The 223817-nt window shown below is 46.3% G+C and overlaps 1 protein-coding gene across 2 annotated transcripts; it reads right to left on the bottom strand.

Moving 5' to 3' along the window:
- Positions 1-83870: 83870 nt before the first annotated feature.
- Positions 83871-203987, bottom strand: LOC140389768 (solute carrier family 12 member 9). 2 transcript variants are annotated; one of them, XM_072474274.1, is made up of 13 exons: positions 203538-203986; positions 198848-198982; positions 193426-193566; positions 191419-191706; positions 189290-189397; positions 188738-188849; positions 157941-158098; positions 152435-152517; positions 133680-133804; positions 108055-108247; positions 102929-103103; positions 86906-87052; positions 83872-86763 (listed from the first exon to the last, which is right to left on the bottom strand). In XM_072474274.1, exons 1-13 carry the CDS (start codon positions 203704-203706, stop codon positions 85922-85924), a joined length of 2676 nt encoding a protein of 891 aa, XP_072330375.1. In that variant the 5' UTR covers positions 203707-203986; the 3' UTR covers positions 83872-85921. The 2 variants fall into 2 exon arrangements, with proteins under 2 accessions (XP_072330377.1, XP_072330375.1); XM_072474276.1 differs by lacking the exons at positions 193426-193566; positions 198848-198982 and having other exon boundaries at positions 83871-86763; positions 203538-203987.
- Positions 203988-223817: the final 19830 nt, after the last annotated feature.

The raw sequence follows: 223817 nt of genomic DNA, 5'->3' as shown, positions 1-223817 counted from the left end.
CGCCGCTGTCCCCTCCGCCACCTCTCTGGCGGTCGACCAGGATCAGACGCAAGCCTCAGAGACTGGACTTGTGAACGTTTGTTTTGTTTGCTCTGTTCTGTTGTCCTCCGTCAGTCACGTTAGACAGACTCATTCACATGTAAATACATTCACATACGCCAACAAAATATTTTTTAAAAGGGGTGATGTCATGATATGCAAACATCGCTTCTTCGATGCAGCAAGTTTTTAAAAGTATCACTATTAACACCAGAGAAAGACAAACCTCGCAGTAGTTGATAGTTTCCCAGCAAAGCAGTTTCTTTATTAAGACACAAATGTCTTTCTCAGTAAAACAAAATGTATATATTAATGCTGTTGAGAATTGGGGCAATCAGCCATGGATTTCTAAAATGAACCCCGATTCGCATCATTCTCCCCACCCGTTATAATTTGCAAACGTTTCTGCAGTGAGAATCCAGTGGGAGACCGGATAATCCCTCCTGGAGCGGGGGGTGGGTGGGGGGTGTCCACCCCCCACCCGAAAAGTGCTGAGGAAAGCAAGCTGGGGGTACAACACTGATGTCTGAACATTGGGAACAGGATTAATATATGCAAGTGCTTGCGGAAGTTAAAGCCATTGCTAATTTCGTTTTCTTCGCTTGTGGTTTGGGGCCTTCTTATGAATGGATCCCGGGAGAGACAACTGCATTTACTGAGCAGATAGAGGTCACAAACTGACCCCAGACAAAGAAACAGAATACCCATGAGTGGTGTAATAGAGAAGTCACCTGCCAGAGCTCTATTAGTTAGAATACATTTGAGCCATTATATTAATAAGCATTAAATGTAATGGCTCGTGTCAGCCAATAAGTTTACATGAGTGTAGTCCATTTGGAATATATCATACACACACATTTCAATGGATGAAAATAAACAATTTTACTAAGTGGCGGTGTATATTTAATACACGATTGCTTCAAAAATGAACACAAGGTGGAGGTTACCTTTTGTTGATTCATTATTTACCAGGTAACCAAGCCCTTGTTAAATGATTAGCCTAGTCTACATTTTCCTGTTACAATAGCCTTTAAAGTTATGTTTTATAAACAGGTCAGGTAGGGTATTTGAATTCTTGGAGTGTTGAGGGATATGTTTGGAGCTCCCTTGACAAAGGCCCTCTATCACTGCCCTTCAATTGAAGAGACACGAAGTAGCAAAGAAGTGAACATTTAATTTCACATTTTGTTGTCCAAGGGACAGCAATCGGTCTGCTCTCAGAAAGTGTTGCCTGGCTGGCCTCCTGAAAATTGCCTTGATGGCTGAAGGTAAACCAGAGAGTCCAGAATGAGACTATGTAAACTTGTCGGACTATTTTAACTGGACCAAATAATAATAATCTTTATTAATGTCACAAGTAAACTTACATTAACACTGCAATGAAGCCCCTAGTCGCCACATTCAGGCGCCTGTTCGGGTACACAGAGGGATAATTCAGAATGTCTAATTAACCTAACAAGCACATCTTTCGGGACTTGGGTGGCATTTAGTAACTTAATGTTACTAGCTAGACATTTTCACATTGAAAGCATACTACTAATAAAACACTTCCACGTCTTCGATTATACTAAAAGTTGCACAAACTAAAACAAAGTCACAATTCATGGTCAATGTGCAGTCCTCATTCTGTCGTGTCCACTGGTTACGGAAAGTCTCAAGGACACTGCTGAAGACTAGTCGTAGATGGAGGGGACATAACACTTTTGTGGGCCCCATGTCACACCCAAGGCCTGAGAAACCTGGTTATCGAAGAGACTGCTCAAATCAAAAAGCAAGATTGAGAGTGACCTATCCGGTCTCTGCAACAAGCGTAATATTCCACACCCTGTGACTGCTGAAGCCAATCTTGCACGACTGTTTGAAAACCAGCTGTCACTCCAATAAAATAACTTAATGACCTGCTGGTCATGCTCCCTAATGATGTTGAACCCCACCCACAATGATGTAAAACCCCACCCTGAATGATGTCAATGCCCTCCTGACCCCTCTAACCCTCAGCTCATAATGCAAGGCACAGAAACCCAAAATCTCACCCTTCCTGCCCAGTCTGATTGCTGGCCAGAGCAACTCTCTCACTCTCAGCCATCCTGCCCAGCTGGCCTCTGGCTCTGGTTGCTGCTCCTCAATTCCCCGAGACGTGATACTGGTATATGCCTGGCCTTCGTCGCACCTCCTGGCTGCTGCTCTGCTCACCTCTCAGCTCTCACTAGCGTGGCTGGGCCTCGAGCCTTGGCCATCAACGACCGCGTGTGCTCCTCCCTGGCTGCTTTTGTTGGCTATTTGGAATGGTGGCCTTTGTTCTTTTTGGTTGGTTCCGCGCCTGCCCCCCTCAGCCCTGACCTGGAAGTTGAGGGCCCCGCTGCTCCCATCGAGGGCCCTTGGCCAGAGCCACCTCCTTGCATTGCTGAGGGCTTCACAGCAAATGCGGACTTATACCTTTGGGGGCCATACCCAACTACCTCTCAGTATTGCCCCCCCCCCCGCCCATTGGCTGGAGCCCTATGCTGCAACGCTGTGTGTTACTTCTGGTCATAGAAGATGTAAGGCATACTAGTTGATACAGGACACAGAAGGCCAAAAGCACATTCGCAGACACAGGCTACGGAAGGTCTAAGGCACAATGGTGAATACTTGTTGCACTTGAGTAGACTCTGATTGTAAAGGGCCTCAAGCACACTTGTGGACCCTGGTCACATGAGACTTCATGCACACTGATGGACCTCTTATGGTCTCTCCAGATTCAACTGGATGCATGGAAGAGTGGCAGGCAGTCAAAATAGATTTTCTTTTTAGACTGGTTTAGCACAGTGGGCTAAACAGCTGGCTTGTAAGGCAGAACAAGGCCAGCAGCGCGGGTTCAATTCCCGTACCTGCCTCTGAGAACAGGCGCCGGAATGTGGTGACTAGGGGCTTTTCACAGTAACTTCATTGAAGCCTACTTGTGACAATAAGCAATTATTATTATTATTAAAATAATGCACTATGATAGTGTCAGATAATCACTTGAGCTGGAGAAATACCCTGCCTTAGAATAATTTAGGGACTTGCTGGTGTGTAACCTATCGCAATGTAAAAAGTAAATTGATATTTTGACTGTGTATCATGGGATACATTCAACATTAGGAATTTTAGTAGCCGATGATTAGGTAGAAAATTGCTTCAGTTAGAGAATGGATCATAATTGGCAAAATTACTTCAAACTCATAATGTATTTTCTGTGTGAGAGATAATGCATTGTTAAATACAAATGACATATGTATCTGTCTTGTTCTATTATGCATATCCATCAAGAATGATTTTGTCCTCGAAGAGGACATACAGATGTCAGAAAATACCATCCATCACAGCTACACCATGAGTACTTTAACAGCATTCATAAAAACAGATATGTAATCCATTTTTGCAATTTACTGCTTGTGCGGAACAGAAATTTTTCACATTAGTATATGGGTAGCACATGCAAACTAATAAGCACAGATCAAGCAGCACATTTTAAATTTATCAAAGATTTCCCCTCAAATGAAAGGAAAGTCAAATTTTCAGAATAAATAGAATAAATCGTAAATAAAATTATTAGCATTTTAGGTGAATTATAAGACTTTTGTATCACCCATGAATGGGTGGATTTGATTTTGAAAAATGTACAAATCATAATAAGGTTTATGTCAACATAAGCATGTGAATGGAAAATTTTCCTCAGAGCTATTTTATGAACTAAATTGTGAAACTTTTATGGAATTGATATAACATATTCCCAAATTCAGGAAATAGAAGATAAAAATATAAGTTTATTCTACACTCTTCATCAAATAATCCAAGATTGAGCAGTGTCTGCAATTGACATATATCCTCAATACAAGAGCAGAATAAAATACTCTGAAACATATTTTCTTATTCGCTTGGATGTATATAATTTTAATCAATAAAACAAAATTTAAAATATAAAGAAAGGGTGTTTTGAATTTGAAACGTGAAGACCCCATTAGATAGCTGTCTTCTATGTGCTCTTAGACAAGATAAAAATCTGCATTTTTATTATGGACAGTCACAAAACATAAAAGCGTGACTAAAGGTCAATATTTGAGTCAGACAGGCACTTAGAAACGAATAACTAACCACCATTACTCTGACAACTGCTTTTTTTCACAGATGATTGAATCAAGCTAATTAAAACAAGTGATTTCCTCTGAGAACCAGCAGGACATTAGAAACGCTGCCACTTATCAGATTTATTTTCAGGTAAACGATTCAGATGGTGTTTACTGCTTCTGCATTAGTAGGTTACACTCTGCTACAGCTTTACAACATCACGATGCAGTGTTCATTTGTTCTAACAATTGCTAACTTGTTAGGACAGCTTTGTTGCATTGCTATGTACCAATTTAAAGGCATGATTCCTACAATGAAACTGACATCAATAATAAATCTTTGTAGTGTATTCCCTATCACTATTAACCCATGCACTGTCTCCAGTTGCAAGTGATATTCCCGCACAAGGCTTGAAATGATTGAACTAAAGATGCAGAATTCGTCGACTTGCATTTTGAATGAGTTGGTACATAACAACACAAATTTATAGGTGCTCAAAGTGAAAGACTTATACTGCTTAATTTTGTGATAATGCATTACTGATGTTTCATGCTCTGTTTCAGTCTTCCTCACATTCTCATTTCCAATGACTGGCTATTTCTATCATTTTCAAATTTCTTCATATTTCTGAAGATTCTCAAGAGATATCTTAACAGTATCAACTGCTAATCTAAATGCGGTTCTTTCTCCTCTGAGACCACAAAGTAAACTGGAAGATTAATTGAGGAGAAACTTTGCGGTAGGGCATTTGCAGTCAAATGAAGTAAAGATGTTTCACAACATCTTTTGAAACCTGACAAAGACAGATTCTTAAAAATATATTTGTCACTATAGAAGTACTTTAATCCACAGGTTCAGCAGCACACACTGTACAGATAATATATTAGACACGCATTTGCGAAATAAAACAGGAAATGCTTCTTGTAACAGAGCAAGCCAGTCATCCATCGAGGGAAAATGAATTAAAAGTATGAACAGAATTCTTCTTTCAAAATGTAAATCAAAAGATCAATAAGAATGTTGGGGAAAATGAATTAAAACATACCCCAGACCAAAAAGACATTTTTGCTTTGAATAACCTGTCGCTGTCTTAAAATGAGAGCAGGAATGGGCGGCATGGTGATACAGTGGTTAGCACTGCTGCCTCACAGCGGCAGGGACCCGGGTTCGATTCCGACCTCGGGTGAGTGTCTGTGTGGAGTTTGCACCTTCTCCCCGTGGCTGCGTGGGTTTCCTCCGGGTGCTCCGGTTTCCTCCCACAGTCCAAAGATGTGCAGGTGAGGTGGTTCGGCCATGATAAATTGCCCCTTAGGGTGGGATTGCAGGAATAGGACTGAGGTAGTGTGGTCATTCAAAAGGGTCGGTGCAGAGACAAATGGGCTGAATGGCTTCCTATGGGCTTCTATGACCGAGGAAATTATTCCAAAAGAATGCCTTAGCAAGTCATTGAAAAGCCACAAAAGTAGCTGAGATGATCAGAGACCCATCCAAGGAATGAAAATGCAAAAAATAAGTAAAACTGGAAAAAATAAACAAAACCTGCAGATGCAGGTCTAAAATTTAAACCGTGATGCTGGAAAGATGCAATGGGTACATCAGTGCCATGTAGTAAGGAAACAGGGCAAAACTAAGGTGAGGCCCTTCTTGCCCAACCACTTGTCTTGACTAAGAGTCTACACTGGAATCATCAACCCCCCTCTGCTCCTTTTATTTTAAGTAAATTGCAAGCCATTCTACTCATAACGTACTTACTGCGATGGGAGTGACTTATGTTTTCTTGTTCTCATACCTTTGTTCTTTTTTCTAATATATCATTTGTTTTACAGTTTTCAGTTCTGAGGAACTTGAAACATTAACTTGAGTTTCCTACTCTAAATGCTAACTAGCTCTTTTATTTCCAGTATTTCCTGTTTTTGTTCAATGTTCCCAGCAACGTTTTTTTTTCATTTTAGAAAAATGCTTAGAAAAGGTTGTTTGAGCCTCTATATAACTTTTTGAATGAGTTTACGGACTGCAAATAGGAAGGTAAGAGATCACGGAGTTAAAAAAATCTTTATTTTTCTAACTTGTTCCTTCCATCGATAACTTTGCAACCTGCTGAAACAGACAGCGGAGCAACGTTTTGTGCCTCTTTGTAGCTGCTGGAGTATGAACAAAGAGTGACCTCAATGCCAACTAAATGATGGAGGACAAATACCCATTCTTTAATTTGATCATGAGTATCACTGGAAAGACCTGTATTTATTGCCCATTCCTGATTTCCCTTGAGCAGGTGGTATCCACATTGTTGTTCGGAGGGAGTTCCATGATTTTGACTAGGCAACAGTGAAGGAATGGTAATAAAGTACCAATCCATGACTTGGAGGGCAAATGACAGTTGGCAGTGTTCTCATAGGTCTGCTGCCTCGGACCTCTAGGTGGTAGAGGTCACTGGTTTGGAAGGGGCTTTCAAAGAAGCCTTAGTGAGTCATTGCTGTGCATCTTGTAGATGGTGCACACTGCTGCATTGGTTGTGGAGGGAGTGAATGTTTCAGGTGGTGAATGGGATTGTTTTGTCCTGGATGGTGTTGAACTTCTTGAGTATTGATGGAGCTGCATTCATCCAGGCAATTGGAATGTATTCCATCACACTCCTAAATGGTACATTCTAGATGAAGGACAGGCTTTGGGGAGTCAGGAAGTGAGTTACCTGCCACAAAATACCCAGCCATTGACCTGCTCTTGTGGCCACAGTATTTATATGGCTGGTCCAGTTATGTTTCTGGTCAATGGTAACTGCCAGGATGCTGATAGTAGAATATCCAGAAATAGTAATGCAGTTAAATGTCAAGGGAAGCTGGCTAGATTCTCTTTTGTTTCAGATATTCATTGCCTGGCCCCTGCTCAGCACAAATGTTATTTGACTTTAACAGCGTATGCCTTAATGTTGTCTAGGACCTGCTGCATGCAGGCATGGAATGCTTCTGTACCTGAGGAGTTGTGAATGATACTGAGCACTGTGCAATCATCAGTGAACCTTCCCAATTTCAGTCCTGACGTTGGAGGCAAGGTTATTGATGAAGCTACTGGACATTACCCTGTGGTACTCCTATAGCAATGTCTTATGGCTGAGATGATTGGCATCCAACAGGCATAACAATCATCCTTTGTGCTGCGTATGACTTCAGCTATTTTAGTTTTCCCCCAATTCCCACTGATGTGCTGTGGCTCATTAATGCTACACTCAGTGAAATGCTGTCCTGATGTCAAGGGCAGTCACCCTTCCCTCATCTCTGAATTCAGCCATTCCTCTATGTTGAGAATGGGATAGCAGATTCCCATTTCAAAATGTTGGCTTCAAATATATTACGCAAAAGAAATGAAGTATTTATGACAAGAACTGTGCCCATATACTGTATGTATTGTTTGCAGTTCCTTGTCAAATATATCTTTACGTTAATGATGGAAAGGGATAAGTATACACCGCAGGGCAAGAGTTATAGCTGGGGGAAGGGCAATTATGATGCCATGAGACGTGACTTGGGGGGGGGGGGGGGGGGTAGGGTGGAGAAGTAGGCTGCAAGTGTTGGGCACACTGCATAAGTGGAGATTGTTCAAGGATCAGCTACTGCGTGTTCTTGATAAGTATGTACCGGTCAGGCAGGGAGGAAGGCGTCGAGCGAGGGAACCGTGGTTTACCAAAGAAGTGGAATCTCTTGTTAAGAGGAAGAAGGAGGCCTATGTGAAGATGAGGTGTGAAGTTTCAGTTGGGGCGATGGATAGTTACAAGGTAGCGAGGAAGGATCTAAAGAGAGAGCTAAGACGAGCAAGGAGGGGACATGAGAAGTATTTGGCAGGAAGGATCAAGGAAAACCCAAAAGCTTTCGATAGGTATGTCAGGAATAAGCGAATGATTAGGGAAAGAGTAGGACCAGTCAAGGACAGGGATGGGAAGTTGTGTGTGGAGTCTGAAGAGATAGGCGAGATACTAAATGAATATTTTTCGTCAGTATTCACTCAGGAAAAAGATAATGTTGTGGAGGAGAATGCTGAGCCCCAGGCTAATAGAATAGATGGCATTGAGGTACGTAGGGAAGAGGTGTTGGCAATTCTGGACAGGCTGAAAATAGATAAGTCCCCGGGACCTGATGGGATTTATGCTAGGATTCTGTGGGAGGCCAGGGAAGAGATTGCTGGACCTTTGGCTTTGATTTTTATGTCATCATTGGCTACAGGAATAGTGCCAGAGGACTGGAGGATAGCAAATGTGGTCCCTTTGTTCAAAAAGGGGAGCAGAGACAACCCCGGCAACTATAGACCGGTGAGCCTCACGTCTGTAGTGGGTAAAGTCTTGGAGGGGATTATAAGAGACAAGAGTTATAATCATCTAGATAGGAATAATATGATCAGGGATAGTCAGCATGGCTTCGTGAAGGGTAGGTCATGCCTCACAAACCTTATCGAGTTCTTTGAGAAGGTGACTGAACAGGTAGACGAGGGTAGAGCAGTTGATGTGGTGTATATGGATTTCAGCAAAGCGTTTGATAAGGTTCCCCACGGTAGGCTATTGCAGAAAATATGGAGGCTGGGGATTGAGGGTGATTTAGAGATGTGGATCAGAAATTGGCTAGCTGAAAGAAGTGGTGGTTGGTGGGAAATGTTCAGAATGGAGTTCAGTCACAAGTGGAGTACCACAAGGATCTGTTCTGGGGCCGTTGCTGTTTGTCATTTTTATCAATGACCTAGAGGAAGGCGCAGAAGGGTGGGTGAGTAAATTTGCAGACGATACTAAAGTCGGTGGTGTTGTCGATAGTGTGGAAGGATGTAGCAGGTTACAGAGGGACATAGATAAGCTGCAGAGCTGGGCTGAGAGGTGGCAAATGGAGTTTAATGTAGAGAAGTGTGAGGTGATTCACTTTGGAAGGAATAACAGGAATGCGGAATATTTGGCTAATGGTAAAGTTCTTGAAAGTGTGGATGAGCAGAGGGATCTAGGTGTCCATGTACATAGATCCCTGAAAGTTGCCACCCAGGTTGATAGGGTTGTGAAGAAGGCCTATGGAGTGTTGGCCTTTATTGATAGAGGGATTGAGTTCCGGAGTCAGGAGGTCATGTTGCAGCTGCACAGAACTCTGGTACGGCCGCATTTGGAGTATTGCGTACAGTTCTGGTCACCGCATTATAGGAAGGACGTGGAGGCTTTGGAGCGGGTGCAGAGGAGATTTACCAGGATGTTGCCTGGTATGGAGGGAAAATCTTATGAGGAAAGGTTGATGGACTTGAGGTTGTTTTCGTTGGAGAGAAGAAGGTTAAGAGGAGACTTAATAGAGGCATACAAAATGATCAGGGGGTTGGATAGGGTGGACAGTGAGAGCCTTCTCCCGCGGATGGAAATGACTGGCACGAGGGGACATAGCTTTAAACTGAGGGGTAATAGATATAGGACAGAGGTCAGAGGCAGGTTCTTTACGCAAAGAGTAGTGAGGCCGTGGAATGCCCTACCTGCTACAGTAGTGAACTCGCCAACATTGAGGGCATTTAAAAGTTTATTGGATAAACATATGGATGATAATGGCATAGTGTAGGTTAGATGGCTTTTGTTTCGGTGCAACATCGTGGGCCGAAGGGCCTGTACTGCGCTGTATTGTTCTATGTTCTATGTTCTATGTTCTATCTTTCAACATTGCTTATATTGACCAAAACACTGATTTGCCATGTAATGTACAATATTGGGAATTGGTTGGAATATGATAAGATTTAGGAGTATTTTTCAGGAGTGGATGGAAGTAAACAAATGTTTTAGCCTTGAGTAATTCTGCTCTGATCCAAAAAGCATTTATGTTAAATTTCCCAGAATAGTATAAGTGCATTTTGTTTGATGAGCACCACAGATTCTGGTTTGATATTAGGAGGGCTGCTCTCAACCACTAAGCCTTTTCTTCCTTATTGTGGTGCTTTTAGATCTGGAAGTAGCAGAGCAAGATGGCACAAGTTTAGCACTGCTGCCTCACAGCATCAGGGGCCCTGGTTCAATTCCGGCCTCCGGTGACTGTCTGTGTGGCGTTTGCATGTTCTCCCCAAGTCTGCGTGGGTTTCCTCCGGGTGCTCTGGTTTCCTCCCACAGTCGAAAGATGTGCAGGTTAGGTGGATTGATCATGCTAAATTGCTCCTATGTGTCCAAAGGTTAGGTGTGGTTATGGGGATGGGGTGGGGGAAGTGGGGGTCTAAGTTGGGTGCTGTTTCAGAGGGCTGGTGCAGACTCGATGGGCCGAATGGCCTCCTTCTGCACTGTAGGTCTTCTGCGAATCTATTACAGAGTGATACAGGATTTTGAGTAGAGAGGTTCTGATATTTAGGAACACATCTGCAGAATGGTGAAGTCTGAGAGAATTAGTAGGAATGCTGTGACATTTCGGGAGGATTGCAGAGAATGTCTTGTGTGCAGTAGATTGTGAGGCTTTGATTCGAGTTAGACGTATCACTTACCTTCAGCTAGATAATGCAGTCTGAGCAGTTGCAGCAAGTATTCTTTCAACATATGCCCCCTGTTCATGTCTTACTATTACTATCTTGGGGATTTGTTACTCCCTAGTAACATTGTTTGTCTCATTACCAGTATTTGTCTTGCATAAATTATAATGAGTGCCTGTCTCTGATTAATTATTAGTTACTTTTGTATGCCAAGCATGCTAACCTTCTCCTCTATTGTAAATACTGATGCAAAGTCATTAGTTATGTCCTCTAATTCCTTATTTTCATCGACAATATCACTAATAGCAGTTTGCAAGAGGCCCACATTACTCAGAACTACCTTTTCCCCTAATGTAATTGCAAACATTTTTTCATGTTGAGTTTTGTACCCCTTGCACGTTTTCGTACCCTTATCTTAGTAGTTTTTTTGACCTGTTTAGTCAGACCTTGCCGCTCCTTAAATGTCTCCCATTTCCCAGGATCAGTGCTGTTTTTGTATTTTGCATGCTTTTTCATTCCATTTAAGGTTGTTTCTTATCTCTTTAGCCATCTATGGCTGTTTATTGTGGCAAACAGAGCTCTTGCCCCTTATATAAACTGATTCTGTGTCACATTAAATTTTTTATGGCTGTTTTCAAGTTTATATCCCCGAAAAGATCAATTGCCTCACAATTTCCAGGTTTTGTCTCTGTGCAGTGGTTACTGATTCAACTGGAAAGAGAAAAATTCTTACGTACTGTTGTCAATGTTAGAAATGCAGATCCCTTTCAGAGTAAACCAGGACTAAATTCACAGTGAATTGAGAGCAGGTTGTGTTCGGTATTCGATATCTAGCAAGAAATACTTGTGACTTATCCAAACCAAGATTTTATTAATATACACTGGTAAGGTAACAATCAGATACAGAGCAAGTTATCATGGAGTTTCTTTATACTCCCCTGGAACTACCCCTATGCACGACTGTCCTCTTGTACGTCTTATAAACTTTTGAGGATCATTGGATCTGCCCTGGCTTATATCTGAGTGCCTTGTCACCTGACTACTGTCTTGAAACCCCATGGTGAATCTGTACCACCACCTGCTAGTTGGAGGTCACATACCAACTATCTACAATATTGTTTACAGGCATATCACCACACAGGTGATGCTCAATGAAGCTTGTATTTAAGAACTGGGTTTCGCCCAGGGGGGGGGGTGGTGGAACCAAAAATTCAGCACCTCTCCCGCACCGATACTCCGTCCAGTAGGGGGCTAGCAGCCACGCCATGGATGCAGAATGGCCGGATCCGTGGCCACGCATGTGTATGGATGCGGCCTACAGCGACCGCGCCGTACAGCATGGCACCAGCCGCGCGCGGACACAGCCTGCCAAAAACTTCCCCCCTGTAACCCCCTTCGCCAACCCCGGACCACCCCCACCAGTCCACCCAGCCCCTGCCAAAACACTAGCGGAAGACCTCGTCCCCCCAACTGTGGCGTCGCTGGACAAAGTCCGCAGCCGCCACATCAGGTTTACGAAAAGAAAGAGGCCACGCGACCGACGCCATCGGGAAGTCGGCCCATCAGGGGGGGAGCATCAGGGAAGGGCCTCAGGTAGCATCCTGAGGCAGTCCCAACGGCATGTGGTGTACTCCTCAAGCACGCTGTTTTTGAGGGGGTGGAGCATCAGAAAAATTGATGCTGCCCCCAATTTTGGCGTAAAAATGGATTCTCCAGCCGATCACCGAAACAGGTCATATGATGAGTCAGTTCAAATTCTGGGCCTACTTTCTTCTTTTTGCTACCAAATCTTAATTCTCGATTCTATACAGCTGTACTCCTTCCTCAATTCTTCAGTTACTGATTGGCTGTTCGCAGTTGATTTGCCCTCAGCTGTTTTGTCTGCTGTTACAATCTCACTTTCACCCTCTGCACAGTCCATCTTAGAACTTTCGCACTCATCGTTATCCTGCACAGATTGGATGCTACTTGTCATCAGCTCATCACTAATGCCAAATAAACTAATTAAACTTTCATAGTGGTTAGCACTGTTGCTTCACAGCTCCAGGGTCCCAGGTTCGTTTCCCGGCTTGGGTCATTGTCTATGTGGAGTCTGCACATTCTCCCTGCATCCGCATGGGTTTCCTCATGGTGCTCTGGTTTCCTCCCACAAGTCCCGAAAGACGTGCTGTTAGGTAATTTGGACATTCTGAATTCTCCCTCAGTGTAACCGAGCAGGTGGCGGAATGTGGCAATTAGGGGCTTTTCACAGTAATTTCATTGCAGTGTTAATGTAAGCCTACTTGTGACAATAAAGATTATTATTATTCCTCTTCAGACTCATCATCTGGTTCTTCATCTTTTTTCTCTTCCCCCACCTTGACTTTTTCCTTTATTTCATCTGATAACTCCTTCACTTCATCTCGTTGCCATTTGCATTCATCCTTTGTCATAGCGCTGTCTGGAATGTACAGCCGCTCAACTCGCTTCAGTGCCTCACACCCTTCCGCTCCTATGATGGACTCTCATGCCGCTTCCATAATGGTATGGAAAATGGCATGGTGCAAAGTCTGTTGTGTACCAATACTTAGAGCTCATATGCGCCTAATGTCGCAAATTCGTTACCTTTATAATCTTTTAATAGCACCGTTCCAGTAACTATTTTAGGCTGAATTTGCAGCTTTTTTACATCAGAAAGGTTGATGAGGTTGGCTCTCGCACCAGCGTCAAGCTTGACTGGTATTACTGTGCCATTTATTTTTAATGGCACTGTCCATTTATCTGTATAATTATCTGCCTTCAATTCACTATTGCTGCAGATTGGCACAAATATACTTCCGTTTGATATACTTTGAGTCCCCTTGTCTTTGCTGGAGGTCACGTCTACAAAGAAAGTGTTTTCTAGATGCACCTCATCAATGTCACTGATACTCATCCTTTGTTCAGGCCTTTTTCTTATATACCATTGGGCTGCAAAATGATTCCTGTCAATTACAGATAGCACATCTTTTTCCGTACGCAGGGCATTGCCATGGCACATGCTGTTTGCCATATCGTGGGCACAAAATGGATCAGCCGCTCAAAATGGCTGCCCGCACTGGGAGCACGTTTCTTCAGCCTTCACGCCAAGCTGCTTTGCAGCAAGCTCACTAGCATGACATATTAGAATGGCACTTACAAGTTGCAGGTCTGTTTCCCGCAGTAGCCACTTGCGCAATTTATTATTAGAGATTCCAAAAATTATTTGATCTCGTATCATTGACGACTGGAATGTGCCGAAGTTGCACGATTGCACTTTCAATCGCAAGTCAGTGAGGAAGTATCGAATGCCTCTCCCGTGTTCTGGGTGCGCATACGTAACTTATCGAACTTAATCGAAGATTTTGGGTTTTTTCTTAAGGACCAATGTTGATCGCATCTTTCAAGCACTTCTTTGAAGTTTTTGCCATCAGCCTCCCTTCAAATGCAAATGTATTGAAGATCTCAATTGCTTGGGGACCTGCTACAGTGAGCAACAACGTGACATGCCTCTCATCAGGCTGTGCCTGTAGACCAAGGGCTGCAACATACATTTTAAACTGCTGCTTAAACACTCTCCAATTCTCATCTACGTTACCTGTAAACCAAAGCTGTTGAGGTGCCTTAATACTTCCCATTCCAGGCTTCAAAGTTTTACTGCACATTTTTTTTCTTTTTTGTTTGTTGAAATGTTTTATTTAAAACAGATTTGTAACATTTACAGAGAAAAAAGAAGGCCATATACAAACGCCTTAACATATTGAAAACGAACAGTGGGAAAGAATAAACATATTAATAAGGCACTTCCCCTATCAGCTCTGTTTGTCGGTTTCCTACGCTGTTCCCTGCAGGCGACTTTCTCCCCCGGGGATCCCTGATCACCTCCCCCTTGCCCACTTAAGTCCTCTCTGCTCTCCTTCCCGGCTGTCCGCCCCCCCCCCCCCCCCCCTCATTGCAGTCTCCCAAAATCACCTTAAGCAGTGCGCCCTCCAGCCCCCGCTCTCTGTCCAGGCTGAAAACAATCTTAGATAAAACATTACAATACAGGATAATTTAACAGACCGCCGCCACACAAAAGCTCTGTGAGCCCAGAGTCCTTTAGTTCAAGTCTAGCTTCTTCTTTTAATAAAAGTCCAGTCCTAGTCAAAGCAAGACCTAGTTAGGCTAGCAGACCGCCACCACTGTAGAGCACTGAAAAAACTAAGTGCCCGTTAGTTCAAGTCCAGCTTCTCTTTAATGAAGGCCCAAACCTGTTCTGGTGTCTAGAAGTAGTGATGGAGTTCCTCAAACGTCACCCAAAGCTTCGCAGGATACAGCATTCCAAACCTCACCTCCTTTTTGTAGAGGGCTGCCTTTACCTTGATGAATCCTGCACGCCTCTTGGCCAGCTCCGTTCCCAAATCCTGGTAGATGCGCACCTCGCAGTTCTCCCATCTGCTGCTCCTCTCCGCCTTGGCCCATCGCAGCACACGATCCCTGTCAGCAAGCCGGTGAAAGCGAACCACCAAGGCCCTCGGTCGGTCTCTTGGGCTTCCTTGCGGGGGCACTATGCGCCCCATCTAACTCCAGGGGTCAAGGGAAGGCCTCCGGTCTCATCAGCGCCCCGAGCATACCCATCACGTATGCACCCGCATCCGATCCCTCACAGCCCTCGGGGAGGCGCACGATCCTCAGGTTCTGCCTCCTGGCTCTATTCCCCAGCTCTTCAAGCTGCTCCTGCATCCTCCTCTGGCGGGAGTTCAGCTCCTCCACCTCATGCTCCAGCTCCGTTACCGTGTCCACCTAGGTGGAGAGCTTCACCTTGACCTCCCTTAGCACCTTCTCTTGGACCGCCTGCGCCTCGACCATTCGGTCCATCACCGCCCTCATCGGGTCCAACGTGTCCCTCTTCAGTTCGGTGAAGCAGTTTCTAAAAAACTCCATCTGCTGCTCTCTTGGCCAGTGAGCCTTCGCTCCCTGGTCCCTGCCATCCGCCATGCTTCGCCGCCCGGTCTGGGGTTCCCGCTGCTCCTGCTTCTACTTTTGCCGCTCCACTCGACCACTTCTGGCCCAACTGTCCATACCCCGGGGGGAAAACCTCTTCCCTTCGTCTCCTCCAACGATTCAGGTCGTCAGGTCCCGAGAAAATCCTGTGAAACAGGTCCGTTTGCCCATCGCGGGCGGGAGCGATCCGACCTGCGACCTGCTTCCTCGAGGGCACCACCGGAAGTCGTTTTACTGCACATTGAGCACAAGATGCCAGTAGCTTACACGGTTAGTCGCAAAGATTCATTTATTTTCTTATTCTGCAGAGTTATGTTCAGTGGTTCAAATTTTCTTGTACAGAATCTTCAAGTTCTGGTTAAATCATCAATCCTGGTACCATGTTATGTTCTGCAGACTGGCCAAAGTGAACGATGAACAACAGAACATGTAGTTTAAAATAATTTATTCTAGAACAAACTGTGTGGTAAGAAAACGAGGATAAATTAACTAACAAACGACTAACACTAAACAACTCTCATGGAACTACAGTAAATACATCTATCTCCCAGCACGACCAACTCCCAATCCCCGATCACATGGTAACGTGATGAGTTTACAATGCATCTAGTGGTTGGAGGTCGTGCACCACATTATGTGCAAACCTGCATTATGCATATCATCACACCCACCTTCTCCTTGGCCTGTTGAACGGCTGACTCTCCATCCTCACCGGCTGCCTCCTGTTCCTCTGGGGCAGGCTCTGCTGCTGCAGTCTCCTCCCTGAGCAACTCCGGCTCGTACTGCCTCAATGCATCCCCCAGGACTGCGTTGGCCAGGATGAAGGCCACCATTCCTGGTTGGGTTCCGAAGTCCATTGTCTGTAGTGGGTGAAAGGCAGACATGTTAGCATGTCATGCCCAACCAGGTCTACTGGGCTACGCAGTGACGCTAGATGGACTGCAGCCCCTGCCCCAACATGTCTCCTCGCCCCCCCCCCCCCACCCTACACGCACCACCAGCCATTCCCCCTGGCACTCTGCCCTCCCATACGCCGGTATCACTCTGCACAACCACAGGCTACAGTGGGCAGTCAGTGGGGTAAGCAGCAAGATGGATACCTGGCAGGCTGCAGCATTGCCGGTCCATGCCAGCACACTGCCATAGTCCCAGGGGTCACCACAATGCCATGGCCTATTACCTGGTCGCCCCTGCCAATCCCGCACACCCTGGCCCTAGCAGATGCTCCACCCCACCCCCCAGGCAACCTTGCCAAGGGCCGGAACAGCAGCCTACAGTCCTAAATGTCCTATAACCTCTCTCTCAACAGCTATGGCGCTTGTTTTCGATTTTTGAAACCACAAGTGAAACTCGCCATCGGTTATTCCTGCTGGTGGAGGCGGAGCATCGCGGAGGCCTGGAGAATATTGGGTCGGGCCCATTAATGATATACCAACGGTGTTTACTGGCGCCTGGAGTAGAATGCATTGACATCGCTGTAGAGGCACCGGAGCATGGCATTCTGGCGGGCGCTGGCCACGATTTTCGGCTCAGGTGCAATTCTCCCCCCAATCACGTTTCCCGATTCCGGCATTGCTGAACAGAGAATCCCGCCCATTATCTCAATTTTATTACATCTATCTTAACTCAACACAATTGGATTACCGTCGGAATTCTGTATTGAATAGCTGCCCATGGATTACCAACCAGCTGTCACATCCACAACTGACAAAGAAATCACACAGTACATATTAGTTCACTTCACCTGATGAAGGAGTAGCGCTCCAAAAGCTTGTGATTTCAAATAAACCTATTGGACTTTAACCTGGTGTTGTGTGACTTCTTACTGTGCTTAGTTCAAGTGACGCGGCTCCTTCCTCAGGTTTATAGTTTTAAAACCATTTAAAACTGTTCTTACAACATTTGTGTCAATCTGGACTGAAACACAAAATCCAATTGGAAATGACATTTGATTCCTTGGCCAGATTTTGGGGTAAAAATAACATAGAGGCTATCACTTCAAGTGTAAATTAGATACAAACTTCTCGCAGCTGCAGATGTGTAGTGAAAAACCAACATCAGGATGATGCTGTTCTATTGTCTTGGTTCCTCCAGAAGCTTTGCTATCCTGATATCTTGCCAAGACTTTCGGCAAATTAAATTTTACAAGTGTGGAGCCTCATCCCTTCTGGTTTTAATTATTGTTAGATTTTTACAAAATTTCAATGAATAAAAAGAACTTGGGCTGGATTCTCTGCTTCTCCGCGCCACATTTCTGTCTCACCCCGCCAGCGGGATGCTCCGTTACGCCAGCTGGCCAATGGCGTTTCCCATTGTGGGGCAGCCCCACGCCGTCGGGAAACCCCCTTGCTGCCAGCAAAATGGAGCATCCTGCTGGCGGAGAATCCAGCCCCTTATGTTTCATGACTCTTTTCCGCCTCTTTCTAAACTCCATCTTTCTTTTCCTCTTTAGTTTGCTTTCTGTACGTGATAAGACATTGAATTCAGTGTTCTAATTTACATTTCTACATTTCGCCCTGTAGTCCTCATTAACAATCCTTCAATCGGATTGGCTATGGAGACACAACTTAGTATTTGCTCCTCACACAGGTCTCAACTCCCCTGTAGAGGGCGCTGTGCTGTAATAGTATTCTACCATAAGTTCCAGCACTAAAGATGATAGAAAGTTTGTGAAAAAGTGTACAGCCTTCACTTTGTCTCCAACTGAAAAATTCAGCCTTCTGTCTTATTTAATGGATTTAATGGGACCAAATCAGAACGAGACAAACCAGTTAATTTTGAAATATTCACAATAGATGGATTTTACTTCTGTGAACAATGAACTAATACTCAAGGATGTAACATTGGTTGTCACTGGATCGTAAAGCATTCAATAGTTCGGAACCATCAGAATTGTCTGTTGGAGTCACGGGGTGGAATTTAATCAGCAGCATCCAGTTCCCGATGGCGGATCCTGACTTAGGCGCCATTTCCACTTGTGTGTGGGCAGATGGTGCCCACATGATTCATCTGAAAATTTAAAAGACTAGCGGTGGGCATGTCTGTGATTATGTGACAGGGTCGGTTTCCATTGGAGCATCCTGCCATGAGGTGATAGTTGAGCGGAGGAGGCTCTGCACTAAGGTCACAGGTTTCACATCCATCTCCGTTCTTTCTACAGCCCTCCATTTTTCTCAGACACTCTCAAATCTAGCCCCCCATCACTACCACCTCATTAAAATCTATTGTCCCATGACGCCTACACCCACCATCATGTTCAAGTCCTTTCCAAGTACTATTTGAGCTGTGAGAGAAAAGACATAGGGCGGTATCTTCCCATCATGTGGCAGTATCAGGCTCAGACTGAAAACAGGCGTCTAACCCTCCAGTTGCACAGGCCAGTTTTCTCTACAGATATTGAACCACTTTAAAGAACAAGAAGTATGGGCGTGGTTTATGCTGTTACTCAGGTGGGGCGGGGCTTCTTAGAGCTGGCAACCAGCTCCACAGAAATCAGGGCGCCATCTTTAAATGGTGCCCTGATCAGCACTGCAGCCTAATGACCCCCATCACAGAGGTATCAGGGACTCTATCCCCCCCCCCCCAACCCCCTCCCTCCGACACTCCTCACTGGCATTCCTCCCCCACCAACATTCCTCTCCCCCAACACACCCGACAATGCTCTCCGGCAGTCCATCAACCCCCCCCCCCCCCCCCACACAGTGTCTGCTTTCCCCCTACCACTCACCAATGAACCTCTCCCAATGGGGCTCCCACTATGGCATGCCCACGGCACTGCCTAGTTGGAAATCGAATGTCACTCGCACAGTAAGTGGCCATTTTCGAAAGCTCACTGATAGCTGCCAGGAGAACAGGTCCAAGTGGAGGAGGCCATTGTGGGGCGAATGGAGTTTAGGTGTGGGGAATGGGAGGAATAGAAAATCTCATTACTCATCAGCTGGATGGACAAACCTCAAGGGCATACATGTTCTCCTATCACTGACTGTCTTCTCCACACAGTTCACTTGAAAAAATACCGATGGGTCTGAGACACCCAGTATTCCCACAACCAGGATGTGACACAGTGGGACTCTCGCTGGTTAACAACTGAGACTGTGAGGCCAGCAGCAGGCAGCATGAGGGAGGGAGGGTGGGCAGGAGGCAGCCTTCCAGGGAAGGTATCAAAAAGGTCACTGCTGTAGCAGCACATCTTCTGGAAGCAGAAAAACCACTCAGAGAGTAGTATGGGCGTGGAATGCCCTGCCTGCAACAGTAGTGGACTCGCCAACACTAAGGACATTCAAATGGTCATTGGATAGACATATGGACAATAAGGGAATAGTGTAGATGGGCTTTAGAGTGGTTTCACAGGTCGGCGCAACATCGAGGGCCGAAGGGCCTGTACTGCGCTGTAATGTTCTATGTCCTATGTACTTCCATATTTGCGATAAGCAATGACTGAGTCACCTGAGGTTGTTACTTTCTGTTCCATCATTCACTCACGTCAAACTGTCACACACCTTGGCCTCAAGTGCCATGTGATCCTGAGGCTGATCACACATTCACCCGCCTAGCCTAGCTGCACACCCACATAAAAACATATCCAGATGCCCACAATCATATGTCACCATGCCAGCCAGCCAGGCAGAGAAAGCGGTCATTGACCTTTTATCAGCACTGCATCTATGATAGTGGGAGGACCCTTTGGTTGTTAACCTCCTCAGCAATCTCCATTCAGGTCACCTTGAGCAGGTCTCTTGTCAGCATCACTTGAAAGAGCACCTCCGACCCTTCCCTGTCAGTCCGCAGGAGAATCCTTTGGGAGGCAATTCTGAACCATGGGGCTGGATTTTGGGGGTGATTTTGAGCCCCGCACTAAATGTGCACAGGATCGGCGGGAAATCCCGCAAGAATCAGGAAACACGATTCTCGCTAAGAGATTGCATTACCTGATTTTCCCACCCCTCACAGGCGATGTCACGGGGGTGTAGACATCATTTTAATAGATTTGCATGATTTTAAATCTTATTAGCAGGCTCCCCGCCACATGATCCCCCTCACAAAATATTCATACCTTGTCGACATGAGGTCACGTCAGCGTGGTTTACAACAGGATGGGCCAAACGAGAATTAGTCGAAGGATCACTCTGGGGGCTCACTGATAAGTAAAACCTCCGGTGGTGGGGGAGGGAGAGGGACATGCCTGGGCAGTGTCTTGGCATAGGTTGGCACTGTGCCAACTTGGCAGTGCCAACCTGTGCAAGGAGGCAGTGCCGTGGGCATGCCATAGTGGGAGCTCCCCCTGTCACCTTTGACTTTGACCCAAAAGCCCTTGACCCACCCAACATCACTGTGTGCCTTTGGCCACTGTCCTTGTGGACGCCGACATGTCATCTCACCTCCCTCAGCTTACCCTCATCCCTGTCAAGACTCCTCCTGAATTCCTCGATCCCACTGCATCATCCTTAGCGTGTTGGTTAGATCCCGTGACCTGCTCTACGAGACCTTTGAATATCCGTACCTCAGCCAGGACTTGCCTACTATCAAATCAAACTCCCTCTGTGACTGTGAACCTCCCTCAACCAACCAGCATCCTGAACTAACCCACAGGACTTACATGTGGACAGTAATGATCCCACACTTTATGCTCCTCATTTTGTTCATCTACACTGACTGCAACCCCCCTCCCAAGACATGCAATACAGCAGACCCCTCCCATTTCACACCTCCGTGACCTGAATCTAGCTTCTGTTCTCTGTTGGAACCCCAAATCCATTTTGTGCCCTCCCTCAGAACCTTCTTAAATGGCTAGCATTGAAAGAAATAATACTTAATTTGCAACATATTTACATTCCTGACGGCACAGAAAGCCAACAAGAAAAGTGATTGATCCAGCCATAGCTAACAAGATAAGTTAAAGATTCTATTCAATCAAAGGAAGAAGAGGCTTATAAAGTTGTCAAAAAAAGGTAACCATGGGGATTGGGAGCATTTTAAGAATTCAGGAAAGGAGACCAAGAAACTGACAAAGAGAAAATATAATATGAAAGTAAACTAGTGAGAAATATAAAAACGGATTGTAAAAGCTTCTCTAGTATGTAACAAGGAAAAGGTTAGTAAAGAAAAATGTGGGTCCATTGAGAATTTTTAATAAGGAAGTGGCAGAGAAATGAAAAGAAAACAAAAACATCATGTCTGACTTCACGGAGGAAAATACATAAAACCTCCCTGAAATATTGGGGAGCCAAGGGACTAATGAGATTGAGGACCTGAAAGAAATTAATATTAGTTTAAAAAGTAATATTGGAGAAATTAATGGGACTGAAAGTTGAACCTGATGATCTACATCCCAGTGTGTTGATAGAAGTGACTTTAGAGATAGTAGACGCAAAGGTGATCATCTTTCAAAATTCTATAGATTCTGGAATGGATCCTGCAGATTGAAAGATAGCAAAAGTGACTCCTCTATTTAAGAAAGAAGTAAAAGAGAAACTAGGGAACTTGATATCAGTAGTAGAGAAAATGTTAGAATCTATTATAAAGAATGTGATAATTGGGCACTTAGAAAATAATGGTAGGACTGGGCAGAGCTAATATAGATTTATGAAAGGGAAATCATGTTTGACAAACCTGTTAGTTTTCTGATGATGTTACAAGCAGGATAGATAAGGGAGAACCAGTGGATGTGGTGTATTTGATATTCAGAAGGCTTTTGAAAAGGTTCCACAGGAGAGGTTAGTAAACAAAATTAGAACACATGGGATTGGGAGTAAGGATAAACAGATCATTCTAAAGTTGGCAGGTTGTGACTTTTGGGGTACCACAAGGATCGGTGCTTGGGCCCCAGCTTTTCACGATGCACTGGCAGTTGAACTGGATTGAACCACTCAACTCAAAATGTCTTACCTGAAAATCCAGGTGATCCTATCGCATGTGACCTTCCAACTCAAGTCAGGCAAAATCTGGATAATGCCATGCATCCCCGGGCCCAGGCTTTCAGAGGCTGTAGAGTTGAAGGTACGAATACCCCTCACCCTTTTTTATGGCATTGCTGCTCTAAACCAGATATGTTTAAAGGTCCAGCCAAGATTAACTGTGGGGAGTCAAGTCGGGTCGAGTCAGGCTAGGTCAGGTTGGGCCAGCCTTAGGAGGGCTGTGTCAGTTTAAACCTGGGGGCTATGTTGGATCAGGCCTGGCTGGGGGCAGGGGACATTTAGGTCAGGTCAGGCCCTAGCGTGGGCAGGTGGGGTCAGGTTGGGTTGGACCTCAGGGATGGGGTCAGGTGAGTCAGGCGTTTGAGGGGATGTTGGATCGGGCTGTTGGGTGGGGGTGGGGGGGGGGGGGGGGGCGGGTGGTGGTGGGTGGGGTCTCGCGGGGTGTGTGAGAGTCAGTATTGCCGGTAGGAGGGAATGAGGGGGCGAGAGTCAGTGCTTGCCAGTGGGAGAGAGTGAGGGGGTGAGAATTGGACCTGGCGGGTGGAGCGCGTGAGAGTCAGGCCTGACCGTGGGTAGGAGGGTGAAGAGTCCCCATGAATGGTGGGGAATCCCATAGATTGGAACCCCCATGGGAATCCCATCAGGGGGTATACCCCCTTGGGCGTGAAGGGCGGCTTAATCAGGGGATGGGGATGGAGTCTCCTGGGGTTTGACGGTGTTGGGGGAGCCCCCTGGGGTCAATGCTTTTTTAAAAAAATATATTTTATTAAAGTTTTTCGATCAAACAGAAACAAAAATTTCCCATTTTACAACTTTGTAATAATATATACATTGATCGTTTTTTAAATAAATAATATACTGACTAACGGCAACTACCAATAACAAAATAAGAAACAACAGAAATAGTAACTAAAATAGTAACTTCGTAAAATCTAATATAAGTAACTAATATATAAACACACACATAAAACCCCTGAGGACCCAGATGAGTCCTCCCCCCCTCTCCCCTGGGTTGCTGCTTCTACCTTTCCTATTTTCCCTTATCGCTCTGCGAGATAGTCGAGGAACGGTTGCCACTGCCTGGTGAACCCTTGAGCCGAACCTCTTAGTGCGTACTTTATCCGCTCCAATGTTATGAACCCTGCCATGTCGTTTATCCAGGCCTCCACGCCCGGGGGTTTAGCTTCTTTCCACATAAGTAGAATCCTTCGCCGGGCTACTAGGGACGCAAAGGCCAAAACATCGGCCTCTCTCGCCTCCTGCACTCCCGGCTCATCTGCAACCCCAAATATAGCCAACCCCCAGCCTGGTACGACCCGGACCCCCACCACCTTTGAAATCACTTTTGCCACACCCACCCAGAACCCATGCAATACCGGACATGACCAGAACATGTGGGTGTGGTTCGCCGGGCTTCCCGCGCATCTCCTGCACCTTGGGGTCAATGTTGATATGTACAATAGTTACAAAGAAGTTAGAAGAGGTTTTAATTTTACTAAATTATTCTGGGTAACTATTGATGTTACCATCTATCGGAACCATCTGAAGTTTCTGATTTAAGTTGCGTTTTTGAATGGTTCCCAGTGCAGGATAATAGCCCAGGGAACATTTGTACTTCTGGGCAATTACCATGTAAACCTTACCTGGAAACGTCCAGCAGCTGGAGGTGGGGGTTCCCCAGTGGTCTTTGGGGTACCCTTTCAAAACAACAGCTCAGAAGTTACAGCCTAGAATTAATGATTTCGATTTGGGGAGCAAATGCAATAATTCCAAGTTTGCAGATGACATAAAACTTGGTGACAATGTGAGTTGTGAGGAGGATACAAAGAGACTTCAAGGGGATTTAGACTGGCTGAGTGATTGTGCAAGAACATGGCAGATGAAATATAATGTTGGCAAAATGTGTGGTTATCCACTTTGGTAGGGAAAACAAGTGCAGAGTATTTCTTAAATGGGGAGCGATTGGGAAGTGTTGACATCCAAATGGACCTGGGAGGTTTGAGTTCATCAGTCACTGCAAGCTAACATGCAGGTGCACCAAGCAATTAGGAAGAAAATAGTGCGTTAGCCTTTATTGCACCTGGATTTGAGTACAGGAGTAAGGAAATCTTGTTGTATTGGATATAGCCTTGGTAATTCCAGAAGGAGTATTGTGTCTCCCTATCTAAGGAAGCCATGATGTGGAGATGCCAGCGTTGGACTGGGGTGAGCACAGTAAGAAGTCTTACAACACCAGGTTAAAGTCCAACAGGTTTGTTTCAAATCACTAGCTTTCGGAGCGCTGCTCCTTCCTCGGGTGAATGAAGAGGTAGGTTCCAGAAACATTTATATAGACAAAGTCAAAGATGCCAGACAATGCTTGCATAATACTCCTTAAGCTAGTGATTTCAAACAAACCTGTTGGACTTTAACCTGGTGTTGTAAGACTTCTTACTGTATCTAAGGAAGGAAATAGGGCTATAGAGGGACTAATCCCTTGGGTGGTGGGAATGTCCTGTATGAGGGGAGATTGAGAAGACTCGGTCTGTATTGGTGTCATAGAGGTTTACAGCATGAAAACAGACCCTTCGGCCCAACTTATCCATGCCACGCAGCTTTACCACCATGCTAGTCCCAACTGCCCGCATTTGACCTATATCCCTCTGTACCCATCTTACCCATATAACTGTCTAAATGCTTTTTAAAAGACAAAATTGTACCCGCCTCTACTACTGCCTCTGGCAGCTCGTTCCAGACACTCACCACCCTCTGTGTGAAAAAATTGCCCCTGAGGACCCTCTTGTATGTCTCCCCTCTTACCTTAAATCTCTGCCCTCTAGTTTTAGATTCCCCTACTTTTGGGAAAAGATGCTGACAATCTACCTTATCTATGCCCCTCATTATCTTACAGACCTCTATAAGATACCCTTAAGCCTCCTATGCTCCAGGGAAAAAGATCCCAATGTATCTAGCCTCTCCTTATAAACCAAACCATCAAGTCCCGGTAGCATCCTAGTAAATCGTTTCTGCATTCTTTCTAATTTAATAATATCCTTTCTATAATAGGATGACCAGAACTGAACACAGTATTCCAAGTGTGGCCTTACTAATGTCTTGTACAACTTCAACAAGACGTCCCAACTCCTGTATTCAATGTTTTGACCAATGAAACCAAGCATGCTGAATGCCTTCTTCACCACCCCGTCCACCTGTGACTCCACTTTCAAGGAGCTGTGAACCTGTACCCCGAGATCTCTTTGTTCTGTAACTCTCCCCAACTCCCTACCATTAACTGAGTAGGTCCTGCCCTGATTTGATCTACCAAAATGCATCACTTCACATTTATCCAAATTAAACTCCATCTGCCATTCATCGGCCCACTGGCCCAATCGATCAAGATCCCGTTGCAATCCTTGATAACCTTCTTCACTATCCACTGTGCCACCAATCTGGGTATCATGGAACATAGAACATATAGTGCAGAAAGAGGCCATTCGGCCCATCGAGTCTGCACCGACCACTTAAGCCCTCACGTCCACCCTATCCCCATAACCCAATAACCCCTCCTAACCTTTTTGGTCACTAAGGGCAATTCATCATGGCCAATCCACCTAACCTGCATGTCTTTGGACAGTGGGAGTAAACCGGAGCACCTGGAGGAAACCCACGCAGACACGGGGAGAACGTGCAAACTCCGCACAGACAGTGACCCAGTAGGGAATCGAACCTGGAACCCTGGCGCTGTGAAGCCACAGTGCGATCCACTTGTGCTACCGTGTTGCCCACCTCATCTGCAAACTTACTAATCATGCCTCCTGAATTCTCCTCCAAATCATTAACGTAAATAACAAATAACAGTGGATCCAGCACTGATCCCTGAGGTACACCACACCGCTGGTCACATGCCTCCAGTTTGAAAAACATCCCTCTAAAACCACCTTTTGTCCCCTGTTGTCAAACCAATTTTGTATCCAATTGGCTGCCTCACCCTGGATCCCATGAGATTTGACCTTATGCAACAACTACCATGAGGTACCTAGGCAAAGGCCTTGCAAAAGTCCATGTAGACAACTTCAACTGCACTGCCCTCATCTACCTTCTTGGTTACGCCTATTCTCTAGAGTTTAGAAGCATGAGGAGTGCTCGCATTGAAATGTACAAAATTCCTGTAGGGCTCAACAAGTTGGATGCAGAAAGGGTGCCACCAGGTTTCCTCGATCCATTGACTTGAAGATAAAAATTAATTGCAAAAAGGTTCACTATAATGGGTATTCGTGAAATACAAATCCAAGTAGGAATGGCCTATCGGATGTAATGAGGCCTGGCGCACCACTATCACACTGCTGACTTCATTTTTCATTCTGAACCTTCCTTTGTGATTTCAACATTTTAGCTCCCGCCTGAGTAACTCACCTTGCTCACCATGTTTCCTGCTCCCAGAATCAGATTTAAAATCCACCCATCGTCTCATGCTGTCCAGAACCTCATTGCAATATTGACACGTGTGGCCCAGTTTAACTCCGACTAAGCGAATGAGAGGGATTTTCCAGCCCTTCCCACAGGTGGGTTCGTCTGGTACCGCTGAAGGCATTGAATACATTGAAATTCAACTCTGTGCGTACAATTTAACCTTTAGACAACTAGAATGCCCCATATGGACATGGCGGGACAATTAAACTCATAGGATAGGTTAGAGAGAGGTAGGAGGGTAAAGTTTATAATTTGGACTCCAGACCCGAGTTCACCAATACTGTTGTTAACAGACTCAGGAAACCTGGCAGCTGGAGGGAGGCTGAGGGACATGAAGGTAAGTTCCTTTCCTGCTCTTTTTGTGGTCAAGGAGGAGCATGTCACCCAAGTAGATCTGCTGCCCTCAACACCGCCACCATCCAATCACCCAACCGGCTACCACAATCTCTCCTCCCTGGTATCCCCAGGACATTTCGCCTGCCCAGCCACAATTTTCCCCTTTCCCAAATGCAGCTAACCAACACTGGCCTCCTGATAGCCACTTCATCTGGGAAACAGAAAATCAAATTATAATGAGTCCCTGCTGTTTAATGTGACAAGATCCCAGTTACCTGCATGAATCCCACCTACTTTCCTGTAAATACCGACTCATAAAGCTTGGATCATTCTTTGCCCAGTTATAGGTATTCGAAGAACAACTAACATAAGCTAGCAGCGAATTCACGTAATTGAAACCTTGAAATGTATTTCTATTTACACCACCAACAGAAATAAAAAACAGAGTGTAATAATGAAAATGATAAGTTTTTAAATGAAATCACGTATTGTTCAGTTGCTTCAGTAAGTTCCTTGTGGGCTTTTAACCAACTTTAAAATTGAATTTATTTCTTGAGTTATTTGTTGAGCCTTGTTAGCAGGAATATAAACAATGCTTTTATATCTCCCCACAAATTAAATTCTAAATCGACACAGTTAAATAAAATTCCCTTGACTTTCTGTGGCATCAAAACTGCACCTTCATCAAGCCCCTGCCATCAGCTATGTCCATTATCCTTGAATTAAATTGTTTTATGCATCTCTTTCCTTCTGCTGTTTAACACCAATGTATTCAAGGTTTATTATTTTTAAGCAAAATTGACATGCGAGGTAACCTTTTGCACAGAATATAAAAATTCTTTGTGGTCTTCAAAATCTGTTATCGTATAATTGATGTATCGAACAGTGTAAAACTACTATAATAATAATGCTCCATTCATATATATTTATATGTATATTTATATATTTGGAATAACTGGGAATTGGAGCAGCATGGTGGTGCAGTGGTTAGCACTGCTGACTTACGGCACTGAGGACCCGGCTTCGATCCCGGCCCCGGGTCACTGTCCGTGTGGAGTTTGCACATTCTCCATGTCTGCATGGGTCTCACCCCCACAACCCAAAGATGTGCAGGGTAGGTGGATTGGCCACTCCTTTGAAGTGAACTAAATAGAAGAAAGGAAACAAACTTAGGGACAAAGCGAAAAGGACACTGCCCGAACGTAACTAAGATCAATGGACACTTGGAAACATCAAATAAGAGTGCATTTAAAGGGATCAGTGAAGCACTCCAACCCCGATGGTGCCCATGGACACTGCATGCTCCCCTTCTAAGGACACCTGGCCATGAATGTAGCCGCAGAAGAGGGGCAGACAGTCTCGTCGGACGACCCCCTCGGTCACCCGCTGCTTAGACCAATAAATGACGTGCTTCGCCAGGCCCAGGAGCAGGTTCACAAGGAGGTCCTCTGCCTTCCCTGCCCCTCTCCCACCAAGTGCCCGTAGACCAGGAGCGTGGAGCTGAAGTGCAAATGAAACTTCAACAAAACATTTGTCAGAAAACTAAAACTATAACATGTAACATAGACATGGTCCAGGGACTCCACAAGACCACAAAAATGGCAGGCCTCTTGGGAGTCCGTGAACTGGTGCAATCGGTGATTGTACAGCACTGTCGCATGCAACACCCTCCACCCCAGGTCCCCATGATTGAGAGGGCGGACTCCTCCATAGAGGGACCTCCAGTGGGGACCTCTGCAGCTGAATGACAACAAGGCATGTCTGGGTGACGGGCGAGGGTAAGGGGATGAAGGGTGTTCAGCAGCAGGCCATACAGGAAACCCCTCCGCGCAGTGTGAATAGGCACGGAGGGTATTTCTGTGAGGCGGCAAGGAGTGTGGGCACCAGCCCCCGGGAGGTTTCGGGGCCAGGGGCCAATGTGTAATTCCGTCTGAGCAGGGGTTCGCTCAGACGGGATACCACCGCACATATGTGCGTCCTCCACACTGCGAGTGCCATCGGGTCCGAGCACAACTGTTTTGAGGTATCGGGTGGCATTGGACCTCTACCAGGCACTCAAAATAGTTTTGGTGTAGGTGTGGATTCCTAAGTAGCGGCCCCCTGATGACAGCCACCACTCCTAATGGGAGAGAGCTGGACCACGCTCCAGACTTTGGGAAGGTCCTGGTAAAAGACCCTGCAGATCTAGCAACAGGAGCTGCACGCCATAATTCAGGCCATGCACCTGGCGGAATAAATGTATCACCAGGACACCCCATTGTGGAAGGGGCTCAACGTAAACGTATCGCTGCAGGGTCTGAAGGCGAAGCTCACCACTTGGGTGCGTAGGCCTGGCTGCCCTCCCTAAGCGGGAGACTCAGAACCTCAGCAGCGACCCAGTGCAGTCTCTTGTCCCAGAAGAACTCTACAAGCATTCTCTGGAACTTTGTGACAGAGTCAGGGGGAGGGGTCAAAGTGACCTGCCGGTACCACAACATGGAGGCTATCAGCTGCTTACGATGAGAACTCGACCCCTGTAAGTCAGCACTCGGAGCAGTCCTGTCCAGCGTCTCAAGCGAGCAGTGACCTTGGCCTCCAGTTCCTGCTCGGAATTCTCAGCCGGGCAAAGGTGGACTCCCAAATAGAGGAGGCTGGCTCGGCTCCAGGTGAAAGGCCTGAGCTCCTCTGGGAGGGGGTTCATCTGCCATGGACAGACCACGAGTCCGGAACACTTGGCCATGTTGATCCTGGCAGAGGACGTGGCAGATTTCAAAGCCTGGCACTCGTGCATCCTCCGCAGGTCAACAGGGTCGGTGAACATGAGGAGTACGTCATCAGCGTAAGCCAAGGGGACACCCCAATGTCCGGTCCGGGCAGAAGCAGCCCCGATAACCTCCTCAGGAAAGGCGCCACATGTTGTATACAACACATACGAGATGTAATACGATAAGTCTCCTGTACTACAGGTACGGGGGTAGATCCCTGCCTGCTGGCTCCGCCCAATAAGCTGAGTATAAATGTGTGGGCTCTCCGAGCTGCAGCCATTTCGGCAGCAGCTGCAGGAGGCTACACATCTCTGCTTAATAAAGCCTCGATTACTCTCTACTCTCGTCTCGTCGTGATTGATAGTGCATCAATTTATTACGCAGAGATTTTACAACGATGGACCTCCGCATCAAGCCGGATCGCCTGCAGCTGCAGCCTCAAGCAGACAACGCCAAGTCGGCTTCGCACATTGGCTAGCTTGCTTTGAAGCCTACATCGGATCTGCGACAGAACCACCCTCAGAGGAACAGAAGCTCCAGATCCTGTATACGCGGCTGAGCTCCGATATCTTTCCCCTCATCCGGGACGCGCCTACCTACGCTGAGGCCATGGCACTACTGCAAGGGAACTACACTCAGCAGACCAACAAGCTCTACACCAGGCACCTGCTGTCCATGCGGCATCAACTCCCCGGTGAGTCTGTGGAAGATTTCTGGCGTGCCCTGCACGCCCTGGCGAGGGACTGCGATTTCGGCTGTTGAACATTCCGAACTCCTAATTAGGGACGCTTTCATTACGGGCTTAGGATTGGCGTGCATCCGCCAGCGCCTCTTAGAAGGGGCTACCCTCGAACTCGCGGCGACCAAGAAACCCGCGATCTCACTAACGGTCGCCTCTCGTAATGTACAAGCGTATGCCCCCGATCACACGGCGCCCCCCTCCTGGACGTCGTGGCCCCCACCAGCGAATACCCCATCGTGGACCCACCAGCGACCGCCCCCAGCCAACCCCAAGCCTGCGCCGCGCGGCAGCCAGCCAACCCCGGGCGACCCAAGTGTTACTTCTGCGGACAGACAAAGCACCCCCGGCAGCGCTGCCTGGCGTGGAGCGCACTCCGCAAGGCCTGCGGGAAGAAAGGACATTTCGCGGCTGTGTGCCAGGCCTGTTCGATCGCCGCTGTAACCAGGCCCATTGTTCCTGCAACCCCCACGTGTGACCCGTGGGCACCGCCATTTTCACCCCCGCAACCCACGTGCGCCCCATGGGCGCCGCCATCTTCCCCGCCTCAGGCCACCTCATTGGGCCGCTCATCGCCTGCCGACCAGCCAGGGGCCTTCCAACACCAGCTACAGCTCGCCTCCATCACGATCGACCAGTCCCGGCTGCACAATCTCGCAACCGCGTCGACGACAGTAAAGGTCGATGGGCACAAGACATCATGCCTTCTTGACTCCGGGAGCACAGAGAGATTCATCCACCCTGATACGGTAAGGCACTGCTCCCTCGCGCTACACCCCATTAATCAGAGAATCTCCCTGGCCTCCGGATCCCACTCCGTGGAGATCCGGGGATACTGCACTGCCACCCTCACCATCCAGGGCGTAGAGTTCAGCGATTTCCGGCTCTATGACCTCCCCAACCTCTGCGCTGCCTTGCTACTTGGCCTGGACTTCCAGTGCAACCTCCAAAGTCTAACCCTGAAATTCGGTGGCCCCTCTCACCCCTTACTGTTTGCGGTCTCATGACCCTTAAGGTCGACCCGCCTTCTCTGTTTGCAAACCTCACCCCGGATTGCAAACCCGTCGCCACCAGGAGCAGACGGTACAGTGCCCAGGACAGGACCTTCATCAGGTCCGAGGTCCAGCGGCTGCTGCGGGAAGGTATCATCGAGGCCAGCAACAGCCCCTGGGGAGCCCAAGTTATGTTGTGACAACTGGAGAGAAAAACAGGATGGTCATTGACTACGGCAATTTTCGGGAACATTGGATAACGAGAGATATTGTAGGCCTCGTCAAAAAGAAAAAGGAGGCATTTGTCAGGGCTAAAAGGCTGGGAACAGACGAAGCCTGTGTGGAATATAAGGAAAGTAGGAAGGAACTTAAGCAAGGAGTCAGGAGGGCTAGAAGGGGTCATGAAAAGTCATTGGCAAATAGGGTTAAGGAAAATCCCAAGGCTTTTTACACGTACATAAAAAGCAAGAGGGTAACCAGGGAAAGGGTTGGCCCACTGAAGGATAGGCAAGGGAATCTATGTGTGGAGCCAGAGGAAATGGGCGAGGTACTAAATGAATACTTTGCATCAGTATTCACCAAAGAGAAGGAATTGGTAGATGTTGAGTCTGGAGAAGGGTGTGTAGATAGCCTGGGTCACATTGAGATCCAAAAAGACGAGGTGTTGGGCGTCTTAAAAAATATTAAGGTAGATAAGTCCCCAGGGCCTGATGGGATCTACCCCAGAATACTGAAGGAGGCTGGAGAGGAAATTGCTGAGGCCTTGACAGAAATCTTTGGATCCTCACTGTCTTCAGGTGATGTCCCGGAGGACTGGAGAATAGCCAATGTTGTTCCTCTGTTTAAGAAGGGTAGCAAGGCTAATCAAGGGAACTACAGGCCGGTGAGCCTTACTTCAGTGGTAGGGAAATTACTGGAGAGAATTCTTCGAGACAGGATCTACTCCCATTTGGAAGCAAATGGACGTATTAGTGAGAGGCAGCATGGTTTCGTGAAGGGGAGGTCGTGTCTCACTAACTTGATAGAGTTTTTCGAGGAGGTCACAAAGATGATTGATGCAGGTAGGGCAGTGGATGTTGTCTATATGGACTTCAGTAAGGCCTTTGACAAGGTCCCTCATTGTAGACTAGTACAAAAGGTGAAGACACACGGGATCAAGGGTGAACTGGCAAGGTGGATACAGAACTGGCTAGGTCATAGAAGGCAGAGAGTAGCAATGGAAGGATGCTTTTCTAATTGGAGGGCTGTGACCAGTGGCATTCCACAGGGATCAGTGCTGGGACCGTTGCTGTTTGTAGTATATATAAATGATTTGGAGGAAAATGTAACTGGTCTGATTAGTAAGTTTGCAGACGACACAAAGGTTGGTGGAATTGCGGATAGCGATGAGGACTGTCAGAGAATACAGCAGGATTTAGATTGTTTGGAAATTTGGGCAGAGAGATGGCAGATGGAGTTTAATCCGGACAAATGTGAGGTAATGCATTTTGGAAGGTCTAATGCAGGTAGGGAATATACAGTGAATGGTAGAACCCTCAAGAGTATTGAAAGTCAGAGAGATCTAGGAGTACAGGTCCACAGGTCACTGAAAGGGGCAACACAGGTGGAGAAGGTAGTCAAGAAGGCATACGGCATGCTTGCCTTCATTGGCCGGGGCATTGAGTATAAGAATTGGCAAGTCATGTTGCAGCTGTATAGAACCTTAGTTAGGCCACACTTGGAGTATAGTGTTCAATTCTGGTCGCCACACTACCAGAAGGATGTGGAGGCTTTAGAGAGGGTGCAGAAGAGATTTACCAGAATGTTGCCTGGTATGGAGGGCATTAGCTATGAGGAGCGGTGGAATAAACTTGGTTTGTTCTCACTGGAACGAAGGTGGTTGAGGGGCGACCTGATAGAGGTCTACAAAATTATGAGGGGCATAGACAGAGTGGATAGTCAGAGGCTTTTCCCCGTGATAGAGGGGTCAATTACTAGGAGGCATAGGTTTAAGGTGAGAGGGGCAAGGTTTAGAGTAGATGTACGAGGCAAGTTTTTTACGCAGAGGGTAGTGGGTGCCTGGAACTCGCTACCGGAGGAGGTGGTGGAAGCAGGGACGATAGTGACATTTAAGGGGCATCTTGACAAATACATGAATAGGATGGGAATAGAGGGATACAGACTCAGGAAGTGTAGAAGATTGTAGTTTAGTCGGGCAGCATGGTCGGCACGGGCTTGGATGGCCGAAGGGCCTGTTCCTGTGCTGTACATTTCTTTGTTCTTTGCTCTTTGTACAGTCAGGCCATCAATCGGTACACGCAACTCGACGCTTACCCCCTCCCACGCATATCTGATATGGTCATCAGATTGCACAGTACCGGGTCTTCTCGACAGTGGACCTGAAATCTGCCTACCACCAGCTCTCCATTCGCAAGGCAGACCGCCCTTACACCGCGTTTGAAGCGGACGGCCGCCTTTACCACTTCCTTAGGGTTCCCTTCAGCGTCACTAATGGGATCTCGGTCTTCCAACGGGAGATGGACCGAATGGTTGACCGGTACGGACTGCGGGCCACCTTCCCATACCTGGATAATGTCACCATCTGCGGCCACGACCAGCAGGACCACGATGCTAATCTTTCCAAATTCCTCCACACCGCCAAACTTCTCAACCTAACGTACAACAAGGAGAAGTGCGTGTTCAGCCATCCTCGGCTATGTGGTGCAAAATGGAGTTCTAGGGCCCGACCCCGATCGCATGGAACTCCCCCTCCCCCACTGCCCCAAGGCCCTCAAACGATGCCTGGGGTTCTTCTCATACTACGCCCAGTGGGTCCCTAACTATGCGGACAAGTCCCGCCCACTCATTCACTCCACGTTTTCCCCCTGAAGGCCGAGGCTCACCAGGCCTTCAACCGTATCAAGGCCGACATCGCCAAAGTCGCGATGCAGGTCGACGAGATGCTCCCCTTCCAAGTCGAGAGCGATGCATCAGACGTCGCTCTGGCCGCCACCCTCAACCAGGCAGGCAGGCCCGTGGCATTCTTTTCACGCACCCTCCATGCCTCCGAAATTCGGCACTCCTCCGTCGAGAAGGAGGCCCAAGCCATCGTAGAAGCTGTGCGGCATTGGAGGCATTACCAGGCCGGCAGGAAATTCACTCTCCTCACTGACCAATGGTCGGTTGCCTTCATGTTCAACAACACACAGCGGGGCAAGATCAAAAATGATAAAATTTTGAGGTGGAGGATTGAGCTCTCCACCTACAATTATGAGATTTTGTATCGCCCCGGTAAGCTCAACGAGCCGCCCGATGCCCTATCCCGAGGTACATGTGCCAGCGCACAAGTGGACCGACTCCAGGCCATACACGACGCTCTCTGTCACCCAGGGGTCACCCGGTTCCTTCACTTCATAAATGCCCGCAATCTGCCCTACTCCATTGAGGAGGTCAGGGCTATCACCAGAGACTGCTAGGTCTGCGCGGAGTGCAAATTGCACTTCTACCAGCCAAACCGCGCGCATCTAGTAAAGGCCTCCCGCCCCTTTGAACGCCTCAGCGTGGATTTCAAAGGGCCCCTCCCTCCACCGACCGAAATATACACTTCCTTAACGTGGTCGATGAATACTCCAGATTCCCTTTCGCCGTCCCATGTCCCGATATGGCGTCTGCCACCGTCATCAAAGCACTCAACACCATCTTCGCCCTGTTCGGTTTCCCCGCCTACATCCACAGCGACCGGGGATCCTTCTTTATGAGTGATGAGCTGCGTCAATACCTGCTCAGCAAGGGCATCGCCTCGAGCAGGACGACCAGCTACAACCCCCGGGGAAGCGGGCAGGTGGAGCGGGAGAATGGGATGGTCTGGAAGGCCGTCCAGCTGGCCCAACGGTCCAAAAATCTCCCAGTCTCCCGCTGGCAGGAGGTCCTCCCCGACGCCCTTCACTCCATCCGATCACTACTTTGCACGGTGACTAATGCAACCCCCCACGAACATCTCCTTGCCTGCCTCAGGAACTCCACCTCCGGGGTTTCGCTTCCAGCGTGGCTGGCAGCCCAGGGACCCGTTCTCCTCCACAAGCACTGGCGGCTCCACAAGGCGGACCCGTTGGTCGAGAGGGTACAGCTACTCCATGCAAACACGCAGTATGCCTCTGTGGCATACCTGACGGCCGCCAAGACACAGTCCCCCTCAGGGACCTGGCACCAGCTGGGTCCACCCCCCCCCCCCCGTCTGCCCCGATGCCACCCTTCCTCCCCCCAATGCACCTCACCACAGCCCCCGCTCCAGGACGATCCATCCACCCCTTGGTCCCACCCGGCGATGAAGATGAGGTCTACATGCTCCTGGAGTCACCGGCAACCGAGCCGACACCTGCAGCGCCACCTGTGATCTTTCCCCAAAATGTTAACCTTAAAATGCATGTAAATAGTTTTCCACCACCCCCGCTGGACTCTTTTTTAACAGGGGGTGAATGTGGTAGTCATCACCGTTGTATATATCACATACGAGATGCAATACGGTAAGGCTCCTGTACTACAGGTACGGAGGTAGATCCCTGCCTGCTGGCTCTGCCCAGTAGGCGGAGTATAAATGTGTGTGCTCACCAAGCTGCAGCCATTTTGGCAGCAGCTGCAGTAAGATACACATCTCTGTTTAATAAAGCCTCGATTACTCTCTACTCTTGTCTCGTTGAAATTGATAGGGCATCACCACACAAATAGAATAGAGTTGGACAGACAAGGGGCAGCCCTGATGCACTCTTCTCCCAAAGCAAAAGTGTGCCGTCAGGGACCCGTTCTGTATGCAGTGTACAGAAGTCGGATCCGTGCGTCGAAATGCATCCCGAACCCGAATGCTTGCAGAGTCCCGAACATATATTCACGATCCACCCTGTCGAACGCCTTCTCCTGATCAAGGGACAGGAACGCGCTCGACAGACCAGCCCTCTGAGAATGATGGACCAGGTCCCGGACCAGATGAACATGAATAAATGAAATGAAAATCGCTTATTGTCACAAGCAGGCTTCAATGAAGTTACTGTGAAAAGCCCCTAGTTGCCACATTCCGGCACCTGTTCAGGGAGGCTGGTACGGGAATTGAACCGTGCTGCTGACCTGCCTTGGTCTGCTTAAAAGCCAGCTATTTAGCCCAGTGTGCTAAACCAGCCCCTGGATGTTGTCGTGGATTGTGTGGCCGGGGACTGGTCAGGATGGATCATGTGGTCCAGTCTTGGTGAAGACCTTGTAACCCGTGCTGAGGAGGGAGACCAGTCACCAGTTTTTAAGGTGGCGGAGATCCCCTCTTTTTGGCAGCAATGTAATGGTGGCCTTGCTCCATGAGAGGGGAATCTCCCCGCTCGCAATACTTTCCTCCAGGAACCCCGCATAGTCGCTCCCCAGGACGTCCCAGAATGCCATGAAGAACTCCACAGTCAGCATGTCCAACCCTGGAAATGTTGTTGATGGCACTGGTCAGCCCCTCCAGGCTTACAGGGCTATCAAGCCTCCCGGCGCCCACCAGGCCGACCTGCGGTAGGTCCTCCTACTCTGCAAACATCCTTGCTGGATGGATCCAGGTAGACGAGGGCGCTGCAGATGCTTCGTATTTGGGCCCTGGCTTCCTCCAGATCCGCGACGAGGGACCTGTCATCAGCTAGCAGTGCTGACGGACCCGCACCTTTTTTCCAGCGAGTAGAAGGGGGAGCCGCGGTCCATGTCCATGAGGATCTGGATCCTCCCTCTAGAGTGTGGCAGGGAAGGATTTAAGCCAGCGCTGCTCAGTCGCGTCCACAACTCCTGCCTCTTTAGTGTAGGCGCGGGAAGACTTAATGAACAGTACCATGTCCGACCACTGGTTGAGGGCTAGCTGCACTCGGTTTCGACGATCGTGATTTGAATGTAGATAATCCCGTAGTTCCCCTGGGGGGATGAGGGTCGACTCGGTGTCGGGCACGAGGGAGTTCACCGCCTTGTTACAGATGGACTCAAAATTATCCCCCGTGCCCCCAGTGAGCAGACGTCCTCCTCAGGGCAGTCACATTGAGTGTGGCGGACGGAATGGACCCACCAACCAGCCCTGGGTCTGCCTCGATCCCACCCCCCGGATCGTCAACAGATAGGTTCTTCGAGGGATCCTATCGGGGTATCGGATCAGAAGAAGGCGGGGCTCAGACCTCCGCACCTCTTGCGACACTGGGCCATCAGACAGATCTGGGTACAATTCCGGGAAAAGCTCCGGAATAAAGAGTAAAATGTCTGGCGTCAGAAGCTGGGGCAGAGGGGGGTGGTGCCCTCCATACGACCACCGCCCAGTGATCCTGAGGTCAGGGAGCTGCCACAGCCCTCTGGCAGGAGGTACAAAGGTCTGAGAACACGCATGTACAGACTCAAAAACAGCTTCTTCCCTGCTGTAACCAGACTCCTAAACAACCCTCTTATGGACTGACCTGAATAAAACTACACTCCTGTACACTTCACCTGATGCCGGTGTCTATGTATTTACATTGTGTACCTTGTGTTGCCCTATTATGTATTTTCTTTTCATTTTATTTTATTTTCATGTACTTAATGATGTGTCCGAGCTGCTCGCAGAAAAATACCTTTCACTGTACCTCAGTACACGTGACAATAAACAAAACTACGATGGTTTCCCAAACTTTCCCAGCCATGGAATCCTCTTCACCTCCCAAGAGTACTGACGGAACCCTTATCATGCTGAAGATTTAACCACAAAAAATGATTGATTTTGCATAACAGGTCCAAACATACAAAGATACATTTATGCAAGTCGTTTCTGCTTCCGATATGTATACATTTATCATTAAAAAGTACTTGGGCTGGATTCTCCGTTCCTGAGATTATGTGTTGACGCCAGGCCAGGATTCGTGAACTTTCACGACAGCAAAACTGGAGCCCCACCTGGACCGATTCACCGTACTGTGGAGCGGCTAGCACCAGCACCACATGGAACACAATCGATTCCAATGGGAAACAGTGCGGGATTCACCAGGTCCGTGATTGACACTTGGGAGGCTGACAAGCTGCAGCCCCATACACACATTACATTCCCCGCACACACTCATCCCAAGCAACAAGATGGCACTAGTTGTGCTGTAGCGTGCCCATCCCGCTGATGGGTCAGCTGGGGCCAGAGGGCACCTAGTGGGGTGCCCTGGGTAGACATCTATATGACCTGTGGCCCTACGTTCACAGTGGGTATTCAGCGGCGTGCGCAGCTGCATGGCTGCCTTGCGCGGCAATGGTGTTCCTTGCCCACCCACCATGACCCGAAAGCCCACCTCCTGGCCACCCCCCCATTACTCCCCCCCCTACCCTGGCAGAAGTCCCCCGGCCAGCGGCACGACTGTCAGTAAACTATGGCGATGTTGGACACTTTTCGTACCCCCTCTCTCTCCCTCAGCAGCCTGTTTCACTGCACAAGTGAGCCTCGCCGTCGGGAATTCGTCACAGTGGAGGTGGAGCATTGCGGAGGCCCCGGAGAATACTGCGTCTGGCCTGCTAAAGATATTCCAATAGCGTTTACTGTACGTGCGTTCTGGAACGCATTGAAGCCGCTATCGAGGCGACGGAGAATTGCGATTTGGCGTGAAACTGGCGCCTGTCACAATTTCGGTGTCAAAACTGATTCTCCGTCCCAATCACTTTTCCCGATTCCGGCGATAGCCGACGGAGAATCCCACCCATTAAGACTTACTGTTTTGTCATTCTGAATGGGAGGAGTGATGGTGCCTATTTTGCTCACAGATTCATTTAATATTAGGAGTGCTGCTGGAGAGCGGGATTCTCATATCAGACACACACATTAACTCACTCCCTTTCTCTCATACACACACATATAGGGTGCGATCTAACCAAAACGTTTCCAAGTGAGCTAGTGAGTGGTAAATGCCAGGTGTTTTCTGACAGTCGACCTGACGAGACCGTCACTGGTGTCTAATATTAATTAGGGTACTTAATGATGCCCCACAGGCTTCGTGGCACAAATGACTGTCCCGCTGGCTGATTCACTGGGACCAAGCCCAGCAGCTCCCCGCTAACGAGGGGGAGCAGCACTTAAACTGACCCCACAGAGCAAACCCCACATGGCACACTGCCATGCCACCAAGCAGACCAGCTCCACAATTCGGAGATGCCGACCTGGCCCGAGTAATGGATGCAGTTGAGTCCAGATGGGAGACCCTGTTCCCCCGAGGATTCGGAGGGTCAGCCACAGGGCAGCCAGGGTTGCCTGTGAGGTTGTGGCAGTGGCCGTCAGCTCGGGGAGTGTCACAAGGGGTACCACCACCCAGTGCTGCAAGAAGCTCAACTACCTCCGCCGGGCTACACAGATGAGTTGCCATCGGCCCCTGGCACCTCCAGGACCCCCCCCCCCGGAGCCCCCTTCACCCCCCACCCCGGCGGCCCTGTGCTTGGCTCCTCTCCACCAACCCCTCACCAGCACAATACCGCAGCACAACCTGGCATTCACCATCACACACCACCGATGCCCAGCAGTGGTCCACCTGCCTGTCCCTGCCATGCAAACCTCAGTTCCCCACCCGCGATGCATGGAGGCTCACAATGCCCCCTCTGTGTTCCTGCAAGAGAGGTTGGCCCAGAACAGATGAGAACGGGCCCAGAGGGGTGGCAGGGTGCTGGACCTCAAGGTGCTCACCCCCTACGGGAACAGGCCCTGGAGGTCGTGGGATGGCTGAGGACAGATTGGTCACCGATGCTGAGATTGACCTACAACCTAGAGGTGAGTATCCACCAGCCTCCACCCAGAGGATGTGTCACACGTGAGTTGTTCATGCCAGAATGATGATCCTTCCCTCTGACTAACCACATGTCCATTCTCCTGCAGGATCTCCATCCGATGGCGCGTGTCGATCCGGGATGGCCCCCTCCCATGCCGCCCTTGAGAACACCTCGGAGGAGAGCTCTGGGGATGCCACCATCAATGCATCACGGCTGTCGTCCCCATCCACCAGCGCAGAGACACACACCTCGGTGGGCGAAAGTAGTGAACACAATCTGGTGAACAGCACAATTGCAGATACACATCAGGAGGAACATCCAGGTGAGACAATCGTTGGAGGTCTGCTGGATCCCAAGGCTCAGCTGAGGCCCAGTCAAGTGCTGAGCCTCAAGACAAGGCGATCCCGGAGCTGATGCAAACGCTAGGATGCGGCCGTGAGATTCAGAGGGGGATGTCAGCAGGTCCATAGCCGATTGGAGGAGTCCCAAAGGCTGCGGGCGCAGGAGATTGCTCCGGCACTGCGTGGCTCCAAGGCCAACATGGCTAGGAACTGCAGTAGAAAGCCTGGAAAAAGATGTCAGCAGTATGAGTGGTGGAGTCTAAGGCATGGCTCAGTCAGTAATGGCCATGCCTGAGCACCTCAACAGCATGTCCTAGGTGACGCATCCCTGACGCAGGTGGGCCTTTCTGAGGTGCTGCGGAGCATGTCCCGGTCGCTGGGGGATGTGTCCCAGTCTCAGGTGGACATTACCGAGGTGCTGCAGAGCATGTCCCAGTTGCTGGAGAACGCATCTCTGAGGCAGATGGACCTTGCTGGGGCGCTGTGGAGCATGTCCCAGTCTCAGGTGGGCCCCCAGTCTCAGGTGGGCCTTGCCAGGAAGCTGTGGAGCATGTCCCAGTCTCAGGTGGGCCTTGCCAGGAAGCTGTGGAGCATGTCCCAGTCTCAGGTGGGCCTTGCCGGGACGCTGTGGAGCATGTCCCAGTCTCAGGTGTGCCTTGCCGGGATGCTGTGGAGCATGTCCCAGTCTCAGGTGGGCCTTGCCGGGATGCTGTGGAGCATGTCCCAGTCTCAGGTGGGCCTTGCCGGGACGCTGTGGAGCATGTCACAGTCTCAGGTGGGCCTTGCCGGGGTGCTGTGGACCATGTCCCAGTCTCGGTGGGCATTGCCGGGGCACTGTGGAGCATGTCCCAGTCTCGATGGGCCTTGCCAGGAAGCTGTGGAGCATGTCCCAGTCTCGGTGGGCATTGCCGGGGCGCTGTGGAGCATGTCCCAGTCTCGGTGGGCCTTGCCGGGCAACTGTGGAGCATGTCCCAGTCTCGGTGGGCCTTGCCGGGACGATCTGGAGCATGTCCCAGTCTCGGTGGGCCTTGCCAGGGCGCTGTGAATCAGGTCCCAGTCTCAGGTGGGCTTACCGAGGTGCTGCAGAGCATGTCCCTGTCGCTGAGCACCATGTCCGAATTGCAGGTGGACATTGGCGAGGCACTCCAGAGCATGGCCTGCTCACAGAGGGGCATCCCTGAGGGCATCGACACCATGGTGTAGGCAATGGGGAGCCGCCAGGGCTGGCAGAGCCAAATGACGCAGGGGCATCAGAGCCTTAATCCAGCTGTCCCTCCATCCCAGGGTGACCCCCAAGATCCGATTGGGAGGAGGGAGTGCTGGAGGCTGACCCGGAGCCTCTCTATGGGGTGATGATGGCGGTCACCAGCTCTCCCAAGTCCACCCTCCCTGATAACACTGCGTCTCGGGTTAGGGTGGCACGGCAAAGCATGTGCCACCCCCAAGTCGGACGGGGATCTCCGTCCCAGGCCCTCCAGAGGACGTCAGATAGGGGCACCAAAGACCACGGGACGCAGTAAGCAGCAAGCTGCCTCCACTTCTGATGTGCATTCTGGGGAAACACCTAGACATAGCAGTGAAACACAGAGGGCTAATCAGATAGAGGATCACTGAGGGGGTACTGGGTTAGAGGGGGTGGGGGGGGCGGCACCATCAGGAGCTAGGGACAGTTGGGGGGGGGTCACGATTATACATGTGAAGCCTCCGACACATTATTCCGCACTGTGGGCCGGCCCCAGCCTCCCAGCTACTAGACTTGGCCCCCTCCCACGGCATAGCATGTGCAGGTGATGAGAGTGAGCGTGCTGTCAGCAGACAGACAGGAGTCCAACTATGACATACATTGAAGAGCACCGGAGATCAGCTCACAGCAAGTTCTCTTCACCCTCTTGCCTCGTATATCGACCTGCTGACAAAGCCGACACAGGCCCATCATGATGTATCACAGACCCTGGGAGGGTGGAACAGGGCGATTAAGAGGTGAGGGGGCGGGTAATGGGTGGGTGGTTGGTTGGGGGAATGATCCGGGAGGAAGGAAGGGGGTAGTGTGAGGCGGACTGGGTGTGTGGTGGGGGGAGGGGGGGTTGTGTGCACAGGTGTGAGTGGATGGGAAGGGGAGAGGGGGAGAGATGATGGATGAAGCCTAGCCTCCGATGAGAAGCGGACAAGAATGAGGGCCTCCCTGGTCCTCCGAACATACCAGACCATTACTGCCTGTCCTCCACCCTCTGGCTGGTCCTGCGTATTCTCCCCAAGCTCGGCCTCCAGCCCTTCTTGGTCCGGCTCTTCCTCATCCTTCTCCTCGTCGGTCAGCCACGGGATCTGACTATCGCGCCTCCTGCTCAAAATGGCAGCCCGAGAGCGGGAATCCCTCACAATCTTCACCATGCATAGATTTGCATGGCAAAGGATTGAGAATTGCTTCCTATCTGAGAACATAGGGCTGAATTCGCCGCCATCGGGATTCTCCATTTACTGGCAGCCCGGGGGATTCCCGACGGCGTGGGGCTGCCCCATAGTGGAAAAGCCCCTTGACCAGCTGGCGAAACGGAGAATCCCAATGATGTGCTGCACCAGAAACCAGATGGAGAAACCTGCCCATCATCTCCCAAAGAGAATTTCGGCCACTGTGCCACAAGCCCTCCAATTTCTCTTTTTAGAATCATTGAAGAACTCTTTCAAAGAACCAACATGGTCAATATGAACTGAATGACTTTCTTCTGTGTTGCATCATTCTAGCTGCATCTTTCTATGAGTGTTGGTGATGTGATATAGTTCCCCCAGAGTCCGAGTTACTCTGGCAACATGCACTTTTACATGCATGTTGCATTCTGGAGCAATGGATAGTGATGGTCGAGGTTCTAACCAGCAATCTCTCGTGCCACATGTCCACACTTCCATTTTGCCAGAAGGATTTGCAGGTTTATTCTTAACCTGTTTGAATGTTTCTTCTTGACCATCAAGCCACGGGGGAGGACTAGAACCTCTGGCTCAGAGGCAGGGACACTACCCACTGCACCACAAGACTTTCAACCTCTCTTTATCGTGTTCTTATGGACAATAAAGCTAATCTCAGAAATATTCACACCTCAAACTTCGAAGACTCGTCCTGTCTAGAGATGTACGAGGCAGACAAAACACACACTTACATCAGTTTTTCTTTATTGCTCTTCCGAGCACCTGTGAAATTAACCAGACCAATGAATCAAATTAATTGAATTAACCAAGTTGACAGCCCCTGAAAGGAGCGTTATAACGAAAGGACAAGGAATTAAAGAAAACTTAAACTGAAGCAAAATGTGATGTTGGAGCCAATGATGGATTCCTGACCCTGCAGAGCCTACTGGTTATGGAAGGCCTCAAGCATGTCAGCAGACACTGCATGTTCCCTCTTTTGGGAGTCCATGAACCATCTTAACCCACGGTTGTACGGTATGGCTAAATGAATACCCTCCATGTTGTGTACCTGACAGAAAAGAGGAGGACTCACTCTTTGAGAGGTTTCCTTTTAATTCTCTCTTCAGATAGAATACTCTGTTGGTAACCATCGACTCTTGCCCCTGGTAATACTTGGAAAGGTACTGCAGTAGCTTGCTATTGTCTCTTTCAGATTCTGGCTGACCCTGTCTTGCTGCCTGACATAGGCAAATTGGAAGGATTCGTAGGTTGACGATCAACCTTTTTGACCATGTTATGAATACATCTTCTGTGGCTATGAAATCTTGAATTGGAACTTGAACACCAAGCTTCTAGCTTTGAGATAGGGACACTACCTCTGCACCACTCTACCTCCTTATTAGCTGGATTTGAATTCCACCAATTGTCATACAGGGAAATGAACTCATGTCCCAGAGCATTAGCCTGGGCCCCTCCCCTTCCTCCTACCATTTTCTCTTTAAATTTAAGAAGACTTTGGCACCCCTTTTATGTTAGCTGCCAGTTTCTTCTCATACTCTATATTTTCATTTCTTAGTTGCTTTAGAACTCTTATGAACCTTCTACCCATTCAGCCTGGTTGTCAAATTTATTTTCTACCTGGCATCAATTATGAGAACACTTTCATATTTATCCTAATTTTTATTTGTCATCCAGGGAGATTTGGATTTGTTTGATGCCTCTTTGTTCCTTGACAGTGACCAAATGATCTCTTCTTTAAAAGTAGCCCATTATTCAGCTACCGCTTTTCCTGCCAACCTTTGACACCAATTTTCTCGGCCCAGGTTCATTCGCACCCCATTGAACTTGGTTTTCACCCAGTTTTAATGTATTCTTTCATGGGACGTGGGTGTCACTGGCGAAGCCAGCATTTGTGGCCCATCCCCAATTGCCCGTGAATTGAATGGTTTGTGAGACCATTTCAGAAGGCAGTTAAGAGTCAACCATATCACTGTTGTTCTGGGGCCACTAGGCTAGCAAATTCCCTTCCATAAAGACCATTTGTGAGCCAGATGATTTTTTTTACAACAATCAACGGCTGTTTCCTGGTCACTTAGGACAGTGGACAGGTAGACAGGTGCACTGGTCCCGGCACCCTCAACATAGTGACCCATGGGTAGCAGCCAGTGGATGCAGCCAACAGGGTACTGGGGACCAGTTCTGGAGGAGTGGGTTTTGACCTTGGTGCCTCTGGTTTTACCGTCACCCAACATCTTGTTGTTGCCGTTGTTGAAACCTTTACTAATCTTCATTCGTGCTCTAAGTATTTACTGAAACAATGCTCTTCACCCATGGATATAAAAGAACATAATTAACACACCATTGACACCCTTGACCCGCTCCCTTTATAATGGATTACTGCTTAGCCTCCCCATAGTCACTAAGCCTTCAAGCACTGTGCTCCTTTCTTCGGGAATTCACTTCCAAAGATACTTTGGGACGAAAATAGAGAGCCCACAAAAATGCATGCAGTGATCACAATGCATGGTTAACTACTCACATTTAATTTGATACAGGCAACATGCCAACTTTGTGCTGCTTGCTGGTTAACATGATTGCAGCATGTAGCCAGCGCTTAGCATATTGTTAAATGACTATATGTATCAGCAGGAGGCCGAAAATCCTGAGAGGCCAGCTCAATTCAAGCCAGCCTGCAACTCTTAAAGGGGAAGCGGCTGGTCATGGAAAACATTCTGCAGCTGATATGACTTCAGAATGGCCTTAGAATGGGAAAGAGTTTGATCTGGGGTTCTTGGATGCTGAATTGGAGGTTTTGGTGGACAAGTGCAAAGGTAGAAAGATGTCTTGTATCTACAGAGAGCCAGGAGGCCCTCCGCAAACATGCTCAGAAGGCAGTGTTACAAAAGTTCAATGTTAAAATTGTGTACATCCCCGGAAAGGATAAAGTGATAGCAGATGCTTTGTCACGGGTTTAAGAGCTGACTAGAGACTGGGTGTGCGCTATAACATTGGCAGCATGGGTTTCACTGTATAGATTCTGTGCTTATGTGCAGGGGCTGCATACTGGAGACATCCACCAGGTGGTCAGTGGGTAGCCCTTTCCACCCAGTACTCACCTTTTGGGTTACAATGGTTTGTGCTTAAATGTAGCTGGCACAGTGAACTGACACATAATGAAAGCATTATAACTGACTTCAGAATACCAGACATTGACTTGCATTTATTTCTGTGTATGGTCACACAACCAGCTGGATATTGAAGGGGTGGAATCACCTTTGCTTCTGCATTAGGGCGAGTGGATTTGTGGCATTTAAAAAAGCAATCTGCTTGTAGTCAATGGCCCCTGTACCATAGAAAAAGCTTGCAATCCAAGTCAAGCCACATGCTCACTCTGCCTGCTTCTCTCTGACAAAAGAGTTTGAAATGCAAATAGTTTTCAACGAACAGTGAACGTCACTAACTTCCCTAATGCAGCAGTGGAGAGGTTACATATATCTCCAGCTCCAGCCTAGACAGAGGAAGATGCATTAACATTTATTTCCACAACCATCTTGACAGCCCCTGGTACAGTCCTTGCAGCTGTAGTTGCAGCACCATGGGAGATTTCAATGAAGACGTTCCTATGGAAATACTGATGGCTCATACAACATTACTCAATGAAGTTCAGACCAGGCACTTTCTCCCTGAACAGTCTAGTTTTTTTTAACCTCCTACTAAGATCCCTTCATCCCTGCCCATGTCCCTGCCATTCCTCCATTGACTCATCCTGCTCTGTAACCAGCATGGTATTCTAAGGGGAAAGCCTATGACTGAGAGGAACTGGCTTATGCAGAAGCCATGAAGTCAGCATCGACTACACCAATTTCTGTGAATTCTTACAACAACAGAAAGCAAAAACTTGTACAATCACAAGAACAGCCAGAGAAATTAACCAGAGTTTGCTGCAGGAGGGTAATTGCATATGGGCTTCAATAACAACCATATCGTGATCTTGTTCCAAACCAAGATGGTGAGTGACCTTGAGGGGAACTCGCAGGTAGTGGTGTTCCTATGTGCCTGCTGCCTTTGCTTTCTAGGTGGCAGCGTTTGTGGGTTTGGAAGGTGTTGCTGAAGGCATTTTGGAGGCATATGACAGTGCATCTTGGAGATGGTACGCACTGCTGCCACCCTGTCTTGGAGATTGTTGAAATTAATGTTCAGGGTGTTGGATGTAGGTGCCAATCAAGGGGGTTGCTTTTTCCTGGATGGTGACAAACTGGGGAACATTGTTGGAGCAAGTGAAAGTATTCCATCACACTACTGACTTGTGCCTTGTAGATGATGGACCCTGGCAGGAATTCACTGCACTAATATGATGTTCAATGTGATATGCTCCAAATGTATGAAAAGTTGTCTCAGACATTGTTTTGAACCTCAAACAGCATCCATAACTCCCAAAGAATGGGTGCTACTGATCTGAATTTTATGCTGACTAGATCTCACTTAAAATTTCACTTTATAAGCTCTCTAAAACCTTCTCTTAGATTGCAGTGTCAATGCCCTTCTGATATGTTTTCAATTTGGTTTTCTAAGGTGCTCTCAGAGATCCCCCTTTTCATGATACATTCTAAATCAATGGGGTTACTATTGAATATACCATGCAATCATCTTACTGCAGAGATCTGTTGCGGTGGACATTTTCCTCTGTCTAACGAGTGGGTAATTGCCATGAATGAGTTGAGGTAATTGATGCACTATCAATTACCACAAAGACGAGAGTAGTGGAATAATCGAGGCTTTATTGAGCAAAGATATTGTGCCTCCTGTAGCTGGAACCAGAATGGCTGCAGTACCGGAGAGCACACACATTTATACGCCGCCTACTGGGCGGAGCCAGCAGGCAGGGATTTACCCATGTACCTCTACTATATGGGCAGTGCTGTAATACATGTAATATACTACTAGTGGTGACTATCACAGTAATGTTTGGTATCGATCTGGGGTTGTTGGGGGTAAGAGACAGTAATACCTTTTGTAAAACAAGAGCATTGTGTCGCTGAGGTACAAAGGTCTGTATTTGACATCACTGAATAAGGTTTACACTCACAAAGATACACAAATAATTTGTTGTGAAGTGGCATAGAGCTTGCGTAGGCACACAAAGATGTATTTTGCATTTGAAACTTCTAGTTAGGACTACAAAACATTGCAGTTAAACTTTAGTAGCCTGCCTTTTAAATTGGAATTAAGCCCTGCAGAAACAAATGAATAATGGAAGGAAACATTCCATTATTGTCAGAGATTTATATGGCTGTGAGTTGGATTCAGTTATGCATCATTAAAGAAATGTCTTTCTTGGTGAATGACACTTCCCTTAATGTCAAAAGAAAGAAAAAAAGGTTTTTTTTTCAGGTTAGAAATGTACGATGCAGGAATTTGATCATGGTCACCCACATAAAAACACTTGTGAAAATAGAATGTTTCTGGGAATGGTGGTGGTGAGGCATCAGAGTGATGGGGAGTTGGAGGGGGTGGTGCACAGAAAAAGGGAATATTTCTAAGCAATACTGACGCGTTTTTTCTTTGTGAAACACAAACCTTTCCAATTGCACGGCAATTTGATTGATGGACTGACCTGCCTAGTTTGTTTTCCTGTAAATTTCCGGTGGGAACGTTTATCAGTAGGAACAAGTGAAGATCAATTTTACGATATGGAAAACACAAGATAAAATGCCACTTCAACTCAGCAAGCTACAAGGTTTAGCAGCCAACGTGATGATTTTTGGAAAATTGCTGATTAAAAAAAAATTGTCTCGCAACAACTTCATTGCAAAAACATTTGCTGTAAAACACAACGGATTTTGAACAGACAACTAGATGTTACAGCGTGTTTTGCTGAGTTTGATTTCTGTACAATTCAGTGGATGCCTTCTGGCAATCTGTCTATGATCCTTTATAAAATGTCCATCAGTCACACTGATTTTAATCAATATAACATAGCTGAATGTTTTCTCATCACATTAATAGTGATAACATTGCGTTCTTCTTTGAAATGGCGAGTCTAACAGTAATTACTGCTGCCAATGAGGATTACTGTCTAAACTGCACCCAAGATTCCAGCTGAACACAACCCTTGCCAAAAGCTTAACAACCTTAAACATATTCTATTTTGCTCAACTGCACTGAGCTTCATAAAGTCTTAAAAAGTGACAGCGCAGAAACAGACCATTTTTAGTGCTTCATATTTTCACCGGTGCTTTTCTTCCAGAAGAGGCAACTAATCTAATCCCATTCTCTTGTTTACTCCCCATGCTCTTTAATGCTCCTCTTTCTCAAATAGTTGTGTAAATTGATGTAAACAGAATCTATATTTCATGTCCAATACTTTCTGAAACAGCTTGTCTTTAAATAAACTGACCGTATTTCTTACAAACTCAAACTCCTTTAGTCTGCCAGGTGGGAAACATAGGAACAGGTCCTTGAACACTTTCAATCAGATCATGGCTGATTTGAATCTCAACTCTATTTATCTGTGTTATACCCTGTAAAGGTATGTCATATTATGAACTTTCAGTCAATATTTGTTGAAATTAGATACAAACAAGCTGTTAACATGGCAGCTGCAAACGTTTGGTATTTGGACTACAGATGAGTCACTGGTAAACACCTGATTAAATATGGACATAGGTGAGGGTTCTTCACTGTGGAATTCACACTATCATTGTTTAAGGATTGGCCACAGCTAAAGATTTATGGAGTTTCCAGACTGCCTGTCTCCATGTTTATACAGGACACCAAGGAAGATCGAGACTCAATGGCCACTATCGACTATCCATTGTATCACAATGACCTCTCCCAGCCAAACCAGACTGGGTGTGCCTCTGTCGTGTTAACCCAATGGTCATGTGATTGAGACTCATTTTGGGGACTGCACCTTTTTTACCCCAGGACTCAGCAGATCATCAGGACCATCAGTCATCAGCCAGTTTGAGAACCGGACTCTGAAACTAACTGCAAGTCATCAAGCAGTCAAAATACTTAACCTGTTCCAACGTTCACCCAAGAACCAACCTCTTAGATATTCAACTATTTCAAAACTTCATAATCTGTTGTGAACCCTGCACTTCACAAGACCCTTACTTCAAATTTAAATCATTAAATCCATTCAAGAAACCACGGGCCTGCCACTTGGGAGACAAGAAAACATAAATCAAAGACTAATCTGTAAAAATGCACCATCTCATTCTGTCCAAAATATGTCTGTGTCTGCGTGCGCTTGAGACTGAGTGTATGATGGTGCTTTAATTTAGGATAAGTGTGTGAAAATAAATAACATTCTTTACTTTTAAACTAATGAGAGCTGCTGCTGGATTATTTAATTGGAATGCACACTCCAAGGCTAAGAAAAGATGAACACCTTTCCATACAAAATGTACTTGACTATGGGCAATAAGAGAGCACATACATTCCGTCCATGACATTTCCTTTGATCTGTATTTCTCAATGCCCTGACCGAACAAAAATGATTGATTGTGGTCTTAAACAAGGGAAGAAAGGTTCAGATCTCTATTAGTCTTTATATGATCCCTGATTTCACTCCTGAATGACCTGGGTGTAATTTTAAGACTGTGCTCCCTTGTCCCCCTCTCCCAGAAGAAGGTTTCTCTGCATGTACCCTATTAAATCTTTTTTATCGTTTCAAATTCCTCAGTCCCTACTTAGTCTTCTAAACGCAAGGAAATAGAAGCTACATTTATGCAACTTCTCCTCATAGTTGGACCTTTTAAGTCCAAGTAGAATTTTGGTGGAACTGTCAGTTAGTGCACCCTGTTTTTAACAATTACCCACTTTTAATAGATTGTACAGAGGGATGCTCACAGTTTTTCAAATCAATGTGGAAGACAGAAAACATTTTAAAATTGGACCACTGCACAATTATTGACAAGATTTATTTGTAGTTCAATAAATGACAGGAGCAGGATTGTAGACAGTATGCTATATAGCACAAGGGCCATTTTGCGATATGTCCATTATGGCTTCTGAAAAAACTTTTAAAATGGCAATCATTTTGATATAATAAATAAGTGGAGTTGTTTATGGAGAACTTTGCACCTGGTTAGTTGTCAGCACTATAACTGAACTGTTGAGCAGTGATTTCTTTTGTTATTTGTCTACTTTCAAGTAATATGTTTACTGGGCAACTTAACCCATTAAACAAAGAAGGCATTGGCTGCGTATTGGCAGGGTTTCTCACAGCGGACTGCCTGAATCTAACTAAAATCTGTGCAAAAGCACAGATTAACATGGAAATATTGGGTGCAATTTAACCACCGCACTGCACCCAGCGCAGATCTGGGCGCACCAGTTAAATAGTGGGAAAGGTCAAAATTGAGATTTGCGCCAGGCGCTAATCAGTTTGCTATCCAATCTGCCCACTCCTGATGGCGAGTTCTGGATCACGCCCAGATATGGCAAGCATATTATTAACCCCAATTTGCATTAATTCCCATCTCCTTAGCAAGGTTGAAGTTGAATGTAATGACCACCTGGGAATTAACCGGTTCCCCAGCGTTATTTAGTTCTTTTTAAATACGTGAAGCTGGCTGCTGAGGGGGTGAGTAGCCATTTCCAATTTTGGGCATGTAGCTCAAGTATTCGAGGGTGAGGCTTGTTTGGGGATGGGGGATGGGGGGTGGCCCCCAGGCCAGGGAGGGAATGAGGGGATGAGGGGATTTTTGTCCGTGAAGCCTTCAAGCTATCTTTAAATATTGTGGATATCCATAACAGGGGCAACTAAAGCTGCTGCTGCCTTCCTGTCTGTCCTACCAAAAGCTTCCAGGACAGAGCCCTATTCATGGTTATATGCTGAAGATCACTTTAACTCCCTTTGACTGTGTGTGAGCAGTGTCAAGCTTCACAGCTGAAGACTATTGCTAATGAGGAATTGGCTTTGTTAGTTGTGAGAGCACTTCATAACTGCAAGTTGTGATTGCTGCTTGCTCCTGTTGGTACAGTAAGAAGTATTACAACACCAGGTTAAAGTCCAACAGGTTTATTTGGAATCACTAGCTTTCAGAGTGTGGTTTCTTTTGGTGGCTGCAGGCGCCTGGAGGCTGCTGTTGGTTTTTTGTTTCTTTTCTGTAGCTGGAAAGAAGGACAATTTTTTCTAAGATGTTTGGGTCCTGGAACACCAGGCTTAGGGGGGGCTTGTGAGTCCGGAAGGCAATCTGGTTTGAAGCAAGAAGACGATACGGGAACTGCTACGTGACATTGATCCAAATGGGCCGTCTGATGACACCGTTGAAGAAATGCTTTTGCAGATTGCTGCTGCTTTTGTTCCTGGTGTGCTGAGTGCTGCATGTAACTGGCACTTCACCGCGGGTTAAACACGCTGGAAGTCAAGGATGTTCAATTGCACCTTGAGCGCCAGTGGAATATGTGGATGCCAGGATTTGGTTCCATTGAGATTGGGCCGGGTAGGAGGGCACAGCTGCGGCTCCTGGGTGGAGAATGTAGGACAAGTCACTAAATAACCCAGAAAACAGAGGTAAAATGGAAATTTAAGAAAAGAGTTTGATGTCGGAGGCCGAAAGCAGGTTAGAAAGCTTCATAAGTTCAATTTTCTGAGGGAGACAAGAAATGGGATAACGGAAGTTAGAAATTGGTTTATTTTTTCGGAAACCTCTCAGGCAGTCTACTGTTCTGTTTGCAAATTATTCCCTGACCCTAGTAAAGAGAAACAAGAATTGATCGATGAGTACTCTAACTGGAGAAATGTTGGAAGAGATATTACTGATTGTGAAACTTCCAAAGATAATTTTAAAGCTGTGCTTTATTTGTATTTAAAATTTAAAGTACCCAGTTTATTTTATTCCGATTAAGGGGGAATTTAGCGTGGCCAATCCGCCTATCCTGCACATCTTTGGGTTGTGGGGGTGAGGCCCACACAGACACGGAAAAATGTGCAAACTCCACATGGATCGTGGCCCGGGCCGGGATCGACAGCAGTGCTGACCACTGTGCCACCATGCTGCTCTAAATTCAGAAAAACCACGTGTGAAAGCTGAAGTAAAATATAGCAAAGAATTTTGAAAAATACGACATTGCTGTTATTACTGTTTTGTGGAATTGTTTACTTCGAACAATTAATGCTGTCAGCAAATCACTGCAAAATGTGGATACAACTTTATTAAATGCTGCCCAGTTGTTAGCCTGAGTTAAAAGTTTTGTCATGGAAGTTCAAAATGACTATAGCTTGGTGGAAGCAGAGGTTAACATCAGGAAAAAATACAGGTCCCTCTGATGATGAGAAGCATACAAGATGCAGGAAGTTATTTTTCGATGAAACTAGAGACAATAAAATCAGATTGAAAGGGAAATAGAAGATCATTGTTGAGACTGTCAATGACATTTGTGTCTCAATAATGGTGCAATTGCAGCGTAGAAGTGAATCTGAAGAAAACTGCTGAGTTATTTTGTGTGCTTTTCGACAGAAGTTTGGATGAGAATGCTGCAGTAAGAAATTAACTAAATTTTACTGGGAGGACAGGGACACATTCACACATTATTATTATTATTACTACCTGTTGCTGCCAGGCATAAAGCCGGTGACAGTATGACCCCGCCTCTGGCAAGATTTCATTGTACAGGTGACCCAAAATACAGCTTCCTCAAACACCATTCCAGGCTGTGCGCGGCTGGGAAGATTCTGTGCAATGGCTGGGATTTTTCGTTCCTGTTTGTGGGGGCATCATGGTGGAGGGAGCAGAAAATATCACGAGAAGCCAGAACACCAGTTTCACATCGTGGTAAAGCCAAATTGTTCAATCCAGCTGTCAATGACAGGCTGTGTTTCCCCCATGGCACATCAGAAATGTTGTTTCAACAAATCTGCATCTCATTATAAGGACTGTTCGTTGGAGTCATCCCTCCACACTGGATCATCCGGCACACCGATGGGCAATTGGAATGATGGACGGGATTTTGTTGCCCGATGCCGAAATCGTGTTCGGCGATTGGGCGGAGAATGGGCTCAGCTGCCAAAATTTGGGCCGGCGCCAGTTTGATGACGGTCAGCTATGCTCTGCCCCCTCGGAAATTGCGTCATCACATCGCGCACTGTTGCAACGGCGATGGTGCATCATCAGCCGGCCCACCCGTGATGCTCCGCCCCCAATGGGCCGAATTCCCGACAGCACAGAATTTATGGTCTCAGTTGTGCAGGAACCTGGCATGGCAGCTGCTACACGCTACACTCGGTTGGGATCTATGTCCCTGGCCGGTGGGGGGGGGGGGGGGGGGGGGGCCTTCTGCATGGGCTGATGGTGGCCAGTGGGGTTGCAGGTGGAGGGACAAATCCATGCATGGCTGGTGCTATGTTGTCCGGCGCAACCGCTGCAGGTCATTAGCTGTGCGCATGCGCGGTCCGGAACCCGGCTGTTTTTGACATGGGAGGCGGAAGTTTCACCCGGCACCAGTGCTAGATCACTGGCCCCAGAATCAGTGAGGGGTCGGCACCGAATCTTTGGTCGTAAAAGACAACACATGCTCCGCTGGCGCTGGCACTTAACCGCGGAAATGGAGAATCCAGCCCAATGTGTTTCACAACCGTACATAAGCGATGTGCACCTGGCGATCTGCCCCTTCGCTCATCAATTCGAGGTTAATTTGCCTACCTTGCATTGCGTGGAGCTCAGAGGGGTCAGCACCAAGCTTCGCAGGCAGCACAACATCGCTTTCAGGGAGTTATCACAGGCAAGTCTCTACCTACTGTGGAAAGTCAGGAGTGGCTTCTAATGGGTTGCCGGGTTAGGTCTCTACTGGGGAAGGGGGCTAACTGGCATCAGGCAAGAGAAGGGGCTGCAGGGGTATGCTTATACTGGGGGAGCAGGGGGGGCGGTTGCTGAATACGAGTGGGGAGCAGGAGAAGCAACCAAAGTCAGTCAGCTCACAGTTTAGTCTAAAAGAAATCAGGAACGTATTCCATTATTATTAATTGGATCTTTATTTACATTTTCATGTAGCACATTCCAAGAATTACTGTGGTCATCGGAAAAGGATATTTCGGTTCGGAGTTACAAATCAGAGGATATACAACAATTTGCTTGTGGGTTAACTGAGGCAGAGAATTGAAGGAGGTGGGAAAGTGCCCGTGAAGCAGAAGGGGTGGCAATGGTTTTGTAAATTATGAGAATGGAATGTTGATGTAAATTTGCTTGACTGTAGAAAATAGATAAAATCAAATGCCATTAAATGTTCCTAAGTTTTGAAAAAAATCTTGAAATCAATTGTTTGGTAGCACGGTAGAATAGTGGTTAGCACTGTTGCTTCACAGCTCCAGGGTCGCAGGTTCGATTCCCGGCTTGGGTCACTGTCTGGGCGGAGTTTGCACGTTCTCCCTGTGTCTGCGTAGGTTTCCTCCGGGTTCCTCCCACATTCCAAAGATGTGCAGGTTAGGTGGATTGGCCATGATAAATTGCCCTTAGCATCCAAAAGGTGGGGTGGGGTTACTGGGTTACGGGAATTGGGCAGAGGTGTGGGCTTGGGTAGGGTGTTCTTTCCTAGGAACGGTGCAGACTCGATGGGCCGAATGGCCTCCTTCTGCACTGTAAATTCTATGAAATTCTATGAAAATAATATTGAAAGTTGTGGCAAAAATAATGGAAGTGACCAAATAGATTGAGTTTATTGGCGGGGGGTCAGGACATAAAGGTAATGCAGTAGAGTGCTGTATTAATGTCTAAAGTGCTGCTGTGGTCAAATTGGGGGAAAACAGAAAGGGAAGAAAATAATCAGACCTAAATAACAAGTCGTGGTACAATGTACAGTGGGTGATGGACAGCAAACTAACTGCAATCACTCCTTCCTGAGCTGCCAATATAGAGAACTGCTGATGATTTATGATCACCAAGAGTGAGACAAATTGTAAACTCATTTAAACATATGTTTGGAAGAGCGAGATATCTCAAAACAGGTCTCATTTTCGAACCATAATGGGTGATTTTTTTTAAAACGGCACTGCCCAAAGTAGATACAAAAGGTGATTCGACATGTGACTACGATCCCATTCTGTGTGGGGGGGGGGGGGGCGCAGGAGGCCATGTTGGTGGGGTAAGAGGTAAAAAAGAAAATCGATCTGGTTGGTAACAGGCTGTTAGAGTATTCGGTGTGAAATCAGGTAAGGGGTTTTTGAGTTCATATAGTGTTTCCTGAAACTGTCTCAATCCTTCACACAATACTTCTGCAAGTAAACACATTTTAAACAAGAAGGATATGTAGGACAGAAGAAATTGGCAAATGAAATTGAATAGGGCAGCACGGTAGCACAGTGGGTAGCACTGTTGCTTCACAGCTCCAGGGTCCCAGGTTTGATTCCCGGCTTGGGTCACTGCCTGTGTGGAGTCTGCACGTTCGCCCTGTGTCTGCGTGGGTTTCCTCCGGGTGCTCCGGTTTCCTCCCACAAGTCCCGAAAGATGTGCTGTTAGATAATTCGGACATTCTGAATTCTCCCTCTGTGTACCCGAACAGGCGCCGGAATGTGGCGACTAGGGGCGTTTCGCAATAACTTCATTGCAGTGTTAATGTAAGCCTACTTGTGACAATAAAGATTATATTTTTAAAATTGCATCTCAGTATTTGGGGCTGTAAAATAAAATTACAATTTTGATTCTTAGAAGAGATATACTTTAGTGAATGGTGTTATTAGCATACAAATAATCTGTTAATGTGTTTTCCTTTATTGCAACATTTTTCTCTCGGCATGAATGTTATGTAAAGACATTCTGCGGCTTTCAGACACAAGAATTTAAAAATTTTACATTAATCACAGCAGGATGCAGAAACTGCTTAGCTAATCCATTATTTGTTTTCTTTTTGAGTTACCGTTTCAAATCCTCTGCAAAGATATCAATGCTGCAGAGTGTATTGTGTCAAAGACATGAAACATATTTTTTTAAATGTATTTTATTACAAACATGTATCAAAACAGGTTACAGCGAATAAACACCCCAGGAAACAAGCAACCAACTACGCAGTCTGTACAACGTTTTCCCCTTTTTCACCCTCCCCGCCCCTCCCCACCTTCCCCCCCCCTCCCCACTGCGAACAGCTCCTCAAACACGGTCACAAACATCGCCCACCTTTTCTCAAACCCCTCTAAAGAGCCACTTAACTCATACTTTAACTTCTCCGACCACAGGAAGTCGTACAGGTCTCCCATCCAAGCCGCTACCCCTGGTGGCGATGTCGACTGCCACTCCAGTAAAATCTGCCGCCGTGCACCCCAAATATCGCCACCATAGGGTCTACCTCCTCCCCCATTATCCTGTCTCGGACCGCGAACACTCTCGCCCAGAATCATTCCAATTTTTCATAACCCCAAAGCATGTGTGCGTGATTTGCTGGCCCCCGCCAACACCTCTCACACTCATCTGCTAACCCCTGGAAGAAGCCACTCATTCTCGCCCGAGTCATATGCACCCTGTGCACCACCTTAAACTGTATCAGACTCATCCTTGCACACGAGGAGTTCCCGTTTACCCTTCGCAGTGCCTCACTCCATACTCCCCAATTGATCTCCCCTTCCAACTCCCCTTCCCTTTTCTCCTTGATCTTCACCACCCGCTCGCCTCCCTGCTTCCCCAGCCACTTGTATATATCCCCAATTCTTCCCTCCCCTTCCACATCCAGATGCAGCAGTCGCTCCAGCAGGATGTATCCCGGCAACCAAGGGAACCCCCTCCAGACCTTTCGCGCAAAGTCCCTAACCTGCAGATACCGGAACTCACTCCCCCTCGGCAGCTCTACCCTCTCCCTTAACTCCACCAGATTGGCAAAGCTTTCCTCCAAATGCAGATCCCTCACCTTGACCATGATCTGGTGGTTGTATTTTAATGAAACTATCAGTCTTCAATTTAAAGCAAATAACATTTAATGAATAACAAATATAAATACTAATGAGTTTGTTCACTCTACAGAACTATAACTGGCGAAAGCTAGTAAACGATTCCCGTTTTTTGCAATGTCTTATGGAAAATGAAGCGTTCAAATGTCTCATTTGTTTGCATCTTACAGCGGTCTTCAAATTTACTGAAAATAACATCTTGTCCTGACCAGCAGAATATTGAAAGAAGTTGTATATTTTGATTGCATACTGTCCTGTCATTGTTAAAAGCAAAGTAATTTTGCGAGCATCAGTTGCTTTAGTTACATCTGTAGCTTCCAGATATATTTGAAATTGCTGCTTAATCAGCTTCCAATTTGCATTAAAATTACTAGTTATCCTTAGGTGTCATGGAGCTTGTGCGCGGTCCATCGAGGCATTTGTCTTCGAAGGATTCGGTTTCTGCGATGCATCCCCAGTCGAACAGCTGCTCAGGTTTTCTTATTTTTCTGATCTAACTAAATCACTCTAGCTAGTTTACTGAAGCCAAATCCTTGGTACCATGTTATATTACATGATCGTAATATGTCGTTACTCTTTGCTGTACTCCCACAATTGTCTGATGGTTGTAGTTCAATGAAACTATTAGTCTTCAATTTAAAGCAAATAGCATTTAATGAATAACAAATATAAATACGAATGAGTTTGTTCACTCTACAGAACTATAACTGATGATTAAGTAAATCAGAAGAAGGATTAATTATGTTTAACTACACGTGCCAACTAAGCTATATCTCTCAAACATTCTGCTGTCTGGTCACTCCTGGTTCGAAGAGACCCAAGATCTTCTGAGTTCAGTTTATATACCTGGATTTAGTGCTGCCATCTAGTGGTTGTCTAACACTATGATGCAGTTGTTAACCCTTCATATACCATCAGATATACAGATCACTACCAGCCTTCCCGAACAGGTGCCGAAATGTAGCGACTAGGGGCTTTTCACAGTAACTTAATTTGAAGCCTACTTGTGACAATAAGCGGTTTTCATTTCATTTCATTTCACTACACCCCAGGGGCTGCCCAACAATGGGAAACCTCATTGACCGGCTTGTGTAACGGAGCATCTCGTCGGCAGGGCGAAATAGAAATGTGGCATGGCAGGACAGAGAATCCAGCCCAGTAAACTTGAACATAATTGCAAAATGTGAAAGTTCTCCTCTATATCCGCCCAATCAAACAGATAATACTGTAGTACACTTAGATGACATTTATCCAGCTGTGATGATGTACAATGGGAATAAAATTGGATTATCATAAATACTTTTAAATGCACAGGACAGAATCCACAAGCAGCAATTGGTGTGGTAATAGCAGAATTTTCATTTCAGATATAGGGTGGGATTCTACATTGGCTAACACAGGAATCAGGAAGCGCGATTGGGCGGAGAATCGTGGGGGGTTCAAACCAAATCGCAACGCAATTCTCCGATGCCTCGACAGCGTCATCAATGCGTTCCATCCACACGTACACTAAACGCCTTTAATAATAATAATAATAATCGCTTATTGTCACAAGTAGGCTTCAATGAAGTTACTGTGAAAGGCTCCTAGTCGCCACATTCCGGCGCCTGTTCGGGGAGGCCAGTACGGGAATGTAACCCGCGTCGTAGCCTTGTTCTGCGTTACAAGCCAGCTGTTTAGCCCACTGTGCTAAACCAGCCCCAGTACCAGTTTGCCATATCATTTGCGGGCGTGACCTAGTATTCTCTGGGCCCTCCACAATTCTCGACCTCCACAGGGGGGAATTCCTGACGGCGAGGTTCACTTGTGCTTTTAAAAATCAAGAAACAGGCGCCGTGGCTGATGAGGGAGAGAGAGGAGGTAGGACACGGAGAGGCTCAACTGTGGGCTGCCAGGCCAAACACTGGCCGGGTTGGCTGAGGGGAGAGGGGGCCTTGCCAGGGCCGGTGGGGGGTGGTGACGGGGATGTGCATGGGGCCGGGTGATCCCCCACGGGACTGGGGCAAGGGCCGTAATTGCTGCGGTCTGCAAGGCAGCCATCACGCTGCGCACCCCACTGACCATCCACTTTAGCCCCTGGTTCTGTAGAGTGACACTGGCCATATGGGTACCCCCACCCCGCCACTCCGTACCCCACCCTCTGCCATACCACCCCTCCCCAAACGGCTGCCAGCCACCAGCGGGGCATCACACAGCCCAAGGGCAACGCCCGCAGTATCTCCACCAGGGTGCGCTGTACGGGGGCCATGCATGTTGGCATGCACCATGCTAACATGTCGGCCTTTCACCCCCTGCAGACAATGGATATTGGAATACACCCAGCAATGGTGGCATTCGTCCTAGTCACCGCAGCCTTGGGGAATGAACTGCGGCTGTATGAGCTGGAGCTGCTCGAAGAGGAGAAAGCTGCAGCAGTGGTGTGTGCTGCCGAGGAACAGGAGGCTGCCGTTGAGAATGGAGAGCCGACCGCCCAACAGGATGAGGAGGAGGCGCTGTATGAGGCCTCACAACGCCTGTCATTCAAGGACCTGCTGGACCGGGCGTGCCGCCGAAGACGCCGGCTGAGCAGGGGGACAGTATGATAAATTTGCCAGATCATGGTTCACCTGCTATCATGGGGGAGGGGGAGGACATCTGCTCCCGGTGGCCATCAAGGGGACGGTCGCCTTGAACCTTTATGCCATGGCTCCTTCCAGACGCCGAGTGGGGACCTGTCTGGGATCTGACAGACCTTGGTTCCCAGGTGCATCTGCGCCATCATGGAGGCCCTTCATGCCCAGTCGGCACAATACATCCATTTCAATGTGGACCGAACCCACAGGATGCCCAGGCTGCAGGGTTTACCGCCTTTGCCGAGATGCCCCGGGACCAGGGAGTGATCGACGGGATGCATGCCACCCTAAGAGCACCTGCAGATGACAGGCCACTCTACACAAACTGAAAGGGGTTCCACTTGATGAACGTGCAGGTGGTGTGTGACCATTAGATGCGCATCATGCATGTCTGTGCCGATACCTTGGCAGTGTGCATGACGCCTTCATCCTGGCACACTCAACGATTCCCAGATTCTTCGCGACGTACCCCCGCTTGCGGGGTGGGCTTCTGGGGACAGGGGTTATCTGCTGCAGTCATGGTTGATGACACCTATCCGGAGGCCTGCTACAACAATGCCCATACTGCGACCAGGGGCATGATCACGCCATGCTTCGGTATCCTGAAGATGCGGTTAGGTGCCTGGACCACTCTAGATGGGCCCTCTAGTATGCCGCTGGTTGCCTGCATTGTGGTGGCCTGTTGCATCCTCCACAACATTGCGTAGCGGAGGGGCAAGGTGCTAGAGGAGGATAATGAACGCCAGGCCTTGTCCGATGAGAAGGATGGGAGGGTGAGGATGGCAGTTCATGGGGCCCTTGCTGTCGCGGAAGGTCGCACAATGTGGGGGTGTGTGCGGCGCAGAAACTGCATCCCACCTGTGGTAGTCACCACCAATGTATATATTGTATATATAGGATGTTGATATAGGTGCTTTACGGTAAGGCCCCTGTACGACAGATACGGGGGTAGATCCCTGCCTGTGGGCGGAGTATAAATATGTGTGCTCCCAGTACAGCAGCCATTTCGTCAGCTGCTGTAGGAGGCCACACATCTCAGTGTAATAAAGCCTCGATTACATCCTACTCTCTTCTTTGTGTAATTGATTGTGCATCAATTTATTACACTAAGTTTTCAGAAGATGGACCTCCGCATCAAGCCGGATCGCCTGCAGCTGCATCCGCAATCAGACAACGCCAAAAAGGACTTTGAACATTGAAGCGTACATCGGGTCTGCGCCAGACGAAATTCCAGAAGCTCAGAAGATTCAGATCCTTTACACGCGGCTGAGCTCCAACGTCTTTCCACTTGTCCAGGGTGCGCCGACCTACGCAGAGGCCATGGCGCTACTGAAGGAAAACTACGTTCAGCGGACTAACACACTACGCCAGGCACCTCCTCTCCACGCGGCGTCAACTTCCCGGTGAGTCGGTGAAAGGTTTCTGGCACGCCCTGCTCCCCCTAGTTAGAGACTGTGACTGTCAGGCCATTTCGGCCACGGAACACTCGAATTTGCTAATGAGAGACGCATTTGTTATGGGCATAAGGTCTGACTACATCCGCCAGCGCCTCTGAGAGGGGGCCATGCTCGACCTCGCGGCGACCAAAAAACTAGTGCTTTCACTTATGGTCGCATCACGCAACATTCAGGCCTATGCCCCCGACCACGCGGCGCACACCCCTGTGCATCGTGGACTCCGCAGATGGCCACCGCATTGTGGACCCCAGCAGCGACCGCCCTCAGCCAATCCCACGCCTGTGCCGCGCGGCAGCCAACCAACCCCGGGGGGCCCAAATGCTACTTCTGTGGGCAGTCAAAACACCCCCGACAGCGCTGCCCAGCGCGGAGCACCCTCTGCAAGGCCTGTGGCAAGAAGGGACATTTCACTGCAGTGTGCCAGGCCCACTCAATCTCCGCTATTGTCCCGGCACCCCCCAAGTGCAGCCAATGGGCGTCACCATCTTCCCCACCTAGGACCACGTGCGGCCAGTGGTCGCCGCCATCTTACTCGGCTCGCAACACATGCAGCCCGTGGGCGCCGCCATCTTACCCGACTCAGGTTCCATGCCCGTCGGGCACTTCAGCCGGCCGCTCATCGCCTGCTACCGCCAACGACCAGCCTCGGTCACGATTGACCAGTCCCGACCACACAACCTCGCGACTGTTTCAACTAAAGTGAAGGTCAATGGGGACGAGATCTCCTGCCTGCTGGACTCCGAGAGCACTGAGAGCGTCATCCACCCCGATACGGTAAAGCGCTGCACCCTCGCGGTACACCCCGCGAACCAGAGAATCTCCCTGGTCTCCGGGTCCCACTCCGTGGCGATCCAGGGGTACTCCATCGCCACTCTCACTGTCCAGGGCGTGGAGTTCAGCGGCTTCCACCTCTACGTCCTCCCCAATCTCTGCGCTGCCTTGTTACTCGGCCTGGACTTCCAGTGCAACCTCCAGAGCCTAACCCTGAAATTCGGCGGGCCCCTATCACCTCTTACTGTGTGCGGCCTCGCGACCCTTAAGGTCGACCCGCTTTCCCTTTTTACAAACATAACCCCGGATTGCAAACCCGTCGCCACCAGGAGCAGACGGTACAGCGCCCAGGACCAGACCTTCATCAGGTCTGAAGTCCAGCGGCTGCTTCGGGAAGGCATCATCGAGGCCAGCAACAGCCCCTGGAGAGCCCAAGTGGTAGTGGTCAAAACTGGGGAGAAAAACAGGATTGTCGTTGACTACAGTCAGACCATCAATTGGTACATGCAGCTCGACGCGTACCCCCTCCCACGCATATCTGATATGGTCAATCAGATTGCACAGTACTGGATCTTCTCGACAGTGGACCTGAAATCTGCCTACCACCAGCTCCCCATTCGCAAGGCGGACCGCCCGTACACTATGTTCGAGGCAGACGGCTGCCTTTACCACTTTCTTAGGGTTCCCTTCGGCGTGACCAACGGGGTCTCGGTCTTCCAATGGGAGATGGACCGAATGGTTGACAGGTACGGGCTGCGGGCCCCTTTCCCGTACCTGGACAATGTCACCACCTGCGGCCACGATCAGCAGGACCATGACGCCAACCTTGCCAAATTTCTCCACACCGCCACTCTCCTCAACCTCATGTATAACAAGGAGAAATGCATGTTTAGCACGAACCGCTTAGCCATCCTCGGCTATGTGGTCCAGAACGGAGTTCTGGGGCCTGATCCCGACCGCATGCGCCCCCTCATGGAACTCCCCCTCCCCCACTGCCCCAAGGCCCTCAAACATTGCCTTGGGTTCTTTTCGTACTACGCCCAGTGGGTCCCAAACTATGTGGACAAGGCCCGCCCACCATTCGATCCACTGTTTTTCCTCTGATGGCTGAGGCTCACCAGGCCTTTAACCGTATCAAGGCCGACATCGCCAAGGCCGCGATGCACGCGGTCAACGAGAAGCTCCCCTTCCAAGTCGAGAACGATGCATCGGGCGTCGCTCTGGCCGCCACCATCAATCAGGCAGGCAGGGCCGTGGCATTCTTTTCCCGCACCCTCCATGCCTCCGAAATTCGGCACGCCTCAGTCGAAAAAGAGGCCCAAGCCATCATTGAAGCTGTGCGGCATTGGAGGCATTACCTGGCCGGCAGGAGATTCACCCTTCTCACTGACCAACGATCGGTAGCCTTCATGTTCAATAACACGCAGCGGGGCAAGATCAAAAACGATAAAATCTTGAGGTGGAGGATCGAGCTCTCCACCTAAAATGACGAGATTTTGTATCGCCCCGGTAAGCTCAACGAGCCCCCCGATGCCCTATCCCGAGGTACATGTGCCAGCGCACAAGTGGACCGACTCCGGACTCTGCACGACAAACTCAGTCACCCAGGGGGTCACACGTATTTACCATTTCATCAAGGCTCGCAACCTGCCCTACTCCATCGAGGAAGTCAGGGTGATCACTAGAGACTGCCAGGTCTGCGCGGAGTGTAAACCGCACTTTGAACGCCTCAGCGTGGACTTCAAAGGGCCCCTCCCCTCCACCGACCGCAACACGTACCTCCTCAGTGTGGTCGATGAATATTCCCGATTCCCCTTTGCCGTCCCATGCCCCGATACGACGTCTGCCACCGTCATCAAAGCCCTCAACACCATCTTCGCTCTGTTCGGTTTCCCCGCCTACATCCACAACAACCGGGGATCCTCATTCATGAGCGATGAGCTGCGCCAGTACCTGCTCAACAGGAGCATTGCCTCGAGCAGGGCGACCAGCTACAATCCCAGGGGAAATGGGCAGGTGGAGCGGGAGAATGGGACGGTCTGGAGGGCCGTCCAGCTGGCCCTACGGTCCAGAAATCTCCCGGCCTCCCGCTGGCAGGCGGTCCTCCCCGACGCACTTCACTTCATTCGGTCGCTCCTGTGCACCGTGAGTAATGAAATCCCCCATGAACGTCTCTTTGCCTTCCCTAGGAAGTCCACCGGCGGGGTTTCACTCCCGACATGGCTGGCAGCTCCAGGACCCGTTCTCCTCCGTCGACACGTTCAACTCCACTAGGCGGACCCATTGGTTGAGCGGGTACAGCTACTTCACTCTAACCCGCAGTACGCCTACGTAGCGTACCCCGACAGCCGCCAAGACACAGTCTCCCTCAGGGACCTGGCACCAGCTGGTTCCACACACACACACACACCCTCCGACCCGCCGCCACCCTCCCCCTCCCCCCCCACCCCCCCCCCCCCCAGCGCACCCCACCGCAGCCCCCGCGCCGGGACAATCTGTCCTCCCCTTGCACACACCCGGGGATGAAGAGGATTTCGACATGCTCCCGGAGTCACTGAAGACCAAGCCGCCGCCGGAGTCGCCACCAGCACTTCGGCGCTCTCAACGACAGAGCAAGGCACCGGACCGCCTGAATTTGTAATATTATCTGTACTTTTAAAACACAACTTTCTGTATATAGTTCTCCACCACCCCCGCCGGACTCATTTTTTTAACAGGGGGTGAATGTGGCCATCACCATTGATGTATATATTGTACCTTTAGGATGTATATATTGTATATATATGATGTTGATATAGGTGCTTTACGGTAAGGCCCCTGTACTACAGGTATGGGAGTAGAGCCCTGCCTGCTGGCTCCGCCCAGTAGGCGGAGTATAAATATGTGTGCTCCCAGTACAGCAGCCATTTCGTCAGCTGCTGTAGGAGGCCACACATCTCAGTGTAATAAAGCCTCGATTACATCCTACTCTCTTCTTTGTGTAATTGATCGTGCATCACCACCCCAGCCCCCAACTGCCTGCAGCCCCCTCCGTGATACCTACCTGTGGCATAATGGGGTTTGGGCCCTGGGTTGTCAGTAACAGCGGGTCATGTCCATGGGATGGAGGATGATGACATCCCGCTCTGCGATGAGCTCTGGTGCTCTGCATTGTTTGACAACATCTGACCTCTGCCCACGATAGTACCTCCCACCGTTCACCTGGGTGATACATACATGTGATCTGGCCATTCCATCGAATCCCTGGGAGACGGAGGCGGGGACGGGGGGTAGGGGAGATCCCAGAGAGGTGAGTGCTGGCTGAACCCCAGGCCCCAAGACCAGCCCACCCCCAAATATTTGTCCACTCACCGCCACCCCCGCCCCTCTGCGGCCAGCCCAGACCAGCCCAACCCTCACACTCTTCCGACAGAAATAGATTAGTCCTATCCTGGCCCCAGGCCTTGGACATGCTGATCCATATCTGACACCCTCGCCCCCAAGGCCTCCACCATGTATGCCAGCTGTGCGGCCTGGGTGGCACGTATGACCGGCACCACCTCCTGCTCCTGCACGTGGTCGGACTCCCCCACCTGTTTCTGCATGTGCTAGATGCTCGTCGACAACCCCTCATGTAGTCCCTGGCTCTGTGACTGCATCTTCACAATTGACAGGACTGACCGCTCCAGAAGCCCCAAACCCTTCTTAATGGCAGCTAGTCCCTGGGGTCACCCAGTCCTCCGACCTTCCATCCCTCGGGTGTTCCTACCTCCACCTGCTGTACTGGATCAGCTGTGTGGTGCGCACCAGAGAGTGTCCCAGGAGTCTCTTCACAGGGAACCGCAACTCAGCAGGGTCTTACTTCCTTGCCTGTGGTAGAACTCCACCTGGAGACCTCTCTTTCCTCTGGGCCACTGACCCTGTCCAGAGCCCTCTGCTCTGCCACGGTCAGAGGCCGCGGGTCTGGTGGTCGCCCTCCAGTCTTCTCCCGCTCCCGGCAGTTGTGGGTGGCCTTCTCCTGGGGGGTGGCGGCGGGCAAACAGAAAATGACGGTGTTAAATAGTCCGACGCATACAGCCCAAGGGGTGGTTAGTTGGTGGCCTCAGTGACCAGGGCACCCGGCCATGGCGGCCAGTATGGGTGCCGACATGTGATGCAGGGTGGAGTTTCAGCTGCCCTCTGGGTTGGGGGGGGGCATTTAGGGTTACATGTGTGTGGGACGGATGTTGATGCCAGGGGCACAGTGCTACCTACTCACCCTGGCCGTCCTGAGGAGTTCTTTCCAGCACTGCTGGCCGGTCCGGACAGTGTTACCCATGACGATGATCGCTTCTGCCACCTGCGGTCAGGATGGCGAATGGCGGAGGCTCATCCACCTCTCCTCCACAGTGTCCAGGGGATTTCTCCAGCTCTCCTCGCTGCCATTTTGAGGGATGTGTGTGTGGGGAGTGAAGTGTGTATATGCGGCTGCAGCTCCTCAGCCTCCTGCGTGTCTGTGGTAGTATGTATTGGGGGTTATGTGGGACTGGAAGCCCTAATGTCATTGGCTGACAGATCCCGGGTCCTGGTTGGCCGTTGACCTCTAGCTCCGCCTTGAAGGCGGAGTATAAGAAGCCGGAGTCCTCCCCCGCAGGCCATTCTACTATCGAGCTGCAGGGGAACAGACACGCTTAATAAAGCCTCATCGACTCCACTCTATTCGTCTCACGGAGTCTTTGTGCGCTACAATTTATTAAGCGTGTCTGTTCCCCCGCAGCTCGATAGTGGAAAGGCCTGCGGGGGAGGACTCCGGCTTCTTATACTCCGCCTTCAGGGCGGAGCTAGAGGTCAACGGCCAACCAGGACCCGGGATCTGTCAGCCAATGACATTGGGCTTCCAGTCCCACATGACCCCTAATACATACTACCACATTCACCCCTTGTCAAAAATGAACCCGGCGGGGTGATGCTTCGCATGGTGGTAAGGGTTTACAGGGCTGGTCCTGGGAGGAAAACATTCACATGGCAATACAGTATTGTACAATTTTGTCCTGTTTCAACTATTTACAGAAGGTATCGGGAGAAAAGCAAAATGTTCTTGTGAAAAGTCCATATATTGATTTAGATCGACGCCACGAGTCGGTCGGGCGGTCTGGTCGTCCGTGTCGATCGCCTCGGCCCCGGTGGTGGTGGTGGTGCTTGTACCGGTGTTGCCGTCTCCGGGAGCCGGTGAATCTGGCACAGTTTCTCATTGGAATTGACGATGCTAGCCCCTGAACAGTAGTTGAATCGGTCTAGGTGTGGCGCCAGTTTTGCTGTTGCTGACCTTCACGAATTCTGCACTGCTGTCAACACTTAGTCTCAGAAACAGAGAATCCTGCCCAAGGCTTTTCTCAAGAAAACCTGCTGCCTATGAGTATTACATTTTCTAAACTACAGGGACCCTGAATGAATGATTCTACAAAGACCATTACCAGCTGTAAACCACAGACTTTAATCAGCAAGCTTGCTGTGAAGGAAGTATGTTAAAAGAACGACCAACTGAAGCAAAGACTCTTCCCTGTGTTTGTCTGTTTTGTGTGTGTGGGTAGAGGGTGGGATAGTTAAAGTGGGTAGTAGGCATTAGTTGTTACTAACCAATCTATTTACTTACAATATTTCACTATAATAATCTTTATTATTGTCACAAATTATTGTGAAAATCCCGGAGGCATCACACTCCGGCACCTGTTCAGGTACACGGAGGGAGAATACAGAATGTCCAATTAATCCAATCCAATCCACACACTGTACATCTGAACGGCCTCTCCTCATTGTGGACTCGCTGGTGTATCAGCAGATTACTTGTGGTTTTATAACTCGGATAGCCCTTGTTATAAATAAACAGTAATAGTGATTACATTTACAAACCTGGTGACTGTAATTATTGGGTAGCCAGGGGTATTTTTATAAGAATTATTGGTAAATTCACTTGTGACTCTGGGGCACATGGGGCTGGAATTGACTACTATCCCAGAGTGTTGTAACAATATGGATAAATATTATACTTTAAAAAAAAAAGCTGATTGCCTTTCCTAGCCTGGGGCACTGAAGACTGTAGAGAAGTGTGAGGTGATTCACTTTGGAAGGAATAACAGGAATGCGGAATATTTGGCTAATGGTAAAGTTCTTGAAAGTGTGGATGAGCAGAGGGATCTAGGTGTCCATGTACATAGATCCCTGAAAGTTGCCACCCAGGTTGATAGGGTTGTGAAGAAGGCCTGTGGAGTGTTGGCCTTTATTGGTAGAGGGATTGAGTTCCGGAGTCGGGAGGTCATGTTGCAGCTGTACAGAACTCTGGTACGGCCGCATTTGGAGTATTGCGTACAGTTCTGGTCACCGCATTATAGGAAGGACGTGGAGGCTTTGGAGCGGGTGCAGAGGAGATTTACCAGGATGTTGCCTGGTATGGAGGGAAAATCTTATGAGGAAAGGCTGATGGACTTGAGGTTGTTTTCGTTGGAGAGAAGAAGGTTAAGAGGAGACTTAATAGAGGCATACAAAATGATCAGGGGGTTGGATAGGGTGGACAGTGAGAGCCTTCTCCCGCGGATGGATATGGCTGGCACGAGGGGACATAACTTTAAACTGAGGGGTAATAGATATAGGACAGAGGTCAGAGGTAGGTTCTTTACGCAAAGAGTAGTGAGGCCGTGGAATGCCCTACCTGCTACAGTAGTGAACTCGCCAACATTGAGGGCATTTAAAAGTTTATTGGATAAACATATGGATGATAATGGCATAGTGTAGGTTAGATGGCTTTTGTTTCGGTTCAACATCGTGGGCCGAAGGGCCTGTACTGCGCTGTATTGTTCTATGTTCTATGTTCTAATTGCAGCATCCCTGTTGCTATGCTAGCTGAAACCAACTGACAGCACAGATTAGAGTCAAACTGAGACCCCTGGTGCGCATGGTTCAATTACATGATGTTTATACAATCAGGGAACTCCTGCTCATTATTTGAGAATGAATATTAAAGACCATTAACCAGAAATTGTGTTGAAAATTATCCAGGTAACCTCTTTATACTCATCATTAGTAGTTACCCATAATAGCTTTGTAAATGCCCATAGATTACTAACCAGGCAGCTCTGGTGCCAACCATTGGTTCTTAACCATTGAGATATTCCATTGATCACTTGTATGATATTTAGTACTACTGCCTCCAATGTTAATATATCATTTTACGATTTGTAAAGATACTTAAACACATGCAATTTTTTCTTCCACATGCCGCAATTTTTTCTTCCACATGCCGCAATTTTTTCTTCCACGTGCCGCATACTTCTTCAATAAAAAAAGTCTGATGTTTCAACACAAAATATGAGCAGGATCTTAAAAGTTCTTGAACACTGAAGGCCTAGTGAATTTCAACCCTTAAATGATTGAAATCTTTAGCAATTGGTGAGGCACATTGGTTGTTATTGAGGGCAAAGTGGGCAGAGCTTTTTCTAGAACCTATGTCTTCAAAGGCTATTACACACTCCTGAATGAAGAGGCTGACTTGGAGTTGAAGTGTCAATTAAAGCTGTAGTATATCAAAGTGTTAAATTATGATGTTTCAAAAAACAGGTTCAACTAATTCAATGAGAAACTTTGTACATGCTCATTTTAGAATGTATGCTGCAACATTAATAAACCAACCAAATTATTGATATTGTGATGAATTCCTATATTCAAGTATTTGGTGAAGTACGGGCTAAAAGCCTGGGTTAGTGTGTGTTTGACTGCTGAAGTCATGTTTGAAAAGAGTCTTGGTTTGAAAGACAACAAAGCTTTTAGGAGCCAGAGGTGCAATTAACGATCGTAAAAAGGGGCATTAATTCGTTTTTAGTTGGGTGAGATGATGTCATTGCTGAGTGGAGCCAAGGCATCAGGTTTTTTGAGAAATAATTTTCAGTTCATTTATGAGCTGAATTAAACTGTGTCTAGAAGTGAGGGAGTTCTGTTCTCACTGTAAGGTTAGTTAAAAGAGATTACTAGTATTTAAAGATGTGCAGACTTGTCGGAGGACAAGGGGGAGATGAAACAAGCCAGTTAAAAGAGCTTTTGAAGACAGTCAGAACCACTGACAGGGGTCAGGGGCAGGATTCTCTCAGCCCAGGGCTGGGCCGGAGAATCGCCACAACCGGCGCGAATTGCGCCACACCGCCCCAACGCAATTCTCTACCCGGGATGGGCCGAGCGGCCGTACCGAAAAACCAGAGTCATGCTGGCACCGTTCTTACCTGGTTTTACCCGGCGGGACCTCGGCATGGAAGGGTCCAGGGGCGGCCTGTGGGGGGGGGGGCAAGGGGGTCCGACCCCGGGGGGGGGGGGCCTCAGCTGTGGCCTGGCCCGCGATCGGGGCCCATCGATCGGCGGGCCGGCCTCTCGGGCTGGGGGCCTCCTTTGTTCCGCGCCGGCCCCTGTAGCCCTACGCCATGTTGCGTCGGGGCCGGCGTGGAGAAGGGAGACACCTGTAGGGGCCAGAATTGCTGATCCTGAGGCCATGTTGACCCTGTCGAGTAAAGTAACGGCGTTTATGACGGCGTCAACACTTAGGATCAGAGAATCCCGCCCCAGATCTTTTGGGCAACGTCAAGAGGTCGCATTCTCAAAGAATAACTCTGTAAAGCAAGTATTCCTCTGTGCCATTGGTATTTAAGGTGGTTTGAGACCAGAGATGTTTTCTCCCCGTCTTTTAAGTGAGAATAAAGATAGAAATTACAGGTATTGTATTTACTGTAGTGAGTAGCATTGTTTGAGGGGTAATTAATTGTAAGTTATTTTTGTATGCGATGTTAAAAGATTTTAATACTGTGCTAGAAATAACACATTTTTTAATATGCCATATCCCTATTTCTTCGTACAATCTCTCCTGGAATGAAGTAACCTTTCTTCACAGTCTTACAAAATTGAAAAAAATACTGAGATTTATGTCCAATATCTTAGCCAATGTTGGGGTCTGGTCTGGGATTGTAATATTTATGTATACACGCAAATTGAAAACTGAGCAATGTAACCCCAACCACAGATTTCTCAGAAGATCAATAACTTATTGTACAGTAATATTAAGCTTACTTTCCTATCTACTTCCAGGATAATATCAGACTGAGTGCCAGATTTCCTTGCTAACTTATGAAAAGGAAATGCTAATGCTTTCTTAGACAAGAATTTCCATGATCTTGGGAATTTTCCATTGTGTACTATGATTAAGTTAATGGCTGTGTCTGTTTCACCCCGTACCTTTGGTTATATTTTGGATCAACTAGAAGAATTCAGATTTTCTGTTTAAAGCTGGACTTCATCGCTAAATTATTTGGTACTTTGGAAATGTTTAATATTCCAAAGAGAGATTCTTGATAACTTTGACTTTCAAAGTTCACATAATCTTAGAAAGATTTTTCTTAAAAAAGAATTAAATATCAAATACAGATAACAGGTATTAAAATCAGTGCCACAGCTATAGCGCATCTTGCTGATGAATAATCCACAGCTTTTACAGTATAATTTTTGTAATATTTCTCACAATTGAGTTGTCAGGATGTTGTACCGTGCATCATTTTTGGTGCTTCTTATTGAGCAGTATCCTACCATTTAGCATCTATTTGCAGGATTTTGATTATTTTCCACTCATAGCAAGCAGTTTTCAATTCAAAAAGACATTCTTCCGACAACACAATTGAGCAATGTTGTGTATGCATTCCGGTGCGGGTGGGTGCCAGGTACGTAGGCCGCATGTCCCTGCAATTGACTGATCGAATTAAACAGCATATTCCTCCAGTTGTTCATAATAGGCAAGTACTGACCATACTCAACCAACCTTTACTTGCAAAACCCAAAACACATCGAGCATTGGCTGGGATTCTATGATTGGCCAGCACTTGATGAACAATTCTGAGTGTGCTAATAGCTACGCAAACAACCAATTTAAGATAATTAGCGGCGTTTTTAACATGGCTCATTTATGCTCGCTAGAATCAATATTCATATTCATTCATATTCATGGCCTTATTCTCTGCAAATAAAAAGGAACATATTCAAGCCTTGCACATTTTTTGAATTACCCAGAAGCATACACAGCTTGTAGTTTCCCTTTGCTTTCTCCATGCCAACATATTGACCAGGGTCGACTTACCAATCTATCAGCACAAATTTACTCCTATGATATAAATCGTAATCGTTTGAAATTTGTTGTCCTTATACTTGAACTGGTGGGTGCAAGGCAAAAAGCTTCAGTAACATGTCTCTTTTCATCAATATTCACTTTCACCTTCTTACTACAATTGCTGTGTCTTTACATTGGGAGAGAAACCCAATTCCCAACATGCAGCTATAAATGTCAAAGACTATTGTTACTGCAGTTGACTGCAAACAACAATATTAATTATTCTGAATTTTCCCTTTAGGCCTATGGCAGAATGTTACAGCCCTAGAGGCTACTAAAGCTTGAAGATGAGCACAATCAGTCAGTTTAAACAAGTCAGGTGTCACAGTTTCTTTTGGTTCTCAAGCTCGGAAACGTGGCTCTCACAGCAGGATACCCCATAGGGTGCCAGAAATTGGTATTCTCTCAATTCATAGCTCCATAGTTCACAGCACAGGAGACCATGTGATCAATTGTGTTTGTGCCAGCGCTTTACCATAGCAATCAAACTAATCTCACTGCCTTGCTCTCTCTCTCTCTCTTTGGAAGTGTCCCTCGCCGCAAATATTTATCTGCTCTCAAATTAAAATATGCAATGGTCTCTGGCTCAATTACTCCCTGTGGCAAATTATTCCATGCATGAATAACTTTCTGCATTAAAAAAAAACTCTCAAAAGTCTGTCCTCACTCTTGATGTGAGCAACTTCAATTAACTCACCTGCCAGACAAAATGTTTATTTCCCTTATTTATCAACTCTCTAGTCCCAATGATGAACACCTAATGGCTTTGTGGGAGTAAGCTGAACCTCACATGCGTGTTAGGCTCTGGTGCAATTATAGTGTTATTAAAAGTGTAAATGAAGTGATGCAACTTATTACTTTTGAAACTGAAATAGGGCCTGTCGGAAGCAAACTCTAAAATGTGAATATGCTGTAAACATAAACCTGGCGTATTACAAACCACTGCTTATATATTTTTAATAGTTTACAGCACAGAAGCCTGGTCTAACAGCTTTTGGATAAAAATCACACTATTTTAATTTCCTCATCCTCTCTGGTTATTTGTTCAACCCCCTTCCCTAGACATAACCTGATACTGTGTGTGTAATCATAGGTCACTTTATAGAGAGTGAAGGGTCACTTATGAGAAAGGTGTCTGTACACATACAGCTGACTCAGAGTATCATATTCAAACCAAAACAGGCTGTTCTAATCTTTAAATGAAAGGCACTTTGAACTGGAGCATGCAACATTTATAATGATAATGAGACACACCGATCCTGAGCCAGAGTTAGTGAGACTAGCAGTGAAGGAAAAGGCTGGCAACAGGTGTAGCAATTGGGAGCACTTCAGATTGCAGGCTGAAAGGGAGGTTCAGCAGCAACATGAGAAGAAGCAATAGTGTCGATATGAGTTGAAAGCCAGCGAGAACAATCTCAGTGCAAATGTAATGTGAAGAGATGAAGCTACATCTTCAGAAGAGAGATTTACAATGGACAGTCAATGAGGGCCCAAATGATCTAGCTTATAACTCAGTGCAGTATAATTTCACCAAAAATTATTTCCAAAGATGTGCAGGTTAGGTGGATTGGTCATGCTATATTGCCCTTAGTGTCCATAAAGGTTAAGTGGGGTTACTGGGTTACGGGGATAGGGTGGAAGCGTGGGCTTGAGTTGGGTGTTCTTTCCAAAACCCGTGTCATGATATCCACATCAGCATATCATGGTGCAATCACACCCACACTGATGGACAGGCAGTTGGACCAACCAGCACACACATAACATCGCAGCCAATCACCAGTGAGAGCACACGCACTATAAAACAGGGAACACCACAGTTCCCGCTCATTCTACCAGGAGATAGCTCAGAGCACAGAGCTCACAGCGCGCCACTCAGACATAGTCCATGTGCTGAGTGCCTCACTAAGATAGTGATAGGGCTGGGTCCACAGGTTAGCTGGTGAAGCACGTACCCAAGCCAGCAGTTAGTTGTTACAGTTGATTAGACAATAAAACTGAGTTGTACCATCTACAGCCGTGTTGGATCATTTGTGCATCAGAACACCCAACACGACAACCTTGTGCAGCCTCAATGCGTCGAATGGCCTCCTTCTGCACTGTAAATTCTATAATTCTATGAAAGAATAGGACACATATTGAGCATTTGCTCAAAGACTTTGGATTTGTCTTATCCAATCTAGGAGCCAAAACATAAAAGAGATCCCCCCGCCATAATTAGCTGATGTGAATCAAAATCTGGGATAGAGACCAGCACCTTATTAATTAATGCCGTGTCATCCCAGTTTGGTGCATATACATTGACCTAAATCACCAGTGTGCCACCCAACAATCTACTGATGATTAATTACCTTCCACCTGGGTCTGCTAATATATTGACCACAGAAAAAGCCACCCTCTTATTAATCAACACTGTGGGCCCCCACATCCTGCAATCAAAGCCCGCATGATATACCTGCCCCACCCATCCCTTCCGCAACCTTGTTTGGTCCTTGATTCTCAAACGGGCCTCCTGTAGAAAAAACACATCCGGCTTCAAACTTCTCAGGTGTGCAAACACCCGGGTCATTTTTACTGGCCATTTAACCCTCTCATATTCCAAGTTATCAAACGGAAAGTGGGCCTCTGACCATCCCCCCCGCCCCCCAAAATAAGGATCAGCTGCATCCATCTTGTGAGGCAATCCAAAAGTGCTCCAAGCTGCTCCAACTCCAGGCTCTCCCAAAATGGCTGCCACTTCTCCCATCAAGCCAGTCCAAAAACAAAGGAACCATCAATGGTCTACCGCTCCTCCCTTCCTCCATCGTCCCTGCCCCACCCCACCCTGAAAACCAAACAACCAACAAAAGCCCACCTCCCCCTTCGCTACCCACAAGAGGAAAATCAAAAACCAACTCCCCCCCCCCCCCCCAAAAAAAAACTCCAACAGTACACCACACAAACCTCAACTTCACCCAGAAAAAACACCCAACCACCCCAGTCACAACACCAAGCCCTCTCCCACATTACAAAAATACAAATACAGATGGACTTAATGAACAAACTCCATAGTCCTCAAGCACTGCAGTTCACCCCAATCGGTGCTTCTTGACAACTCATTTGCATCCTCCGGTGCACTGATATAATAGTCTCTCTCCTTAAAAGTCACCCTTTGGTGGGTACACCACACCAAATTTCATGTTGCTCTTGTCCAGCATGGCCTTATTAAACACTGCATGTCTCACCAGCTCTGCCCCAATATCTTGATATATTCTGATTGCATGGCTCTCCCATCTACAGTCTCGATGGTCCTTGGGCCACCTCAGGTCCTGCTCCTTATTCAGGTATCAAAGAAATCTATGATCACCCATGGTGGCTCCCCCTATCTGGGCTTCTGCCTCGGCGACTGACGGACCTGGTCCAACTCAGGATCCCCTCCCCCACCAACTTTCCAAACATTTTGGGCATATAGCCCGTGGACTTTGAGCCCTCCAGGCCCTCAGGCAACTCAATGATTCTCAAGTTTTTGCACCTGGAGTGGTTCTCCAGATGGTCAACCTTGGCGTTTAGCACTCTACGCTCCTCAGCCAACAATGCCATCTCTGCCTCCAAGGGGACAACCCGATCACTATAGTCAGAGAGCGCTCCCTCACCTTTTGTATCATCACCCCTTATATCTGCCAATCCATCTTGTCCATGGCCACCTGATTTGGTGCTAAAGACTCTTCCATTACCTCCTCCAGATCTTCAGTGACCACCTGCCGCTGCTTCTGAAATTTGTCGGTCAAGAAGCTAACCAACATTTCAATCGACCACTGAGGAGCCAACGACACAGCAGAAGCCTCCGCCATGTTCCCCCCTGTTGAGGCTCTGGGAACTTTTGAGTCTGGCGACGAGCCCCTGCCTGACTTCTGCCTTGTTATATTTACCAGACATTACATGTATGAGCGGATCTTATTCCAACTACACCAACTTCCACCAGAACTTTGCCCATAAACCAGGCAAAGAACAAAGTATCCTGGCGGGAGCCACCAGGTATGTGACAGCTCACCACATAGCCACCATCAGAAGTCCAATTTGGAGCGTACACAAGATTGTTTTACAGACCAGTATGTAGAGGAACCAACTAGGGAACAGGTTATCCTAGATTTGGCATTGTACAATAAGGAGGCGATTAATAATCATATTGTGAGGGATCCTTGGGAAGAGTGACCATAACATGATAGAATTATTCATTAGGTTGGAAAGTAAAGTAGTCAATTCCGAAACTAGGATCCTAAATTTGATCAAACGTGGCTACAAAGATACAAGGCGTTAATTAGAAAAGATAGATTGGGGAACTTAATTCAAAGGCATGATGGTGGATAGACAATATCTAATATTTAAGGTGCAAACATATGCATTGCAACAATTATACATTCCTTACTGGCACTAAAACACAACAGGAAAAGCAGCCCAACCATGGCTGACAAAATAAATTATGGATATTACTAGATCCAAAGAGGAGTCATAAGTTGCCAGAAAAGTAGCAAGCCTGAAGACTGGGAGCAGTTCTGAATTTTGCAAAGGAGGACCAAGAGAAGAAAAATAGAATGAGAGTAAAAATAGAATGAGAGCAGCACGGTAGCATTGTGGATAGCACAATCGCTTCACAGCTCCAGGGTCCCAGGTTCGATTCCGGCTTGGGTCACTGTCTGTGTGGAGTCTGCACATCCTCCCCGTGTGTGCGTGGGTTTCCTCCGGGTGCTCCGCTTTCCTCCCACAGTCCAAAGATGTGCAGGTTAGGTGGATTGGCCATGAGAAATTGCCCTTAGTGTCCAAAATTGCCCTTAGTGTTGGGTGGGGTTACTGGGTTATGGGGATAGGGTGGAGGTGTTGACCTTGGGTAGGGTGCTCTTTCCAAGAGCCGGTGCAGACTTGATGGGCCGAATGGCCTCCTTCTGCACTGTAAATTCTATGATAATCTATGAAACTTGCAAGATAAAAGCAGATGGTCAAAAGCTTCTGTGTAAAAAGAAAAAGTGGTGAAGCCAAAGCCCTTACAGTCCAACACAGGAGAATTTATGATGGAGAAGAAGGAAATGGCAGAGCAATTAAGCAACTACTTTAGTTCTGTCTTCAGAAATGATGATAGATTGGGAAATGTTAACATGCAAAGGGACCTGGGTGCAACAATCATTGAAAGCATGCAGGCACAGCATGAAGTTAAGAAGACAAATAGTAAGTTGGCCTTCATTGAAAAGGATTTGAGTACAGAAACAAGGATTTCTTACTGCAGCTGCACAAGGCCTTGGTGAGGCCACACCTGTACAATTGTGTGCAGTTTTGGTTTCCTTACGTAAGAAAAGATATACTTTCCATAAAGGAGATACAGTGAATGTTCACCAGACTGATTCCTGGGATGGCAAAATCATATGAGGAGAGATTGAGTAGACTAGGTCTGTATTTACTGGAGATTAGAAGAATGAGAGGGGATCTCACTGGAACATATATAATTCTGAGGGCTGGACAGACTGGATGCAGGGATGGTGTTTCCTCTGGCTCGGGTAGGAGGGGCATCTACAGCAGAGGGACACAGTCTTAGGTACTGTGTAGGCTATTTAGGACTGAGATGAGGAGTGTGGTACACCTCTGGAATTCTCAACCACAGAAGATTGGAGAGGCCAAATCACTGAATATTGCGGAGGAAGAAATAGATAGATTTCTCATCTCTAAATGAATCAAGGGTTATGGGGAGGGCATGGGAGTATAGCGTTGAGATAGAGGATCAGCCATGATCATACTGAATGGTAGAGCAGGCTTGAAGGGACTAATCGTGCTCCTATTTTCAATGATTTATGAGTTGTATTTATCCAGTGGTCAACGTGCTCTTCTGCAATCAACAGTTTTGTGATTTAATTAATTTGTCACCTGGACCCTATGCTTTGATTTTTACATTGGAAGTCCCGGCATTTGGAAATGGATGAACAGATGCCAGACTTATTTGATTGACAGTCCCTCTGTTGAGCCTTTGGAAAAAAAAATGAACATCCAACTTCACTGTATTGTATTGAACTTTGGGGGGGTTCATTTATTCAGTTTTGCAATGGAATCTCATTATGAATTTTTGACTGAGGTTCCAAGTCCTACAAATGGATTTAGCTCAGCAGGGGTTATTTACACAGTTATGAAGGGAGCCGCGTGTTTTGTTTGATTGACAGTTTTATAACCAGATAATAAGAGCAAAGTGTTTGGAGAAAATCTTGAATGGCTGGTTGATTACTTTGATAAATTTGATGTGGCGATGCCGGCGTTCAACTGGGGTGAGCACAGTAAGACGTCCAACCTGTTGGGACTTTAATCTGGCGTTGTAAGACTTCTTATTTTGATAAATATAAGAGTACTTAAAAGGAGAGAGTTTTTTCAAGAGAAGTTTGAATAGCTGTGTTTGATAGTTTCGTGATCAGATAGAAGACTGGCTAACCAACAGAAGGCATAGAATTAGAATAAATGGGTCTTTTTCTGGTTGGCAAGATGTAACTAGTGGGGTACCACTGGGTTCGGTCCTCAGGCTCCAACTATTTATATTATATAAGTGACTTGGATGGAGGGATAGAAGGTGCCATAGATAGAAGATAGCCAGGTTTGCAGATGATATTAAAGTGGATGGCATAGTAAGTTGCAATGGAAATAAGAAATTTACAAATGGATAGTGGGCCAAAATCTGGCAGATGGAGTTTAACGTGGCTATGAGTGAGGTTATCCATTTTGGTTGGGAAAGAATGGAAAGGCAACTTATTATCTAAACGGAGAGAAACTTCAGAGTACTTTGGTGCAGAGGGATCTGTGTGTCCTCGTGCATAAATCTCAGAACACAATATGCAGGTACAACAGGTAATAAGGAAGGCAAATGGAATTTTGGCTTTTATAGCTGGAGGGTTTAGAATATAAAAGTAGAGAAGTATTGCTGTAACTGTATACGGCATTGGTGAGAATGCACCTGGAAGACTGTGTACAGTTTTGGTCCCCTTATTTGAAGAGGGATGAAGCTGCATTGGAGGCAAATCAGTGGAGGTTCGCTAGATTGATTCCAAAGATGAAAGAGATCAGGGGCGCAATTCTCCCATTGGGAAACTAAGTCCCAGCGCTGGAGTGAAAACCGGAGTGTTTCACTCAGGCGTCGGAGGCCGCTCCCAGCCCCCTATTCTTCCATCCCTGGGGAGCTAGGAGCAGCAGCGCGTCATTTACGGGCCTTGCCGCCGCGTAAAAGCGGTGCCGCGGATGTCATCTGTTGACCGGCGCCAACCCGCACATGCGTCCTCCCCGCAAGAAGATGTCGGATGGATCTTGCGGGGCGGCGGAGGAAAGGAGGTCCTCCTTCAGAGAGGCCGGCCCGCCGATCAGTGGCACCGATCATGGGCCAGACCCCTTTTGAGTCCCCCCTCGGTGCAGGAACGCCCCTCCCCCCCCCCACAGGCCATCCCCCCAGCGTTCCCATGCTGTTCCCGCCGGCAGCGACCAGGTGTGGACAGCGCCGTTGGGAACCTGTCGTGTTGGGCAGGCTGCTCGGCCCATCCGGGCCAGAGAATCGCCACTCGCCCATTGATGTGGCGATGCCGGCATTCAACTGGGGTGAGCACAGTAAGAAGTCCAACCTGTTGGGTCTTTAATCTGGTGTTGTAAGACTTCTTATTTTGATAAATATAAGAGTACTTAAAAGGAGAGAGTTTCTTTCAAGAGAAGTTTGAATAGCTGTGTTTGATAGTTTCGTGGTCAGATAGAAGACTGGCTAACCAACAGATGTTGGCAAGATGTAACTAGTGGGGTGCCACTGGGTTCGGTCCTCAGGCTCCAACTATTTATATTATACAAGTGACTTGGATGGAAGGCTAGATCGGTGAGCGCCGATTCTCCGAGCGGCCAGCCGTGATTCTCGCCGCGCCTGTTTGGGGGGGGGTGGGGGGGGAGAATCGCGTGCGGGTGCCAGGGCGTCGTGACTCGCATGGCGACCCGGCGATTCTCCCACCCGGCGTGGGGGGGGGGGGGGGAGAGCATTCCACCCCAGGTCTATACTCTTTCAAATTAAGAAGAATGAGAGGCAATCTAATTGAGGTATGTACGATAAGAGATATTGACAAAGTAGACGTAGAGCAGATGCTTCCTCTTGTGGGGCAATCTAGAACAAGAGGTCATAGTTTCAGGATAAGTGGTAGCAGATTTAAAAAAGAGACGAGGAAACATTACTTCTCTCAAAGGGTCATGAACCTATGGAATTCATTACCCCAAAGTGAGGTGGATGCCAGGACATTGAGTAAATTTAAGGAGGAGATAGGCAGATTATTAATTGGTAATGGGTTAAAGGGTTATGGAGAACGGGCAGAAAAGTGGAGTAGAGGCTGAGAGGAGATCAGCCATGATCGCATTGAATGGCAGAGCGGGTTCAAGGGGCTGAATTACCTACTCCTAGTTCTTATAATAAGATTGAAGTGTTTTGAAGAGCTGTTTTTATTTTGATGGTTTTATGAGCATTTCAAAACGTTCCCAACATTTCTATATGGTCATGATTTCTGTCCATTGTAGATACCGGGTAGTGGGCATGGAAGATACATGGGGTTAGGGAGGGGGTATTGGGGTGAGAGTCGGGGGTGGGGGGGGGGGGGGGGAGGAGGTGACTAGAGGGGTGAGAGGCTAGTAACATTCAGCTACAAAATTGGCCAACATCCCAGTGACCAGAAGTAGGCCTTCTAATCTGCCAGCTTCGGCATCCACTTGCCGCAGTTATGCTTCCAGAGGTGGCGGATCCCCCACTCCAGCCCACCAGCTTCGCTCTGCCATGAAAATAGCATGGGTGACTTCTGCTAGCATGTGATTCCCACTCCAGGGTGAAAACGTGGCCCAAGGGGAGGATTAAAACAAAAACATCTATTCAAGGATGGGGAACATAGTGCTGTTAAAAAAAAAAGTTACTGTTTAAGTTATTCATGCAAACAAAGTGGGGAAAATGTCAAAAAATTGGTGAAAACAAATGGAATAAAACCAAAAGCACATCTTCTAAAATCTCTATTTCTCAAAATAAACAGTTAAACATACTTCTCCACATTGATCTTTCTTCCATTTTGGGTGACTGTCCCGCATGCTCTTCACAAATTACAAGGGAATTTTGTAGGCAAACTGGATCCGGCTTTCGAGAAAAAGGCTCTGCTCACGCAATAGCCCAACGAGATGCGTTAATGTTAAGAATTGCATTAATGCATCAAGGATTTTCTACATTAAACATCTTAATTGCAAAACAAATATATACATATAAATCAATAAAATTAGAAATAATAGGTCAGTATTTACACTTATTATCCAACAGATTTTATTCATTCCATGTTGATCTGAGGCACTTCTACATTTCAGTGTTGCATGATTAATGTTAGTGGTAAATGGACACTAAATGTAGCTTTCTTATGTATTCTATATAACCACCATCTCCCCCCTGAAAATTTATTTTTATAAAGAACAGCTAATGTGCACTGCTGATGCCATATCAGCATTCGGAGCAGACGGTCTGCTGCATTTTCATTTGACCTTGAAGCACTCACTTCTATCAAGAGCAATTCAGACTTTCTAAACTGGATACATATGATGATATGACATTGCTGTACTAAGTAGGAATTCTGGTAAGTTTCAGGTCTAAAAGGAGTATTTTTTGAGAGAGAGTTACCTGGCATTTTTATGAATTTCCAAGTACTAAAAAAAGAGCAGCTTTAAGATAAATTACTTCACTCTCTGTCAAGCAGGAAACAAGTATAAAATCTACAAAGATAATAAAAATGTATAATTCAACAAAAGTAGTTATACATTCAGGTAGACAAACATTTAACTGGAAGATATCCATAAAATTGGAATACACTCAATATTTCCACTGTACAAACTTACATAGTAACAGAAATCTGGGCTTCAAAATCACCATTCTGCCAGATGAAGGCCAACATCTGTGGGCAGGTAACCAGCCTAATGTACTGGACGGTGTATTTGGATATACTACATTCTTGTGCATTGATTAATACAAACAGGAAAATTGCTGGGCCCATTTTTCAAATCGGCTCACATACAAGCCCTGCTGAGGTACAATATGTCTACTGGCAGTGGAAGTACTGCGATAGCAACACAGTAGACCATGTAACATGTGGTACTTCAATCTTTAGAATCACTTAGTGCCATTGGTAACAATTGATTTCCTACTGTGAACAATTAAAAGCAAATCACATGTTTTTAAACTTCAAGCTTATGGTTAGTATTAAACTATTTTTTAATTTTTAAAAAAGGAAACAGAATTTAGCATACATAGAGTTTGAGTTAGCACTTACGATTTTATAAACATGGACAAATGAAGATCAATAAGCCGCATGCAGCTCATCAGCCTAGGCTGCTCAGGCTAATTGAAGATTGTGTTTTAATATTTGTTAATCTGCCAATTTTAAACTTTGTGCAGCTGGTAGTTGGCACCATTCGTGAATTCATTCTGAATCAGGAAACAAGGGGCGTCATTCTCCGACCCCCCCGCCGGGTCGGAGAATGGCCGTTGGCCGCCGTGAATACCGCCCCCGCCGAAGTCTCCGGTACCGGAGATTGGGCGGGGGCGGGAATCGGGCCACGCCGGTTGGCGGGACCCCCCGCTCGATTCTCCGGCCCGGATGGGCCGAAGTCCCGCCCAGAAATTGCCTGTCCCGCCGGTGTAAATGAAACCTGGTATTTACCGGCGGGACCAGGCGGCGTGGGCGGGCTCCGGGGTCCTGGGGGGGGGGGGGGGGGGGGGGGCGCGGGGCGATCTGACCCCGGGGGGGTGCCCCCACGGTGGCCTGGCCCGCGATCGGGGCCCACCGATCCGCGGGCGGGCCTGTGCCGTGGGGGCACTCTTCCCCTTCCGCCTCCGCCACGGCCTCCACCATGGCGGAGGCGGAAGAGACTCTCCCCACTGCGCATGCGCGGGAAACTGTCGGCGCCCGCTGACGCTCCCGCGCATGCGCCGCATTTCCACGCCAGCTGGCGGGGCAACAAACGCCATTTCCGCCAGCTGGCGGGGTGGAAATCCCTCCGGCGTCAGCCTAGCCCCTCAATGTTGGGGCTCGGCCGCCAAAGATGCGCAGCATTCCGCACCTTTGGGCCGGCGCGATGCCAGTCTGATTGGCGCCGTTTTTGGCGCCAGTAGGCGGACATCGCGCCGTTGGTGGAGAATTTCGCCCAAGGTGTGTTAATGTCTGCAAGATGAAATGCTTGCAAATTACTGGATATGTTGATTAAAATGATGTACATGGTGCCAAGGCTCCATGGTACGTAGGCATCATGGGCATCCTTGACTACAATCTTTAAGCCAGTAGAAATGATTTTAGGAACTACAGTCACAGCCTCTATTGTGATGCATGTAATCCAGTGCCCTGATAGTTTGGAGTCAGCAAGATGGGTGGAATCTAATCCAACCCGTTGCAGTGGGAAACATAACGGCCGACCCCACTTAATCACAGAAGAGGCTATGCATCAGTGTCCCAGCAGTGGGAAAAGCTCCCGTGATTAAGTCAGAGGTGGGAAGGGGGCCATTGTGAGAAAGTCATCCGCTGCCGGTGGGATGTTAAGAACACATCCCTGAGCCGCCTGGAATTTGGTGGCTGAGGTCTGCCCAACAAATCCCGTCAGATTGACCCACTGGCCTGTTGTACTTAATAAGGGGAGGGGGGGTGGGGCTGATTGAGGGATCTGTCATGGGGGTGAAATCTAGCCAACTGTTTTTGCCTCTGTCCCCTCCTCTCGGCATTCACACCCTCCTCCTTAATGATGTCCCTGCTCCCAGTGATGTTATCGGTAATGGAGAATTGTTGGCTTCTGACTGGCTGGCAGTTCTCGGGGGGGGGGGGGGGGGGGGGGGTGCTATTTTCACCCCTGGAGTTATAAAGCTTGAGGAAGTCTTGATGCTGGCTACTTTAAGTGCCTGACAATGTGGGTTTTCTGCCAGCTCTGCAATTGATGGGAGAGAACCCTGTCGCCAAGATTAAATCCTGAAATCCAGCCCCCCTCTATGTTGTGAAGACAATATAACTTATCATTGGAGAGGTGGTCAGAAAAATCTTCCTAAAAAAAGAAATTCATAGAAACACAATCAAAATGTCATGGCAAAAATGATAAACACTCAAACACCATTAAGATGTAGACAAAAAGGCGTTATCCTTAAAATTAGCACTCTTTGTTCACAGTTAAACATGTACTTTGAGTCCATACCAAATCTTAGAACCATTTTCCAAATAATAAACTTAGCATTTCTCACATTTTGAAATACCATAATTTCTAGAACAACAATATCCTATCTAAGATTACAGGAGGTGACCTGCAAACTTAGCAATGATTCAACTAAATGTCTCAGATTATTGTTGCCAAGTTAAAATATATCCCTTTACACATTTATAAAACCTAGATGGTCCATTCATGAACCCAATATTTGATTAAGGAAAGTACAGGAAAAAAATGCACAAAATTTGCATGAATGTTTTTTGTTGCTTGTTCTGGAGGTGGAACAAAACTCAAGATATGTTGACAGCTCCATGAGCCCTTTTCAAAAGCATTCAATACTTCCAAGGTTCATCAAATCTGGTGATCTGGTTAATTTGATGATGTGTGTGTGCGTGGAATGATAGACTGACAACATAACACCATTCTCTTATTTTGAGAAGAGTGGGAAGAATAAGGGGGGAAGAAAATGGCAATGCAGCTCAATGCTTTTGCTCAGGTTAAATATGACCTATTGTACAATTAGGTTTTATTTTCATCGTAACAAACTTTTCCAATCCTACCTCTTTGATATATTAACTACTCTGTATGGTAGTGTTCTTAACCTCCACAATCAATGGATGATCTAGAGATCTGTACTGGTGACTGCACTAATTCCATGAATTAACAGAGTGGGCCCTAGGTTTTTGGTCATGATATCAAGCTGCTCCAGATACCTTTCATGCAGCGTAACGTCAGCAGGAGGCCGTGGCAGGTAAAGAAACCGAATTGCTGGATGGGCGCCCTGCTCTGAAATCATCTTGTTTACGGCCATCAAATAGTCATCTGAGATCTTCATTGCATTTGATGGGAAGGTATTTGCGAAACTGCCCTCACTGCCATCTACTTGATCCATCTGTTTGTGCCAGTGAAGGGCAGCAACACTATCCCAGTGCAGAGTTTTAATTGAACCTTTGATACGTAGCTGCCGTAAAAGCTGCTTCAGCTTTTTATCCTGCTCCCCAACACTGTTTCCAGATTCCACGCAGAGAAAAATACGCAATTTTGCCGACCTCCAGGAGCGCACCATGTTAAGAATACATGCCATTTGTAACAGAAACAGGCTGCAAGTGTCAACGTAATTAGCACTGTCAGGGCGAAGCGTGTTGAGTGGCCACACATCAATGGAGATCTCATAGTTCTTGCGACTGAATAGTTCGGTTTTGTTCAGCTGGCAGAAGTATCGGGCTAAGCAAACATTTTTTAACATTTTGATGGAATCAGAAATAATGGCCACATACTCTTTGCCTGACAATGCCTTCGGAGATGAAGCATCTCTGGCTGGAGGAAAATTAGGCTGCAAGCTGCAATCTTGTTCATTCATGATAGAAGAGCTATTGTATGAAAATGCTGGGATTTGTTGTAAACCATTCTCAGGAACACAGTCATCGTAGAAACCCAGGATGAGGGTATTGGGTCTCATTCCACCTATAAAACAGGCCAGAATAAATTTGTTATAACAGGAGGAGAAATACGGATGGACGTTTGTCCTAACTAGCTATCGAAAAATAAACTAAATGAATGTGAATATTTGTTGAAATGGAATTGATTTTTTTTGTGGGTTATTTACCTAGACCAGAGATGAATAAAAGATGCTGAACTCCGTGACGTACTGAGTCAGAGAGTGTAAGGCTGACAAATGATTTTACATTCAGTGCATCAACTAAGCTCAGCCAGGAATCATACTGCGCTTGAAGAGGGTCAGATGCCATCTCATCTGAAAAAAAAAACCCAGAACATAATAATAATGCCATTTATTTTTATAAAGACATTTATTTGCCTTACATTTACACAAAAAAAATCATGACAAACCATTGCAAATGTTTCGAACATTTGTGAAATGCAAACTGGAATCACACCAGACATTTTATATTAAATGCAATAGATATTTGGTTAAATATTTTCAAAACTGATGTATTTCTTTGTGGTGTATGAGAAACATTGCAAGGGAACCACTGGCCCCTTCTGGCTACTGCTGAATTATCTGTCTTGCCCAGTATGATTAATGTCAATTCATTGCCTTATGGTGGCCAACAGCAGAGCTTCAATGCCATGACAATATGCAATGTAATTTGTTTTCTTTATTAGCAATTAGTTTATTAAATATTCACACTAAACTGGATTTGGGTAATCTACATGGTGGTTACAAATGTCACCAAGTCAAACAACGAGCTGCGTAACATGGGTACCCCCAGACTCATCAAGTCTCAACACCCTTTCATCGGACTCCTGACCCAACTAAAAAATACAGGCTCAATCTAGACACCACATGATTTGCTATTTGTGAGACAGGTCTCAGGAGGGACCAAGCACCAAACATGGGGTTTGCTGGATTAAATATGTGCAATAGCAATAATTCTGGGAAGGTTTATATCTTTTCACAAATCAAGTTATCAAATCTCAGCTGCATGATGAAATATATTTTAAACAAATGCAATTTTGTAGAACCTGGCTCAGCAATATAAATGGCGTACATCATGTTGTCACCATAAATCAGCACCGACAATTTCATATGCAGCAAGGTTATGTGCAAAATGCAATGTGGTAATAAGAGTACACTTTTTGTTTTTGAAATGATTAGTTATTTGCCCTGTGGTCACTCCAGATAAAACAGATGCTTTATTTTTTTATGGATTACTTTGAAACTATGAAGAAATTAGTTCAACATCAAATGGTGATAGAAGTGAAGGAATAGCAGGAGAAATAAACAAAAATAATTGTAAGGGGGGGGCGGTGCGATATGACGGGAAGAAAATGTTGTGCTTGAGAATTCAAAGATCTATTTAGTTAAAGTTGGGGAGATGAGGAGCTGTTACACTGATGTGTGAATACGACAGGCCACCAAATATTGGGAAAGAGATAGAAAGGTAAATTTGCAGGGAAAGATGTAAAAACAACAGCGTAGTTGTAATGAGAGACTTAATTCATTGTAACATAGATTGGGGGATGGAAGCAAGAAAAAAAGCACAGAAGGCCTATGGCGGTGGCGATTCCTGAAGTGTTCACAAGCAAACTTTCTTCCACAATCAGCTCGTTTCCTGCTCAAGGAGAAAGGAAACTGTTTTGATCCAGCTCCAAGGAAAGAAGTAGACAAATACTGCATGCTAGTGAGAGCATTTGATGACTGAAATCACAGTACCATTAAGTTTCGAGTAGTAATGGAAAAGAACGAACAAAGAACAAAGAATAAAGAAAATTACAGCACAGGAATAGGCCCTTCGGCCCTCCCAGCCTGCGCCAATCCAGATCCTTTGTCTAAACCAGTCTTCTATTTTCTAAGGATCTACTTCCCTCTGTTCCCCGCCCGTTCATATATCTGTCTAGACGCATCTTAAATGATGCTATCGTGCCCACCTCTACCACCTCCGCTGGCAAAGCGTTCCAGGCACCCACCACCCTCTGCGTAAAAAACTTTTCCATGCACATGTCCCTTAAACTTTCCCCCTCCCACCTTGAAATCGTGACCCCTTGTAATTGACACCCCCATTCTTGGAAAAAGCTTGTTGCTATCCACCCTGTCCATACCTCTCATAATTTTGTAGACCTCAATCAGGTCCCCCCTCAACCTCCGTCTTTCCAACGAAAACAATCCTAATCTACTCAACCTTTCTTCATAGCTAGCACCCTCCATACCAGGCAACATCCTGGTGAACCTCCTCTGCACCCTCTCTAAAGCATCCACATCCTTCTGGTAATGTGGTGACCAGAACTGCACGCAGTATTCCAAATGTGGCCTAACCAAAGTGCTATACAACTGTAACATGACCTGCCGACTCTTGTACTCAATACCCCGTCCGATGAAGGCAAGCATGCTGTATGCCTTCTTGACCACTCTATTGACCTGCGTTGCCACCTTCAGGGTACAATGGACCTGAACTCCCAGATCTCTCTGTACATCAATTTTCCCCAGGACTCTTCCATTGACCGTATAGTCCGCTCTTGAATTAGATCTTCCAAAATGCATCACCTCGCATTTGCCTGGATTGAACTCCATCAGTCATTTCTCTGCCCAACTCTCCAATCTATCTATATTTTGCTGTATTCTCTGACAATCCTCCTCGCTATCTGCAACTCCATCAATCTTAGTATCATCTGCAAACTTGCTAATCAGACCACCGAAACCTTCGTCCAGATCATTTATGTATATCACAAACAACAGTGGTCCGAGCACGGATCCCTGTGGAACACCACTAGTCACCTTTCTCCATTTTGAGACACTCCCTTCCACCACTATTCTCTGTCTCCTGTTGCCCAGCCAGTTCTTTATCCATCTAGCTAGTACACCCTGAACCCCATACGACTTCACTTTTTCCATCAACCTGCCATGGGAAACTTTATCAAACGCCTTACTGAAGTCCATGTATACGACATCTACAGCCCTTCCCTCATCAATTAACTTTGTCACTTTAATTCTATGAGGTTTGTAAGACAGGACCTTCCTTGCACAAAACCATGCTGCCTATCACTGATAAGTCTATTTTCTTCCAAATGTGAATAGATCCCATCCCTCAGTATCTTCTCCAACAGTTTGCCTACCACTGACGTCAAGCTCACAGATCTATAATTCCCTGGATTATCCCTGCTACCCTTCTTAAACAAAGGGACAACATTAGCAATTCTCCAGTCCTCCGGGACCTCACCCGTGCTCAAGGATGCTGCAAAGATATCTGTTAAGGCTCCAGCTATTTCGTCCCTCGCTTCCCTCAGTAACCTGGGATAGATCCCATCCGAACATGGGGACTTGTCCACCTTAATGCTGAATAGAATACCCAAAACTTCCCCCTTCCTTATGCCGACTTGACCTAGATTATTTAAACATCCATTCCTAGCCTCAACATCCGTCATGTCCCTCTCCTTGGTGAATACCGATGCAAAGTACCCATTAAGAATCTCACCCATTTCCTCTGACTCCACGCATAAATTCCCTCTTTTGTCTTTGAGTGGGCCAATCCTTTCTCTAGTTACCCTCTTGCTCCTTATATACGAATAAAAGGCTTTGGGATTTTCCTTAACCCTGTTCGCCAAAGATATTTCATGACCCCTTTAAGCCCTCTTTAATGCGCGTTTGAGATTTGTCCTACTTTCCCGATATTCCTCCAAAGCTTCATCAGTTTTATGTCGCCTAGATCTTATGTATGCTTCCTTTTTCATCTTAGCTAGTCTCACAATTCCACCCGTCATCCATGGTTCCCTAATCTTGCCATTTCTATCCCTCATTTTCACAGGGACATATCTGTCCTGCACTCTAATCAACCTTTCCTTAAAAGACTCCCACATTTCAAAAGTGGATTTACCCTTGAACAGCTGCTCCCAATCCACATTCCCTAGCTGCTGCCAAATTTTGTTATTGTTGGCCTTTCCCCAATTTAGCACTCTTCCTTTAGGAAACTCTCGTCTTTGTCCATGAGTATTCTAAAACTCACGGAATTGTGATCGCTATTCCCAAAGTAATCACCGACTGAAACTTCAACCACCTGGCCGGGATCATTCCCCAATACCAGGTCCAGTATGGCCCCTTCCCGAGTTGGACTATTTACATACTGCTCTAAAAAACTCTCCTGGATGCTCCTTACAAATTCTGCTCCATCTACGCCTCCAACACTACATGAGGCCCATTCAATGTTGGGGAAGTTAAAATCTCCCATCACGACCACCCTATTGCTCCTACATTTTTCTATAATCTGTCTACATATTTGTACCTCTACTTCACACTCGCTTTTGGGAGGCCTGTAGTAAAGTCCCAACAATGTTACTGCACCCTTCCTATTTCTTAGCTCTACCCATATTGCCTCAGTGCTCGAATCCTCCATCGTGCCCTCCTTAATCATAGCTGGGATATCATCTCTGATCAGTAATCCAACTCCTCCACCCCTTTTACCTCCCTCTCTATCCCTCCTGAAGCATCTGTACCCTGGGATATTTAGTTGCCAGTCTTGCCTTTCCCTCAACCAAGTCTCAGTAATACCAATATCATATTCCCAGGTACTAATCCAAGCCCTAAATTCATCTGCCTTACCTGCTACACTTCTCGCATTGAAACAAATGCACCTCAGACCACCTGTCCCTTTGCGTTCATCATCTCTTCCCTATCTACTCTTCCCCTTAGTCACATTGAGTTTATTATCTAGTACCTTACTGGCTTTAGTTTCTGCCTCTTTACTGACGTCTAACTTCCTAATCTGGTTCCCATCCCCCTGCCGCATTAGTTTAAAACCTCCCCAACAGTGTTAGCAAAAGCACCCCCGAGGGCATTAGTTCCAGTCCTGCCCAAGTGTAGACTATCCGATTTGTAATGGTCCCACCGCCCCCAGAACTGTTTCCAATGTCCCAAAAATCTGAACCCCTCCCTCCTGCACCATCTCTCAAGCCACGTATTCATTCTGACTATTCTTGAATTTCTACTCTGACTGTCTCGTGGCACTGGTAGCAATCCTGAGATTACTACCTTTGAGGTCCTACTTTTTAAACTTGTCTCCTAACTCCCTAAATTCTGATTGTCGGACCTCATCCCGTTTTTTTCCTATATCGTTGGTGCCTATATGCACCACGACAACTGGCTGTTCACCCTCCCCCTCCAGTATGTCCTGCAGCCGATCTGAGACATCCCTGACCCGTGCACCCGGGAGACAACATACCATTCGGGAGTCTCTTTTTCGACCACAGAAACGCCCGTCTACTCCCCTTACGATTGAATCCCCTATGACTATAGCCCTGCCAGTCTTTTTCCCGCCCTTCTGAGCAGCAGAGCCAGCCACGGTGCCATGAGCCTGGCTACTACTGCCTTCCCCTGATGAGTCATCTCCCCCAACAGTATCCAAAACAGTATACCTGTTTTGGAGGGAGATGACCGTAGAGGACACCTACACTGCCTTCCTGCTCTTTCTCTGCCTTTTGGTCACCCATTCCCTGTCTCCCTTACCAATCCTAATCTGCGATGTGACCAACTCACTGAACGTGCTATCCACAACCTCCTCAGCATCGCGGATGCTCCAAAGTGAGTCCATCCGCAGCTCCAGAGCCATCATGCGGTCTAACAGAAGCTGCAGCTGGACACATTTCCCGCACATGAAGGAGTCAGGAGCATCGGCCGCGTCCCTGAACTCCCACATTGAGCAAGAGGAGCATAACATGGGTCTGGGATCTCCTGCCATTTTTACACTCCCAACAGTAATTTTTAAAAAAAATTTTTAAATTTACTCCCCTTCTCAGCAAGCACTCACTCAGCAACCACTGCGCCCTGCATGACAACACCTCAGGGAAAAGAAAAACTACTTACCAGTCACAGCCAATCACTTACCTGCAGGCTGTGACGTCACAGTTCAACTTCTTTCTACTTCTACCTGCCCTCGAGTCTCCCTCTTGATCTTTACTCGGCTGGGATCCTTACAGTGATTGTCTTTTTTTTTTTGGTTAGAGGAGGAGGTAGGGAGGGAAACACTGAAGAAGTGTTTTGGGTTTAACTGTCACTTGACAACAGCTCCTCCACAAACCACCTTTTGGATGCAGTGACTGCAATGCACGGATGCAAATTTTCCCCACAACAGCCAATCAGCAGCTCCGCTCTACTGCCCTCCTAATGAGGAACAATCCGATCTGATAATACTCGAATAGAAAGAAGGTTAATTTTGGTTGGTTGAAAAGGGTGGATCGGAAACAAATATTGACAGGTAAAAGAGAAAATAGGCACCAAGTGGCCTTCAAAGAGGAGATATAGTTCAGGGACAAATTACTCACCTTCCTCAAAGGCAGCGAGGAAGTGCACCCAAGCTAGGACTCTCATAATAGAAAAATAAAATGACTTTAATGCGAAACGGAAAGAACTTTGATAGTCAAGCTGAAAAAAAGAGTCCAGAGGGGAACAGAAAAAGGAAATAAGTGAGGCAAAGAGAATATGAGACAAAATATGAGCATGATAAAGGCTTTTACAAACATAAAACAGGGTAATCAAAAGGAAAGATGAGCCAATCAAGGACCAGAAACTGCAGATGGAAAAGCAACTAAATGTATCTATTTTTATCAAAGAAGGTGCTGCCAATGTTACATATCAAGGGTCTGGGTAGAATAATAGATAGGGGTAGTGAAACAATTGGTAGTGCTCAAGGTAGAGATGTTACTGTGTTACTGTTGGATAATAGAATGGTGATAAACAACTGGAGAGCTGCAAATGTTGCATCCCTGTTGGAAAAAGGACGAGGAATAAAAATGGTCAGCCAGCAGTGGAGTGATTACAATAATTAGAGATAAAAAATGAACTATCAATTAGAAGAACGTGGTTTGTAAATGACAACCAATAAAGATTTGTTAACGGCAAGGTGTGTTTGACGAACCTGATTGAGTTATTCGGTCAAGTGATGGCGATGGCTTGAAGATTATGGAGGAGTTCATATTGCATAAATAGACTTTCAAAAAGCATTTAATAAATAATACTATTGTTCATTAAACTGAGGATCACAATATTAAAGGGACAGTGGCAGCATAGGTAAAAAAATTGTCTGAGACCCCAAAAGCAGGCTGGAGTGGAGGATACAGTGGTGACTCCCACATGTCCACATTTAAACAGTGCTCTGAATAGAGGGCATCATCTCAAAATTGAGGAAAACAGTTACAGACGTCAGGACGACATAGACAAGCAGATGAAATGGACAAACAAAGATGAAATTTAATGCAGAGAGCTGGGACAAGATTCTCCGACCCCCCGCTGGGTCGGAGAATCGCCGGGGGCTGGCGTGAATCCCGCCCCCGCCGGTTGCCGAATTCTCCGGCACCGGATATTCGGCAGAGGCAGGAATCGCGCCGCGCCAGTTGGCGGGCCCCCCCCCCCCCCCCCCGGCGTTTCTCCGGCCCGGATGGGCCGAAGTCCCGCCGCTAAAATGCCTGTCCCGCCAGCGTAGATTAAACCACCTACCTTACCGGCGGGTCAAGGCGGCGCGGGGGGGCTCTGGGGTCCTGGGGGGGGGGGGGGGGGCGCGGGGCGATCTGGCCCCGGGGGGTGCCCCCACGGTGGACTGGCCCGCGGTCAGGGCCCACCGATCCGCGGGCGGGCCTGTGCCGTGGAGGCACTCTTTCCCTTCCACCTTCGCCACGGTCTCCACCATGGCGGAGGCGGAAGAGACTCCCTCCACTGCGCGTGCGCAGGAATGCAGTCAGCGGCCGCTAACCCTCCCGCGCATGCGCTGCCCGGAGATGTCTTTTCCGCGCCAGCTGGCGGGGCACCAAATGCCTTTTCCGCCAGCTGGCGGGGCGGAAATTCATCCGGGCTCGGCCCCCCAAGATGCGGAGCATTCTGCACCTTTGGGGCGGCGCGATGCCCGACTGATTTACGCCGTTTTGGGCGCCAGTCAGCGGACATCGTGCCGATACCGGAGAATTTCGCCCCTGGTTTCAGACGGAAAATGACAGGAGGCAATATAAACTAGGTTTTAAAGAGGGCCAGAAACAGGGAGTCCGAGGGATTCACTTACATACACCTTGAAGGTAATAGGAAAAGTTGATAAAGCTGTTCAAAAAACAGATTGGATACTTGGCTTTATGAATGGAGTCAGAGTATAAAGTGAAGTTAAAGCTTCATGAATCAATGGTTAGATCTCAGCCAGACTAGTGTCCAATTCTGGGCACAACACTTCAGAAACGTCATGGCAAAGATGATTTATCAGAACGGGACCAGAGTGGAGGGAATTCAGTTATACGGAGATGCGGGAGAAGCTGGGGTTGTTTTCCTCAGAGCAAAGAAACTTTTGGGATGATTTAGAAGTGCTCATAACTATATGGAGTCACATAGGGAAGACTGTGTTCACTAGAGAAATCTATATATATATTCAGCAATTTGCTGTGATCTGGAATACTTAAGGTTGAGGAAGGGGATGCAATAGCAACATTCAAAAGGGAAGTGGATATTTACTTTAAAAGGGAAATGGCAGATTAGTAGGACAAACTGATAGTTTTTTTAAAAAAGAACTAGCATAAGCACCAAATGGCTTCCCCCTTTCTTGTATGATTCAACATTAAGGTCAAATATTTTCAACATTGGAAAATTTACCACTGTCTCAGGAAATTCTCCAACTAGTCAAATAAAATGTGAAATACTCGATCTCAAATTAGGACTCCCTGATGGACTGGTTTTGTCAGGCTACAGCAGTATAGAAATATCCTTCTCCAGTATTCCATTCCAATTCTCTTCATGGTGCACATGGTGGTGCACTAAGGCATACTTTTGTCTGTTTCCATAACTAGTAATTCTTGGAACAGCTTATAGCTTGAGGGTCACCATTTGACATCAAGTGTGGCTTGACCAAAGTCTCTCCTGCTCTTACCGCCAGCCATTGGCATGTTTGGAAGGATTTACAGGTTGACACACTCAACCTGTTTGTCTGCATTGTGAACACACCTTCATTGACCATAAAGTCCTGGGGTGTGACTCGAACTTGGAGCTTCTGGCTTGGAGGCAGGGACTCTACCCTCTGCTCCAGAACACCTCCTCAGTTTTCTCCCATACACTCCATTTAAAATCATAGGCAGATTTTGGCATAAGAAACTAGTTAAATAAAATGAGTTACTGCATTCTAGTTTATGGAAGGCTTTTCTTAACAGCTGAATATAAGTAAGAAAAAAAAAACTTTCCTCACACTTAAGTGAGCCATTCCACAATGCCTCCTAAAACTACAATGATAAATCTGCTTCAAGGTCACACAGAGCTCTAGGATGGTTATTAATAAAAATGTAAAAGTAGATGTCCAAAGCTCCTCTTAAGTGCTGCACAATGTACTGTCGTTGAAGGCATTGCAAATTTTGACATTCAAAATATCATTGCAGATTGCATATTACAATAAAGTTAACATTTTGTATTTATGAAACATCAGAATTTTGTGAAGCATGGTCTTTTAATCACATCTACAAGTCCATGAGTTGGAGAAGTGCTATTTACATGGCTCACTTCAGAGTTTATTGGCAGCAGAAATGTACTGCAACATTACCACACAAGTCTATAAAATGGCTGAGAACTGCAAAGCAGACAGTCTATGATTACCTCTATTACTGCAAAAGCTGTAGGTGCAAAATAAAGTTGCAAGCTAGAAGGGACCTGGAAAAAATGGAATTTGGTCTCGAACATTATGGGCGGGATTCTCCCAGCCCCGCGCTGGGGAATCCCCGCAACGGCGCCCGACGCCGGCACGGTTAGCGCGACGCCAGTCGCGGGCCGCTATACGCGGCTGGGCCGCTGATTCTCCAGGCCGGATGGGCCAAGTGGCCGCTCTAAAACGGAAGAGTCCCACCGGCGCCGTCCACACCTGGTTGCAGCCGGCGGGAACTCTTGCGCGCAGGGTCGGGGGGGGGGTCTCCGATGGGGACTGTCCCATGATCGGGGCCCACCGATCGGCGGGTCGGCCTCTCGCTTCCCGGGCCTAATTTCTTACAAGCCTGCCCCTGAACTCCCGCACCATGTTGCGTCGGGACCGGCGTGTTGAGGGAGGCCAACGCGCATGCGCGGGTTGGTGCCGACGCCACTGCGCATGTCCTCGTTGAAGCCGGCGCCACTGTGCATGCACGCATCCCGCGGTGCACAGTTCGCGCCGGGATGGGAGGCTGGAGCGGCATGAACCGCTCCAACGCCGTGCTGGCCCCCTGTAGGGGCTAGAATCGGTACTCCCAGCGGCCCGTTCACGGCATTTCCGTCGCTGTGGACACTCTGCCGCCGAATGGGAGAATCCCGCCCAAGGAATGGGAAACAGGAAATGATTGGAATAAAAACTAGATAGATTCCCTCAAGTAACAAAGGAGATACAGCAAAAACTAGCTGTTATATCTCTGAGTCTGCCACAAAGAGAAAAGGTATGGAGGTTGGATGGATGGATTTGTTTATTGTCACAAATGCCATACAGTGAAAAGTATTTTTCTCTGTGCAGCTCAATCAGATAGTAAATTTTAAGAAATTAGCACGGTTATAGCAGATGTAAGAAGAGAATTTGTGTGAGAGAGCTCGCAGAGAGAATCGCCACGCTCCGGCGCCATCTTGTTTTTCAATGAGATGCCACTCTCTTGGATTCTTCCAAACACGATGAGAGGTTTTATCAGGAGATGTGAGAAAGAAGTGAAGCCCGCATAAATGCTGTCTGCTGACCTCATTACAGATCTCTCTTCTTCGGCAGTCCCTGAGCATCGATGCGGACCTGCTGCCACTCCAGGGAGGTGGGTGCTGCGGTGGCCGAATAGTCCAATTCTGGATCCGCAGACCCTGCCACAGGTTTGGCAGGTGGTGTTTGGTGAGGTGGGTGGGACGCTCTGGATTCTGCGCTCTCTTTCCGCTGTTTCCACTTGGTCTCCACCTGCTCCACCCTACGTCGCTCGAGATGATTGGCACCTTGGCGGATGCTTCTTCACCAGTTTGTGCGTTCTAAGGCAATCGATTCCCACATATCAATGGGGATATTGCATTTATTTAGGAAGTCTTTCAGAGTGTCCTTGTAGCGTTTCCTCTGCCCTCCTAGTGATCATTTGCCATTGTGGAGCTCGGAGTAGAGCATTTGTTTTGTGAGTCTTGTGTCGGGCATGAGGGCAACGAGGCCCGCCCATCACAGCTGATCAAGCGTGGCCAGTACCTCGATACTGGGGATATTGGCCTGGGCGAGGAGGCTCAAGTTGGTACGCCAATCCCACTAGTGGATTTGCAGGATTTTGCGGAGGCAATGTTGGTGATATCTCTCCAGAGATTTGAGTTCTCTGCTGGACACGGTTCATGTTTCTGATGCATACAGGAGAGCGAGGCTCACGGCTGCTCTATCGACCGTGAGATTGGTGCTAGATTTAGAGGTCACTGTCTTCGAACACTCTGTAGCTCAGGCGTCCGAAGACTGCGCTGGTGCATTGCAGTCGATGCTGGATTTCATCGTCAATGTCTGCTCGCACCGAGAGGCTCCTGAGGTATGAGAAATTATCCACACTGCCCAGGGGCTCACTCATAGTCCGAGGGGGGGGGGGGGGGGGGTGCAGTTTTCTGTGACAGGAGACGGCTGGTAGAGAACCTTTGTTTTCTGGATATTTAGTTTGAGGCCCATTCTCTCATATGCCTTGTCGAATGCGTCAATGATGGTTTATAGCTCGGCCTCTGACTGTGTGCATATACAGGCATCGTCTCTGTACTGCAGCTCAATGACAGAGGTTGGCGTGGTCTTGGTTCTGGCCTAGAGGCATCAGAGATTCAACAGTTTCCCGTTTGTCCGGTAGGTTAGCTCCACTACAGCAGGGAGCTTCAAGGTAACAAGGTGAAGTATGGAGTGTTACTGCAAGGAAGATGGAGAAGAGCAAAGGTGCAATAACACAGCCATGTTTGACCCCAGTTTGGACACATATTGGGGCTGTGGTGATTCTGTTGGTGAGGATCATGGCTTGCATATCATTGCAGAGCAAGCAGAGAATAGTGACGCATTTCTGTGGAGAGCTGAATTTGATGAGGATTATCCACAATCCCTCGTGGTTGTCAGAATTGAAGGCCTTTGCGAGATCGAAGAAGGCTATGTACAGAGGTTGATGCTGCACCCCGCACTTTTTCTGCATTTGTCGCAAGCTGAAGATCATGTCTATTGAGCCTCTTGATGGGCAGAAGCCGCACTGAGACTCAGGGAGGAGCTCTTCAGCCACTGGGAGGAGCCGTTTGAGGAGTAGTCTCGCGATGACCTTTCCCGTGGCAGAGAGTTGGGAAATCCCTGTAATTTCCAGTCGGACTTGTCTCCTTTCTTGACGACGGTCACAATGAAGGCATGTCCGAGATAATCCGGCATGCTCTTTTCCTTCCAGACATGGGTGATGAGGTTGTGGATTCTTGTCCAGAGTGCATCTCGGCTAGATTTTAATAATTCCGCGGGGATTTCATCTGCGCCAGAGGCCTTGTTGTTTTTCAGCCGCCAGGTGGCCTTTTTGACCGCACAGTGATCTGGGATGGTGCTGCGATGGTGGGTTGTGAGCCTGGAGGAAATTTCAGAGATAGGGATGAATGCGGCTATGGAGGGATTTGAAAACAAGAATGAGAAGACATTGTTTGTCCAGGAGCCAATGTAGGTGAGTAAGCACAGGAGCGATAGTTGTTGAGTTAAGCCTTGGGCAGCAGCGCTTTGGATGATCATCAGATTGGACCAGTATTCTTACTTTCCCGAATTACAGTTTATTCATTCTGGGAGACAGGCCAGATTAAATGACAAAAGGGATCATGGCGCAAGGTGAAAGGTGATGGTAATAAGATTAAGAAATTAAGTAAGTGCTTTGCACAGAACGTATGGCAGTGAGAGTGAAAGGAAAACAATGTGGGACAATAAACACGCTTCAGTATAAGTGTTATTACTGGGGCGGGGAGGGAAAAATCAATAGAATTCAAAGGAGAAAAGGCTGCAGGCCAAAGATTATGAAGACACAGAAGAAACAAAAGAAGCTCTAAACACAATCAAATCATCCTCGGAACTAATGCATAAGGATGTCTAAAGACCTCTGTAACAGTTCTGTTCAAGAAAGGATAGAAGGGGGATAAATGGAATAATTGCTGCCCGTTCAAACTGGGCTCTTGAGATCATTCCGATGAGGCAGAAATTAATATTCTCTTAAAAGCAGGAGATAATGAAGGACAGCCGGTATGAATTTAGAAAGAATAAATCGTGTATGATAATTTTAATTCATTTTTGGGAGGAAATGTCAATACATAGATAAAGGGAATGGGATGGGTGTGGGATATATTAATTTGCAAAAGGCATCTTACAAGGTGCCACATAGTATTAAGTGTACATATATAGAAAGTTGGCTCAAAGACAGAAAATGGTTCTTACTGGACATTTTTCAGCTAAAGGCATGTAAGCAGAAATCGCTGGGCCAAACATCAATGTTGGCACAAGTGCTTGTTTCAGCTGGACTTGGGTATGGGGAAGTTTGGGGTGGGGGGCATCATTATTTGCATACACCAAAAATAGTGAAGTTAACTGTGTGAATGGTTAACACTGCTACCACCTCACAGCGCCAGAGACCCAGGTTCAATTCTCACCTTGGGTCACTGTCTGTGCGGAGTCTGCATGTTCTCCCCGTGTCTAGGTGCTCCAGGCTCCTGCCACAGTCCAAAGATGTACAGGTTAGGTGGATTGGTCATGATCAATGCACTGGGTTTCGGGGATAAGGTGGGGTTGGGGCTAGGTTGAGTGTTCTTTCGGAGGGGTGGTACAGACTTGATGGGCAGAATGGCCTCCTTCTGCACTGTAGGGATTATATGGAATTGTATGCAGCTTGGGATCACGTAGATTAAAAGAATATGGAATTCAATGTGCTGAAACATGGGGGTCATACATTTTTAGAGAAAAAAACGAACAAAAACGAAACCCACACTAAATAGGAAGACTTTCAAGGGAGCAGAGGGCCAGTGAGAAAGACATGCACATTTAGGGGTTCAAAGGATAAGTTGATAAAAAGGGTGCTAAATTTCATAAGCAAGGACATAAAGTACTAAGGCACGGAGATAATACTAAACCTAATACAAATCATTGACTAGGTCATAGTTAAGAATATTTGTCCAGTTCTGACTGCCCCATATTATAACAGATTTAAGATTAGAGGGTACCGAAGAAATAAATTCATTAAAAATAGAGAGCTTTAGTTATGAGGGAAGAATAGAGAAAGTTGGGTGTTTCACTAGAACAGAGGGCAAGAGGATATTTGACTGGGTTCCGTGAGGTAAATGCGGGAAAGCTATTTCCATCGGTTGGTGAATCAGTGACTCGAGGATATAAATTTAAGCTCATCACCAAAATGGGAAAGGAGATTACAAATATGGTACACAAGAATGACTGACCAGAACAGAGCTGTAAGGTTGTGCAATTCACTTCCAGGGTTAGTGGAAATAAACAATGCCAATATTTATGATGAGATTGGATAAATGGATGTGGAAAAGGATTTGAAGGGATAGGGAAAGAGGGTGGGTAAATATGACAGAGCTATTTGCCTCAATGTTCCCGCTAAGTTGCATGGGTACCTGGCCACACAACAATCAGAATGTTCTGCTTTAGAAACAAACAGGTCTCGCAGGAAGCAATGTTCTCTTTGAAGATGTGCACGCATGGGGCCATGCATCAACGTTAAAGGGGGCCACACAGTGCACCTAGCTGATCATGTATAGTGAACAGAAGTTAAAGAAAACATTGATCTACTTGAATATAGAGTAAACACCAGCATGAACTGATGGTGCTGAATAGCTTGTGCTGTAACTATCATCTATTTTTATGGTTATGGTGGCAGTAAAATCATCAGTTTTGAAAAAGGAACTGGATAAATATTTGTAAATCAAAAATATATATGAAAAGATAGGAGGAAAAAGCAGACACTTTGACCAAGTGTATAGCTCTGACAGAGAACGGATAGAGGCATGATGGGTGAGATAAATCTCCTTCAATGCTAAATACCGCAATGCTAATATAATTTTCGTACATTTATTTGGTATAAAAAGACACTGTTTAAATCAAACACTAGAAATTAATGGCAGTAGATACATTTATATAAGCAGAACCAAAGTATATTTTGGTATATTTACAGAATGTCAGATAAACAATCAGGGAAACAATGTAACAAATGTTAGTGAATGTTATGGGGTATGTCAGAAACTTTCATTAAGGCATGGAAAAATATTGATGTATTAAAGTGAGGGAAGCACAATATTCCAGTATTGGAGTGGCAACGGGACACACCAGAGTGTTAAATAGAGAAGGATAAAAATACCGTTGATCGATCCTCAGTTGACATTCAGAAAGGCCAAAAGTGCAGTGGAGGTTGTTCTTCTTTTTGGTTGGCATGAAGCCACTGTGGTTAGCACTGCTGCCTCATAGCGGCACGAACCCAGGTTCAATTCTGGGTTTGGGTGACTGTGTGGAGTTTGCACTTTCTTAGTGTCTGTGAGGCTTTCTTCCCTCAGTGCAAAGATATGCAGGTTAGTTGAGGTTATCGGGATAGGGCGGGGGATTGGGCCTAGGTTGGTTGCTCTTTCAGAGGGCCGATGCAGACTCGATGGGCCGAATGGCTTCCTTCTGCACTGTAGGATTTCTATCCTATGGTCAAAGCAGAGTAGAGAGAACTTTATACTCTGCATCTGGCCCATATTACGTTTGATGCAGCAGTGCTTCAGCTCAAAATAGACAGAAAAGAGATGTTCCATTCCTCATCAATAAGAGTCGAGAGAGAAGCTGAGATTCTTCTCCTTGGAACAGAGAAGGTGAGAGCAACAATTGACAGAACCATGCAAAATTACGAGGAGGTCTGATAGAATTAAAATGCAGGCAGAAACAGAAAACAGTTTTAAACTGTTTGGCAAAGGAACTGTGGGAGGGCGGTGAGAATTTGGTTTTCTGAAATGCACTGAATAAAAACCACAGTGAAAGGAGATTCAACAGTAACTTTCAAAGGAGAAATGGATAATCAGGCAGTGGGCCAAACGATTCTATGAAGTTCTCTCGTCTTTGCCAACTTAAAAATGCAGCAAAAGCATTCAAAACTTTTTTAAAAACTGAAACTTTCAAAGACTGAAACAATTCAGGATTCTCACTTAGCATTACGAAACTAAAAAAAAAAAAACACCTCTTACCCAAATTTCCTTTTTGCACATGACCTAGCACATACAATCCACTCTTTTTTAGGTCGTTTGTGAAACTTATCAGTTGAGTACTCGTTCTAGGATTGGCAACCATCAGCAGAATTTGTGGGCGCCAGAACTTGACATGATCTTTGCGAACATCTAGCATCAGAAGGTACTTTCTAACCTGCAAACACAAGTATTTATACAGGATTTTGAAGTAAAATGATCAATTTAATTACTGCAGGAATCTATTTACAGCATACACTAGTAGCTAGGATTTTTAAAAAATCTGTCTGGAATGAAATGTTAAATAAAAGGCAGTTATTTACTGGGTGTCCTCTTGGTATCTCTTGTATTTGGGGTAAAAATTTCAAAATGTAGATACCACTGGGATGGATAACCCATCCAAAAGATCCATCATGCTGAGCTCACCGCCAAGGGCTGTGATCTATAAACATCCTGATAAAAAGTGTTTCAAATGCCACATTGACCCGAGACGGGGCCTAAAACAAGCTGCCACTCGAGTCCTGGCAGTACAATCACCAGGAAGCTGCCTGTCATCTCAGCTGGTGAGCTAAAAGGTGACTGGCCTTCTCTCAGTGCTCATAATATACACCCCTCGAACAACAAAGTTGCTCCACCTTCTTATCCATTGATAATAATTAAAATTGTGTCTTCAGCTTTTTCTTTTCGCCAGCAACTCTGGGGTTGCGGGAGGCGAGTACTGATGGTCCACCTCAAGGATGGAGTCCACCAGCCTTTAACGCTTCACCCTCGCAGTCTTTTCCCATGTCTACTTTGTAGGAAGTGACCTCCCCCACGGTAACCACCTTAAGGGCTTCCCACAATGTAGAAGGTGAGATAGAGACACTGTTATTAAATTTAGTATATTCCCCAATGCTGGTGGATATGTGTTCACAACATCTCTTGTCCGCTAATAATGCCGTATCCAACATCTATGGCGGACGCTGGGAGGGACGTGACTCTAGTGCCAAATCAACAAAATGTGCAGCATGGTCCGAAATCGCAATCGTTAAGTAACCTGCCCCCTCCACCTAAGGGAGGCAGGGCCAACCACAAAACAGTTGATACACTAGTATATCTGGTGGACATGGGAGAAAACAGAAAAATCTTTATCAGCCGGGTGCAAAATGCACCATGGATCTGCCCCCTGCCTCTTGCTCCATGAAAACCAACAACGCCTTTGCATCCCTGATGTAGTTAGAGGTTTGGGCCTGGACCAATCCATCCTGGGGCCCAGGACACAGTTTAAGTCACCCACCAAAAAAATAAGCCAATGTGAATCCAAATCAGGGAGGGAAACCAGAAGCATGTTGATGAAGCCTCTATTATTCCAGTTTGGAATATAGACATTAACCAGACATTAATGAGGTGCCCGCCAAAGACTCACAGATAATAACATGTCTAGCATTGGTGTCAGCCAAGACTTTAATGGCAAACAATTTAACCCTATTATTGATTAAAATTGCCACAACCCAGGTCTTACCATCAAAGACCAAATGAAAGACTTGTCCCACCACCCCTTCTGCAAACTAGTCTGGTCTCTGACCCGCAAATAAGAGTCTCTTACAGAAACACCACATCGGCATTTAAACTTTTAAGGTGAGCAAATACCCTCGACCTTTTCACTGGGTCATGAAACCCTCTGGCATTCCAGGTGACCAAAAAGAATTGAGGGTGTCCCACCCACCCGGGTGCCCCACCCACCCACCCTCCCCACCTCAATCTGGAGTCAGTAATTTCGACCAACAAAGATTATCCTACAGTTACATAGAAAGTACAGACGCCAGGCCCACCTAACATAGCCACCACCAAACCCACTAACAAGATTAAACAAAATCAACAGTCATGGTCAGAAAGCAATTCCTGCCCCTCAACCCCCTCTTCCCTGCCCTCGGACACTACTACACTCAAATACAAAAACAGTAAGGCGAACATACACCAGCGAAACCTACTTCTAATAAACCTAACTCCAAACAGACCAAAAACGAGAATGAGCTGCAGTCAACCCCTCAGCATCGCTCCCGTTAGCTAACTCTTCAGCTAGCAGGAAGGCTCCCGCTCAGGGTGAAGAAAAATACTTACACCAAAAAGGCACAAATATAAAAAACCCTTAAACACAGTACTCCAACAGGGAGCTTTTCACAACAGTTAGAACTAATAGAGCAATAACCCATACAAAATTAAACCCGCAAACCAAGTCCAGCTTACAAACCATGCAACCCAAACAACAGAGTAATGCAAACATGAGCAAGGAGCCCCAACAATTCCACAAATCAACATATCCAACCCCAAGATCCAAAATTCTCAAAAACCTCAATCAATCCGCACCCAGCCCTTGCTTCTTTTCAAAGGAATCCGCCTCCTCTGGCTGATCAAAAAAGATATTTCCCCTCATAAGTCACCTGGCCCCTACTGGTACCTCAAGAAAGCAAGTTCGCATTGAACTTTTTGGAATACCCTAGCGAGAGCCACCTCATGCATGTCCTCCCCCTACATAACGCCACCTGAAGTCCCAAGATGACTGTTATCGGTGCAGGGGAAACCATACCAGTTTCGGCCGTCCACAAAGAACTGGACACAATGGGACCCAGTTCTCTCCAAAGTGAAATGAGTGACCTTAACCGGGTTACACCACCATAAATCTGAACAATTAAGACCATATCTTACTTGCAACGATTAACTCAGTTGTGGAAAATGAGTTCATACTCTGGGGTTCCAGAGTGGTAGTGCCACCCCCTGCCCAAGAGCTCTTGTTGCAAAGATTACATAGTGCCAACGCGGGCCAGACAAAAACAAGAAAGCTTGTAGCTACATCTGGTGGGCGGACCTAGACAGGGACATTGAAAACAGGGTGCGCCAATATGTGGTACATACGGGGTACATGTGGACTTCACTGGTCCTTTTACAGCTAAGATGTTCCTCATTTTGCCGGACACCCATTCAAAGTGGTTGGAGGTTGAAGAGATGGGAATGATGACCTTGACGGTCACAGTAGAGGCCGTGCAGCGAGTGTTTGCTACACATGGCCTGCCTCAAGTAATAGTGTAGGACAATGGCACTCCCTTCACTGGTGAGGACTTACAGCATTTTGACATTCGCCATACCAGAATAGCCCCCATCACCCTGCTTCAAATGGATTAGCAGAGAGAGCTATGCAAACAATCAAGGGTTTGAGGATAAGGTGGGAAAGTGGAATTGAGGACCATCATATCATTGAGTTGCCGAGCAGACTCGGTGGGCCAAAAGGCCTACTTCCGCTCCCATGTCTTAAGTTCTTAAAGTTGCAGTGTGCCACTGGGAATCCTGCAGCAAGTAACTCACCTCTTGACTCCTCAAAGCCTATACACCTTCTTACAAGGCCAGGTCAGGATGAGTACCACTCCAACAACACTCAAGAAACTCAACATTATCCAGGACAAAGCAGCCCACTTGATTGGTACTTCATCCGCAAACATTCATACCCTCCCCCATACACATTGGCAGCAACATGCACCATCTACAAGATGCACTGCAGGAACTGAAGGCTCCTTAGACAGCAGCTTCAAACCGATGACCACCACCATCTAGAAGAACGAGGGCAGCATACATATGGGAACACCACCATGAAATAACGCGCCAAGCCACTCACCATCCTGACTTAGAAATACATCCCTGTTCTTTCATGGTAACTGGGTCAAAATTCTGGAATGCTCTCCCTATCAGCACTACAGGCGTACCTATACAACATGGACTGTAGCGGTTCAGGGAGGAAGCTCACCACCACATTCTCAAGAGCAATTAGGGATGGACAATAAATGCTGGCCTAACCAGTGAAGCCCACCTGCCATGAATGAATAGAAAGAAAATAGTAATTCGAACCTCACAAATTAGTATTTCACTGAATGTTGCCACTGACTGGTGAGGAACATTACTTTCATGCAGCTGATTGGAACACTGCCAAGTATAGTTGTTGCCGCACATGGATTCCTAAAATCAATAACATAAGCCCTTTCAAATGCTACATTTAACTTTTGTGTGTCTCTACAAATCCTACTGTTAATTTCGCAACTGGAGGATACATGACAGCAGCTAGAAAGATTACCATACTGAAATCCACTCTGTTCCCCAAGTGGCCAAGCAAGAACGTATTCCACTTCTCATCAGTAACTAAAAAGTTTGGTTAAATAATTTTCACTTCAACAGAAAATATTCTTGCTGTAAAAAAAGTGTTAATATTTGCACGATACTTCACGTGCAATGTAATCATGCAAAGATTTTAGTGTCCAGCAACAGACCTCATGGGCATTTAAAATATGGTTGTATATTAGACTGGCAGAGGTAGCAGATAGAAGGGGTGGGCTTTAATGGGCCAAATGGTCTCATCATGAATCTGCTTTCACTTCTCTACGTCAGAGGTGGCTTACATGTGGGTCATGTGCTTTCAAATTAAAACAGAACTGGCGCTGTTCTGATCAACTGCAAAGTAATGTTGGCACCCAAATAAAAGCGGAGTATGCAGTTAGTCTCTTATGCCTAATAATTAGATTGAATAAGGGTATGGACAAAACAGACTGGCAAAGCCATTATTCACAGAATACTACAATGCAGAAGGGGCCCTTCGACCCATCAAGTCTGCACCGATGCATGAAAGGCCTTGACCTGCCCACCTAATCCCACTTGCCAGCACTTGGCCCATAGCCTTGAATGTTATACCATGCCAAGACTGTGCAAGGAGCAAGAGTGGGAACTTGGTGCTTGAACTAGCATGAACGCATGTGTTTGTGCACTTTGTGCAATACAAAATGTGTTTAATTTGCAGATTAAAAAGTTTCCAACAGGTGACCATGTGTTTTGCAGTTAGAGCCATGAACAGTGGATTTTACCATATTTACTGTTGCTCTGATGATGGCTTGTTAATTCATGTATTAATCAGATGGCCAAACATTGCAGATTCGGGAAATCTGTAGTAAAAAATAAAATGCTGAAAATACCCAGGAGGTCAGGCAGCATCTTTGGAGAGAGAAACAGAGTTGACACTTCAGGTAGATGGCCTTTCATCAGAGCTATTAAATAGATGGCGAGAAAACACAATTAACACCCTCTCCGAACAGTTTCCTAATGTTGTACAGTACCTGGTGGAAGATTAGAGCTTGGCTGATGTAACCCCAGCTGCTGGAAGGCGATACGTAGTGAAGGACTAGCAGCAGTATCAGCATGAATGCAATGCTGCACGATGCATATATCGGGCTAATCAGAAACATCATGATCCCACAGCCAATGATCCCCAATACACAGGTATGCCAGGTGAAGTAACGAAAGGTTGGCCTAAGAATAGGAAAAATACATTTGAAAAATAAAATGCAAGCTGTAGATCACCCTTTGTATTGTGATTCACACGTTAAATACACATGGAATAAGGGGCTGGACAATGATCTAGGGATTGGAGCATGAATGAGCTGCACCATGGTGTGGGGGAGCATGTCACGTACTCCATCGTCCACATACAAATCATGGATTGATACCATTATGAAACAGTGTGGAGCTCAAATACTTCATCATGGGAATGAAGAAAAGTCCTCCTGGACTGTTAAGTTTCTCACACATTAATACATTAGCTGCAGGCAAGTTGCCGTTCTGGTTGCAAATTGTGCGTATTATAGGTGGGAAATATCAGAGGCAGGTCTCACTTGATTTTTTAATGTAGCAACCACTTTTAATCCCAGCAACCTTTTGTTTTGAAAGCAAATGGTTTACTCTGTTTTAATAGAGAATGGTAATTGATTTACATTTCAAATGCAATTGCAAGATATCTAGTCCTTTATTTCAAAGTTATTTGCAAGATATCTAGTCCTTTATTTCAAAGTCACTTCATTTGAATTATCTATTAATGTGAATTCCTTTCAGCACATAAAGCCTCCAGTGGTGTTTGATTTAAATTGCTTAATTCGAATGGCTGGATAATTTTGGAATTATCCAGTCTTTGAATTAACAAGAGCATTTGTACAAAAATACATAACAGCAGAACTGAAAATCTTGAAATTGGAAAAGCTACAGAGGTGTTTAAGAATCAGTACGGTTGAAATTGTGACCTATACAGCCCTTATTATTTCTGTTAGCAAATGCTAACGTTTTTTAAACAAGTACTATTTTAAATAAATGTGCAATGCCAATCTCTACAATTAAATAGTTTAGTCTGATATTTGAGGCTTCATGCTAGAATTATATATCCCAAAGCTACAAATTTACAACAATATTAAGGTATGAACAAATATATCCCCAAGACAAACTCAATTCAAATTCACAAGTGAAGGTTGACAACTGTGTGTTACAAGTGGGAAAAAAAAGAAAATCGCTTATTGTCACAAGTAGGCTTCAAAATGAAGTTACTGTGAGAAGCCCCTAGTCAACACATTCCGGCAGCTGTTCGGGGAGGCTGTTACGGGAATTGTTCAGTGCTGCTGGCCTGCTTTAAAAGCCAGCGATTTAGCCGTGCTAAACCAGTAAGTAGCTCATACATTTGTCTTTCAGAATGTAATGTGGCAAAGGAATTTCAGCTTGAAGTCAAATCATTGCACAGATAGTCAATAAAACCAAAAAGAATCGAGATTCGGCAGGAAGAATTCAGCACAATAATAAGAATGAATAACGAGCAAAAGCGGAGGCTTGTTGTTCATCGATTAGACAGAAAATGCACATTTAGTATATCGTGGGGGGAAAAAAAAGAGCCAACAAAATAAAAGCTTGACATCTGGAGCCATGATAAATTATTTCAAAATCTATTCATCAACACGACTTACAAAGAAAGCCTTCAGCATGGAAAAGCATCCCAAGGTTTTTTGCAAAGGTTTATGGAAAAAGGGTGTGATTTGCTCATTCCATGATGTGGACAAATCTGCAGCACTGCTAAGTTCCGACTATTGTTTCTTAAGTGTAAGATATTAGAGGGGATTAAACATTTGGTCAAAGAGGTGGGCTTTAAGGAAGCTGTACAGGTGATGATATTTAAGGGAGAGAGCTCCAGTGATCAGAGCTGAAACTACTGTCGGCAATGGTATGCGTGGGTGAGATGCACAAAATGCAGGAGTCAAAGGAATGGAGAATTTGGTTGGGGAGCAGTTGCAGGTCTGGAGAAATAGTGAATGAATTCATGGACGGATCAGGACACAAATATGATAATTTTACATTAGAGGTGATAAGCAACTAGGAGCAAAGGAGGATGCGGCAGCTGGGGTCACAGATGGGCCCATGACTGAGTGGGCCCAGGACAGAGAAGCACAAAGGGTAGCCATGTTGTTGTTCAAATATGAGAGTGGGATGCCAACAGTATCGGTACTTCCCCAGGCTTCAAGACCCGGAGGTCAGAATGCCCGCCCATTGGGAGTGGGCTACTGTTGGTAATGGGCTACTGTTGGTAATGCAAACAAGAAGAGGCCATGGATTGCCTAGGGGCCCAGGCCGTAGGTGAATGAGTGAGTGAGGGTAGGATGGGTGTTGCAGGGAGGAAGCTGCAGGGGAGGAAGGCAGGGCAGAGGGTATTGGATGCAAGGACTGGGATTGGCATTCACTGGTCATCCCCTCCACCCGATGTTAGGTTCCTTGATCAACACAAAGTTTCTTTGAAACAGAGGGTGAAGTTTGCCTGGCAGCCTTCGCGAGGCACAGGAAAACCATGCCGCTGGCATGTAATCACTGCAGCACCATTAAACTCTGGAGCGTCCAGAGATAATTGGTGTCAATTCACTCAATAGTGAACTAATAGACATTCCACTGTGAGCAGGCCAGTTTCCCTCAAGAACTCATACCTGCCTTCAACTTAATCACAGGAGGTTTGGGCCACTGCCAGGAGATGCCGTGAGACCTCTCCCAAACCTAAGTGGGCCCAGCTGTCAGGTTTCCCACCATGACAGGCTGCATTAAATCCGGCCTGGAGAGTAGGCAGAAAGATCAGTCTAACATTGAAGTCTGAAAGCCAGATGGCTGTGATAGGATGATGGGCACTTCTCACCTGCATGGGACCAATTTGGAGCAGCTACCATCAGTGGCTTAGTTTGAAGTTGTGAAGAGGTTCATGGTTTGGAACATAGCAGTGGTAGGTTATTAGGCCTGTCAAGCATGCGCTGCCATTCAATTAGATGACAATCATCTACCTCAACAGCACTTTCCTGCGCTATCCCCATAAACCTAGATAACATTGGGATCCTGAAATATTTCTGTACACCGCTGGGGTAGAGAATTCCAAAAAATTCACCACCCTCCTCATCTTGGTCTTAAATGACCGACACCTTATTCTGCTCATTATTGTGAATTTGTCTTGTTGAGAGCTAGGTGAAAAGCTTCAATAGCATATCTCTCTGTGCAATAATTTGAGCAGTAGTTCAGTAACTTTGAATTTCCAGGAGTAGACTTCACTGAACTTTTCAGCTCACGAGAGTTCCAGTTATGTGTATTCGAAGCCATTTGATGGAGTTCACTTTGGCTCCTTATTATTGGTAGCTGCTGAAGGCAGTTGAACATTTTTCAGCTCACCCACGCCTGCCACAGGGCAATTATACTATCTATCGTGGTGGGATTTGAACCAAGGACCCCAGTGCATTGCTCCAGGTTTGTGGCACACCAGTTCACTGACCTATACCACTAAGCCACAGGAGGAAGTCTTGAAGGCAGTTGAATTTCAAGTTCCTGGTAGCTTTGTTAATTAGTATGTTTTCATCTGAACCCACGCTAACCTGCATGCATCCTAGCATCCTGAAGTGCAGTTATTCTCACAAAACTAAAACTCTTGAAGGTACAGTGAATCAACATTATTAGGGATTTAAACGCATCGATTTTGTATTCAATGCACAGAAACACTCCAACATGTTGATTAAATCACTGGTACAATGTTAAGAGGTTTACATCAATCAGATGATACATAAATATTACTCCGGTTATTGTTTCAGAGATCAAATTTTTATCCTTCCATTTGCAGATATTGTTACCCAAACAAATAAATAATAACCAAAGCAGATCGAAATGCCATCAGATAATTATATGTTTTGCAGATTAGATCTCAGGATAGTGACCCAAGTTCACATTTATGTTCCAATAGTACAGCCAGGTTACCCAAGAGCCTGTTGCAAAGTAGACCCTGGCATCATGAGCGTGTGTCAAATGACTTAGGCAGTTTGAGCAGAGTGCACTATGCTCATGACACCACTACAACGGCTGCAGCTCTGCACTGATATCACTGCCGGGAGCTGTGCTGGTGCTGATTCAGCACATTTTATGGGTTCAACAGGTCAGGAAGGCGTTAGGAAGACCCCATTACGAAAAAACATTTTAAAGAACCCAATTCATTTTTTTCCCCAATTAAGGGCAATTTAGCGTGGCCAATCCACCTACACTGCACATCTTTGGAGTGTGGGTATGAGACCCACGCAGACACGGGGAGAATGTGCAAACTCCACACATTCAGTGACCCGCGGCCGGGATCAAACCCGGGTCCTCGGCGCCATGAGGCAGCAGTGCTAACCACTGCGCCACCATGTCATCCCCCAAAAAAGGGATTTTTGTGTCCATCGGTCTTAAGCAGCCTGGTGGTTTCAGCTGTGGATGTTACCAGCGATGCAATAATGAGAACTCCGCTGTGAAAATATTCCGATGGATTTTGCTTTATAGCACAGTTGTACCAGAACTGTGGATAGCAGTAATACGCTTCAGGATTTATCAAGTTTTCAGCTGTGGAATTTATATAATGCGTTGAAAGTCAACAGATCAGAGTTTACTGGCAAATCAAGCCAATGCTATTCTGTACTTTGAACAAAAATGCGAACTAATCTTGAGTCAGTTTGACAGATAATGAAAAATAAAAATAACTACATTTTGTCACAGAAGTATCACCTAAATAACTCAAGCGATAAACCTAAAGTTTGTTAAAAAAAAATTGCCATTAATCAGTTTAAAATAAAAACATTTATTTTCATATTTCTATCCAGTCCTTATTTTTCCCCCCCAATATTCAGTGTTGTATTAAGAGCAGCCTTGAAATGCAATCTTGCTTGATGTCATTATCTTACATTCTACTTGCCATAATCAAAGCATCCAGCCGAGAAAATTGCAGTAAAACTGAAAGCTGAAAAAATCTCCAAGGTACTTTTCCACACAAAGCTGCGCTATCATTTATGGTACTTTTATAATAACCTTTATCGTGGCCAGTTCCTTAAAAGATGCTTAGTGTATTCGAACTGTGACAACTAACAGTTATTTGCAGATGATGTGTTCCTTGAAGATATTATCCTTACCTGGGTCAAAAACAATTATTTAGAAAGCCACTTAAAGTTGCTAGCTGTTCAGTTTTTATTTTTATAGGCTATGAAAGGTGCTGGGCTAAGGCGAAATAGGGTCACTCACCATTAAAGCATCATCAAAGTGTGACAGTTTTGGTGTCCAGGCTGCGCACGGGCGATAAGTGGAAAATTAAATTTATATATAATTTATGTGCACATTTAACAAACATATCTTCAACGCACTGATTTACTTCAAAAAGGTGGTAAATGTGTACATCGAATGCTGCATTTTTACACATCTGCAAAGTGGTACTGTTTGAATAGTTATGTCTGCTCAATTAAGATATATTCATGTGAATGGCTTCTTATTGTTTTCAGGAGCTTTGAAACCCTGTTTGGGTGAGCAATGCCCAGTTTTAACAACTCCCACATTGTTGAGTGGACAGCCATGATTTCTGCCAAGCCCGGTGGAAGAAAATACCATCTTCCTGGCCCACTTTGTCCTGGCTAAACCATAATTATCAGCACATCGCCTTGCTCATTAATAGCTCAGAAAAAGGGTAAGCAGCCTATACCTCAGGAAAGCCAAGATCGATGTATTTACACATTTACTATTTACGTAGGCCATTGTCCATGTAATGCAGCATCTCACAATCCTAGCTGGGATGACTTGATGCACCAGGCCCACAATTGGGCCTGCTTTTATATCTTGCTCATAACAAGCCCCAGGTGGTTGGCCTCTCCCCCCTATCGGAGGAGGAGCTCGTACTCCGAGACCCACGGGGAACTCAGTGATTATTTTCCCAGTGGTCCTCTTGGGGTTATGACATCCATCCCCCCACCTCGTCATCCTCGTGGGGGAATATGATCCCCCTTCCTCTCCCCAAATCCAAAAGTTCCCCATCAGTCAGAGCGGGTCTTCTGCATGCTTTCCCACAGCTGTGCATCCAATCCACCTGTGGTGGTTTGGGTCGGGTGGAGGGTAACGAGTCGCTGTTTGCTATTTTCTGCCAAGACTGCTGAAGAGGAATCGTCGGGACCTCTGTGCCAAACTCGCTGTTGTCTGCCGGCGCGGACACCTCCGCATCCATGTCAGAACCAGAGTCATCGTACTCTTACTGAGCTGGGTGTGGTAACCCAGATGGCTGGGCAGTCAACCGGAGGGGTGGCTCCAGCTGTGGCGGCAACGGTTGTACTGCTGATGGGATGTCTTGACAGGCGGGCTCACGCCTGGTCAAGTGGTCCAAAAGTTGTTGTTTTTTTTTTTTTAAACGGGTCCTTCCTTGGATCGGACCTTATAGGAGGCCGGGCCAGTCCGGTTCGGTACCAATTCAGGGAACCACAACGCATCACTGCCAAAACTCTGTACGCAAATGGTGTCCCTGGCACGAAACGCTCGCTCCGGTCCCCTCAAACCATGGTGTTTCTTCTGCGACTCCTGATGTCGCTCAACCTTGACACCAAGCTTGGGAAAATCAGACTCAGCCGAGTCCTGAGACGTTGACCATCAAAAGCTCTGCCAGTGCGATCCCTGTGGTCACATGCGGTGTTGTACGGTAATAGAATAGGAAGTGCTTCTTCAGACTGGACTGCAGGCCGCTAGTCCATTTGAGGAAGGATGATATAGCATGGTCCAGATGTGCTGATTGCCATTCTGCTGCATAAAGACAGCAAACTCCTCACTGGTGAAGGTGTGCCATTGGTTGTACCAGTGCTTCCGGAATCCCATGGATGCAATCCCCCGAGCTTCTCAATTGTGGCCCTGGACGTCGTGGAAGTCATCCTCCATACCTCCAGCTACTTGAGTGGGCATCCAAGATTACTAGGAACATGGACCCATGAATGGTTCCACAAAATCTGGGTGGAGGCGAATCCATGGGCGACCCGGCCATTCCCAAGCTTGGAGATGAGCCGCTGACGGAAGTTTCTTAAATTTCTGGCTCGCTGGGCAGCATATTGCAATTCTTTTGGATGTCTCCATTGATACCCGGCCACCAAATGTAGCTCCAGGCCAATATTTAATCTTCAACGCCCCCAGATGGCCAGCATGCAAGTCCAGGGCTTCCTGACTGCGTGGGGGAACAACCACTTGAGCACCCCACAATATCACGCCATTGTCCAAATTAAGCTCGGAGAACGTTTGAGCGAAGGGCCAAAGAGTCGATGGGAGGATTTCCTTTTTACTGCCATCAAGTAGCAGAAGGTGAAGCTTTACCAACAGCGTGGCCCATAGTGCCCGCGCACGCACCAGTCATTGGTAAGGTGTCCATAAAGGTCAACATCGCAATCAGCTCATCCGCCACAGGTGAGGACCCGGCACTCGCGGGCAAAGGCAGACAGTTAGGTGCATCCACATGCGCAATCTTGGTACCCGGTGATGTTGAGAAGTGTAAGCGGTAAGCAGGACCACCCAACACAGGACCCTTGTCGACCCAATCTGCAGGATGCTCTTCTCCTCCCGGAAGAGGCTGAGCAAAGTCTTGTGGTCAGTCACGATAACAAAATGTCGTCCATTCACATACTGTTGGAATTTCTGAATTCCGAAGATCACAGCCAGACCCTCCTTCTCGATCTGTGCGTAACGGCGTCTGTCAGGGCCCATGAGGCAAATGCAATGGGGCATTCCGTGCCACTCTTGGGTCAGCACTGCTCCGATGTCACAAGGGGAGCTTCACATTAAGATCGGGAGCCTAGTCGGGTCATGGTGTGTCAGGAATTGTTTTGAAGGTAGGCGTCTCTTCACGGCTGCCATGTTGAGAAGTGCCCCAGCACCACTCCTGGCTCTATCATAATAACACATGCAGTGGAGCCAATAGAGAGGCCAGGTTGGCAATAAACTTGCCATAATTAACTAGGCCCAAAAATGACCAGAGCTCAGTGTCGTTTCGCGGGGTGGGGGCCACCTTAACAATGCAAACTTTATCCTCGATTGAGTGCAGCCCATCACTGTCCACCTCGGTAACCGAGGTAAATCATTGTTTTGGCACGGAAAACACGCTTACTGCGCTTCAGTCTGGCGCCCATATGGGCAAAACGGTGGAGTAATTCCTGGAGGTTTGTCATATGTTCCTGTTCTGTAGAACCGACGATAAGAACTTCGTCCAAATAGACGGCCACTTTTGGCAGGCCCTGCAAGATGTTTTCCATCACACACTGAAATATCACGAAACCATCACCGGCACCACAGGTGCGGCGCATTTAGCAAACTGCACCGGTCATGTGACCCCCAAATCTTGCAGGCGTCGCAGTTCTATGTTCACTTTTGGAAACAGCGCCTAGGGGACAGGCCTCACCCTGAAGTACCATGGCTGAGCAGCAAGATCCACATAGATGTGGGCTCTGGCCCCTCATATCCTGCCCAGACCCTCCTGGAACACCGTTGGAATTTATTAAACAGATCATAAAGATTTCCAGATTGTATTCGGGAGACCTGTTGTCAATTGAATCTAAGGACTCTCAACTGGTCTTTTTCTCGCAAGTTGGGACCCGGGCGACCAAGGGAAGGTAGACCGACTGCTGTCCATACGTCACTGGCACAGTGGTCCCCACGATTTTTAATAGTTCTCCATATAGGTGGCCAACCTTGCCTTCGCATCCTGCAAGGTCAATGATCCCTGTACCAAGCAGTTGAAAACGTGCAGAGGTCTACAATGGAGATGACAGCCCAGTGTCCACTTCTATCGGCAATGGGTGTCCATTAACCCGTAAAGTAATCCGGATCGGCGCGAACCTCGGAGCTGAGGCACAGTTCAATTGCATCAAACAATCCTCGTCTTCTGGGGTGCCCACGTGCAAGGCCCTAGTCCGGGGCTACCTCAGCGGTGGCTGCAGACATCGTGCCCTGCACTGTACTAGGTGACCGTGACCCTTACGAGACCCTTCACCACAATGGTGGCACGGCAACTGGCTCTCACCATCATCCTCAGGCGAAGTATCCCACCAGGCTGCGGCAGCGCCTGAAAACCGCCACAAACCTGTCTTGGGGGCTGCTCTGTCAGAGGAATTCTGCCCAGGCCCCCACCATCCTGTGACCAATATGGAGACCGAAAGGGAAGATGGCCCAAACTACACACACCATAATCACCAGACCTGTACACCCTTCTCAGTGTGTTCGCGAGAAAGGAAAAGCTCAAAGGCCCGCTTTAAATCCAACGTAGTTTCAGCTAACAGCTTCCTCTGTGTGGCCAAACGATTGATATCAAGCCAGTCCTTCAACATCTCCAAGAGAGATGGCCCAAACTCGCAGTGCTCAGCCAAGTGCCGCAGAGGAGTTACAAAGTCCGTAACTGACACACCTAATGAGCATACCACCATAACTGACACACCTAGTGAGCATACCACCATAACTGACACACCTAGTGAGCATACCACCATAACTGACACACCTAGTGAGCATACCACCATAGCTGACACACCTGGTGAGCATACCACCATAGCTGACACACCTGGTGAGCATACCACCATAGCTGACACACCTAGTGAGCATACCACCATAGCTGACACACCTAGTGAGCATACCGCCATAGCTGACACACCTAGTGAGCATACCACCATAGTTGACACACCTAGTGAGCATACCACCATAACTGACACACCTAGTGAGCATATCACCATAACTGACACACCTAGTGAGCATACCACCATAGTTGACACACCTAGTGAGTATACCACCATAACTGACACACCTAATGAGTATACCACTATAACTGACACACCTAGTGAGCATACCACCATAACTGACACACCTAGTGAGCATACCACCATAACTGACACACCTAGCGAGCATACCACCATAACTGACACACGTAGCGAGCATACCACCATAACTGACACACCTAGTGAGTATACCACCATAACGGACACACCTCGTGAGCATACCACCATAACTGACACACCTAGTGAGCATACCACCATAACTGACACACCTAGTGAGCATACCACCATAACTGACACACCTAGCGAGCATACCACCATAACTGACACACCTAGCGAGCATACCACCATAACTGACACACCTAGTGAGCATACCACCATAGCTGACACACCTAGTGAGCATACCGCCATAGCTGACACACCTAGTGAGCATACCACCATAGTTGACACACCTAGTGAGCATACCACCATAACTGACACACCTAATGAGTATACCACTATAACTGACACACCTAGTGAGCATACCACCATAGTTGACACACCTAGTGAGTATACCACCATAACTGACACACCTAATGAGTATACCACTATAACTGACACACCTAGTGAGCATACCACCATAACTGACACACCTAGTGAGCATACCACCATAACTGACACACCTAGCGAGCATACCACCATAACTGACGCACCTAACGAGCATACCACCATAACTGACACACCTAGTGAGTATACCACCATAACGGACACACCTCGTGAGCATACCACCATAACTGACACACCTAGTGAGCATACCACCATAACTGACACACCTAGTGATGCACGATCAATTGCACAAAGAATAAAGTTGGGTACAACTGTGGCTTTATTACAGTCAGATGCGAGGCCTCCTGCTGCAGCTGGCGAAATGGCAGGGCACTGGAGGTCATGCATATTTATACAGTTTTCCCTGGGCAGAGCCAGCCGGCAGGAGCTACCGGCGAACCTGTAGTGCAGGTCCTACCTTACATCTCCTATTACAGTGGATCATCACATTCACCCCCTGTTAAAAATGAGTCCGGCGGGGGTGACGTGAAACTATATACAATTAGTGGAATTATGTACAGTGGTAGGGAAGGAAAAGTCCATGTTGACGGTCTGGAGTCCATCAAAGTTTCAGCCGGTCTGGTGCTTTGGTGCTTCATTGGGATCGGCGTAACGGTGGTGGTGGTGGAGGTGGCTCCGATGGCGGTGCTGATGCTGGCCAGTCATCGGGGAACTCCGGGAGCGTGCAGAAGTCCTCTTCGTCCTCTTGTGCGGAAAAGGGGAGGGGGGGGGGTTGGTCTGGTGGGGTCAATATTGGCGGCGACGTGGGAGGGGGGTGGGACGCATTGATGGGGGTGTGTGTTGGGGTGGAACCTGACGGTGCCAGGTCCCTGAGTGAAACCGTATCTTGGCGGCCGTCGGGGAACTCAATGTAGGCATATTGAGGGTTGCCGTGCAGCAGGTGAACCCTGTCCACCAAGGGGTCCGCCTTATGGAGTCGGACGTGCCTACGGAGAAGGATCGGTCCTGGAGCAGAGAGCCAAGTCAGGAGCGACACCCCGGATGTGGACTTCCTGGGGAAGGTAAAAACACGTTCATGGGGTGTGTTATTAGTGGCGATGCACAATAGTGACCGGATGGAGTGCCGAGCGTCAGGGAGGACCTCCTGCCAGCGTGAGTCTGGGAGGTTCCTGGACCGTAGGGCCAGCTGGACGGCCCTCCAAACAGTCCCATTCTCCCGTTCTACTTGCCCGTTTCCTCGGGGGTTGTAGCTGGTCGTCCTGCTGGAGGCTATACCCCTGCTGAGCAGGAACTGACGCAGCTCATCGCTCATGAATGAGGATCCCCTGTCACTGTGGATGTAGGTGGGGAAACCGAACAGAGCGAAGATGGTGCTGAGGGCCTTGATGACGGTGGCAGACGCCATATCGGGGCATGGAATGGCGAAGGGGAATTTGGAGTACTCATCGACCACACTGAGAATATATGTGTTACGGTCGGTGGAGGGGAGGGGCCCTTTGAAATCCACGCTGAGGCGTTCAAAGGGGTGGGAAGCCTTCACCAGGTGCGTACGGTCCGGCCGGTAGAAGTGTGGCTTGCACTCCGCACAGACCTGGCAGTCCCTGGTGACTGTCCTTACTTCCTCGACAAAGTAGGGCAGATTGAGAGCTTTGACCAGATGGTACAATTGAGTGACCCCCGGGTGACAAAGGCTGTCAGGTCGGGCCCGGAGTTGTCCACTTGTGCGCTGGCACATGTACCTCGGGAGAGGGCGTCTGGGGGCTCGTTGAGTTTACCGGGGCGATACAAGATCTCGGAATTATAGGTGGAGAGCTCGATTCTCCACCGCAAGATTTTATCATTTTTGATCTTGCCCCATCAGATATGCCTGGGAGGGGGTACGCGTCGAGCTGCGTGTACCAATGTTATTGAACATGAAGGCTACCGACCGTTGGTCTGTAAGGAAAGTGAATCTCTTACCGGCGAGGTAATGCCTCCAATGCCGCAAGCTTCAACGATAGCTTGAGCCTCCTTTTCGACGGATGAGTGTCGAATTTCAGAGGCATGAAGGGTGCGGGAAAAGAATGCCATGGGTCTGCCTGCCTGGTTTAGGGTGGCGGCAAGAGCGACGTCTTAAGCGTCGCTTTCTACTTGGAAAGGCAGTGACTCGTCCACTGCGCACATCCCGGCCTTGGCGATATCTGCTCTGATGCGGGCGAAAGCGTGTTGTGCCTCGGCCGCAAGGGGGAATTGGGTGGACTGAATGAGTGGGCGGGCCTTGTCCGCTAGTTTGGGACCGCTGAGCGTAGTAGGAAAAGAACCCCAGGTAGCGTTTGAGGGCCTTGGGGGAGTGGGGGAGGGGGAGCTCCATGAGGGAGCGCATGAGCTCGGGGTCAGGCCCGAGAAGACCATTTTGGACTACATAGCCGAGAATGGCTAACCGGGTCGTGCTGAACACACACTTCTCTTTGTTGTAGGTCAGGTTGAGAAGAGTGGCAGTGCGGAGGAATTTATCGAGGTTGGCATTGTGGTCCTGCTGGTCATGGCCGCAGATGGTAACATTATCTAAGTACGGAAAGGTGGCCTGCAAACCGTACTGGTCGACCATTCGGTCCATCTCTCTTTGGAAGACCGATACCCCATTTGTGACACCGAAAGGGACTCTAAGGAAGTGCTAGAGGCGACCGTCCGCCTCGAAGGCAGTGTATGGCCGGTTCGACTTCCGGATGGGGAGCTGGTGGTAGGCGGATTTCAGGTCAATGGTTGAGAAGACCCGGTACTGCGCAATCTGATTGACCATATCAGATATGCGTGGGAGGGGGTACGCAGCGAGCTGCGTGTACCGATTGATGGTCTGGCTGTAGTCCACGACCATCCTGTGTTTCTCCCCAGTTTTAACCACTACCACTTGGGCTCTCCAGGGGCTGTTGCTGGCCTCGATAATACCCTCCTTAAGCAGCCGCTGGACTTCGGACCTGAAGAACATCTTGTCCTGGGTGCTGTACCGTCTGCTCCTAGTGGCAACAGACTTGCAATCCGCAGTTAGGTTTGCAAAAAGGGAGGGGGGAATCGACCTTGAGGGTCGCAAGGCCGCAAACGGTAAGGGGGGGGGTAAGGGCCCGCCGAATTTGAGGGTGAGGCTCTGGAGATTGCACTGGAAGTCCAGGCCCAACAGGAGTGCAGCGCAGAGATTAGGAAGGACAGAGAGGCGGAAGTTACTAAATTCTACGCCCTGAACCCTGAGGGTGACTGTACAAAAGCCTCGGATCGGGACGGAGTGGGATCCGGAGGCTAGGGAGATCCTTTGATTGGCAGGGTGGACCGCGAGGGAGCAGCGCCTTACCGTATCTGGGTGAATGAAGCTTTCGGTGCTCCCGGAGTCCAGCAGGCACGAGGTTGCGTGGCCGTTGATTTTAACCGTCGTCGACGCGGTGGCCAGGTTGTGCGGGCGAGATTGGTCCAGTGTCATCGAAGCAAGCTGTGGGTAGCCATCGGATGCTTCGGGTGGCGAGCGGGTGCGGCTCCGATGTCGAGATGTTCGGAGACCCTGTGGGGAACAAGATGGCGGCGCCCATGGTGCGCACATTGCGGGGTCGGGACAAGGTGGCGGCACCCATGGTGCGTACATTGCGGGGTCGGGCCAAGATGACGGTGCCCATGGTGCGTACATTCCGGGGTCGGGCCAAGATGACGGTGCCCATGGTGCGCACATTGCGGGGTCGGGACAAGATGGCGGCGTCCATTGGTCGCACATGGACCCGGGAGGAGAAGATGGCGGCTCCCATTGTGCGTCTGGCGTGGGGGAAGAGGACGATAGCGGGCGCGATCGCAGCGACTGCGCGGGCCTGGCACACAGCTGCGAAGTGGCCCTTTTTACTGCAGGTTTTACAAACGGCAGTGCGGGCCGGGCAGTGTTGGCGGGGGTGCTGCTGCTGACCGCAGAAGTAGCAGCGGGGACCCCCGGGGTGCGCGGATCGGCGTGCGGCGCAGGCGTATTGCGAAGGCAGGGCCCCGACTGAGGAGGTCGTCGGCGGGGTCCAGGGGGGGTAGGAAGGGGTAGAAGGGTGGGCAGCGCGGCGGGAGAGGTACATTTGTACGTTACGGGATGTGACTGTCATGGAGAGCGCCAAGGTTTTCATCTCCACCAGTTCGAGCGTGGCCCCTTCCAGCAATCGTTCTCGGATGCGGTCCGACGCAATCCCCGTCACGAAGGCATCGCGCATGAGGAGATTTGCGTGTTCGGCGGGCGTGACGGCCTGACAGTCACAGTCCCGGACGAGTGGGATTAGGGCCAGCCAGAAGTCTTCGATGGACTCACCAGGTAGTTGCGAGCGGGTGGCAAGTACATGCCTGGCGAAGAGCGTGTTCGCCTTCTGTGTGTAGTGTTCTTTGAGGAGTTCCATCGCTTTTGTGTAAGTCGTGGCATCTTGGATTAACGGGAACACGCTGGAGCTCAGTCTGGAGTACAGGACGTTTATCTTCTGAGCCTCCGTTGGCGCGGGATCCGCCGCATTGATGTAAGCCTCGAAACATGCTAGCCAGTGCGTAAAGTCTTTCCTGGCGTCGGGCGAGTTGAGGATCCAGCTGCAGGCGATCGGGCTTAATTCTGATATCCATTCTGTGGAAAATCTGACTGTAATAAATTGATACACGATCAATTGCACAAAGACTAAAGTTGGGTACAACTGTGGCTTTATTACAGTCAGATGTGTGGCCTCCTGCTGCAGCTGGCGAAATGGCAGGGCACTGGAGGTCATGCATATTTATACATATCTCCCTGGGCGGAGCCAGCCGGCAGGAGCTACCGGCGAACCTATAGTGCAGGTCCTACCTTACATCTCCTATTACAGTGGATCACCACACCTGGTGAGCATACCACCATGTTAAACCAATACCTTTGCATAATCACAGGTGGCTTGGGGTCGTAGCGGTCCCAAACCATTGCTACCAGTTCATCAAAAGACCTGGAATCGGGTACAGCCAGGTTTATCAAACTTCTGATGATCCCAAATGTCTGGGCCCCAACAATTTGTATTGACAGTGCACCATTAATGTAGTAAAATATCCCAAGTTTTCTTTTTTCAAGAAAAAAAAAGCTCAGACTCCTCAATCTTTCCTGCTAAGTACAGCCACTCAACTCAGCCCTGATATTTTTTTTTCTGTACCTTTCCTTGTACATCTATATCCTCTTTCATTACGTGGAAACCAAAACTGTGCACTATACTCCAAGCATGGACTAAGCAAGGCCATTTTTAAATACAATTTTAACATAGCAAAGCCATGTTTTGGTTCCATTTGTTGAAATGGCCTCTTACTTTTATTGATTTGTTTATCTGCACCATCAGGTTCCTCTGCTCTTCTATCCCATTTAGAAGCTTTCCACAGATTGACTGCTTTCTCCTTCCTACTAAAATTTACCTCACACTTAACCATATTGTCGATCTTTTCCCAATTACAAACCTGTTCTGCAGGTTTGGTCATCTCTCCTGGTATTTTATTGCAATCTTCTTCCATATTAACCACATTCCCTAATATAGTGCCTGGTGCAAATTTTGCAACTGTACGTCTGAACCAAGAGTAAAAAATCATTAATGTAACTGTGAACAGTGGCCACAGCGCTGATGCTTATGGAGCAGCACTTCCCACCTATTAATGGAGGATTCTGGAGCATTGACTGATAGTCATATTCACAGAACCATGTCTATATTAAACTATTGCTTGAATATTTTCTGGGGTAGCTGTCCAAATGTTGATACCAGTACACTGGTGTTAATAAGGAGAAATATGCTAGGTGTGCCTTCACCATCCTAAGATTACAGCCATGTAGTCCGTCAGTATTGTTAATTCTTATTCTTTTGTAACAGTTTGATATAATAGGGTGGCTTGCGAGGTCATTTCAGCAGGTTGTTGGAAGTTAATAATATTGACGATGGACTGGAGTTACATTTCGGCCAGACCAAGATAGGACTCCAGTATATCAAGTAATCAGTTAGGTTTATACAATGCCACAGATTCACAATCACTTTACTGATACCAACTTTTGCTCTTCAAACTTATTTATTGAATTAAGTTTAAACTCCCACTTACTGCAGTAAGGTGGGATCGGAACTCTTTTAATCAACAAATCATTAGTCCAGCCTTTGAATAACTAGCCTAGTAAGACTATCATGCCAGTTTGCACTATCAATGCATCTAAAATTGAAAGTCAGAATATCCCCCACGCTCACATTGCACTTCACCAGATGTGGTGAAAAGCCATTAGTGGACCAAATATATAGAAGAATCCCAGGAGAGACGAGAGAAAGAGAGAGAGAGAGAGAGAGAGAGAGAGAGAGAAAAAGAGAGAGCCAGAGTGAGAGTGAGTGGGCGGGATTTAACTAAATGGGAGCGTGTTTAGCTGCCTGTTTCGCAGTGCTCACAGTGCTGAGAAACAACGCTATAAAACAGCACCCAGGAACGCGCGGCCAACGCCGTACATAGTCCTGTTTTGTGCACCGAGAATCTCCACTCGCCGGAACTCCTCAGTGTAGCGAGAGATCGGGATGCCAATCTCTGTAGGCCCTGAAGCAATTCCCGATTCCCCGCCCAGACCCAACCCACTATTGGAGGATCCCTGCCCCTACACTCTCCCAACAGCTGAAGCGATCGCTGACATGCAAACAAATGCCAGCTTGGCACCCTGGCAGTGCCCCTGCCAGCTGGCAGTGCCACCTGGGCACCTTGGCAGCACCAGAATGGCACCCAGGCTGGCACTGCCAGGGCACCAGTGCCACGGTACTACCCTGTCCAAAGGGTATGCACCTGGGGACCTCCGATCCCCTGGGAGACCCCCACGTTCCATCTGGTTCCCATTTGTGGAAGGCAGCACTGAACTGCACTCACCCGAGGTCTCCGTGGCAAAGGGGATAAATCCCAATTCCGGGACAATGCACATTAAAGTGAGACTAGCTGTCTTGGTCTAAGATGCAGATTTGCCACAATGGGCAGGATTCAAATCCCAACATCTCGTGAGATCGCGCTATTTCTCGTGAGGCGTTGTGAGTAGGGTAGATCCCAGGAGCGGGGTCTCCCAGCTTCTAACCGCCACGCTGCACTGAGCTACTTTCAGGGCACTGCAGGCCGCTCGATTGCGCCCTATGTGTCCACGTGTGCATGTGCGTGGCGAGTGGTATGAGGGGGAGGCAGAGCGGGGGGGATATGAAGGTATCATAAAATTTGAACATGAGGTAATGATTGAAAAAAAAAACTAAAATGTAACATTTTTAAACAATGCAACCAGATATACTCAAAATATTAGCATGGTGTCAGCTGTAAAAATTGCAGAACAAATCCCTCACTTGATATTCAAGCCACAAGCAGCACAGTTGGAAAACAAAAAAAGGATCAAAGCAGAAAAATATGGATTTCTTAAAAAATTAAACTGTGCATATGCAGGGAGGATGTGCTGATATTGGATTTAGCCGGGTTTCAAAGTTGGGAATGATTTGAAAGTCCAAAACAGAAGGAGATGGAAATAATCAGCAGGAGGCACCAAAAGAAAGAGAATGTAAAAACAATTTTAATAGAGCAAATAGCATAATTCCACAACTGCCTTTTTTTCTTTCATGGGATGGAGGCTTTGCTGACAGACCCTGCATTTGCTGCCGATCCCTAACTACCCTTGCACTGAGTGGCTTGCTGGACCATTTCAGAGGGCTTTGCTCTCCTATTTCCTTCCCGGAAATATGAACCTCAGGGATGTTTCTGTTCCCATAATTTGAGTCACGGTATCTGCATTGTGGCTGGGATCACTGACTAATCCCTATCACCTCATTCTCCCAAAATCCCAGCTGCTCCATCTGTGCTTGATCAAATTATGCCCTTTCCTCATTCACAAAACACCCAGCTCCTGTATCATTGAACCTCTCCCACTCCAGGCTAGACGACCCACTTTCACCTTCTCACAATTTTCAGCAGGAGATCTTGTGAAACACTTTCAAAACCATTATTTCTCCCTTCAAGGCTAACCAAGCTTAAGCTGCTCTCCTCTCTCCATCTCTGCCACATCCAAAACCTTTTTGCTTCGAAGACCTGGGACAAGATTTTATGGAGCGCAGTGGTTCTCTCTCTCTTTCTCCACCCACCCTCGACCCTGCCCAAAAGGTTAGCATGAAATTCACCCACAGGAACATGTAGTCCTGCCTCAGAGCTGCAAGTCAATTGGATGGTAGGCAGCTGTGTAGTCCCACAGTGCCAGGCGGGAATGCTGGCTACTGCTGGAACTACAGGCAGGTCGCAATGGAAATTGTCGCTGGAAGTGGACACCTCACTGGAGTCAGGCTGGCAGGCCCTGATGAAGGAGATGAAACCGGGTTTGAGGGACTGTGGCTTGGGTGCAGGTAAGGGGGCGTGGGGATGTCTGCTTTCGATGGGCAGTTTCCTCCCCCCCCCGACTTGTCTGTCACCAGCCCGTGCAGCTAAATGCCATGCACTGGATTTTAAATTCCATACCCTCCCCACCTCACATTTAAACCCAAAAGAGGAGTGTTTAATCCAGCCCCACCTTCACATTGAGGATACCCGCTATCATGTTGCGTGGCACAATCACAACGCGAAATGGGACAAATTTCGAACAGATCTAGCAACTCAAAGACTGGGCAATGGTAAGGCAGTGTGGGCCATCTGCAACAGCAAAACTGTAGTCAACTCAATCTGTGCAGGGATGTACTTCTGAAGCTTTATAAAGCATTAGTTAGGCCCCATTTAGAATACTGTGAGCAAGTTTGGGCCCCACACCTCAGGAAGGACATACTGGCACTGGAGCGGGTCCAGCGGAGATTCACACGGATGATCCCAGGAATGGTAGGCCTAACATACGATGAACGTCTGAGGATCCTGGGATTATATTCATTGGAGTTTAGGAGGTTGAGGGGAGATCTAATAGAAACTTTCAATGAGTGGCTTAGATAGGGTGGACGTAGGGAAGCTGTTTCCATTAGCAGGGGAGACTAGGACCCGGGGGCACAGCCTTAGAATAAAAGGGAGTCACTTTAGAACCGAGATGAGGAGAAATTTCTTCAGCCAGAGAACAAAGAACAAAGAACAAAGAAATGTACAGCACAGGAACAGGCCCTTCGGCCCTCCAAGCCCGTGCCGATCATACTGCCCGACTAAACTATAATCTTCTACCCTTCCTGGGTCCGTATCCTTCTATTCCCATCCTATTCATATATTTGTCAAGATGCCCCTTAAATGTCCCTATCGTCCCTGCTTCCACTACCTCCTCCGGTAGCGAGTTCCAGGTACCCACTACCCTCTGCGTAAAAAACTTGCCTCGTACATCTACTCTAAACCTTGCCCCTCTCACCTTAAACCTATGCCCCCTAGTAATTGACCCCTCTACCCTGGGGAAAAGCCTCTGACTATCCAGAGTGGTGGGTCTGTGGAATTCATTGCCACAGAGGGCGGTGGAGGCCGGGACGTTGAGTGTCTTTAAGACAGAAGTTGATAAATTCTTGATTTCTCGAGGAATTAAGGGCTATGGAGAGAGAGCGGGTAAATGGAGTTGAAATCAGCCATGATTGAATGGTGGAGTGGACTCGATGGGCCAAATGGCCTTACTTCCGCTCCTATGTCTTATGGTCTTATGGTGACCTCATGGCCCAGCATATACTCCGCTCTACCATTAACACCAAGCAAAGGGATCAACCCTGGTTCAATGAGTGCAGGAGAGCATGCCTGGTGCAACAACAGGCATAGTTAAAAAGGAGGTGTCAACCTGGTGAAGTTACAACACATGAAATTCTGTGCCAAACAGCATAAGCAGCAAGTAATAGACAGAGCTAAGCGATCCCACAACAGATCAGATCAAAGCTCTGCTGTGCTCTCACACCCAGTCATGAATGTTGTTGGACAATTAACTCACTGGAGGAGGAGGCTCCACAAATCTCTTCAACCTCAGTGATGGTGGAGCCCACATATCAGTTCAAAAGAGAAGGCTGAAGCATTCGTTACAATAGTCAGCCAGAAGTGCTGTGGATGATCCATCTTGGCCTCTTCCAGAAGTCCCCAACATCACAGATGTCAGTCTTCAGCCAATTCGATTCTTTCTGCATGATATCGAGAAACGGCTGGAGGCACTGGATACTGCAAAAGCTAGCGACCCTGGCAATAGTCCGGCAATAGTACTGAAAGCTTCTGCTCCACCCCTAGCCAAACTGTTCCAGTGCAGCTACAACACTGGCACCTACCCGGCAATGTGGAAAATTGCCCAATTATGTCCTGTACACAAAAAGCAAGACAACCAGCCTATTATCGGCCCATCAGTCACTCTCTATTATCAGTAAAGTGATGGAAAGGGGTCACAACAGTGCTATCAAGCAGCATTTGCTTAGCAATAACCTGTTCACTGACGCCTCATTACAGCTTTAGTTCAAACATGGTCTAAAGAGCTCAACTCAAGAGGTAAGGGGAGAGTGACTGCCTTTAACATCAAGGCAGCATTTGACTAAGTTTGGCATCAACAAGCCCTAGCAAAACTGGAGTCAATGGGAATCAGGGATGGAATTTTGCCTAGCACAAAGGAGAAATGTTTTTGGGTGGTCAATCATCTCTTCTCTAGGACATCACTGCAGGACTTCCTAAGGATAGTCTCCTGGGCCAAACCATCTTCAGCTGCTTCATCTATGGCCTTCTTTTCAGCATAAGGCCAGAAGTGGGGATGTTCATTGATGATTGCACAACATTCAGCACCATTTGCAATTCCTCAGATACCGAAACAGTTCATGGCCAAATGCCGAAAGGCCTGGATATCCAGGCTTGGGCTGACATTGCAAGTAACATTCAAGCGGCACAAGTGCCAGGCAATGACCATCTCTAACATGAAAGAATCTAACCATCTCCTCTTGACATGTGATAGTATTACCATTACTGATTCTCCCACTTTCAACATCCTGGGGGTTACCATTAATCAGAAACTGAACTTGACTTGCCATGTAAATACTGAGGCTACAAATGTCAAAGGCTAGGAATGCTGCAGCACGTAACTCACCTTCTAACTCCCCCAAAGCCTGTTCCCCATCTGCAAGGCACCAGTCAGAAGAGTAATGGAATACTCTCCACTTGCCTGGATGCAGTCCTAACAACACTCAAGAAGCTTGACACCATCCAGGACAAAGCAGCCTGCTTGATTGGCACCCCGTCCACAGACATATACTCCCTCCACTAGTGATGCACAGTAGCAGCCGTGTGTAATCTAAACAACCCCCCCCCCCCCCCCCCCCCCCCCCGCCCGCTGACGATTAATTTCCCGCAAAGAAGTCAGCGAACGGTTGCCACCTCCAGGTGAACCCTAACAGTGACCCTCTCAAGGCAAACTTGATTTTCTCCAAACAGAGAATGCTAGCCATGTCCGATAGCCAGGTCTCCGACTTCGGGGGCTTTGAGTCCCTCCAAGCTAATAGTATCCATCTCCGGGCTACCAGGGAAGCAAAGGCCAGAACATCTGCCTCTTTCTCCTGGATTACCGGGTCTTCTGACACCCCGAAAATTGCCACCTCTGGACTCAGCACCACCCTTGTTTTTAACACCGTGGACATGACGTCCGCAAACCCCTGCCAAAATCCCCTCAGCTTTGGACATGTCCAAAACATGTGGACATGGTTCGGCGGTCCTCCCGTACATTTTGCGCACCTGTCGTCCACCCCAAAGAATCTGCTCATCCGGGACACTGTCATGCGAATCCGGTGAACAACCTTAAATTGTATCAGGCTGAGCCTGGCACATGTTACAGATGTGTTGACTCTACTCAACGCGTATGCCCATAGACCATCCTCTATCTCATCTCCCAGCTCTTCCTCCCACTTGCGGTTCAGCTCCTCGGTCTGCGTCTCCTCCGACCCCACAAGCTCCTTATAAATGTCAGAGACGCTCCCTTCTCCTACCCACCCTCTGGAAACTACCCTGTTCTAGAATAGAATTTACAGTGCAGAAGGAGGCCATTCGGCCCATCGAGTCTGCACCGGCTCTTGGAAATCCCCCTTAGCGGTAGGAGCGGGAAGGTTGACACCTGTTTACGAAGGAAGTCCCGTACCTGCAAATACCGGAATTTGTTTCCCCTCGCCAACCCAAACCTTTCTTCCAACGCCCTCATACTAAGAAAGCTCCCCTCTATAATCATATCCCCCATAACAAGATGCACTGTTAAATGACACTTCATTTTCTTCAATTCTTATTAAAGGACTTCCAATCTGGCATCTGCTCTACTTACGGGGCAGCACGGTAGCACAGTGGTTAGCACTGCTGCCTCACAGCGCCAGGAATCTGGGTTCAATTCTGGTCTTGGGTGACTGTGTTGAGTTTGCACTTTCTCCCCGTGTCTGCGTGGGTTTCCTCCGGGTGCTCCGGTTTCCTCCCACAGTCCAAAGATGTGCAGGTTAGGTGGGGTTATGGGGATAGAGTAGGCTCAGGTAGGGCGCTCTTTCAGGGGGCCGGTGCAGACTTGATGGTCTGAATGGTCTCCGTCTGCATTGTAGCGATTCTACTTTCGCAACATCTCACTGATCAAAATCTCAAATTATTTATTTGCTCTGCTGTGTAAACTGAACAGTGGCTCCCGGTTACGCCACACTCTTGGGGAACATTTAGGACAAAGGGAAGTGGCAGCTTTTATTTGTGTTGTACGATGACTGCCACTTTGAAATGATGTGGAGATGCTGGCGTTGGACTGAGGTGAGCACAGTACGAAGTCTTACAACACCAGGTTAAAGTCCAACAGGTTTGTTTCGATGTCACTAGCTTTCGGAGCGCTGCTCCTTCCTCAGGTGAATGAAGAGGTATGTTCCAGAAACACATATATAGACAAATTCAAAGATGCCAAACAATGCTTGGAATGCGACCATTAGCAGGTGATTAGATCTTTACAGATCCAGAGAAGGGGTAACCCCAGGTTAAAGAGGTGTGAATTGCATCAAGCCAGGACAGTTGGTAGGATTTCGCAGGCCAGATGGTGGGGGATGAATGTAATGTGACATGAATCCCAGTTCCCGGTTGAGGCCGCACTCATGTGTGCGGAACTTGGCTATAAGTTTCTGCTCGGCGATTCTGCGTTGTTGCGCGTCCTGAAGGCCGCCTTGGAAAACGCTTACCCGGAGATCAGAGGCTGAATGCCCTTGACTGCTGAAGTGTTCGCCGACTGGAAGGGAACATTCCTGCCTGGTGATTGTTGCGCGATGTCCGTTCGTTCGTTGTCGCAGCGTCTGCATGGTCTCGCCAATGTACCACGCTTCGGGACATCCTTTCCTGCAGCGTATGAGGTAGACAACGTTGGCCGAGTCGCACGAGTACGTACCACGTACCTGGTGGGTGGTGTTCTCGCGTGTAATAGTGGTATCCATGTCAATGATCTGGCACGTCTTGCAGAGATTGCCATGGCAGGGTTGTGTGGTGTCGTGGTCACTGTTCTGAAGACTGGGTAGTTTGCTGCAAACAATGGTTCGTTTGAGGTTGCGCGGTTGTTTGAAGGCAAGTAGTGGGGGTGTGGGGATGACCTTGGCAAGATGTTCATCGTCATCAATGACGTGTTGAAGGCTGTGAAGAAGATGACATAGTTTATCCGCTCCGGGGAAGTACTGGACGACGAAGGGTATTCTGTCGGTTGTGTCCCACGTTTGTCTTCTGAGGAGGTCGGTGCGGTTTTTCGCTGTGGCGCGTTGGAACTGACGACCGATGAGTCGAGTGCCATATCCCGTTCGTACGAGGGCATCTTTCAACGTCTGTAGATGTCTGTTACGCTCCTCCTCGTCTGAGCAGATCCTGTGTATACGGAGCGCTTGTCCATAGGGGATGGCTTATTTAATGTGTTTAGGGTGGAAGCTGGAGAAGGCAATCTCTGCAAGACGTGCCAGATCATTGACATGGATACCACTATTACACGCGAGAACACCACCCACCTGGTACGTGGTACGTACTCGTGCGACTCGTCCAACGTTGTCTACCTCATACGCTGCAGGAAAGGATGTCCCGAAGCGTGGTACATTGGCGAGACCATGCAGACGCTGCGACAACGAATGAACGGACATCGCGCAACAATCACCAGGCAGGAATGTTCCCTTCCAGTCGGCGAACACTTCAGCAGTCAAGGGCATTCAGCCTCTGATCTCCGGGTAAGCGTTCTCCAAGGCGGCCTTCAGGACGCGCAACAACGCAGAATCGCCGAGCAGAAACTTATAGCCAAGTTCCGCACACATGAGTGCGGCCTCAACCGGGACTTGGGATTCATGTCACATTACATTCATCCCCCACCATCTGGCCTGCGAAATCCTACCAACTGTCCTGGCTTGATGCAATTCACACCTCTTTAACCTGGGGTTACCCCATCTCTGGATCTGTAAAGATCTAATCACCTGCTAATGGTCGCATTCCAAGCATTGTTTGGCATCTTTGAATTTGTCTATATATGTGTTTCTGGAACATACCTCTTCGTTCACCTGAGGAAGGAGCAGCGCTCCGAAAGCTAGTGACATCGAAACAAACCTGTTGGACTTTAACCTGGTGTTGTAAGACTTCGTACTGTGCCACTTTGAAAGACAGTGGGCCAGGATAAGTAATTTTGTGGGAATGAGATCAAGGGAGCAGGATGTAAAGATGAAGGTATAGGAGGAGATGGGAGAGAAACTAGAAAGATTGGTAGTTGGAAATGAGGAATGTATGTGAAAGGGCCTGCTCGCTTTGCAAATTAGAGGGTATACAGAAGCACCAAAGGCAGCTGGACAGATGATCTCCACCTGGTGATCAAGAAATTCATTAGCCGCTTACATGTATTATTCGAAGCAAGAGCGGAGCAACAGCTGCAAAACATACCCAGGAATCGTTTGAAGGAAAGAACAAAATCTGGATAATATTACTGGGTTTTGATTGATAAAACACTTTGTAGTACATGATCTACGACAAGATCTATGGCCACCACGTTATCCTTAAATCTTTCCAAAATAAATAACAACTGAACCCCGAACATATAACAAGTTAACATTTCGATATTATGGTGGTCAGTTGAAGGATAAGTGGGAAATCATTGTTTAAATCTGCTTTAGTAAGACAGATCCATCCAGGCCCGACCATTTTAATGTGAGCCTTAAGCTTTTACCCATCAGATAGTCATAAGTTACATACTTGCTGAATTATTTCCCCTACATTGGTTTTAATTAGGAACCATAAAAACTCAAGATACATAAAATATCAGTTTCTTTTACCAGGCATAGAAATTCGAGCAGCTCAAGAATTTGGAAATATTCATCAATTCCTGTGCGATATGTACAAACTTCCAAAATCTCTCGTACCTGAAATTTGGTGCAGAGGCCCACTCCAATGCCAGACAGGCTAGATCCACAGCAGCATAGACCAAAAGAAAAAAGACGGTCACTATCCCAGCAATGGTATTCAACTTGCCAGCAAACAACACAAGCTGCAAAAGCAAAAAAAATTATATATTTCAAAACCATAAAGTTAACAAGCATGCACTCAATTTCCTAGACAATAATGGTCCAAATAAATATCAGAGGAAAATAGTTGCGAATGCTTTCCCCCTCTAACACTGCTGTACCCATTTGCCTTCTGGCATTGTTAAAGGTACTTCCAAAGGTCAAGATTTCCCTTCTGAGTTGAATGCAGATCAAGGGTGTAATAAAATAAACAGTTGCTGTAATCTTAATTACGCACCATCTGCTGGAGGGTATCAGTAGCTAACACGAGTGAAGGAGTTCTGTTATAAGTCATTGTATATTATATAAATACATCATCTTACGCAACTGGGATGCCAAGATGTGCCAGTGTTCACGCTACATTCATAGAAAATGTAAAACGTTGACTTTTGAAAATAAAACGTTAAAACCGTTGGCTTTCAGCATGCAATAAATAACGCAATCTTCAGTAATAAATAGCAATATTGTCGTTATTGGATTACAACAAAGAACCAAGTCCTGCCCACCAATTCGGTTCCAGTGTTCTTCCCCATGAAATACTGATCTGATGCCACACTGCTTTCTTCTTAAATATTACTCTTTCCCACTAACCTGTTGAATTACCTTAAAAATAATTTGTTGGCTTTGCATTAACAAGTATTTGGAGCACATGTTTCCACTTTCTAATCATCCTTTATTTAAAAACATTTTTCAAACATTCCCTTCAATCCTATTTTTGATCATCTTAAATGTGTGCATACCTTCACGGATTAGTGCAAACGATCAATTACTATCCAACCCATTATAATTGTTTATTATGTTGAAAGTTTCAATCAGGTTACTCCCCGGCCTTTGAGTGAAAACAGCCTCAACCTTTCAAATTGCTTCTTATAACTGCAAGCTCCTCATCCCTGATAATATCTTCGTGTAACTGTATTGTTACTTTCCCTTTGATTTTTATTGCTCCCATAATGGGACGATCAGAACTGTTAATACACCTCCCTCCGGGCCCTCGCCGCAGCGGCAGTCCCATCCCCACCCAAAAAACACTCCAGCAGCCCGCCGGTAGTGATAGCCACCCTCCAGTCCTGGAACCAACTACGGCAGCAGTTTGGCCTGACCAAAATGTCGGACAAAGCTTCCATCTGCAACAACCGTAGGTTCACACCAGCACTGACTGACGCCATCTTCAATAGGTGGAGACAGGTCGGGGGGGGACACTGATAGTCAGGGACCTATACACTGACGGCAGGATCGTAACACTGGACAAACTGACAGAGAAATTCCAGCTAGCCAGGGGGAACGAGCTAAGGTACCTGCAACTCAAAAACTTCCTACAAAAGGAGACAAGGAAGTACCCACAACTGCCACAACAGACATTACTGGAAGAGTTACTGGACACAAGCATCCTAGATAAAGGAAACTGTAGCGACACGTATGACTGACTGGGAGAAGGGGCCGATACCGTACTGGACGCAACAAGAAAGAAATGGGAGGAAGACCTGGGGATTGAGATAGGGTGGGGACTTTGGAGCGAAGCATTGCAGAGGGTCAGCTCCACCTCCACGTGCGCAAGGCTCAGCCTGACGCAACTAAAAGTAGTACATAGAGCCCACTTAACAAGAACCCATATGAGTAGGTTCTTCCCGGAGGTGGAGGATAATGTGAACGGTGCCAAGGAGGCCTGGCCAATCACGCCCACATGTTCCGGTCTTGCCCCAGACTTGCGGGGTACTGGACAGCCTTCTTCGAGGCAATGTCCAAAGTGGTGGGGACGAGGGTGGAGCCATGCCCGAAAGTGGCGGTCTTCGGGGTATCAGACCAGCCAGATCTATTCCTGGGGAGGAAGGCGAATGCCCTTGCCTTTGCCTCCCTGATCGCCCACTGATTGGCCACGCTAAATTGCCACTTCATTGGAAAAAAAATTTGGTACTCTGAGTTAAAAAAAAAAAGTTTACTTTCCTCATTATAAAAGAGGTACCTTTAATATTGTGACATATTCCCCACTCATTGTCAAGCTCAGCACAAGCACGAGGACATTGGGTGTTACACACTGTAAAATCATACTTTGTGAAATTGGCTAGAAAACCGGTTAAGATGGATGGAACCTAACATGTGCCTACGGACATGTAAACTGTAGACAATATTTAGTTAAACATGGACCTGAATTAGGGTATAAGCTGGGCCCACTATATTGTTTAAGGATGAACCAAGAATGTTGGTCTCAGAGTGCCATACTGGATAAGGGAGAATATTTGGCTCAAATTGGTCCAGTGATAAGAATGCCTCACCATTGTCAACTACCACTGTATCATGGTGGTCTGGACACCATAAATGTTAAACCCTGAAGTCATGTGACTGAACCTAACTGCCAGGGACTGGACAATTTGAACCAATCTGGCAGGGGAGAAACATTTGAAACACCAGAAACATCTGAACCATCATGGCTGAATGTCTTTGAATGCAGCCAACTTGCTCCAGCTTCCAAGTTCACCTGAGAACCAACCTCCATCTACAAGAGGCTTTGCATCTTTGTGAAAATCCTTCATTCCAACTAAAAGTATCAACTCAACTAAAACAACGTTAGACCTGCAAATTCCATTTTAATAATTACTGCTTTAACTTGTGGGCAGCACGGTAGCGCAGTGGTTAACGCAGTTGCTTCACAGCTCCAGGGTCCTAGGTTCGGTTCCCAGCTTGGGACACTGTCTGTGCGGAGTCTGCACATTCTCCCCTTGTCTGCGTGGGTTTCCTCCGGGTGCTCCGGTTTCCTCCCACAGTCCAAAGATGTGCCAGTTAGGTGGATTGGCCATGATAAATTGCCCTTTGCTCTTAGGTTAGCTGGGGTTACTGGGTTATGGGGATATAGTGGAGCAGTGGGCTTAAGTAGGGTGCTCTTTCCAAGGGTTAGTGCAGACTCAATGGGCCGAATGGCCGCCTTCTGCACTGTAAATTTTATGATTCTATCTGTATCTAAACTGTATGTGATAGTGAGTGACACTTGTGATTGAAACATTGGCCAAAATTGTCCGGCTATTCCCAATGGCGGAGAAATGCTGGCCCTGACAACCGTGGCGGGGACTCTCCCCCCTCTCGCCATGGGTCCCCCAGCAAGGAAGGGTGCGAACAACAGGAAAACCCGTCGACAGTGGCACTACTAACAGATCCCGCCACCAGCCAATGGTAGGCCACCCCCGTTGCTGCAAAACACGATGGGGCTGAAAATCCCACCTTTTGCATTTTAAACACCTGGAACAAGTGTGTGATAATAAATAACCTTCTTTATTTTTAAATTCACCAATAAGCCTGCTGCTGGAAGTTATTTTTGCCATTAGGAGAAATTAATCGACGGCAAGGTGATGCCTTGCACACAAATGCCCTAATTACTGACTGGCAGGGACCACACAAATACTGCCCGTAACACTCATGAACATCCACTGTTTTGTGTTGCTAGCCAAACTACTTGGATCACAAAGCTTCCCTTTCTATCCCAGAGTGGTTTTGCTCACAGATAACTTTGCTGTTAATCCAGAGATGCCAGAATGTTGGGTAAAATGAGTGTCCTCCATGGAATCTATCAGTTGTATGTTTATTTTTCCATAAACTATCAAGTGCAATGGGATGAATGCAACTTGAGCAGTGGTTGTTAGGAATACAAATCTCCCATCAAAAACAAGCTGGAAAATGTCAGTTGGAAGCAGTTCCAGGTACTGATTGATGCACGTCGTGAAGTGGCACTAGTTTTGAATCAGATTGGAAGCTCATACTGTCTGCTCAATCGTCTGAAGTTGGAAAAGCGATCAAGTGGGAGGCTATACTGCCTCACTGAAGGAATGGAAAAAATCTAAATAAAAGAATAATCTGCAGCAAATTTACATGATTCTCTTTTTAAAGGCATACAAGGAGTACCTTTTGTCTTTTGTTTGTTTGGAAAGGGAATTATAAGACTTTAATGATGTGAACATCGCATATAGTACCACTACTATAGATTACTTAGTACCAGCACATACACATCTATCCATAAATATGTTAAATGCCCAGTACCTGGTATATACTCTTAACTGGTCCTGTGGGACAAGTGTGTTATTATACCTGAAAGGGTTTCCATTTGCCTTCAATCTGATTGTAGGTTTTGGCCATTACGGAATAGAATGTGTCAGTGTCTCCATAAACTTAATTTCAAACAGAGTACCTCAATCTGGAAAATACTGCGGGTTAAAAACTCGACTGAGAAGTGGAGATTTTATTCCTTTTTCTCATCTTCTGTTGATTTTATTCAATATTTTTCTAATTGCATTGATGTCGTCCTACCAGATCTTTGCTGATGATTTGTTGAACATAGGGGTTAAAGTGGATTTCATGAAGGTGGATTTCATTAAGGTAGAGTGTTCACCCCTATTGCGATTACATAATTTTAAATCCACTGCCCTTCCTCCCATGTCTGAATTCCCTTGTGACATTTAGTGGAGAACTCAGCTGATTTTTTTTGCCTTTTCCAATCTCAACATTGTCACAGTCTGTTTATGGAAGAGTTGTTAGGCACTAAGTCATATCCACATGAAATAGGCCAGAGAGGCTACATTCAATCATTTTGAATTGGTGTTGCTTACTTTTGCACTGTCTTAAATAACACTGGGAAATTTGATTACAGATTTCTCTTTTACAAACAATATCCTGAATGATGTTATTAGGAAGAGTCAGGATGAGACTGGGTAATGTTTGATACTGTTATTATAAATCCCGACCGTATCTTACACACAAATGGCAAAACTATCTGTCATTGTTTCTTATAAAACTACAATGCACATGTCATTAGATAAATCACTTCAAAAACCTTTTAAAAGGTTTCCAACATTATTTTATGTTTGAGAGAAGCAAGGCCGTGAGGGGATGTCATCACTAGAATGAACTGGACATCAGAGGAGAGACATTGAATGAAAATGGTGTAGTTGATCATGTCAAACACTACAGATAATTCAAGAAAATAAGAAGGGAAAAGAATGTAAAAGCAGTATACCATTGAAATGGAGCAAGATTGCAGAACTCGGTGGTACAGAGGGTTCTTTGTGTCCTGGTACAAGAGTTCCATCATTAGGTCAGAATTGGGGATGTTCGCTGATGACTGCACAATATTCAGCACCATTCGCGACTCCTCAGATAATGTAGCAGTCCGTGTCCAAATGCAACAAGACCTGGACAATATCCAGGCTTGGGTTGACAAGCAGCAAGTTACATTCCCATCACACAAGTGCCAGGCAATGACCATCTCCAAGGAGAGAAAATCTAACCATTGTCCCCTGACAGTCAATGGTATTGCTATCACCGAATTCTCCCACTATCAACATCCTGGGAGTTACCATTGACCAGAAATTCACTTGGCTAATCATATATATACTGATGCTAAGAGCATGTCAGATCAGAGGTTAGGAATCCTACGGTGAGTAACTCACTTCCTGACTCCTGAAAGCCTGTATATATTCTACAAGGCACCAGTCAGAACTGTGATGGAATACCCTCCACTTGTCTGAATGGGTGCAGCTCTAACAACACTCGACACCATCCAGGACAATGCAGCCCACTTCCACAAAAATCCACTCCTTCCACCACAAATGCACAGTAGCAGCAGTGTGTACCATCTACAAGATACACTGCAGGAACTCACCGATGCTCCCTGGGCAGTACCTTCCAAGCCCACAAACACTACCATCTTGACACACAAGGGCAGCAGAAACATGGGAACATAAACACCTGGAAGTACTCCTCCAAGCCACTCACTATTCTCACTTGGAAATATATCGCTGTTCTTTCGCTGTCGCTGGGTCAAAACCCAGGAATTCTCTCCCTATCTGCACTGTCCATGTACCTATTCTACATGGACTACAGCATTGCAAGAAGGAAGCTCACTACCACCTTCTGAAAGACATTTAGGGATGGCAAATGAACGTTGGCCTATCCAGCGATTCCGCTGGCATGAACAGCCAGAATATTCCGATCAATGTCTGCACCGCATGCAAGAATAAAAGCAGTCGAGAGAGAATTTTTTGTTTTGAAATCTCCAAGCAAATTAGTATAAATGCAGTCAGTGAACTCTGAAAGGTTGTAAATTTAATTCACTTAAATCAGATCAAAAACAAAACTGTAAACGAGGGATAATTAACTTGGGTCGGTTTGAGGACAGCCCAGAGCAGGCTACATTACCATGGAGAAGGGCGGAGAGCAAGAAGGTTTGCTACTTTTAATTTATCTTGGCATTTACCTGAAAGAATTTTTAATTGCAGCTTGGAATTGGTTTGTGCAGTTTGCAGCTCATAGAGAAGCAAATGAGAGTACAATAGACCTTTACTGTAACAGAGTAAAATACTCACTTCAATATTGGCCATGTGGAAGGCAGGTGAAGCTTAAGCTGAGATTGGATTTTGACAGAACAGAAGCTGGAAAATTGCCTAGTTTGAAGATTGTGCGCGAATCTAAAGTGGACCACATGTCTTAGTGTAAAACATAAGATTTTGATGATATTACATTTTTGTATAAAAATTTAGAGTACCCAATAATTTTTTTCCAATTAAGGGGCAATTTAGCATGGCCAATCCACCTACCCTGCCCACCTTTGGGTTGTGGGGGGCGACACCCACGCAGACGCAGGGAGAATGTGAAAACTCCACACGGACAGTGACCCGGGGACGGGATCGAATCCGGATTCCTCAGCGCCGTGAGGCAGCAATGCTAACCACTGCGCCAGCATGCCACCCTCTAAGATTTTAATAATATTACTAATTTTGGAGGTTTGTTGTAGGTCTATGGATTCTATTCTTTAACCACTTTTTAAATTAAATAATTCAGTTTTAATTTCGGTTAGCGAGACAATGGGTAGTCGAGGTAGTTGGGATACTTCACTTTACAAAGTGACAGCTGTTGCTTGCGAGAAACCATACTTCATGTTTTACGACTTTTAAGTTACTTGAGAGTCTGGATTCAGCAGCTCTATTTTGTAACTAAGAATGTTTTTATCAGCTTTGAAGGAACACTTAAAAAAATGTGTGAACTTAGGCCGACACTTTTACCTTCACACAAAAGCCATACATTGATTTGATTGATTTGCTATATTTGTAGGGCAGAACATTTGCATTAGGGGGAAACTTTTCTTTCTGTTGTGACATTTCGGTAGAAAGTGTTGTTAACATTTATTCTTAATTGTTTTAATATCTACTGGGCCTTGGGTTAAAATATCTTGATATTGTTTTCAACTGTTCAGTATCTAAATGAAATGTATCATTTGTTTGCAATGGAATGTAAACTCTGGTAGCCCAGGGGTAAAAAGTTGGACATGTGTTTTTAGTCGATATGACTCTAGTTGCAGAGGTGGGGTGCTGAGGGGTGACATGTGATAACTTGCATCCAAAGCCAATGGAAGAGAGGAGTTTGAGCTACTTCCAAATAAAGGACTCTGAAATAATGAGAAGTGCGGAAGAAAGTTTAAAAATAGACATCTTTGTTGGCAGTGTTACCACGGCTGGTGGGGGGACATGGGATAACTTGCACCCTAAGCCAATGGAAGAGATGAATTTGGACTATTTCCAAATAAACAATTCCAGAATAATGAGAAGTGAGGATAAAAGTTAGAGAATTGGAACAATGTCACCGGTGGTGGAAACATTAGAGGAATTTTAGGAACTTGAGGGATACGGGGCTTCCACGATATCTTGACTGTTTCCTGTTAAGTATATGTAAAATCTTGCTTAATAAATTCTACTTGATTCATAAATACTAGTTATTCAAGTGAGGACCCTAGTGTCAGAAATTAAGAATTGAGAGATTTTAATCAGAAGGGTTTTATATCTTGCAAACCTAAAATCCTACAAAGAGTAATCATTGATTTTGAAAGGCCACAATGTAGTATTGCATATATGGAGTAAGCGATCAATAGATCTCTAGATAGTAAAGATATCCAGGGATATGGGAATAATGCAGGAAAATGGTGCTGAGGTAGACCAGCCATGATCTAATTGACTGGCAGAGCAGGCCTGAGGGGGCCAAAGAAATTTTATATACAATCAAGGTTTGTTTAGTTCAAAAAGGGTGAAAGCTTGTAATAATAATAATCTTTATTATTGTCACTAGTAGGCTTACATTAACGCTCCAATGAGGTTACTGTGAAAATCCCCTAGTCGCCACTCCGGTGCCTGTTTGGGTACACAGAGGGAGAATTCAGAATGCCCAATTTACCTAACAGTCTTTCGGGATTTGTGGGAGGAAACCAGGGCACCCGGAGGAAACCCACGCAGACATGGAGAGAATGTGCAGACTCCACACAGACAGTGACCCAAGCGGGAATCTAACCTGTGACCCTGGTGGTGTAGTTCCATTGGTGAAAACAACAAAACAAGGTGTTTGAATTTCTATTTAAATGCCAACGGTCCCTAACTGGATTGTAACACAGTAAAATGATAACTCTAATGAGAACAGAATAAAATTAATGAATTCTAACCTGAAAATTGGTTGCCATTCAACAAAAAGCAATTTTACTAAAGGTTACACTGACCCCTCGAGCATTGATGATCTTTTCAAGCTTACAAATAAAGCAAAGAAAAAAAAATCTGATGCTAAACAGATCTTTGATCTGCAGGGTGTCGGAGATGCTAAAGCAAAATAATTATCTATTAAACTGCAACACTGGCCAGATATCCAAGATGCCTCTGTTAGCATAGTTAAAAGAATTTCTACAAATAATTGTTGCAAACTGAGCAGTTGAGGCTATTTTTGAAAAAGGAAATAATCGCCTGGCCATGATGCAGTTAAACCAGGAGGACTGCATGGAGGTGTCAAAATAGAGACAAATTAATATTACCAGTCACATTAATCATTAGTCCAACATAATGAAATTACACCAGGCCCTACGGTAACATTTGGAATGGTTATCTTTACTTGGCTAGACCATATCATTTTTTCTGTACGTCAGCTTTCACATTTATCATTCATTGCATTTCCAAGCATACGGAGGAACAAATGAGTGACATGAGGCTTTCAAATCTCAGGTGGCTGAGAACAACTTATTAGGTTCTGAAAATGATTGTCAATTCACTGCTGCAAAGAGCAATTCCTTAAAGTGCTTTTAGTTCGACCATTTAGGCGAGAGAAAATTTCAGTTGATTTTAATCTTTCAAGTGCACAATATATTCTTAAACGCAGAGCAAAATCAACACACCTCCAGATTTAAAAACCTTTGACACATTTATGTTGCTGCGATAAAGTTACATCTACTGATTTTGAAACACCACAAATGATAGAACATCGAAACTCAAGACATTACAGTATGTTCACATGCTAATCTGAAGATACGGAGATGCGTAATTGAATTTCACCATGATATCCTCTGGCTCGGAAATTAATAAATAGATGACATTGAGAAAAGGGGGGTAGAGCTGGGGCTCTAATGTCACAGAGGAGATCTAAAGACACGGGAGACAGGTGTGCAAAGCAACAGTGTACTGTTATCGAAGAATGGTCCTTGCAACAAGAGCATCAATTTAGGCTAGGAAGAGGATTGCCAATTTCAGCTCATTTCTATCTTCTGAGGCACTGTGGCTGAATCAAAGGAACTATTAGCAATGCTTAATATGTTACAGAACATGACAAATTGGAAGTAGGCCATTCAGCCCTTCATATTTGCTCTGCTATTCAATAAGTTTGTGGCTGATCATCGAACTCAATGACACCTTGCTGCGTCATCCCCATATCACTACATCTTTAGTATCCTAAAATCTATTGAACATCCTCAACTATTGAGCATCCACAGGTCTCTGAAGTGCCTGATCAAACATTTAGTCCACAGCATTCACTTCTGGTTAAACAACAGAAGTTTACACTGCAGAAGGAGGTCAATCAAGTCATCATTTCAAAACAAATTGCACTGCACTGTTCCTTTCCAATGGCTGTTTCCCCATTAAAGTTGAGCTCTGCTCCAGCCACTCGGTGACAAAGCATTCCATACTCAATGTAAATAGATTTCTCTTAATCTCACTAATAATTTTAAATTAATGATCCCTCGTCACCAACCCCAAAGGAAATAGTCTTTCCCTTTTTGCTCTATTAAAAGTCTTTAATAAATCTGTTCATTTTCCTTGCTCTAGTGGAAAGCGTTGCTGTATCTCAAATCTTACATCAGGCTTATTGTTTTCAATCCTTGGCATCATTCTGGTTAATCGATGCTTAACTCTCGATTATGGCTTTTGTTGACCCCGAACTGGAGAGACGGCTCATCAGAAGGCTCCGAGCACAAGGTCGAGTAGAACTGAATGGCTGGTTTGTTACGGTATACACAAAATAATGGAACTACTACTCCTCCCACCGAAGGGCCACCCTCCCTGATCTGCACCCAGGTCAGGGTTTTTATACAGAATAGAATCCCGGTCCCAATTACCGGAGAGTTCATACTCAGCTGTGCAAGGGGGAAATTGAATGGAGCATGGTCATTGGCCCCCAAGGGGGTCATAACACCTCCCCTCCCCTCCCCTCAGTTCCGAAAAACATCCATGTCTTCAGGTTGAGGCCCTATTCGTTTGGGGAGTGGACGGCGATCTGGAATTGACAGGGCAAGTCCAGGTGGTGTGTAACGCACCGGTGACCGACACTGTTGGGCGGAGAGTCGAGGTAGGAACGGTGTGGCCGGCAATTGTGCCAGAGTTCAAGGCGGCCGGGTTGCTGCGGTGGGCTGTAGCCTTCTGATGAGATGTCATTTCCTGAGCTTTGACGGGCAGAGGAGACGGTGACTGGTGTGGCGGCCTAGGCGGCGATGGGGACAGTGGGCGGTCCTGGACTGGCGTATCCGGAGTCTGTTCTGGAGGCTCCTGCATGTGGCAGCGAATGTGGCTGGCCTATGTCTGGACCGAATAGGAAAATGGACTATTGGCCCGGAGTACCACACCCGAGATCCATGTGGTGCTAGCACCACAATTCCACATGTATACAGTGCCCCCGGTTGAACCCCCAACCTGTAAGCATCGACCGTCTCGGAGCTGTCTGTCACTGGCGGATTCGAGCACTGATGTCCGGGATGACCAGGCTGAGGTGGGTCGGGAGCAGATATCCCATCAGCAACTCTGCTAGTGCCACACCCGTGGTGGCATGAGGAGCCCTCCGGTAACTGAATAGAAAACATGTCAGTCGTGTCTCCCAAGGCCCCGAGGTCAGTTTCACCATTGCCCTTCTCAAAGTTTGGACTGCTGCTTGAGCAAACCGTTCGAGGTTGGGTGATTCGTGGTGGTCCATACACACCGAATTCCGTTCGAGGCCATGAACGCTTCGATATCCTTGCTGGTGAATACCTAACTACTGTTGTCTTTGGGTCAAGGTTTGCACCTTGTGAATCTTCGATTGGGTGTCTGCCATCACGAGGAATGGCGTCCCTTGAAATAGGCCTGCAAAGTCTATGTGGATGCGGGACCACGGTTTTCCCGGCCTTTCTCAAGGGTACATTGGTGCAGTGGAGGGGCCTGCTGGCTGTCCTGGTACGGACCACATCGCTGGGCCATTTTCTCAATGTCTGAGTCTATCCCAGGCCACCAGGCATAGCTGAGGGCAAGCATCTTCATCTTGACACCCACGGGTGTCCATTGTGGAGGTCTTGTAACAAGGAGTACCTAACCGTGTTCTGTGAGAACGGCCCTTGTCCCCCACAATAAGACGGCGTCCTTTACCACTCAGCTCCGAGAGGTTGGTCATATAGGTCCGCAGATTGTCGGGTAAAGCTCTGAGCTGGTCCCCATATTGGACCATGTGTCGGACCTCAACAACTGTGGGTCCCACTGGGTCCATTCTTTTACACGAGCCGCCGTGACCGGCAAGGAATCGATGAAGTCTGTTAAGTAATGGGTTAAGAGACATTGCAATTAATTGTCTCATTTATGTTAAGTATCCATTAATTGACACGGATATGTAAAGGGGCTTCAGGTGGCCTCTGTCAGGTGGTGTGTTGTTAAGAGTTTTGTGCAGAGGCTGTGGAAGTGAAATAAATGGTGTTTGGTGAAAAGGAACAAGAACTTTAGACTCTTCATTTCACAGCAACTAAAACATCTAACAAAGTGGAGGGGCCTCGACTACTTCTGCCGCCGAGGCGGGAACCAGCACTTGTGGAGAGGGGCAGGCAGCTCAATGGGTCAGCATGTGCGATCCACATGCCCGAGCACTGATGGTATGCTACTAGGAGTAATGCCTATCGCTGGGCCCTGGCAGACACGATCGGGGGAAATCACTCGCTCCTCCTTGAATAGCCCAAATGATTTGTGGTCCATATAGATCGTAAATGCATGGCCATAGACATACTAGTGGAACTACTGGTCGGCAGCACAGTGGTTAGCACTGTTGCTTCACAGCGCTAGGGTCCCAAGTTCGATTCCCACTTGGGTCACTGTCTGTGCGGAGTCCGCACGTTTTCCCCGTGTCTGTGTGTGTTTCCTCCGGGTGCTCCGGTTTCCTTCCACAAGTCCCGAAAGATGTGCTGTTCGGTAACTTGGACATTCTGAATTCTCCCTCAGTGAACCCGAACAGGTGCTGGAATGTGGCGACTAGTGGCTTTTCACAGTAACTTCGTTGCAGTGTCAATTTAAGCCTAATTGTGACAATAATAAAGATCATTAACTTCCTTACACCAGATACAACAGCCAGGTCCTCCTTCTCACTTTGGTCATAGTTCCGTTCGGCATCGGCCAGTATGCGCGATGTGAAAGCTATCGTCGCTCTGACCCATCAGGAATCCGGTGTGCGAGAACAGCTCTTAAGCCGCAGGGGGGAAAGTGGCGCTTGTCAGGAGAAGTGATTTCTTTGGGTCGAAGTGCTTCTCGGCGGACAAGTGCCTTTTTACCTCTTGGAATGCCTTCTGGTGTTGCGGGGTTCCATTCCCAGTGGTATCCTTTTTTTTAAAAAAACTATTTATGGAGTGGACTAAAACATAGAACATTACAGCGCAGTACAGGCCCTTCGGCCCTCGATGTTGTGCCGACCTGTGAAACCACTCTAAAGCCCATTTACACTATTCCCTTATCATCCATATGTCTATCCAATGACCATTTGAACGCCCTTAGTGTTGCCGAGTCCACTACTGTTGCAGGCAGGGCATTCCACACCCTTACTACTCTCTGAGTAAAGAACCTACCTCTGACGTCTGTCTTATATCTATCTCCCCTCAATTTAAAGCTATGTCCCCTCGTGCTAGACATCATCATCCGAGGAAAAAGGCTCTCACTGTCCACCCTATCAAATCCTCTGATCATCTTGTATGCCTCAATTAAGTCACCTCTTAACCTTCTTCTCTCTAACGAAAACAGCCTCAAGTCCCTCAGCCTTTCCTCATAAAGATCTTCCCTCCATACCAGCAACATTCTGGTAAATCTCCTCTGCACCCTTTCCAATGCTTCCACGTCCTTCCTATAATGCAGCTACCAGAATTGCACGCAATACTCCAAATGCGGACGCACCAGAGTTTTGTACAGCTGCAACATGACGTCATGGCTCCGAAACTCAATCCCTCTACCAATAAAAGCTAACACACCGTACGCCTTCTTAACAACCCTCTCAACCCGAGTGGCAACTTTCAGGGATCTATGTACATGGACACCGAGGTCTCTCTGCTCATCCACACTGCCAAGAATCTTACCATTTGCCCAGTACTCTGTCTTCCTGTTATTCCTTCCAAAATCAATCACCTCACACTTTTCTGCATTAAACTCCATTTGCCACCTCTCAACCCAGCGCTGCAGCTTATCTTTGTCCCTCTGTAACTTGTAACATCCTTCCGCACTGTCCACAACTCCACCGGCTTTAGTGTCAGCTGCAAGTTTACTCACCCATCCTTCTACGCCCTCCTCCAGGTCATTTATAAAAATGACAAACAGCAGTGGCCCCAAAACAGATCCTTGTGGTACACCACTAGTAACTGGACTCTAGTCTGAACACTTCCCATAAACCACCACCCTTTGTCTTCTTCCAGCTAGCCAATTTCTGATCCAAACTGCTAAATCTCCCCGAATCCCATGCTTCCGTATTTTCTGCAGTAGCCTACTGTGGGGAACCTTATCAAACGCTTTACTGAAATCCATAGACACCACATCAACTGCTTTACCCTCATCCACCTGTTTGGTCACCTTCTCAAAGAACTCAATAAGGTTTGTGAGGCACGACCTACCCTTCACAAAACCGTGTTGACTATGTCTGATCAAATTATTACTTTCCAGATGATTATACACCCTATCTCTTATAAACCTTTCCAAGATTTTGCCCACAACAGAAGTAAGGCTCACTGGTCTATAGTTACCGGGGTTGTCTCTACTCCCCTTCTTGAACAAGAGGACAACATTTGCTATCCTCCAGTCTTCTGCCACTATTCCTGTTGACAAGGAGTCTCCAATGCCTAATGCTCTACTCCTCTCCCCCCTTCCCTTCTGAGCAACAGGGACAGACTCTGTGCCAGAGACCTGCACCCCATGGCTTACCCCTGGTAAATCCCCCCCCCAACAGTGTCCAAAGCGGTCTACTTGTTACTAAGGGGAACGACCACAGGGAATCCCTGTACTGACTGCTTCCCCACAGCCCCTCTCTTCGGAGTAACTACATCCCTGAAGCTTCTATCTATGACCACCACTGCCTTCCGAATGATCCGAAGTCCACCCAGCTCCAGTTCCCTAACGCGGTTTCTGAGGAGCTGGAGATGGGTGCACTAAGCAGCATGGCCAAGTTGGGGATGAATTTCCAATAGTAGTTGATAAGTCCTAAAAAGGAACGGTTGGGCCTTTAGGGACTGGAGATTGCTGGATGGCCTTCACCTCGTCTTCCACCGGGGGACGACCCCTCCTGTCGACCCAGTACCCTAAAATAGGTGTCCTCGGGTGCACTAGAAACACACCTCCCTGCAGAGGTCGAGGCTTCCCCAATCAAAACACCGGAAGACTTTGGCCGGGTTCACCTAATGTTCTTTTCAGAGGTTCCGGTGCGGACTACGTCATCCAAGTATATAGCCACCCTGGGTAGGCCCCGCAGAATGTTTACCACCGTGCATTGTAAAATCGCACAGGCCGATGAAAAATTGCACAGGCCCCGAAAGGCAGTAGGGTGTATTCATGCAACCCTCAAGTGGGTATTTACAGTCGTGTACTTCCGAGAGTATGGACCCAAGACCAACTGTACGTGTGGTTCATGCCGAGCATCATGAATGTTGTTCCACTTCTGAGTTTTGTGTACAAGTTCTCAATGTGTGGGACTGGGTAACGGTCCCATCAGGTTTTAGCACCAGGACCACTGGCCCAGTCCAAATCGGCTAAATGGAAGGGGCGGATGATGCCCGAGGTCTTCCAAACGACCCAGCTCTGCGTCGACCTTGGGCCCCAGCGCGTACGGCATTTGGCAGACGTGGAAATAACGGGGTTGAATGTGCTCGACCACAATGATTTTGGATGCTGTGCCTGCATCGTCCCGAGGCCTTCTGCGAAAACACTTGAAAAATTTGCCAACATCCTGGGCCGCGGGGGTACTTGCGACAGACGCGTTGCCAGTCCAATTTTAAGTGATATAGCCAATCGTGGCCCAGTAAGCTGGGTCCTCCTCCGCGGGCTACCACATAAGGGTAAACATGCCGACTAGTCGCCGAATGCCACGGTCACGTGGGTGGTTCCCTCAATGGCCAAAGGCTCTCCAGTACGTCGGCAATCAGGCATCAATGTCCCGAATGTCCATGATCTGGAGACTGGACTTGATCAAGTCGGGCAGCTGATCACAGACTGCTGCGCCGGTATCGGGCTCCATTTCAATGGGGTGTCCATTCACTTTTAATGCAATCGGGATGGGTGCTGCCCTGGGGACCGTAACGCAGTGTAACTGCTGGTACTCTTCTTCCTGGTCTTCCACATAGTATGCTCGGCCTATAGGGGGCAGTAACGCCTGGGATTTTGGCTGGGAATGGGGTCCTCCTGGGCTTGTCCTGTATCCTGGCCCTGGTCAGGGCATCCAGCCCATGGCCTGCAGCCACCATCTTAGTGTTCCATTTCGGGATATTCTTCCCGGTTGCGGCCAGGTGTGCCATAGCTACTGCCTTGGGTCCTGTGGGTGGTCCCCCTTCGCAGAAGCTCGCGTCATTTGGGACCAGGAGCAGTTGATTCAGGACCAACAAGCCCTCCAACTCTTCTGCGCACTCTAGAGGGTAAAGTCAGCCTCTGTAAGGCATTTTCTTGGGTATCAGAGTCTCGGAGCCCACAGGCGAAACTATCCCGTAAGGATTCAGACAGTGCAGACCCGAACTCACATGAGGTGGTGAGCATCCTTAAGCATGCCAGAAATTCGCTATTCGATTCTCTTTGGGCCTGTGAAGCCATGTGAAAACGGAACCAGTTGATCATTATCGGGGATCGACCAGGGCCATCAATGTGGCGAAAGGCTGGAGTCCGGTCTGTACGGGCGTGTGAGGCTCTTGATGAGCACATAGGTGGATCCCCCGACTGCCGACACAGGTTAACGGCCTGTCGTTCAGCTCCAATGATCCCATTTGACCGGATAAAATATTCCACCTGCTCTAAGTATTGGGTCCAGTCATTGGTACCCGCATCAAATTGGTCGAATTTGCTGATGTGCGGCATCTCGCTGTTCAGAGTGGAGGAGCCTGTGGACCTGAACGAAGGGGGTCAGCGGTATAACTCATTGTGTCTGTGGCAGCTCCACTTCACCCTCATCGCCATTGTGGAACCCGAACAGGAGAGACAACAGGAACACACGGTAGAGTAGAAATGAACGACTGCTTTATGACGGTGTACTCTAAATAACAAAACTACTGCTCCTCCCCCCGAAGGACCACCTTCCCAGGTCAGGGTTTTTATACTGAGTAGTTTCCCCTTGTTAAGGGGAAACACCACCCCCAATTACTGGCGGCAGTTCATAATGAGCTGAGGGGGAAATCGATTGGCGCACAGTCCTTGGCCCCCAAGGGGGTCATAACAATTTTAATATCCTTTCTATAATAAAAACATACGTTGCAGTTTCTAATATCTTGTATGCTGGCTTTCAATCTGTGTCTTCATCCTGTCAATATATTCAATCTCTAATAAAATATAAAGTTTGAATCAGGCCATGAACTTCACTGTTATTGATGTTAACTTGCCCACTTTGATATATATTGATGCCATCAGAACTAAAGTGACCAATGAAACTTGTACTTTAGTCATTCAATAGATATAATTTAGCTTCTACCACCGGTCACTAAAGGAGTTATGTTATTTGGAACATTGACCTAACTCAACTGTGATAACGAATTACTTCATAAAAAGTGTCATTAACCATCTTCTATCTAATTTGACAATGTATTCTATTGATTTCTGACAATATTAAACCTCCATTGATATTAAGTACTATAATATTTTCTTGCTCACAAAATTGATCTCAACTATTTATTTCAACTACTTACCGAGTTATTTATTAATGAAGAACAAGCATCTTTGCACTGGGAAAGAATACAAATTCCATTTTGACGGTCGGCAATTTCATAAGATAGAGTTTGAGTTGTTTAGATCTTCCTACTGTGGAGATTAAAGCCGTTTCCCTCCATGGCATCATTCATTCCACATTTGGCCCCCACACTGCTGACATCTTGAACCCCACATTGCTGACATCAGGAACCCCACAGTGCTGACATCTTGTCCCCAAAACATTAGATTGCAAAATGGAAGACTGATGCTTCCACTGGGCGGTAAGGCTGGGGTGAAGAAACTTGAAGGCCTATCAACTGCCATATTGAAAGCAGAAAGGAGGATGTCCCGCTTGCAATTAACTGAATCAGAAAGTTGTTCACCACAACTTTCTCCAGGGCAAAAAGAAAGCACTAATACATGTCAGCCGTGGCAGTCAGAGTCTTGCAGCACAAAAGAGGCCCTTCAGCCCATCGTATCTGCGCCAGCCATCAAGCACTTATCTATTCTGATGAGTGAATAAAAAAGCATATGCCCTGTTACTTTTAAAAAGCTGAACATTGCTAGTGTGTACCACAATACAATATTTCAAGATCATTTCATTTCAAACATTTCGAACAAAGAAATGCCAACACAAATCTAAATTACTAGGGCAGCATGGTGACACAGTGACTAGCATTGCTGCCTCATGGCCGAGGTCCCAGGTTCGATCCCGGCTCTGGGTCGCTGTCCGTGTGGAGTTTGCACATTCTCCCCATGTTTACATGGGTTTCGCCCCCACAACCCAAAGATGTGCAGGGTAGGTGGATTGGCCACGCTAAATTGCCCCTTAATTGGAAAAGGTGAATTGGGTACTCTAAATTTTTTTAATTTTAAAAAAAAATCTAAATTACTTTTAAGAGTAGGTCACATTAGTCTAAGAAACTTTACAAGTTTTTCATTAGATTGAATAAAACTGCTTAACCCTGTTTTTAGGTGACCCTGTGGGTAAAGCCAACTACATCAAAGATATATTTTGCTCTTCTCAAAGAGTTTCCTCATTAACAAAATCTGAATTGCAGAATACGAAGACAACACAGTGACATCAATTTTTTGAATTATTTCACACATTGCTCAACAAAGGATAACAGAGCGACTCCGCAAATTGTTACTTTTTTTGTAACTTCCATTACCTCAAAACAAACAAATATAAAGTACCTGTACTAACACCCATGAAATCAGGACTGCAGCCCAAGGATTTCCACCTCGTGAAGTTTTCTTAGCAGGCATGAGAAGTTTTCCTAAATTAATGAAAATACTCCTGTGAGCAGAATAACCAAATTAAGGACTACTATTAATTCTCATATTTAAATTTGCTTTCTCAAATCAGGCTTTAAATAAGGCACATCAAGAAATAAGCAATAAATGATAAAGCAGCAGATAAATGAGTGCATCACAGTTCACGATCCCCATCTTCAAAGTGAATGATATCCCACAATTGCAGCTTTCTTTATAACTGCAAGAACTTAATGCACAATAACAAAGTGTTAAACAGAGACAAGGATGCTGCAATTTCATCACGGAATAGTTAGTCTATAAGCACATTCATCTGATTCCTATTTCAATGCCTCCCGGTGTTTCTGCCCAAGTCGGTTTTTTTCCCAAGAGGTGGTCCGGCTTATCACAGAATTTATCTGGGCGGGAAAGGTCCCGAGGATTCGAAGGGGGGTGCTTCAGAGAGAGCGACAGGCAGAGGACCTGGCGCTGCCAAATTTGTTATATTATTATTGGGCAGCTCATGCGGAGAAGGTGCTGGGACTTGGGGGCACTCTGGGTACGGATGGAATTGGAGTCAGTTAGGGAGACGAGATTGGTAGCAGCACCACTTTCGGTGGCGCAGACAAAATATTCAACAAATCCAGTGGTGGTGGTGGTGGCCACACTAAATCTGGAGGCAGCTCCGCCAACATTTCGAATTGGGGCAGCCGGACTACTGCCCCCCATTTGTACCAATCACCTATTTGAGTTGGTGAGGCTGGATGCCACATTTAGCGCGTGGAGGGAAAGCAGGTTAGAGAAGGTGGGGGCTCTTGGAGGGGCGGTTCACCAGTTTGGAGAAGCTAAAGGAAAAGTACGGGCTCAGGGACGCGGACGGTTTCAGGTACCTCCAGGTGCGGAGCTGGTTTAAATGGTTGTTGGGACACAAAGGCGCATCCTGTTGGGCTGGAGACTGGCGACCATTTATAGTATACTTTAAAGAATTGATCACTGCTAGATGTTGGGGAGGGGGAGGGGAGGGAGGTTTATTTGTTGTTGAGGGTGGTAGTATTTTGTAAAAAAAAAAAAGTGTTTGTCTTTTGTCATCTTTTGTAGGAAATGTTAAAAAATTCAATAGAAATAACTTCCAAGAAAAAAAAAGCACATTCATCTGAAATTTCTAGTTTTAGTTTTTTGAAATAAAGTAATGGGGAGGAGGGGGGTTGCTAAATAGAAAATAAAGGAGTTTAAATAAAACAAAACAAACTTTTCCATAACAGAATTTCAGGGCTGACAATTACAAAGGAATAGCTTCGGTAAGAAGTTCAGATGATACTGTGACAAGTGCAGAAATCTCTCTCATATTAAATGAGCTCAGAATGCACAGATTCCCAGATTCAAGATGGATTCTGTTTGCCCAAGTTATGCTGAGAAGTTATTAAGAGGGATTCAATTCAGTTCAATCATGTGGATTCTGAAATCACACTGGGGGTTGCAAATGGGATAAATTGGTTAAACGGACTAAAATCTTTGAGGGATAAATATCTTGCAGAAATAGCAGCTTTTACTGGATTAATTTCGCAAAGTAATTTTCACAATGTTTTTCCACTCTCCAATTTAGAAACATTGCTGGAAATGTTAAAAGCATTTTTGAAAGCTACATAGTTATTTATTATCAGTGATTAAACCACTAGCTGCAAGAGGGAACAGTCAGTGTGAAGCTAAAAGCTAATGAACAATATTCAGAATAGGTTACAGTGCAAATAATCATTGTTAATGACTGGAATTAGAATCAAAAGTAATCACAGCTGGTCCAGAATCTCATTCCAGGTGCTGAGGAAGGTAATATGTCTTCACATGTAAGGCCTTAATGAAACATATATTTCATTGCAGGCAAGAAAAAAGTCCTTGTTTGGGGCCTCACTCAGAAATTCCATCTTTTCCATTACCTCACAAATGATTTAACTTTGATACTACCTGTGTATTCGGCAACACAAAAAGGTTTCACATTTATCACAATTCTTAGCATGTAATTTGTAAATGATAATTGAGATGATCGAAGAGTAGTAATTACCTCCCTCTCCTGTGTTTTCAGCATCATAATTCAGAGCTGACCATATTCAATTCAAATACCATGAAAAGTCTGAGGCAATTTGTAAGTGATGTTCAATCTGTTGAAATGCTTGTGTAGTTGAAAAAAAGCAATTTAATGACCAGTGAACAATTTTACAGGAACAGGATAATGAAGATGCAGCTGTTATTTTTCTTGCATTGCCAGCTTATATAAACTGCATCCAAAATAATTAGAGTTGTAGTTTGATTGAAACAAATCACTGGAATTGTTCAAATAGACTTGGGAGCAGAATTCCAAGAAAGAGAAAACTGTGAAAACCTCCAGGACCAGGAATAATTATGCAGGCAAGCAAATAAGAGAGAAAAATTCACATGGCGAATGTGTCTTTGTCAAATCATTTGCCATGATGTCAACAGTTGTTTTGGCCTGGCACACTGGTATTGCTGTTTGGGTGGAGAATTAAAATCTGCAAGGATGAAACCGTGAGCTAAATTCTCCGCCTCGCAACACCGCAAAGGCAAACCGTGATTGGGGGGAGAATCGGGCTTCCGGCCAAAAACGGGGTCTGCGCCCAGCGCCGACTCGGGCACCATGCTCCGGTCCCCCGCTGGTGACGATAACGAGGTTTGTGCCCTGTGCTGACCGGGGCATGCTGGCACTTTGCATGAATTTAGCATGTTTGGCCCAGTAAGGCCCACGCCTCCGCTCCACTCCTCCCAGGTGGACGTTACACAGCAATGATTTATTTCAGGAATTTACAAATGGCTGAGGGGGGTGGGGAAGAGAACGCCGGGAGAGTAGCAGTCAGCGACTTGCTGACAGCTTCGTGGATTTGGGGTCTCTCCCACGGGATAGGGGTGGCCCAAGTCACGCCGCCATCGATGTAGTATTGGTTTTAAACGCACCCATTTGGTACAAGGTACAGCCCCTGGCTGCTCACTGTGTCAGGTACCTGTTCTGAGAGCCTCTGTTCTGGAAACATCAGACCCCAACTGATCCATCAATAGGATGGGCGTGGCCAAGCTCAATCACACACCAGGTGCTGACACTCCTGAGTGCATTCATCAGAAGCACAGCCCCACTGCAGGGGAATAGCAGAGTTGATCCCAAACAAAAAACACATGCAGCGTGGCTTCAGGTGTTGCTAATTTTCTCCTTGGTTCAATTGCTCTGTTTTATTGCCTTTGCTCTCGAGTTGCCAGGTATCTTTATGATACCACCACGAGGTTCGAGTCAGAGTAATGATCAATAACCCAGTACACCGATCAGTAAGATTTAAATCAAAGCACATTTATTATACACAGTAATCGCGACTCATGCACAAATTCTACGTCTAAGCTACTTCTACAACTAACAGGCCTATGCTTAACTTCGGACTGGCCCACCAGGTCAAGGGAACAAATGGCCTTTCGTTCGGGTTCGGAGTCTGCGGGATTCGAAGTTGGTACGGATTGGTAGCTAGGAGCGCCTATCTCGTAGCGAGTGTTGAATTAAGACTTACTTTGTCAGGAGTCACTGCACCGGTCAATGTTGGTTCATGTTGCTGGGTGACCCGGGCAGGACGCCGAGGTGAAGAGAGCGATTTGAACTTGGGACTTAACTCTTATAGTCCCCAGGGGGTTTCTGCCTTTCGGGGCGGACCCTGTACTTGGTCCCAAGTGATTGGACTTTGTCCCAATCGCTTGGTTCGATTTTCTCCAATACTGGAGCGGTTCCCTGATCGATGGGCGGTCTTGAGGTGCTCGTTCACCTCCTTTGTGTTGGCTCCTGCTGGCGCCGAGGAGTCTGGCTTTGCTTTGTGTGTCCAAAATGTTACTTATTGTTCCCGGGGATTGCTCATCAGTATGCAGATGGCTGCTACTTTGTTATGCTGATGGTCTCTGGTATCGATGTTGTCTGGCCTTTGCAGAGGTAAATACACAGCAAACCTGCAGCTGCTGGTTTCTGTCTATGTTGGCTGACTTTCCCATCAGCCTTTGCCGTTCGCCATTTTAAATCGGGAGTTGGCCAATTTAGGTGGCTACATAGGCACCCTCCATAGCAGGCTGCCCCTCTCAGGCCTCAAACGTGGCACTATCAGCTAGCCCTTTCCACAGGACCACGCACTGTCTCCCATCCCTGCCTGCGACTGCTCCACTGCTCCAATCTATCCTGCCCCCGGACAACCTGTGTGTCACACCCAGGACCCACATCACACGGCAGCTACGCTCCCAGCAAGCACACACTTCCCTGCCTCACCCCCATGTGTAGGACCTGCCCACACACTAAGCCTGCTGGCAGGATAACACTCACTGTGGAAACAGGACACAGGTTGCGGCAGCCGCTGGAACCCCTGTTCGGATGGACAGACGGATGGACGGACACACATGGAGGTCTGGCTACCAGCAGTTCTGCTGCCCTGTCCCACCTCTCCATAATCTCCCCTCCCCCCCCCCCCCCCACCCCCTCCTAGCCCAAGCCATTCCAGTACCTCAAGGAGGTAGCTCCATTCGATTCTGTCAAAAGCCTTCGCTAGCATTGGGGGCAGGGTGCCCACTGCCAGTGAGTCCGCGAACATGTCCCTTAGGTGTGGGGTCAGGACTGATGCAAATTTTTTGTAGAAGGCTGCCAGGAACCCGTTGGGTTCCAGTGCCTTCCCTGTCTGCATGGAGCTGATGCTCTCCATGATTTCTCCCAGGTCTATTGGTGCTTCCAGCTTCCCCCATCTGTCTTTCCCCCACCACCGGTAGTTCCAGTGTGTCTAGGAACTGTTTCATTCCCACATCCCCGTCGGGCCTACCCGTTATTTAATTCTGTGATTGTATTAAATTGGTTACTTGTTATTATCTCACTGATCATCAGAGGATATTTCTAATTTCCATTCATCTCATCCTGAAGACCGCCGGCAAATTACTTTTGACCTCTCAACTTGCGTTTTTAAAAAAAATTTCAATTAAAGTTACCATGCTCCTGAAGTGTCGCTTCACAAACTTGCCCTCAGCAGCATCTCTATAAATCCACACTGTACCTTTTCATTTTTCTCCTATCCTTCCTATAATGTAAAAATCTTAAACGTGCAACAAGAGCTTATCTTATTCATTCCTTCTAATGCATTACCTCATATTTTTCTACACTGAGCACCATTTCCTCTGCCAATTCGGTTTGCTTATTGCTAACCTCTTGCAGTCTTTTGAATCTATATGCAAAGAAAATGTATCATGTAAGAAATGTCCAGCTCACAAAATTGTATTTTGTTCTCCCAGTAAAAGGATTGAACATAGCTGCACTTCACCCAGTTGTCTGGAATGGCTGTGAGGGACAGAAAGCCTTTCATTACAATGCTATGCGACATATCTAACCCCTCTAATATTGCTTCAATAAACAATCTTCTTTCAAAAAAAATAAATAACTTGCCGAATACATCGTCCTTTGCAAGTGCGTAAAGAATTCTGGAAGCTCCAATCAGATTGCTCATCGAAGCTGATAAAGTTGAAGAGTAGATTCCAATTAAGACAAAGGGATGCCAGACATTAATTTCTTTGAGGAAGTCGTAATCCTTTTGAAGCAGCAATCTTAAAACAATGAGAAAGAAAATCATACTCGGATGCATGGGTGGAACTCAATCCTGAATACTAAGTAAACAATCTTGTCTTTGTGAAATACAAAGTTATAAACTACAGTCGGTAGGAAAATGCCTGGCACATAAACTTGGATTTAGACAACTTCCAGACAGATCTGTAGAGAGGTATAGATTTGGACACAATCAAGGATACAGGGAATGAATGTCTGGGCGGCACGGCAGTGCAGTGCATAGCACTGCTGTCTCACGACGCCAGGGGCCTGTATTCGATTCCAACCTTGGGCAACTGTCTGTGTGGAGTTTGCAGTTTCTCCCCAGCGTGGATTTCTTCGGAGTGCGCCGGTTTCCTCCCACTGTCCAAAGATGTGCAGGTTAGGTGGATTGGCCATACTAGATTGCTCCTTCGTATGCAAAGATGTGCAGGTTAGATGGGGTTACGGTTGGGGGGGGGGGTGGGCCAAGGTAGGGCGCTCTTTCAGAGGGTTGGCACAGACTCAATGGGCCGAATGACCTCCTTCTGCACTGTACAAATTCTACACTCTATGGAAACTTGATCCAGAGCTCGAGATAGCTCATGAGAAATTTCGCTCTGCTGTTGCACAGATTGCTTTGAACAATAATTTTCTTCCTTATGCCTCGCCTTTAAGAAGTATAATTGCACAGAATGCCCAGCATCTTTTATATCTTACTCACGTGATCATTGCTCAGAAGCGATCCACAGCAGAAACTGCAAGCAGACCACATCTAGTTTGTCCTAACCCAACCTCCACACGATTCAGCAAGTGGGATTGGTGGGGGAACCAGCAACAGGAACATCAGTCGTTTGTTTTCCTTTGCTAACTTTGGGTTCTAAGGCCAATTGTGTCCCTCCCAGCTATCACTCCAACTGCCATTAGATCAATCAACAGACCAAGCAAAAACATGAACCTGATAGCTCCTGGTCTATATGGATTAGCTGTTGCTGCCATAAGAGCCATCCATCTAGGCAACTAATCACCTAATGTAGTAACAAACTTAAATTTTGACTGAATAAAATTATCATGCAGCAGTAAATCATACTATGTATGAGCAATGATGTTTATAAATCATCTAATCTTGGCATCATAAACTACTTTCAGATTAAATATATGGTGTGCATGGTCCAACACTATATGGTTAGTAAATGCAGCTCGGTTACTTTACTTTAGAAAACCTTTCACGATGGAATATTTAAAAAGTAAACACTCCAATCCTAACCAGAATGCCTTAACAAGCCATCAAAAGAGCTTAAAATAATTGCATCTTCCAACTTCAGTTCTAAAATGTTACAGGTCAGCATTTCTAAGTGCAGCTAATAAAACTAATGAGGCACACAAGGCGCATCCAGGAAAGTGGAAGTGTGCCATTCAATTTTCATTATCCTATTTGTGCATCTAAAATTTCATGTATCCAGTCTCCCGCGTGGCATGCATACTTATGAACAAAAGGTTTCCATGACAGGCCATCTAAAAGATGATTCACAATTATTGTACACATTCAGGCTGCACGTGTCCCTTGAATTGGTTTTCCAACAGGACTATTGCTTGAAGCAAAATATAATTTAAAATAAAAACTAAAAAAAAAACTCCAATGTTCCTTTGTTTAACAAAATAGATTCCATACATCACTTTGTGGTTTTATTTATTGCACAAGACATTTTTCAGGCAGAATGCTTCCTGCAGAAAATAAATGTCTGCTGCAAGAGTTGTAGACAATATAATGACCGCGACTCAAAGCAACATTTTTCAGTCCTTTTGCACAACCTTGCAACCTACTTTCCCACAAAACATTATTTTGGTTAATGCTTTCTAACCTCCGCATAACTAACTAGCTCTGCAAAAAAACAATGGCATTTATATTCAGGGACAAGGTGGAAGTTTTGCCAAAAAGCTGTCTCGTGCATTTGCCCATGTAACCTTTCAGCTACCAAAAGAAAAACAATTGGGTGTGAAGTGCTGGGTGTGAAGTGCTTTATGATATTGAGAATGTGAAAGATCACTAAATTAATGCAAGCAGCGCTTACTCTCTTTTTTTAAAATAGATTGCGAAGCAAAGTGATACAGTGAAATACAAAATATTTGTTTTCTTTCTTTAAATTAAGGGGAATTTAATGTGGCCAATTTACCTATCCTGCACATCTTTGGATTGTGGGGGTGAGACCCACGCAGATAGGGGGAGAACGTGCAAACTCCACAAAGACAGTGACCCGGGGCTAGGATCAAACCCGGGTCCTCGGCACCATGAAGCATCAATGCTAACCACTGCGCCACCGTTCTTTGTGCGGAAACAGGAGAAAGGAAATAAACTGCAAGTTACACTTGGACCTACAATAATGAAGCAAAATGAAGACAGCACCAAGTGAATGTAATAGGTCACTAACACATTTGCACTACACTATGTTGGGCAATGATCGCCTCCAACAAGGAAAAGCCCAGAAATCGCTCTTTGATCTTCAATTGTAGGACGGTGGTAAGGATCCTTTATTCCCTACATCATGGAAGAGGTCATCACTGACTGGAAGTTTCGCTAACCAAGTCATATCAAACATGTGGCACAGAAAGCAGAACAGAGCCTGCCTTTGAGATATGTGGCTCATCTCCTTTCCTCTCAAATTACCTTCATGTCTACAAGGTTCAAGCAAAATGTGTGGTGCACTCACCATTCACCTTGATGGGTGCAGCATGAATATAAACACTAGAAAAGAATAATCTATTTGGTCAGCACCCCCATCTCCGGACTCAATATCTTCTCCCCTCTTTTGCTGGTGCACGGTGGTGCAGTAAATAGTATGCAATAGGATGCACTAAAGCAACTCACCCAACCTCCCAGTCCCACAATCTCTCGCAACCTGAAGAACAAGGGGAGCAACATCAGAATATAATCAACAACAAATTCTGCTCCAAGTCACATATCATCCAAACTTGGACATTAATGGCAGCTCCTTTATTTTGTTGAGCCAAACCTTACCACTCACCACCATCAGGGTATGGACGGATGGCAGTACCTTCTGACAGTAACTAGGGATGGCAGATAATAAACTTGCACTAGTGTCCCCCATAAAATAAAAGATTCTGCTTCATCAACAGAGGTTTTATAGTATAAAATGCTACTTGGTGCAGTGTATCAATAAATTGTAGAACTTCCAACAAAATGAAAGAAAGAAACTAGTTCCCAGTTTGCACGGAATTGATGTTTCTTTATTCTTAATTGTAAAACGTAACAGTGTAAGCGGACCTTAAAGATGGACTGTACTACTTAGATAGAAAGTTAAGAACGGTTGGGTGAGATCTTGCTCAGAAAATAACAGCATATTTGTGATGCACTCTGGTTAGTGATGTGCAAGACAGTATCTTGCCCTTAGCCACTCAGTTTTAATAAAAAAGTATATTTATTGAGATTTTACAATTTCAAATCAGAGGCAGCAAAGTCACAAAATAATATCATACATAAGGCGAGCAAGATAATTTTTTTTTTTTTTTAAAAAGGCCCAATAAACATGGGCATAAAATGGAACAGGCGAACAACACCACAATTGGCTCGGTACAACCACTGGCCAAAACTGAATATTTCTGCAATCCCACCAAAGTACAGGATAAAGTCTTAAAAAACAGGACATGGCAGGACGGTGTGCATCCTCTCACGCCGCGCTCCTTGTAGCCAAATCGGGAGCACACCAACACACTCTTCTCCAGCAGTACCATAGATATCAGCAACCCAACAGAGGCGTTGCTTTCGGATACAAGACCCAACTGTACCCATGCAAAAGCCAAGAACAGAAACATCATATCCAGCACTACAAACAAAACAAAGCAAGAACCCCAGCTCTAAGATGATGGTGCAAGCGCACCCAATATGCAGCCTCACCCCCATCCACTCCCGGAACTGAATCATACAGCCAAAGAAAGGACCTGCAGCAACAGGTCCAAGTAATACTCAGACCCACGGTCTCCCATAGAAGAAGAGAGAAAAAGGCCAGAGCTACCAGGTCTGACCCTCCGGATAACACCCACAAAGCCCACAACTAAAGAAAGGATAATTATTCCGGTCCTTGCCAAAAGGGTGTCGCTGTCTCAGGGAGAAGGGGGCTGTCAAGACGCACCTCAAAAGAACACGCTGGGAGGGAGAGCGCGCCCTCCTCCCGGCACCAGGCAACACATCTGGGCCAATGAACGATAAAAGCGAAAGGAAACAAAAAAGAAAAGAATCCTGAAACGGATTAATGCTAACTGGGGGGGGGCTACTCTCAAATCACAGCAAGGAAGAACTAACCCTACCAACCTCAAACATCCAGCCCTCTCACGGCTCAGTTCCAGTCATCTTCCCACTAGGAGGGTGAACATAACACCCTCCCGCAACCATCAGAATTAAAACACTATGAGGCATGATTACTTTTTGGATTAAAAACTATGCACAAATACCATTTTCCATATTCGACTAAACATGAACTTGCTGAATCAGGATTACCAATGGTACAGGCCATCATACCCATATGACCTGTAGGAAAAAACAACATCAAGCAAACAATAACAGGGACCAATGTCCAGGATAACAACTGAATTGCAGGGCAGCCCTCAGGATAAAGGCATCGTCCCGGATGCATGAGAAAAGCAAAAGCCAAGGATAGAGCAGGATCAACAATCACTCTCTAGGATCTTCCAAGGATTTTGACGATTGAAGCACGAAACACCATTACGTCCACCATGCCATCTCTCCAACACCCAGGGCGCCCACAGCATAGGCCCCGGCCAGGAGGGGGGTTGACCCGACTGGTCTGGCCATCTCCAATCATCACGATGAGTATTAGGAACAGGACAATAAAGGACCAGTAATAGGTCAGCCAAACCAACCCCCAAAGACAGGATACGACATGCCCCAGTTTCCATGTCGAGATTACGAAACATGGGAACCAATCTTCAAACTCACTCGGGAACTCTTCCACTACCTCTCGCCAGGGACTGTCTCAGTGGTGTGCCCCTCTCGGTCCCCCTTTCCCTCTCCCAAGCACAGTAACACAGTGGTTAGCACTGTTGCTTCACAGCACCAGGGACCCGGGTTCGATTCCCGGTTTGGGTCTGTGCGGAGTCTGCATGTTCTCCGTGTCTGCATGGGTTTCCTCCGGGTGCTCCGGTTTCCTCCCACAAGTCCTGAAAGACGTCCTTGTTAGGTGAATTGGACATTCCGAATTCTCCCTCAGTGTACACGAACAGGCGCCGTAGTGTGGTGACTAGGGGATTTTCACAGTAACTTCATTGTAGTGTTAATGTAAGTCTACTCGTGACACTAATAAAGATTTTTATTATTATATTATATTTATTATAATAATAATTATAATAATTATTAAGGATGGACGACAAGCCATGCAGCAGTAACTCAACAGTCGAGACGGGCCTCCACCAAGTAAGGTACTCTGTCAAGTACAAGAACCTCCTTGTGCACCTGAGTAAAAAGGACCTAAAACCTCATAGCCAAGAATCCCAGCCAGGACAACATCGCTGTTGGCAGCCATCATTCAACACACACAGCACTGTCAAGGTGGGAGCCAGCTTAATAGCAACTGTGCCACGAAAGCTGGGGCCCATTCCAGCCGCCACAGACAAACAAGGATTTAAGCATTTTGACCCTCTTATGGACTGATCTGATCCCTTTACACGCTTTCTCTACCAAGTAGTACTACACTCCTGTGTGCGTCTATGTTTTTACATTTTATGTATGCCCCATTATGTATTTTCTTTTCATGTACAGAATGATCTGTCGAGCTGCACGCAGGACAATACTTTTCACTGTACCTTGGTACACGAGACAATAAACAAATCCAATCCAATCTTGCACGAACACCGACCAAACACTTGTTGGAGCCAAGCCAGGCACCACAAGAAAAGGCAAATATGAAATGTGCGACAGGATAAAAAGATGAGCAGAGCCAGTACCCTTGAAAACGCAGCTGCTGCCACGCTCACATCACCCCACCAGCCATTATTTCTAACAACCCGCTGGATTTGCACATTGACTGCCTATTAAACTTGCAGCAGATAATGGAGTTTGGTACGGTGCTAATTGTATCAAGGTGATAATTGTTAATGCAATGCCGAACATTCCCACTGCCTCGAATCAGATCAATTTCAATCTTGGAGACTCATCCCTTTAGTTGCTAAATTGTTCTTGGAGATTATTAAAACGTCAGATTATAAATTTAAATAATTTCTTATTTTTCCCCCTCTCGTCAACCACTTTGTTTCCTGGGTCTTATTTCTCTTTCTGCAACTGATTTGATTCTAATTTACTCTCATTCTCAGTTGTTCCTCTTTGTTTCCCCCTCGATTCTTAAATCTCATTGGTTAAGAAGGTACGTTACTGGTTCCAGATGTTCCATTATCAGCTCACACTTCCAGGAAATTATGACAATTTATAAAAACTGAATGGTGCCGAAAATTCTAACTAATGATGCGTGTCACAAGATGCCTTTCTCTAATAAAATCTCCCACAGCATCCGTCCATCTACAAAATATGATGGACACGAGCAAACCAATCTATTTCAGATGGGATGTCGTCACATGATGAACCTTTGCTGATGGCTGTAGAGGTCAATTCTTGAGAGATGGATTCTGCCTCGTGCCACGCATGAAGCTACCATCGAGTGTCATTGTGGGTTGCTCTTTTCAGCGTTGGCTTCTGCTCCAAGTCACTGGAGCCACTGTTGGTACGCCAGCCCACAGGAGGTGTCACCATTTTACGGTCATCAGCCAATGACGCCCAGGTGCAATAATCTATGTTTAGGGCCTTCATGTCACGCATGCAAACATTCATGAAGTGAAGCTTTGGGGGCTCTGGCTCCAATTATTTCACCATACAGAGTCCTCGGGTATGTGACTGTCTTCCAACCTGCGGTCTTATCCGAGCCGACAAAATCTGCCATTGTTCCATGAGTGGTGACAAATTTTGGAGCTCTGGGTTTGACAGGACTGCTGCATTTGAGATACCCTAATGCACCACAGAGAATGAAGATGGAAATTGTTGAGCTTCCTTTCTTGATAAGTCATCCATGTTTCACAGCCATCTGGCAAGATGCTGGGAACACAGCACAGGCCTCGTAAATCATCAGCATGGTCTCAAGGGCCAAAAGGATGTTATTCTGTGTGTTTTGAGACTCAGCTAAAGGTTTTTTCCTAAACATGTATGAAGATCTGAACCAAGGCACAGGTCATCTATCACCGTGTTCCTGACATCAACAAGACCTGAACCTATTTCGTGATTTTAAAATTATCTGCATGAACTGTTTTCTAGTACCGAGAGGGGGAGAGCACAGGCAAAGCAGAGAGAGACAGACACAAACACAGACACACAGACACACACCAGAGAGAGAGCGAAAGCGAGAATCAGAGCTGAGAGAGATAGAACAGAGCAAGAGACAGTTGAAAGAACTTCAGGCTGGAGAAGCTAAATACAGGCAAATAAATCTGCAGCACTTAGACGTACAAGTATCTTGAGAAATTATCTAGCCCATGTAAAGCTACAATGGGTGAATCTACTCAGAGTAGAATATCCAGGAGGGAACAGTGTGTTCACCACTCGACTGACACCATTGTCCAAGACAAGTGAGGTAGTTAACCCTACTACACCCATTCAGAAGGATGAGGTCAAAAAAATTTCTGAAATCATCATTAAAACTATGACAAATATGAGTAACACAATGAAACATGTCAATATCAGTAACACACTGACATACATATGAGAAATGAGTAAGTATATCCAATCACCAAGATTGGTTGCAACTTGCAACATCAATAATAGGCGTTTATCGTATAATGCTGGAAAATTGTCAAACCACTGCTACAACGGACTCGCTCTCTCTCTCCCCCTTCCCACCACCCCCCTCTCCCCCATTTAAGGCCAAAAATGTTAATAAGTCACAAACCATTAAAATGCGCCTGAATTTCTGCAAATTTCTACTTTAACAATGAGGACATTCACCGAATGCCAACTTACTGCTTTGCAATAAAGCTATAATAGACTTGCACCTGTTTAATTTGCATTCACAATTCACCTAAACTAAAAATGCAGCATTTGGCACTGAAATGTTTGTTTGTGCCATTTGGAATGAGGTTTGTTCTAAAAGTTAATAAAGGGGTCAGTTAAAATCTTTATGAAAGACCTGAAAGAAATTGTACACAACAAACCACGACTATACCTCTGAGATAAGTACAGTTTGCATTAGAAAAAAAAACCAGCAATGCTTGCTGCCCTTCAAGGCCGTGAGAAAGAATTGGGTTATTAAAGAGATTTAGGAGTAAGGTTCGACTGTATTCATTCTGACTGTACTTCTTTAAATTGAAAATTGTTTCTTTCTTTATAATAGTTTGTTTGACTGAGAACAGGAAATCTGTACGCCCCCTGACATTTGCACCACCAACCAACAAAACAGATGAAAAAACGGAACCACATTTATACAAGCGGGGATACTTTTCAAAATTACCCAAAAAAACTATGCAGAAAAGCAGATGGAAGTAAAACAAACAATGCTGCCACAACCTTTAATAACTGAGATTAATTACATTCAAGAGGCATTTAGAGTTTGTGTCATAGGCAAAGGCAGAGGGAGAGTGACAAAGCGAGAGAGCGAGGCAGAGAGCCAGGCATTTAGAGCTTGTGTCATAGAGGCCGAAAGAGAGAGAGAAAGCGAGAGAGCGAATGAGAGAGAGCGAGGCAGGGAGCCAGGTATTTTGAGTTTGTGTCATAGACAGAGGCAGAGTGAGAGAGCGAAAGCGAGAGAGCAAGTGAGAGAGCGCGAGGCAGAGAGCCAGGCATTTAGAGCTCGTGTCATAGAGGCCGAAACAGTGAGGGAAAGCGAGAGAGCGAGGCAGAGAGCCAGGTATTTTGAGTTTGTGTCATAGACAGAGGCAGAGTGAGAGAGTGAAAGCGAGAGAGCAAGTGAGAGAGGCAGAGAGCCAGGCATTTAGAGTTTGTGTCATAGAAAGAGATATAAAGTGAGAAAGACAGGGAGGGGTTGGGGACAAGGAGGGAGGTAGGCCTTCCACTCCCTCTTGCAGAGAGGGGCAGGGAAGGGGGGAGGGGGGAGTTGGCAGGGAGCCTGGGGTGGGGAAAAGGAAGTTGCTTTTCAGCCAAATGAAATGCAAAGATGTAGTAGATGTTAGTACATGGAACCAGCATATCAGACTCAGTCTGGACAGGAAGACTGTGGTCAAAATATCCCAAGGTGAGGCATGATCTCATTTTATTTCTGCAATTGAAATCAATACCTATTTGTCTGAAATGACACTGATGGATTTCTTCTTTAATTTATTTTTCATAAAATTGAAGACAGTAGCTTGGTGTGCAAAGCACGAACTGATAGTAATCACCGGTACAATGGTGCAGGAGCCATCACATTTCAAAATCTCCGGGGTTGGGGGGGGGATGCAAAATCCATCAGCACTAGATTATAAATTAAATCAATGCAACTTTAATTTGCTGCTCTTCCCGGTGCTGCTTCATTCAGTGCCCCCCCCCCCCCCCCCCCCTCCTCCAGTAGTAACATTATGCAACCAAGGCTTACATATTTATCTGACAGTAAAACAAAAGTAACCTGCTGCTGGAGCTCGCTTAATTATTTAACTAACCATTTGCTGCACGGTAATCAACAGCTTTTGCACAACACAACAGCATAAATAACTTCTGATAGAAAGCCTACTTTTGTGTAAGCTGATTCAGATCCATTTTTGCCTCCGTAGGCCCAATAGAAATGAAATGTTCCAGATGTGTGTTTTTTTTTTTAAAAAAAGTCTGCCACATTTAAACTCGAAGATAATTAATATTTTCAACCCCCCCCCACCCAAACAAGATAGAAGCTCCCCTTTCACCTGGTCTGCCTGTTCCGTTCAATGCATACCCCACGCCCTCCGCCCCCTGCTAATCCCTCCCTGCCCAAGACGCGGTCTCGGGGGTCCACTGGACATTCTTTTTCTTCCTGCTTGCGATCCAGTCAGTGCCCAGCAATGTGTACTGGGTGTTTCCGGGTCCGATGGAGCGGCCAGCCAAATCGGATTGCCCAGCAGCTCCAGACTACGGACTTCGTCCCAGGGAGGTGTGGGGAGCCCACCTGCAGCGTTTTATGGCACGGAGGGGGTCAGCTCATCCCTCCTCAGTTGAATAAGTAGATATCGGAGCATTAGTTAAACAGTCGTTCAAAACAAAAAAAGGGGCACTATTACAACAAAGTTTTTACCTCAAAAATGAATCGGAATTATTTTGTACAATGAAGGAATTTGATTTTCAAATTCATTAGCAATAAACGGTTTTACTATCATTCATCAACTGTTGTCTCTAGCACAGTACAACAATCTCTCACATCTACCCTTGACTAAATCTCCAATTACTTATTACACAGTTAGCCTCAGTCATAACCAAAGCCCTTGCACGATTTGGAGGCCAACCTCAAGAGTGTACTGCCAAAATTCCACCAGCACATCTCCTGTCCCACCCGGGGCGACAACACTCTTGACCACTGCTACTCAAAAATCAAGGGCGCCTACCGTTCCATCCCCCGACCACACTTTGGGAAATCAGACCATAAGGCGGTGCTCCTTCTCCCGGCATACAAGCAGAAACTCAAGCGGGAGAATCCAGCTAAGAAGGTTGTGCAGTGCTGGTCCGAGGAGACAGAAGAGCTCTTACGTCACTGCTTAGAGACAGTGGACTGGTCCATATTTAAGAACTCAGCGATCAATTTAAATGAGTATGCCACCACCATCACAGACTTCATCAGCAAATGTGAGGACGACTGCGTGCCAAAGAAAGCAGTATGTGCGTTCCCCAACCGGAAACCATGGCTCAATCGCGAGATTGACTCCCTACTGAAGGACAGATCTGAGGCGTTCAAGACAGACGACCCTGACCTATACAAGAAATCCAGGTACGACCTCCTCAAAGCCATCCGAGAGGCCAAGAGAGAATATCAAACCAAGATAGAGTCACAGACAGATTCTCGGCAGTTGTGGCAAGGACTAAACAACATAACGGGCTACAAAGCAAAGCCGAACAGTATCTCTGGCAGCAGCGCACCCCTCCCCGATGAACTCAATGCATTCTATGCTCGGTTCGAGCAGGTAACCAACAATCCGCCGTCGAGTGCCCCAGCAGCCCATAATTCACCCATACCCACCATCACAGCTTACGAAGTCAGATTGGCCTTCCTGAAAGTGAACCCTCGGAAGGCGACGGGCCCGGACGGGATCCCTGGTCGTGCACGCAGAGCCTGCGCGGACCAGCTGGCAGAGGTATTCACGGACATCTTTAACCTGTCCCTACTTCACTCCGAGGTCCCCACCTGCTTCAAGAAGACCACCATCATACCGGTACCAAAGAAGAACCAGGCAACGTGCCTCAATGACTACCGTCCAGTGGCCCTGACTTCAGTCGTAATGAAGTGCTTCGAGAGGTTGATCATGAAGCGCATCACCTCCATACTCCCAGAACACCTTGATCCACTGCAATTCGCACACCGTTGCAACCGGTCCACATCAGACGCCATTTCCCTGGCCCTACACTCATCCCTAGAGCATCTCGAAAACAAGGACTCCTACATCAGACTCCTATTTATTGACTACAGCTCCGCCTTCAACACCATAATCCCAGCCAAGCTCATATCAAAGCTCCAAAACCTAGGACTTGGCTCCCCAATCTGCAACTGGATCCTCGATTTTCTGACCAACAGACCACAATCAGTAAGAATGAACAACAACACCTCCTCCACAATAGTCGTCAACACCGGCGCCCCACAAGGCTGCGTACTTATCCCCCTATTCTACTTCTTGTACATACACAACTGCGTGGCAAAACTTGGTTCCAACTCCATCTACAAGTTTGCTGACGATACGACCATAGTGGGCCGGATCTCGAATAACGTCGAGTCCGAATACAGGTGGGAGATAGAGAACCTAGTGGAGTGGTGTAGCAACAACAATCTCTCCCTCAAAACTAAAGAGCTGGTCATTGGCTTCAGGAAGCAAAGTACTGTACACACCCCTGTCAGTATCAAGGGGGCCGAGGTAGAGATGGTTAGCAGTTTCAAATTCCTAGGGGTGCACATCTCCAAAAATCTGTTCTGGCCCACCCACGTCGACGCTACCACCAAGAAAGCACAACAGCGCCTATACTTCCTCAGGAAACTAAGGAAATTCGGCATGTCCACATTAACTCTTACCAACTTTTACAGATGCACCACAGAAAGCATCCTATCGGGCTGCATCACAGCCTGGTATGGCAACTGCTCGGCCCAGGAGCAAGAAACTTCAGAGAGTCGTGAACACCGCCCAGTCCATCACACAAACCTGCCTCCCATCCATTGACTCCATCTACACCTCCCGCTGCCTGGGGAAAATGGGCAGCATAATCAAAGATCCCTCCCACCCGGCTTACTCACTCTTCCAACTTCTTCCATCGGGCAGGAGATACAGAAGTCTGAGAACACGCACGCACAGACTCAAAAACAGCTTCTTCCCCACTGTCACCAGACTCCTAAATGACCCTCTTATGGACTGACCTCATTAACACTAACACCCTGTAGGCTTCATCCGATGCCAGTGCTTATGTAGTTACATTGTATATGTTGTGTTGCCCTATTATGTATTTCCTTTTATTCCCTTTTCTTCCCATGTACTTAATGATCTGTTGAGCTGCTCGCAGAAAAATACTTTTCACTGTACCTCGGTACACGTGACAATAAACAAATCCAATCCAATTAACTGAACAACTCGTTCCCGTGTCAAGTAAACTAATTTTCTCAATATTTATCCCATTTGCAGCTACCATTTAATTGCAAAATGAGTAGATCTTGTTGTCAGATGAAGTAGAATCAGAGCGCGACAAAGACAGGAATTTGGAGCACGAGTGGGCCATTCGGTTCTGACATTTAATAAGATAATTGGATTTTGGCCTCAAATCCACATTCTGCCTACCCCAGATAATATTTGACTCCCTGGTTCATCAAGAACACATCGAGCTGCCGTAAAAATATTAACATATCCTGCCTCCACTGCTCTCTGGGGAAGAGAATACTAAAGACTCCTACACAAAATGTTTGGAGGTAATCTATTTTTGAAGGAAGGACAACTTTAACAAGGCATTCTGAAATATTTACCAGAACAAAGTCTAGTTATGAAAGATGTGCACAATTTAGTCCAACATTCTGAATTGATAATCAGGCTGTGCTGGGATTTGAACCCACGGTCTGCTCTTAACTAGGGTGGCATTTTAACCAACTAAGAGAAAATAAATCTGTTTCGGTCCCGCTTTGCTACAATGGTGCTGCTAAAATTAGTAAGTACGATCTGACAGCCACGACAAGCATGGCTACAGTATGACATAGATTGGGACCGGAATATTGAAGGGTATGTGACATTCAGGAAGGACAGGAAGTTAGGAAAAGGTGCAGCCGTGGCTGTGTTGATTAATTATAGCATTAGAACATTAGAGAGGGGTGACCCAAGTTCAGGAAACCAGGATTTAGAAGCAGTTTGGGTTGAGATGAGAAATGATAAAGGCAAGAAACCACTTGTGCAAATGTAATAAAGGCCGCCTAATTGTAACTGCAGGGTAGGACAGAGCATAAAAGAAGAGATAATGGGAGCTTGTCAGAAAGGTACAGTGATAATCATGGGGGAATTTTACTCCACGTTTAGATTAGAAAAATTAGATGGACAAAAGGTAGCATAGAAGAGTTCACAATGTTTTCAGAATTGTTTCTTAGAACAGCACATTCTGGAGCCAGCCAGAGGACAGGCTATGCCAGAACTAGTATTGTGCAATAGTGGAGGCTATGGATAAAAGGGAACACGTGAATAAACTATACTTGAATTTGCAGAAGCTCACATCAAAGGTTAAAATGTTAATTAAAAGCCCATGGCATATAGGCAGTAATATATTAGCATGGTTAGGAGATCGGCTGGCTAACAGAGTTGGCATAAAAAGGTATTTTCCTAGTTGGCACGATGTGATGGATGGTATGCCCACAGGGATCAGTGCTGAAGCCTCACATATTTATATAAACAACTTGGATGAGGTGACTGATGACACAATGATAGGTAGAAAAGTAAATTGTGAAGACTCAAGAAGGCTACAAACGGTCACAGAGAGGTTAAGTGAGTGGGCAAAAGGGCAACATGGTGGCGTAGTGGTTAGTGCTGCTGGACGCAGCACAGAGGTCCCAGGTTCAATCCCGGCTCTGGGTCACTTGTCTGTGTGGAGTTTGCACATTTTTCCCGTGTTTGCGTGGGTTTGCTCCCTTAAGCCATAAGCCAACGATGTGCAGAGTAGGTGGATTGGCCGTGCTAAATTGCCCCTCAATTGGAAAAATGAATTGGGTACTCTAATTTTTTTTTTTTTTTTAATTATAAAGTGAGTGGGCAAAAATCTGGCAAATTGACTATAACATGGGAAAATGTGTAATTGTCCATTTTGGCACGAAGAATAAAAAAGCTCATTATCTAAATGGTGAGGGATTGCAGAACTCAAGTGCAGAGGGACCTGGGTGCCCGAGAGCATAAATCAATAAAAGACTCGTATACAGGTACAGCAAGTAATTAGGAAAGTTAATTGAATGTTGTCATTTATTTTGAGAGGAATTGATTTTGAAGTAGGGAGGTTAAGGTTCAGTTGTACAGGGCATTGGTGAGACCACATCTGGAGTATTGTGTACAGAATTGGTCTCATTAATTAAGGAACGATGTAAATGCATTAAAAGCAGTTCAGAGAAGGTTTACTCGACTAATACCAAGAATGGGCAGGTTATCTAATGAGAGGTTAGGTTTGTATCCACTAGAGTTGAGAAGATTGAAACCTCTAGGATCCCAAGGGGATAGATGCAGAGAGGATGTTTATTTTTGTTGGAGAATCTAGAACTAGGGATCACGGTTTAAAAATAAGAGGTCACTCACTTAAGATGGAGATGAGAAGAATTTTTTCCTCAGAGGACAGGGAGTCTCTGGAATTCTCTTCGGCAAAAGGCAGTGGAAGCAGAGTGAATATTTGTAAAACAGAGCTAGCTAGATCCTTGATTATCAAAGGGATGAAAGATTATCAGGGATAGACAAGAATGTGGGGTTGAGGTCACAATCAGATCAGCCATTATCTTATTGAATGGTAGAACAGGCTCAAGGGGCTAAGTGGCCTAATCCTGCTCCTAATTCATATGTTGAATGTTAGCCCAGCAATTTCCTATGCAGCGAGTTGTGAATCTGCACTTGGATTATGTTAGGTAGGAGAGAAAGAATGAATTGTTCCACAGTAAAGGAGGGGAAGCTGGGATGAGTCATCTTGAACAACTTTTATTGGCACCCAATTACAGAACTCTACTGAGGAAAGGGTTGAAAACATCAATTATTTGGTAGGGGAAAATAATACATGGGGTTTCTTGGTAGTACAGAACGTGGATGTTGTTGAAAAGGAAGACGTGTTGCCGAGCTTGGGGTTCCTGTTGCTTTCTCCATGACAACCCCTCAGCCAATCAGAGTCAACTTGCAAACCAACCAATCAACACCCTTTTCACCTGTAGTTTAAATTGTTGTGATTGTTTGAAATTTGGTATTTTTGTGTTTGTCCTGATGAGTACAAGACAAAAAGCTTCGGCAACATGTCTCTCTTTGCAGCAACATAGAGTCTGTAAAAGGGAAGCGAATATTCAACACAATGGCAATTAAAACTTTACCTTTACATTAGCCTCTAGCATTATGTAAACCAAATTCTACTGTCTCGGGAAAGAACAAATGTGCAAAGGAAAGAAGATTCATCTTGTATGCCCTCTGCTGGTCAGACCAAATAATACAATGCATCCAAAACAGAAATCTGTGCTCTCATTGCAAAGGACAACAAAGCCATTTAAAGTCACCAGCAAAACTTTCAGATTCTGGATTGTTTATGCAAGACAGAAAGTAAAATTCATGCATCTTTTTCTTGAATTGCAAACTTGACAGAGGAATGTTATGCAAAATGGCAAGGCAAATACAATAGTTATTAATTAGAACTTTCAACCCTCAATGGCACCTCAAGTTCACACCAAAAATGTTTAGCAGAAATGTATCATTATTTAGGGCTCCTGATACATGGGTAGCATTAATAGCATAGTGAAAATACATTGAGCCTTCAAAATATTTTATTTTCTATGAAGCTATTGTAGAGAGAAAGGACACAATTATATTTCTGAATGGACATTACGTAGTAATCAAAAATGGGCTTCTTGGATTCTTTTAAATAAATCCATTTGGTGCCCATCACTGAAAAATTATAACTCAATATTCTTATTTATAATGGACAGCACTAACACACAAGTCAGTCAGTTTGGGTGAGGGGAAAGTGTTGCAATACTTAAGAGGCAACTGAGCAACAAGACGGGATTAATTCAGGTACACGAATGCAATACCAATTTAATAGCAAACGGAAGATGACAGCATCTCAAATGATTTTGGACCATTTACCCCACATGCTCCCTGTGCCTTTGAGTATATTTGACTTGGTAGCTATCAAGTTAACATATCTTACTATAGGTAGGACAAGAGGCAAAGAACCTCTTTTAAAGAATAATTCATCTACTGATCCCATTCCTGACCTGGATGGAATCCTCCTGGACGTTAAAAACAGCAGAGCAATATAAAGGACGTTATTCAGCAGACAAAGGTTTAAGTTCGCTTTTGGGCATGTTTAGTGAGGTACTTCGCATCGGCTGCAGCAGTGAGAATCACCCAACTTTCCAACAGCACTTTGCCATTTTATTTGGCCTGGGGGAGTTTCTTTCCGCCAAGGCCACACTCCAAGGTTTCCAAGATTGGAGTGCCAGCCCCGATTTTTACCCCCCCCCCCCCCCCCCCATGACTCCTTTCAGGCCTGCACCTGCTTTCTGGACCCCACCCCCCTTGCCGAGGCCGCTAGGGATCCTTTCTTCTACTCAAATTGGCAAGGCCTCACCGGGCCTGACCCCTGGCAGTGCCAACCTCGCACCCGGGCATCCTGGCAGTGTCAGAGTACCACCCTGTCCTCTATTGCCCTGTGAGACCCCCTCCCCCACAAACGTGCCATTACGCCTGGTTCACGTTTGTGATGACCAGTAATAAAAGGCACCCTGGCCGACGTCCGGGTATTTAAATGAGCCTAATGACTTTTTTAAACATGCGGATCTGGATCTCATCGTGTGAAGCGAGCCGGGTGATCGCAATCGACAGGGCACCCAATCCAAGACCCTCCCGGGATTCACCCAGCATGCCCGGCTCGGTGCTGAATCACGTTTATACAATAGAATTTACTGTATACCTTCATAAAAAATACATTAACTAACAAGTGAATAGATGATAGTATAAGTAAAGCACTTACAAGAGTTGCTGTATAATGCTAACTCTATACATTGGAATATAACAGTTCTCAATTCATGCTAAAACGATGGCTTTGATTACTTTCGTAATGGAAAAGTTTTTTTATTACTTCTCTCATTAACCATAGAAGTTGTCTCGCTACCTCCTCTTCGGAAGGTCAAGTCAAATGCCCTCTGAAAAGCACACGCAAATAAATGCCCCTGGAATATCAATTGGATCCAGCTAGTTATTTCAATAATAGTCGTCAATTGTGAAAACGGTCACCGACATCAACCAATCACACAGCAAGCTTGTATGTAAATTGGGTGGCTTGAGACCTACTTTGAGCAAACAACCTGAAGAGAAACTTAACCACTGTAATATTATGTTGATTTGCATTAAGACATGATTCTGGGCGAGTGAAGTTGGTTTTCAATTTCCCATGTGACATTACTGAATTCAGTAGAGGAAAAAAACCTCAATTTGTGTCACAATTTTGACTGATAATTTCAGAAAGGCCTGGCTGAAATTGCTTTCAGCCCATCCCAAATTGAAGCAATAAAATTGAACAGGGAAGAAAGGAGGAGGGATGTTGGCATGCATTTATAAAACACCTGGAAAGTAGGAAACTCAAGTTCCAGGACCCAGGACAATAAGTGGGCTGACTAGGAGAGCCCTTGCTTAACTGAACGGAGCAGAGGCGGAGAGGCATGACATTAGCAGTGAAAGCAACAGCGTTGTCAAAAGCAGCAAGGTTCCAGACAGTGTTCCAGCTTGAGACAGTGGCTTTTCCTAGGATGCAGATGGAGTCAGCACCAATGGCCTGGAGATTGTGGCAGGGGCCAAAGATGATGGCTTCAGCCTTCTCAATGTTTTGCTAGAGGAAGTTAGAGCTCTTCCAGGACCCAATGTCAGGTAATTAGCATGACACCACCAAGGCAGTGGAGGGGTATACAAGATCTGCAGTTAATAATAAGGGATGAGCAAGTAGGAGAAGCCAAGTTTGAAATCCTGGCAAAACTCTAGAGTTGCATATGTGGAAATGGGAAAGACAAGAGGTGCTTTGCTACTGATGTTCTTCCTCCAATCAGACATGAAACCAGGCTTGAACAGTACACTGAGCAAAATAAAACAAGACATCTCAAAGGCTATACAGAGATAATGCGCAGAGAAATTACATTCAGCATTTAGGGCCATTTCAGGGCTATGGTAGGGGTAGAAGCCACATTAGAGAAAGTCTTGGCATGGGACTCAATTGACAACTCAGTCAAGGACATTGCAGAAACAGCAGATTTTAGCTCGGCAAATCAGTTTGAGAGTGGTTTTCTTTAAGGGGATGTGTTCATAGAATTTACAGAGCAGAAGGAGGCCATTCGGCCCATCGAGTCTGCACCAGCTCTTGGAAAGAGCACCCTACTTAAGCCCACACATCCACTCTATTCCCATAACCCATTAACCCCAGCTAACCTTTTTTGAACTCTAAGGGTAATTTATCATGGCTAATTCACCTAATCTGCACATCTTTGGATTGTGAGAGGAAACCGGAGCACCCAGAGGAAACCCACGCAGACACGGGGAGAACGTGCGGACTCCGTACAGACAGTGACCCAAGCCGGGAATCGAACCCGGGACCCTGGAGCTGTGAAGCAACTGTGCTAACCACCGTGCTACCGTGTTGATGATGGTTTTGACAGGGAGGGAACCGCAAGTGAGGGAATAATTTTCAACATCAGCTAGCATGGGGGCCTGGACTCAAGTGGGAGTGGGATCAAGAGAATAGGAGTACATTTCATGGGCAGGTCAAATTTAGCTCTGGTGAGGGGGAGTTCAAAGAGAAAAAAAATAGAGAAATGGGGTTTCCGAAGGAAGATAGAGAGGTTGGTTTGGTGGGCAGAGGATATGCAGGAGGTAGCTGAATGGTATTGTCCTGGTATTAAAAAATGTTTACATTTGTGATTTGAATCAAGAGTTGAGAGGGCAGGTAGAGACGCTAAAGGAGATGGCTGGAATAGGGAAATGTAGCTTGAGATAATGGGCGGGATTCTCCCAATGGGAGTCGAAGTGCCGACGCCGGAGTAAAAACCGGAGTGTTTTACTCCGGTGTCGGCGCCCATTCCCAGACCCTATTCTCCCTCCTCTGTGAGGCTAGCAGTGGCGTCGCGTGATCTACGGGGGCGGGGCCTCGACGCAGCGTCAGAGACTCGGCACCGCGTAAAAGGCCGGCACCAACTAACGCATGCGCGGTGGCCGTCCTCCCCCAGGCCGCCCCGCACAAACATGGCGGATGGATCCAAGCTCGCCAGCGGAGGAAAGGAAGCTCGCCGGCTGAGAGGCCGGCCCGCCGATCGGGTGGTCCCGATTGCATACCAGGCCACTCCGGAGTCCCCCTCCACAGGCCGCCCCCCAAGCCTTCGCGACGAGTACCCGCCGGCAGCGACCAGGTGTGGACGGCGCTGGCGGGACTAGGCCTTTTACGCGCGGCCGCTTGGCCCATCCGAGCCGGAGAATCGGCGCTCGCCGTTTGCGGCGATTCTCCGAGCTGCCCAGAGCGATTCGCGCGGCGCTGGTTTCGGGGGTGGGGTGGGGGGTGGAGAATTGCGTGCGGAGGTCGGGTGGCGTGGCGCGATTCGCACAGCGCCCCAGCGACTCTCCCACCCGGCCGGGGGGGGGGGGGGGGGGGGGGGGGATACCGCCCAGTGTTTGCCTTCAGGATGAAACCAAGTAAAAAATTGCAGATAAATTTGCCACAGATTTTCATGCCTCAGCATGAAAAGTAGGACACATGATTAGAGAAATTGCGATAGTCATCTCGTGCAACAGCAAATTTATAAATTGTAACCGAAGCATCTTACTTTCAGGAAGTATTTTTTACTGTATTTAAATTGTTCAATACTGTCTTCAAAAGTATAAAAGTCTAACAGGCTGGACAGACGAGAGGTTTTTCCTGATTAGGGAATCGAGAACCAGAGGATACAAGTCTCAGGATATGGGGTTGACCATTTAGGATTGAGATGAGGAAAAAGTTCTTCAGTCAAAGGGTAGCGAACCTTCAGAATTCTCTATCACAGAAAGCTGTGGAGGCCAAGTCATTGAATGCATTCAACAAAGAGATGGATTTTGTTAAAGATTTTAATGGCATTAAAGGGGTATGGGAAAGCAGGAATATGACAATTAGATAAAGGATCAGCCATGATCATATTGAATGGCACAGCAGACTTAAAGACCTACTTCTAGTTTCTGTGTTTGTCATTAACTGTTGGATGCAGAGAGAAAACCCCATTCCAATCACTATCATCTCAAAACCATGATAATGCTGGCTATGAAAAGGTAAAAGAAACAATAAAACTGGACAGAGGATCAACCTGAACCTAGGCACTGGACATTCGACAATGGCGCATCTAAGTCAATCCCGCATAGTTTTCCTCATTTACATCTGGGGGGATAGGGAAAACTGTGCCACGACAGTCATACTCTCCGGACACCCCAACACCCCAGACTTTTCCATAACCATTCCAACTGCAGAACAGATCCACCAGAGTTAGCAGCATAGTGGTATGTAGCTGGGAGCCCTCAACATTGACTCTGGACCCAAGAAGTCTCATGGCATCAGGTCAAACATTGGCAATAAAATCTACAGGTAATTATAACTTATCTTCTTCCCTCAGACAATTAATCAGTCCTTCTCCACACTTGGAAGATGCACAGATGGTGGCAAGGACACACACTGTACTCTGGGTGGGGGATTCCAATGTCTATCACTAAGAGTAGTGTTGTGTGGATTTTTTGTCATGCTAAATTGATTGACTCAGAACAGATCTAGCATCTCAAAACCTCCTACTGTGCCTCATGGATGCCCACTCACCACAAGCAGAATGGATTCTACCACAATCTGTACCCTCAGCAGCACACCCTTCATCTACCAGTGTATAGGGCATTGGTGAGACCATACCTGGAGAACTGTGCTTAGATTTGGGGTGCGATTCTCCCAAAGAATTTCTTAGTTCATTTGTAGTGAGTTTCCCACCGGCTCTGTCAGCGAGTTCCCCACCCCTTTTCAATGACACTTCGTCACTTTTTTGGGCCCTGGGCAGTTTCTCACCGGTTTAGCCCACACTAAGAATTCTTTTTAGCACTGAGGAGCTGAACTCAGAGATTGGGCCGCCATTTTGAAAGGGTGCCCCTAAGTGAGCTTGTGGGTCCCCCCTCCTCCCATCCCCATGAGCAATGTCACCTCCCCACACATGGGCACTACGCCACACCCCCCCAAGTGAGGACACGCTGCTATGGGGTCCCTGCGGCACCCCTTGAAGTCCCCTTTCAGCACCTCCTCCCTTCCAGGACCCCTACCCGTCAGCCTCTCCCCTCAACCTCCCAGAGGCCTCTACCTACCTGCCCTGCACACCGCAACCCTTCATGAAAAACCCCCTCCACCCTCCTTTCATGGGCATGGTCCCCCCTCAGGGCCTGACCTTTGGCAGCGCCAACCTGGCACCCTGGCAGTGCTCCAGCCAGCTTTGCAGTCCCAAGGTGTCACCTGGGCAGTGCAAAGGTGCCCATGTTCCAGGGGTCCACCCTGCACTGATCCTGACCACCCAAGGGTCTCCAATTGCCAGGGAGACTCCCCCGGTTGCCGTTCCACCTGGTCCACGTTTGTGTGGACCAGCACTGATTGTTATCCGTCTCCAGTCTCCCTGGAGAGACTAGAGAATCAAAGGAGGCCGGTGTATCCCGGTCGAGTAGGTTTAAGACCTACTTCTAGGAGCTCCATTTGGTACCGCCCCTTTTGGGCAGAGTTCCTACTTGACGCGCCACGGGACTTGGGTGAATCCCGCGAGGCACAGAGGCTACCAGGAGGCCCGCAAGAGACCTCTCCCAAGATTCTCCAGCCACGTTGAGCTCTCCCTCGAGCGCAACACAGCTAGAGAATCGCGCCCTTGGTCTCCTTATTTAAGGGGGACGGGGGATGTAAATTCACTAGAAACAGTTCAAAGATAATTCACTCGCTTGATACCTGGGATTGGGCAGGGTGTAACATAATGAGGAATGACTGAACAGCCGGGGCCTGTATCCACCGGAGTTTAAAAGGTCGAGGGGATATCTTATTGCAAGATCCTGCAGGGACCTGATAGGGTGGATTGGGGAAGGCTAAAACAAGGGGACATAGTTTAAATTAGGGGTCTCCCATTCTACTGGCAGGAGGAGAATTTGCATCATCAATGATGACAGAGCAGTACATTGGTGCAAAAGACAAGGCCCACAAGTTTGCAACCACCTTCATGAAGCCAGAGTGCAGGTCGATAATACATTTTGAGACCACCACCTTCACAGATGCAAATCTTCAACATTGACTCTATGTGACCAAGAAACGGCTAGAGGCACTGAATAAAGAAAAGCCTTTGGACCGTTACAACATGTCAGCTGTTATACTGAATGCTTGCACTCCAAAACTAGCCACGGCTCTACCAAGCTGTTTCTGTACAGCTACAACACTGGTAGCTCTCCAACATGTGGAGAATTGCCCTCAAACCTTCTGTTCACAAAAAACATATGATAAAGACAATCTGGCCAATTACTGCCTCATCAGTCTACTCTCAATTATTAGTAGAGCGATGGATGGTGCCATCAACAAGCTAATAATCAATTAAAATGAATGCCCAGTTTGGGTCCCAGGCGTAATTACAGCCTTGGTCCAAATACAAGAACACAAGAGTTAGAAGGAGTAAGGCATTTGTCCCCTCGAGCCTGCTCTGCCATTCAATAACATCATGGCTGACCAGATTGTGGCCTCAACTCCACTTTCCTGTCTGCCCCCCCCATCTCCCTGCAAATAACCTTGGACTTACTTGCTGCCCAAAAATACGGACTAAGAGCTGAATTCCACAGAGAAGTAATTGCACTTGACATCAAGGCAGCTTTTGACCAAGTGTGGCTTCTAAAAGCCCTGGCAAAATTGAAGTCAATGGAAATCAGGGGAAAATTCTCCACTGGTTGGAGGCATACCTCGCAAAATGAAAGTGGTTGCTGCTGTTGGAGGTCAATCATCTCAGCTCCAGGGTATCACTGCGGGAGTTCCTCAAGGAAGTGGCCTAGGCCCAACCATCTTTGCTCCTTCTTCAATGACCTTCCATCATAAGGTCAGAAGTAGCAATGGTGGGTGGCAAGGTGGCACAGTGGTTAGCATTGCTGCCTCACAGCGCCAGGGGCCCCAAGCTCAATTCCAGCCTTGGATCACCATCTGTGTGGAGTTTGCACTTTATCCCCATGTTTGCTCGGGTTTCCTCCACAGATATGCAGATTAGATGGATTGGCCATGCTAAATCGTCCTTTAGTGTCCAAAGGCATGCAGGTTAGGATGGGTTACGAGGATAGGGAGGGGGAGGGGGCCCAGGTAGGGTGCTCCTTCAGAGGGATGATGCAAACTTGATGGGCCGAATGGCCTCCTTCTGCACTGTAGGAATTCTTTGGTTCACTGGTAATTGCACAATTTTAAATGTTCAGCACCATTTGGGACTCTTTAGATACTGAAGGACTCCATGTCCACAATACAGCAGGACCAACAACAACTGTGAAATGCATAGTTTGAGAGAGTAAGACATTCAGCACGCAGATGTGAAGGGTGCAGCTTCAGCAGTTAAGGTGAACTGAAACTTTTAGCAGTTAAGGTAGATTGGGAAGTTGCAGGTTGAAAAATGATTCACAGAGTTGAAGTCTTAGAGCTGTAAAAGGGTTTGTATGTATGTTAGAGGTAAGTTGACTAATTTGAAATCTCAAAGGATGTCAGAAGTCAAGGAACGAAGACAAGGAGAATCCACAGAAAGACAGACCAGCACGTGATAAGCGTATGTATTGTGCCATGCCTTGACTGGTGGAATGCTAATATTAATCTTAATTTTAATATTAACCAGCTTTGACAAAGAGTTATCCAGACTCGAAACGTTCGTTCCCTTCTCTCTCCACAGATGCTGTCAGACCTGCTGAGATTCTCCAGTATTTTCTATTCATGTTTCAGATTCCGCAGTATATTAATCTTTGTTGTTCAGTGAACCTTGATAATTTGCATTCTAAATTAGTGATTGTCCTTTTTGCGATTTAGGTTATTCCTTGACAAGAATTTTCTTACTCTGGGGTTGAGTCCAGATTCCAAACCTTCCCTAACAGCACTGTGGGTGTACCTACACCACATGGACAGGAATTGTTCACAATGACAGTCCACCATCACCTTCTCAAAGGCAATTAGGAATAGGCAACAAATGCTGAACTAGCCAGCAGCATCCCACATCTCGTGTGCAAATATAGAAAAAGTTCTGACTAATCAGCAGCTGCAATAGAAAAGACGGCTTAACATTTCAAATGGAACCTTTCGTCTCAGCATCTTGACAAAGAGGAAAGGTTGCATAAAGTCTTGGTAAAACAAATCATTTTATTTTTTTAATTGCAAGAGGAATCACCACGTTTAATCTTGATTTTGTCTAACATAAATACTACTTATTTAATGTTAAGCAAGCATTTCTTACAAACCGTTTTAAGATGTCAATGGAATTTCAACCACCTTATCCACAAAGTAGAGCAATAATCGATTTGTGGTGTAGCCTAATTTATTACAGAACAAATGAAGGTGACCCCCGCATGAGATTCAGAGTATTATGTAAAAATGTTAAGAAACATTCATCAATTTGGGGAAGCTGGGTTTGTGCAGCAGGATCTAATTGCCCTGGAAAGTGGAGTATAAAAGCATGGAGGTTAAATGTTTTCTTTTAAAGGGAGCATAATGGTCTGACTGTTGTGCTAAAATGACTGATGTACAGACCGAATAACATTTCTTCCCTAATGGCTATAAGCTTGGAACAAAATAACCTGCTGCTGGTCACATATTTGAAATAAATTCAACTTAAAGAATGCATTTCAGTTTAGTTTAGTTTCACTAAAGAATAACATTTCAAGTCATAAAAAGGTACCTTGCAAAATTGCTCAACCATTACATCTATTAATTTGTACATTAGGGCTGCTGTGACATATTGAAAATAACTGCCCATTTCTGGAAATGCATGATTTGACGTCCATCGGCTCAGTCCTACTTGGTGCAGACCAAGAAAAAAACCCAGTCCCAGTCTCAAAACAACATGCATTTACATAGTGCCTTTCATGCAGTAAGACATTCTTCTGCACTTCACAGATCAAAAATCACAGCAATCAAAAGTAGCTGCATAGAGATAAGGCAAAGAAAATTGAAGTACACCTGGTCCAAGGTTTGAACCAATAGAAGCAGCTGAATGAATGGCCTGAATTTAAGCAATAAAGTAGTTTTTGTCAACTTAGTCTATCTTAGCTGAAATGTTAAGCGCAATACACAATTGCACTACAATACTCCTGGGCTGGGACAAAGAGAGAACATACAGTGGGGGGTAAACATCATTACTACTGCTAGCCTCTGCAAAGAGTAGATGAGTGAATATCGGCCAAGGACAGAAACGAGTACAGCATCAATTCTTCCTCCGCACCCTGCTCTGTAGAACAGCTTGTTCACACTCACTGCCAAAGTTCACATATGGATGAGTACTGGAGATGAGCCAGCACCTGCGAAACTCTTGCCTAGCATGAGTCATTGCTTTCACAAAGGCAAAAAAGAAGAAAAAAAAGGGGTGCTATTTCTAATGGCCCTAAACAATGATTGGTCCTGAATAACTTGATTTAATTACAATAAATGTAATACTGTTGAACTAAAACAACACAATTTTAATTAAAAAAGGATATTTCTACTTTCCCATCAACGCTATTTCCTCATTCCTTCTTTTCAGAAGTAATTATTTTCGACCTAACACTCATCTCCCTAAAATTCAACCTCTCACAATCTTTGCTAGATGCCAAGCCTAAATGGTCTATCAATCTGCCCACCTGAGAAATGTACATGTTTTACATTGAACGTAACGCAAGATCAGAAGTGGGTATGTCTGATAATGATTGCACAGTAGTCAATGTAGCCACGTAAAATGGCTGCGTTCCGATTAATCTGGCCAAAACCCAGTTTGAAATGGCTAACCCGAAAGACTGCTGGGAAAAGCAGCTAACAAGACACAAGCAGGCAGCTGCAGACAGTATTGCATATTCGGCTCTGGGAAGTTAGCCCAGATCGATACTCAGGGCTATCAACAGCCCATCAACCCAGGTATTTGCAGTTACATTCAGGACTGTTTGCAGCCCATCTATCCAGGCATCTGCAGTTAAATCGGCTATCCCCGGGAACAATTGCAACATATTAGCAATTGAATACCGGGCCAGACCTGTCGGTGCCTACAGTGGCCGAAACAAAGACAGGTGAGCGACCACCCCCCGATCGAGGAATCGCCTCACCATTGGACACATCAACCCCAGGGATTGGGGACAAATCCAATCACTTGGGACTCAGGGTCAAGGGCCGTCCCCGGGAGGCGGGAAGCCCCTGGGCCCTATAAAAGTGAGGGGCCAAGTTCAGATCTCTCTCTCTCTCCTCTTCGCCTGCTCGAGACCTTCGCAAGAACAGCAACCGGCAACTGTAAGTTTGAATCCAGCGATCGCTATCCGGTGGAGACACCTAGCCACCGACCTGTAGCAGCCTATTGAATCCCGCGGGCCAGATCTGATTGGACAAGCCATTCGTTTCCCTGACCTGGTGGGCTCTTCCTAAGTTAAGTATTGGCCAGTAGTGATAGGTTTATTATATAGAAAGTAGTATTAGGGTATTAATATTGCTTATTGTATATAATAAATGACCGTTGTTTTAATCCTTACTAAGCGGTGTGCTGTATTATTAATCATAACCTGAACTTGAACCACGTGGCGGTATCATAAAGATACCTGGCGACTCGTGAGCAAAGGTGACGTAATCAGAGCCAAGAGACTAAGGCTAAAAAGAGCAACATCAGTACCTTTCAGAACTCTCAGATAATGAAGCAGTCATTGCACACTGGACAACATTCAAGTTTGGGCTGATGAGGTGACAAGCAACATTCATGCCACACAAATCCCAGGCAAATGATCATGTCTAACAAGAGAGAATCTAACCATCTCCCCTTTTGACACAACAACATGACCATTGCTGAATCCTCCACTATCAATATCCTGGTTATCACTGATCAGAAATTAAATTGGACCAGCCATATAAATACTGTGGTTGCAAGAGCAGGTCAGAGGATAGGTATTCTGCAGTGAGTGACTCATCTCGAGTTCCAAAAGCCTGCCCACCATCAATAATGTACAAGTCAGAAGTGTGATAGAATACTCTCCACTTGCCTGGATGAGTGCCGTTCCAACAATACTCAAGAAGCTTGACACTATCCAAGACAAAGTAACCCATTTGATTGGCACCACGTCCACCACCTCCACGATGAACTCAATGCATTCTATGCTCAGTTCGAGCAGGTAACCAACAATCCGCTGGCGAGTGCCCCAGCAGCCCATAATTCACCCATACCCACCATCACAGCTTCCGAAGTCAGATTGGCCTTCCTGAAAGTGAACCCTCGGAAGGCGACGGGCCCAGACGGGATCCCTGGTCGTGCACTCAGAGCCTGCACGGACCAGCTGGCAGAGGTATTCACGGACATTTTTAATCTGTCCTTACTCCACTCCGAGGTCCCCACCTGCTTCAAGAAGACCACCATCATACCAGTACCAAAGAAGAACAGGCAACGTGCCTCAATGACCACCGACCAGTGGCCCTGACTTCAGTCGTAATGACGTGCTTCGAGAGGTTGATCATGAAGCGCATCATCTCCATACCCCCAGAACGCCTTGATCCACTGCAATTCGCATACCGCTGCAACCGGTCCACATCAGACACCATTTCCCTGGCACTACACTCATCCCTAGAGCATCTCGAAAACAAGGACTCCTACATTAGACTCCTATTTATTGACTACAGCTCCGCCTTCAACACCATAATCCCAGCCAAGCTCATATCAAAGCTCCAAAACCTAGGACTTGGCTCCCCACTCTGCAACTGGATCCTCGATTTTCTGACCAACAGACCACAATCAGTAAGAATGAACAACAACACCTCCTCCACAGTAGTCCTCAACACCGGCACCCCGCAAGGCTGCGTACTTAGCCCCCTACTCTACTCCGTACACACACGACTGCGTGGCAAAACTTGGTTCCAACTCCATCTACAAGTTTGCTGATGATACAACCATAGTGGGCCGGATCTCGAATAACGATGAGTCCGAATACAGGAGGGAGATAGAGAACCTAGTGGAGTGGTGTAGCGACAACAATCTCTCCCTCAATGCCAGCAAAACTAAAGAGCTGGTAATTGACTTCAGGAAGCAAAGTACTGTACACACCCCTGTCAGCATCAACGGGGCCGAGGTGGAGATGGTTAGCAGTTTCAAATTCCTGGGGGTGCACATCTCCAAAAATCTGTCCTGGTCCACTCACGTCGACGCTACCACCAAGAAAGCCAACAGCACCTATACGTCCTCAGGAAACTAAGGAAATTCGGCATGTCCACATTGACTCTTACCAACTTTTACAGATGCCCCATAGAAAGCATCCTATCGGGCTGCATCACAGCCTGGTATGGCAACTGCTCGGCCCAGGACCGCAAGAAACTTCAGAGAGTCGTGAACACCGCCCAGTCCATCACACGAACCTGCCTCCCATCCATTGACTCCATCTACACCTCCCGCTGCCTGGGGAAAGCGGGCAGTATAATCAAAGATCCCTCCCACCCAGCTTACTCACTCTTCCAACTTCTTCCATCGGGCAGGAGATACAGAAGTCTGAGAACATGCACGAACAGACTCAAAAACAGCTTCTTCCCCACTGTCACCAGACTCCTAAATGACCCTCTTATGGACTGACCTCATTAACACTAACACCCTGTATGCTTCATCCGATGCCAGTGCTTATGTAGTTACATTGTATATGTTGTGTTGCCCTATTATGTATTTTCTTTTATTCCCTTTTCTTCTCATGTACTTAATGATCTGTTGAGCTGCTCGCAGAAAAATACTTTTCACTGTACCTCGGTACACGTGACAATAAACAAATCCAATCCAATTAAACATTCATCCCCTTCACCACCTGTGCAAAGTGACAGCAGTGTGTATTAGCGACAAGGTTCACTGCAGCAACTCTTAAGGTTCCTTCAACAGAACCTTCTAAACTCGCAAACTCTATCACCTAGAAGAACAAAGGTTGCCATATGTTGCAAAGTTTGCAATGTATGGCAACGTTACCACGTTTCCCTCCCAAGTCATACACCATCATCACTTGGACCTATGTCGCCGTTGCTTCACTGTCACTGGATCAATATCCTGAAAATCCCCCTCTATTACCACTGTGTGAGTATCTACACTACATAGACTGAGCGGTTTAAGAGAGGTTTACATCCCAGGAACAATTTTTTTTTTTTTAAAACACAAACTAGGGTGCATTTTCAAGCCACATCCCAACAATAATCTGTATAGGGCTTTTCATAGTAACTTCACTGCGGTGTTAATGTAAGCCTACTTGTGACAATAAAGAATATTTTTTAAAAACAAGCTGTCCAAAGTCATTGCTTTAGGGTGTGAGAGTGACTGAAGCTATCCATCTTTGTACTCGGGGGTTTTCAGGTTAGTTCATTCATACAAGGCAGTTATGTCTTATTAAATATACTGTTTGTAATGCATAGCTTTTGATTACACAGTTGCATAACAACAATTAACACTACAAAATGTTACAGAACTACAACTATAGTTAATGAAGACAATTTTCTGTATCACAATGAATATTAAATCAATTGGTCGTTCTTTCCAAGATGGATAACATGGGCACTTCATGCAAATATAAATATTTTGAAAAAGGAATATGCTTGATCGTGAAACTTTAAAGTGTACCCCGACGAGAAATCATGTTTAAACACAGCAGCTCTGCCAAACAGCATTAATCTTTTGCTTAGTGTTCAATGTTTTTAAAAAATCTTGGATTCTTGATATCAGCTGAAATGGGCGAGAGGAATTTCAGCACAACATTCTGGGGGAATAAACACGTGCATCTCAAATATCAGTGCAAGTGAAGGAGCATAGGTTAATTTATATAAGATTGTATATTTCTCTCAAAATTAGGCTCGCTGTCTCCCAAATACTTTTAAAAGGTGGCTGATGCAGTAATTCGTATAAGCAGATAAAAGTAAAAATAGAACACATTTCTAACATTTTTGCTTTGTAATAATTCCACAAATGACAGAGGGTCAGCACATGAAGGGGTTGTTTATTCATCAACAAGAGATTAGGACGTAACAAGAAAATAAAAATTAGACTCACCTCTCACAAGTGCAGCTGATCATGAGAGATAAAATATTATATATGATGTACGTGAAGATTACTGCTGTAATAGTGCCTCTTGGAATAGAATAACTGGGGTTCTTTAAATCACCTGAAAATGACACCAAAGCAATGATTTACAACTTCCAGTTAACTTTTTCTATAACCCAAACTTTATTGAATTTTTCATGATGCACAAAAAAAAACGGACATTTATAACCAACAAATAGCACTTAACAAATGATTTAGCAACAAAAATGCCACTATAGATTTAGCACCATAATAAACACTAACATATACTCAGAACACTAAATCCTTACAAACCACCGTGCAATAAATCTTGTTAATGCCGCGTTGTACAGATAACAAGGCAGTCAAAACTTTTTGCAAATCTATCAGCTGACAATGCAACAGCATAGAACAGAAGCCTATTTTCCAAAATCTTCAAAATCCAAAGTAATAATTTAATTGATGTGCACATAATGTACAATGAACAAATTTATCGATACACTTTATACCCATATGCACTTCAAATATTTGTTTGAACCTTACCTGACATATTGGATCCAGCCATAATACCAGTGCATCCATTGAACATAACTGCAAATACGGCAGCAAAACTCATCATGTCACCAGTTGTGTAGTCTTCTATGTAATCAGCTGCAGAAAGAAATGGAGGCAAACTGATTTTTGCTTTTTTTTTTTAATCCAAACAAAAATTATTCAAATTAATTGGAATTTATGGTTTATGAAAATAAAAGCGCTGCTTTCATTTTTCCTCTTTTGCAGCCACACATTAGGCATGCATTGGTCAGGACAGCATAAGACCATAAGACGCAGGAGCAGAATAGGCCATTCGTTCCATTAAGTCTGCTCCGCCATTCAATGTGATCGTGACTGATCTGATATAATAATCCTCAACTTCACTTTCTCGCCTTATCCCATAACCCTCGATTCCCTTACTGATTATCTCAGACTTTAAGTCAAGAGACATTAATTTTGCTTTTTTTTTTTTTAAATCATTTTCTTCCTCCTATTTGCTGTGTTATTTTATGTTTGTGCACCCTGTCCCTTCCTGTCACATTCTGGATATCATCACCTAAATAGCTGCCTTGCAATGCTGCCATTTCCTTTTGCTTTGTAAGCCGATGTATTCCCTCCATTACGATCCCAGACCTGACCCCCAAAGTGGACCGAAACCCCAATATTTTATTTTGTTTTGTAAGACTGTGCGGAAAGGATACTTTGCTCCAGGAGTGATTGCACGAAGAAATAGGGATTGGATATTGTAAAACAAAACCTTATTAACACAATATTAAACTCTTCAACTTCACACCTGAAATAGCTTACATTACCCCTTAAACAATACTACTAAATACAGTAAATAGAACACCCTTAATTACTATATCTATTTCCAACTAAACAGCAAGAAAAACACACAACTCTCAACCCGGAAATTCCCACTGACATGAATACCCACCCAAGGTGTTTTTAGGATCCAATTAGAACAAAGACATCACGTTCATCCAAGGCTGGGCTGATAGCAAGATGGAATGAGTTTGCACCTAAACATTTTGCAGTAAGTGACCAACCCGAGCAGATTGCTCTTGAATATGCTCACGGGCCCCAACAGAGCAGTATTCCGCGTAAACATTCACTCCTTCATACTCCAAAATAAGGCTCTGAGCATAACATGGATACACATGAGAGGAAATGACAGAAAATCCAAAAAACTTGCTTAAGCGTCTGTGCTGCTATCACTGCACCCTTGTGAGTTAGCTGACCTATATCTCATCAATTTACAAAAATCAAAGCACCAATTTATTGAAATGAAATGAAAATTGCTTATTGTCACAAGTCGGCTTCAAATGAAGTTACTGTGAAAAGCCCCTAGTCGCCACATTCCGGTGCCTGTTCGTGGAGGCTGTTACGGGAAACATTACACTTTGGGAAATGTTTTGGGACTGTTTGCTCTGGGAAAAAGAAACTTTGATCATCAGTAATTTTCATGTTAGAAAACAAATTTGCTTCTGAGGAAAAAGTTCTTGCTACTTAGTGAAGCGAGGAAAACAGTTACTTGGTAGTGCAGAACTTGAATATAGCCGAAAATAAAGATGTTGCTTATGTTTTTCTTTCTGCGCTCGTCGGCTAACAGCAACACTGACAACAAATTTAAGACAATCAGTTGAGTTCACCATGTGACTCCTTTACATTTGCTCAAAAGGACAGAGGGATCTGCTCTCTGCAAACAAAAGGAATATGTTCAAGCCTTGCACCTCTTTTTGAATTACCCAGGGGCTTGGGGAGCTCCATGGCAATGTCTTGGCCAGTAGAGTCGACTTGCCAAACAATCAGCACCCTTTTCGCCTGCAGTAGAAATTGTTAGAAATTTGGTGTTCTTGCATTTGTCATGATGAATGCAAGACAAAAAAGCTTTGGCAGCAATATACAGAAGTTTTAAATTATCCTCTGCCTTCACCACAGGTCAATGTGGACTAATTATCTTCAGCAAATAGACCAAGTGTTGTGACACCAGTTTCGACTAATCATTTTAACTATAAATAAACTGGATAAGATGCAAATAAGTAGTCATAAAACACTGTGGCCCCAATGCTGTTTCAGCCTATATGCATTTCGACTGAAGTTACATTACTCTTGTATTATTCTTTGGATTAACTTACGTGGGAGATTGCTCTTCAGTGTTGACAGTTTAAATCCAGTGAATGAAGCTTCTGAGATGTTCCCCAAGGACAATGTGATGTTAATAGATTTTGGTGACACTACAAAAAAGCTGACGAATATTGTGCAAAGTACCAGGATAACAACAAGGAAGATTATGAAGGAGGCTTTTGCGTAGATGTCAGCTCCAACCAGGCATACAAGAAGGCAGAGGATAAGAATCACCGTGCCATACAGAAGCTCATACCAGTAGGACTGAGGAAGAACCCGAATGCTGTCTGTAGCTTGCCCTGCAAAAGACAATGTTTCATTTAGCAATATACAACTCGCAGCCTACTTCCTGCAAAATCGGAGCTGCATTTTAATCTCTATGGCATGGACAACTACAGACATCCACCAAGTGACGTTACAGATTTTATTCTCTCAATCAATATGACTGTTGCTTCTCTGTAAATCTGCATGCCATAGCAGCAGAAACAGACAACTAAGTTATTACCGGCATTGCTGGGGGCGCGGGTAGGACATGAAGGCCATGGGCTTCACACTTCCATCTAGAAAGACGTGCCTGGTCTTGCCAGCAGTAAACAAAAGGAGTGGAAAGATGTTAGTTTACATTCATATCCACCAATGAGTTCATCTTGCCAATTCCAATATAGAAATGACTCAAAAATAAATTACTGATTCTTCCCTACAGCGAGAAGTAATGCAAACCGGGTAACCATAGGACAGTTCTCTTTATATTTGGAAAGGCAGATTTGTGAAATTTGTCCTGAATGATTAGTTTGTCTAAATTGCACAGGGCGGCACAGTGGTTAGCACTGTTGTTTCACAGCTCCAGGGTCGCAGGTTCGATTCCCGCTTTGGTCATTGTCTATGCGGAGTTTGCACGTTCTCCCCGTGTATGCGTGGGTTTCCTCCCACAGTCCAAAGATGTGCAGGTTAGGTGGATTGGTCATGCTAAAATTGCCCTAAGTGTCCAAAAAGGGTAGGTGGGGTTATTAGGTTACGGGGAATGGGTGGAGGTGCGGGCTTGGGTAGGGTGCTTTTTCCATGGGCTGGTGCAGATTCGATGGGCCAAAAGGCCTCCTTCTGCACTGTAAATTCTATGATTCTATGATTAACAGACTAATATTCTGAAGCATCTGGTCGTGTCGTACAAACTTTGCTGCAATTTAGCGGTCATGCCTAAGGATTATCAATCCCAAGTCACTTACAACTGGACTGCAAGCTTTTAACTGCCTGGCCTTTAGTCCTGCATTCCCCACCACCGGTATGGAATTTTTAATTTGTTTAACAATGCCCTTAACTCTACCTTTGATCCATTAACCTCAGGCAAAGTTCTCACATCTGATCATTCTGCCTGGTATGATCTCCATTTTTGCTCCCTAAACGAGAACAATTTTGAGTGCCCTTGATGCACTCCCTGCTTTGTAATTCACTGCCAGATCACGTCAAAACTTAACTGACCTTGCTTGAAAAGCACTGCGCCAAAACCAACTACTATTCGAGGATCACTTTGGAGTGCAAGAAAGGTTTCTTCTCTTCAACACTAACCGGTTCCTTAAGTCTTTCACACATGCCGTCTCTACCCTTAGAATAACCCGGAAGAGATCATCACAAATGTACACCTCCCAGATCAAGTTGGATTCTCCAACCAACTTAGGCTTTCAAAAATATTTCCTATTCTGTAAGTGAGTCAATTTGAAATACCATTTTAGCACAGTGCAAAATGGTCCCATTTCAGAATTAGGAATAGTCAATGGAAGACAAATTTTCCTGCTCCACCTGCAGCGCAATTCACCAAGTTGTGGTTTTGGTATAAGCAAAGAACAGAGGGCATTCAATCCTTATTCTGTTAATGCCAGTTTACCAATTAATCCTCATTTTTATTTTATTTTGCCATATAACAATGTAGTAGTGGGAACAATCAACCCCGTGATGAAAAGTGCAGAACGTTTAACAAAATCCGAAATAGTATTGGGACATCTGATTTAAAATCATTTGCTTACCTGTTGGTGGCATTCCAAAAATGTCAACTATGGACTCAACGAGTCCCAAGACATAGAGAGCACTCCCACATATATTTGCAAAGAAGAACATGATTCCAATACTGCCTCCAAACTCTGGACCCAATGCTCGACTGATCATATCTGACCACAAGCATCTGTAAAGGAAAAAACTGAGAAACCTTTTTCTTGAAAAGCTGAATCATTATTAATCTACATAATTTGCATCATTGCCACAAGAAATTATTTAAAAATATATTATAAAAGCCACCAAGCAGTAAAAAAATGCACAGGAATTTTTGCGTGGCTAGTAGTCTCCGAACATCAAAATGCAACTATTTAGGTGCCAGGGACAGAACTCCAGAGGCAGGCTAGTAAAATGCACAAACGTGAGCTCATGTTTCTCCATAGTGCACAGCTTGTGACTGTCATAACATACAAGCAGGAAACCCAATTAAATATGCTACATCATATAAAAAGCGTATTTTCTAACCATTTTGCTTTTCCGACATGCTCTTGTCCGTTGAAATTATTCAATTTTAGGAAAACAATAGTAAAATTACCAGTTTTCCAGTATAAAATTTAAGGCTGTAAATTGTACTGGGGGGGGGGGGGGGGGATTCATGCCACAATTTGCAGGGGAAAAAAAATCTGAATACTCTGCCGTAAAAATGGCAACTGATTGGGGACCAATATCCAAAATACAGAAGCCTGACACAGAACACAAAGACAGGTTATTTAATGTTTCCACTAAAGCAAAAGATATAAACAAGGAGTGTAAGCCTTTCTATTTCCATATTAGAACATACAGTGCAGAAGGCGGCCATTCGGCCCATCGAGTCTGCACCGACTCACTTCAGCCCTCACTTCCACCCTATCCCCATAACCCAATAACCCCTCCTGACCTTTTTTGGCCACCAAGGGCAATTTAGCGTGGTCAATCCACCTACCCTGCATGTCTTTGGAGTGTGGGAGGAAACCGGAGCACCCGGAGGAAACCCACGCAGACACGGGGAGAACGTGCAAACGCCGCACAGACAGTGACCCAACAGGGAATCGAACCTGGGACCCTGGCGCTGTGAAGCCACTTGTGCTATCATGCTGCCCTTTTTCTTAAGAGCATGTTCAATTAATTAGCAGAAATGAAGGTAGCTTGTTCTTAGTTTGTAATTCATTGGACCAGTTTTGTTTTCAACAGAAAATGTACAGCATGAGCTGTTCATAGTCTTGCACCTCTCCAGGCTTTCTATGGGACTTTGCATTGGAACTTTTAAAATCAGACAGCCAAAATGGTCCATCTCACGGGAGAGGTCTTGGAACTTTGTGAACAAGGTAAGCAACCCTGTATCTTCTTAACCAATCAGTTAAGTAAATTCAGTGCAGTGCAGTTCTGAACCAGAAAACATTAGAATATAGAATTTAATCTCAAATCAGGCACAGAAAACGAGAGAGAGGGGGATAAAAGATTGAATTGAGAGAGCGCTTTAAAAAAAGGCAGAAAGAGAAAAGCCCAATTAATTAAATTTGAAATATCTAACACCAATTTTATGGAAATCTGAAAGAATCATACTCCACACTTGTGAAAGTTAATTTTCAGTGTTATGAAGATTTTGGCATTAACAAAGACATACCACAGTTAAATATTTACCTCACTGGAATTAACAAGCCATAACATTTTCTGGCAAGCTTAGTGGATATTTATCACAAAAGTACAGCAACATCATACCCTTCCATATTTTTCAATGTTATATCTGTCACTGAGAAACTTATAATTAAGTTTTTGGAGGAACAGAGCAACTGTAATAAAATTCAACCCAGTCTCTTACCCATAACCTGGATGTCACAAAGGCACCAATCTGCTCAAACTAGAAATGCTTGTCGATATTACAAATCCTGGTTACTGGTTAACTGGTAATCCAGGGGCTGGTTTAGCACACTGGGCTAAATCGCTGGCTTTTAAAGCAGACCAAGGCAGGCCAGCAGCACAGTTCGATTCCCGTACCAGCCTCCCCGAACAGGTGCCGGAATGTGGCGACTAGGGGCTTTTCACAGTAACTTCATTTGAAGCCTACTTGTGACAATAAGCGATTTTCATTTCATTTTCATTTCAACTTTTAGACAAAGTTATGACATTAAAGGCTGGTTTGATGAAGACTGACAGTGATATCCTTACACATGCAATACACAGCTGTGAAGCAATTGTGCTATCCACAATGCTACCGTGCTGCCCTTTAAGTTAAGAAACTGCAATTCTGACACATCAGATGCATTTGGCAAAATTTCTTCCAACTGACATTAAGACAAATTAGAATGAAAGAAGATACTCCAAACCTGACCAAATGAAGCCAGGAACTCCATGTATCTCCTATTACCAGGCATGTTTTCAAATAAATCCCTTGATACGCAAGGTAGCCAGGTTGTTCCAAAATAGCTGTCTCTCAAAATTTTAATCCCAGGGAATTTTATTTAATGCAAACCTCATGTAAACTATGAAAACATGCTGATCGATTGAACACTTCACTGGATTCCAAGCCTGCCAGTGCTATTCTGCAAGTGGCTACAGTGATCACAATGGTGTTAATTCAGCAAACTTGATCTGATCATTGTTTTTAGTTTGGGGTGAAGCTATAATTTTTAGTTGGGGGTGAAGCTATAATTATTTGCCCAACTCTTTTGCCGAGGGTTTGTGCAGCAGTGCAGTATTCCAAGTAAACAATGGCGTGGTGCATGTAATGGTACAAGTCACTCATACCATAACCTCCTGTGCTTTCTGAACCATAATAATGCCACAGATGCACCATTCCTTTGACACAAGCTTTCAGCAAATTCAGCCCCATGTTCTTTATCCTTCAATCCTTGGCCAATTTCACACCTCATTTCATTTACTATCTGCTCCTTCACACTTCACCAATTCTTAGTTATACAAGTTAATTGATCAAAGCAGGATAAGTGCTCAGAATACTGTACTAATGTTTAGCCATTATCCATTTGGAAAACGCTGCTTCATCGTGAAATGTCGAGATGATCAGTTTTATTTTATAATATAGAAATATCTGCAAAGACCTTTTGCACTGTGTTGTTTGAAAGGATAATGAAAAATAGCATTCTTAATTTGAAAAAACATACACAGAAAAATCATTTTGATGTATTTTACACTCACTTTAATTTAATTAATGCTGCAAATTTGTCCTCTGTAATTTTGCAGTTTTCACAATATTATGAAGATCAAGATTCTTATGAATATGGGTTGTGGGTTTAAAAGGTGCTGCCTAAGGAGTCTTCGTGAGTTCCTGCAGTGCATCTTGTAGATGGTACATACAGCCATCTACAAGTGTTTCACTTTACCTGAAACAGTATCACTATAACCAATACGCATACATTTAAAAGGTTTGGACTGTCTCCTGTTTCATAAAGCAGATATCGTGAAAAGATTCGGGGAAGACAGTCAAATGCTTGTTCCAGGAAGTAGGCTTTGAATAGAAGGAAAAATGTAGCACGGATTTTTGAGAGAGAATAACAGAGTTGGGGGGGCGGGGGGGGGGGGGGGGGGGGGTCGTTAAATAGCTGAAGGACCTACCACCTATAGTGGGAAACAGAGAAGACAGGAAGATTCACAAAACAAACGAGAATTAGAAGAGTGGAGGTATGAGCCAAGATGCAGGGTTGACAGAAGTTACATAACATTATCTCAATATCAAAGAAATACTTGTAAATCATTTTGAGGAATTTAAAACAATGCACTGGGGAAGGGAGTTAGTGGAGTTTGAAGCAGACGTGGAGGGTGTGGAAGAGTTAGCTTGCATAAGGTGGAACCCAGGGATTGGCAAGCAAATATTAGACACACTGAAACTGATGAGAACATGGTGGAGATTTAGCAACACACACTTTATCATAGAATTTACAGTGCAGAAGGAGGCCATTCGGCCCATCGGGTCTGCACCGGCCCTTGGAAAGAGCACCCTACCCAAGGTCAACACCTCCACCCTATCCCCATAACCCAGTAACCCCACACAACACGAAGGGCAATTTTGGACACTAAGGGCAAATTTATCATGACCAATCAACCTAACCTGCACATCTTTGGACTGTGGGAGGAAACCGGCGCACCCGGAGGAAACCCACGCACACACGGGGAGGATGTGCAGACTCCGCACAGACAGTGACCCAAGCCGGAATCGAACCTGGGACCCTGGAGCTGTGAAGCAATTGTGCTATCCACAATGCTACCGTGCTGCCCACAATCTTGGTCCTGACCTGCAATGGCATCATGCATACAGTTACAAATGATTTAATGTGCTTGGGGCCAATATATGTGTAGCTCACTACAATAGTAGATGCAAGTGGTGTGAGATGTAGCGTCTACAAGGGATAAGTAAACAAGGCCAACCTGATCTCATGTCTTGTGGAAGCTGACAGCACATCTTTTTGTTTAGAAAGGCATGAAGTAATTATGATCTCTAACTTCATGTGGGGTGAATAAAACTGGACAAATAGGAATGTCTGAACCATTAAATGGTTTCAAGGAGATAGATATATTTCTGATTTTAAAAATGGATTAAAAGGATATGGGGAACAGGCAGAGAGGTGGATCTGAGACCAGGAAGAGATCAGTCATGATCTGATTGAATGGCAGTGCAGGCTCAAAGGGCTGAATTGCCTACTTCTTATGTTCCTTAACTAATATGTGAAAATGGTACTGTGAAGGGGTTTATGTAATGTGAGAGCAAATCATCAAATTCAGCAGTGCTGTCGCTTCAAAATGTACCACATGGACTCTGCCAGTTCAACAAGGCGGTTCAGCACCACCTCAAGGGCAGTTAGGAATTTTCCACACAAGATTCATGGAAGTAAAACACTCTCCCCAAGAACCTGTGGACACTCGGTCAATCCCAATTTAAGACCAAAATGGTAGATTTTTTTTGGCAAGGATATTAAGGTACATAGATCAATAGCAGGTAAATGGAATTGAAGTAACTATCCAGCCTTGATCTAATTTAATGATGGAATGGACTCAAGGGGCTCAATAGCCTACTCCTGTTTCTATGTTCCTTATCAACCCATTATTCTTTATTTTATGTACCAATTCTATAACTTGCATTCTTCCCTTTCTAAGTCAATGGAAATGTTCCAAGAGATATGGGTGCAGAGTAAAATGATTTAAAAATTACCAGTTGCATCAAAGAGATTCCTTGACCTGAAATAACAAGATAAATTGCTGGCCCAAATTTACCAGAATATTACCAGCCATTGGAAAACATTGTTTTCCTGCAATTCATTTACAAATTGATTTATTTTTCAGTTTAAATGTCAGTACAATTAAGTCTCTTGAATTTAGATGTGTGTCACTTGTCATCGAGTTCATTTATGCAAGATTGATACACAACGTTAATGAACTCGCAAGCATCATTATAACATCAAAAGATACAATAGGCTCCACCAGCATCCAAAGCTCCATTAGTGGAGATAGCACACACTGATAGCACAGTCATGCTTATGATGAAATATGCCACAACGAACATGAGTATACTCTGGTACAGTCCTGCTTGACCAACAACAAAACCTTCAATAAAAAAAAGTGAAGTTACTGTGACACCAAAGGAAACACATTTGCACTACACTAAAATACTGCCCTTGGTGTACAGAAAATAATTTCAATATGAATGTATTCATATTGTAACCTAAACTGAAAGAGGAAGTTGAACCTCTACATTTACCACTTACTGAAGTAAATAAAGCAAAGCAAATACATTTTGAAAAATGAATCAAACAAATACATATTTACTAAAATCAAGTTCAATGGGTATTGCTTCCTTGCAGCAGACAGGAGTTCAATCCAGGTCACTGATCTCAGCTTGGATTGGAGCAGGTGTGTTACAATTGGCCCAAGAAAAGTCACTAATAGTTCCACTCACAATCATTACCCAGCAATTCCACCTTGTGCTTTATGTGGACAACACTGATCTTGTTTACGTTGCTCAATACTATCAATTATCTCACTGACATTCTTTGCCCAGGTTCATACAAGACAAACATCAAGATGGAAAAGACTAAGAGAGTGACAAGTGAAGAGTGAACACTTTCTGGCGATGCGCAGGTTTTTCTTACTAACAGGGGTCATTTTGAAACAAAGCAACAACACTAGGGGCGGGATTCTCCACTCCCACGCCGAAGTGCCCACGCCATCGTGAACGCCGTTGAGGTTCACGACGGCGCGAAACGGCCCCGATCCCGACCGATTCAGGCCCCGACAATGGGCTAGGATCGGGGCCGCGTCATCTACACGCGCCAGGCCTTGTCGCCGCATAAAGGCGGCGCTGCATAAATGACGCGGCCGGCGCCGCATAACTGGCGTCACCCACGCATGCGTGGTTGCCGTCCTCTCTGAGTCCACCCCGCAAGAAGATGGCGGACGGATCTTGCGGGACTGCGGAAGGAAGGAGGTCCTCCTTCAGAGAGGACGGCCCGACGATCGGTGGGCACCGATCGCGGGCCATGCCACATTTGAGGTAACCCCCGGTTCAGGATCCCCCCCCCCCCCCCCGTTCCCGCGCTGTTCCCGACGGCAGCGGCCAGGTGTGGATGGCGCCGGGGGGAACCCGCCGTTTTGGCCTGGCCGCTCGGCCCATCCGGGCCTGAGAATAGTGGGGGTGCCGGAGAATCGCCATTTTGGGTGTCTCCAGCGATTCTCCGGCCTGCTGCCCGCGGAACTCGACGGGGCCGCTCCCGCCGCTTGGGAGAATCGCGGGAGGGCGTCAGACCGGCGTCCCGGGAAATATTGGTGGCCCAGGCGATTCTCCCAACCGGCGCGGGATTGGAGAATCTCGCCCTAAGTGTCCAAAAGCCACAAGTTATATAAATGTAGGGAATTTGGGAAATGTCGGTTAAGGGAGAAATCTTGGCTGGGTTATAAGAGAACTCGCTACTCTTAGTACCAGGGAATCTTCACCAGAAGAAGCATATGGAGCCTCGAGTGACATCTCACAGGAATGCAGAAGCAGGAGTAGATCATTCAGTCCTTTGAGCCGGTTCTGTTTTTTTGGGATATTTTATGTTCATCTGAAAGGGCAGTCAGGCCTTTTGATTTAACTTCTCACCTGAAAGACGACGTCTCTGACACTTCCTTACTACTTAACTGAAGTGTTAGTTTACATTACCTGGGGCTTAAATTCACAACCTTCTGATTCAGAGGCAAGTGTGCTGCCACTGGGTGAAGCTAGCATTTAAAAATTGTTCACTGCTGAAATCCAAGGCTGGAAGAAAGACCAACAAGATTTAAGTCTGCATGATGCCCTCATTCCTATTTTATTCAGACACAAAATTGGATTTGTGGCCCTACGCAGAATAAAAACAGGGGTTACAGAGAAAAAAAGCAGGGGTTACAGAGGACTAACGACTTCCTCTAGATAAGTGCTATTTTCCAAATTATTTTTACCTATGACTGATATTGCTGCACAATGGCTCAGGTGAAAATAGGGAAGTACCAGAATTGAGAAGTCAAAGCAACATTGTACAACTGTGTAATATAGTGACTGTATTCAGGTTACCAGGTCCACTCGGCTGGACGCACCGGCTGAAACAATTTTGAGTCTGTTATGTCCAAGATAACTCAAAAGCCCACTATCTGCATGTTTCCCAGGCAACAGAATTAAAGGTTCAAATCAGTGAACACTAAATAGGATCTCTAATTTTAAAGAGTGAAACCACTAAAGTAACAGGGACAAAGTGGATTGATCAATTAATTATTTCTATACAGCAATTTCCTTTGCAGCTTTGGAAGTGTTCCTGAATGAATGAATGAATGAATGAATGACCTTTTTTGTTTGCGTATGACACTGGTTTTCTAGTTCTCACCATGCTTTACAAAATCAATGAAATCCAGAGAAGAACTGCCTCTGTCGTACAAGCAAGAGGGCGTTCTTTTATATGCCACAGCCACTGAAGGAGAACTCTAATATAGCTTGCATTTAGATAGCACCTTTAACATAGACAGAGTTAGGGCCTCAACAGTCAAATGTATGGTTAGCCATTGCTGGGGTGAATGAATCAAGAATGTGCCAGAGGCCAGAATTGAAGGGAAGTCAATTTCTCATAGTTTTGTCATCTGCGATAGAATGACACTGGAGTTTAATTTGTGTGCATGAACTCCAAGGTTTCTCTATTTTTGCACCCGTTAAAGATTGTGGCATTTAGAATGTCCCCTCATTCTTAATGCACCATTTCACACTTCTCTGCATTAAATGCCACCACCACATGTCTGCCCACTTCACCAGTTCGCCTTCCCACTTCACCAGTTCACCCATGCCCTACTGAAGTCCTCTACTATCCTTCTCACTGTTTACTACATTTCTAAGTTTTGAGCCATTACATTTAATATGGAGGGACCGAGACATTTATCGTGATGTTTATCAGTTTGCACCTCCAACACCACCAGAGCAATGCGGTTAAGATGGTGTTTCGTACAGCCACTGCTCACACTTCTGTCACCACAAGGATCTGTGATTCTTGTGTACTAGTTTTCGTTTTTAAAGTTGAACTATAAAATTGTTAATTTCACTTGTTGAGAATGTGTATTTTTTTCAATGAATTAGGGTAACATTTTGCTTGGATGGCCTTAAATGGTACTTTGGCTGTGTTTTTGCAACTAAACGTACATTGGTAATAAAATTTTTTGGCTATAATCAATGGTAACTCAGGGGCAGGTTCTACCATAAAGCTGGCGATGGGTTGTCTGGGGTTAGGAGGAGATGAGATAACTTAAATCTTAATTCCACTCATTTAAAGTGGACTTTACATTCTGCAACCTCCAATGCCGCTGAAATAAATAAAGGAAATTATGAATTGTTCAGAATTGGATAAGGTTAAATTTTTTAAATTTTTTATTGCAGCAGTTAAATCCAGACCACTGATCTCAGCTGGAATGGCAGCAGGGGTGGGAAATATTTTATAGCTCAAGATGAATGGAGAAGACTATGATGGAGGAAGAGCATGTCCTTATGACAACACATCAGTATCAACTGTGGTCGTGGGGAAACACCATCCCAAACTCACTGCTCTGGTAGAGGCAGTGTGAGGGGTGCAAATGATAAACATTATACATCTCTAGATCCCACAATATTAAATGTGATGACACAAAACAGTGAGGATAGTAGCAGACCTCAGAACTTGCGAAATGGGCAGACACTTGGCAAATTAAATTGAATGCAACAAGTGTGAAGTGATTAATGTTCAGAATAAGGAGAGACAATAGAAGCTAAATGGTGCAATCGTAAAATGGAAAAAGGGACAAATAAACCTTGGGGTTTACATGAAGGTGATAGGACAATTTGTTAAGTTTGTTAAAAATACGTGCGGGATCCTTGGATCTATAATTAGAAGCATGGAAATCCGCTATTACTTTATAAATCATTAGTTAGGCTTTGTCCAGAGTATTGTCTCCAATTCTGGAAGGATGTCAAGATCTTGGAAAGGGCACAAGAGGGGATTCACTGGAATGGTACCGGATGAGCAATTAAAATTGTGCCGAGCTGGGATTTAGAGCAGAGGTGAAGCAGAAATTTAATAGGTGTTTTGGGGTTTTGACAGAGCACCTAGGGAGTTTCCACAGACAGGAAGTTTGGTAAGCTATGCATGTTGACGATCTGGAATGTGACGAGCCACAGCGCATTGCCTGAAAGGGTAGCAGAAACAGATTCAATCATAATTTTCAAAAGGAGAAATTGGTTTACCACTGAAAAGGAAAATTTTGCGTGGCGATGGGAAAACAGCAATGGAGTGAGTCTAATTGGAAAGGTCTTTCAAAGAGCTGGCACAGGAACAAAGGGCAGAGTGGCCGCATGGGCAGTTTACTCAATGAATAACCACTTTGTTTATGAGAGAATGCAAAGATCCCAGATGTCCTGGGCTAACTATTTACATCAGAGAGTACACCTAAATAGTTTTGAAACTAAATCCGTACCAAAGGTGGAGCAGTCTGAAATGAACCCTGAAGAGTATTTGAAACAGCAATGTTCAAACTCAAGTCCCACCCAACAGGAGGGGATTCCCACTTCCAGGATGTCGGCTTGGATGAAACTGCAGAGAGAGACGGCTCAAGCGCCAAGAGGATCAGCACTCACCTATCCGCAGGAAGAGCACCACACTGAACATGGACAGCAGAGTGGGGATAACGACCCCGAAGAAAGTTGACAGCTTCTTGGGCGGGGGGTGTTGACCGTCGTTCCTGCTGCTGCGGGGCTCGGGGGCTGTGTAGAGCCGGTAATTGAGCAAGGGCGCCCGTTCAGTCATGGCTGTCACACACGGGGCAGAGTGTGGGATTCTGAACAGAGATAACGATTATCACACCGCAGCAGCAACTCTCAAACTGCTACAAGGAAAAGAGTTTGCCCAAGTCCGATCATGTGATTGATCACGTGACAGTCCCGCAATGACGCTGTGCAGAATCAGCAGACTTGTTCTTGTTGCTGACTCAAATCATCCCTGCAGAAGTGATAAAGGGCTGCAGCCAATCCACAATCTGCTGCCTGCCTGTGGAGCTGTTATTTTTTAAATCGCCTTGCACATTCACAGATACAGGTGGCCGCAAGACTTGTTGCTCCTGAATGAATCACTTTGTGCCGATCGAGCAACAAGACTGGTCTCCTTGGTAGGTGAGCACGGACTGCAGCGCCTCTGGGTCCTGCTGAGATTTCTTTCCTCACTGAACGTTTTTAATGCGGGAGCTCTCAGAACCTGAGCGGTTTTACCGCACAGAACTGGAGCAATTTTCCACCTTTGGCAGAGCAGCCCCATTTGTCAGGAATGCATGCCGCAGGCAAGTGTTGTGCTCCTTTAATAATAATCTTTATTGTCACACGTAGGCTTACATTAACACTGCAATGAAGTTACTGTGAAAAGCCCCTAGTCGCCACATTCTGGCGTCTGTTCGGGTACACAGGGGGAGAATTCAGAATGTCCAATTCACCTGACAGCACGTTTTTCGGAACTTGTGGGAGGAAACCGGAGCACCTGGAGGAAACCCACGCAGACACGGGTAGAATGTACAGATAGTGACTCAAGCCAGGAATCGACCCTGGGGCCCTGGAGCTGTGAAGCAACGGTGCTAACCACTTCCCTACCGTGCAGGATGTTCCTCTTACTTCCATGAAGGTTTCTGCTCCATTTATATGGTATATATCCAGAAGGGTTACAGGTTGTGTCTTTAATAAGGAAACGGGAAGTCCACACCGAGTAAAATAAAGAACTTTGTTTGATTTGCTATCATGGTACATACACTTCCCGGTAGGTCCCTACTGTGTCTCTTCCTGGTCGGTGTCTTCCCGCACGACCATTTATACAATGCTAATTGGAATTCCCCTGCCCCTCAGCAGAGGAGCTCGTACTCCCCGAGAACCACAGGGATGATAATCATTCCCACCCAGTATGCCCTGTGTGGGATATTACATTCCTCTTTCCCCCCCCTCCCAAAGTCCGAAGACACCCTCGATGACCAATGAGGAGGAGAAGGAAGAGAAGGTGGAGGATGTCAGGTTCTCTTCGGTTGCAGTTAATTGTTGTGCACCTGATGCACCAGATCTGTCGGCATCTACCTCGCAGGGGAACGTCGTATGCAACAGGAACGCCTTGGTGCATGATCAACAGGAGGCAGCTGAACTGTTTGATCGGCATCCAAGACCTCCGATGTCTGCATCTCCATTTCTGAATCCAAAGATACAACTTCGGGCATGTTAGCACCGACACAGACTAGAGGCATCACAGCCGGCTGGTTCAGCAGTGGAGTCAGAGGATCCAGGACAGGTTTCTTCCAAGGAACCTCACGAGGAACCAATCTCCGTGTGTGAATGTGGTCAAAATGCCATCGCATCAGTTGCCCCCAACCCGAACTTGGCAAGAGACAGGTCCTGTTTGACTGATGACAATTCCAGAGAGCCAGACAAACGAACACAGCGTCGTCAGGTGCGAAGCATCGAGAGGTCAACATCGAACCGGGCAATGCTCTTGCAAATCCTGGTTAACGCGCATCTTCGCACCGATGTCTGGGAGAATCAAACCAAGTCGGGTATGAAGCCTACAACCCATGAGCATCTCAGCGGTCCTGTTTGAGAAAAAACGTGCCAGCCTGGTGTCCATTGAGCCTGAAATCTGCTTCTTTAGCCCCCTTTTAACCATCTTTGCAGCCCTGTCTGCCATGCAATTTGATACGGGATGGTATGGGGCAGCATGGACACTCCAAATCGAGTTGCCTTTCATGAAAGCGGAAAATTCTTCAGTCGTGAAAAAGGCCCCGTTGTCTGTTACATTCATTTATGGGCACAAACATTTCACGGGTCCCAGGGAGGTGATAGGAGCTCCTGTACTTCCCAACACCCTAATTTACACTGGAATCGAAACTGGCCCATGTGTTAGTGGACAAGAGCATATTTTTCAAAGTTTACAGCTTAATTTGCTCACCTGTATGTAAAGCTTAGGTTCCTATTCTCCACATTTGAGAAATCTTTAAGACACTCTTATGTTTTTTTTTTCTCAAATCTCGCTGTAACTAGCATTTATGTGGAGACAATGGCATAGTGACAATGGCAATGGGCTAATAATCCAGAAGCCCGGGCTAACGTGCTGGGAACATGGCTTCAAATCCCACAATGGCAACGTGTGGAATTTAAAATCAATTAATAAATCTGGAATATAAAGCTAGTCTTGGTAATGGTGATCATGAAATGATTGCCATTAAAAAAAAAACCATCTGTTTCACTAATGCCTTTTCGGGAAGGAAATCTGCTGCCCTTACCTGGTCTGGCCTACATGTGACTCCAGACCCATATTAAGGTGTTTGATTCTTAACTGCTCTCTGAAATAGCCTCACTCAGTTTAAGGGCAAATTAGGAATGGGCAACGAATGCTGGCCTTGCCAGCCACACCCACATCCCATGAAATAATGTTTAAAAATTGAAGACCATTCCCGTCTCAAGAAGAAGCAGTGAATGTTTTTTTTCATATTTTTTTATTCTCCTTTTTCACATTTTCTCCCATATTTACACCCAACAATAAACAATAATCAGTAACAAATGTAATATCAATCCCCATATCAATAACAATGATCCCATTCTCCCACCAAACCCCCAAACATTAGCCCGCATGTTAACATAAACAAATGACAAAGAGGAATCAGGAATCACCCACAGTCACCATTAACACATACAGTCCCCCCTCCCCCAGCCCTCCCACCCACCCACCCTCCTAATGTTCGATGTGATCCAATTCTCGAAAGAGCATAATGAATAACGCCCATGAATTGTAGAATCCCTCCATCCTTCCCCTCAGTTCAAATTTGACCTTTTCTTTTTTTTTTAAAAATATATTTTATTGAAAATTTTTTCCCTGAACAACATTTTTCCCACTTACAGACCAAACGAAACGATAACAATAACAAAACAGAAATTTTTAACTTTTTAACAATAATAATAATAATAATACTAATACACAAGCAACAAAACCTCATTCTCTATTGACCTATACTCAACTAAACCTCCTCCCCCCCTCCCCCTGGGTTGCTGCTGCTGGTCATCTGTCTTCCCTCTAACGTTCCCCTAGGTAGTCGAGAAATGGCTGCCACCGCCTGGTGAACCCTTGAGCCGATCCTCTCAGGGCAAACTTTATTTGCTCCAGTTTAATAAACCCCGCCATATCGTTTACCCAGGCCTCCAGTCCGGGGGGTTTCGCCTCCTTCCACATGAGTAGGATCCTGCGCCGGGCTACGAGGGACGCAAAGGCCACGACATCGGCCTCTTTCGCCTCCTGCACTCCCGGCTCTTCCGCAACTCCAAATATAGCTAACCCCCAGCTAGGTTTGACCCGGGCATTCACCACCTGCGAGATCACTCCCGTCACTCCCTTCCAATATCCTTCCAGTGCCGGACACGCCCAAAACATATGTGCGTGGTTTGCCGGGCTCCCGCCACACCTCCTACATCTATTCTCCACTCCAAAAAACCTGCTCAATCTTGCCCCCGTTATGTGTGCTCTATGTAGCACCTTAAATTGAATCAGGCTAAGCCTTGCGCATGAGGAAGAGGAGTTTACCCTGCTTAGGGCATCAGCCCACATACCCTCCTCTATCTCCTCCCCTAATTCTTCTTCCCACTTTCGTTTTAGTTCGCCCACCGACTCCTCCCCCTCTTCCCTCATCTCTCTGGAAATCTCTGACACCTTGCCCTCTCCGACCCACACCCCTGAAAGCACCCTGTCCTGTATCCCCTGTGTCGGGAGCCGTGGAAATTCCCTCACCTGTTGTCTAGTAAACGCCCTCACCTGCATATATCTCAAGAAATTTCCCCATGGTAACTTATACTTTTCCTCCAATGCTCCCAAACTCGCAAAAGTCCCATCTATGAATAAATCTCCCACCTTCCTAATTCCCAACTGGTACCAGCTCTGAAATCCTCCATCCATTCTTCCTGGGGCGAACCAATGGATGTTCCTGATAGGGGATCCCACCAGGGCTCCCCACACCCCTCTCTGTCGCCTCCACTGTCCCCATATGTTCAGTGTTGCCGCCACCACCGGGTTCGTGGTGTACTTTTTAGGTGAGAGCGGTAGCGGTGCCGTCACCAGCGCCTCTAGACTCGTCCCTTTACAGGACCTTCTCTCCAGCCTTTTCCACGCCGCTCCCTCACCCTTCATCATCCATCTACGTATCATTGCCACATTGGCGGCCCAATAATAATCTCCCAAGTTCGGTAGTGCCAGTCCTCCTCTGTCCCTACTGCGCTGCAGGAACCCTCTCCTTACTCTCGGAACTTTCCCTGCCCACACAAAGCTCGTAATGCTCCTGTCTATTTTATTAAAAAAGGTCCTGGTGATTAAAATAGGGAGACATTGGAATACAAATAAGAACCTCGGGAGGACCATCATCTTAATTGCTTGCACCCTGCCCGCTAGCGATAAAGGCTGCATGTCCCACCTCTTAAAGTCCTCCTCCATTTGTTCTACCAGCCGTGTCAGATTAAGTCTGTGCAAGGTTCCCCAGCTCCTAGCGATCTGAATCCCCAGGTATCGGAAGTTTCTTTCCACTTTCCTCAGCGGTAAGCCTTCTATCTCTCTACTCTGGTCCCCTGGATGTATCACAAATAGTTCACTCTTCCCCATGTTTAACCTATACCCCGAAAATTCCCCGAACCTCCTCAGAATTCGCATAACCTCTATCATCCCCCCCACTGGGTCCGACACGTATAACAATAGGTCATCCGCGTATAACGAGACTCGGTGTTCTTCTCCCCCTCTAGTCACCCCTCTCCATTTCCTGGAGTCTCTCAACGCCATGGCCAGAGGTTCAATTGCCAATGCAAACAACAATGGAGACAGCGGGCATCCCTGTCTTGTTCCCCTATGTAATCGGAAATACTCCGATCTATGTCGACCTGTAACTACGCTTGCCGTTGGTGTCCCATAAAGTAGCCTAACCCAGCGAATAAACCCGTTCCCAAACCCAAACCTCCTTAACACTTCCCATAAATACTCCCACTCCACCCTATCAAATGCCTTCTCTGCGTCCATTGCCGCCACTATCTCTGCCTCCCCCTCCACTGAGGGCATCATTATCACCCCTAATAGTCGTCGCACGTTAACATTCAGTTGTCTCCCTTTTACGAACCCAGTCTGGTCTTCGTGCACCACCCCCGGGACACAGTCCTCTATCCTCGATGCCAACACCTTTGCCAGCAATTTGGCGTCCACGTTCAATAGTGAAATAGGTCTATAGGACCCGCACTGCAACGGATCTTTGTCCCTCTTGAAATTAGCGATATCATCGCCTCCGACATCGTCGGGGGTAGAGTCCCCCCTTCCCTGGCCTCATTGAACGTCCTCGCCAACAACGGGGCCAACAAGTCCACATATTTTCTGTAGTATTCCACCGGGAACCCGTCCGGCCCCGGGGCCTTCCCTGCTTGCATGCTTCCCAGTCCCTTAATAACCTCGTCCACCTCAATCGGTGCCCCCAGGCCTTCCACCTCCTGCTCCTCCACTTTCGGGAACCTCAATTGGTCCAGGAACTGCCGCATCCCCTCCTCTCCCTCTGGGGGCTGAGACCTATACAGTTCCTCATAAAGGGTCTTAAACACCTCGTTTATCTTTCCTGCCCTTCGCTCAGTGTCTCCCCTTTCATCCCTAATTCCTCCTATCTCCCTCGCTGCTGCCCTCTTTCGCAGTTGGTGCGCCAACAGGCGACTAGCCTTTTCCCCATATTCATACCTCCTCCCCTGTGCCTTCCTCCACAGTACCTCCGCCTTTCTGGGGGTCAGGAGGTCAAACTCGGTCTGGAGTCATCTCCTCTCCCTGTACAGCTCCTCCTCCGGGGTCTCTGCAAATTCCCTGTCCACCCTTAAAATCTCCCCCAGTAGTCTATCCCTTTCCTTGGCCTCTGTTTTCCTTTTGTAGGCCCCAATAGAAATCAGCTCTGCTCTGACCACCGCTTTTAATGCTTCCCAGACCACTCCCACAGGGACCTCGCCGTCGTCATTGACCTCCAGGTATCTCTCAATACACCCCCTCACTCTTGCACACACTCCCTCATCCGCCATCAGTCCCACATCTAATCGCCAGAGTGTTCTCTGCTCCCTGTCCTCTCCTACTTCCAGGTCCACCCAATGTGGGGCATGGTCCGAAACCGCTATGGCTGAGTATTCAGCTTCTTCCACCCTAGAGATCAACGACCTTCCTAAAACAAAAAAATCTAGCCGTGAGTACACTTTATGGACATGGGAGAAGAAGGAATACTCCCTAGCCCTGGGTCTAAGAAATCGCCATGGATCCACTCCCCCCATTTGGTCCATAAACCCCTTAAGTACCTTGGCCGCTGCCGGCCTTCTTCCGGTCCTTGAGCTGGATCTATCTAGCCCCGGGGTCCAGCACCGTGTTGAAGTCCCCTCCTAAAATCAAATTTCCTGCCTCCAGGTCCGGAATACGCCCCAGCATCCGTCTCATGAACCCCGCATCGTCCCAATTTGGGGCATACACATTAACCAACACGACCTCCATTCCCTCCAGCCTACCACTCACCATTACATATCTACCTCCACTGTTTGCTACGATGTTCTTTGCTTCAAATGCTACCCGTTTCCCCACCAAAATGGCCACCCCTCTGTTCTTTGCGTCCAGTCCTGAGTAGAACACCTGTCCCACCCATCCTTTCCTTAGCCTAACTTGGTCCGCCACCTTTAGGTGCGTCTCTTGGAGCATAACCACGTCTGCCCTTAGTCCTTTCAAATGCGCGAGCGCTCGGGCCCTTTTTATCGGTCCATTCAGGCCTCTCACGTTCCACGTGATCAGCCTCACTGGGGGGCTACCTGCCCCCCTCCCGTGTCGACTAGCCATTACCTTCTCTAGGCCAGTCCCATATCCCGCCTCCGCGCTCCCGCTCGCTCCCCCAGCGTCGCACTCCGCCCCCGACCACCCACTCTTTAGCCATTTCCTTTTGGATTTCCGCAGCAGCAACCCAGTTGTCCCCACCCCCTGTCCCCCCCCCGCTAGATCCCTATCTAGCTTGATTGCTCCCCCCATATCACTTCCGTAAGTCAGCTGACTTCAACTGACCCCGGCTACTCCTGCTCACTCCTTGGCCCCCCCGGTGTGAAGGAACTCCCATCCGCCTTGCGCCTGTTTTCCCGCCTTATTCTTCCTGGTGCGGGAACATTCCTTTACCTAACCCGCCTCCTATGGCGCAGCTCCCTTTCCCCTCCCCCTCCCCTTCCCTATTCTTCGACTATGTCCCGCCTTTCCCCACTCACCGGCGCCCACATTTCCCCAGTGTCCCCCCCTTCCCTGTTTACTTCTCGATTCACTTTCACCATAACATTAACAAAAACAATAACAATTCCCTTCAGCATCAGTCCCTCAGTTCCGGTCCAGTTTCTCTTCATTGATGAAGGACCATGCTTCCTCCGCCGTCTCAAAATAATAGTGTCTCTCCTGATACGTGACCCATAGTCTTGCCGGCTGCAGCATCCCAAACTTCACCTTCCTTTTGTGCAAAACCTCTTTGGCTCGGTTAAAGCTCGCCCTCCTTCTCGCCACCTTCGCACTCCAGTCCTGGTATATCCTTACCACAGCATTCTCCCATCTGCTACTCTGCACCTTTTTAGCCCATCTCAGGACCTCTTCTCTGTCCTTAAGGCGGTAGAATCGCACGATTATCGCCCTCGGTGGTTCTCCCGCTTTTAGTCTTCTCGCCGGGATCCGATTTGCCCATTCCACCTCCATGGAGCCCGCAGGGGCCTCAGCACCCATCAGTGAGCTCAGCATCTTACTTGCGTACGCTCCACAGTCCACTCCTTCCACACCCTCAGGGAGACCTAGTATCCTAAGGTTCTTTCTTCGCGCTCCATTTTCAAGGGCCTCAATCCTGTCAGCACACTTTTTATGAAGTGCCTCGTGCGTCTGAGTCTTAACCGCCAGGCCCAGGACCTCGTCCTCAATACCTGATACCTTCTGCTCCATCACGCGAAGCTCAGTCTCCTGGGTCTTTAAAGTCCCTTTAAGCCCCTCAATTGCCTGTAACATCGGGGTCATTACCTCCTTATTCAGCAGATCCACGCACCGTCTCACAACCTCGTCCTGCTCAGGCCCCCATGTCACCTGCGATCCCTCCGCCGCCATTTTGTTCCACTCCCTCTGACCTTCTGGTTGCAGATTCTTCGGGCTGCAGCCGCCGCCGCCGTTTTTTCCTCCGTCGTTCGGGGGGGGGACTCCCTTCCCACGCACCTCCCACCGGGTTTTTCGGCCGGCAAAGTCCCCGTTGGGGCTCTTAAAAGAGCCCGAAGGTCCGTCGGAGCTGGAGCCGCCGAAACGTGCGGCTAGCTCATCCCCGCCGCAACCGGAAGTGAAATTTGACCTTTTCAAGCATCAAGAATTCCAGCAGGTCCCCGCGCCACGCCAGGGCTCTCCACCCTAACAGGATACACCTTCGGGCGATCAACGAGGCGAAGTCTACAACATCTGCCTCCGCGCCAGCAGTGAATGTTTTTAATAGTGGTTGATGCAAGACATCCAAGGCCTAGTTCTTCCTCCTCCGACTTCTAGCAGCTTCTTCCACGGTAGACGAAACTTCACAGAGATTTTGTTTTCAGGGTTTTGCTGAAACTTTTGCCCATCTAGATGTCAGTGATTTAGTATATGTTTCTTTCACTAATTTACTAACTTTTACTGATCTAGACACCAGCAAATCAGTATGTTTCATTTGTTAAATTTCAAGTTCCTGCAATTTATAAGGAAGTATTCATTTCTTAACTTACCACAAATCTCAAGTATATCAGTTACTTTTAATAGTGATTACTGTTGATGAAGCAATGTCAAACCATATTGTTATTTAACCACACCAATGAGAATTGAACAAGTAGAAAAGCAAATTGTAATATTTCACTCACAAATTCTAATTCAGAATTTTAGGGTTCATTCCCACTACCATTTTGGCTTTGGTTGTCTGAAAGATCACCCAGGGTTCTTTATTGCACCATTAACAGCTACCTGTTATATAGTTCAATAATATTTTATTGTATCTACATTATCCATGGCTGAGCAAGAAAGTTAAAGACATAAAGACAAAAATGAAGGCATACCATATAGCAAAGGCCAGTGGCAGGCTGGAAGATTGGGAAACTTTTAAAGATCAGCAAAGAGTTATCGTAGAATCATAGAATTTACTGTGCAGAAGGAGGCCATTCGGTCCATTGAGTCAGCACCGGCCCTTGGAAAGAGCACCTGACCTAAGGCCACACCTGCACCCTATCCCCGTAACCCAGCAACCCCACTTAACCATTTTGGGCACTAAGGGAAATTTAGCATGGCCAATCCACCTAACCTGCACATCTTTGGACTGTGGGAGGAAACCGGACTACCTGGAGGAAGCCCACAAAGACACATGGAGAACGTGCAGATTCCGCACAGACAGTGACCCAAGCCGGGAATCGAACCTGGGACCCTGGAGCTGTGAAACAACTATGCTAACCACTGTGCAACTGTGCCGCCCTAAACAAAAGTGATAAAAGAGCAAAAGTAAGTTGTGAAAGAAAATGAGTGCAAAATATAAAAAAGGATAGTAAAAGCTTCTATTATTATATAAAAGGGAAGTGAGCAACTAAAGTGAATGTCGGATGAGACCGGGTGTTAATAGTGGGTAACACACAAATGGTGGAGACACTAAAACAATATTTTGCCTCAATTTTCATGGTGGAGGGCACTAGTTCCATCCCAATAGTAACAGGTAATACAGAGGTATTAGAAAAGGAGGAACTTAGAAAAGTCAGCGATAGGGAAAAAGTACTAAACAAACTCTTGAGATTTAAAGCAGACAGGTGTCCAAGGCCTAATGGCCTGCATCCTAACATTTTAAAGGAAGTGGCAGCAGAGATAGTGGATCGATTGGTTATAATATTCCAAATTCCCTGCATCCGGGAAAGGTTCCAGTGGATTGGAAAATGCTAATATAACACCCTTATTCAAAAAGGGAGGGAGGCAGAAAGTAGGAAACAATAGACATCTGTCTTTGGGAAATTATCAGAATCCATTATTAAGGAAGTAATGTGGCTACTTAAATGGCCACCTAAAATGAGGTCTAGCAGAGAACACTGGGAAAAATGGCCAAGTTCAGGAAGAGACTTTTTTTTAAACCACAGAATTTAGGAACAGATCTATTCAATCCAAACCTCCTGTACTAGAATATTTTTTTAAAATTGATGCCACAGCATAGAGAGAAGTGTTTCTTTCTTAACCCACCACAAATCTTTTTATATGGTGTTTTTACAGCAGATCCTGTGGATAAAATGTTGGCATGCCATTATTTCAATTAATCTTTCCTATTAGAACAGAAAAAAAGTTTTAAAAATAAACCAACTCCTACAATATTAACATACTAGACGACGCAGAATAACAATTGGCCACAGTTTATTGTGTATGAGATCTGGAATTTGGATTGTCACAGAAGATAGTACATTAAAGATCATGAATTTAGCACTTTCGCACACCATGATTGTGAATGTTAATGTTATTCTAAACATTCTGCATTGCTGCGCTCATTATTGGTATATTGTTAAATGCCTCACTGAACACTTACATTTTCACCCTTACTCAATCTTTTATTGTATTTTCAAATTTTCTATTTGGAATTATGTTTCTTTTCTAAAAGAATGCTGACTCTTTCTAAATAGTTTATATTTCTCCAGCTACTTGAGGTTTTGACCTCAACCTTCAAAACTGATTCCAGAATTTTATCTGATTATCATTACTCAGAATTTTCCTGCCTCCTTTTTGAATAAGGGCTCAGAGCTTTATGTTCACTGTTAACTGGTCCTTTTGCACAACCCTTATTTTAGCAAATCTCTAAATATTTATAGTCATGTTACAACACGTTCTTTTCATGTAGTCACAATTACAAAACCATAGAACTTTACACCACGTCATGTTACAATAAAGAGGACATGGGCAGAATACTGTTACATCCTGGACAAGTACGCAGTGAATTCCAGCCCCATCTGCCCCGGAGTCACACGTAAGTGAATTAACTAATAATTTTTCTAAAAGTACCCAAAGTCTTTGGCCCTTGGCTGCCCAATAATTACAGTCATCAGGTTTGTAAATGTAAACACAATTGCTGTATATTTATAATTGAATCTGCAGTAGATAAAGTTGGTTAATGATTAACTTTTTTGGTGGAAAGATGGGGGGGGAATTGTAAGCAAAAGGAAAAATAATCTTTACTTCAGATGATGGTTTTTAACATACTTTTCTTCACAGTAAACTTGCAGATTAAAGTCTTTGGTTTGCAGCCTGTATTTGTCGTTTATGTTGATCCATTCATTCAGGTTCTTTGTGGTTTAGAAATGCAGTCCTCACAATTTTCCTGGAAAGGCACCTTACTTCTTTTCAAACTTTGCTTTCAGTTTGTGGTTTGTATTCAGGCCACTGTAGTGTCAGGAATACAGCCCCTACAGGCTTTTCGGGGAGAGAGAGATAGCACTCACAGCAACATTCTGGAGAAGGTTAGTTGGATCTTTTCTCCATGCTGCCAGAATTCAAACTGAATTTTGTGGACTCTGAAAGGTATGCCAGTGGAAGAAGATTCAATCACCACCGCTTACTGGGCAGAGCACAGCCTTTTGGGCCAATTCATTGGCCACCAACCAATCAACCAAACTGGGTCCCAACCCATCTTTCATGCTGGTGCAGCTCCAGTTTAAAGCAGCAAGTGATCTCTGCTTAAATGCCCAGAATCTTCTGCTTTAATTAAAGATACAGGCTGCTTGCCTTAAAGAGACATGTCCATTAATCATCCATAGATCAAAATATGAAAGGCAAAATTAAGGAAAGGCAAAATAAGGGGAGTAAACAGGAAGGACCCTTAGAGGACAGCTTGAAAAAAATAAACTACTCTGATCCTAATTGTACTTTAAAACAATAATTTCATCAGTGGCTGGTGGATGTTTTAACTACCAAGCATATAAAACTGTTATTCAACTCGCGTGCGATAGGATTTATTTGTTATCCATATTGTGAACAAAGTTAGCAGGCTTGACATGAAAGGTTAATTATCTTTCAGGTTACATGCCCATGTGTTACTGGTGATACAATTAGGGCCTATTTGACTACATTTTAGAAAGCTTGTGACTTGGTAAACAATTTGGAAATTCAACATTAATTTTGGAAAACTGTTTTAGTGCAAATTTGAACCCCCAAGACTGTAAAGCCGAAGACGTTAGTGAATATTTCAGAGCTGGTTCCATCTGCTTTATACCCCAAGGCCTTTCAATTCAGGCTAAATCTCTTAAAGTGCCTTCATCCTCTGATGAGGCACTGTTTTGTACTTCAATTTTACCTGCAACGTGCTTTTCTATTATTGGATGTTGCAAGCTGTAGCCACGTAAAATGGCTGCGTTCTGATTAATCTGGCCAAAACCCAGTTTGAAATGGCTAACCCGAAAGACTGCTGGGAAAAGCAGCTAACAAGACACAAGCAGGCAGCTGCAGACAGTATTGCATATTCGGCTCTGGGGAAGTTAGCCCAGATCATAATAGCCCATCAACCCAGGTATTTGCAGTCACATTCAGGACTGTTTGCAGCCCATCTATCCAGACATCTGCAGTTAAATCGGCTATCCCCGGGAACAATTGCAACATATTAGCAATTGAATACTCGGCGCCTGCAGTGGCTGAAACAAGACAGGTGAACGACCACCCCCCGATCGCGGAATCGCCTCACCATTGGACACATCGACCCCAGGGATTGGGAACAAATCCAATCACTTGGGATTCAGGGTCAAGGGCCGCCCCGGGAGGCGGGAAGCCCCTGGGCCCTATAAAAGTGAGGGGCCAAGTTCAGATCTCTCTCTCCCCTTCGCCTGCTCGAGACCTTCGCAAGAACAGCAACCGGCAACAGTAAGTTTGAATCCAGCGATCGCTATCCGGTAGAGACACCTAGCCACCGACCTGTAGCAGCCTATTGAATCCCGCGGGCCAGATCTGATTGTACAAGCCATTCGTTTCCCTGACCTGGTGGGCTCTTCCTAAGTTAAGTATTGGCCAGTAGTGATAGGTTTATTATATAGAAAGTAGTATTAGGGTATTAATATTGCTTGTTGTATATAATAAATGACCATTGTTTTAATCCTTACTAAGCGGTGTGCTGTATTATTAATCATAACCTGAACTTGAACCACGTGGCGGTATCATAAAGATACCTGGCGACTCGTGAGCAAAGGTGACATAATCAGAGCCAATAGACTAAGGTTAAAAAGAGCAACAAAGCCCTCCTAGCTTCAGGATATCATCTATATTGACTGAAAAATATCTTTGAGAAACTTTAATTTCCCAGATCGGCAGATTCCTACGTCCATAATTTGTCTATCATTTGTAACAGATTCAAGTTGCATCACAAATATCACTTTTGCGTAATGAATATGTCATGTGAAAGAATATGCAGGACTATTAATGTTGCAACATTATTCTAACTGGATTGAAAATAGCACACGTGGTATTCCTACACATCTCAGAAACATAGGAGCCTTAACATGTTTCACAAATTGTTGGTTGGGTGTTGAAATTTAGGCTGTGTATATTTTCAATTTAGGCAAATACGATAAGGTGATAACAGGCTGGCAACATCTGCTGGATATTAATTGTGCAACATGTTTTTTCCCATAATTTTCTCCTTTACTGAGAAACTGACTTTTATTGGAGTATGTTTTAAAGGACAGTGGCACCCTCTTTGTACCAAGTGACCCATTCTTCTTCTGGAAACCGAGGTAATGAATGTCAGGAAGCCATTCATTCATAGAGGACATTAAGGGCGCAATCTAATGGAGAGGTTTCTTAGTGTCATTTTGGCGGGTTTTGCTGGGCCTTTCTCACCAGCTCTGTTGGCAAGTTTCCCACTGCTATCTAACCACACTTAGTCACTTTTTGGGGTCCTGGGGAGTTTCTCTCTGGGATAGTGCACACTTAGAATTTTTCCCATCACTGGGGAGCTGAACTCGCAGGCAGACCGACTCCTCAGAGATTGGCCGCCATTTTGAAACGGTACCCAGATCTTAAAGTGAGCTTGAGGGTCCCCACACACCCCACCCTCCCATGGGCAATGTCACCCCCCACACATATGTGCACTACCCTACACTCCCCCAGGTGAGGACACCCTGCTATCTGGTCACTGAAGGCCCCCCCTTTTCAGGCTTTCCTACGCCCCCTTTCAGGACACACACCCTTCACCTACCCAACCTTTGGCGCTTCAAAGTTGACAGGAGCGCTGTGAAGATGGCAGTCCCAGAGTGACTGGGTGGCAGGGTGACACTGCCAAGAGTCAGGGCCTGGGGGAGCCATGCCTATGAAAGGAGGGTGGATGGGGGAGTATAAAGGATGGGGGTGCGGGGGGGGGGGGGGGGGGTGCAGGGCTGATATGAAGGGGCCTCTGGAAAGTTTGGGGAGTGATGAAGGGTGGGGGGTCCTGGAAGAGGGTCCAGAAAGGGGACATGAGGAGTCCTGAAAAGGCCCCACAGTGGGGTGTCATCACTTGGGGGGGGATAATGCCCTTGTGTGGGAGTGACATTTTCATGGGTGGGGGGGACTCACAAGCCCTTTTAGAGATCAGGGCACTCTTCCAAAGTGTTGTACTGGTCTCCAAGGAGCTGGCCTGGCCAGCGTGTTCAGCTCTCCAGTGGTGAAACTAATTCCAAGTGTGGACTTGACCAGGGAGAAAATGACGTTGGGCACGATTTAATGAAAAGGTAGCGAATGGGAACTGCCACAAGATTCCTTTTTTTTTAAAATATATTTTTATTAATAATTTTTCAATAACAATATTTTCCACCTTACAAACAAACCCCCCACCCACCCCCTAACAAAGAAAAGAACTCGTGTGGCAAGACATGAACATGGCCTGCCACAAGATTCCTGACACTCGGCCCGGCAAGGCCGTCACTGCTTTAAAGCGGTAGTTAGTTCACTTAACGAGACCCCACGGGCTTCACACCACAAATTACTGTCTTGCCGGCTGATTCGCCAGGCTGGCCGTCCGCTAACAAGGGAGAGCAGCACTTAAACCGCTTCTGCAGAGCAAACCGCACACAACCCCACGATTCGGAGATGCTGATCTAGCCAGATTGTTGGATGCGGTTGTGACCAGATGGGATGTCCTTTACCCTTGAGGGGTTCGGAGGTCAAACAGAGGGCAACCAGTGCCATCTGAGAGGAAGTGCAGCGGCCATCCGCTCGGGAGCTTCACCAGGAGGGCCAGCACCCGGTGTCGTAAGCAGGTCAAAAATCTCTACCAGGCCGCACGGGTGGGTTGGCACTGGAACCCTGGCACTGGCCCTGCCCGCAGACCCCGACCCCCCCCCCCCTCGAGCATGTGCCTGGCACAGCTCCCCACCCAGCACCGTTCCGTGGCCCACCCCACCCATGTCCCAGTCTCAGGTGGGCTTGGCCAAGGCTAGTAGGAAGACAGCAATGGCACGAGCTTTCGCGAATCACAACAGAAATTTATCCCAAGAAGGAGGAAACATGTTAAGTGGAGGAAAGGCATCCATTGCTGACAAGGGAAGTCGGGGGCAGCATAAAAGCAACGGACAGCATACAAAGTAGTGAGGACTAGTGGAAAGCCAAAGGATTGGGAAGCCTTTAAAAGTAAGCAGAGGACAACTAAAAAAAGCAAGAAGTGGGGAGAAGATGACATTTGAGTGTAAGCTAGCTAATAATATAAATGAAGATTGTAAGAATTTTTTCGATTCATAATGGTAAGAGAGAGGCAAGAATGGACATTGGACCATTGGAAAATGAGGCTAGAGAAATCCTAATAGGGAAAAAAGAAATGACACAGGAACCGAATAGGTACTTCGCATCAATTTTCACAGTGGAAAACACCAGTGACATTCCAGAACTTCAAGAGAGTTGGGGCAGAGGTGAATTTAGTGGCTGTCACTGAGGAGAAGGTGCTGAGGAAACTGAAAGGTGGATAAACTACACCTCAGAGTTGTGAAGGAGGGAGCTGAGGTGATGGTGGTGACATTGCTGATGATCTTTCAGGGAGGGTCCCAGAAGATTGGAAATTGGCTAATGTTGTTTAAGAAGGGAGGGAGGCAGAAGACAGGAAATTACAGGCCACTTAGCTTGACTTTGGTTGTTGGTACGATTTTAGAGTTTATTGTTAAAGATGAGATCGTGGGGTATTTAGAAGTGCATGATAAAATATGACTGAGTCAGCATGGATTTGTCAAGGGGAGGTCATGCCTGACAAATCTGTTAGAGTTCTTTGAGGAGGTAATGAGGAAATTAGACAAAGGAGACCATGTGGACATGATCTATTTATCATAGAATTTACAGTGCAGAAGGAGGCCATTCGGCCCGTCGAGTCTGCACCGGCTCTTGGAAAGAGCACCCTACCCAAGGTCAACACCTCCACCCTATCCCCATAACCCAGTAACCCCACCCAACACTAAGGGCAATTTTGGACACTGAGGGCAATTTATCATGGCCAATCCACCTAACCTGCACATCTTTGGACTGTGGGAGGAAACCGGAGCACCCGGAGGAAACCCACGCACACACGGGGAGGATGTGCAGACTCCGCACAGACAGTGACCCAAGCCGGAATCGAACCTGGGACCCTGGAGCTGTGAAGCAATTGTGCTATCCACAATGCTATTGTGAATTAATTTCCAGAAGGCCTTTGACAAGGTGCCATTATGAAGGCTGCTGAATAAGACAAGAGCCCATGGTGCTGGGGGCAAGGTATTGGCATGGATAGAGGATTGGCTGACCGACAGAAGGCAAAGAGTGGGGATAAAGGGTACTTTTTCAGGAATGCAGCCGGTGACTCGTGGTGTTCCGCAGGGATCAGTGTTGGAACCACACCTATTCACGACATCCAATAACGATCTGGAAGAAGGAACTGAGGGCATTGTTGCTAAGTTTGCAGATGATACGAAGATATGTAGAGGGACAGATTGTGTTATGGCAGCAAGGGGGCTGCAGAAGGACTTGGACAGGCGAGAAGAATGGGCAAAGAAGTGGCAGATGGAATACAATGTTGAAATGTGTGAGGTTATGAGTAGGGATGTACTGCTGAGGCTGTATAAGGCTCTGGTCAGACCCCATTTGGAATATTGTAAACAGTTTTGGGCCCCGTATTTAAGGAAGGATGTGCTGGCCTTGCAGAGGGTCCAGAGGAGGTTCACAAGAATGATCCCCAGATTGAAGGACTTGTCATAGGAGAAGCGATTGAGAATTCTGGGTTTCTACTCTATGAAGTTTAGAAGAATGAGGGGAGATGTCATTAAAACGTACAGAATACTAAAAGGTCTAGATAGAGTGGATGTGGAAAGGATGTTTCCACTGTTGGAGAAACTAAAACGCAAGGGCACAGCCTAAGGTTGAAGGGACGATCCTTTAAAACAGAGATGAGGAGGAATTTCAGCCAAAGGGTGGTGAATCTGTCAAACTCATTGCCACAGAAGGCTGTAAAGGGCAAGTTACTGAGTGTCTTTAAGACAGAGATAGACAGGTTCTTGATTAATAAGGGGATCAGGGGTTATGGGAAGAAGGTAGGAGAATGGGGCTGAGAAACTTACCAGCTAACATCGATTGGCGGAGCCAACTCGATGGGCCAAATGCTGCTCCTATATCTTATGATTATGGTTCCTGCGGAGCCTGTCCCAGCCTCAGATGGGCATTGCCAAAGGGGCACACCATGCTGTAGACATTGGGGAGCCACCAGAGCTGGCAGCGCCAAATGACAGAGGGGCAGATGGGGCTCAATCCAGCTGGTCCTCCGTGCCAAGGTGAACTCAAGGCCTTATGGGCACCATCCCCCAAGTTCCACCCCCCTGACAACAGCGCGTCTTGCAGTCAGCACATAGAGTAGAGTGGCACAGTGCAGCACATGCTGCCTGCAAGTGGTCCGGGGCCCTCCGGCTCAGGGCCCCCGAGGACGTCCGTCAGGGCATTGAAGGCCACATTGAAAGGACATTGTAGGTAGCAGGCTGTCTCCACTTCTGATGTGTATCCTGGGACAAACCTAGGCCAGCGGTAGAGCAGGCAAAGCGAAGCAGGTCAAGGATCACTGAGAGGGTATGGGGGGAGGAGGGTTGGCGGTAAGGGAGGGGGAGGGGTTGGAAGTGGTAGGGTGGTGGGGTCGCACCCTCGGGGGTTTGGGGCAATTAGGGACACACATGTACAGCATTTAAAAGTTACACTCAAGAAATATGACGCCTCTGAGAATTTGTTCCTTAATGCGGGGTGCCAGCTCCCCAGGTTGTGGAAGACACAGCAGACCACCACAAAGCGGGAAACCTTCTGGGGGTGTACGGCAATGCATCACCAGAGCGGTCGAGGCATCGTAATCGGAATCGCATTTTGAAGAGTCCCATGCACCCCGCAATGAATAGCTACATGGGCCTCATTGTATCAGGTCTCCACATTGGTCACCGGCCTCTGTATTGGCCTGATTAGTTAGGTCCTCAGCTAGTACATCTTATCCCCCAAGAACCAATCGGGCATCCTGGGTTGGTCCTCGAAGAGGCAGGGATGTAGCTGGTGTGAACACTCCCTGGGAAGCGTGCACACACGACATATGTGCTGTCTCATTCCCGTGGACCTGGGGCACCCTGGCAATAGTGGAGGATCCTGCTGCCCGGGCATCCTGTTGGGACTGGTCCATATCAAAGTTTATATAGTTTGCTGCCGAAGCAAACAGGGCATCCGTGACTTCACAGATGCACTTGTCAGCTGCAGCTTGTGAGATGCTGCACAAATCTCAAGGAATGGTCCTGAGGCGTAAATGTTCAGTGCCGTGGTGACCTCACGGCTACTTGGAGCAGGTATCCTCCTCTTCCATATGGTGCCAAGTCCACGAGGTCATGGCACAGATGCCATGCAATCCCCTTGTTGAGGCAGAGCCTCCTGTGGCACTTGCTGTCCGTCACCTGTTCGAAAGACCAGTGATGCATGTGCACCTTGGGCTGTCGCGGACCTCCCCCTCTGGATCCCTCACAGGACTGATGGGCGGCCGGGTTCTCCGGGTGTGGGGCGGGGCCCTGCACATGGGCCACCTGGACCCTCTGTCAATGCTGCTGCCACTTTCCTGGTGTCTGGCCGCCTGGCCTACCAGCAGCACCGCGAGGGCAGCTTCCACGAGGTGCATGATATCATCCATTCCGTGTAATATCTGTAAGGATTAGGAGAAATTGATAGACTGACAACCAGCAGTGTCTTCCACCCCTGGACCCTGCATTCCCCCATTGCACCTTCCCCCACCCAAGAAAGCACAACAGCGCCTATACTTCCTCAGGAAACTATGGAAATTCGGCATGTCCACACTGACTCTTACCAACTTTTACAGATGCACCATTGACAGCATCCTATCTGGCTGCAGCACAGCCTGGTATGGCAACTGCTCGGCCCAAGACTGCAAGAAACTTCAGAGAGTTCCGAACACAGCCCAGTCCATCACACAAACCTGCCTCCCATCCATTGACTCCATCTACACCTCCCGCTGCCTGAGGAAAGCGGGCAGCATGTGGTATTAGAGGTATTACGATACCTGATAGGCTGGAGCACCATTGGTGGAAACTGTGTTTTCTAATGGTTAGGATGTATGGTAGCTCCGCCCAGCTAGGCGGGGTATAAGAGCCCGTGCCACCCCAGCAGCCTTCATTCTGTACCTGAGCTGCTGGGGGAAACATCTAGTTTATTAAAGCGTTCAGTTGGACTACAACCTCGCTTTAGTGGTCATTGATCATGCATCAATTTAATAAGCTAATTTTTTTTTAAAAAAGGATGGAGCTCCGAATCAAACCGGAATGTCTGTAATTCAGCCCCCATATGGCAAACTCAGTGGCAATCTTCAAGCACTGGCTGGCGGGTTTTAA

This window comes from Scyliorhinus torazame, chromosome 14 (assembly GCF_047496885.1).
Source record: "Scyliorhinus torazame isolate Kashiwa2021f chromosome 14, sScyTor2.1, whole genome shotgun sequence".
NCBI classification, from domain to species: domain Eukaryota; kingdom Metazoa; phylum Chordata; class Chondrichthyes; order Carcharhiniformes; family Scyliorhinidae; genus Scyliorhinus; species Scyliorhinus torazame.
Note: the sequence above shows the minus strand (reverse complement) of the source record. Positions and strands in the feature narration are given on the sequence as shown.

What these genes read in the sequence shown, in the direction of transcription:
- LOC140389768 (XM_072474274.1), bottom strand. Translation starts at nt 203,706, where the DNA reads ATGACTGAACGGGCGCCCTTGCTCAATTACCGGCTCTACACAGCCCCC. An exon ending in TTTTGGAATGCCACCAACAG is followed by an intron (nt 191,707 to 193,425) that starts GTAAGCAAATGA and finishes TGTCTTTTGCAG; the next exon opens with GGCAAGCTACAGACAGCATT. An exon ending in GCCTCTGCACCAAATTTCAG is followed by an intron (nt 108,248 to 133,679) that starts GTACGAGAGATT and finishes TCCTATTCTTAG; the next exon opens with GCCAACCTTTCGTTACTTCA.